Source organism: Heterocephalus glaber, unplaced genomic scaffold, assembly GCF_053883595.1.
Source record: "Heterocephalus glaber isolate CG9 unplaced genomic scaffold, H.glaber_assembly_v1.0 deba00001509, whole genome shotgun sequence".
In the NCBI taxonomy this organism is placed as follows: Eukaryota; Metazoa; Chordata; class Mammalia; order Rodentia; family Bathyergidae; genus Heterocephalus; species Heterocephalus glaber.
Genome location: NW_028258325.1, coordinates 26,719,943 through 27,008,300, shown reverse-complemented (window position 1 = coordinate 27,008,300; position 288,358 = coordinate 26,719,943). Strand labels below are relative to the sequence as shown.

Sequence of the window (288,358 nt, the reverse complement as noted above, 5' to 3'; positions counted from 1 at the left end):
AAAATTGATTCTATTGTCTCTTATTCTATTTAGTAAATCCATAGACACAAATTTAGTGACTTCTATTTTGAAATTTACCTATACATTCTAGGATGCCTGCTCCAGCCTTTCAAAGACTCTGAATATTCTGGGATTTTATATTCCTGGTTATGAGGCATAAATTCTACTAACTTCCTTAGTGTGTAGAATGAAACTAAGTTATCAGAACTAATTTAAGTAACTCAGCCATAATCAAAGTAAAAGTTGACGTATGTGCAATGTACCGGAGAGTTACTTTCACAAACAATGGGTTATAAATTCAAATAATATCTGGAAAAATAATTGACATTTTCCATTAACTGATTTGGCTATAATCAATATTACAGATTTTCCTAGAGAAAGTAATGGAGCTTGAGTAATAAGAAAGCCTATCCAAATTTTTTCCCAAAGAATCAGTTCAATCTTGAATGTTAAACTTTGTTTATGGCCTCAAAATTTATATTTTAATTCTAAAATTGATTAATGTATTAAAAAATTCCACATTTTTATAAAACGAAGTAAAAAAGGTTTAAGAAAAATTATAGTGTAACATTATCTGCACCTTTCTCAACAGTAAAAATGATCATTTAAATTTTAATGAGAATTTAAGAAATTTTGCCAGTCTTTGGAAAAATGTTAAACATCAGTAAGAAAAACACATAATATCAGAATAACAGTTTATGAAGAATTAAATTTTCAACTTTCCTTCATTCTTATTATCTTATTTTACATCATATTTATATTCTGCTTTTAATTTGTGACCACTGTGACAAGGTAGATTATTTTTAGAATGTTATAAATTTATTATTAAGTTAATAAGTAAATACAAGGAGTACTTTATTTTACTATGGGAAAATCAGTTATTATTTCTATAAAATAAAAAATTGATTTTTAATTCTGCATTTCTTATTTCATTTTAGTGTGTTACTGAAAAAATAAGGAAAAGTACCAGAGTAATATTTAATATGTAACTGTTGATTGTTCTAGTGTTGAAATTGCTATAAAATTTTCAAAATATTTTGTGCTGAGAGAATAACAAATGTTACAATTTAGAGCTGGGAGCAATAATTTTACTAGGTCTCATGAACAGTAATTCTTTCTAAGTAAACATGATTAATAAAAATTTATGAATATTTTGACATTTGTAATGCAGAGATGTTTTGATCTTCAGCATATGTTGAACATCCAAAAAACTACAATACTTGATAAGGCAAATGTTTCCCAGGAGATACATTTTTTTCTCTTTTCTGTAATGCATTATTTATAGTTAGATAAATAAGATCAGTATGCTTTGAAGGGGTTCATCACAAAGTGTCAAGGCACTAGGTAACAAATCAATGGCTTTTTAAATGATTGTTTTTCCCAGAGAGAAAATATATTTTGGTTTGTGACCTAACGTCGTTATGCTTCAGTACATACTGAGGGAAAAACACTATTTCTGTCATTAATGTGTTTATAAAAGCTTTTTGTTGTTTGCAAGGAAAAGTCATCTGGTTAAATTTTTTTCCTTGTGATGTATTGTCTGGCAGTAAGAGCTAATGCTCTCAGTAGCATTGATATACTTTTAAATTTTAACTAAATGTTTAAAAGGAATACATCTAACTACATTATTAATTATTGTGAATTCTTGTTATACATCAATCAGAAACCAACATGAATTAAATTTTTTAAAATAAAAGCACCAATATTTCCCATACATATTCTACACTCTTCAAGAGATTTCAGTGATTTAATTTCACTGCAAAGATCTTTATTATTTGAGCCTTTCAAGCACTGCTGAATTTTTCTATTATTGTATTTCTGTAGAGACATTTCCAAGGAGTGTAGTAAAACTACGAGGATTCGGGCTACTCTCACTTCTACATTTCTTCATGTGATTAAGAAAAAAAGATAATTAAAAAAAACCTTTTAAACTAAGGTTAGTAAATTATAAACATTCCTAAATATATTTCTTATTCGCAGTTATTACCTTCAGTCAGTCCCAAAGAAGCAAATAAAACTATATCTTAACAGCAATCCAAAGCTGTAAATTATGATCCATATTCCTGGATTTAATTAGAAAATATATGTACCATATTAAAGAGCATATAAGCTGTAAGATATATAACATTATATATATCTTAAAGATATTTGCAACTATATTATTTTAATACATGTTGTGAACATTTTATAGTCTAGGTTAACCCTTCCAGTCAATGTGTACATAATGCATGCTCACACAAACACACACACCCAGACACACATAGAGTTTTACTTGTGGTAGAGTTTCAATACCACTATTGCTTCACCTCTGATTGGGTACTTTGGATCTCTGGTTTGTGTGAATGCGTTCCCAAGCCATTAAACCCTAGGAAAGGGACAGTGTGCCCCGTGCAGTGGAAGCGAGTCTCAGCGGGCATAAAAGCTCAGGATTCATATTCACTGTAATGGCGAATTCTTTTTCTGTGGTTATTTTCCCTAGGGGTGGTGCTATTCATACTCCTTCTGTAATTGACTATGTGCAAATTAGACCCCCCCAAAGATGTTAATCACTGATATGATTAGTACTTGTGCTGACTCTGCTACCCACACTTTGCTTACTGTTTTATGGATGTGCAATTTGTGAAGCCTCAATACGTCAGCATTGATAAAAAGGTCTCACAAGGACGTAGGCAGCCCTCCACAGTTGGAATTGAAAAACGTGCTGTGGGACTAAAATTCATCTACTCTCATGAGCTACAGGTGGGTGCAATTAGAAGTTAAAATATTCTCCTTCCATCATTGCCCTTAATAACCTCTAAAGCTGTTACTTGATTTCCACACACTTAACCTAAGTACATTACATCTGGAAAAAGAAGACCCATTTTCCTAATTAGTTCATAAATTATATCATTGAAGAGGATTAATCTAATGCTCTTTCGTAGTACCCCCTTCAATGAACAGATTATAACTTTAAAAGATATATTATTTTTATTGAGATTTGGGTTTCCTAATATATTTTTACCATATTCATACTTTATTATAATTACCCTATGTTAACCATATTAAATATGCATCTGTCTTGGTTCACATTAGTTTTATTATCTTAAAGATTTACAATTAACAGTGGTATAATTTTGGGAATACTAAAGATCTGAGATTGTAAAATAGAGAAGATACGCTCATGAAAAATACAAAAGTTATGCTTTTCAATTTATCATTCATGGGCTGGGAATTTAGCTCAGTGGTTTCGCCACCTGTTGCGCAAGTGCAAGGACCCGAGTTCGATCTCCAGTACCAAAAAAAAAAATAAAATTATCATTCATTATAACAATTCTTTAAAAATGTTCCTTAAATTCTGCCATATTTATACCTTGCATTTTTCCAGATATTGGAACACAGATGTGAGTACATGCATGCATTTTTAAGTTTTTTAAATGATTAAATACAATCATATGGGTAATAAAAAGCTACATAACATTATTGATGATATTTTAGAATTTATTCATTTTTACTGGTAGAAATAAAAATTATGACTGTGGGAATTATTTTTGAAGTCATCCTTATATAAACACATAGAAATAATGAAAACCAATGAATATTAAAAAATGTCAAAGATTAATCAGTTCTCTGAAGATATAATAATCATCAAACCTTTACTTACACATAAAACCTCACCTCTGACCCCTATAGGTAATATAAATTAACTTGAAAATATCCATCAGTGTCTAATATGTATTTGTGAGCTTGTAGTCTAGGTACTACTCCACATATTATTTTGTCTTTACTGAAATTCTGTAACTCAATAATTGTATAGTCATCGGCATTTTAAAAACTTAATTTCTTAGATGTTAACTATAACTTGCATGTCACATACAAACCACTAAGAGAAAGCAGAGTTTTAATCCAAGATTAAAATTTTTGAAGTTCAGAATATACCAAGATACATATTTTTTCTTGCAAGAAGATTAAAGCAAAATTTTTGATAGCGTGAGCTTATCAAATTTCCTCTCTATACAGCACTGGAATTGACAAACTATTAATCTTCAAATAATTAATAACTTAAATTAGAAATAAATAAAATATTTATTAAAACAAGAATTTGTTTTCTTTTTACTCTATTCCAAGTGGATAAAACAAAGCAGTATCTAGTGGGTTCTTGATAAATACTTATTTTGAGAAGGAGTAAATCCTCATTGCTGAGAAGTAAAAGTTGATATCACTAAATTAAGATTTAAAAGAGCAGCTATTATATATATATATATATATATATCTCAGTTAATCTCGTTTTGTCTTTCCAAATTATCTGAGAAGAGATTTAGTGTTAACATTTATAGTGAGAATATCCAATTTCAAAAATGCTAAGTGAATTGCTAGATTTCTGACATAAATACAGGTAGAAAAGATATCAATTCTTTTATCTGTTCTTCTGTCAAAACTTGAATATTTTATTTTATAACATATGTTTCATATCAATATATCTGCTAAAATTAGACTGATTATTTTGCCATTTTTCTCCGAATTTGAATAATTGATTGTCACACATCTTCAAAAATAGATTCTGTTTGGGCCTGGGATTTAGCTCAGTGGTGCTGCCACCTGCCTTGCAATCACAAGGACTTAAATTCTATCCTCGGTACCACACAAAAAAAGATTCTGTTCAATTACATAAAAAATGCTCATTGACCAGTGTGGGTGTTGATAGCTGTCAAGGAGAATTTCCTTCATCTTCCCTAGGCAATCTCAAAATAAAGTGTTTTTCCTTTTCTAATCACTAAAGTGACATATTCTAGTCACATAAGTTATACTAATGATATCAATATAAAGATATAGATACATAGTATAGTTTGATTTATAATTTATATGTTGTATATAAATATTTAGATGTATGTATGTGTGTGTATATGCATAATGTTTACACTGAATTCATAAATTTAATGCTCAGTAATAAATTTGCTGTACTTAAATGTTCAAACTTAGACCAATAATTGAGTAAGTGGTATTTGCTGATATTTCCAATTTAGTCTTGTGCTCGCTTTGGCAGCACATATTCTCATTTAGTCTTAATGAAAGAACTCCAAAATTTAGACTGAATATCCTATTTTTAGCAAAACACTTATTGGCACATTTTAGGCATACATAATAACATTCATCATAGGGAATTTGCTTCTGTACCTGCTACTTCCCAACTCTTTTTTCCCACTCCCTACCACCCCTACACACCCCGCAATCTGGCCACAACATCTGTCACCCCTTTGGTCGCCAGAGTCCACTCCCCTGACCTGGCTGGCTAGGCGGGTGTCTCTTTTTCCCTCCATGTGAGCTCCTCCAGAAGCTGCGAGCTGGGTTGAAGAGGATGACCACCCCTGATAGAGGAGGGCCTTTTCCTAGGTCAAGGGTATATGAGTAGCCACACTCCCCTGCTAGAACCTCCAAACAAGCTCTCAAGATCCTAGACTGAATATTCTTAACCCCTCAGTAATAAAGAAAAGATAATATATTTATGTAGAGACACCCTAATAAATCCTGAATACATTACCTTCAAGAGGTATGGCACGCCTATGTTAAGACCAAATTCTTTTGAGCAAGAGAAGGATCCAAATTCTTTCTTTGTGATTGTGGAACATTCCTTCAATACTTTTCAGTATTATATGATAGTCCCAGAGTAAAAAAGGCCTATTACTTCTTATCAGATAAATTTTTTATACAAATTAAAAGATAAACTGCAGTTTTTTGAAACTGAAGCAGAAAGTTCTGGTTGATCACTTAAATACATTATTCTTAAAATTAAATATACTTTGGTTAACATTTTTCCACCTCTTTTATTCAATTTTCAATAGATTGCATCTCAGTTCACATTCACCCTTCCAATACTTGCTCGGCCATAATGGATGAGATTACTTTAAGTGTTTCTCATTCAAAGTGAGAACATTGGATTCTCAACTTAAAGAATATTGGTGGAACAAACCGATAACTACATTTCTGAATCTATATCAGCGCTGATTTTGGACTAGACCTCTCCTATCCATGGTAAGGAACAAGTTTCTATCAAAATGGCATTTGTCCTGAAAGCTATTAGCTTCAAGCTGTCCATCATGAAAGCGTATTAACTTTCTTTTCACCCAAGGACTGCAACTCACCTGCAGTTTAAAGGATTTCCTTGATGGTTGAACCAGTTCCAGCCCACACAACCCAGACAGCTTCTCTGCTATTCTGTGAGCTGTAACAAAACCCTCATAAAATTGAAATTACAATCCCTTCTTGTAAATAATCATATGTGTGGGCTGAGGATTTAGCTCAGTGGTTCTGCTGCCTGCCTCGCAAGCACAAGGTCCTGAGTTCGATCCCCAGTACCAATAAATAAATAAATAATCATATGGGCTCTTTCCTGATGAGAACCACATTAATATAACACTTTTCCAGAATTTACCACCTTTGCAGCTATCTATTGTCCTGGTTTTATTATTTTCAGGGACAATAAAAGATGACATGCATTTTTCATTCCTTTTACTTTTCCTTTAAAAGTTACAAAAGATTTCTATATTGCTTTTATTTATTTTGGCTATTCATATTAACAGAGAGTAGTACATTTTTTTCATAATTCTAAATGTGCCTGAAAAGCATTTACAACTCATAAATAGTGGAGATGAACACACGCCGAGTGCTCACAAAAGAAAAATTGATTTTCCCCAGGCAAACAAAATGACATTATGATCCTTTTGTTTTTCATTTCTGAAGATTTTCTTGTATTTTTCCTAAGATATATTTATTATGAACTTAGCTTGATTTAGAATAGAATTGAAATGAAAAGTATAACAAATATACCATGCAAATATTAACTTATCTTTAACATGAAAAGAAACTATCAAATTTATTTATATAATTTGTTGTCAAGTTGCTTATTTCAAACAAGGCTATGATTTGCTTAATCATATTCTTACATTAGTGGCAGTTGTCATTAATTTAATAAACATTATTGAACTCTGAATAAAATGCAAGTTAGTGTCCTCTTCGTGATAAACAGATATTCTCCCATGGGCTTACATTTGTTGAAATAGAATCTTTAGCTTTTTAACAATGTACTACCTTGATAGAAAATTGCCTGAAATAATGAAGTACTCAGTAAATAATAGCTGTTATTATAGCAAATTATGGGCAGCTACTATGCTTTGGATATGCTTAAGTATGCCCTATGGGGCTTCATGTGTTGAAATTTAGATCTCACTTTGAGATATCAAGAGTGTAGTTGTTAATCACACTATGGGGTTTAGAGATAGTGTCTTTGGGAACTGAGTCAGTTTACATATATTCATTAAAATGGTTCTCCAATGACTGAATCTTGGAGAGAAACACATACCTAATCACTCTCTCTTGCCGTGTTGTGCACTGTAATCTCTTGGGCCTCGGCCAATAGGAAGGCCATCACCAGATGCCTCTCATTTACCTTGACCTATAGTACCTTGTGTCAAAATAACTTCCTGTTTTAAAGCTCACCCAATCTGTGCTATTTTGTTATTGGCAATATTAGTTATACTTAGACTTTTCAATTTCACATCCTACTTATCGTTGTCTTACTTCTTTCCAAATTTGAGAAACAGGTTTTGCAATTCAAGCCACATAAACTGAAAGGTTCAATAATTTATAGTATTTTAGTAATTGTCTTAGTTTTTAAAATTACTGCTGTAATAAGTTATCACAAGCTTCGTGGCTAGAAACACCAATTTATTACTTAATGATTTTGTAAGCTGAAGGTCCAGCATGGGTCTCATTGTTCTAAAACCAACATTTTGGCAAAGTTACATTTTTTTTTCTGGTTGGTAAAGGTGAGATCTGTTGCCTTGTAGTTCACAGGTTCTACCTAGATTCTTCTATGTCCTTGGCATTTGCTCTACTCCCTTCAACTTCAAAACAACCAACAGTGAGTAAGATTCCCATCTACTTTCAACTTATCCTCACTCTTCTTCTATCTCATCTTTCTAACCCATCTGGAAAAAAATTCTTCAATTTTCGGAATCACATGATAAATTTGGACCCATATAATTCCCTAGATAATATCCACATCTCAGTTAGTAACTTCAGTCATATACCATATATTCGGTGGCTAGGGGAACAATATCTATAGGGCTATTTTCTTCCAAACACAAAAAAATCTTTTTTTTTTCTTTTTGTATTAAATTCTTTTATTGGTACATTGTAGGTATACAACACAATTACATTTCTCAGTGGGAATTGTACCTTTATATAATGCATCTTGGTTCTTATTTTTTTCCCATTCCTACCCTCCCTTCACACCCTCCAACCTTCCCTATTTACAAAGACTTTATTTCCATTTTTTCCATTTCTCATCATTTTTTCCTTTCCCTTCTTTCCTTTCACCTGCCCCTCCCACTACCCCTACCCCTTTGGACCTTTTCTTCCTATTTTACATTATCGATTATTCATTCTAATCATCAGTACATTTTAGGTATACAATATAATGACATTCATCATTGGAAATTTGCACCTTTACATAGTCTCTCTTGGTTCTTGTTTTTCACCCTTGCCTAGCCTTCCCTTCAACCCCTCCAGCCCTCCCTATTTACAAAAATTTTGTTCCTATTTTTCCATTTTCTCATATTAATCCCATTCCCTTCTATCCTTTCCCCTAGCCCTCCCACTTCCTTCCCCTTTGACCCTTTTCTTCCTAGTTCACATTACCTATTATACATTTAGTCCTTATTTACACTTTCAGTTTCTCACACCAGAGAAACTATTTGGTATTTACACATGTGTGTCCTATTTATTTCACTTAAGAGTATTGCCTCAATGTGCATCCACTTAGCTATAAATGTCTCTAATTTCTGATTTTTTATGACTGAGTAGTACTCCATTTTATTAAAACACCACATTTTCTTTATCCAGTCTCCAGTTGATGGGCATTTGGTCTGTTTCCAAGTTTTAGCTATTACAAACTGTGCTGCTATGAACAGGGGTGCACATATATCACTGTGGTATGATTCTTTTAATTCTTTGGGGAAGATCCCCAGCAGTGGAATAGCAGGGTCAAATGGGATTTCCAGTCCTAGTTCTTTGAGGTATCTCCATACTGATTTCCACAGTGCTTGCACCAGTCTACACTCCCACCAGCAGTGGAGCAGGGTTCCTCTTTCCCCACAGCCCCACCAGCATTTGTTATTGGTTGATTTCATGATAGCAGCCATTCTTTCTGGAGTAAAGTGGAATCTCAGCATTGTTTTCATTTGCATCTCTCGAATGACCAGTGATGTTGAACATTTTTTCATGCATTTATTTGCTATTTCTACTTCTTTGTCTGAGAAATGTCTGTTCATTTCAGATGCCCATTTTCAGATTGGGTCTTTAAATTTGGGAGGTCTGATCTTTTTAAGTTCTTTATAGATTCGAGATAGTAGACCTTTGTCTGAGGAAGAGCAGGTGAAGAATTTTTCTCACATTGTGGATTGTCTCTTCACACTGCTGGTGGTTTCTCTTGCTGTGCAGAAGCTTTTTAATAAGAAGAGATCCCACTTGTTGATTGTTTCTGCTAGTTCACGGACAACTGAAGTTTTGTTCATAAAATCTTTTCCTACACCGATGTCTTCAAGGGTTCTACCTAACCTCTGTTCCAACTGGCTCAGAGTTTCTATTTTAATATTTAGATCTTTAATCCACTTGGATTTTAGTTTAGTGCATGGTGAGAGATTCAGGTCTAGTTTTAATCTTTGGCAAGTTGAAACTCAATTTTTCCAGCACCATTTATTAAAGAGGCTATCTTTCCTCCAGTGAGGGTGTTTGGCTACTTTGTCGAAGATGAGATGGCTGAGTGTGTCTGGCATTGTTTCTGCATCTTGTAATCTGTTCCTCTGGTCCTCAAGCCTGTTTCTTTGCCAGTACCATGCTGTTTTTATCACAGTAGCTTTGTAGTATAGTAGCAGGTTGCGGAATGTGATACCCCCTGCCATATCTCTGTTACCTAGAATTGCTTTTGCTATTCTGGGTCTCTTCTTGTTCCAAATGAATTTTTGGATTGTTTTCTCAAGGTCCATGAAGTATGCTGCTGGGATCTCAATTGGAATTGCATTAAACCTATATAGCAGTTTTGGAAGTATGCCCATTTTCACTCTATTAATCCTTCCTACCCAGGAGCAGGGGATGTCTGTCCATTTTCTGATATCATCTTCAATCTCTCTTTTCAGAGTGCTATAGTTTTCAGAGAAGAGGTCTTTGATTTCTTTTGTTACATTGATTCCTAGGTATTTCAGTTTTTGGATGCTATTGTGAAAGGAATTATTTACCCTATTTCTCTCTCAGTGAGTCTGTCATTGGTGTAGAGGAAAGCTATTGATTTTTGTGTGTTGACCTTGTAACCAGCTACTTGACTGAATTTGGTTATTAAGTCTAGAAGACTTTTGGTGGAGTTCTTGGAGTCTTCTATATAGAGTATCATGTCATCTGTAAATAATGACAATTTGACTTCTTCATTACCTATCTTTATTCCTTTTATTTCTTTCTCTTGTCTAATTGCTGTGGCTAATGTTTCCAGAACTATATTGAACAAGAGTGGTGATAGTGGCCATCCTTGTCTTGTTCCTGATTTTAGTGTGAAGGATTTTACTTTTTGACCATTTAGTATGATATTGGCTGTTGGTTTTTCATAGATGGCTTCTATCAGTTTGAGGTAGAGACCATCTACTCCAATTTTTTGTAGAGGTTTTATCATAAATGCATGTTGGAGTTTGTCAAATGCTTTTTCTGCATCTATGGAGATAATCATATGGTTTTTGTCCTTGGCTCTATTGATATAGTGTATTATATTAATTGATTTTCGTATATTGAGCCATCCCTGCATCCCTGGGATGAATCCCACTTGATCAGGGTGTATGATCTTCTTGATGAGCTTCTGCATTCTGTTTGGCATTATCTTATTAAGGATTTTTGCATCTATGTTCATTAATGAGATTGGCCTCTAGTTCTCTTTTTCAGTTGGGTCTTTCTCTGCTTTGGGGATCAAGGTGATGTTTGCTTCCAGGAATGAATTTGGCAGTATTGCTTCCCTTTCAATTTCATTGAAGAGTTTAAACAGTAGTGGCAGCAGTTCCTCTCTAAATGTCTTGTAGAATTCAGCAGTGAAGCCATCAGGGCCCAGGCTTTTCTTAGTTGATAAGTTTTTAATTACGTTTTCAATTTCATTGGTTGATATTGGGTTGTTCAGAATTTTTAGGTCTTCTTCATTCAACTTTGGTAATTCATATGTATCTAGGAATCTGTCCATTTCTTCTGTGTTGTCCATCTTATTGGCATATAGCTTCTGGAAGTAGGTATTGATGATCATCTGGGTTTCTGCTGGGTCTGTTGTAGTTTCACCTTTTTCATTCCTAATTGCATGGATTTGGGCCTTTTCTTTCCTTTTTCTGACAAGGTTGACTAAAGGTTTATCAATTTTGTTGATTCTTTCAAAGAACCAACTCTTGGCGTCATTGATTTTTTTGGAATCATTCTCTTAGTCTCCATTGCATTGATTTCTCCTCTGATCTTTATAATTTCTTCCTTTGTATGAGCTTTGGGGTTGTCCTGCTCTTCTTTTTCTAGAAGCTAGAGGTTCAGCATCAGGTTGTTTAATTGGGCTCGTTCTGTTTTCCTAATATGCGTATTCACTGCTATGAATTTCCCTCATAAGGCTGCTTTCATTGTGACCCATATATTGGGATATGTTGTATTGTCATTGTCATTTAATTGAAGGAACTGTCTGATTTCTTCTTTAATTTCCTCTGTGACCCATTGGTTATTCAGAAGTGTGTTGTTCAATTTCCACATGTTTATGAAATTGTTTGAGTTTCTTTTGCTATGGATTTCCAATTTCATCGCACTATGGTCTGATAATATACAGGGGATAACTTCAATTCCTTTGCACTTACTTAAACATGTTCTATATGTGAGTATGTGGTCTATTTTGGAGAATGACCCATGTGCAGCTCAGAAGAATGTGTATTCTGATTTTGTCGGGTGGAAGACTCTGTAAACATCTGTTAAGTTCATTTGTTCAAGAGTTTGATTGAGTTCTAGTATTTCATTCCTTATTTTTAGTCTAGTTGATCTATCTATTTGTGACAGTGGGGTGTTGAGGTCCCCCACTACAATTGTATTAGTGCACATATGGCTTTTCATGTCCGTTAGTATTTGTTTTATATAGTTGGGTGCACTAGTGTTTGGTGCATAGATATTTATGATTGTCATCTCTTCCTCTTGGATTCTTCCCTTTACAAGGATGTAGTGTCCTTCTTCATCTCTCTTAATCAGTGTTGGTTTGAAATCTACTTGATCTGCCAAGAGGATAGCTACTCCTGCTTTTTTTGGGGTTCCTGTCACATGGAGTATTGTGTTCCACCCTTTAACTTTCAGTCTATGAGTTTCCTTTTGAATGAAGTGTGTTTCTTGTATGCAGCATATTGTTGGATTTTGCTTCTTGACCCATTCTGCCAGTCTATTTCTTTTGATTGGTGAATTGAGACCATTAACATTGATGGTTATAACTGAAAGTTATTGTCTTGTCATTGCCATGACTTTTTCTTTTTGTTGGGTTCTCCCCCTTTCCATTTAATTTCTTGTCATGCCAGATGGGTTCATTCTGCTTTGCTTCCTGGGCTGTGATCCTCAATATCTGTTTCTAGGATATTGTGTAAAATTCTTTGGAGTGCTGGTTTGGTATTCATGAAGTTCCTAAGGTGCTCTTTGTCATGAAAGTATCTTATTTCTCCATCCATTTTGAAATATAGTTTTGCAGGGTACCTCAGTCTGAGTTGGAGGCTGTTTTCTTTTAGGGCTTGGAATATGTCACTCCAAGCTCTTCTTGCCTTGATGGTTTGTGTTGAGAAGTCTGCTGTGATTCTGATGGGCTTTCCTTTGTATGTGATTTGTTTCTTTTCTCTGACTGCTTGGAGAACTTTGTTCTTCTGTTGTGTTTCTGGAATCTTAACAATTATATGCCTATGTGCAGATTTTTTTTTGATCAAGGCTATTTGGAGTCCTATGTGCCTCACTTATCTGTATGTTAAGCTCTTTTCCCCTGCTTTGGAAGTTTTCTGCCATTATTTCTCTGAAGAGATTTTTTATGTCACCTGCACTCTCTCCTGTTTCTTCATTTAGCCCAATCAGTCTTATGTTATTCTTCTTTGCATCATCTAGCAGCTGCTGGATTGATTTCTCATGTTCCCTTATAATTTTGTAGCAATTTTTCTTTTCCTGGTCACTAATTGCAATCTTATCTTCTATATCTGAAATTCTGTCCTCACATTGGCTCATTCTGCTGTGTAGACTTTCAATGGAGTTTTTCATGTCCTGGATATCTATTTGCATTTCTTTTATGGATTCCCTTTGTTTCTTATGTAGAGATTCCATCATGTTCCTCAGCTCCTCTCTAGATTTATTATCATGTCTTGCACTAGGGGCACAATTTCTCCTGTTATCTGAGAAATTATTTCTGATTTCATTTTTTCCAGGTCCCCTTTTGTTGCCAGTTCAGTGGGTCCAGGGGGTTGAGTATCAGAGTGTTACATCTCATTTCCCTTTGGAGTTGCTGTAGGTGATCTGGAAGTCTGGTTTTGAGACTTATTTACGTGTTTTCTCATTTTGACTGGGGCGGGGGGCTGTTAGCACCTGCAGGGATTACCTCCTCTGAGCGGGTGAGGTTGGACAGGGGCCAGGAGCAGCAGTAGAGATGGTGACCCAAAAGCCCTTTCCTGTGGGCTGGGAGCAGCCGGAGTTGTGGTGGCCGGGAAACCCCTTCCTCTGGACCAGGAGCAGTGGGATAGTGGCTCAGAAGCCCCTCCCTCTGGGCCGGGAGCAGTGGGAGGGATGGTGGCCCAGAAGCCCCTTCCTCTGGGCCAGGAGCAGTGGGACAGAAGGTGGCCCAAAAGCCCTTTCCTCTGGGCTGGGAGCAGCGGTAGGGATGGTGACCGGGAAGCCCCTTCCTCTGGACCAGGAGCAGTGGGACGACTGCTCAGAAGCCCCTACCTCTGGGCCGGGAACAGTGGGACCTTGTACCTTGGCCTGGTGGTCTGGTGTCCTCTGCACCTTGGTAATGTGGAATCAGGTGGCTGCCTGTCTGCACTGGGGTGATTTGGTGTGTTTCGTGTGACTCAGGACCTTGGTAGGGCATGCATAGACCTGCTTGTCTGCAGTGGGCTGATGTGGCGTGTGTTCCCTGCAACTGGGGACCTTGGCAGGGTGTGGGCAGACCTGCCTGTCTGCAGCGGGGTGATTCGGAGTGTTCCTCATGACCAAAAAATCTTAATATAAAGTAGGATTTGTTTAATTAGATTTTAAGTATTTTAGGTGATTTTTTTCTGTTTATATATACTTATGCCTTTCTGGTACTTACAAATATTATAAATTATACTCATCATTCTGGTGAAGTTTAAATATATATCTAGACATGTATTCAAATATATTTCATCTCATTAGTTTTAGCAGAATTAGTTACTATTTCTTCTGTGATTCTGTAGTATATATAGCAACATTACATTTTCTATGGAGATTTGATGCATATACATAATACATTTTAAATATGTTTTCATCCTCTTTCCTTTCCCTCCCTACCCTCCTCCCTTTCTGTCATGTCTCTGTCAAAAGATCTATCTCTCAGTTTTCTGTCATCTGTCTTTTATTTTGCTCTTTAATTATACTTTGGATTTCTCATATAAGAGAAACTATTCATTATTTAAGTTTGTGTGTCTGATTTATTTCACTTAACATTATGATCTCATAGGTGCATCCATGTTCCTAAAAATAATTTCAATGGATCCTTTTTATGACAGAGTAGTATTGCATTTTGTATAAATACCATAGTTCTCTATTCATTCATCTGTTGATGAATATAGAACACTTCCAAGACTTAGTTATTATGAATTCTGCTGCTGTAAACATGAGTGTGCTTGCATCCCTCTTATATAATGTGTTTAGCTCTTTCAGGAGGATACCAGAAGGTGAAAAACTGGGTTGAGTGCAATTTCTATTTTTAGTTTTTTGAAATATCTCAATACTGATTTCCATAATGATTGTACTGGTTTATCTTCTCACCAACAAATTAGAGGGATCCATTTTCCCACAGTCTTCTAGCATTTTCTGACTAATGCTCAGGTAATATTCTTCTAACTCCTATGTCATTAGATTCCAGGCTGTGTTTTCTGCTATTCAAGTATACGATTTTAAATCTACACAGCTTTGATCATAATATATTGAGTTTTTTTATCAAGTACTTATTATATAATATTTAACTAATATTTATTATATCATCAGATCTGTATTGCAATTATGTTTACAGTTATGTCTTATATTATCTCCTAGAATATATAACCACTTAATTCAAAATGTGATTCCTATGGTCATTGATATCTTATATTTTTTGTTTGTTTAATAAATATCATAGAGTCACTATCATATAACTTAATTTTATTTGCATAGAATTTTGTAAGAAGTAGAAATATATTTAATAGATGATACACAGAATTATTTTATATTACCTCAGCACAAGCCTATAGCTATGTCCTTTATCATATATTTAGAAACATGTATTATATAAGCAGTTACATTTGTATACCAAAAATATTGAAAAGCAACAAAATAAAAATTATTCTGTAAATTATTTGCTTTTTTGTTATACCAGGAGGTTTATTGTTTATCTTCAACAAATATGATTGTTTACAGGTGTTTATCACTCAAGAATACATTCTAGAGGCCTCAGTAAAAACAAATATATACAATATGTGTTTCAAAGTCAGCTAAATGTCACAGGTGAGTTCTGTTTAATCAACATAGCATCAAAATTTCAGCAGAAACATTATGTACTAGATATTTTAGGTTATTGGTAATTATCACTAATCACTAATTTATATGTCACAGATTATTAACATTTGTGCATTCAGTAAAATAATGCAAGTTCAGGAAAAGTTTACTGCTTTTTTACACAGAAACATGACTTTCAAGCAAATGATATTATCTCAAAGATGAAAGCAAAGCTCTTTTTCATTTCTTTATAAAAATGGTAAAATAAGAATTTGCCAACTTGAATTAATTTTTAGTTAATAAGATTAAGTATGACAATAAATCATAAAACTTTAATATATTTTTTACTGAATTTGTGTAACTTTAAAGACCATGTTATTGAATAGTAGAAAAGAAACTATCCTAGAAACCTAAGGACATAGAGCTTAGCAAAACATTACTTGAACTTTAGCTATGGTAGCAGTATTGGGCAAGTTATTCAAATTTCTGGATACAATATGAAATTTGAGCATGATGTTTAATTTTTCTTTCAACATTAATAATTATATTATTATTATTTTCTAAGCTATAAAGTCAGAATTAAGCACTCACAGTGAAGTTACTTTTGTGAAAGGGTGATGAATTTTATTACTGAGAAGAGCTTGCATTCCGCAATGGAACTGATACAATGCTCACTTTATTTCTTGCTCCTTTTCCCCCATCTTCTCTCATCTCCTCTTCCTTTGTTTCTCTATTTTTATTCCCTCTCTATTCTCTCTCAGTCTCTCTCCTTCCCTCTCCCTTGTTGATTTCATCTAAATTGGGTAAAGGAAAAAGAATTTCTAAAATATAAATACAAAAGAGGAAACTGAATACAGATACATGAGTTGAGAATCATGTCCCAGTGAAAATCCCATGGATAATTTTGTTAAAAGTCTCTCCTGAGGATTATACCAAAAGCAAGAGTAAAAGTTTTATAAATTACACAGATTTCATAAATAAAGGAAGCATTTTAAATGATCATATGTTAACTAGTTATTTTTCCTAAAACTACAGCAGAAAGATCTTTGTAAAAATTTTAGTCATAACAGAAAGAAGGAAATATATTCATTACTAATATTTGCATTTATAATGAATAGCGAAGATTTAAGGCACACCGACTCAGTGTAAAAATCAATTGCAAAATTTTTAATTGTTCTTTATTAAATTACATTTTGTAAATATCATGCATAGTATTAGGTAAGCTTATAGTTTCAGGACTCTAATTTACAACTGGGTACAGTTATGAAACCTAAGTCAGAAGTTTTAAACAAAAATGTTCATGAAGTACAAACAGATACCCATATATGATAGGGTTAAATGTATAAGCCAGCACTGGGTGAGTGACAGCATTTGAATGGATCTGAGCAGTACAAATTCATTAAGACAAGGTAGAAGCAACATGATTCTAGATAATTTTGGCTGATGTGACATAGTCAATATTTATTTTTAAAAATGGACAAGAAATAAATCAAAAATTTTTTAAAAATAATTATAATTCTATTAATTATCTTTAAGTAATGTATAGCTTCTTTATTCCTTTACAAACTTTTATTTTAAAGAAAAAGTGTAAAGTCATAAAGAAAATGATATTAATTTCTGGTTTACTTTAAATGGAATTAAATAAGCTGCAGTGACTTAGTGAAAAATCAGGCCTAGGATTCAAATCAAAGATGTTAGATTTCCCTAATACTATATTATCTATTGTATCAAATACTCCTTGATTTGGTTCAGGAGTTTTTGAAATATCTATTGAAACAGTATATCTATTAAAAAAACTTTAAAATATCAAATGTTTAAACAAGTTCACATTGAGGGTGTAACATCAAAAAAGAAATATATTTCATATATATATATATATATATATATATGAGAATGGTTTAGAAAAATTATACACAGATTTTTAAAAATAAGAGAATACCAAAAATATGCAGCTATGCAATATTCTTTAAGTTTTGTAAGCATAAATAAACATGTACACAAATAGACACACATTAAGAACATTAAAAAAGAATAAATGTATGTTTAAAATCTGGATAATACATTAAATAACAATTCCAAATCTTGTGGAATATTACTAAAATGATAGGAATCATTTGTAGAAGATAGGCTTATGTGATATGCACAAATGAGATTTTTTACACACATTTGGAAAAAATAAAACACTAGTTGGAGAAAGAGAAAGACATGATCTTCCGTCTTTTTATTTATTTGCTTTTATTTTACTTTATTTTTGGCAGAGGAACCTCTGTTATAGCATGTGTCTAGATGTTCACCCAAAGCTTCATGTGGTCATAGGTGAGGCTTTGTTCAGAGGTGGCTGGATCTAGAGTGTGTGATGCTGGAATTGATTCATGGTGCAATTCTAGGAGCAAGGGCAGTAGGATTAAGGGTGTGAGTTCTATCACCCTAAGTAGCCTGAGTAAAATAAAAGGGATAAAAAGAGCTGTGATTGTCCCTTGTTGCTTTGCTACCTTATGCCCATCATGAACTATTTCTCCTCCATGATGTCTGCCTGCAATGCCACCATGTCTTGGAGCCAGCCAATTATGGACTGAACCTCTACAAACTGTGAGCTAAATAAACATTTTCTCCTTTATCTTTTTGTGTTGGGTATTTTGTCTCAGCAATGAGAAAAGTAACTAAGACAGAATTTGGTACCAGAATAATGGAGTCTTGCTATGACTGTACCTGACTATGTGATTTAGAAGCCTTTGGAACTGACTTGTGCAAAGGAGAAGTGTGCAGAAAGGTTTGGAGACACCGGGTAAAAAAATAGAGCTGGAACTCCTGAGGCTATATTTGATGGGAGATTCCAGTAAGAGCTCAGAAGAGGAGAATACTGATAGAAATTCTGCCAGTAAAACCCAGGTCCAGAGGGATCTTCTGGGAAGAAGGACTGCATTGGCTGCTGGGCTACAGATCTGTGTTATTCCTTGGAAGAAAGTTTGTCTGCAATTTGCCCATGTCCAGAAATTTTGCCTGAGACTGAGATTAAGGATGGTAGACTAATTAATCTTGCACTAGAAATTTCAAGGCAATCTAATGTTGAGGGGGTGTCATGACTACTGTTGGGGGCTTTTAGCCAGATTTATGTTGAGAATTAAGAGTAAAGAGCTGATCAGAATGATTTAAAACATTTTGATTTTGGGAGAAAGGAAGATCCAGTAAAGTCATGGCCTGGAAAGATGGAACAGAGGAGAAACTGGTCACTGAAAGGACTAGCAAGCAAAAGGCAAGTATTTCCAAAGAAGACAATAGGAAAGATGACATGAAGACATTAGAAAAAGCAGCAGGACTCCAGCCTTTGCAGCCTCAGAGTTCCAAAGATGAAAGACTGCTTTGAGAAGAGAGCCCCATGTTCCAGAATGGTGGCAGCCTAGGGAAGTTGTTCCTTGGGTTTTGAGTCATAGGCACTTGACCCCTACAGCCAAGAGAGAAACAAACGTGGCTATGGCTCCAGCTGGTGGCAGATCTTGCCATTATCCATATGTTGCTGGTTTTAGGTGCATCCAGAATACAAGAGTTGTGGGGTCAAGAAGGCTCCACCTAGATTACATAAGAAGGCCTGGGCATCCAGACAGTGTGCCCCTGAGAGGGCAGTATGTGAAGTTGTGAGTGTGAAGTCTAAGGTGTGGTGGAAACCCCAGAAGTTTGGAGAGGGCAGGAGTGTGGATCATCAGAGGAAAACTGCAAGGAAGGAGCAGAGCCAGCCCCAGAAAGAAGCCATGGGAGTTACAACCACCACTGCCAATACCATAGTGGTGGAGCCACCCAAAGCCTTTGGAGTTCACAACTTACTGCAGATTGTTGGAAGTAGAACTGTGGGATTTAATTTTGCCCTATTGGATTTTGGTCTTGCTTTACTCCCATCCCTTGCTATCCTCCTGTTTGTAACTTTGGAATGGAAATCTCTATCTCATTCTATTGAGTGTGGTAAATGTTTAGCTTTCTTTTCATTTGTACAGGGGCTTGCAGATAAGAGTTTGCCTTAAATCTCAGAGACTTTGGATTTAGACTTCAGCAATGCTGAAACTGTTAGGACTTTGGCAACTCTTGTAAATGGACTAAATGCCTTTTGCATAAAGGGATATGCAGAAGCCTTTGGGGGGCCAGCGATGAAATGTTATGTCCTGTGTTTAGATGTCCTCCCAGAGCCTCATGAGGCCACCGGTGGGCTTTTTAGATACAGGTGACTGTATCCAAAGTGTGTGGAGCTAGAATTGATTTATGGTGGAATAGTAGTGCCAAGGGCATTAGAATAAGGGTATGAATACTACCCATCCTGAGTAGATCCGATATAAGGGATAGAAAGAGTTGTGGTCCTCCTTTGTTGTTTTGCTAACTTCTGCCCACCATGATTTTTTTCTCCTTTGTGAGGCCATACTCCCTTGGCACCAACCAATTATGGGCTGGCACCTTTACAAACTATGAGCTAAATAAACCTCTCTTTTAACTTTGGGTGTTGGGAATTTTGTCTCAGCAAGGAGAAAAGTAACTTAGACAACCTCATAATATGATAGGCTTCAGAATAAACTTTAATATATGTTGCAGATATATGTATATATGTGTGTGTATATATATATATATATATAGAGAGAGAGAGAGAGAGAGAGAGAGAGACTCTCTGATTTACAGAAAAATTGTGGATCCTGAGTTTATAACTAAGAAATAGTCTTTATCTTCATATTCTTTTTTATTTTTCCCCAGGCAAAGACTTCATTGCCAAGGAAGAGGATACAGGAGAACTCCAGTCTGCCTTGAGGTACCTTTCAATCTTCATGCTTAGGGATACACATTTATGTTCAGTTTAAGAACAAGATCCAGGTGCAGTGGAGTCTGGGGCTCAGGGAGTTGTCAGGAACATACAGATAGCATTTTCTTTTGGCCATAGGACAGTGAGCTTGCCTTGGTGCTGGAGAAGTCTGAGATTCTTGTCTGGGAGATGCAAATTCTACAAGGATAGAAGATGGTGTAGAGGAAGCAAGGAGCGAAGGGAGGTGGTGTGCACTGGGGCAGGTGTACAGGAGGCCAGAGGGAGAGGGGGCATAGAGAGGCCCATCCAACCTGAAATGCAAAAGCCAGAGGAGCCAGGAGCAACAGGAGAGAGGTGATGGAGGCCACTCACTTGAGAATGTTATGCAGGATTGCGTTGTAGTACTTGGAATTTTCACATAGGTGGGGCCAAGGATTGAAATAGTTGTAGTCATTGTTCACAAAGTTTCTCCAACAGTATAAAAATTCCTTATAAAACATGACATGCAACCTGGCACCTTTCCAAAGCAGTGTTTTAGACACTTCCCTATTTGGGAAGTCCTGGAAGTAGTAGAGGTGGGCGACATAGGCAGTCAGAGTCACATTGTGGTGACCAGCCAGGAATTTGCCAACTCTTTGGCACATTCTGAGCAGGGACCCCAGGACATATACAAGGTGATCTGGTAGGACTCACAAGGTGACTTCCAGGAGGTGAATCAGGAGAGGAAGCGGAGTTCTGAATGCAATGTTGTGTAGGGGCTGACCTGGTTTAGAAAGACTCCCTTGTGAAGGACTTTGTTGTCCTGTTTTCTTTTTACTTCATAACACAGGAAGGTCTTATTCCGGTGATCACCATACGGTAAGTTTTCAAAGTGGAAGTAGAATGTTTCTTTTTGTAGCCTTTTGTTTGGTTCTCTGTAGTGTTCTATCCATCTGCAGCCCTCTGTGCAGTAATCTAGATCTTCTCTTCCACTTGGGCCCTGGGACTCCATTTCCTGGCCCATGTCTTGCTTAGGGAAGTTAGGCCTTGTGGTGACTTTCCAGGACTCTGTGTGGGGTGCCACCCTCTTCCTGACTCAGCCCTGGAATCTATCTGCATATTCTTGAAGGAATCCAACGAGCATTATCCTGACAGAGATCACGCTAAACCTCCCTGAGCACAGCTGCAATCTGTGAATCATCACTATCAGCCCAGCTATTGATAGCAACCACTCCTCCTTGCACTTTTCAAATCCTCATCTATGGGCAGCCATTAATCCTTGTGCTTTCTCAAGCCCTATTCTTGACAGGTAGCCACAAACTCCTTTCACTGAATGCCCCACTCCACCCAGCCATGACCCTATAAAAGACCTCATGCCCTGTACCACAGATCTGGAAGTTCCAGAGCAGGTCCCTCTTAGTTTTGTTCTGAAATAAACCTGTCCTGTTGAGCTCATACCTTTGGTTCTTTTCCTCTCTTTTCCCCAGCAATTTCTACAGATAGAAACAATAGAAAATATAATCTGATGAAAAAATTATTTTCTGAATTTATTGATGAAAGCACAATTGCAAAATATTGACTCTTACAAATTCTAATATTCTAGGCATCTGACTTTTTTCCTTGTAGCTTGTGCAGTTTTATTAATTTTCTGATCCTCAGAGACAGAATCAGAGATTTCTTGAGGATAAAATGAAGTACATATGTTAAACACTGAACACAGTGAAGGAACATGAAAAATAGTGTAAGATATTGTGGAAGATGCTCTACTAACTCCCAAAAAGGTTTTCAAAATAGAATGACTGATTCCTCCCATTTTTCATTGACATATTTCAATATTCCACCTTCTCCACATTGTTCTCCACTGAAATGAGCTGTCTCCCTCTCACAATGCCTCTGTTTTTTAGGTAGTTGGGTCCTATGACTGCTGATCACTGAAATACAAAGCTTTGCTTCCTTGATCCACAAAGGAACAGGCTTTCATGTAGGACCATGCAAAGTCTTTATTAAACAACATTGCCATCTGATTTCTTTTTCTCCCAATTTTTTCCATCCTTTCTATAAAAGTACTTGATCTGAAAGCATGTCCTAATTTACTGTACAATTATCTGTATCTGCAAATCTGACTTTCCAGAACTCAATCTCCAAGGCATAACTTTCAGTTTCTGAATTTTAAATTGTGTATTTTTTAAAAAAATTAATTATTTAAAAGTAATTTTGATTGTACAGACAACATTTTAAAAATAAAATATGTATTTAGGGTATGAAGTGCTAAACCAATTTCTTTATCTGATTGTAACATTTTATGACTTCAATTTTGTAGAATGTTATATTTTATATAGTTAAGTTTTTAAGTCCACAAAGCAAGACAAAATGTATAAACTATTCCCATGGCTAAATTTAGAAAATCTGATAATTATTTCCCTCAGCATATTCTGTCAAATTAATTTAAAATATAATAGCTTACATATATCATTTTCTTTAGTTTCTCATTTATTAATTTTTATAGCCTTATTTTAAAAATATTTTGAAATTAATATTTTCCTTGGCCCAAATCTATTCATGTAATTTTCAAATCTTAATTAAAAATGTATTTCTAGACATCTTATTTCAACCAGAAAATATACAAATTTTATACAAATATATTTTTCCTTGAAAAAAGGATGCAATAAATTACAGTCATGAACCCATATTAAATTTCAGACACAAATGTAAGTAAATTTTATAGATCCCTTAAGAACGACTGTAGAAATAATTCTAAACACAGGATATACAAAACAGGAATAAAAGATCCAGACTGCAAAAGTAAAAATGACCCATCAAAGAAACCTAAATATGAAAACATCACATTCTTCCCATGCTCTCAACTTAAGTCTATCATCATTGTCAGAACAACAGAAAAAAAGGCACAAGCAACTGATGAACAAAAGATGGCAACTCTTGATTACCTAAATGAGTCACAATCCAGAATCCCATTGAAATATTTCAGGGGTGTCCTTAAACAAAAGCAAGCTCTTACCTCCTTCCAAAGATCTTGCTGAAACCTCCAATCTGATGTAGGAGAAATATAACTCAACTCATTTGACATCAGATCTGTCATGCTTCTCTCTCTTGAATGTCAAAGAATGAATTTTAAGGAACAAAGGAGGATAAGAGCAGCAAAGGTTTTTTGAGAGATAGCTCCTGAGGGACAGGAGTGGTCCCAAAATTGGGTTGCCACTAAGGCCCTTTGACAGGGGTAATTTATACAGCAAAGTTAACAATGTGGGTACAACGTGGGTCAAACTATGGTCAACCTATAGAATTATAAGCATAAGTGCTTAGCAAATAGTTGATCTAATATGGAAATGAGTCACACAATGTGTATGGAAAAACCAAATATGTTTTTGGGAAGGGATGGTTCCAGATGCTCTGGCCTCCCACTTGGGCAACTGATGCCTATCTGGACTTCTTGTGCTGGATTGTTTTGAGAGCACAATCCTTCTCTGATTGTATATTAATTCCTATCTTACTTAGCTGGTTATAATATTGTCATTACTTTAAATTGTCGTGTGAAACCTATTTACTTTAAAACTTGGCTAAATAGAAAACTTTTTAAAATTAAAAAGAGAATTATGCAAATATTAATATGTGTATAGTCTGATAATATACTATTTCCATGAGTATGTGTTACTAAGAGTGGAACACAAAGCACACTACCATTGAGCTATATCCAAGACAGGATCTCATTAAATTTCCCAGGCTGACTTAAATTTGTTATCCTCCTGCCTGAGTCTTATGAGTAATTTGAATTAAATGTATTCACACTGTCTAGTTTTTTTTTTAATTCTTTGAAAGTTATCCCAGAATTGTTAATATTCCTAGAAATTAAAGATCTATTTCCTCAAAATGGATTCTAAACATTCTGCATATTGAGAATTGGTGAATGCTATTAGCATACTTCTGTGAGAATAATGCAAAAAATATTCAAAATTCCATTGTGTATATATATATATATATATATATATATATATATGATGTCTTATTTAACACATACTTTATTGTAGAATAGATTGAAATTTGAAGAAAATGTAGTAAAATTTCAACATATAAAATTTTATTTTAATAATTCTCTATATGACTGCAGACAGTCATATTTTCTGTTCAATAATTTTTTATTAAAATTTAATACTAATAGAATTATATGGTAATTTGTATACCTTGTGGGATGAATTCTCAGTAGCACTGAGATATATAACATCTATTAGACCACAGTTGTTTGAAGTGATTTTTTTCTCATCCCAAGAATATTGAATTTATAACAGTTGTTCCTAAATTTTCAATTGTACTATGTTAGAACAGAATTTTATGTTGATTATTGTCAAAGTGAGTCATGAAAAGGACACAGACTAATTGTAGACCCACCTGAGAAGTTTAAGCTCAAGTAGAGAAGTTCACACCTCCTGCCTCCTGAGCTGAGAAGCCAGACTAGTTACGCTTAGCTTTCTCAGAAAACTGAGTCTGAAAATGTTTGACCACTGTATCCCACTGTTTACATCCACCACAAAGATCAGTAGTCAGCTTTCCCCATCTGCCAGTATTATTAGGAATATTCATCCGTGTGAATGGTGCCCATTCATGTCAAAAGGGTATTTAGACAGAAGAGTCTCTAGAGGAGGGAGCTCACCTAACCAATCCACAGGCAGTAAAGCAGGGCAGAGAAAGCAAGGACTTGGGGCACACAGTGATACAAAGAAGCTGTAATCAGCTGCAGTGATGACAACCCTCAAGTGGACACCATTGATAGACTATTACCAGCCAGATAGGCAGGGCAAGGCTCAGCATTCACAAATAAAAATGTGAATGTGGAAATAAAATAGGTCTTAATATGACTCACCATCCCCTTCACATATCTGGTGGATTTCAGGCCTGCAGATCCTGAGAAGAAACCACTCATCTAAAAACAGCAGATTTTTTTGCCCCATTTCTTCTTTTTTTCTCATTTTTATTTTTGGCATTTTTTTCTTTTATTTTTTATTCTCCTTTTGTTTGCTTTTTGTGTTTATAATTATTTTCTTCTGTTACATTTTTCTAATTTGATTAATTTATTTTTATTTCTTAATATCTTTTCTCTCTTCTTTATTTTTCTTTTGTTTTTCTACTATTACCTCTTTCATTCTCTCATTTTTCCACTACCTCTGTCTTCACTAGTATTACAGATAAGCTTCATTAACTTTTAGTTATTCAGGTAATACTATGCTATCAATGTGTTTCTTTTTTTTTTTCTTAAATTCTATTATTGGTATATTTTAGGTATACAATACATTTACATTTATCTTTGGGTGCTTGTACCTGTACATGATGTATCTTGGTTCTTATTTTTCCCCATTACCTGTGAGCCCATCACCTCTAGACCCTTCCCTATTTACATACTTCGTTTCCATTTTTTTTTTTCTTTTCTCATAATTTTTCCTTTCCATTCCACCTCTACCCCTTTGGACCTTTTCCAATTTCAAAGTATCATTTATTAGTTATTAATTCTTTTAGTCCTTATTAACACTCTCAGTTTTTCACACTAGAGAAACTATTCAGTATTTACACAAGTGTGTCTTATTTATTTCACTTAAGAGTATGGCCTCAATATGCATCCATTTAGCTATAAATGACTCTAGTTTCTTGTTCTTTGTGGTTGAGTAGTACTCTATTTTATAAAAAAACACATCTTCTTTATCCAGTTTCCAGTTGATGAGCACTTGGGCTGTTTCCAAGCTTTAGCTATTACAAATTGTCCCACAATAAACATGGGTACACATATATCTCTGTGGTATGATACTTTTAATTCTTTTTGGAAAATACCCAGCAGGGAAATAGCTGGGTCAAATGGGACCTCCAGCCCTAGTTCTTTGAGGTATCTCCACACTGATTTGCATAGTGGTTGCACCAGTCTGCACTCCCATAAACAATGGAGAAGCTTTCCTTTCTCTCCACACCCCTGCCAGCATTTGTTATTGGTTGATTTCTTGATAGCAGCCATTCTTTCTGGGGTGAGGTGGAATCTCAGTGTTGTTTTCATCTGCATATCTGGAATGACCAGTGATGTTGAACATTTTTTCATATGTTTATTTGCTGCTTTTACTTCTTTGTCTGAGAAATGTCTGTTCATTTCAGATGCCCATTTTTGAATGGGGCCTTTGAATTTGGGGGATCTGATTTTTTTGAGTTCTTTATATATTCTAGATAGTAGCCCTTTGTCTGACTTACATCTGATAAAAATTTTTCCCACATTTTAGGTTGTCTGTTAGCTCTGTTGGTGGTCTCTCTTGCAGTGCAGAAGCTTTTCAATAAGATGAGATACCAGTTGTTGATTCTTTCTGCTAGTTCCTGTGCTTTTGAGGTTTTGTTCATAAAGTCTTTTCCTATGCCAATATCTTCAAGAATTCTACCTAACTTATCTTCCAGCAAGTTTAGTGTTTCTGTTTTAATATTTAGATCTTTAATCCACTTAGATCTCAGTTTAGTGCATGGTGATAGATATGGGTCTAGTTCTAATCTCTGACAGGTTGAAATCCAGTTTTTCAAACACCATTTATTAAATAGGCTATCTTTCCTCCAATGAGGGTGGTTGGCTCCTTTGTCAAAGATGAGGTGGCTGAGTATGTCTGAAGTTGTTTCTGCATCTTCTAATCTATTCCACTGTTCCTCGGGTCTGTTTGTTTGCCAGTACCATGCTGTTTTTATCACAGTAGCTTTGTAGTATAGCTTCAAGTTGGGTATTGTGATACCCCCAGCCATGTCTCTGTTCCCCTGAATTGCTTTTGCTATTCTAGGTCTCTTATGGTTCCAAATGAATTTTTGGATTGTTTTCTCTAGCTCTGTGAAGCATATTGTTGGAATTTCAATTGACATTGCATTAAATCTATATAGCAGTTTTGGAAGTATGGCCATTTTCACTATATTGATTCTTCTTACCCAGGAACAAGGGATGTCTTTCCATTTTCTTATATCCTCCTTGATCTCCTTTTTCAGGGTGCTATAGTTTTCAGCATAGAGGTCTTTTGCTTCCTTTGTTAAACTGATTTCTAGATATTTCATTATTTTGGATGCTATTGTAAAATGAATTGTTTCCCTAATTTCTCTCTCAATGAGTCTGCTATTTGTGTATAAGAAGGCTATTGTTTTTTGAGTGTTGACCTTATATCCAGCTACTCTACTGAATCTGTCAATTAAGTCCAGAAGTTTTTCAGTAGAGTTTTTTTGAGTCTTCTATGTAAAGTATCATATCATCAGCAAATAATGACAGTTTCACTTCTTCCTTTCCTATATTTATTCCTTTTATTTCTTTCTCTTTTCTAATTTCTGTGGCTAATGTTTCCAGAACTATATTGAACAGGAGTGGTGATAGCGGGCATCCTTTTCTTGTTTCTGATTTTAGCGTGAAAGTTTTCAGTTTTTGACTATTGTTTCCTGTTGGTTTTTCATAGATAGAATTAATCAGGTTGAGATAAAGACCATCTGTCCCAATTTTCTGTAGGGTTTTTATCATGAGTGGGTGTTGGATTTTGTCAAATGCCTTTTCTGCATCTATTGAGATGATCATATGGTTGTTGTCCAAGACTCTGTTAATATAGTGTATTACATTTATTGTTTTACGTATGTTGAACCATCCTTGCATCTCTGGGATAAATCTGACTTGGTCAGGTTATATGATCTTCTTGATGACCCTCTGTATTCTGTTTACCAGTATCTTGTTGAGGATTTTTGCATCTATGTTCATTAGGGAGATTGGCCTGTATTTCTCTTTTTGGGTTGGGTCTTTCCCTGATTTTGGAATCAAAGTCACACTTGCTTCTAGGAATGAGTTTGGAAGCCTTGCTTCCCTTTCAATTTCCTTGATGAGTTTAAAGAGTAATGGCATTAGTTCTTTAAATCTCTTGTAGAATTCAGCAGTGAACCCATCAAGACCTGGGCTTTTCTTTGTTGGTAAATTTTTTATTACATTTTCAAATTCACTCATTGTAATTGGAGTGTTTAGAATTTCTATATCTTCTTCATTTAACTTTGGCAATTCATATGTATCTAGGAATCTGTCCATTTCTTCTGTGTTTTCCATTTTATCAGAGTACAGGTTCTCAAAGTAGGTATCGATGATCCTCTAAATGTCTGCTGGTACTGTTGTGACTTCCCCTTTTTCATTCTTAATTGCATGGATTTGAGCCTTTTCTTCCCTTTTTTTGATAAGATTGGCTAAAGGTTTATTGGTTTTTTTTTTATTCTTTCAAAAAACAAACTCTTTGATTCATTAATTTTTTTGTATCATTTTCTTAGACTCCATTGCATTGATTTCTGCTCTGATCTTTATAATTTCCTCTCTTGTGTGGGCTTTGGGTTTGTTATTCTCTTCCTTTTCAAGGAGTTTGAGGTTCTGCATTAGATTATTTATCTGAGCTCTCTCTGTTTTCCTAATATGGGCATTCACTGCTATAAATTTCCCGCATAGAACTGCTTTCGTTGTGTCCCATAGATTCCTAAATGTTGTACTGGCATCATCATTTACTTGTAGAAGCTGTCTAATTTCTTCTTTAATTTCCTCTGTGACCCATTGGTTGTTCAGGAGGGTGTTTTTCAATTTCCAGGTGTTAGTGGGAGTTTTGTAGTTTCTCATGTTATTGATCTACAATTTTATTGCACTATGGTCTGATAATATACAGTGGGTAATTTCAATTATTTTACACTGACTTAGACACGTCCTGTGAGCTAGCATGTGGTCTATTTCGGAGAATGACCCACGTGCAACTGAAAAGAATGTGTATTCCGATTTTGTGGGGAGGAACACTCTGTAGATATCTATTAAGTCCATTTGTTCAATAGCTTGGTTCAGGTCTAGAATTTCATCTTTAATTTTTTGTCTAGATGATTTGTCTATTTGTGATAGTGGGTTATTGAGGTCTCCCACTATAACTGTATTAGTGCTTATTTGGTTTTTCATGTACATTACTATTTGTTTTGTATAGTTGGGGGTATTTGTATTTGGTGCATAGATATTTAGGATTGTCATCTTTTCCTCTTGGATTGTTCCCTTCACAAGGATGTAATGACCATCTTTGTCTCTCTTAGTTAGTTTTGGTTTGAAATCTACTTTGCAATAAGATTGCTACCCCTGCTTTTTTCTGGGTTCCTGTCATGTGGAGAGCCATTTTCCATCCTTTGACTTTCAGTCTATGAATTTCTTTTTGAGTTAGGTGTGTTTCTGGTATACAGCATATTGCTGGATTTTGCTTCTTAGTCCATTCTGTCAGTCTATTTCTTTTGATTGGTGAATTGAGGCCATTAACATTGATAGTTACAATTGAGAGATATTGATTCATCCTTGTCATGATGTTTTACTGTTGTTGGCTCTTATTTCTTTTTCTCCCTTTCCCTTTAGTTTCTTGCCTTGTCTGTTGGCTTCCCTCTGTTGAGCCTCATGGAGTTGTGACCTTCGTTGCCTTTTTCTAGGATATTGCTTAGAATTGTTTGGAGTGCTGGTTTGGTGTTCATGAAATTTCTCAGGTATTCTTTGTCATGGAAGTTTCTAATTTCCCCATCATTTTTGAAAGATAACTTTGCAAGATACAACAGTCTAGGTTGGAAGTTATTTCCTTTTAGGACTCAAAATACTTCACTCCAGTCTCTCCTTGATTTGAGGGTTTGTGTTGATAAGTCTGTTGTGATTCTGATGGGCTTTCCTTTATAGGTGATTTGTTTCTTTTCTCTAACTGCCTGTAGGATTTTGTTCTTCTGTTGGGTTTCTGGAATCTTGACTCTTATATGTCTAGGTGTAGATTTTTTTTGATCATGGCTGGGTGGAGTTCTATATGCCTCACTTATCTGTATGTCCAATTCTCCTCCTCTGTCTGGGAAGTTTTCTACTATTAATTCTGTGAACAGTTTTTTAATGTCAATTGTTCTTTCTCCTGTTTTTTCGTGGACTCCTATCAGTCTTATGTTATTCTTCTTTGCATCATCTAGCAGCTGTTGAATTGATTTCTCATGGTCTCTTACTATTTTTAAGAAATCTCTGTTTTCATGATCCTTCACTGCAATCCTGTCTTCTATATCTGATATTCTATCTTCAGATTCTCCTAATCTGCTCTGCATGCTTTCAATGGAGTTTTTAATCTGCTGAATATCTGTTTGAATCTGCTTCATGGTTTCAATTTCTTTCTTATGCTGGACAATCCTGGCTTCCAGCATGTTTCTGAGCTCATCTATTTTTTTTTTTTAATTACTTTCTGTTCTAGAGCCTCTAATCATGTCCTTCACTCTGCTCACCATCTCTGTAGTTATCTAGGAGATTATTTCTGCTTTGAATTTTTCTCAAGCCTCATTTATCTGTTTTGGTACTTCCTGTGCTATCAGTTCAGGGTGTCCAGGTGGTTGATTATCAGACTTTTGCACCTCAGTTCCCCCAGAAATTGCCTTTTGTGGGGTGGAAGTCTGGGTTTGTGACTTGCTTAAATGCCTTCTCATTTTTGTTTTTGGTACTGTCCCTGGTTTAGTTCCTGGGTTAATATTATGAAGTTGTTTCTTGTAAGTATCTTTGTTGATCTATTTAAAACCCTTATGGGATGATTGCTTCTCAGAGGTGTCTACCAGATATAGCTGGTCTTTAGGTTTTGAGTCTCTAATGACTCTGTGGCTATCTCATTTTCATTATACCAGGAAGCAAAACTGTTTAGATCAATCACAACACCTTAGCCCAAGTCATACAATCAGCCACACCATAGCATCAAATACCTCTTAAAGAATGACAATTTGTGGTAGTTATTAATCTATCACCTTTAAAAAATAAAGGGACTCCTCCAAGGTGCGCCTCTGCTGTCACAATAGACAATGAGGGCAGCAGTGTGCAGTTATAAGTCAATGAGTCTCAGTGATCTAGTCCCAGACCCATGAGATTCAGGCAGATTTCTGGTTGCAAGTCCCAAGTTGAACTCCCTGTCCATGTGCAGAGTTGCATTCTTCAAGTTTCTACTGCAGGTTTCAGCTGCTTTTCCCCTGAAAAAAGGCCAGTTTCTGATGGGAGCTGATAATACCTCCAACTTACCAATCACAGTGGTCTGGTGTGCCTTTATTGCAGAGATTCCCTTCACTTTTCCACTGGGCTTGTTTTCATCAGGGAGCCTGAGATAGGCACTCTCACTATTGTTCACTTCTGGAGCTCAGGACAATGGTTTTTGTCCCCCTGTGCCTCTGCAGTGTGTAACCAAGTAGCTGCACAGCCAAATGGCCAGAGGCGGGGGTGGGGGGCAGTACTGTTGGAGGCGCCTGCGTGGCCAAGCCATCAGCTGGTGGGCCTGCCCAGGGAGTCCTCCTCACCCTGTCCTGGTGGCTGGTGGAAAGCTGGTGGAGCAAGCCGGGGCAAGTAGGTCTATCAATGTGTTTCTTTTTTCTATTTTTAAGTGTGGTATAGTTGTTGCATTTAGTAGATATTTGCTGTATGTCAATATTTTGTCTATCTTTGAATCTATTGTCCAATTCAGATCTCTTTTCTATTCTTAGGAGAATATAATGATAGTATTTTGGTTCTTATGGTATAGCAATATCCAGCATCTTTTACTCTACTATTGTTGCTGATTTTGTTACCATTCCCAGGGTGCTATAGCTATTTCTTTTAGCTAATTTTTTACTATATGCCAATATCTGGTTAGTCTTTATGACATCAAAAATGCTCTTTTCCAGCTGAGCATGGTGGCCCACATCTGTATTCCCAGCGAAGTGAGTTCAAAGCTAGTCTGAACTACATACTGAGACACTGTGTCAAAAATCAAACAACAACAACATCAAAACAAAGCAAAACAAACAAACAAACAAACAATACTGCAGTGCATTTCCAGAGTACTGGGTAATGGGTTACTTACACTGTGCCTTCCACAACACAAAGTAATGGAGGAGTTTGGATCTTGTGTCAGAAGCAAAGGCCTATAGTTAGCCAGGCACAGAGTGCATCACAGAAAATCAGACACTAAAGAGATCTCCATACTAGCCACAAGCATTGCACTAAAACCAATCTGCAAATCTCACCAAAATAAAAAACAAAATTGAAACAAGAAGACCATGCAGCAAAGTACCTCTAAAATATCCCAAATCTCCCAAAAAATGATATAGGACAATAATAGGAAGAAATACAACCTCGGGTTATGAACTTAATTTGTTTTACAATTTTGGGAAGATGGCTGCATTTGTGTTTGTGTAGGAAAGATGGCTGTGCTCATGCTTTCCAAATGGATGCAAAGTTTTGCCAAATACTTTTGTTTGTCAACCAAATTGAAAACAGAAGCTTCTGAGAACCAAGGTATTACTGTAAATAGTCAAAAAGATGAATTATAAATCACAGAATACCAAAAAGTGGAGCTTAGTGAACTCGGAGATGATATAATTAAACAGATAATGGACTTAATTAACAAAATGAATGGTGAGATTAGAGAAGACACTAAGAAAAAGCTACCTAGACTAAAGAAAATGATATAAAAGATGAATGATAAACTTAGCAAAGAATTCAAATCCATGAAAAAGTACCAAACAGAACTCCAGGAGACACTTTGTTTAACAAAATCATGGGCAGCAGAAGTGACCGGTGTGAGGACAGAGCCTCAGAACTAGAAAATAAGGCTGGTGTGGGTGACCATATACTCAGAAAAACCTTAAAAGCAAGAAGAAAACATGACAAATGTCTTCAACAACTGCTAGATGATACAAAGAAGACTAACATTAACTGGAATTACTGAAAAATCAGAAGACAGCACAAATGACATAAAGTAAATCTGTTTACAGAAATTATGGCTAAAAACTTAACAATTATGGGTAAAGAATTTAAAATATAGATAAGTGAGGCATACAGAACACAAAATGATCCAAAAAGAACTACTACAGGATGAATATAACCAAAATTCCAGAAGTTCAACACAAAAAATGAATTTTAAAAGCTGTTAGAGTAAAGGAACAAATCACATTTGAAGTTACATCCATTAGAATTGCAGCAACCTTCTCAACAAAAACCTTAAAACCCAAGAGAGCTTGGAGTGAAGTGTTTCAAATAGTAAAAGAAAACAACTTCCACTCCAGACTGTTATACCTTGCAAAAGTATCTTTCAAAATTGGTGGCTAAATAAGCTTTCCCATGGCAAAGAGTACCTTAGGAATTTATGACCACCAACCAAGTATTTCAAAAAATTCTCAAAGATATACTAGAAAGAGACCCATGAAGACACGGAAGCCAAAGAGTCTAATGTAATGATTGAGTAGTTAAGCAGAGGGTAAAAAAGGAAATCTGCAACAGGAAAGTAATGTAATGATAGGAATAAGTCAAAATCCTTTTGTAATAACTCAAAGTGAGTAGACTCAGCTCCTCAATCAAAAACCACAGAATAGCAGACTAGATTTAAAAAATAAGGATATGAGATAGAAAATAAATATATTAAATAAAAAAGAAATTTATAGACTAAAAATCCAAGGGTGGAAAATAAAATTCCATGCAATGGAACAGTAAGAAATGCAGAAATAGCTATTGTATTTTCTGATAAAGAGGACTTCAAGCCAAAACTGATCATAAGGGGGAAAAAGGTCATTATATATTAGTTGAGAGAACAATTAAATAGGAAGAGATAATAATTATAAGTATATATGAACCAAACTCAGGCATACTTAACTTCAAAAAACAAACAATGCTCCACATAAAAGATCAGATAAACATCAACACACTTAAAATGTATGGCCTTAATACTACATTATCGAAAATAGACAGATCAAAGAGGCAAAAAAGAAATTTAGAGTTGAATCACACCATCAAAGTAATTGGATTTAATAGATAACTACAATGTTCAACCTAACAACAACAAAACACATTCTTCTTAGAAACGTGACACTTTCTTTAGAATAGATCACATAGTAGCCCATAAAGCATGCTTAAATAAAAACAAAAGAATCAAAATTATCCTATGCATATTATCACATCATAGTGCAGCAAAACTAGGACTCAGTAGAAACCAAATAAATTGTGTAAACTCATGGAAATTAAACTATACACTTTTTTTTTTTTTTTTTTTTTTGGTGCGGGGGATCGAACTCTGGTCCTTGAGCTTGCACAGCAGGCAGTGAAACCACTGTGCTAAATCCCTAGCCCTAAACTATACACTCTTGAATAATCAATGGTTCACAGAAGAAATTAAGGAATAATAAGACAATTACTAGAATAAAACAATTACATCAGTTCAACACACCAGAACATATGGGATACAAAAAAAGCAGCTTTAGGAGAGAAGTTTATAGCTGTGAATACCCACATTAGAAAAACAAACTCATCTCCAATAACTTAATTGTGTACCTCAAAGTCCTAGAAAAACAATAAAAATCCAAATACATAGATACTAAGAGAAAGGATATTGTAAAAATCAGACCACAAATTAATTAAATTGAGACTAAAGTTTTAAAGTGTCAAACAATCCAAGAGGTAGTTTTTCAAAAGTACAAAAAAAAAACAATCCCTTAGCAATCCCCCCCATAAAGAAGAAAAACCCCACATTGATATGAAAAAGATGAAAACACAAATGACACTGCTGATATTGGGATCATTAGTAACTACTTTGAACACCTGTGCACTAATGTTTTGGAGAATCCAAAAGAATTGAATAGATTCTTGGCTACACATTAATTACTTAAACTGAACCATGATGATATCAAAAGTCTTACACAATCCAATAACAAGAAATGAAATTAAGACATAAAAATAAACTATACAACCAAAAAATGCCTAAGATCCAATGGACTCACCTCTGAATTCTACAAGAACTTCAGGGAATATCTAATGCCAATATTCTTCAAACTTTTTAATTAAAATAAAAGGGGAGAGATACTTCAAAGTCATTGCTGGGCCTATCATTATTCTGATTCCCAAACTAGACAAAGACTCAAGTGAAAAAGAAAACTACAGGCTAATATCTTCAATAAAAATAGCCAAAAAAAAAAAAAAAAACTCAACAAGATACTGTACTGGTAAATAAAGTTCAATAAATCATGAAAAAAATCACATACATATCATGACCAAATAAGTTTCACCTCGGGGATGAAGGACACTTGAACATATGCAAATCAAGAAATCTAATATGCCACATAAATAGAAGTGGGGAGAAAAATTACATGATATTTCGACTGATATAGAAAAGACCTTGGACAAAATCCAACATCCATTCATGATCAAAACTCCAAAGAAAATAGGTATAGAAAGATGTTTTCTCAATATTGATAAAAGTCATTTATGACAAACCTACTGCTAAAACCATATGGGAAATTTTTTAAAAATCAAAAGTTTTTCCTCCAAAATGAGAAATAAGTGAAATGTGGCCAATATCACTATGCTAGTCCAATGTACTCAAAATATTAGCAAAATAAACCAAAATAAATAAATAAAAAGATACCTATAGAACAAAAGGAATAAAATTATTAATATTTGCAAACAGCATTTTCCTTTACGTTTCATGAAAAAAATTGCATGAAAAGACTCCTGGAACTGAGAGTCAAATTCAATAGTGTAGCAGATACCACATGAACACACAAAAATCAAAAGCATTACTCTATGCCAGAAATGAACTCACTGAGAAAGAAATTAGGAAAACAATACCATTAACATAACATCAAGAAAAATTATATATGTATGAATTTTCTTACCCAAGAAAATGAAAGACCTCCACAATGAAAACTACAGTACTTTGAGACTGAAAAGGGCTTCAGAAAATGGAAAGATACCCTGGTTTTGGGTGGGCAGAGCCAATATTTTCAAAATGACCATAATACCAAAACTGATGCAACAATTTAATGCAATCTAAGAAAAAATACCAAAAGCATGTTTCACAGAACTAGACAAAATAATTCAAAAATTCATATGGAAAATGAAGAAACCCAACATAATTAAAAGTAATTCTGGCTAAAAACCCCATAATACTGGAACAAAATGAGACATGTGAATAAATAGAACAAAATAGAGGTTGCAGAATTAGCCTCAGGCACATTCAACCACATCAACTCTGACAAAGGGACCAAAAACATATTGCCTAGTAATGATAAATTCACAAATGGCACTAGGACAACTGGTCATCCATATGAAGAAAAGTGATTCTATGTCCATACCTCTCACTGTGCACTAAACTAAAATCAAAGTGAATCAAAGATCTAAATAGTAAAACATAAACACTTAATTTGGTGGAAGATAAAATCGGTTAAACTCTTAAACATATAGATATAGGAAAGGACATTCTAAACAGAACATCAATTGCATAAGAAATAACATGAAGAATCAACAAATAGGATTATATCACATTAAAAAGCTTCTGCACAGCAAGGAAAACAACCAACAGAATGATAAGGCAACCTACATAATGGGAAGAAATTTCACCAGCTAATCCTAGAATAGAGGACTAATATCCAGAATATATAAAAAAACTTTAACATTAGAAACTCCAAAAAGACCCAATCAAAATACCACTGAAATGAATAGACTTTTCTCAGAAGAAGTACAACTGGCCAACAAATGGATGAAAAATATATGCAATTGATGGCCTTAGAGAAATGCAAAACAAAAACAAAAACAAAAACACTGAGATTCCTTTTAATTCCAGAAAGCATAGCTATCTTGAAGAATTTATATAGTAATAAATGGTAGTAGGGTTGTGGGGGTGAGAAAATGAAACTTTCTACATTGTAGCTAGGAATGTAAACTAGGGCAGCCTCAATGAAAATAAGTCTGGCGATTCCTCAAAACATTTATAAATTCCATTTCATTCAATCTTCCCCTTCTAAGTATCTTATCAAAAGAATTAACAGCATCACATTACAGTGATACATGAGTACTCATATTTATAGCAGCATTTATAATAGCTAAATCTTGGAAGTGGCCTATATATACATCAACTGAAGAATGAATAAAGAAAATATTGTACTTGTACACATGGACTATTCTATAACATAAAGCAAGTCTGAACCTTTTTTAGGAAAATGGGTGCGTAGTTGAGATCATAATATTAAGTGCAATAAATCAGATATACAAGCTTTAATATTGCATGCTTTCTCTTATATAAGAAACCCAAAGTATAAATCAATTAAGAAGCAAAATAAAATACAGATAATAGGAAACAGGGAGATAGATCTTTTGCAAATGGGAAGGTGATCAAGAGATAGAATGGGGAGGAAAGATATAGGAAAATTTCCATGTGTCTTGTACATGTTCCAACTTCCCATGATAAATGTAATCATTATGTACTGTTTACATGTACTCATGAAAATAAAAATATAAATTCCTTTAGAGTTGAGAAGAGCATTTAGAAAAGAAGATACAGAAAGACAGGATAGCATGACCTACAGTTGCATTAACAGGATTTTCTCTTATTTTGAACATGTTTTACAGTACATTCCATTTACATTGGTCTTGAAGAATGGGTTCATGTACATACAACAATGTGTTTCTTAACTATTCTTAACAGGATTTTCTGAAAGAGATCATGGAATCTAAGAATAAAGAATTTTCATTTTTAGAAAGACTATCCAATTTCTAGAATTTTATCCTCCAATTCTTATATCCAGGAATCTGAAAGCATCCACAAAAAACTTAAACTTAATAGATCACCATGGAACTACAGAACTCTGCAAGGGAACATCTTAAAATAGAGCTGAAAAATTTGCAAAACAACATATTACTTGGAAAAATAGGATTGAAACTGCAAATTAACTGATTATTAACAACAGGGAAATCTAGCAAAGTTTAGAATAATGTTTTTATTGTCCTCCGTAAAATTTTTGAGAAAAATTTTATTCATAGAAAATTGTATTATAATGGAAACAAAAACCAACAGAAAAAGAAAATCACAGATATTTAATACAAAGAAACATCTAATACATTTTTTAAGGAAGAATGAATGTAAATCAAATACAAAGTGATCTCACATAAAAATCTGTGATGGTAAAAGAAGTAATTAGAAATTTCTGTTTTATACATGACTAATTTTTGAACAAACCATGTACACATCAAAAATAGTAATAAGTGGAAATAAGGACTAAAATGTATAATATTCAAATGAAAAGGGGAACAGAGAGGGGGAGGGGAAAAGAAAAGAAGGGGCAAGCAAAAAGAGTAGAAGGAAAAATGGAATCAAAGCTTCTGTAAATAAGGGGAAGAGGAATCAAGGAGGGAAATGAGAAAAAAAGAAAAAGATATATCGTATTTGGGTACAAATTCTCTATGATGAATGTATTATGCATTTCTAAAATATACCAATAAATATTTTGCTTCCAAAAATAAATAAGGCTATTTATAAGAACAAAATTATCAAAACCATTTTTATTACTAATTTCTTATAAAAGTGCAAATGGCACAGAAGTGTACAAAGTCAAAGGGCTGAGACTCCCTCCTACTCCTGCTGCCACCAGCACCTCAGCTCTCTAGAACTGAAGAACCACTACTCAAATCTCATCTGTGGAATTCACCCATGAAGGCTTTGCCCCTCAAGCCCCTGTGACCACCTGCCATCAGGAGCTGCCTGACTGAACTAAGGTTTGCTCAAATAAATTCAGTGGTATTTTTCAAAAATAGTAATAAAGCTTACAAGATTTATAAGTAAACCAGGATAAAAGTATGCAAGATTCTATTCAGAAAGTATTCTGGAAAGCTGTTTCATTTCACACTCCCACTAGCAATATGTTTTCAGAAGATGAATGTTTAAATGTATACATGCTGCAAAAAATGTGTGTGTATCTAAATGTTAGTAACAACATTAAGGGTTATCTACATCAATGATGGTAGAAGGTATATTTGAGAAAACATAAGGCTGCATTAAAATGATCATCTGTTAGTATGTTGGTTAACATTTGATTCTGGTAATATCAGCACCTAAATTACAAGTGTAGCTTCAAATGGAATCATGTGGTTCTTTTTCATATCATGGTGGTTTTATTTTTCTCTTGAATAATGATTATAAAAGTTATTAATATGAAATATATATATATTCAACATATAGGCTATATGGTCTGCATATCTTCTATTACGATACACTGCCATTTGTTCAATTGTTTTAAATATGTTTTTAAAGTGCCATTGAGCAATACAATGTAAAAAAGACCTTCAATATGAGTAGAAAGGAACATAAAAAAGGACAAAATGATCAACATCCTTCAATAGTTACAAGATATTGTGAAGAAAACATTTTAGTCTCCTGGTATATTGCTAAAGGAACTCCATGCTGCTTGATTTTTGTTATAGTTCAGACTACAAAATGAAGATAGAGAACAAATAGCCGTGATGCAGAGTCAGCAGTGGCTTAGCAGGGTGCACATCGGTTCTTCCTTGTCTTGTGGTCTGACGTGGGTGTGGCACTTCTACAGTTTTGAAGGGTTCCTCCTTGCTCCTCAGATACAGCGGGTGCTACTGTCTCCTAAGATCTCAGTGCCTCACACGGGCTCCTTTTCCTCCACTGGCAGACAAGAGAAGGGTGAAGGTGCTCAGAGTAGAGTCTGACAAAGACTCACAGCCTCCCACTGTATTCTTTGTCATGTGGCCACACTGATAAATGGACAACATTTCTCTACAGGGAAGGCAGGGAAACGGTGTCCCTCTCCTCACACGAGGACAAGGAATTACTGGGGCACAGTCCAGGGATTCACAAAAAGACCCATATCTGAGCTCTCTGAGCACTTAACGTCCACACCACTGTCCTGTCTCTCAAGTTAGAAGTAACCTCAAGGGCTTTTCAGTCGCTATCTCATGGTTCAGTGAAGCACAGAGGGATGCTTGGACACACACGGTAAAAGCAACTCTGGGTCCCACGGAAGACGCCGAATCACCCCGCTGCAGACAGGCAGGTCTGCCCACACCCTACCAAGGTCCCGAGTCACGCAGAAGACACCGAATCACCCTGCTGCAGACAGGCAGCCACCTGGTTCCACACTACAAAGACGCAGAGGACACCAGACCACCAGACCAAAGTACTGAGTCCCTCTGCTCCTGACCCAGAGATAGGGGCTTCTGAGCCACCATCCCACTGCTCCTGGTCCAGAGGAAGAGGTTTCCTGGGCACCAACCCATCCGCTGCTCACAGCCCAGAGGATAGGGCTTTTGGGCCACCTTCTGTCCTGCTGTTCCTGGCTCAGAGGAAGGGGCTTCCAGGCCACCATCCCTCCCACCACTCCCGGCCCAGAGGTAAGGGCTTCTGAGCTGCCATCCCACTGCTCCTGGTACAGAGGAAGGGGCTTCCTGGCCACCATCCGTCCCTCTGCTCCCAGCCCACAGGAAAGGGCTTTTGGTTCACCATCACTACAGCTGTTGCAGGCCCCTGTCCCACCTCTCCCGGCTCAGAGGAGGTAATCTGTGAAGGTGCTAGCAGCCCCCTGCCCCATTCAAAATGAGAAAACACATAAGTCTCAAAACCAGACTTCCAGATCACCTACAGCAACCCCAAAGGGAAATGAGATGGAACACTCTGATACTCAAACACCTGGACCCACTGAACTGGCAACAAAAGGGGATCTGGAAAAAATGAAATCAGAAATAATTTCTCAGATAACAGGAGAAATTGTGCCCCTAGTGCAAGACATGATTAATAACTCTAGAGAGGAGCTGAGGAACATGATGGAATCCCAACATAAGAAACAAATGGAATCCATAAAACAGATGCAAATAGATTTCCAGGACATGAAAAACTCCATTGAAAGTCTACACAGCAGAATGAGCCAGTGTGAGGACAGAATTTCAGATATAGAAGATAAGATTGCAATTAGTGACCAGGAAAAGAAAAATTACTTCAAAATTATAAGGGAAGATGAGAAATCAATCCAGCAGCTGCTAGATGATGCAAAGAAGAATAACATAAGACTGATTGGGCTCAATGAAGAAACAGGAGAGAGTGGAGATGACATAAAAAATCTCTTCACAGAAATAATGGCAGAAAACTTCCCAAGCAGGAGAAAACAGCTTGACATACAGATAAGTGACACATATAGGACTCCAAATAGCCTTAATCAAAAAAAATCTACACATAGGCATATAATTGTTACGATTCCAGAAACACAACAGAAGAACAAAGTTCTCCAAGCAATCAGAGAAAAGAAACAAATCACATACAAAGGAAAGCCCATCAGAATCACAGCAGACTTCTCAACACAAACCATCAAGGCAAGAAGAGCTTGGAGTGACATATTCCAAGCCCTAAAAGAAAACAGCCTCCAACTCAGACTGAGGTACCCTGCAAAACTATATTTCAAAATGGATGGAGAAATAAGATACTTTCATGACAAAGAGCACCTTAGGAACTTCATGAATACCAAACCAGCACTCCAAAGAATTTTACACAATATCCTAGGAACAGACATTGAGGATCACAACCCCCGGAAGCAAAGCAGAATGAACCCATCTGGCATGACAAGAATTTAAATGGAAAGGGGGAGAACCCAACAAAAAGAAAAAGTCATGGCAATGACAAGTCAATATGTTTCAGTTATAACCATCAATGTTAATGGTCTCAATTCACCAATCAAAAGAAATAGACTGGCAGAATGGGTCAAGAAGCAAAAGCCAACAATATGCTGCATACAAGAAACACACTTAATTCAAAAGGAAACTCATAGACTGAAAGTTAAAGGGTGGAAAATAATACTCCATGCGACAGGAACCCCCCAAAAAGCAGGAGTAGCTATCCTCTTTGCAGATCAAGTAGATTTCAAACCAACACTAATTAAGAGAGATGAAGAAGGACACTACATCCTTGTAAAGGGAAGAATCCAAGAGGAAGAGATGGCAATCATAAATATCTATGCACCAAACACTAGTGCACCCAACTATATAAAACAAATACTAACGGACATGAAAAGCCATATGTGCACTAATACAATTGTAGTGGGGGACCTCAACACCCCACTGTCACAAATAGATAGATCAACTAGACTAAAAATAAGGAATGAAATACTAGAACTCAATCAAACTCTTGAACAAATGAACTTAACAGGTGTTTACAGAGTCTTCCACCCCACAAAATCAGAATACACATTCTTCTCAGCTGCATATGGGTCATTCTCAAAAATAGACCACATACTCACACATAGAACATGTTTAAGTAAGTGCAAAGGAATTGAAGTTATCCCCTGTATATTATCAGACCACAGTATGATGAAATTGGAGATCCACAGCAAAAGAAACTCAAACAATTTCATAAACATGTGGAAATTGAACAACACACTTCTGAATAACCAATGGGTCACTGAGGAAATTAAAGAAGAAATCAGACAGTTCCTTCAATTAAATAATGACAATACAACATATTGGAATCTATGGGACACAATGAAAGCAGTCTTACAAGGGAAATTCATAGCAGTGAATATGCATATTAGGAAAACAGAATGAGCCCAATTAAACAACCTGATGCTGGAACTCTAGCTTCTAGAAAAAGAAGAGCAGGACAACCCCACAGCTCATACAAAGAAGGAAATTATAAAGATCAGAGGAGAAATCAATGCGAAGGAGACTAAAAGAATGATACAAAAATTCAATGAAGCCAAGAGTTGGTTCTTCGAAAGAATCAACAAAATTGACAAATCTTTAGCCAACCTTTTCAGAAAAAGGAAAGAAAAGGCCCAAATCCATGCAATTAGGAATGAAAAGGGTGAAATTAAAACAGACCCTGCAGAAATCCAGATGATCATCCATACCTACTTCCAGAACCTATATGCCAATAAAATGGACAACACAGAACAAATGGACAGATTCCTAGATACATATGAATTACCAAAGTTGAACGAAGAAGACCTGAAAATTCTGAACAACCCAATATCAGCCAATGAAATTGAAAATGCCATTAAAAACTTATCAACTAAGAAAAGCCTGGGCCCTGATGGCTTCACTGTTGAACTCTACAAGACATTTAGAGAGGAACTGCTGCCACTACTGTTTAAACTCTTCAATGAAATTGAAAGGTAAGCAATACTCCCAAATTCATTCCTGGAAGCAAGCATCACCTTGATCCCCAAAGCAGAGAAAGACTCAACTGAAAAGGAGAACTATAGGCCAATCTCATTAATGAACATAGATGCAAAAATCCTTAATAAGATAATGCCAAACAGAATGCAGAAGATCATCAAGAAGATCATACATCCTGATCAAGTGGGATTCATCCCAGGGATGCAGGGATGGCTCAACATATGCAAATCAATCAATGTAATACACTATATCAATACAGCCAAGGACAAAAAACATATGATTATCTCCATAGATGCAGAAAAAGCATTTCACAAAGTCCAACATGCATTTATGATAAAAACCCTACAAAAAATTGGAATAGATGGTCTCTATTGTCCCGGCCCGCGGGTAAGTCAACGGAGACCCTAGAGGGGGAGCGAGGATGAGAGGGGACAGGGGACACGAGAGATGGAGACAAGACAGGTTTCTGATCAAGTCTCGTTTATTATGGAAGCTGCTACAACATATATACCGTAGGGCGAGAGGGGAGGAGCAAGAGGAGTGTACTGGGGCTACTTCCTTGTTGCCGGGTAGATCTGCAACAAGCCCGGGCATGTCCGTAGAAGGCACTCAAGAGTTCCAGCGGGGGGGGGCAGGGCCCCCTACATCTATCTCAAACTGATAAAAGCCATCTATGAAAAACCAACAGCCAATATCATACTAAATGGTCAAAAAACGAAATCCTTCACACTAAAATCAGGAACAAGACAAGGATGTCCACTATCACCACTCTTGTTCAATATAGTTCTGGAAACATTAGCCATGGCAAGTAGACAACAGGAAGAAATAAAAGGAATAAAGAGAGGTAATGAAGAAGTCAAATTGTCATTATTTACAGATGACATGATACTCTATATAGAAGACCCCAAGAACTCCACCAAAAGTCTTCTAGACTTAATAACCAAATTCAGTCAAGTAGCTGGTTACAAGGTCAACACACAAAAATCAATAGCTTTCCTGTACGCCAAGAACAGACTCACTGAGAGAGAAATAGGGCAAATAATTCCTTTCACGATAGCATCCAAAAAACTGAAATACCTAGGAATCAACCTAACAAAAGAAATCAAAGACCTCTTCTCTGAAAACTATAGCACTCTGAAAAGAGAGATTGAAGATGATATCAGAAAATGGACAGGCATCCCCTGCTCCTGGGTAGGAAGGATTAATAGAGTGAAAATGGGCATACTTCCAAAACTGCTATATAGGTTTAATGCAATTCCAATTGAGATCCCAGCAGCATACTTCATGGACCTTGAGAAAAAAATCCAAAAATTCATTTAGAACAAGAAGAGACCCAGAATAGCAAAAGCAATTCTAGGTAACAGACACATGCCAGGGGGTATCACAATCCCCAACCTGCAACTCTACTACAAAGCTACTGTGATAAAAACAGCATGGTACTGGCAAAGAAACAGACTTGAGGACAGTGGAACAGATTAGAAGATGCAGAAACAATGCCAGACACACTAAGCAATCTCATCTTCGATAAAGGAGCCAAAACCCATCACTGGAGGAAAGATAGCCTCTTTAATAAATGGTGCTGGAAAAATTGGGCTTCAACTTGCCAAAGAATAAAACTAGACCTGAATCTCTCACCATGCACTAAACTAAAATCCAAGTGGATTAAAGATCTAAATATTAAAATAGAAACTCTGAACCAGTTGGAACAGAGGTTAGGTAGAACCCTTGAAGACATCAGTGTAGGAAAAGATTTTATGAACAAAACCTCAGTTGCCCGTGAACTAGCACAAACAATCAACCAGTAGGATCTCTTCCTTATTAAAAGTCTTCTGCACAGCAAGAGAAACCACCAGCAGTGTGAAGAGACAACCCACAATGTGGGAAAAAATCTTCTCCTGCTCATCGTCAAAGGTCTACTATCTCGAACCTGTAAAGAACTTCAAAAGATCAGACCTCCCAAATTTAAAGACCCAATCCAAAAATGGCCATCTGATATGAACAGACATTTCTCAGACAAAGAAGTAGAAATAGCAAATAAATACATGAAAAAAATGTTCAACATCACTGGTCATTCGAGAGATGCAAATGAAAACAACTCTGAGATTCCACTTCACTCCAGAAAGAATGGCTGCTATCATGAAATCAACCAATAACAAATGCTGGCGGGGCTGTGGGGAAAGAGGAACCCTGCTCCACTGCTGGTGGGAATGTAGACTGGTGCAACCACTGTGGAAATCAGTATGGAGATACCTCAAAGACCTAGGACTGGAAGTCCCATTTGACCCCACTATTCCACTGCTGGGGATCTTCCCCAAAGAATTAAAAGAATCATACCACAGTGATATATGTGCACCCAGGTTCATAGCAGCACAGTTTGTAATAGTTAAAACTTGGAAACAGTCCAAATGCCCATCAACTGGAGACTGGATAAAGAAAATGTGGGTTTTTTTATAAAATGGAGTACTTCTCAGCCATAAAAAATGAGAAATTAGAGACATTTATAGCTAAGTGGATGCACATTGAGGTGATACTCTTTAGTAAAATAAATAGAACACATATGAATAAATACCACATAGTTTCTCTGGTGTGAGAAGCTGAAGGTGTAAATAAGGATGAAACGTATAATAGGTAATGTGAAAAAGGAAGAAAAACGTCAAAGGGGAAGGAAGTGGGAGGGCTAGGGGAAAGGACAGAAGGGAATGGGATTAATATGAGAAAATGGAAAAATAGGAACAAAGTCTTTGTAAATAGGGAGGACTGGAGGGGTTGAAGGGAGGGCTGGGCAAGGGTGAAAAATAAGAACCAAGAGAGACTATGTAAAGGTGCAAATTTCCAATGATGAATATCATTATATTGTATACCTAAAATGTACCAATTATTAGAATGAATAATCGATAATGTAAAGCAGGAAGAAAAGGTCCAAAGGGGTAGGGGTAGTGGAAGGGGCAGGGGAAAGTATAGAAGAGAACGGAAAAATGATGAGAATGGAAAAAATGGAAATAAAGTCTTTGTAAATAGGGAAGGGTGGAGGGGGTGAAGGGAAGGCTAGGAATGGGGAAAAAATAAGAAGCAAGATGCATTATACAAAGGTACAATTCCCAATGAGAAAGGTAATTGTGTTGCATACCTACAATGTACCAATAAATGAATTTATTTTAAAAAAATGAAGATAACTGGCAGAAAATTACAGTGACTTTCTTCATTATTTTAATCTTAATAACCAAGAAGATAAAGGGTTTTGAGAAGTTGAACAATTATACTTAGTAGACAATAATGATGAATTGAAACCTAAGTGTGCTTGTCTATAATGTGCAGTTTTTATAAATATGAAGTGTTGAATTTCTATCTGACCTGGCTGTATTAACTGTATTTCCTTAAACCAAACAATGGAGTTGAAAGTGACCAAAATAGCATTATAGTTTTCCTACATTTTATATAGCTCCTTCCTCCCTCTGAGGACCTGTTGTCCCTCGCATTAGAGCACTTTAGGAAACTCAACAGTTGTAAATTCTTCCTCTCCCCTTTCAAAATATATATCACATATAACCCAGAAATGCCTTTCTTGAAGACCAGGGATTCATCCCTTTCAAATATAATCATCTAAGTAAAAGTGTCCCTCTGTTCCATTCTCTTTTGGAAATTAAGGGCCAAACTAGCCAGCTAGGATTGTGAACACGGATGGATCACATTGACCACCTTCTCCACAATGTCCTCTAGCACTTTCCTATTAGCTTCTTCTGTGTTTCCACTGTTTAAAAATAGGTCTAAGATTAGTATCAGGAGAGTTTAGACTCCTCATTTTGCAATGGCCTTAAATAACATCTTCCTTGTCTTTTTAGCCTGTGAGTGTAATTCCTCTTTGACCAAAGTCCATTCAGCAGTCATATAAGTACCTTAGAGGTCCTCATTCCATTGTTACCAAAAGTAAAAACCTGAATAAACTGAAAAATCGATATCTCTTCTTAGATCCATCAAAGAAATGAGGTCATAGAGAAAACTGTGGCCTGAGAATTGGACAGAAAAACAGGCAGATATAGAATATTAGAACTTACTGAAGAAAGAATTCATGAGTAGAAACTTCCTTGGAAATCAGTCCCTGGGCAGAAAAATCTGAATTGTATTTGATGAATTGCTAGAAGTTCAGAATAAATAAGTCTGAAAATTAAAACTCTGGAATACTGAATCTAAGAGGTCTCTTAGTTTTTTGAGGTTTCCCTAGGGACAAATCTCCTACTTCCAACAGTGGGAAAGGAGGTGAGTTTTTAAAATGCCAGAGCATGTTATCCACAACAAGACCTGGTTTCAGTGAAAGCATTTTACTAGGACCTAACCTAATGGGGCTTTATTAGATCCTAAATTACCTAGAAGAGAAATAACCAAGTGTAACCCCTTGCAACCAGCCTGATGCACCTAAAGATATGGGTGCTAGTGAGACAGAGATAAAACTAGTTTACAGTTCAGGCACAAAAAAGAATGAGACCTAACTTTAGGTTTACAGAACACTTTTCTTCTTCACACCCTACCACTATATTACTAAAAGCCTATTTATGTTGATCATGTTCATCTTTCCCCAAAAATTACAAGGCATACTAAAAGACAAAAATAGGTAGAATAAACATCAGAGTCAAATTCAAATGAGGCAGGAATATTAGAATTATCAAAGCAAGAAATTAAAAACTTATATGCTAAGGGATTAAGTGAAAAAAAAAACCATGTAAGAGCAAATATATAATGTAAGCAAGAGAGATGAAAAACATAAAAAAGTATCAAAAGAAAATACTTGATCAAATTTTTAGTAGAATCCTCAAGTTTCTGGTATAATTATAATCTTATAATTATGTAGGCTAACATGTAATCAGTATAACAAGGTCCATTATACTGACAAGTTATCTCATATGGATTTTTGTTAATATTGTAATATTCCCTTTCAAATGTCACATTTTTCTACATATGATTTTGAATGACATGCTCATTGAAATTCTGCCTGCCAATTAAAGTTTAAAAATGTATTTCTTTCCTAATAAAAATATGAAATTATGATTAATGCAATTGCATGGATGTCTACAACAATTTACCTAGTTGCACACTGAAGATTAATGTACTTTATGTTTGCTTGGCTTCTAATAAAAATTATTTAAAATTTTCTGAAAGTGTCATAATTTAATTGCCAATGCTTATATGGCATTTTGCTACAAGAATGAAGTAATGCAGAAATTTAACATGAAAATAATTATAAAATATATTTATCTTTCAAAATTATTAATTTGCATTAACATATACAAGGAAAAATGGCAATATGAGGTATACATTCAAATTCTAAGAGAGAGTATGGTAGTTGACTGAGTACTTATTACTTGATGGCTAATTACTGTGACTTCACAGCCTTCCTGTGTTACTTTACATGAATACTAAATATCTAATGGCCTAGTTATCTGTGAATTTTTTTTACAAATAATCTTTTGGAAAAGTTTATTTTCTGACATAATTGGAAATAGATGATAGACCAAATTGACTAGAAGTAGTAAAAATATGGTTTCTTATGTGCAGCAAACAGATTCTGAAAAAGAAAGTTCTCTAACTTTTTATGCTCTTCAAAGGAAGTGGAAATGCTAAGTGACCTTAAATAATTGAAGTTTTCCCACATGTTTAATCAGGAAATACCACACATGGGTCTGTGGTTCATGTCCAGATCACTCAACACCACTCGTCCTGTGGGAAAACTTCCATGTGGTCAGGAAGAGGAAGCATTTTGACCTAAGTGTTACGTTGGTTAAAAATGAAATTGAAGAAGTATAATTTTTGTGGCTGGCATTCTTCATAATCCACTAAAAAATTAGAGTCAGTTAGAATCAAGTAGAAGTCCTTAGATTTACATGTCAGCACTTCCTTGTAAAGACAGAAACATGGACAACATAGGCCATACTACTGTCCCGAACAGTCAACATTTCAGAATCTGAAACTGAACTCATTACTATACAGGAGGCTTCACCCAAGATCTCACTAGTGACTGAAAAAATAGAGTATTACCATTTTACACATCCAGGTGGCATCTCAGACTGAGAGATTTTCAAATGAAAGCCTACTTGCTCACCATCCCTTCTTACTTTCTCTCACACTCTCATTAAGTGGCATAGAACCATGTGAGGACCTCTACAGTGAAAGCTAACCAAGGTCCCATTTTCCACACCATGGGTAGTCAACCTCATTTGGCAGATAGCCAAGTTAATTAGAAATTATAACACAGTTAGACAAAGCTGGGGCCTCGGCGTAGAAAACACATGAGGCACATTCATTGGTTAGCATTATAAAATGAGAAGAGATACTGCATGCAGCCACTTCCCCTGAGAATAAATAGCAATACGATTGGTATTCTAAATAGGCATTTCTAAATAGGTATTTCTAAATAGCCCATTTCCCTTCTGGAAATTCCTTGTTCTTGACCTGTTTCCCATTTGATCCCAGTTAAATCAGTATTACTGGAGTGACTGTAATCTTATTGGGAGACCTTGTAATCTTACTGGTACTTTGAGAAGTGGGGTGGGTGGGCAGCCCACTTTCTGGTCCCCTTCCATCTCTCTTAGTCAGAAGGTAGCTTTCCCTCAATCAATGTTTTCTACCTTTAACCTCTGTTGTTCCTGGAATCCATTCATTGATTTCTGAAAACACAAACTTGCTTTTCAGGTGTCTGGCAGGTTGAGAGTTATAATAGTTCCCTTGTTTGGATTATTTTTGCTTATGTGGATTACTTGCTTGCTCTGTACCATTTTTGGATTACTTGGTGCCCTATATCACTGTCAGAGCAACTGCTTAATTCTGAGGGAGCAGTACCTGAAGTTTCCCCTTTCCAGTTCTACGGAGGGAAGTGTAGAGTGAAATGACAGCTTTTTAATCTAACATTTCAGAACTATCCCAAAAGAACCCTCCTCCCTTAATAAAATTTAGAGCAGAAGAAAAGGATAGTAGAACTACAGTCTTACCACTGTCATATGATTTATAGGTACAAGGATAAATACGGGTATGCACATATTCTTATCATAATAAAACAGTGGTTAATGAATAATAATCAATTAAATAATTTATTTGGGCTGTTTAATAAATCATCAAAAAAAGTGTGAAATAATCCAAACACTCAATGAGTAAATAAAACATAAAAATGCCATTAAACATAATTTCAGTCATGGAAATTAATAATTATTGCACGCTAATCACCAAAATTTTGACCTTCCTAGAGTAAAAAAAATTACCTTTGCTTGGTTAGGAGCTGATGCATGGCAGTTTGTGCATATATTTCTTTATTTTATATGCTTATAAGAGGTACATATAAATTTGTTACCAATTGCTTTGACAACAAACTGATGTAGGTACAAACTGAAGATTTAGATGTAATGAATAAAAGAAACACCAAGTTTCCTCTATGATTTACAGTTAAATAAAATGCATAGAATTTTCCACTTTTTCACTTAACAGAGATGCTGTCCATATTTGGTTTTTCTATAAAGCCTAGTTTAAGAGATGTACGAATACATTGTGCTCTCAGTATTCTTTACTTACCAGGTATTAATTCTTTTCATTTCTATGGGTCATTTCACATTGAATTTGTAGAATAGAATAGATGCTAAGTAATTATTTCTTGAGTGAATGACTAGATATATTTCAGAAGGATAAATGCTTTGTTTGAACAGATTATGATAAATTCCAAACTTGAATTACATAAATTTTCTATTTTATGTTTGTGAAGAATTCTTAAATCTTCTATGTGCCGATGTGTTTCATTGTTCCCTTAAATGGATATTAAAAGGCTAAAGAATATAAGGAACTTAGAAATTTCTTCCTGTGTCTTTCCTTTTTCAGTTCTAAAGAATTTTAAACTGCTATTTTTCTTCATAGAACTAATGTAATAGTAACATTATTTATATGCAACCTGATAGTTACAACTATATAAAGAATCAGAATTGTGAGGATGTGAGTGGTGTACTACATATAAAGCTATCATGATTAAGCTATACTTTATTGGTTAGAGTAGTACATGCTGTTCAGCTACATAAAGGGTATGACTCATGGAAATGTTCTGCTAATATTAGGAACAATGAAATATCAATGCCACTGTTCTGCATGCCATGCTACATACTGAATTATTATTTAAGCATTATAGTTCATTTTATTTTTATAAGTATTATATATTTTTAAGAGAGTAGAAAGTTGAAATATTATTTGATCATGATAAGTTAATAGAAATTTGTACAGCTTCATACACCAGAATTTATATACAATTGAGATCAACCTTTTATAATTTTTAAAAACTTCTATAGTGATAACTTCAAATATACATATATCATATGCATACATATATACATGCAACATAAAAGATAATAAGAGGAATCAAAATAAATAGTGTTTATTGAGATCTTAAAATGTTATGCATGCTTTTAAACATGTAACAAATATTATTCTTCTCCAAACAGCTATTTGAAGGGCTCCATTTTTATTTTTACTTTATCTGAAAAGTAAAAAGAAGATGGACCATTTTCTTAAGGTCACACAACCCAAAAGTGGAAAAGCAAGGATTCAAGCAACTTTTATACTAAGATAAGATATATAGGTAATCATTAACAAAAAAATAAATAAAACTGAAGTGCAACAGTTACTATAGGATTTATAAAGCTAGAATCCAAAACAATTCCTATGTGTAAGTTCACATTACCACTATTAAGAATATGTATTGAAGAAAAAATGTTCAACATCACTGGTCATTCGAGAGATGCAAATGAAAACAACTCTGAGATTCCACTTCACTCCAGAAAGAATGGCTGCTATCATGAAATCAACCAATAACAAATGCTGGTGGGGCTGTGGGGAAAGAGGAACCCTGCTCCACTGCTGGTGGGAGTGTAGACGCGTGCAACCACTGTGGAAATCAGTATGGAGATATCTCAAAGAACTAGGGCTGGAAGTCCCATTTGACCCCACTATTCCACTGCTGGGGATCTTCCCCAAAGGATTAAAGGAATCATACCACAGTGATATATGTGCACCCAGGTTCATAGCAGCACAGTTTGTAATAGCTAAAACTTGGAAATAGCCCAAATGCCCATCAACTGGAGACTGGATAAAGAAAATGTGGGTTTTTTATAAAATGGAGTACTACTCAGCCATAAAAAATGAGAAATTAGAGACATTTATAGCTAAGTGGATGCACATTGAGGCAATACTCTTAAGTGAAATAAATAGGACACATATGAATAAATACCGAATAGTTTCTCTGGTGTGAAAAAGTGAAAGTGTAAATAAGGACTAAATGAATAATAGGTAATGTGAAATAGGAAGAAAAATGGCAAAGGGGAAGGAAGTGGGAGGGCTAGGGGAAAGGATAGAAGGGAATGAGATTAATATGAGAAAATGGAAAAATAGGAACAAAATCTTTGTAAATAGGGAGGACTGGAGGGGTTGAAGGGAGGGCTGGGCAAGGGTGAAAAATAAGAACCAAGAGAGACTATGAAAAGGTGCAAATTTCCAATGATGAATCTCATTATATTGTATACCTAAAATGTACCAATGATTAGAATGAATAATCGATAATGTAAAATAGGAAGAAAAGGTCCAAAGGGGTAGGGGTAGTGGGAGGGGCAGGTGAAAGGAAAGAAGGGAAAGGAAAAAATGATGAGAAATGGAAAAAATGGAAATAAAGTCTTTGTAAATAGGGAAGGGTGGAGGGGGTGAAGGGAGGGCTAGGAATGGGAAAAAAATAAGAAGCAAGATGCATTATGTAAAGATACAATTCCCAATGAGAAATGTAATTGTGTTGCATACCTACAATGTACCAATAAAAGAATTTAATACAAAAAAAAAAAAGAATATGTATTGAAGACTTCCAAGGCAAGATTAAAGAGTCATAATGATACACAATTGTTTGGCTTTCAAGAAATTTATATTTCTGTTTAAAAATTGCAACTTAAAAATTCTTTCAAAAATAATCAGCATTCTGTCTAAAAAGCATATTTAAAAGAATAGCCTTAAAAATCAGTGTTTGATCACTGGGAAGCTTGCTAAAATGAAGAATTTCAAAGATCCTCATACCAGAGTAGTAAATCAGAATCTGCTCTGTAACTTTATGTTCAGTTGGTTCCTTTGTACACTACAGTTGAAGAAGTGATGTAATTCACTAGGGATGAATTGTATGATAGACTGTCCCAATGTTCACACACCCTATAGTTTTCTAAAGATATAATCTAAAAGTACTTAGTCATAAATGTCTTCTACCATGACACATTATTTTCCAAGCTCAACTATAGTAAGAGAGAGAAAAGCAGATTTTCTACACAAAATAGCATAGAACCATAAAAAAAAAAAAATTTCAGTTTTATGTATATCTCTGGTTGATAACCGAAGAATGATTTTTTTTCAGAGGATTCTAAACTCTGTTATATTCCATCTGTGGAACAGCCTTAAAATGTTTTTACATCAGAAATATTTACCATGATTGTTGATAACAAAATGAGTTTTCACCTTTTGGCATTGGTTAAGTGCTTTAAGAAAATCTTGATTACTTAAAATGAGCCTACACCAAATTATTAGAAATGTAGTGTTAGAACAACTATACCACAAGTTTTCCATCACATAGTGAGATATAAAAATTTTTACCTTACTTTTATAGAACTACATATAATGATCACTTACTGTGAGGATGCAGAAGATACTTAACAATTAACAGATATTTTATATTAGACAAAATTAAATGAATGTCACCTGCTTAATTTTATGTTAAGATGTTAAAATTGTTTTGATAGTTATATAGAATCATTTTTAGAGTATACAAAATTGTACAAGAGAATGCACTTTGCTGCATGTGACTAGGTTTTTTATGTTTACATATGTTTATCTTGTATTTTGAGCTCTGCACTGTATTGGAATGACTGGATAATCCTGGCCAATGTTTTTTTTTCCTAGAAATATCTTTCTTGTGTCTATTCTCATTTTTAAGTTTTTCTTACACTTCCTGTATGTAGAAAGAGTTACTTAGGGCCAGGGATTTAACTCAGTGGTTCCACCCCCTGCCTCACAAGCAAAAGGTCACAAGTTCGATCCCCAGTACAAAAAAAAAAGTTGCTCAACTCTTTTCCTAATTTTGACTTATTCAGGTGTGTATGATGCTACATCTCTATTCTAGAATGATCTCTCATTCAACAGAGTGACTATATAGCTCCTATTTCATCTAAAATAAATTAATAATCATTTTAAAGTCCGAGCACTGCAAGAGTAATCCAGTTTATGAGAATTAAGTAGAACTAGAACAAAATTACAAAGTAGTAGAACCCTATAAATTTATTAATCATTAATCAGTGTGGTATATATCATAAAGGCATCATTCACCTCTAGACATATAGTTACTTTTGGCAGGATGAGTAGTGTTTTTCAATTTAGCTAAAATTAAATGTGAATTTAAATGTATTTGATGAAGGAAAAACTAAAAAAAAAAAAAAAAGAGCTAATTTTGAGTACAGAAATTTGTGCTAGAAAGCAATTTTCTCATTTTTCTATTTTTTTGTTTTGTTTTGTTTTGTTTTGGTACCGGGGATCGAACTGGGGTCCTTGCGCTTGCGCATCAGGCAGTGAAACCACTGGGCTAAATCCCCGGCCCCTGTATTGTATTTCTTGATACATTCTGCTGCCGTACTCATGTCTGATTCATTTGTGTGTATGGACCTAATTGTATCATTACATTTTCCCTTGTCAGAAAACCACAATGAGAAAAAATTCCTTTCTGAAAGAATACAGCTTATCAATTTGCTCTTCAAGCTTGGAAATTAACTCAGTTAATATTTTTTACTATATTTACCAGATCCTTCTGACCCAAAATAATGATACTTTAGCAGCACAAATCAGTATCTACACCCAAGCTCTACAGTTGTGTATTTTATGCCACATTGAGTCCACAGGCCCTTGATATTTTGGTACTTTTGTTATTTTGGTAACATTTTGTTGCTTTATCACTGGTGGGAAGTGCATTCTTGCCATGTTTGCCTTAAATTGTCTTACTACTGGAGTAGTTCATATGATTATTTTTTCTGTTGCAAACAAATTAAATTTTCTTGATAAACATTTATTCTATTTTACATTATTCTGAATTACTTTTTACTTAGAGTTTGTAAGATAATATTTAAATAAGAAACATTTTTTAAAATTAAAAAATACTTTCTGTGTTATACCTTATCACATATTTGAGTATAAACTTCTGATATTGTTTGATTTATACTCATGTAAAATAGGTGTTATTATGACCTATTTTTAACTAAGACATGAAATTCAGGGATACTAAGTAATTCAAACTATTTAAAGAATTAAAATATGTAGTTAAAAATTTAAGGTGCAAGAAAAAAATTAAAGCAAGTAATTTACAGAGCCAATATTTAAACCCTGGGATTATGGTTTTATATCTGTGCTCAACTAATGCTGTAGCTAGTTTTAATCTATTTATTATGTTCAGTGTGAGTTACAAAAGGAGTTATATACTCAAGACATTATAGTTGTGTGTTTGTGTATGTGTGTGTGTGTGTGTGTGTGTGTGTGAGATGCTGAAAAGGACATAAAACAGACATGATTATGTTTATAAATTTAAAGTGATTTCATGGTTGGAATAAATGATGTAATATGCTTTGAAAACCATAAACTAGATCTTTTAAGTAGTGATACCATTTGAATTTTATGAACATTTATGTAACTTTTGTTCTAATATTAACGTTACTGAAGAAACAACATAATTTCATGTATTTATTTTGTTTTGTTTTAGTGGAAAGCATTATTAACTTCATCTTGAAATTAGTAACATTTTGCATTATATTAAAAATCATTTTAGAACAAATTTTTTCCTACTATATATTTGTGAAACTATAAACCTTTATATACATATTAATTCCTAAGCAAGATTTGCTTAGCAAATCATTCCCAGTCTTTTTGTATTGACAACCAATTCTAAAAATAAATTTAAAAAATGGTTGCCTATGAATGATTTTTTAAATACTCTTGCAATTTTTAAAAACTGTATACTGCTATCCTGAAATAAATTTCTTATATTTGGTGTCATATTTTCTCAGTTAACAGACCAAAAAAAAAAAAATCTTAATTCTGATTCTTTGACACACTGTGAATCTTGTAACAGATTCCAGAAAAATGAGTTTTGAGACAAACAAACCTGAGAAAACAAATCTTAGTAGAGCCCTGGGTTTTGCAAAAAAAGTACCTGAGGCTTTTTTGAGCAAGCTGCAAGCTTTTCCAAGATTGTTATAAGTTGGCTGCTCACCCAGATGGAACTCAGTAGCAACTCAGGCATTGCTTGACTCTGGTGAAAACATGCAGTTTTCCTCCAAAGTATGACTACAGAAATATGGCAAAGAGGTTTGATCACCAATGTGTTAACTGTCCAAGTTGCTGCTGCCATGACTTTCTTCCTTGTTCTCTAAAAACAGAAAGCAGTAGAAAATTTAGAATAATGTTTTCTAAATATGTGTGAGGAAATTAACACAAAAGTCCTTTTGTGGAAAATGTACTATGAGAGGAATCTCAGAAGACTCTAAATGTGTTTCCAATTAACAAGAAGTGTAAGTTGCTTACCTGTTTCAATTTTATTTTCATGTCTTCTTCACAAGGACAACATGAAAATATATTCATATGATAGAATGCCAACTCATTTTTTATGTACCTCACATTTCCCTGTCTGATATTTCCAGAACAAAGGGCAAAGACAGGAATGAAGAACATTACATTGTGCAAAGAAACAAATTCTACTTCCGTTAATGCACTGGGTCCTGACAGCTTCAGGAATTTTGAGTTGAGTATATTAGATTATTAAATCTTCTTAAAGAAATGTTCTAGCAAAAAGGGAATCAAAATACTAAAGTAAAGCCACATTTGTATTATTCTTTCTAATATACTTGCAGAATAATTGTTCTTTTAAACAAAGGTCTTGACATACTGCCCTGTTTCACTGCTTTTCTGTTATCTCACTGGTTGGCATTATGAGAATTGGGAGTGTGCCTCATTTTTGTGACCTTTCTTTGAAAAATGATTAATCTTTACTCATAATAAGCACTACATTTCAATATTAAAAGTGTGGAAAGATTATATGTCTTGTAAGCAATGCTAAAAATAGATTTAATGGTACTTTGAAACGAAAGTTTTACTTTAAAATCTCCAAATTATTTTTGGCAAATCTTCTTATTTTAAGATTCAAAATTCTATTCTTGAAAACAATATGAACTCTCCAAAATAAATGGTTCATGACTAAAATAAAAGGTGAATTTATCTGTCTCTTTCACACAAAGGATTTTTTTGGTTAGTGAATAAATAATTCTGATGGTTGATTATAATTTGGGTATGTCACTTCAAAATTAATTCAGTTTCATGATTATATCTAAGGCAAATCAGTATTAAAGGCCATACAAATGTATTTTTGACAATTAAAAAATATAATCTGTGGAATCCATAGACATTAACCTATTACATTTCCATAGTAACACACCTAATTAAAATAAGTGTTTTATTGCTTATGTATTTATTTATTTATTTTAATGCAAAGTACGATATACTTTGCTTTCCCATTTAAGAATTGTAATTTTAATTTAGTAGTTAAAATGTGTCTATATATTCAAGTTTCTTTGCTAATATGATCTGCAGATAGAGAAAAGGTGTTTTTAACTGAAAACTTTGTGAGATTAGGAAAACAATTTGAAAACCTTGACAAATTGAAGCTAAGACATTATTTTTGGTTATTTTCATTAATCTTTTAGTAATATTGAAACCTGTTAAGGATTCCTACAAAATGACATCTGAATGGATGATTTCTCTGTTTCTTTGGTTTTTTCTTTTTTTTCTGGTTTGTAGATTTATCTCAGCTATATGTAATTATGGACACTATGAGGATTTATGGTGTAATGTTAATATAAAATATCTTTGAGGGATATTTTAAATTTTAATTTCCTATTGTTAAGTTTCTTCCTTGTTATTGCATGATGCTATGGTTCATTTGCATGTTGTATGACTCTCCATTGTGGGAATCAGCCACAGTGTGCATAGCCACTGTCTTGGGGCTGGACCCTCGGTATCCTTGAAGATTGTTTTGTTATGACTAGTGTTGCCTTAAAGTAGAAATGGTCCATCATAAAGCATAAGTAAAACTAGTTCTGAAGTGATTGTACTACAATACACCTTTTGAGTTCACATCCTTTCTAATGCTTATTATTGTTAGACTTAATTTTTATTGCATGGGATTTTTTGTCGAATGAGTGTAAAACAAAATTTCAAATAAGTTTTAGCAACATTTCACAAATAACTTAATAAGGCTGAACAGGTAACTCATGTGTATATTGCACATAACTCTTTTTCTGTGAAATTTTACTCACAATTTGAAATATAAAAGACTATTTCTAAATTTATATTTTCTACATAGGTTAACCATTAAATTGACATTGACTTTACCTGCCTATATTAGTAAATATACTTACAACTTATGTCACACTGCCACATAAGGAAATTTACATATATGCCATATAATTTTATGTTATTAATAATACTATAATAATTTTAACAAAACAGATTATTTCATATAGTTACTTAACATTGTTTCCATAGATGATTATCAGAATTTAGATAATGAAGTTAGAACTGTCTTTATTTCTAAATTTCATAATATGAGGTCATTTTACCTCACTAATATGCTAGTAACTAATCATTGTACTTCAGAATAACATAAGTTATCTGTCCTGTATTTACCAAACTAAGTAGCAACTTCTTTTTCTTGCATTTATTTTAACATTACAGAGATCCAGAATAAATTTTCTCAAATATTTACTCCATTAATCTTTACTTTGAAATACAAATAGCACATATATGTGAATTAATGTAGTATTTAGAAAAATGAGTTTATAAATATGCAAATATAATGGGTTTGTTGTGTAACACAGCACTGTGCGAATATGCCATAGTGCACTTTCTGTGATCTTGTGATTCTGAATTTGTATGCACATATTCATCAGTAAGTCAATTATAATTTCCTTCTATGTGTTTTTTACTATGATTGATTGAATAAACTGAGCTTTTTTCCACTTCATAGATTCTGGAACCTTCAATTTATTAGGACACAAGTGCTGTGACACATAGAATTGATCACAGCACTTTTTTGCAATCTAAAACACATTAGTAATCACAAGTTCCTCTTTTATATTATACTTAATTTTTTATATTGAACCTAATTTATTCAATTATTTAATAAATTATTTTTATCATTTGACTAATATACATCAATGTGTTAAACACTGAATATATTTGAAAAAAATAATTTCACCTATTTTCGTAGAGCATAGTTTAATAAATAATATTCTTAAATATATTTTAAAGGTATCCTTCCTTACAACTCATGCAAATATAACACACACTGTCTATATTATTTTATTCATCTAATTAAAGAAACAAGAAAGATTAAAATTAATTCCAAAAGTCTTTGAGAAACTTGAATATTTATAAGATGATCAGATTTGTGTGTGCAACAATACAACATTTGTTGTCATCCAAATGGATGAAAAAATATTGATTTCTGGAGGTGTTTGTTTACTTAATCAAAATTATTTTTATTCATACTAGCCAAAAATCTAGAAGTTATATTTCCTATGAAACTGCCAAACAGCCTACCCAAGAGAAATAAAGTCCAGGATTATACTGCCAGTACAATCAGGAATGCCTTTTGCCTAATTTCAAGTGCCAGATCAATTTTCTAATAGTTTTTTTTTTTTTTTTTTTTTTTTGGTACCAGAGTTAGAACTTGGGTCCTTGCACTTGCGCAGCAGGCAACGAAACCACTGAGCTAAATCCCCAGCCCTTCTAATAATATTAATAAGTGACAAGATAATTGTAGGCAAGAAGGTTAACTACAATTAATGTACCTATGATGACAGTCTAAATTTTGGGGGACTTTTAAAAGAGAAAAGTCACAGTTATTCTTAAGCCTAAATTAATGATTATTTATTGAAAGGCAAAGTGATTTACTGTTGGATAAGCAGCCTAAATGGTCAGAGTGGGCAGGAGGAAAATTCGATTGTCCTGGACTCTACGAAGGATAACTAATTCTTTCCATGAGAGAAGCTATGAGCCAGTGTAAAATGCAGTAACACCCCAGAAGCTCTCACTAATGTATTAAGTGCAAATACAAAGCTACGCGATCAGCTTTGCTATGATTCACTGCCCCTTTATTTGTCTTCCACTCTTTTGAAAACATCATCTCATTGTCAAACTTAAGAGGCGCAGTGATTTACACTTGAGTCTGTTTGACACAGAAAGTTTTGTTCCTGACTTCGATAAAAGTTTAGAAGCCATCTGTAGATTGAACACTGCCAAAGATTATAAATCAAGAAATAAATAGCCATCTATTTGGGATGTTGATATTGTGCTTCAGGATGACTTCGGAAATATTCCTTAAATCTACTTCCTTCAATCCTAAGGCTTTATTAAACTATGATCCAAGTACCAGAAGCTTTTGCTCTGAACTCACTCAGAGGCATCTCACCTGCCATTCATCCCCAGATTATCACCAAGAGAGAGAAAAACAAGGAAAAGAAGAGGGAGAGAGACTGGACCAAGATCCAAGGAGCCAAGAAGATAAAATTGTTGACAACATGTCAAGGTAATAAAGTCTTTCAAAAATGTGTAGCTATTTCCATAGAAAACTGTGCTGTGGCAAACCATCTTTACTGTTCTGGGAGAACAAAGACAGATATAAGTATATGAAATATTAATGTAAATAATACAAACAACAAGTTAATATATTATAACAATAACATTTTGAAATGTTTAATTCAATTATTAATTTCTTCTCTATCACACTGTGTATAGTTGTTCTTAATACTGGTTTTTCTAAGAAAATATGTGGGAGGAAGTTCAGTATATATATATATATATATATATATGTATAATTTATTTATTTATTTATGTATGTAAAGAAAATGGCAGCTCTCAGTTAAAGATTCAGCAGTGTGTGATTTTTAATTTTTTGTTAAAACTTCTGACAATGAATTATTGACTGAAGAGTGCAGGGTTTTTTGTATTTCTAACTTACATCTAGATATTGGAAATATCTAACTCTTGAATGTCATCAGAATGAAAAAACAGATGGATATATCACTTGTTATTAGATGTCATGACTTTAAAGAGGGTAAACACAAGTGCTTTCTGATAAACCTTCTTCCCTCCACCCAGTGCACTTCCATAACAATTCTACTGTTATCTAACTCTGGAATTTGTCCCATTTTTTCCAGTTGTATTTATAAAATCACCTCTACATTTGCAGATTGGCTCTTTTCCGAGACCTTGTAATTGATGATCCTATCTTTGTATTTAATGTTAAGTACAGCTTGTAGGTGCCCCTGATAGAACTATTCAAAAAATCAGATGGGACTTTGGAAGCAGATTAAACATTATCTTTAATTAATGAATCCATTTAAAGAAAAGAAAATACAAAGCTACAATATCTTCATATGCTAGACACAGGAAACTTGACATTTGCATTGAAATACCTTCACTTTGTCTTTTACAGAATAATGCATTTTTTTAATCTTTTAAATTAGGCAATGTATAATGTTCATTGAAGAAAGAAATTATATCACTGTGAAAGACATGCTTAAAGACAGGCTACAGAATTTTGAGTTTAGGAAAAAACATTTTTTAATGTGGGTCAAAACCAGTTCACTAAAAATCTCTTTGTTTCGCTTTCTAATGAAAAACTCAGCAAATAATATTTTTTTTAATATTCAAATAGTTGGAATTACCACTGTGAATTCCTTCTTCAGGCATGCTATTTTTTTTTTTTTTCTCTTTCTAGTACTGGTCATTGAAACCAGGGCCTTGGCAGTGGACTACAACCCGAGCTCTTTCTTTACTTTTTCATTTTGAGAGAATTTTCTTTTAAGTAACAAAACTTCCCAGTCTAGTCTGAAACTTGTAATCCTCTTGCCTTAATTTCCAAAAGTTCTAAAATTTCAGATACCCCATCATGCCCTGTTAGGCATACTTTATAAAAATGTGTATTATATTACTTTTCAAGAGTTATAAATTTTAGGTTTGGGATTTTGAATTATAACAACTCAAAGACTTAAGGCTGTTACACTTCTACTATGAAAGATTTTTTATTTCCAGGTTAAACTACTATAATTACTAACATGCATAAAATATTTTTATATACATAACATTATTTAATGTGTTTAAATCTCTCTCTTTGGTAAATATAAGTAGTTATTATATATGGAAATATTCATGTGAAAATTGTATATATAGCATCTTTGCAAAAGTTTGGCAGATATTAAAATGTCTTAAATTATTTTCAAAGATATAAAGATCTAAAATTGCTAAAATGCAATTTCTCTTGTGATCTTGGCACATAATTTGTTAGCATGTCTTTCTCTAGGAAAGTTGGAATTAGTCTTTGTAATCATTAACCCAATTTGCTGCTTAACTGGCAGTAAATATCCAGAGGTCATAGCTTTTAGCATAACTTTGAAAATAAATGAAAAAAGTAACTGAATAAAATCATTATTAATGATGGAAAAGAAACACAGAAGATCAGCCTCATAATATTTTAAAGGTAACTCTTCTCTCTTCAAAGCTGTAATGGCACAGAGGTAAAAGCTGTGTGAGGTAGGTCAGGTATATCTAATTTAAACTTTGTATTTCTGACTAACAGCTATCTGTGTATATGACAGTATCTGGTTTTGGTTTGCCATTGATACAAATTGGCTAATAATTGGTATCAATTCAAAAAACTCCATAATATTTATTTTTACTTAAAATAGGCTTAATTTTTAAATTTCTCCACATGTCAAACATTATGTGATTTTCATACAATTAAAAATATGTATCTAATATATGATTTTTCAGATAAATTTAAAAATACAGAAAAACAAAGAAAAAATAAAATTTTGACAGGTGGAGCAGATTATTAATAATTATGATGATTTTGAAAAATATTTTGTATTATTCCTTTATATGCTACCATATAGTTGTCTTTGAAATTTGTCCTTTGAAAATATAAATTCATACATTTTGTCACTCCTTGCCTTGAGAGAGAACACAGACTTATATGCCTTAAAACAGTGAATTTATTACATATAAATTATGACAAATAATTAAGAGTACCTAATAACAGGTTAATACAATCATCAACATGAATATGCATTTATTTCAAATTGAGTTTTATTACTCTTTGCAAACTATTGTGTCATTAACCATTACATGGTCACCTGGTTGTTTTTATTTACTTGCTAGTATTTAAATCAGTAAAATATCAATAAAATGATTTGATGGAAATCATGTGTCTATATCACATTTTAGAGATTTCAAAGAAAATTTGTAATTTTTTTACACTGAACCAATTTGACTTTTTGAGGGTAATGCGATTTTTCAATGAATGTATACAGAAGCATAAAAAGTATTTATTGTCTATTTTTTTACTTGACGTATTTTATTTAATATTAAATATAGGCATTCTGATAGGTTCTATATCCAACATGGTCAGAAGTTGTGCTGTTATTCACATCTTGACTGTCCCCCAAAAGTTCATGTGTTAAAGATTGGTCCCTAAGAAGAGGCTAGTGAGAGGTGGTGAAACCTTTGAGACAGAAGGCCTTGTAGGCAGTTCCTAAATCATTGAGAGCGTGCCCTTCAAGATAACTGTATGACCCTGGACTCCTCCTCACTGTCTTTCTATTTTTGTTCTGATTCAGTCATGTGGTGAGCAGTTTGCTTGACCATACTCTGTCCATGCTGTACTACCTCTCCACAGGCTGAGGAAAAGCTGGGCCAATTGAACAAGGACCAAAGCCTCCTAAACTGTGAGTGAAAATAAACCCTTTCTCTTTTTTAAGTTGATTATTACAAGTTTTTTGTTAAAGTACCAGAAAGCTGATTAACACAACCAGTATATTCATTAGAAAATACAATTCAAAGATGTTTTATAGACAGTGGCTTATACCACTGATGTTATTAATAGTTCATTGGATAGAAAGACTGAATATAATAATTTTATGCTAGTAGCTCAAAAATTTCATTAAAAACTAAATGTTATTTTGCCTTTATTTATTTTAGCATAGTTTTTTTTTCCTCCTCAGTGAACATCATTTCAGATCTATAGCATGGATGTTACATATACATTTCTAAGAAACATTCCTGCTTTCAAATCAGAAATAAAATTGAAAGAATTAGCAGCAACACACAAAAACAAAAACAAGACAGCTTTCTTCTTCTAGCACTCTATTTTGTATGACAAGAAAGAAAAAAAATTATTATAGTCTCAAAGCAAAATTCTACTCATGTCTCAGTAGCTACCACATAATCACAGGCCAAACTTAGTTACATGGAAAGATAAGAATGACAAATATATTTGATTACAGTTTCATATGGAGATATGAAATTATAAGCCAGTTTAGTTGCTTCTTAGTAAGAAGAGTGAAGTTGAGCAGCTGTTAATTTAAACAAGTTCTGTATATCTAGATAAGTCTACCCTAAACCAGGTGTATGTCCTTCATTCAATTAACTTCCAACAAATAAATATAAAGTATCTACTTTATCACATATAAATACTGCTAGTCAAAAACTTCAAAATATAATTTTTAAGTTTTATTGGTACATTTTAGGTATACAATATAATGACATTCATCATTGGAAATTTGTACTTTGATATAATATGTCTTGGTTCTTTTGTTTTCCCCATTCCCTTGCCCTCCCTTCAAACCCCCACCCCTCTCTATTTACAAAGACTTTGTTTTCATTTTTTTCTTTATCTCATATTAATTCTATTCTCTTCTTTCCTTTGCCCAAACCCTCCCACTTTCCCTTTGGACATTTTCTTCCTATTTCACATTATCTATTATACTTAAAATTTAATTTTGAACCAAACAGAAAAGCTTCTGCCAAAATGAAAAGTAGGAAGCTTTTAATACAGCACAAATAAATAGCAAACACTGCATAGTAAGAAGATTAAGTGGTATCTCACGTAGAAGAATCTCTTCCCACAATATGGGAAGTCTAATCTTAGACCTGAAAATAAGTAGAAGTTAGAGAGCTTGGGATTTCTGTGCCAAATTCCTAGCACTTTTGAAGACACAGACAACCCTCCACCATCCTGGAACTCAGTTTGAGTTTGTTTGCAGTGAGCACAAGAATAAATGATTGTGTGTGTGTGTGCACACGCGCGTGTGTGTATTATAGGTATGACATGCCTGTATATGAATTGGAGCATGGATGTCAGAATAGAGGATGGAGAAGTGAGCAGTGATTAAATTTACAAGGCAGTGTAAGTTATACAAAATAATTTAGACTATTCTGCAAACAGTGAAGCCTGTACAGAGTTAAAACAGAGGAACTCAATGTTCAGCTTTGCATTTTAGGAAGCTCTTACTGGTCCCACAAAGGATAGTGATTCATAGTTGAGCAGGGAGTTAGAATGGAAGACTAGTTAATCAGCCATTAAAATAATGATACTAGTAACATTGACTGAGAGAGGTAATGTAGAAATGAGCATATTAATAGGGCCAAAGAATATGTGCTCGCTATTTCTGTTGGATATTCAGGAGGAAAGAAGCAATAAGAAGTCGAATCTAGATTCAAATGTAAAGTGTATTGTTTTAGTTGGAGATTTAGATTTGGGGATAATCTGTATACAAAATACAACGGAATTCAAGAGGAGGTGAGAGTACTCAGAGTTAAGTTGAGAGTAAGAGGAGAGAGATTAAATTAGAACTCAGAGGACTGACAACATGTAAGAAGCACTACCAAGAAACTCATTCATCATTTCTCTTGACTATAATGTACTAAAATATGACAGAAAGCAAGCTCTTGGATAATCACACTATCCTTTGTCAAAATGAAATTGAATGAGGGAGATAAATTGACATATTTTGAGGCCAAGTGACAGTGATTAAGTACTGACCATTGACTGAAATCCTTGATCCAATTACTTACTGTATGCAGGGGTACAGTGACCTTTTGAATGAGACTACAGTAGATGGCCTACATTTGAAAGCTTTCTTTTCCTAAAACTTAAGAGGAATAAATGAGTTTAATATATATATTTTAAATGTAGAATATTTTTGCTATCAGATAAAATAACTTCTGATAAAGAACTTGAATTTCTGTAATTTCAAATGTCTCTCTAAATTAATCAGATGTTCATATTCTGATCCGTCAGAGATTGATCACTTGAATGTGCAAATTATCTACCTGATTTTTTTCTGAGAAGGAAATTTATCTTATTTTTATTAGATCTTCTTTTCTCCTTTCAGCAGGTACTTACTATTCCAGATAATGTGCTTGATTTCAGAAGTGAACAGATGGATTATAAATGTTTCACTTGTTTATATTTACTGCCCAGTTAAGGAAGCATATATGTGTACAAGCTAAATTAAAATGAATTGTGCAAAATTCTATAATACAGGTATGGGACATTATTTTATTGAAAGCATAAATTTCTTGAGAGTAAAGATCATTCTACTCATCATTGTATATTGAGTAATAAGCACAATGTGAAAACACTTAATATTCAGCAATATGATTATAACCCCTCTGTTTAAATAAGTATTTAATTCAGTTTAAAGAATACACATAAAATGACAACATAAAACAAAATAAGCCAATAGAAGAGTGAAAGAAGGGACATATAATGAGGATAGGAATGAGACTAGTTTTCAAAACTTTAATGGTATTTCACACTTGATTTCACTCTAAATAAACAAAAGGATTGTTGGTGCAGAGAATTACATTATTAATTGAGTAGTGGCGTTTGAGAAATTATTTGCAGAAGGAATAGAAGTTTTCCAGTTGGAAAAGGCATAATAGGTAGGAGATCTGGGCAGATTTTGGTGACTAGACTGAAAACAAACCTGTAATTTCAGCACTCTGGGAGGCTGAGGCAGGACAAACAGAAGTTCAAATCCTACCTGGATAACTTAGGAAGACTGTGTCTCAAAATAAAATATTAAAAAGTCATGAGGTTGTAGCTCAATGTGAAGTCCCTGGGTTCAGTCCTCAGCACTAAAAAAAAAATGCTTTAGGTTCAGATTAGGAACAGATTGGAAAGATTACCAATACTTGGAAGATTAATTGGACATTGTTATGACACAAAACCATATTTTGAAATCCTGCCTCTCCACACTTCAAATTTCACTACGGGGGAGAGAGCAGCTATCACAAATTTGTTTCATATAGATGTTGCTTCAGTGCTCCTTTCCAGGACCATGCTAATATTTTTTGAACCCAGTTCTAGCCTGTCACCTTTGCCTAGTTAAAACTTCCCTTCCCTGGGTGGTTATTTTCAATACATTCTACTCCTTTCTCATCCCACAGGCCCCAAACCCAATGTATCCCACAGCTATCAACCACAATAAAACTTAATGAGTTACACAAGTCCTGTAAGGAAATTGTTCCTTAAGTGTTTGCTTTAAATTAGCCAATTCAAGATTCCCAAAGGAAAACATAAAGAATAATTCTCTAAAGGCATAGTTCCTCAGGTCCTCCTGTCTGCTCCCCTCTCCCTATCTCCTCCCCTCCCCTCCCTTCTCCTCTGCTCTCCTCTATTTCCTCCTTCTCATCCCTTCTTGCCTGAAGAGTTTAATAAGAGGAGGGGTAGCTTTATAATGCAATAGCATTACTACATAGATTCTAAATTACAGTAATGTGGAAGGCAATGATTAAGAAATAATTGTACTTAAATACTGTGATTTTTAAATTTGAAAGTATTTTAGCTGAGAGAGAGAGGTTTTCTATTTCATCAACTGTCATCAACAACGCTATGGTGAAGAAAATGGCTATAGAAATTAAAGACAAAAAGTCCATAAATTTGAGACCAGCCCAGTGTACTTAATAGTGGAAATTTATAAAACTTTCCCCTGAAAATGTTTATGCTCTAGTATCATCAACTTGAATTTTCTCAGATTGATCTTTTTACTCCATTTTGCAAGAATAATAAACGTTTGCATTATGATCTCCTCACTGCTGGTCATCTATGAACAGAGTGCTAACTCTTCCAAGGATATTTATTGAGTGATTTCTGTTCATTTAAATGCTAGAATATAGGCTGATGTTATATAGAGTGATGGAATTTTCAGTGTTTTATATTTTTAAAAAAGAAAGAAAGAAGAAAAAAATGCTATCCTTAAACCTTGACAGGCTTGCAGCAACATCACCATGTAATATTTTATTGACATGAAGGAGGCTCTCAGTAAAGCCTTACTGAATTAATGCAATATCTTCTTGACCTTGAATTTAGAGCACTTAAGCAAAAGAAAATGGCTGATTCCCTGAATAGACAATTTTCTAAGAATGAATAAGTTTAGTCTTGCACACATAATTATTTCCACTCCCTGATAGAAATTTTAATAGAATTAGGAATGATTTCCTCTTTAAGCCAACTTTGAAATGATAATGATCATAATACATGGGCCCCAAAGGGGAAATTCGTAGAGTAAAATGGTTTCCACATCTTCCTTCCCTAAAACATCACAGTGTTGCCATTACCCTTAGGAAATAATTCCTTAGAAGGAAGATTTGTTTTTCCCTAAAAATGACCTTATCTCCGGTCTCCATAATTTAGAGAACAAATTAAATTTTTAAAATGTGGCACAAATTTCACTAGTGAATGTGCAAAAGAAAAAAAGAAGAATCGTAGTTTAATATTACAAAACTGTTAGGTAGAATTGTAATTCAAGAAGTGTTCTGAAAGTGCTGAGAATAAAAAACAATAAATGTAAAGATTCAGTGACAGGTGGTAGAATTTAGGACATAAATAAGTTTTAAAAATATTATATATTTTATCTTTTTGGTTGAATTGTATGTATTTGTAAACTTTCATAAAAGTTATTTTTAAATCTGGGCCTTCTATGATGAACACAGAAATGTGACAATAAAAAGAGCAAAAATGTATTTGTTTATTAAAAAAAAAACTAGAGTTCAGAGAATGAAGACTATCTAAAAGTAAAGGAATTGACATACAGTACTCATTCCTTCATTTAGATATAATACTTGTAAGGGATGAGCCAAACCATTTCAGCTAGGCATGGAGTTACATACATCTCTATGAAAGCAGCTCTGAAAAGCATCAGACTTAATGAGAAATGTACTATACCAGACAATCCTTTTTGTTTTGGCTTCATGGGAAACTGTGGGAGGCCTAAACCTGTTTATAGGGGGCAGACACTCTTGTATGAGGAGTCTAATAAAATGGAAGGAATCCATTTTAAAATCAAAACATGGAAGATAGGAAAACATATAAAATAGATGACCTTAAAAATATTGATGGGAATAACTGGAGATTTATGGAAATTATTGGTGAGATTGAATTGAATATTTAAATTTTAATTGTATTATGATCTTGACTTAATTTTTCCTTCTTGAAGAAAATATTTTAAGGTTTATCTTTCCTGTAGAAACTGCAACTAAACTTTTTTTCCAGCAGCTTTCTTCGTTTTCCAAAAATACAAAACAACATGTACCATCGTGTAATCTTGTTTTGGCTAAAAATTTGTGGTTGACAATGATGTGTCTTGGGACTGTCTATAAAATAACTGTCCAAGTATGGCTAAAAAGTATATATATATATATATATATATATATATGAATCATATATCTAAATATAGAGTATCCTGGGACTGAGAATGCATTGCAGAGTTCTTGCCTACTATGCATGAGGCCCTGGTTTTACCTCCTGTGCACCAAAACAAAACAAAACAAAACAGACTTCAATAAAGATCATAAAAATTTAAAAAAAGTAAATGTAAAGACCCTGGGACAATAGCTATATCAGATATAAACTTTTTTTAGATTATTCTATGTCAGGAAATGTTAAAGTGGAGAGAGAAAAATATATGGCTGCGATAAAAGCAATTGTGCAGTCTTAGAGTAAGCTTGTAAAAATGCAAACCACATAACACACCTAGGGAAAAATAACCTGGCACATCCAAGGGGCATGTAAAACTTGTGTTCAAGGCAAAAAGAAACGCAGGGATAATGTTAGAAGGCAAATTATATACCAGCTTGAATGCACTATTGCAACAGAAACAGATAAACTGTTTTGCCATTACTAGAAGTAGGATCATGCTTAGGAACAGGGATATGATAATTCTTCCTCTATCCATGACTAAGAAATAACCATTCACAAACATTTTCTCTTCTTTCTTTTAAAAATTATAATAATAAAAATTATTTTGGTACATTCCAATGGGTATATAGGACTTACTAATTACACTGAAAAAATATTTAGAAGGACAATTTTAAAATTCTAACTATATTTGATTAGGAAGGGTAGTAATTATCATTTGATACCTGAAACAATTAAATGTGATACAATAAAAAATAACTTTACATGGATCAAATGAAGAGAGTACTGAAACTACAAAATAAAAAAGTAATTGGAATTTGCCAAATTATAGAAAATATTCCAAAGATGTATATTACAACTTAAGTATATTTCTAGAGGAGGTACTTCTGATATTTCTACACTTGTATATTAGAAGAATATGTTTTCTTTTGTAGGGAAATCCTAACTATGATTCCACACAGTTCTCATTGTTTTTCTTTTTTCTTAAAATTTTTATAAATTTGTCATAAAGAATGATCACATTCATTGTAGGACATTTGTACCCCTGTATAATATATTTTAATTCTTTTTTCCCATTTTCTTAACCTCTCATCAAGCCTCCTCCCCCCATTTACAAAAGTTTTGTTTTGATTTTTTTCTTCTATTCTCTTTTATACTTTTTTCCTTTCTTTCCCTTCTGCCTCTCCCTTCTTTATACCCTTCCTATTTGAACATGTTGTAACTCCTTCTCAATCTCTATCCTCCATTATGCTCCTTAAATTAAACCCTTTGGGTTTGCAAGAGAAACAATAGGATATTTAAACTTCTAATTCCAGTTTCATTGCATGATCTGACAATATGCATGGGATATTTCAATTCATTTGCATTTACTTAAGCATATTCTATGAGTTAGTATGTGGTCTATTTTGGAGAAAGTGCTGTGTTCTGCTGAAAATAACGTGTATTATTTTGTTGTTCATGGAATACTTTGTAAATACTAAGCCTATTTGTTCAAAGATTTGGTTCAGCTCTGACATTTCTCTGTTGTTTGTCTGGCTAGTTGATCTGCCTGTTTATGACAGAGCAGTATTGAGGTCCCCCATTATAATATATTAGTGTGTATCTGATTTTTCATATTTATTAGTGTTTGTTTTATATAGTTAGGTACGCAGGATTTGGTGCATATATATTTATGATTGTTACCTCTTCCTCTTGGATTGTTTCCTTAATAAGTATGTAGTGACTGTCTTTGATTCTTCTGATAGGTCTTGACTTGAAATACACTTTGGCTGCCAATATAATAGTTACCCCTGCTATCCTCTTGGTTCCTGTCACATGGAGTATTATTTTCCATCCTTTGACTTTCAGTCTATGAATTATTTTTTAGTTTAAATATGTTTCTTGTATTGAGAATACTGTTGGATCTTGTTTCTAGATCCATTCTGCCAATCTGATTCTTTTGATTGGTGAGTTAAAACCATTCTTGTTGATTGTTATAACTGATATGTATTGACTTATCCTTGTCATATTATTTTCCTGTTACTGGGTCCCTTTGTTTTCCTTCTATTTAATTTCTTGCCTTTCCTAGTGGGTTCATTTTACTGTGATTCTTGAAATTGTTGTTTTTATCTTTTTTTTCCAAAATATTCTTCAGAACTTTTTGGAGTACTGGTTTTCATGGCCATGAATTTCTCCAGGTATTAATTTATCCTGGAAATATCTTATTTCTCCATCAATTTTGAAAGATAATTTTGCAAAGTACCTCAGTCTGGGTTGGAGGTTGTCTTCTTTTAGGGCTGGAAATACTTCACTTCAGGCTCTTCTTTACTTTAGTTAGGGTTTGTGATGAGAAGTCTGCTGTGATTCTAATGGGTTTTCCTTTATATGTTATTTGATTCATTTCTCTAACAGCTTTTAATATTCTGTTCTTCTGTTGAATTTTTGGAATCTTGACTATTATATGTCTTGGTGTAGGTTTATTATTTTTTTTCTGATCATAACTTTTTGGAGTTCTAGATGTCTCACTTATCTGCCTAACAAGTTCTTTTTCTATGCCTGAAAATTTTTCTGCTATTATTTCTGAGAACAGGTTTTTTACTGCCCTTGGGACTATCTTCTGATTCTACATTGATTCCAATTAATTTTACATGAGTGTTTTTTGTTTCACATAGCAGTTTTTGATTGATTTTTCATGATCTCTTGCTATTTTTTCAGGGGTCTTTCATTTGGTCATCACCAACCACAACCCTGTCCTCTAGATCTTATATTCTATCTTCACATTAGATGACCCTGCCACATATACATTCAGTAGAATTTTTCACTTCTTTGATTTCTATTTGAGTCTACTATAAGGAATTCAATTCTTTTCTATTTTGCGTAGTCATGCTATGCATGTCTTCCCTAAACTCCTCTATTTTTTATCTCTATCTACTCTAGACTTACTAATTGTTTCCTTTATTATAGTCATAAAGTCTTTATCTCTGTTTTATTTTGTTAAGAGATTTGTTGATTTTTTTGGTTACTCCTGCTTCTATGATTTCAGAAAATTCAGGTGGGTGGCTTTTGCTTTCTTCTGCCTCAAGGCCAATGCTCCCTTGATTTCCCTTTGGTGAGTTTGGGATTATGAGGTCCATCTTGTTTCCATGTTTTCTCATTTTCTATTTTTTGTTTGTTTTCTGCATTTAAGGTTGTAATTTGCTTATGGTAAGTAGCTTTATTACTAGTATTGAGACCTCTTTAGGAAGTGACTGCTTTTCAGAGATGTCTTCTAGATATAGCTGGCTTTTGGCTTATGAGTCTGATCCAGGATCTTACCTCTTCAATTTATTAGGGATGAAAGTTTGCATCCTGTTTGGCCTATCACCCAATTCTTTGTTACTGGATGATAGTATTGTTTTTGACTCCCAGGAAATCTAAGTACTGGCATACAAGGAAGAAATATTGATCACAAAGGCTACATCATTTTGGCTAAAGTAGTACAATCAGTAATAACAATAGTATCAAGCACGGATTGGAAAATGACAAACTGTGATAACTATTAATTTGCTACCTGAAAACATAGAAATAGGATTTGTAGTCATGTAAATAATCTAAGATGAATCTGAAAATTATATTCAATAAACATCCACTCAATAGTGCAATTTTACCCTAAGAGAAGAAAATTTAAATGGGATAAGAGGGAAAATAGAGAAATGAAAAAAAAAAAAAAGAAATTAGAAGCAAGGCTGAAAGAGAAAGAAAGATTACTCAAGCCTCAGGAAGCTTGTGAAGAAGACAGGAGGGAAAGAAAGGAGAAAAAATTGAGAACAAGAACAACAACAAAAAGCTAAAAACAATGTTCACATTCATGAGAAAACAAAAAATAACAATAAAAACACCAAATGAACAGGAAAAAGGAAAGAGAAGAGAGGGGGAAAGAAAGACCAGGAAGGAAGGAAGGAAAGAAAGAAAGAAAGAAAGAAAGAAAGAAAGAAAGAAAGAAAGAAAGAAAGAAAGAAAGAAAGAAAGAAAAGAGGGAAATTTCTTTGTGATTTCAAGCCTGTGTTTATATTCTTGGGTCTGCAATTTTGTGGCAGTGTCCCATTCAGGGCAAGACTCTGCTCTCCCTGGTAGACAAAGGAGACAGTCAGAGGCCAGATCCTTGCTGGACAATCCACAAACCTGCAGTAGGATTAAAGTATGATGCTGGTTCTGGTACTTTAATATGCACAAAAGTTCAGGCTGAGCTGGGCCTCTGATCTTGGAATTGTAGACTGAATTGTTTAGCTTGCAGCACTCTGGATGTCTTTTGCCAATCTGATCATGGCTTCCCGGCCCATGACAAGTCCCATGGTTACCCCTTATTGAGTCCCAGTGCGAGTTTTAATACTGGGATCCCTGAGATGAAACCAACTCATGGCTGCTGTGACTCCAGGTTCATTTGACCCCTTCCTAAAATGGCATCTGACCAAGCACTAGTTCCAGGGTACACTGCAGTCACTTGAAGAGGAGTTACTCTCTAACTCTTGTAGTGCATAGCACCCACTCCTCCATTCCACTGATGTGTTTCTCTCTGAAGGTCACTGGAGTCATCTATGTGCACTCTGTCTGTTGATTCAGTCCTCCTTTGTCATGCCAGGAGCCAGGAACGAGGCAGAAAGTGCAGATTGCTCTTTTCTTTTTCTACATTGTGGCCTGTCTCTTCAATTTCTCTGTGGGATCCAATTTGTCCTTCAGATCCTTCCTAGCTCCTGTGGGTCTACCTCCCTCATTCTATTCTTCCTCAAGATGTTATTTTCCAGTGTCTGGATTCCAATTTTTTGAGAGGTTGATTTGTTCCTGCTTTGTGCTCCACCATTTTCCAAGAAGTTCTAGAGTTCTCATTTTGAATCTTACAGACGAGAGTAGAATTTCTAATGACATTAAAATCAGTCAAAAAATGTATTTGAAGATTAAGTTTCTTCTGTTTCTTTAGGAGGTCAAATAGTAAATTTATTCTCAGTTCTCTTGTTTCATATATTTTAAACATCTATAGAAAAACACATTGTGTACTTCTAGAATATTCTATGAATTGAGGTCGTTTGTAGAATTCTGAGGCATTTTCTATGTGAAATGAGAAAGTACCGTAGGCTATGTCAAATACCACATAAATTATTAATTCCTTAATGTTCTAAAATATAACAATATAAAAACTGCAAGAAAATAAAATATTTAAAATTGTATTAGGAGAAACTTTATAAAATAAAGGAAAGAAAAATAAGAAAGTATAAGTAAAGGTTGTTCCTGAATAACTGAATAAAAATATGAAGAGACTATGAATGACATAAATAATTCAGACTATGAACATCCATTCAGAACCGTTTAATGTTAGTACATAATGTCTCTCTGGAGTTATAACTTTATGCAAGTCATGGAATAGATTGTAGTTTCAGGATGAGATTACACAAAAATTACTTAGCCTCTGAGGACAGAAGCCTAAAATTTGCATTGAGACTTAAAATTTTTGAATTAAAATTTGGCTACCTGCAATGGTCATTTTGAACTCTGGGTAAGGCATTGGTTTAAGTTTTCCTGGAAATTTATTCACTAAAATACCCTTAAGGCGTGGTGTAGTACCAGAGACAGAGTGTAAATGGTTTCTTTTTCAGTCCTTTCTCATTTCTGTATCATCATCATATATATTTATGTTCTGTCTAGTCTTACATTTTAAGCATAGTTTTAAAAAATTATTTTAGCGTTGCTTTCATCATTTTCAACTAATTTCCAAAGAAAATGAAATAGTGAAGTTTTCATAATTTTTGAATAATAAACTCCCACAAGGACCATTTGTTTGATTTGATGTTATAAAGCTAAATAAAAGACATATATATATTTTATTTATTTATTTATTTATTTATTTATTTATTTATTTATTGTACCAGGGAACCAACTTGGGACCTTGCGCTTGTAAGGCAGGCGGCTCAGTGGCGGCACCACTGAGCTAAATCCCCAGCTTTTCATTTTCATTCTTGACAATAGTTTCAGAAAAGTTTTCAAAGTTTTGTGTTCATTCATGTCTTTATTTGCTTTCCTGTAAATACTTGTAGAAATAAATTTATATCCATATAGACATAAATACATTTATAAACGTGTGTATATATAAATATGGTACCTAATGAAGAAGAATGTGTATATTATGGTAATAATAAAGCAAGTGAACTTAATAAACAGAACTCTAATTAGCTCCTGGCACCTCCTAAATCTGTCTACTAGAAGTAGACAGGGACACAATCTGAGTAATTTACTAGAGGGTAGTATTAGGGTGAAGATCTTTCTTACTCACCTCAATAGCTAATTTTAATAAAAAAAATATGGTGTCAAATGCCAAGTGTGAGGTTTGTAATGTCAGAGATTAACTTTTATTAACTTTTTCATTCCCTAAGATCAAGAAAATCCAAATCTGATGGCTGAGACAGTAAAAATTCAAAATAGAATTTAATCAGATTATAAAAGAAATTTTAGAAGATTGAACATACTGCAGTTGATTAAATATTGAATTGCATTGAATTGCAAGATTCCCCTTAGCCATCCACATATAAATGCCTATTTAAGCCATGGAAAACTGGTTAAAGACTGTTTTTCAATATTCCTTTGAAATGCAGACAATTATCAAATATGGATTTCATAAATGTCTTGATAGTGAAATATCTAAGAGTCAAGATTCAACAACTAGTTAATGAGTATTTATATTTTCTTACTGTGTTTAATAAATATTGTGTTTTCATTAAGAATATTCATTTTAAATTGTAGACACAGTACCTCTTATTGGATATTGATATTAGATATCAAATATGTAGACACAATCAGGCTATGTAGTATAAGTATGGTATTATGTGATATTTGTGATATGTATTTGACCTAATTTCCTCATAAGAGGTTTGTCTATTTGTATTGCTGGGCAATATTTTCAAATTTACAGGAACAGATTTCACTGATAATTAAAGTCAGCAAGTCATTGGATTCAAGAATTGATATTGAATATTATGTTAATTAGGAAGTAGTAAAACCTGGAGAAATGACTTGATAAATTAGGGAAACTTGTCATGAAAATTTTGCTTTATGTCTAATAAACTGTCACCCACTCAGAAAAATTTAACTTCAGTGAGTCTGAGTTTCTTGAGACAAATACATAAAATGTGATAACTCAGAAACTTCCTAAAGGAATTTCATGCAAATGTGTATTTGAACCTTTGCATGTGGCAAAGTCCTTTATACCTCATTGAAGCATTGCATTCAATAAAGTGGTGTTTATAAAATGACATTTATTTTTTAAATTCAAGGATGCTATGCTCAGGTCCTACATCAGTCATCAATTATAGAACACTAAAATTCTTATTATGTGTATCAGCAGTTCTTGTAGAGAAACAGATATAACACAATATATAAAAATACACATGAATTTACAAGAATGCCTTACAGTGGCTGCCCTCAGAGGCAGGTGTGGAAGAGTGCAAAAGGTCTGTCTGTGCACTGGAGAGCCAAAGGATCCAGTCGAGGGCCTGGATCTGAGTGTAGTGTCCTGAAGGTGAGGAATGGAGCTCCTCTGAAAAAATACAAGCAAGACTTCCTTCATTTCCCTTTTATACCATTCTGGTGACAATCCTCCCTAGGGTGGGTTTTCCACACTCAGAACTATGCTGAGCCAATTTAGTTGGGCATTTCTTACTCAGATTGACACATCAGTTAACTATCACATTATCAGACTAAGATTGAGAGAAAAGCAACTTTACCTGTGTTTCTCTCCTCCATTCACCTAACATTCCAGAGAAAATAAAGGCCGTATGTCTCACTAGGACTTATTACTGATCATTATTCCTAGGACAGTAAAAAAAGTATCAAGACTTTTTAATTGTTCATAACATTTCTTTCTAATTTAAGTAGGAAACCTTAGGCCATAAATAAATTTCTTTGTATTCTATGTGCAATTCCTTGACTACAATTCCCTGAAGTTGATATATTAATATTATATTTGAAATCTCTGATCATTTCGATGTTAATATATGTCATTTCTAGTATTTTTTCATTAATTTTATTGCTATATTTTAGATAAGGATAATGATAACATTCATCATAGAGAGTTTGTATCTGTGAATAATATATCTTGATTCTTCTTTTTTCCCCCAATCGCCTCGCCTAATAATCACCAGCACACCAATATTGCATATGATGGATGTAACTGGGATTTCATGGAAAGACAAGATTCAAAAGGACTGCATTTTCTACAATAGTTTGCTGAAAATACACAATAACAAAGCCAGATTCTTGATATGCCTGTGAAACTTTTCTTAAAATCAAGAAATTGACTTGCAAATTTATCTATTTTTCTTGCTAAATGCTGTGCTAACAGTTGGAAATTTCTAACTTTTATATTTCATTCTGGTTTTAGTATTCTGGTTTCACAGAATGCTATTCATACTTTTCAGAGATTCTGGTGTCACAGGAGTTGCATTAGACTTTTGATTTGTCTTCTTCCACACAGGTTGAAACATGTATCATTATAAATTTTCAGTATTCTTTTCTACTTTATCTATTCTCTGGGTATATCAGAGGATGCTGTCTTTGTATTTATCTTTATTATTATGGCACCTACTTGGCACAACAATTTAAATTCTTAACATATAGCATTTTGTGTTTCTTTCTTGGTTATAAGGATGATGAGAATAACCATGAGGCAACTTTTTTGAAGGAATTATGTGTGTGGCATTTCACCCAGAAAGGAGATTATCCCTATGCTACTTGATTATATAAGCCAACCAAACCATACCTACTTTTTGATATTTTGTGCCATGGAGCCTCTTTTGATAATAATTACTGTATCAAACAAAATCAATCTAGATAGAAAATGGGGTAAACAAATAAAGATAATATGGGAATGAGACTAAAAACTATTCTCAAAGAGGTGGAAAGTATATAATTAAAGTATAGTATGCCCTTTGGTAAAAGTTTCATCTCATAAAATGCATTGATTTATAATTTTTTGAATTTCAGAAGTCAATCTGATTTTTCCTGATAATATCATGATCTTGGAATTACAATATAATACTTTCTATATAGACATTATACACCATATAATATGCTGGTGGAAATGGCTGGCAAATTACAGACATTCGTATCAATTCTTCATAAACTTTACTCCAAAAATCATTGTATACAGTTGAAGTAAATTTTGATAAAATCTTTTCATGGATTTTTTTCAAAATTTCTTGGTAATCAATGAGTTTTTAAAGGGAAAATTTCATGGTAATCAATGAGTTCTTAAAGGGAAACCAACAACTATTTCTAAGCAGCGAGAATCGAAATCCACCTTGTGAGAAAACTTAGAAATTTACATAATTATATCTAGTTTTATAATAGTTTTTACCAGTTAAGAGTTATCCCACTTCAAATATTTTGATGAAAATACTGAGAGTTGAAATACATGTTTGAAGCCACACACATATTGAATAGTCAATCTGACACTCAAAATGGGAAGTATAATCCACTTCTCTACTTAGACTTTAGAAGCCTGCAATGATTAATTAAAATGACTATTATTCACATGTCTTAATGGTCTAGCATATATAAAAGAATTCAAATAGCATTCTAAACAATAGCTTGCTCTCTAAACATATGGGGCAATCACATTGAAATATTTTATTTTGGTCCCTGATTATGACTATTATGAATTATTAAATTAAAAAAGGGAGTTATTAGAATGAAAGACATTGCCATTAATCTCACTCAAAATACACTTCTCCCCTTGCTTCAAAAACTCTTATTCTCTTGTCCTTTCCACTTTCTGGAGAAGTTCTAACAGTCCTCTTTTGTATCTTTAGCTGCACTATCTTTTACTGCTCAGTATCTTTAAACAATTTTAAAAGTTTACCTTTCTCAGTTATTTTGACTTTTGGGAAGAGTGAGAAGTCGCACCGTGTCAGATCTGCTGAATAAGGTAGATGAGGACACACTATAATGTTTGTTTGAGACTGCCTTTCTGTTGGATGGTGCTTGGTAGCAGCATTTACCATATATTTGCATAATGCCTTGTAAATAGTCACAAATGAGGACTTCTCTAACTAGTTCAGGAAATGGCAAGAACAGGGAATATTTTTTGAGGCAAAATATGTTTAAATATTTGATGAGAGTTAACATGTTTCACTGTAATTATTTTGATCGTCTCTTGTACACAGTATTTTTCTCCTGAAATTAACTTTTGTGTTAATCCCCAAGTGGCTTATGATCATTTATATTTTACCAATACTTAGTTGTTGTAATCAGATTTAGACGTACATAATATATATTCCCTATACTTACTTAAAACTATTTTTTTATAAAATCAGATCTTTTGTCTTATTTCTTTTGTCTTGGCCATCATCAGAATTGACTAAAGGCTATATTTTAACTTCTACATAATATCATTTAATATTGGTGATTCCTAATTCAATTTACTTTTATTCAAAACAAAGAAATTAAAATGCCCAGAAAAGAAGTTAATACAAGTTAGGCATCTTAGCTACAATTAAAGTCAGTAATACAGAAAAAAAAAAGGGGGGAAGAAATTTTTAAAATTTCATATGTAGGGGTTATTCACATATACAGTTTCAAAAAATGCATTTTCTGGAAGATCTGAAAGGAAAGAAGAATTTACCAATGGTTTCAGTGTGATTCATTCCTTCTGTGTTTAAATATTTGAACATTACAAAAAGTAATATCATTAATACAACTAACATTTTCTTAAAACTGAACAGCTTGTAGAAGTATATTTTTATATTAATGTTCTTTTTTATCTTATAAGAGAATTTTAAGGTCCCCTTTGCTCAAAGGTATTTTTTTTTCTCCTTCTGTAAATGTTAGGTTCATGGTTAATTTTTTCTGATGTCTAGTTGTAATAGATTTGAGTCAGGGTCACATTATTTTTTCTTATTACTAAACTTACTTCTCCTCATGCTCCCATCCTGCTTAAGAAACCCCATGTCTTGCACTATATATCTATTTCTTATCTGTCTGGCCCAATGAACCTCCTCAGGATCAGAATGGATTTTGCATTTTATGGATGGTGATCTGTGTCAGCCTAATAGCTTTTTCTCCAGTAAGATATACTATGCAATCACATATAATCAGGTATTTCTCTTCAGCTGGGCTTCAGAAACTAAATAAAGCAATCAAGTAAAAATGTTCAATAGCTATAAACACTTACCCTTTGACAAGAGGTTTTTATATTTTTCCTTATAGTCCAACTTAGAAAAAAAAATTAGAGTTTTAATTTCATAACATAAAAAGAACAAAAAGAATTAAACACAGAAGAGTTTGGCTCTTATTTTATACAGAAAAAAATGAAATTTATGGTGAAAAGACATATTTTTCTTCCAGGCTTCCTTATAAAAGCTGGCAAGACTTAAAAGCTTACATATGCAAAATGCATTTCCCCAGAATTTTCCTGAGTCAATCTATTTATACCTTAAAAATCCTAATTATTGGGCCCAGGATTTAGCTCAGTGGTTCTGCTGCCTGCCTCGAAAGCACGAGGACCTGAGTTCGATCCCTGGTACCAAAAAAAAAAAATTCTAATTATTGTGTTCTGTTAGATTTACATAAAGTTCGAATATTCCCTCTTCATATTATTATCTTGTATGTCATATATCCTTTTATTATCTAATAATGCATACCTTTATTTTCTCCCAAGAAGGTATATCCATCTAATGATAAAACTATGAGAATAAATAAAATTAAAGCCAACACAACAGATTTTTACAACATACAATAAAAACAAAACAAAAGAACTACTCCCAAATAAAACAACTACTTCAATCTCTGTTTCCATAAAACTTGTGAAAAAAATTTGCTAAACTTGAAGTACATAGCAAGATCCTGTCTCAAAAGAGAAAGAAAAATAAAAAATTCAGTCTCTAAGGAGTCCAGATGGTGTTAAACTCAGTGCTGTGCAGGGCATTGGAATGGATGTTTCCCTCCCCCAAAGAAAAGCTCACAGACCAGTAAAACAAAACTTAACAATGACTTTGTGCTATATCTTTTGGAAATAATAAGCTGGAAAGAAAGGAGTTGGTTCTCAAGCACTTACAAGAACCTAGCTTTTACTGTTCTTATTCCTTTAAACCATATATATGTCTAAGGTTCCTGTCAGATTTTTTCTTAATAAAGGAACATTTCAGTGACTATGTCTCTGAGTTACTCAGACAAAAAAAAAAATTACTCAAATATGGCCTATCTGACAGCAAACATCAGGATAAAAGGATGTATAGTTTACTATTCAGGACCAGGAACAGATTGTCTGCAGTGGAATATCATTTAAAAGTAGCTGTCTGCTATTTAGACATAGTTCAGTTCATTCCTGATACATCAAGACATATTCTTATATGTGAAAAAACAATTTTACTAGTGGTAAACCAATAAGAGTGCATTGAGAAAATTGATAGTTTAATCCAAAAATGTCCCAGCCAAGTTCAATTTTGTTCTTTAATTTTCTCTTTGAACATTTTTTGATAATACAATGTGGAATTTTAGGCTAGAAACAAGTTACTATTTGCAATAAAGTATCTGCTGGCTCAGGTCTCTGTTTTGGCTGTTTATTGCTGCATAAGTAGATATGTTTTATGTTTATGTTTTTTGCATACTCAAAATACTCCAAATGTAGCTGTTTAAAACAGCAGTGCATTATTACCTTTCATAATTCTTTGAATGGTACTTGTTTGGGGTTTTTCAAGCAATTGTATCCAGTTAGATTGAATGGCTGTCATGTGAAGCTTTGTGCTAGAAACCCAAGAAAACTCACTCACTTAGCTGAGTTGATGCTGGCTTTCAAATGACTGCTCAGCTAGGGTTGTCAACTGGAAAACCTACACATTATATGTCCGTATGGCCCAAGCTTCTAGGATATGATGGCTGGATTCCAACAGATTACATTGCAGTACTCAGAATTCTACACGATTCAGGCAAAAGCCACAAGGGTTCTATGATTCAATTTCAGAAGAGATGTAGCAATATTTGAACTGCACTGTCTTGGTTAAATAGGTCAGACTTGCTTCAAAATAAAAGGATTATACAGGGTGAAAAAAATAGGAATATATTATTGAGCAAGAGGGAAAAATGGAAAAAGCATGTTTAGAGAGTGGCTTGCATAATCAGAAAACTGAAAAACCATTTGAAATTTTCATTATTAGGTTTGTAAGAGAAGAAATACTACCCTTAGTGACAGTAATAATCAAACTGAATGGATCTACAAAATTGGATGTGTCCTTAACATTTTCCCAGTCCTACCCATATTACTTAGAGACATTGCTTCCTCTTAATTACTATTTCCCTTTCTATTGTATTTTTCATTTTTAATTAATTGATATTTTAGTAAAGAAATATCATTACAAAAATTGCAACATGTAACCTTGTCCCAGAGACAGTTTAGGTTTCATTTTGCTTGATTTGGTTTGGTTTTGAAATGAAGCATAGTCAGAACCATTATAAAATAGAGGTATACTTGGTGAGCACGTAGGGAAAATCAATATGAAATAAACATTGTAAAATTATAAAAAGATTAAAACAGCATAAATGTTAAACAGATTCATTTTTCTCAACATATATTTCTCAGTTGTTTCTATTATTTATCCTTCTTGCCCTATCCTTGCCTCTTAAGATCTATTATCTTCTAGATTTATGAAATTTTGATAACCTCCTCCCAGTCCCCTTCTCTTATTCTTTTTTTTAAATAAACATCACTTAAATATAAATATTGTGTGTATCTTTATGGATGACAGTGATGATTTTAGAGAATAGCTAGTGCATGAATTACTTTCCTGTTGCTGGGATAAAAGCCTGACACTCCCAATTTGAAGGAAGAAAGATTTGTTTGGCAAAAGTTTCCAGTGGGATTCAGTCCATGGCTGGCTGGCCCAGAGGTAGAGATGGCCTGGTGGAAGGGTACGGTGAAAGACAGCTGCTCAACCCATGGTGGCTCAGAAGCTGAGCAAGAAGAGATCAAGGAGACAAGAAAAGACACTCCTAGGTCACATCTTGGGTGACCTGCCTTCTCCAACGAGGGGGGGACCTTTTATATCTAAACCATAATACCTAGAAGATAAAAATCCTCAAAGTAAGCTAGTATAATTAGAAGTAAATAAATTATAACATCTGTGAGAAATATACAGTTTATTCAGATTTGAGTGGGTGTATTAAAGACACCAAGGTAAAGATATAGACAGCAAAGAAAGTACGTACAAGCAAGCAATGGACTTCAGTTTTTTTAATTTAAAAAAGTAAGTATTGCCAAAAACTCAGTAGGGATTATAAAAATACACTAAATATATTGATTATCTTAGAAATAAACCTACACCATGTATTAGTAATACCTTGATAAAAATAGGTAAATTAGGCAAAGAGAAAGCAAAAATCACGCTAGTATGGTTACTTCTTCCTTTATAAGTGGTCATGTGGAAATTTGAAAGGATTTTCTGCTAAAGATCCTATAGGAAGAACATAACTAACATATTAAAGAAGTAATGAGTCTGAGTACATGACAAAGCGAACACCCACCCTCCTAGACACTAAGGTAGAGTTTACTTCTTTATTGTGGATCAGTGCTAAGTGACAAATCATTTAGTTGTAAATACACATGTTGTCATGGGTATTTTACGAGGCATTACTGCTTAGAAAAAAACCCCTAGAATTCAAGGACCCAAACTAGGGGAAAGAAAGTAAGATACTGTATTTATGCTCTGTGCTGGCTTTCAGTAGTACCTATTTACATTTCTCTGTCTTACTGTGCTCATGTTGGGTGACCATGTTTTCTACAGAATTACAATAGGGAGTACATTTGATCTAACAACAGTAAGACATGTGCACAAGTTTATGTGAGACTCTGAGTAGGAGTCTTGTTAGGAGATTCAGCTAGACTGTAAAAGAGTACCCAGTATAAATGGCAGGTCATAAACTGCTAGAATTGATCACCAATTTCTCAAATTTCAAACCAATACATGTTTGATTCTTTAATAGATAAATTTTTAAAAACTGAATGAGATGACTTGGGATTCACAGTTTGCAAACTAGGAGATTAGATAATTTCTTAGATTGGGGATGAGGATTAGGTGGATACAAATGCTGAAAGTATTTTGTTTTCCTAAAGACCACCAGCAAATGGGGTTAAATAACTAACTAATTTTTGGGGGGGGGGGGGTTGGTACCGAGGATCGAACTCAGGACCTTGCGCTTGCGAGGCAGACGCCAGAACCATTGAGCTAAATCCCTGAACCAATAACTAACTAATTTGATACTTGAATACTTGAGCCTCAATTATAGGAGATAAATCTTAAATAAATCAGATACAATCAGAAATTTTTAAATAATCAAAATCCAGGGACAGAAGCTTATTTTGTGAATATGATAATAGAGTAAATATGACAGCCTTAGGAAACGTTAAAGAGATTCTGTGCATATATTCCACCTAGTCGATCTACTAGAGTAAGAGTTATAGTCATATTTAAACAATCTATTGTGTTTTCCTTATTCTCCCTATTTTTCTCACTAAGAAAATTAAGAGATTAACTAGATAAGTGATGACTACATTGAAAAAATTATTCTTATAATATTCTTAATATTCTTCAAATGAGCTTTAAAAATTTTATGATTAATTGGTTGCACCGTTGAGATTGTAAGCTAAATATCAGAAATTTCCTGAATCATTGAAACTATAAAAAATCAGTACATTGTGGTGTTTAATTAAAGTCTTATTTAAATAGCCTTCCATTTTGACATAAGCATATTGAATGTTGAGTGCTCTAGTTGAAGTAAATTCTCATGATGATAGGCTTAGAAATGAGACTGTGTTTCAGACAGCAAAGATTAAGACTAAGAAATGTGCCAATGGTGAGGATTACCAATTGGGTACAAACAATAAGGAATGCTTCCCAACTGCTGCTATTACTGAGAGTTGTCTAAAAACAGTAACAACAAACTATAAATTCTAAGCTTGTCATAACATAAAGGAATGACAAGACAAGCAAATATTTCAAAGCAGAAAACATTTCTACATCCCCATGATTGGGAACACCTTTGCTTAAATCTAAAAAATAAAGATTAATTTGCAGGTTGAATAACACGAAGCTTCAATTTTAAGGGGGCAATAGGTCTAGCACATTTCTAAATATTTATTTCATTATGATTATTACTTAAAATACCTTTAAAAGATATATCAAATTAAATGATCCATGTTTCATGAACAAAATAAAGGGCCAAAGGCATCTTAACACATAAACGGCATGAATTTTGGCAGGGATTGAAATGATCATTGGTTCCAGATTCCTTTAGTTGAATCAAGATCAAGGTAACTTATAGTTTTCACTGATTCTTCCAGTAAGAATATTTTTTTGCAAATTTAAGATACAGAAAAAGAAGACATTAAAACCTGCCATGAGAATTGAATTGTAGCTGAGAGAATTTTAGTGATTGCAGAATGTACTCGGAGCAGATAAATGCAACCACCTTAAATAGTGTAATAAGGCAAATGCCCATTAAGATTTTAGGAATGCCATTTTCTTCATTTCTTTTGTTTTGTTTTGCAACCTGACCTCAGAGACTAGTATGTTTATATGGCTTTTACAATAATGCAGGATTTATAAAAGCAGTGTTTTATGATCTCAATAATAAATATATTTACTGACACCATGGGAGACACTAGGTTGTTCATGTTTAAACAATTGATTACTTTTTGACATACAGAAATGGATTGTAGACCCAGAGCAACTTAACTTTAATAATTCAGACAGCATCCTTTTTCTTGATCATGGAGATTTTTAGAAATATTATGAGTTCATAGTGAATCAAAATTAAAGCTATATTTTAGTTGGATTATTTTGTTAGATTTTTTTATTACACAGGATAAAAACACATCAAAGAAAAGCCGGTCTGTTTTCTGATTTAATGTAAAATGCTATATGAATCAGAGATGAACTGCAAAGACTACATTAACTTACAGCCAACATATACCTTACTGTAATTTATTTAAGAAAAAAGTAAAATGAAGCCTCATTTTTGTTAATAGTCTTTCAATAGCATTACACATCAAGATTTATTTTCCTTTCTTTGCTATTTGAATGTAAACTACCATCCTGAGTGTTTTGCTTGCAGAATTATAAACTTGATTCATCTAGCATTTCAATGCACCTTGCTGAAAAAAATAAAAAGCATAAGTATTCTTTCGGATAATGTATGTGAAGTAAATAATTTTATTCAATCTATAAATTAAATGATCTATGTGTTCACTAAGCATTAAGTAGGTGAGTAAAATTTTATAGACGAATAGGTCGGGGATTTAGCTCAGTGATTCCAGCATCTGCCTCACAAGCACAATGTCCAGAGTTCGATCCCTGGTACAAATTTTTAAAAAACTCATAGAAGAAAGATGAAATGTGACAGTTTAGATGTAAGACATGAGGTGGGACAGGTACAAAATTCTAGATCCTACTTTTTCCAAGTTGCCAAGAAAAACTTGTAAGAAAGTTCTACTTCCCATACCTCCTGATTTTTCTTGGCTGTGATTAATGATGGTAGTAACATATAGCTGTAGAGTATTAACTATATTAGACTATATTCTAAGCACTTTGCTTGTATACATTTATTTAATCTTGGCAACAATCCTATGTTATATTACCCCTATATTCTTCATAAGGAAACTAGACATAGAGAATTTGATAATGGACCAAATTAGAATGGAGATAACTGCAGAAACAAACAAGCAAAAATACCCATTAGCTCCTTAGATCTTCATAAATATAAAATAAATTTTGTTCTTGGACAAGTAAGAGGTATTCTTCCTTGTGATCAATGCAAAAGCTGATTGAGTGATTTTCTAAAATATCATACATAAAGAAGCTGCTGCAGATTCTTCCTGGGGAGGAGTACGTCTTGACATTACCACAACTTTCCATGAATTTTTCTTTAGTAAAAATTGGGAGAAAATAATTTCAGCAGGTCTCATACTATTGTTATTCTGATTGAGTAAGAAGTAAGCATTCAAGTGATATACTTTCCACTATATTCTAAGGTTTTTACTGCTTGGAATTTCATTCTTACTCAGTCCACCCTCTGTTCTCAACTTTCTGATAACTTCTGCTGTGCAATTTAGATGTCCATTACATGGTTGAATCACAAATCCTACTTTGCAAAATGTGAAGTAGTTGTATTTTACCACTATTCATGTGTCATACTTGCCAAAGTGAAATTTGTGCAGGTTGAAACTAAATAAATGGTGAAGATATTATTCAAGTCTATTGCAATAAAGGAAGGATTCCAGAACATATTCTGAACTCAGAACCATTGAAATGAAAGGCAATAATTTTATTCTTTGATCAGAACACTGAAATGGAGACATACTTTTGTAAGTTTTTTCAGTGTACATTATAAAGTTATGTTGCGTATTTCTAGAGCTTAATCATAGTTGTTTTTTATTTACTTGTGAATTATGATGATTTTAAATATACTCATTACTGTAAGAGTCAAAATTCACTAAAATGGAACTAAATTGCAGCTTTAGCAATGAATCTGGGAGTGGCTGCTGGCTTATATGCAGTTTCCATGGCCACTAAAGTTAGTGTAGCAAGTGAGATTCCATAGGTCAACCACTGTCATCAACTCCTCTGGGAATCCTAATTTTTTCTGAAACAGTGGTATTTCTAACCTATTTTCTGCAGGAACTCTACATTCCTTTCTAAAGATTCCTCTGTTAACATATCCAACAGTCAACCTAGTACTGGATGTAGTGATTCTTGTCCTTTTCCTTGTAATTGAAACAATTTTATTGTATTTAGGTATAAAATGAAACCTCTGCCAACGAAAGCTGCCACTTGGAATTAGCATGTCTTACTCATGCACCATGATGGCCTCCTATTACCTGCTGCTACAAACCTATGTCTCTGCCTAGAAGCCTTCATGACTGGCCTTCTCTAGTTCTCCTTGTGTGGCTCAGAGCTGCTACTTTGGGTGAACACCCTGTCTGGTTTCTATAGTATGCACAGCATTTGAAATTCAAGAACATCAGCCTGAAGCTATCAGGCTGACACCACACATACTGGTAGTACTTACCACATCTATGAGATGGGATGGGCGAAGTTGGTTTGGAAAATATGCAGCTTTTCCTCAAAACAGATATTTGGGTAACCAGCCCTAAGGCCACTGTTCTCGCTTCTGTAGACCAGGACAATAAGCCTGTTTGATAGGCTGTCCTACACTCCAGTATAAGGAAGGAAAAGCTTTGCCAATCCTGATTCTTAGAACAATTTTATGCTGACCTCAAATTTTCGTGTTTGATTATTGGACAGAGCATCTGTGTGGACCATATAGGCTCCTTGAATTTCCAGCAAGATCTGAATGATATGTTCCTATACACTGCTGTGCCTCACCTGTCCCACATACATACCAAAGGCCTCATTGCTACGAGGCTCTCTCTGTGGGTGGGTAGTGTCTATTCCTCCATGCTTACTCCTCAAGAGGACTAAGCTTTATAATCTTTTATATAGCTCATAGTCTTATTTTTCTATGCTGATCATGAAGCAACTACTGGTTTTAATAACTAGATATTTTATTTATTTATTTATTTATTAAATACTTTTATTGGTACATTGTAGGTATACAACACAATTACATTTCTCATTGGGAATTGTACCTTTACATAATGCATCTGGGTTCTTATTTTTTCCCCATTCCTAGCCCTCCCTTCACCCCCTCCACCCTTCCCTATTTACAAAGACTTTATTTCCATTTTTTCCATTTCTCAGCATTTTTCCTTTCCCCTCTTTCCTTTCCCTTGTCCCTCCCACTACCCCTACCCCTTTGGAACTTTTCTTCCTATTTTGCATTATCAATTATTCATTCTAATCATTGGTACATTTTAGGTATACAATACAATGACATTCATCATTGGAAATTTGCACCTTTACATATTCTCTCTTGGTTCTTATTTTTCACCCTTGCCCAGCCCTCCCTTCAACCCCTCCAGTCCTCCCTATTTACAAAGATTTTGTTCCTATTTTTCCATTTTCTCATATTAATCCCATTCCCTACTATCCTTTCCCCTAGCCCTCCCACTTCCTTCCCCTTTGACCCTTTTCTTCCTAGTTCACATTACCTATTATACATTTAGTCCTTATTTACACTTTCAGTTTCTCACACCAGAGAAACTATTTGGTGTTTACACATGTCTGTCCTATTTATTTCACTTAAGAATATGGCCTCAATGTGCATCCACTTAGCTATAAATGTCTCTAATTTCTCATTTTTTTATGGCTGAGTAGTACTCCATTTTATTAAAAAACCACATTTTCTTTATCCAGTCTCCAGTTGATGGGCATTTGGTCTGTTTCCAAGTTTTAGCTATTACAAACTATGCTGCTATGAACCTGGACACACATATATCACTGTGGTATGATTCTTTTAATTGTTTGGGGGAGATCCCCAGCAGTGGAATAGCGGAGTCAAATGGGACTTCCAGTCCTAGTTCTTTGAGGCATCTCTGTACTGATTTCGACAGTGGTTGCACCAGTCTACATTCCCACCAGCAGTGGAGCAGGGTTGCTCTTTCCCCACAGACCCACCAGCATTTATTATTTGTTGATTTCAAGATAGCAGCCATTCTTTCTGGAGTGAAGTGGAATCTCAACATTGTTTTCATTTGCATCTCTCGAATAACCAGTGATGTTGAACATTTTTTCATGCATTTATTTGCTATTTCTACTTCTTTTTCTGAGAAATGTCTGTTCATTTCAGATGCCCATTTTTGGATTGGGTCTTTAAATTTGGGAGGTCTGATCTTTTTAAGTTCTTTATAGATCCGAGATAGTAGACCTTTGTCTGAGGGAGAGCAGGTGAAGAATTTTTCTCACATTGTGGATTGTCTCTTCACACTGCTGGTGGTTTCTCTTGCTGTGCAGAAGCTTTTTAATAAGAAGAGATCCCACTTGTTCATTGTTTGTGCTAGTTCACGGGCAACTGAAGTTTTGTTCATAAAATCTTTTCCTACACCGATGTCTTCAAGGGTTCTACCTAACCTCTGTTCCAACTGGTTCAGAGTTTCTATTTTAATATTTAGATCTTTAATCCATTTGGATTTTAGTTTAGTGCATGGTGAGAGATTCAGGTCTAGTTTTAATCTTTGGCAAGTTGAAACCCAATTTTTTCAGCACCATTTATTAAAGAGGCTATCTTTCCTCCAGTGAGGGTGTTTGGCTCCTTTGTCGAAGATGAGATGGCTGAGTGTGTCTGGCATTGTTTCTGCATCTTCTAATCTGTTCCACTGGTCCTCAAGCCTGTTTCTTTGCCAGTACCATGCTGTTTTTATCACAGTAGCTTTGTAGTATAGTAGCAGGTTGCGGACTGTGATACCCCCTGCCATGTCTCTGTTACCTAGAATTGCTTTTGCTATTCTGGGTCTCTTCTTGTTCCAAATGAATTTTTGGATTTTTTTCTCAAGGTCCATGAAGTATGCTGCTGGGATCTCAATTGGAATTGCATTAAACCTATATAGCAGTTTTGGAAGTATGGCCATTTTTACTCTATTAATCCTTCCTACCCAGGAGCAGGGGATGTCTGTCCATTTTCTGATATCATCTTCAATCTCTCTTTTCAGAGTGCTATAGTTTTCAGAGAAGAGGTCTTTGATTTCTTTTGTTAGGTTGATTCCTAGGTATTTCAGTTTTTTGGATGCTATTGTGAAAGGAATTATTTGCCCTATTTGTCTCTCAGTGGGTCTGTCATTGGTGTAGAGGAAAGCTATTGATTTTTGTGTGTTGATCTTGTAACCAGCTACTTGACTGAATTTGGTTATTAAGCCTAGAAGGCTTTTGGTGGAGTTCTTGGGGTCTTCTATATAGAGTATCCTGTCATCTGCAAATAATGACAATTTGACTTCTTCATTTCCTATCTTTATTCCTTTTATTTCTTTCTCTTGTCTAATTGCTGTGGCTAATGTTTCCAGAACTATATTGAACAAGAGTGGTGATAGTGGATATCCTTGTCTTGTTCCTGATTTGAGTGTGAAGGATTTCAGTTTTTGACCATTTAGTATGATATTGGGTGTTGGGTTTTCATAGATGGCTTCTATCAGTTTGAGGTAGAGACCATCTATTCCAATTTTTTTTAGGGTTTTTAATCATAAATCCATGTTGGATTTTGTCAAATGCTTTTTCTGCATCTACGAAGATAATAATATGGATTTTGTCCTTGGCTCTATTGATATAGTGTATTACATTGGTTGATTTGCATATATTGAACCATCCCTGAATCCCTGGGATGAATCCCACTTGATCAGGGTGTATGATCTTCTTGATGATCTTCTGCATTCTGTTTGCCATTATCTTATTAAGGATTTTTGCATCTATGTTCATTAGTGAGATTGGCCTATAGTTCTCTTTTTCAGTTGGGTCTTTCTGTGCTTTGGGGATCAAGGTGATGTTTGCTTACAGGAATGAATTTGGGAGTATTGCTTCCCTTTCAATTTCATTGAAGAGTTTAAACAGTAGTGGCAGCGGTTCTTCTCTAAATGTTTTGTAGAATTCAGCAGTGAAGCCATCAGGGCCCGGGCTTTTCTTAGTTGATAAGTTTTTAATTACATTTTCAATTTCATTGGTTGATATTGGGTAGTTTAGAATTTTTAAGTCTTCTTCATTCAACTTTGGTAATTCATACTTATCTAGGAATCTGTCCATTTCTTCTGTGTTGTCCATCTTATTGGCATATAGGATCTGGAAGTAGGTATTGATGGTCCTCTGGATTTCTGCTGGATCTGTTGTGATTTCACCCTTTTCATTCCTAATTGCGTGGATTTGGGCTTTTTCTTTCCCTTTTCTGACAAGGTTGGCTAAGAGTTTGTCAATTTTGTTGATTCTTTTGAAGAACCAACTCTTGGCTTCATTGATATTTTGTATAATTCTCTTAGTCTCCATTGCATTGATTTCTCCTCTGACCTTTATAATTTCCTCCCTTGTATGAGCTCTGGGATTGTTCTGTTCTTCTTTTTCTAGAAGCGTGAGGTTCAGCATCAGGTTGTTTAATTGGACTCATTCTGTTTTCCTAATATGCGTATTCACTGCTATGAGTTTCCCTCGTAAGACTGCTTTCATGGTGTCCCATAGATTCCAATATGTTGTATTGTCATTATCATTTAGTTGAAGGAACTGTCTGATTTCTTCTTTAATTTCCTCTGTGACCCATTGGTTATTCAGAAGTGTGTTGTTCAATTTCCACATGTTCATGAAATTTTTCCAGTTTCTTTTGCTATGGATCTCCAATTTCATTGCACTATGGTCTGATAATACACAGGGGATAACTTCAATTCCTTTTCACTTACTTAAACATGTTCTATGTGTGAGTATGTGGTCTATTTTGGAGAATGACCCATGTGCAGCTGATAAGAATGTGTATTCTGATTTTGTGGGGTGGAAGACTCTGTAAACATCTGTTAAGTTCATTTGTTCAAGAGTTCAATTGAGTTCTAGTATTTCATTCCTTATTTTTAGTCTAGTTGATCTATCTATTTGTGACAGTGGGGTGTTGAGGTCCCCCACTACAATTGTGTTAGTGCACATATGGCTTTTCATGTCCGTTAGTATTTGTTTTATATAGTTGGGTGCACTAGTGTTTGGTGCATAGATATTTATGATTGCCATCTCTTCCTCTTGGATTCTTCCCTTTACAAGGATGTAGTGTCCTTCTTCCTCTCTTTTAATTAGTGTTGGTTTGAAATCTACTTGATCTGCCAAGAGGATAGCTACTCCTGCTTTTTTTCAGGTTCCTGTCACATGCAGTATTGTTTTCCACCCTTTAACTTTCAGCCTATGAGTTTCCTTTTGAATTAAGTGTGTTTCTTGTATGCAGCATATTGTTGGATTTTGCTTCTTGACCCATTCTGCCAGTCTATTTCTTTTGATTGGTGAATTGAGACCATGAACATTGATAGTTATAACTGAAACATATTGACTTGTCATTGCCATGACTTTTTCTTTTTGTTGGGTTCTCCCCCTTTACATTTAATTTCTTGTCATGCCAGATGGGTTCATTCTGCTTTGCTTCTGGGGTTGTGTTCCTCAATATTTGTTCCTAGGATATTGTGTAAATTCTTTGGAGCCTGGTTTGGTATTCACAAAGTTCCTAAGGTGCTCTTTGTCATGAAAGTATCTTATTTCTCCATCCACTTTGAAAAATAGTTTTGCAGGGTACGTCAGTCTGGGTTGGAGGCTGTTTTCTTTGAGGGCTTGGAATATGTCACTCCAAGCTCTTCTTGCCTTGATGGTTTGTATTGAGAAATCTGCTGTGATTCTGATGGGCTTTCCTTTGTATGTGATTTGTTTCTTTTCTCTAACTGCTTGTAGAACTTTGTTCTTCTATTGTGTTTCTGCAATCTTAACAATTATATGCCTGTGTGTAGATTTTTTTTTTCATCAAGGCTATTTGGAGTCCTATATGCCTCACTTATCTGTATGTTAAGCTCTTTTCCCCTGCTTGGGAAGTTTTCTGCCATTATTTCTGTGAAGAGATTTTTTATGTCACCTGCACTCTCTCCTGTTTCTTCATTGAGCCCAATCAGTCTTATGTTATTCTTTTTTGCATCATCTAGCAGCTGCTGGATTGATTTCTCATGTTCCTTTATAATTTTGAAGCAATTTTTCTTTTCCTGGTCACTAATTGCAATCTTATCTTCTATATCTGAAATTCTGTCCTCACATTGGCTCATTCTGCTGTGTAGACTTTCAATGGAGTTTTCCACGTCCTGGAAATCTATTTGCATCTGTTTTATGGATTCCATTTGTTTCTCATGTTGGGATTTCATCATGTTCCTCAGCTCCTCTCTAGATTTTTTAATCACGTCTTGCACTAAGTGCACAATTTCTCCTGTTATCTGAGAAATTATTTCTGATTTCATTTTTTCCAGATCCCCTTTTGTTGCCAGTTCAGTGGGTCCAGGTGGTTGAGTATCAGAGTGTTCCATCTCATTTCCCTTCGGGGTTGCTGTAGGTGATCTGGAAGTCTGGTTTTGAGACTTCTTTACATGTTTTCTCATTTCAACTGGGGGGGTGGCTGTTGGTGCCTGCATGGATTACCTCCTGTGAGCTGGGAGAGGTGGGACAGGGGCTGGGAGCAGCGGTAGGGATGGTGGCCCAAAAGACCTTTCCTGTGGGCTGGGAGCACCGGGAGGGATGGTGGCGGGAAAGCCCCTTCCTCTGGTCCAGGAGCACTTGGATGGCGGCTCAGAAGCCCCTCCCCCTGGGCTGGGAGTGGTGGGAGGGATGGTGGCCCAGAAGCCCCTTCCTCTGGGCCAGGAGCAGTGGGACAGAAGGTGGGCCAAAAGCCCTATCCTCTGGGCTGGGAGCAGCAGGAAGGATGGTGGCCGGGATGCCCCTTCCTCTGGACCAGGAGCAGTGGGACAGTGGCTCAGAAGCCCCTACTCTGGGCTGGGAGCAGCAGGACTCAGTACCTTGTTCTGGTGGTCCAGTGTCCTCTGCCTCTTTTCATAAATAGATATTTTAAGTAAAAGTTTTTAAAAAGCTTTAGGAAGACTTTCTTTCTCTCTTCATCTTTCTCCCCTTGCCCCCGTGTGCGTGTGATCTTGGGATTAGTTATTGTTTGCTCTAATTATTCACATATTTGGGGGTTATTTTTCTCTTTTTTAGTACCAGGGACCTAACTTGGGTCCTTGTGCTTGCGAGGCAGGCAGCGGAACCCCTGAGCGGTTGAAAAGAATCCTATAATAGTAAATAAGCCACTTTTGGTATTCTCATAAGTTTAACACTTTTTTAGTATTAACTTCATCAGAGTGCTACATGTGACTGTATAGTGAACTGCACATTTCATAAAAATACAATTTTTATGAAATCTGAGCATATAGAGTGACATTTGCTTAATAATCTTAAATGTGATTAGTATGTGAACAGATATTTTCTTATGTCTGTCTGCTGTAAGGGTCCAGAAGTAATGACACTCTTGTAGCACAAAAATCACATTCAACATGCAATGTTAAATTTTTAACATTATTCTTATATAAAGGATCCAGATATCCTTGAATAGGTAGCTGATCCTACATAAAACTGAGGTAGGGAAGAAGCATAGAAAATCTGGAGCACCATGAAATGCAAAACTAAAGAAGTTCTGCCACAACAAAACTAGAATTAACAACCACCATCTGAAACAGGGGTGTGCCAGTGGAGGCAAATGCAAGACAGCCTAATGGCCATAGCTGAAATAATTTGTGCAAGAGAATAAAGAAGTTTTGAACTAATACAAAAGTATGTAATAAATATACATGTGTTTGTATTGATATAAATAATTGAACATAAATAATAGAGTAAATATACATAAATCCTCTAGCTCAAAGAGTCTCCAAAATATATATATATATATATATATATATATATATATATATATATATATATATACACACAGGTAGTTTGTCATTTAAGTACATAAAACATAACTCCCCTTTAAGCTCAACATGCCCTTCAAGCTTCTGGGTAAGCAGGAAAGAAACAATAGTTCTAGCATCATCAGAGCCTGAGCATTCCCTCATGAGACCCATCAGAAAACTAATTCAAAGGAGGAGCAACTCGCTAACACACAGAAGGATTATATTCGCCTTAGGTAATATTGTATCTATAAAAATTCTAATGACTTCGTCACCACAGATGTACAAAACTGAGGCTAAAATATAGTGGAGAAAAACCCAAGTGCATAAAGGCCAGACACTGCTATCCAGCCAATATAAGATAGGATCTTTACTATGGTGTTTCATATGTTTCAGACTGGGTGATTTGGCATGTGCCATGACTGAGGCAGGGTTTGTTGCCTACCTTGATCTCCTAATCAGTTAAATAAAAGAAATATAACATAGTGACAGACAGTATTTTGACTAAATAACCAAACTTGTATTTTGACTTGAACTTATAGTTCACTTCCTATATAAATCACTCCATTTTGAGGAAATTTCAAAGCACACATTGAAGAGAAGAAATAACCTTTTATTTACTTTATAGCACAAGTGTAACACAAAGGATATTGAAAACACAATGGGTAGTAATAGATCTTATTTTTGCCAAATCCTTTTCAGCCCTGGGGGGCCATAAATAAAGTTATTCTAGTTCATGTTGACAAACCCAAAGTTGAGAATTGTCTAAATCTTTTTAAAAATACATCAACAATCCGTAGTCAGTAGGAAAATTGAATATCACCAGTTAGTCTATTAATAAAATGAGCTTAAATTTCTAGAACTATTGAGGGAAGTAGCATGCAGAATATTATTTCTAAGTTGTGTCCCTTAGTCTTTAACCCTGATCCCTTTTTTTTTTCTTTTTTAGAAGTCTACCATTGTTAAAACAACATATTTGTGGATGTATCTCACAATTCCTATCTCTAGCTTCTTTTTATTTTCAATCACTAAACCTCAAATTATTGCACATTTAATAAGGAATTGAAACTTTGTCTCCTCTGAAAAAGAATGAGCTGTGTGAGGCAAATTGTCAGGTAATCAGGGAAATGTCATCCGTTCTCTTCCTGGGCATCCAGTGATATGATCAGAGCTGAGAAATTTAGACATTGTTTCAATGCTTCTCTAGTTCAGACTGTCCACCTACTACTGTGAGATACATATTTACAGTGAATTTCAAAAGGATTGAGGACATATTAGGGATATGTATTTAATTGTAAATAGATGTAGCTGCATGTGGAAAACCAGAAAGAAAAAAAAAGACCATATAAGCTAAGAATGCTGTATATGTCAGAGAATATGCTCCAAATTTAGTGTTTCTTTGGCCGTTTGAATTTCTATTAACATGTTGCTTTTAAGCGCCTATAGTTCACAGGCAGTGGGTAATAGATTAATCAATGTTTTTCACTATTAATAAATGCTTTTATTATAGCTGGCTTTCTAACTCCGTACTCTTGCTTCCTTAGCAGTACATTGGTATGAAAATACAAGCGATTTTTTTATTAGAGTGTTTCCAATAGATTGCAGTGTCTCAGCATATGAATTTCTTCCTTACTAAATGAGCCCCTTCATCAAAAAGGAGGATACTAATTCATACCATATTTCTCCCTAATCCTAAGTGGCATGTTTAGGGACTAAAATGCTTATTGATTTAAATTTCATTACCTGTTTACTGTGTAATAGAAAATGGTCTTGGCATTATTCTTGAAATATTGATAAAATAGAATAATATAAGTATGAAAAATAACATTACTGAAATTTTATAATAAAGCATAATGTATCTTTAATTAAAATGATGAATTAGAAACCACCTGTGCTCATCAGCATCTGTGTATAAGGGGAAACATGAATATTTCAAAATAGCTATGTTACTGGAGAAAAAAATGCTTCACATACATACATGAAGGATAATACTATTGTTTAAAAATACCTTTAATTAGGCAAGGAAAAAATATTTCCTTAGAACAACTGACAAAGGGGAAATAAATAACTCCTAACCTACTATATATCAGATATACCTAACTAATATTCCCCAAAATAAAAAAAATGAATTTAAGTGAACAATGGAGATTAAACTAGTTTATCAGTAATGGAGATGAGTATCATGTTCAAGTGAATTAAAAGCAAAACAAAATTCAGCTTCTTGGTTGCACTGCCCACATTTCAAGTACTACTCTGTAGCCACGAGTATTGAGCAGTCCAGACTTAGAACATTTCTCTGATGAGAAGAAACCCTATTAGCATAGCTCTAGGGTCAGACAGTCCTACTGACTTTGGAGATGACCTTGGGCAGTGAATGGCATCTACCTCACACGTGCTGTGAGAATCCACTGTGTGTGCAAGCTCACATACATGCACATACACGGGACAGACGGCAGCCCTCGTGGGAAGTTGGGCCCACTGGGTGCTCAAACATTAGTCTTGTTGCCCCTGCCCACACCCTCAGCCTTGGCCAGCACTGGGATGACTCTGGTCTGGGCATCTTCTGTTGACCCCATGCCTTTACTCACACAGTGCCCTCTTTCTCTGCCACTCTGCAACCCTCCGATTTGGTCCTGCCTGACCTCTGCTGTATGTGTTGCTGCTGTATTTCCCTCTGCCCTCCTGCCAGCAGAAATCAGGCCAGTGAACATATCAGTGGAAGCAACACGATTTTGTTTGTGTGTACATATCTGTGCCCATTGAGGAGTGCTAGTTGTATTTATGTAGTTGTATATTGGCACCATTGGGTTTCACAACTACTCTCTGGGGTGGTTGCATTTTACATGATGACTTTTGTTGGAATTCAACTTTAGGTTTTGTGGAAGCATAAAGTTGTGAGGGAGGCATCTGTCTCTGGGAGCATCGAAGCAGAAAAAACTCAAACTCCCCTGTGGACAGATGACTGGCTGCCATCAGGGTGTGTCCATGTGATGGCTCAGGGCAGGAATCCCAGGAAATGTGTGACTACTGGTGTTGCCATTACCAGCACAGAACAGGCCCAAAAATGTGAATGAAGCACCCTCATCACCATAGCAGAATTTTGTACATTTCTGGGTAATGAATGGAGCGACTTGTGTCTGTAATAATGGAGACCAAAGAAGGACAAACCAAGGTTTGGATAGCCTATGGTGTTTTTTTGAGGAATAAATAAAAATGAGTAGAAAAAAAAAAAAAGAGTAGGCAGTATTTATTGAAAGAGAGAGAGAAAGAGCTCCTGAGAGACAGGAGGGGACCTGAAAGTGGGTTGCCACAGATCCCACTTCACAGAGGAAGTTTTATAGAGCAAAATTATGAGGCAAGTACAAAATCAGAAGGTGGGTACAGTGTGAGTCAAAACTATGACTAATAAGATTTCAAGCATAGCCACTTAGGTAATATTGATCCAATTGGGAAGCAGGTCATGTAGCAAGTGTAAATGGAAAGAACAAAGACCTTTTTAGTAAGAGATGAATCAGGAGTTCCTATTTATCCACCTGGGTGACTGATGCCTATCTAGACTTTATTGGACCAGGTAATACCAATTATTGTATATTGCCTATCCCTTGGGGAGGCATGTAGGAATGGTCATTCTATCTTTATCTCGAGGCCTATCCTTCAATAAATGCACCTCCAGCCTTGGTTGTAATGTGTTTTCATTCTCTGCACTGACTTCCTTGAGGGCCTAGCCTTTTCTGACTGCCTAGACTATTTCTACCTCACTTAGCTCTCTATAGTAGAATCATTTGACAGAAAAAAATAATCTTAGGTCTAAAAAACAATTATTCTTTATAAAAGCTATATAATGTAATAATTTTAGAACCCATTATATACAAAAATAAAAGGGATACCCAAAAGCTTACTAAATGAAAGTAATCCCATATATGTTGGAAAGCAATATTGATTTCAGATTATTTTCAATATATTCCCAGAGTTTCCATTCTTTACTACCTAAAAACAACATGAACACCACTCATGATGTCATGCCATCTTATCTTTCCCACTCCTTTATTTTCTTATACTATCATTTTTTTTACCATAATGATTCATGAGCCCCCATAAACCAAGTCTTATCTCCCAGTAAGCAAACAAATGTGGCAAGTTCCCTTTCTACAAGAAACCAATCAAACATACTGGTTGCAAATCTTGCCCCATAGCTCTTCAACAAATGAATTTTTAAGTCTATGTCCCTTGAAGCATCCTGAAAAGACAATTTAGTTTGGTTGTTAAGATACCAATGTTTGTGTCTGAATACACTCATGCTTTTCTTCAAGAGTCCAGTGAAGGTTTAGAAATGTACACAAGAGCTTGAAGAACCTGTAATACTAAAAAAAATCCTTCCATATATTCTACTAGTTTTTATTTGCTGAGTGTCTTAGCATCTTTTCTGTTGCTCATAGCCAAATAGTACAGACTAGGTGCAATATAAGGGAAAGACATTTATTTTGCTTAACTCCAAATTTTGATCCAAGTTGAAGAAGCCACACCCACATTCACATATATCTTGCTGGAAGTTGCTCACTAGGCAACACAGGGATGGCATGACAAGAAATAAGAAGTATGCAAGAGACAGAGCCAAACTGGAGATTAACCATAGGCACCATTAATCTCTCAATCAAATAAACTAATCCATTTAATAGGGAAGATCCCTAGTCACTGTCCCCTGATCTCTCTTATTAATATCTCATACCTGGGTTTAAATTTCAACATGAGCACAAAAAGGAAGAATTCACAATCAAACTATAGCAATGGTAATATTTAGGAGATTAGAGCAACACAAATATTTTATCTCCTGTTTTCTGCAGTCAGTCAAGATTTTAACAGATTTAATCTTGATGTTCTGCTCAGTGTTTCACTCAGGTGAAATCAGGATGTTAACAGGCTCCTAATCTGGAATTTAGTGAAAGACATATTTCCAAGCTCTTCACATAGCTGATATAATTCATTGCCTTATGGTCATAAGAGGTCCTATTGTTTTGCTAGCTGCTGGACAGGGATTATTCTTAGCATTTAGGCTCTTCTTGGGGGTCTTTCATATTCCCCACTATCTCAGCAGGAAAGAAGCCATCTTACAAATACCTCTGTATTTCCCTTCTTTATTCAGACATTTTTGCTTTTCAAAGGCTTGGATGACTAAGGTACACCAGTTAGCTCCTACCTGAAGGTCAGTTGTGCCATGCTTAATCATCATGGAAATAAAATCCACCATAGTTACAGTTTATACTTCGTATGTACAACAGAGGTACACTGAGCAAAGGTCATAGAGTTCTCTATGAATAAGGTTTTAGTAATCTCTATGAATCAGTAATCTGTATGAATAAGGTTTGTGAATCCACAATCTCTATGAATAAGGTTTTAGTTTTAATACATCTAAGTTGCTTCATTCCACAGAAGAGAAACTCAAAGAAAATCTAAAAGAAGAAATAAAAATTTTATGTGAAATTTACAAAGAATAAGATCTTATAATTTCACTGCTACTAAACAAGTGCTTATCATTCCACTTGTCATTGCACATTTACAGTTGTGCATACATACAGCACGTCAGGGAGATATTCACAGTATTTTTTAAATCTTGATGTCTAACTTTATTTTGATGTTGATTTTCTGATATGTATTAGCATGATGTAAAACCAAATAAAATACAATCAATATTTATCTATATTTTTATTGAAAAGATATAATTTCACCCCTTTTGCTAAATTAGATGTTGCTTTATATTTAAGCAACTGTTAATAGGATGGAACCTTGCGGTATTAAATGTTTTGACATTGGATTTCAGATCCAATTTAAATGTGTCCGTACTAGAACCTAGACAAAGTTTCATATCCTCCAAAATGGTAGCTTTACTTATTTATAAAGTTGTGAAAATCAAACTATAGTGAAATAACAAAGTAATAGCATGTGCAAATTATTTAACACAATTCTTACATGGTGGGCAGAATTTTAAAATCACTCCTATGACCCCTGTTCACTTTTGTCTAATTCTCTGCTCTTGAATGTTGTGGGACCTGTTGATACAACAAAGTATAACCACCTTAGGTTAAATTATATGGCAAACAGAGATTTCAAATATAGTCAAGGTATATAATTCATTTCCCTGTATTTATCAATCTAGTATTCCATCTTATCCAAACTGAAGATTTAATCAAGAGGAGTATCTAGGTGGACCTTGTCAAATGAGATGAGGTTTTAATATCAGACAGATCCTTCAAGTGTCAGAGATATCCAAAGTGTGTGAAGGCATAGGAGAGGGGTCATGTGACAAGGTATTTTTAGTTGCTCTTAGGAGCTGAGCATGGGACCAGTTCTAAAACCAAAAGGTTAACCATCTACTTGTGCCACATGAAGAAGGTCCCCACCTGCTTCAAACTTTCAACTCCTAACAGGCTTTACACCTTGATTTCTCTCAGCACAGGGCTGCAAAGATGATGATCAAACAACTAATCTAATGAAGAAGAGGCCAACACTCTGGAGAAGAGATAAGCCTGCCTGGAAGAGTTGACTACTCCAAGGAAAAACAGGTAAGCCAACAGCACTAGCCCCAAGAAAAGCTCACAGCTGGTGTAAACCAAAACAAAACATTTACTATGAGAATGGCTTCTTTACAGATGGATAGATTTAGAGAAGCTATCCAGTGCACCACTTGACATATTATCAGATAATTTAATCCGGTGCCATTTTGGGAAAGGATTGATTGTGTGGAACCAAACCACAGAACAACTACATGACAGCTTTGCCTGGGAGTCATTAACAATACTCTTGCCCATGCCAGAAGGACTGAGTAATGGCACAAATGAACTGCAAACTCCTCTCTCAAATAAGTGGAGGTAGTTGGATCCTGGGACAGAGGCAAAAGTCAGTAGTTAACTAAACCCAGAGAACATCTCTGAAAAGTAGACATTAACTAATAAGGTCACCATATTTGCAACAAAGTTACCCACAGTAATTATTCCACAAGCCTTAGCACAGAAACAAAACAAAAAACAAAAACAAACAAACAGGAACATGAGAAAATCAAGCAACAAAATACCTCCAGAAACTCCCAACTCCCCCAAAGCCAATTTAGGGAACACTGAGGGAGAGAAAATCAAAGCCACAGAGATGAAATATCTGAAAGAATAACAGTGAAGGTTGAAAAAAAAATGCAAATTCATAAGGTGTTGGGAAAACTCAAGGAAGATATAATTAAACAGACAATGATTTTAATGACAGAAATGATCAACAAGTGTAGAGAAGAATCATATAAAAATGTAAAGGACATAAAGTAAGAGATGCAAATCGTGAATGCAGCATAGAAAAGAAGTGGAGTCCATAATAAAGTTCAAAACAAAAATCAAGGATATTAAAAATTCTACTGAAACTGTAGGCAGCAGCATTGACAAATGTGAGGACAATGTCAGATCTATGTAGACGACAGGGCTGCAGTTGATCAGTTAATGATAAACACCATAAAAACAACAAAGAACATGAGAAAATGGATCCAAGAGTTTCTAGATGATGGAAATAAGACTAATCTAAGATTAATAAGAATTAATGAAAATAAAAAGATAGTACAAAAGCCATAAAAAACCTGTTTAGAGAAATAACAGAAGAACATTTTCCAAATATGGAAAAACAATTTATCACCCCCAAAAATGAAGCATATAGAAGCCCAAACATCAATGATCAGAAAAGAACCACAGCAAGAAAATTATAGTCAAATTACCACAAGAAAATTATAGCCAAATTACCAAAGGAACAGAATTTTAAAAGCTGTTAGAGAAAAACAACAATCTACTTATAAAGAAAAGCCATGACAATTATAGCAGACTTCTGAACACAAACTTTAAAGTCATGGAGAGCTCAGATTGAAGTATTTTAAGCCAGAAAATAAAATCACTTTCAACTCTTGCAAAATTATATTTCAAAATTAATGGAGAAATAAGATATTTCCATGATAAAGAGCACCAAAAAGTTCATGTTGACCAAATCAGCCCTTCAAAAAATTCTCAAGGATAACCTAGAAAGAGACAATGAAGCTAACAATGTCGAAAGGCCCAAAAGAATGAATGCACCAGAAAGGCAACCAATTATGTAGAAGGAGAAGAAAGGGAATCAGAAGCAATAAAAATATATAATGACAGGAATGTCAGTACCTATCAGTAATAACCATCAATGTGAATGGTCTCCTTTTGCAAATCAAGAGACACAGTTTAGTAGAATGAATCAAGAAACAAGATTCAAAAATATTCAAGAAACCCCAAAAATTCATCTATTGAAAATGAAAGGATTGAAAAAATATTCCTTGAAAGGGGAAGTAGGCTTCATCCCAGGGGTAAAATTATGGTTCAGTATACGCAAATCAATCAATGTAATTCATCACATAAACAGAAGGAAGAACAAAAACCCACGACCATCCCAATAGATGCAGAAAAAAGGCTTTCACAAAATCTAATATTCATGCCTGATTAAAACATGTATTAAGAAAATAGGTATAGAAGGACCATATCTCAGTAATAAAAGCCATTTATGACAAACCTACTACCAACATCATATCAAATGAAGAAAAAGTGAAGGCTTTTCCTCTAAAATCAGAAACATGAAAAGACATAAACTAAAATCCTGTTTAATATCATCCTTGAAGCACATTCCAGAAAAATCCAACAAGAGAAATAAATAAAAGAGATAAATTAAAGAAAGGAAGATGTCAGTGTATTTATTTCCAGATAACATGATCTTCAATTTATAAGAACCAAAAAGTTCTACTGAAAGATTCCTAGAATTAATAATCAAATTCAACAATGTAGCAAGACATAAAATTAACACTCAAAAGTCAATAGAATCTCTATACACTAATAATGAACTCACTGAGAAAGAAAGAAATTAGAAAAACAATATAATTTATAGTATCATCAAAAATACTTAAGAATTAGCCTAAGGAAGTAAAAGACCTCTACAATGAAAATCGTGTCACTCTGAAAAAGGACTTTGAAGAGGATATCAGAAAATGGAAAGATACCCCATGTTCCTAAATATGTAGAACTCTACATTGTTGGTGGAAATGTAAATAAATAGAGTCACTATAGAGATCAGTATGGGGATTCCTCAAAAAACTAAACCTGGAAATTCCATTTGACCCATCTATTCCCCTTCTAGAAATTTTCCTGAAAGATTTTTATGACATTATAGTACAGACATATATGTATACCATGTTTTTGATCATATGTTTTCCTTTCCTTTCTTTCCTTTTCCCTACCCCTTTTAGTTCCCCTTCCCGTTTAGACCTTTTCTTCCTATTTTACATTGTCAATTATACAATTTGATCCTCATTTACACTTTCATTTTCCATACCATGTTTATAGCAGCACAATTTTAATAGCTAAATCTTGAAAACAGCATGTATATTAACAAAAAAAAATGTATAAGAAAAATGTGGTATTTATACACCATGGAGTACTACTCTGCCATAAAGAAAGATAAACTTGAGCCATTTTTAGGTAAATGTATTCACCTGGAGACCATATATTAAATGAAGTAAATTAGGCATTTGAGTTTAAGTATTTCTTTGTTTCTCTTATGTGAGAAAACCAAAATATAAATAAAAATTAAAATAAAGCATAGATAACAGGAAGTGGGGGGATTTTTTTTCAAAAGGGAAGAGGAATATTAGATGAAGAAGGGAGTAAAAGAAGGCAAAAAGAAGGGAAAGGGAAAAATATGAGAAAAGGAAAAAATGGAAACAAAGTCTCTGTAAATAGGGAGGGGTGGAGGGGTTGAAGGGAGGGCAGGGGAAGGGGGAAAAATAATCAAGATTTATCACATAAAAGTACAAGTTCCCAATGATGCATGTAACTGTACTTTATACTTAAAATGTACCAACTTAATGAAAGAAAAAAGAAGGCAAAAAGATTGAGAAAAGAGAATTAAAAAATGGAAATAGAACTTTTTCAAATGGGAAGAAGATAAAGAGTCAGAGAGAGAAGAGAGGGATGGGAAGGAAAGGGGACAAATAAAATTAAGATGTGTTATGTACAATCACAAATTCCCCACAATGAATGTAATCATTAGTCACTACAAACATGTATTTAAAAACTACATAATTAAGAAATGTAAACGTATTGTATACCTAAAATGTATCAATAAAGAATTTAAGCAAAAAAAAAAAAAAAAGAAAAAGAAAAAAGTGGAAAAAAGAAAATGATCTTATATACACTCTTTTGCATATTCCTATCAAGAGCCCATTTAAAATCTTTCAAAATGTACACTTATGAACCTGCCAATGTTTCTAACATCTGGTTTTGGATGCCTTTGTACTTTTTTCATTAGTTTCTTCCATAAAAATTCAGCCCTGGTCCACCAAAGCCTCTTTGTGGTTGTCTAAAAAATTTATCTTTCTCTCAAATGCCTGTGCCCACATAGAAACATCTTCTCTACCACAAATGCGTAATAAACTTACTAAAGAAAAACAAACCCCCAAGCTCAACTGTCATAATTTTTCACACAAATTTCCATAAATGTTTAAGCCTGAAATACTACTAAACTAATATTACTACAATTTGAAATTTAAGGCCCCTGAAAGGAAATGTAATTATGGCATTTGCTACTTTGTGCTCCTAAAAGCTTTCAGATTTAAAATTTTTTGCTTAGTGTAACACTCATTTGACACACACATAAATTCTTTAATACTGACTGAATTCATAGTAAAGGGTGAGGCAATTTGCCACATCTATTAAAACTCTGTGGCATGCCCTGCTGTAGAGATCATAGAGAACCTTTACAAAGGAAGTTAAAAGATGAACATAACCAATCGTTCTTCTTCTTCAAACTTCATTCTCCCAAATAGTGATATGTGATTTCTTTTTATTTTCCTTTTGCCAAAGTTCCAATGCAAGATTTATTTTATTATCTTCATAGAAACTAGGGAAACCATCTATTTTTTATTTTAAAGAGGAGAAGAAATTATCAGATTATACTTAATCTAACTTTCTTTTCTCTTTCAGTTTCCTTTTATTTCTCCCCCCTCCGCTTAGGTGTGGGTTGGCCTCAGAGTCTCATACATGCTAATCATGCACTCTACCACTGAGCTACATTGCTAGCCGTAGATTTTTCTTGGTTTTCTATCCAATGGATTGAAAGGTTTTCTGAGTCTTAGTATTTTTTTTTTTGTTTCGTAAATGTCTACTGCAATATATAGTTCATGGAAATTTGAAAACCTGCACTAGAAAATGCACATAACTTCATCCTACTATGGGTAAATGACATAAGTCCTGTACAATTAATAAAAGAATATGGTTGTAAGAAATGGCAAGTGTTAGTCACTATTATTAAGAACTAAAATTTACATAGCATTTTAAAACTTACATGCGAGTTCATCATTAAGAAATCCCAAATCAGAGTATCTGAATTTTGGTTCTTAGCTAGCCTCTTTCTTTGAGTTATAGTATTCTCATATGCAATGTGAGGAGAATAATTACAGCATATTGACAATAATTTGAACCAGAAAATTGTATGAATCTAAAATATTCTTCATCTGTAAACCTTCTTGGATCCTTGTGGAATTATCAAAAAATCTAGTTTTATTAGATGTACCTTTTTCCTTCAATTTGCCTTGACTCAGTATATTCTGGTCTCTTATTCTATTAGGTCTCATTCTTCCTAATTTATCAGTTTGGTCAACCACATTCCTCCTTTACATGAGCTAATCACCTCCTACTGAAGGACATCATTGGGTCTCCCAATAATATAACTTCCCTCTGGGAGGACCCATCACTCTTTCCTCTTAGAAAGCAAGAATTTGTCTTCTGAAAGGTAGTCAGATAAGTGTTAGTTAAACTCATCAGGAATGGACAACTGTAGGGAAACTGCCTCAGCTTTCAATCCACGGGAGCTAGGATGGTCACGTGACTTGGAATTTATTTAATGCCTACCTGTCTGATGAGAAGAATTTATTCTGCTTTATGCTTTTAACAGATACCCTTATAAAATAAATATAAAAATATTAAATGAATATGGATATAGATATGATAAATAACTTAGTTGTAGTTATCTTTAAATATTTAGACAATTTGTTCCCATACTATTTTATCTACTGGAATCAGTTCTCAGAAATGAGACGGATTTTGAATTTTGAGTTGGTAATAAATTATTTAGTAAAAGCAATTAGCTGGAACAAGAACTTATACAAGCTTGTTTCAGTTAATGAAACAGCTACACTTTGTAAATCTATATACTTACACAAGAAAAATTGATTTGTTTAGAGGTCTCTACACAACAGGTGCCCAAATGATATATATAAATGATTACTTTATGTTCAAAGCACTAGAAAGAGGAAGATGTTCACTTAACATGATAAGTGTAAGGATTTACAGCTGTCTTAAATCCTACTGATTAAGGAATGATTGATTTGCACACACTGGAAAAATTTAAAACACTAATTAGTTATTCTGAGCTAATAATTTCCCTGAAATTTATGTTCATGCAATAAGATTTTTCATATTTTAGTAGAGTATGTCTGAAAAAAACTTCTGAGAAACAAGAGCTGCAGTCAAATATGTTTAGCTATTCAAAAAGTAGAACGATGTAGTGATCTGTTAGGTCAAACTTTTAAGCATTTAATGATGATGAGATTTTATTTCTGTGTCTATTCAATTCTCTTACCAATGCTTACATTGATCTTTGGAAATAGATTAGAATAACAATTATTTCTATAATTTTTAAAAATTCATGCTAGATATGAACAAAAAATAGGAAAAGATATTTTTAGAAATATTGAGAGTCATAAAGTTTATATTTTCAATAGAGAAGAGATTGTTGTTGATATGAAGATCTCTTTAGTTAGATTCTTGTTTCAGTGATATGTCCATTGTTTGTTTGTCCAGAGATATTGTTAATTAATATAATATATTATATATATTATAATAATATAATATATAATATAATAATATAATTAATATTATAAGGTATATAATTTAATTAGGTTGGACCCGTCACTATTTGCTAGGAGAGAATTTCTGCTAAAATATATGTGATTATATCAGTGTGAAAAAAACCAAGCATACCTCAATCATAAACACTGTTATGAAACTTGATTTGATAATTTTATGCTTTTGTCAATACCCCTTACAGACTCTATTGCACTAGGATGTGGGAAGTAGAGAGGCTTGGAGAGAAAAGGTAAAGGGGAGAGAGTATGTCAGTGGGAAGAAAGGAAGGTGAGAGAAATTATAATATGTTAAAAGGAAATATAAAAAAACTGGACTCTGTTGAAATTATTTTATTGCTCAGATAAAGGGCTAATGTAGAGAGAATTGGGGAGAGGAATTGTATAGGCGAGAGAATTTGTCCAGATAAGTGGCAACGTATTTAGACACTGAGGGAGAGTGAGATTACTGGTGCCCTTTAATATGTTTGTGGATAGTTTTGTTCAGAACTTCTAAGCCAAATTTTGTTTAAAATTACTCTGATATGTCCTTAAAGAATACTGTTTAATTTATAGCACTAGTTAATTCTTATTCACTAATGTGAACATATCACTCTGCTGTTGTGTTTGTGCTGTTAGATGTAGAAAAGGAGAGTCAGGACAAGAAGGAGAGATAATGAAGATTAGAGAAGTTCTATGAATAAGGCATGGAGAGTGATGAAGGATAGGAGGGAAGACACACTAAAAGATGGAGTAGGGTAAAGGAGAAACAACTGAAACTTAAAGTATTACAGTCATCCAATTCCATAAAGAAAAACAAAAAGGAAAGCGTAAGAACAACGAAAACAGAACAGAAAGCAAAAACTAACAATCAAGATAACCCAAATCTAACAAACTAGCAATGCTGAAATAACTATAATTACTAAACAATAACAAAAAGAAGAATGAAATCCTCCATAGTGTTATAACCATAGCCCAGAGCTTCCACACAGACCCCTCCTTGCTTGTGTTACTGTCTGGTTGGTTAGCCATGGAGTTTTCCCCTGGGACCCAGACTATTACCTGTCTGAACCCATGGGAACTGTTGCCACAACCTTAGTATTGTCCTGGTTTTGAGCTCTTGTGTGCCCTCCACCTGCAGACCTCCATGGATCCATAGTATTGATAGATTCAAGGGGAAAAATCTGTGTCTTTCTTCCACAGGTTTTCCTTGCCTATTATATAGCCAAGATGCTCTCTTGGGTGTCGATCCCTGAAGATATCTGTAAGTTTCAACCCCAGTCAGAGAAGCATCAGGAAGGCTCTTTCACTCTCCTGGATCCCCAAAGTTACACAATCACACTCAGTATTGTTTTCTGACATTTTGCAGAACCAGTTTTCCCTTCCTTCTACCCTTCTCAGCTAGGCTTTTCTGGGTGCCACTTTACCCCTTGGGTGCTGGCTGAAAATCAAGGGTAGGGCACTGAATGTTCCATAGGCAGCGTGTGGGAGGAATAGGTATTTTATTATTATTACTTAAATTGTCTGTTTTGGGGAAACCTTTCCTCTCCAAGGTGTCCTGTTGCCCGCAGGCTCTGGAGGTGGGCGTGGGCGGCAATAAAATTCTACCCTGTTCTGTTTTTGGCTTCTTTGAGTCCTTGAGTTGGAATTGTGTATGCTCACCATGTCTGGTGGAGAAGATAGCTTCACGGTGGTTAATTCAATTTGCCAGACCGTCACTAGGGACCCAGCTTGCTCCCACCAGGTTGGCACAGAAATTGATTACTGTGATCCTAACGGGAACCAGTGTCCCCTCTCCTACTCTCTAAGCTCTGGCTTTTAGTCCAGTTAGGTTTTCTTTTTGTTTATGGCCCTACAGCAGACTCTTATCTTTTGCCCCAGCATTTAATCAGATGTTCTCATCATAGCTGTTGCCTCTTAGTCATCTACTACTGTTCTCATCTCTTTCAATTCTCATTATTAGTGTTTTGCAAAATTTTGTGTGTTTGAGTTTCCATCTTTTTCCGTTCCTACAATCTGAATAATTTTTCTACACATTTGTTGTAATAGCCTTCTGTCTCTGAGATATTCTCTTAGATTCCGTTCATTGAAACATTATGTCATTATTTGAATTTTGAAGGTGTTTTGTTCTAAATATTGAATGCTTGTATGAGTTTTTCAGTATTATAAATACTGACATTCCACTGTCTTCTGACATGCATTATTTCTGATGTAACTCGGTACTTATTCTTATTTCTCCTTTCATGTCTGCACATTTTAATGGCTGATCATAAGGGTATTTTCTATATTCATGTTTTTCAGTGAGTTTTAATCCATTAGTATTCAACAATTTTATTGATATATGCTTAGCTAAATTTTCCATCTACGTATTCTGTTTAATATTTGTTGAACTAATATATGTCATTTGAAAATTTTAAAGAATTATATTTATATTAAATTTTTGTCATTATGTAATTGTCCTAGATTACTTTCTATTGATATAGTAGACTATTCAAGATTAGGTAATTTATAAAGAATATGAGTGTATTTAGCCTATACAGTTCTGGAGGCAGAAGTCAAAGATTAAGTTGCCACACCTGAGAAGAGCTTTGTGCTGTTTCATAATATGGTGAGAAAATGGAAAAGCAAGTGTCCTCATGCAGAAGAGACAAACCATGAAGGACAGATTTCCTTTGTATCAACCTTCTTTTAAAATAACTTGTTCAGTACTATGAGAGCAAGAACTCACCTACTCCTACAAGAATTAACCCAGCCCTGATTTAGAGTGCAATAATTCTTTGACCCAAATGCATCCTTACATTTCCATTACCTCTCAACACTCTTTTCTTGAGAATCCAATTTCAACCTGAGTTTTAAAGAAGGTTAAACCATAGTAGGAGCAAAACTTTTGTATGTTCTGCTTCAGTTTCTTTCTTATCTTGTCCTGAGTACAATTCTGTCTAAATAATCAGGACATTGATTCTTCTTAAATTTGTTAGTCTCTTATTTTTCTATATTTTTATTTTTAACTGTGTGTCATCCTGCTTTCAGGGTTGCTGTTCTTATTTATGCTCATATAGCTATCCAGTGAATTTTGAGATTTCACATATTAAGTCTTTCTTTCCTGAGAATCTCCTTCTAGACACTATGTTCCCATTTTCATTTAAATATTTAAATGTATTGCTATGTAACAGATTCCTATAAATTTAGAAGTTTAAAACAACACGGGTTTATTATTTAACATTTTCCATTGGTCAACTCCTTTAGTCCCCCTCAGTGTGTCCTTGGTGCAAGCTTTCATAAACCTACATAAGGAAAGAATCAGAGATATTTATCATTTAGATGCATCACAAGGGAAAATATCAACCCAGATCACTAAGGTTGTAGGAAGAAGTCCTTTCCTTAAAATTGATGACAGAGTGAGCAGATTTTTCAACTGAGGGCCGATTCAAGTACTTGAGATAGTTTACAAGTCAATAACTTTTTTTCTCAATAGACAGTTTACAACATTGATATTTCTTCTTCAAGCCTATAAGGATACTTTCTCTTTTCTTGAGGAAGAATTAAGCCATCTTTTAAAAAGCACAGGTTATTAGGTCTGGTACACAGTATAATATCCCCTTTGATTTATTCACAGTCACACTAAATACTTTCATTACATCTACAAAATTTCCTTATCTTAACCATGTAATAAAATCTAGTCCCAGGAATGGCATCTGCCATCTTCACATGTCTCACCTCTACTTATGAGGAGATTATATGTGATGTCTACACCAGTATTTAGAAACAGGAGACATTGGAAATTCCACCTACTACAATATTTTAGACATCTCTGAAAAAATTCTCTTCTGACATTCCTGTCATTTGTTTGATCACTAAGACTCTTTCCACTAATTCTGTGTTTTCAGATAGTTATACATAATATTTTCCTATTTCTGAACATATTTATTGAATTTTAAATTTATATGCTGAAAATTACAGGTTCTAAATTTTTGAGATTCTAGATTTAATTTTCCCTTTCTTGAAATATTACCTTTTCATGGTAGTTAATTTACCGACTGTTCGGCCTGTTCTTGTCTAGCTTTGTTTTTGAACTTTATTGTGATATGATTAGAGCTTCCTTTAATCTAAATTGAGTGTAGTTGTACTGTAAGTTTGACATTCTTGGTGTCCAGGCTATTTTATGGTAAGTTCATTAATGTATCTCTACTCTGGCCTTTTGGATCTCTAATTTTTCTCGGCATCATGCCATTCACCATTCATCACCATCACCAATCACACGTCACCATTCAAATCACGTCCTGTGATGGTCTGAATAGTTGTACCTCTTCAAAATTTGTGTGCTGAAACCTAATCTCAAATGCCTATTAAGAGTTGAAGATCTTGGAAGTGAATGAGGTCCTGAAACGTGAAGCTCTCATGAATGACATCTGTGCCCTTATAAATGAGACTCTAGAGAGCTGCCTTGCATTTAATACCATGTCCAGACACAGCTAGAGAGCAGGAGCTGTGAATCCGGAAGCAGGCCCTTACCTTGTGTTACATGAGCTTGTGCCTTGATTTTGAGTTCCACTCTCCAAACTGAGAGAAAAAAAAATTCGTATTTTTTATAAGATACCCAGCCTATGATTTTTTTGATAATTTTTTAATTGCAGTCCAAATGGACTGTGATAATTCCCTAGTAGCTGCTCTCTTTCAGCTATTGCAAATTCTTCACTGCTGAACTGATTAGAATTTGTTCAAAGATTCTATACTGAATTATTTTGTATATAATCCTTCCTTTTTGAAGTTTTAATTCACAAATTCAAGATTCTCTTATCAATCTAGATAATGAATTTCAAATTCTTATACCTATGAATTTGTTATTTTGTATTGTAACTCCTCAATATAGATTTGGAGAGTTTACATAGTAACTATAGAACATCACATGTTCTGTATTTGTGTATTTAAGAGTCCCTAAGATTAAGTATATTTGTCTTTGGCTGTTCAGCTGGAAAGCATATGTTCCATATACTTCATCCAGTTTTATTGCCGATTATGACAAACAAGCAAATATGATTCTTATTCTTTCACGATTATTTCATACATATTCCTATATGAATATAAAAATAGCAAGAGTATTTTATTGAAATTTTTGAAAATAGATTAGATCCTACTTATTGTAAGTGACTTGCAGGATATAAAAAAATGTTGAAATTTTAAGAATAAATTATTCAGGAGATAAAATTGCTATGCTAGCTGATTTTTTTGCATGAAGGTATTATGGGAGAGCTACAAGCTATGTTATTTCAAAATTTCTGGAACAATTGATGAAATGTTTCTAAGGTAGGAATTTTTACAAACAGACAATATTAGATGTAGGATAAAATTTTTTTAAAAGATCAGACAAAATGTGTTAAGAGGAATGAGGAGTAAACAACCCAAAATGAAAATTTAGAAAATCCAGGATAAACAAGTTGAGCCATATTACAATCAGTTTCTTCCTTTAATAAACTTATATACAAAATAACAATGGTGCTTTGTAGCCTATTAATTCTCACAGGTATGTTTTGTGTTTTCAAGTGCCATCCTATAATTATACTTTTAGATATTTTCAAGATTTTAAACATATTTATTTCAAATAAAATATTCTAAAACTAACTACACTTGCAATGTTACAATTGGAAATTTCTACATCACTAATTTTAAATATTGTTCTTCTATAAATTTATTCAACTGAATTAAAAAGAAGAGTATTTGAACAAGAGAAAAATATGCATAAAATATAAGGATTGAGTAAGTTTGAAACTCAAAAAATTAAACAAATGCAGTATGTAAATAATGGCAGAAAACAGTTGGTTTAGCCATTTTAATGCAAAAGAACCTGTTACAATGTACTAGCAAACATATAATGAATATGACATAAAAAGGAATACTTAGCTAAATATTATAAAGATAATTTCTTCTGATTTATAGATATAATGCAAATTCAGTAAAAACCACTAACTGTGAATGTGAATGTATGGGAGCTTCTGTGTGGATAATTTAAGCAGGTGATTTAAATCTATTTAAAAATCAATAGCCAAAGAGAGAATATTAAATAGGAACAAATTTTGAAGACTTCCATGACCGCATTTTGAGAATTATACCAACAAGAGTAATTAAATCAGAGAGCAATTGATGAGAGATAGACACATACATGAACAAAATAGATTGGGTATTCAAGAAAGCCCTCAGAAGGGCTGGAGGTTTAGCTCAGTGGTGCCAGAGCATGCCTGGCAAGCTCAAGTTCCTGAGTTTGATCCCTGGTTCTGCTAAAAAAAAAAACTGGAAAGAAAGCCCTCAGATACATAAGATCACTTAATTTATAGTAAAAAAAGATTCACGTACACTTTGAGACAAGTTTTATTTTAGTGATTAAACTTTTATTAGAAATTAAACCTTGGCCTTCCTGCATACTATACATATACAAGCTTATACAAGCTTATAATTCAGAAATATTGTAATAATAAAATGTACAAATATATGTTTTCATGATATTAGATAAAACTACTTAAACATTATATATACACACACACACACACACACACACACACACACACACAGAGCCAGTTATAAAGAAAGGAATGCATCAAGAGAGTAAAAAGTAAGTTATGTACTAGGCTGATCATGTCAATACATTATCTTTGGAAAATGCTTTGTATATTAGCCTTACATATAATAAGTGAAAAGGAAAAACTGTAATTTGGCAGAGAGATTTAAATAGGTTGTAATTATAAGATTATGTTCTATATATAATAAGTATATGAAAGGCTGTTACAGGGGAAAAGTAAGCTAAGTCCTCAGAAAGCTACAAGGTGACTGAATACTGACAGCAGCAAGTGTTGGCAAGTCAGTGAAGCAGCTAGAACTCTCACTCAATGGTGTTAAGAAAATCACTTTGGAGACCTCCACAACACAATTTACTAGAGCTGAATGGAAGGAATCTGTGACCCAGAATTTCTACTCCTAAATATATAGACAGAAGAGTTATACATTTATGTTCACCAAAGGGACTTCCGTACGTATGCTTTAAAAAATACACACACATATAATATACATCATATGAACAAGAATTTATTAGAAATTCATGACAGTAAAAAACTGGAAACAGTTCAAGTCCTTTTCCCTCAAATGTAGAAGAGATATTTATGAGAAAGGGTACTAATTTAATAAAGCAGCATACAGAAATAGATGTGGCAAAGCAGATTAACACAATAATGTAGTATGCAAAACAGAATGAACAAATTCTGCAGATAAATTATTAAGCAAGAAAGATAATAAAATTATTATATACCCTATAATTCATTTTACATAACATTGGAAGAGAAGCAAAGTAATCTATGAAGATAAAAGTAAAAATGTTGAGTTTTTTTCATGGCTAGTTATTGGTATGGATCTCAAGAAATTTCTGGGGAGTTGGTAATGTTCTATATTTTAATTTGAGTGAAAATTAAATTTATATGCTTCATTTTAAAAATTTGTTTTTAAAAGAGGTACATTATCATATATCAAATTATTTTCATAAAAATTAAGATTATATATATTCATATATCTCCCATTTTAAGCATGATATAGTACATACAGTTTTAGGAAGCAATATGTAGATTACAGGGCCAAAAGGAATTTATGTTAATAAGAATAATAAATAAGATTATATAGCTCCCTTGCAACAATAATAACAAAACATGCTATAGACAAAACTCACTAATATACACATACATTTGAATACCAATGCTCAAAATTTTGAAGACAATATTAATTAAGGGGATAAGGAGCTCCAAACTTTATGGTCAGGTTTGTAGAACTCTTTCTCTAGATCACTGGTTTAAATGCTCCTGATATGCTAATAAAGACAGTTCATTAACTGTTGATAGCTGTTTGATGTTTTATGTAAAATGAGCTGATGGCTTCAGCTGACACCATAAAAAGTCATGTCTATAATTTAAACTGCAAGAATAACTTTCCAGCCTATCTCCTTAGAGGTAAAGATCAAAAGGGCATTAAAGTAGCAGAACTCTCCTGTCCTTAAATGAGAAACCAGAGACATTTATAGCTAAATAGATGCACAATGAAGCCATATTCTTAAGTGAAATAAATAGGACACACATGTGTAAATACCAAATGGTTTCTCTTGTGTGAGAAACTGAAAGTGTAAATGAGGATAAACAAGTATAATAGATAATGTGAAATAGGAAGAAAATATCCAAAAAAGAAGGGGAAGGGGAAGAGGGAGGTATTGGGGAAAGGAAAGAAGAGAAAGGAAAAAATATGAGAAAAGCTAAAAATGGAAACAAAGTCTTTGTAAATAGGAAGGGATGGAGGGATTGAAGGGCTGGCAGGGGAATGGGAAAAAAATAAGAAAGAAGATGTATCATGTAAAGGTACAAATTCCCAATGATGAATAACATCATATTGTACACCTAAAATGTTTCAATAAACTTAATGAATTAAAAAAAAATTCAAAAACATTTAGCCTTCTCATTCTGAGGTATTATATAATGTACTAAAATGGTGTTGGTAAGCTGTTGGCTGTTTGAATAATCATTTCTTTATTGTCTCAATTTAATTTCATAAGGAATGTAGCCTTTGCTTATGATTTTTGTATTTATTAATATAAAGCAACATTGAGAACAACTATCTGATTCTACATTCCATTTCTTACAAATCCTTAGGTGCTATTAGGTGTATCAGTTAACTCTGCTAGTTCATGTCTCCAAGTGGAGGATCTTCCATTACAGTAACAATCAGATTTTTTTGCATCTCTGCCCTTTCCCAGGGAATTCAATTGATGAATATCATTCTGTAACTTGTGTGCACACACTTCATGACCTTGCAACCTGCAGAAAATATGTGACTGTGATCACTATAAATTGTGGTAAGTTTGTCATGACAGGCTCTGGTTTTGTGGCAAACTTTTGGGAGAGCAATTGAACTGGAACAGAAATACAGCAGCCCATTTTCCTGGTCCTAAGCCACGTTCTCCATAGGTCTTTATCAATAGAAAAGATATTTTGATTGCCATCTGCCTGATTCATATTTCTGTTTCCATTTGCTCAAGTGCACTACAAATGTTCTTTTTGAACCCCTAAATACTAAAGGCCATGGAATATTATAATTTTGTGACCTTATTCTTACATAGGGAGTACTGGTGCCCAGTACATTTGAAGAGTTAGCCTAAACATAGATTTCCTGATTAAAACATATAAGGTGCAAGTTGTGAGCAGGAATTGTCTGTTTAAATAGCTCACCAGCAAAACAGGCCTGATTCTGTACTTTCAGGATATGAATAGCCACAATATGAATGTCTACTTCTCTCATGGTACTGAACAAAGAGTTTCTTTGCCGAATTTTTTTACCCCAATATTTTATCTGTGTCTTCCCTTCCACATTCTCTAGGAGAAATTAGCTTGAATAACTTCAAACATTCTATGACCTAGATTAAGAGAATTGAGTAAATGCTTTTATTGGTGCCAAACAAAATAAATTCAATTGTTGAACCACAGAGTACATAATGTTAAACCTTATAGGCTTTTATTTTTCTCTCCTTTCTAAGGTTAGTTTTACCTAATCCTCCAGAAAATGTATCAGAAGTCCTTTTTATACTCTACAAATCCTGAACGAGTTTATTCATAAAGTCAAGTACTAGTTCAAGAGTGTTTTTGTTGTGAAAATGATTATAAAGTAGCCACTCTTCATGTATTTTATAAAACTCTCAACTTCTGCTACTTAAATTACCTGGCTAATTAGGTCTCCAATGAGCAGGTGTGTAAACACATTCATTTTTAACCTTAAAAATAATTTCTAACACTCCTGGGTGCTGTTAAAATTGCAGTTAATAAAAAAAAATTGCTTAAGCTTTGTGAGGATGATGCAGTTAATCAGAGATCTCTAAAGAAATCTGCTGGGTAGGAACATAGAACTGTGCAAGCAAATTTGAAAATATTGTAATCCCAATGGATTTCAATAGAGAATTTAGTTTCTTAACTTAAAAGTAAGTGGTACTTGTATCAATTACATTAGTTACATTAATCACCAAGTTTTCATACAGAGAAGCATAGTTAAGCAGAGCAGCTGTTTAAATTGTTAAGGATAATGACTTGCATAACATTATAAGAATGTGAAACAGTTTTTCCATTAACAAAATTAAGGTGAATTATATGTATCAACTATGGCCCATAGACAAAGCCTAAGAAAGAAAAATTCACAAACCATCACCCTATTCCTTTTTTCTGTCTCCAGCTACATCACTATACCATTGCAGAAAGTCACTAGATGATCCATCGCAGAAGCCACTAATTTATAATACACACCAGACGTCTTAACTTTAACGTACAAGTTATGAAAAACAAAAAATGCTGTGGTTTAAACCATTTATTCAGGATAATCTCATCACAGTATAAATGATTATATTGAGGTTCTCTAGCTTGTACCTTTGGAATTACAGAATATATAATGAACTTAATGAAAAAAATCTTAATTTTGGAAATTTCTTAACTAAGCACAGACTAAGATGTCCCATTTCCAAATAAAATGCAATCTACATTTCTAAATTCAACCTGATCAATCATAGAATTAATAGAGAAACATCAAAACTGTGCTTTGAAATGTGCAAAACTCAGAGAATTAATGTGGAAATCAAGAAAAGGTAGAAACCACCATGTACTTCTAAAATTCTCTTGGAACCTGAAACCTTTACAAATAGCAGGGACATTCAATATATCTGGGGGGAAATCCCATAGTCAACTATATCACAACCCCAAATCAAATTTAAACTTCCTGTGCTTCAGCAATCTTCTCTCAAAGATTTGAGTCTGAATGGGAGTAAAGCCTTATCAGGATCTACACTGTACTGACTTTGTGTGCAAAGAAAATTTCTGAATCAATGAATAATTGTATATTTAAATTATAATAGTGTTGCAGCAAGCCTTTAGACTAGAACCTGGATTATGGATTTTTTTCTCAGTAGGACTATAGTATTAGATTGTAATAAGCAGAGGACCAGACTGTTGATTCAGATATCCAAAAATAAGGAGGTTCAGGAAGTGGTAAGAATCAAGGTCATACAATTCTGTGAATGTAGATGAAAGAGAAATGAGAAAAGACAGTTGAAGAATGTTTTTCATTATTCACACTGATCTTATGACAATTTCTTTCTAAATAATAAAAGCAAAACTCAAGCTGAATCTGCTTTGCTGAGCAATGGAATATCTTAGACAACTGCCTAGATCATTGTGCCTGTCTGCTAAATGGTGAAATACAAGGTAGAAGTTCAGAGAGCAGGAAGAGCCTAAATATGTATTTAGTGGAGTTACGGATATGAATGATGTCATCCTGAAATATTTTAATGTCCCAATTCTTTTCTCTTCTCTAGTATCTTAGAATCTCAAAATGACCTCATATTAGTCAACTACATTACACCAGCAAACTCAGCTAAATGCTATGAGCCCATCCTGGATGAAAACGATCCAATCAAACCCAACTTAAATCACCCTCTTGAAACTCATTAGCTCTTTGAAGGATTATTGTTTTATGCAACTAAGATTTCAAACTTTGTTATACAGCAAGATAGGTGATTCAGTAATGGCACCAGTAATATATTTTGTAACATAAACTGGAAATTGCCAGCCATTGATTTGTACCTGAACAATTTTGAAACTTTTAAAAATATACCCTGAGCCCACTTTGACCTATGGAGTAACTGGTTCTGGGACGATGTCAATGTTCTGTGTAAGGGTCACAGTCTGCCTTAATATTGAGACCTATTAATTGAAGCATAATATTTTCTTAATAATTGGAAGAGTGTATTTCTAGAGTGACTACATATTTTCTCGCTATCATAATCTGCTAGTAAAGAAAACCAATTAAGTTTTATATTATGTCTTAATTTTTCTTATAGCTATAATTTATTCCCTAACCTGCAAAAACGAGTTATGCAGGCTGCAGTCTAAAATATCACCCAATTATAATGGACATAAAATTATTATCTTGGAAAATTGCTACCTGGAAACACATGGACAGTTATTTATATCTTTTTGATGAAGGTTAAATGAGGATACAAATAAATTTAATCATATCACCAAGACAGCCAGAACCTAATTATTAAACCAAAAACCCAAATAATTTCTGCCCCAGCAAGAAGAAAGGTATCGTTTCTACTACTCATTTTCATATTCTTCAATTATGATGATAGCATTCTGTCTCATTTTGCTCTTGTTTTTTGTTTTGTTTTCCAATTTTTCCCTTTTCTTGGATATCATCACTTGGATGGTACATTATTACTGTATTAATTTCAGACAAGCCTAAAATAATCATCCTGCAAAGGAATCTTTACTCTACCCCCCCACCACCACTAAATCTAACTCTCTTTATGTAATTACTGATTTTTATTTCCCCCATGGGTATAAGCAATGATATGGCAACTGTATTTTGTTATGCCACCTATGCTATAATTGTGTATATTATGTACTTTATAATTATATAATTATTATATGCTGTATAATTACTATTTCAAACTAAAGTATATAATATTGTAATATATTATTGCTGTATTATATACCATCTCCAGTGTGTGTATATATATATTATATAATTAAACAATTATGTTTCATTTATTACAATTAACAAGTCATATTATCACAGCTCACAATATCAAATGACCAGCAATTGGGCATTAAACCCAAGTAGATTTTTGCCTAAACTCCTCAGTGAAACACCTTTCCCTGTACTACAGTACATATTTTTGATTCCTCACTATATGCACTACTTTTAATGCAACAAAAATATTTTAAGGTATAAAGAAAAAGGAATAATGATTGGAAATTGTAAAGGTGTACTGAGTCTAGTATTCTACTTAAAGGCTATAGCCATTGTTGAATACACAACTAAAGTGACTAAAAGTACATACTGGAAATAGAATCTAGTTATGGACCGTGACACTGTTGTGGCTGTCAAAAAACCTGAGTACTCTTTGGCTGTAGTGTTAATCAAGTGTATGATTATGGGAGAATCATTTAACTCCAGTTTTCCAGTCTGCAAGGTAAAAGGAGAAGTATTAGATTTCAAATTTGGCCACATGTTATTAATGCTTCCCAGCACTTGGACTTATACCCTGTCTGGAAGTTAAGGTGTACTGACTGATAACCAGTACTCTCCTTTAGTGAGGGCAGAATTGGGGGGTGTCACATAGAGCATTGGTTTTCAGAAAGAAGCAGATGTGTGTTTGGATTCCAGCTGCACCCCTTCTGGCTGTGGGATTTGGGCCAATGTTCTTCACCATGCCAAGTTTTAGTTCACTCGATGGTATAATGGTGATGGTAACTTTTTCTCAGAGAATTCTGGGGATAAATAAGACGACATGGAAAAGCTTCAGAAAGTTATATTTTGGCCTCAATGCTAGTTTCCATTCCTCTCATTCTTCTTTTATCTCTCTGAAGTTTTCACTGTCACCATTAGTATTTGTACTTTCTCTAGCCATTCTAAGTTCAAATATTTTTCTAGTTTATTTATATATTCTTCAGTGGGAACAAGATCTTTAATGATCAGCTTTCAAGGCTTCCCCTATAAGTCTGCTGACTGCCTGTGAAAAAATTCTGTAACTATAATTACAAAATTTAATTGTCTTCCAGTTATCACCTCATAACTCTATAACTCATTCCTTACATGTATAGCAGACAACATAAAATTCCATGAACCTGTTCCTAGTCTTTTACTTCTTATTTTAATTGGATATTACAGTCATCTAAAGAATTAAAATTTCAATCACCTGTAATGCTCTTATGCTACTCTTCTCCTTATAAACAATAAATTGTAATTGATTTTCCTAGCTCCATGCTCCCTTCTATCTTCACCCCCCTTCTACCCACCTATTACTACACATAACTTTTACAGAAATAAAGGTGCAAGAAAAAAGTGAAGATAGAAGGAAAAATGGAAGCAAAGCTTTTGTACATGGGGGGAATGGGATAAAATAGAATAAAATTTAATAAAAAAACACAAAGAATAACTTTTAAAATGGCTGAAATCCAATTCAAAGAAGAAAACATTATTTTAAAAATTCATAAATCAATGAATATAAAATTCCAAATGGTAGATTTTGTTTCAGGCATTTTTTTTGAAACTACACTCCTAAAACTAGCACCCAGGCTCCTTTTTCTTTGCATTGCTCTTTTCTTTTTTCCTCTTGCTTGATTTGCTTCATAAGTTGCCTTTCCTATTGTGGTAACAAAGATATTAGTAGGAGCACTAGAACCACATGAAATGTATGCCAAAGTCTGCTAAAAAGAAGAGTTTACTTAACATAAGTTTAATAAGGTCCCACAAAAAATCCTGATTATTCTGGTTTATTCTTACTTTTGCTTCTATTCTAGAGAATGAAGAGATATCTGGCAGCAGGAAAGTCTGCCCTTCCAAAATCACAAAGAGCATACAACAAAAGTTTTAATTGTTCATATATATCCAAGTTCTGAAGACTTTAATCCATTTGTCTTGTGAAGGAGTGAATTACTCCAGAGATATTACTTCATTAGAGGTCCTTACACATGAAAACAGATGAATTATCAGAAATGGAATGCCCAAATCCCTCAAAAAAATCTCATTAATCTAATATGATTTATAAAATTCCTCTTATCTCTCTTCTGAAACAAGTTGAGCTGGGTGTGGTTGCAACATTTGTAATCTCAGCCCTTGGGAGGCTAAAATGAGAAGATTCCTTTTAGTTCATGACTGTCCTGGACTACATAGTGAATTCATAGCCAGTGTAGAGTACATAGCTAGACCCTGTTTCAGAAACAAACAAATAAAAATATTCAAACAAAACAACAAAAACCTTCTAATTTCAGTTGAAGACAAAAGACCCTCAATTGCATTCATATTATTCAATTAATCATATTTGGATGTATAGAAATCCTGTATCACTGTGATTCAAAATGGCCTCGCTGTTATCTGGTTAAACGAAACAGAATAGAATTCAAATGTTTTTTGTTTGTCTATTGAGATGACTATGTGATTTTTCTCCTTTCTTCTGTTTATGTGGTATATTTATTGACTGGTATATGTTGAATCATCCCTACATCCCTGGAATGAATCCTAATTAGTAATGATGTATTATTTTTTTTTAAATATTTGGTGCATTCTGTTTTCCAGTATCTTATTTAGGATTTTCACATCTGTGTACATTAAAGAGATTTGCCTGCAGTTCTCTTTTTTGGTTGAGTCCTTTTCTGGTTTTGGAATCAGGTTTTTACTTGCTTCCAGGAATGACTTTGAAAGTACTATTTCCCTTAGATTTCATTAAAGAGTTTGAGGAGTACTGGCATTAGATCTTCTCTAAAGTTCTTGTAGAATTTGTCACTGGTTTGTCAGAACCTTGGCTTTTCTTAGTTCTTCAATTTCACTGATTGATATTGGCTTATTTAGGATTTTTATAATGCTTTTGACAAAATCCCACATCCATTTATGATTTAAAAAACACTGAAAAAATAGAAATATAAAGTCTTTATCTCAACATGATAAAAACCATCTATGACAAAATAACACCTAACATCATACTAAATGGACAGAAGTTGAAAGTTTTCCCTCTAAAATCACTATAAAGACAAAAATGTCTGTGATCACCACTTCTGTTTAATATAATTCTCAAAATATTAGCGATAAGATAAGAGAAAGAATTAAAAGGTATATGGATAGGAAAGAAAGATGCTACATTATCATTATTTTCTTATGACATGATACTCTACATAGAAGACCCCTCAAACTAGACCAAAAGACTCCTAGAAGTAATATCCAAATTCAGTAGTGGAGCGAGATACAAAGTCAACCCTCAAAAATCAATACCATTCCTGCACACCAATAGCAAACTCCATGAGAGGGAAGCTTGAAACAATACCCTTCTCAGTAGCATAGAGAAAAATGGATACTTAGAAATTATTCTAACCAAGGAAGTGAAGACCTTTACAATCAAAACTATAGTACTCTTCAAAAAGAGATAGAAGAGGATATCATAAGATGAAAAGATATTCTCTGTTCCAGGACAAGCAGAACAAATATAGACAAAATGATTGTACTTCTAAAATCATTATATAGATTTAAAATAATTCAAATCAAAATACCAATAATGTTCCTTACAGAACTCAGGAAGCAACTGTAAAATTCATATAGAACCAGAAGAGACCTAGAATACTAAAAGCAGTTCTGGGGAATGAGGGAAAGGCAGGAGGCACCACAATCTCAGACATGAAATTATATTACAAGGCTATAGTGATAAAAACAGCATGGTATTGGGAAAAAACACAGATTCATGGATCAATGGAACAGAATAAAGATACAGAAACAACTCCAGACACGTAACTATATTATTTTTGACAAAGGGCCCAAATCTCGTTTCTTGAGGAAATGTAGTCTCTTCAACAAATGGTGTTGGGGAAACTGGCTATTCATGTGTCAAAGATTGAACCTAATCCCATATATCTCACTAAACTAAACTAAATTAAACTAAACTAAACTCAAAACTGTACTAAACTGAAATAAAAATGGATCAAAGATCTAAACATTAGAACAGAAACACTTAATCTGCTGGAAGACAAAATAGGTAAAACTCTTGAAGACATAGGTGTAGGCAAAGACTTTGTGAACAAAACCTCAGTTGCATATGAAATTATACCAAGAATCAACAAAAGGGATCACATCAAATTAAAAATCTTCTGCACAGCAAATGAAAGTACTAACAAAATGAGGAGACAACCCACAAAATGGGAAAAATTTTGCCATCTATGCATCAAAGTACTAATGTGTAGAATACAAAAAGAAAGCCAAAAATTAGACACTCAAAATTTAAGGACCCAATTAAAAATGGGCATCTGAAATTAATAGACATTTATCAGATGAAGAAATACAAATGTCCAATAAATGCATGAAAAAACATTCAACATCAATGCTGTTCAAGAAATGCAAGTGAGAACAATGCTAAGATTCCATCTTCGTACAAAAAGAATGGCTGTCATCAAGAAATTAATCAATAACAAATGCTGGTTAGGCTGTGGGGAGAAATTAAAGCTTCTCCATTGTTGGTGGGACTGATAAAATCACTCTGGAAATCAGTATAAAGATTCATCAAAGACCTAAAAGTAGGTTTTTGACCCAATTATCACCCTTCTAGGTATCTTCTTAAAAGAGTTAAAAACAGGGCTGGGGATTTAGCTCAGTGGTTCCAGCACCTGTCTCACAAGCACAAGACCCTGAGTTCTATCCCCAGTACCAAAAAAAAAAAAGAGAGAGAGATAAAAACATTGTATCACAGTGATGTATGCATGTATGCATACCGATGTTTTTCACAGCACAATTCATAAGAGCTAAATCTTGGAAACAGCTTATAGAGTATGTCCATCAAGAGATGAATGGAATAAAAAAATGTGTTATTTATGCACAGAGAAGCACTGCTTTGTAGTAAAAAAGCATAAACTCGAATCATCTTTAGGAAAATGGATGCACCTTGAGACCATAATGTTAAATGAAATAACTCAGACACACAAACTTAAATATTGCATGGTTTCTCTGAAAAATCCTTTCTGTTTCAATAGATAGATAGATAGATAGATAGATAGATAGATAGACAGATAAAAAGGAGAAATTTTAAAAATGCATTGAAATCCAGTGTGGACAGTGTATCTAAAGTGTACCTTGATTTAATACAATTGTCTTACATATTTTATATGAACTTTGGGCTCTTAGTCTGTTTTTCAATTCGTTTATATGATAATTAGCTTTATAAGGTCTTATAAACAAATGAATCTTGTGCTGAAAAAATAGAAGGTGGATGGAGGGGGGCAAAATTGAGACTTGAAATGTGTTATGTGCATGTACCAATCCCCTACAGTGAATGTAATCATTATGTACCACAAACATGTACTAAAGAAAGCCAAGAAAAAAAACCTCCTGTCACCTTAAGGACCTATGTAAATCATCTACAGCAGTAGGGGCACATATAAAGATTATATACATAGGCCTGGGGTTTTAGCTCAGTGGTTATGCCACCTTTCTTGAAAGTGCAAGGACCCAAATTCAATCCCTGGTACCAAAAAAAAAAAATCTCAAGATACAACACACATATATAATCTTTATATATATTTATAATATAAAATATTATATAAATATAATATATTTATAATATGCAATACATTTACATATAATATATAACATATATAATCTTTATATGTATATATGTTTATAATATATTTATAATATATAATATATTTATATGTAATCGTATGCATACATATATACATTTTATGTAATACTATTTTATATATACATATTTTATATAATCCTTATATATATTTATATTTTACCAGCCTGGGAAAGGTTAGTTAAGTATCAATAAGTTCTGCAATCTTGAATTGTCTGATCTTCTATCAGTGCAGTAAGATAATCATCTTTTTGACATGTTCATTGGTATTTATTGAGATTTTCCATGGAACCTGAAATCAAACATGTATGAAGAAATGTTAAAAAACTATTTGAACGTTGCAAAGTATATCTAATTGTTTTCACAATTATTTGTTTCCATCTTCACTGAACTTCTGCATCTCAAGATGCACAGAACAGTGTTAAAATGGCCCAAGACAGGAACTTGTGAGGTTAGTCTGAATTGGATCAAGGAATGATACAATTGAGCTAAATCAATTTTATTATAAATTCTTATAATATCATATTTTTGCTGTGTATTTTCATGTATAGATGCTCAATCTCTATGGAATTAATTAGTGATCAAGTATAAATATTTTGGACATTTGAAAAAATATGCAAGTGAAATATGAACTTATCAATCTATTGGACTACTAAATTGCTAAGAATGCCCAACAATGACTATTTTGGAGGATTTACAGGTGAATCATTTTTTTAAATTTCAGGGCATTCTTTTTAAAATTGAGAAAATACTATTTAGCTTACTTGAAATATTGATTTAGAATTTGCTGAAATGGATCATATTAATTTGAATGTAAATACTGTAACTACAACTTTATTTCTGAGAGCATGACAAAAATTGCTTTCATGACTAAATAAAACTTATCATTTAGTCAGTTTTGAGCTAACATACATCTTTTTATAAGATGTTGCTTATAGAGAACTTATTTTATGTATTTTTTATATCTAGTCTAAAACATAATTTATGTTGAAGCCTTCCAAAGTTAGCATGTTAAATGAAGTTTTCGGTTCTTTGATTTATATTCTAACTAGGAAGTCTTTATGGAAAACTTGCTATAGCTACATTTTTAAGTGTAAAATATTAATGAAACTGAAAATGAAACATATTGTTTATTAATAAACCTATATGTGTAAGCAACAGTTGCAAAACATAATTTAAAATCAAGAGCTGCCTTCTAACTAATTTATTTTATTCATAGGTACATTTTAGGTATACATTATGATCACATTTATAATTGAGAATTTGAGAATTTGTACCTGTACATGATATATCTTGGTTCTTGTTTCTTCCCCATTCTCTTTTCCTCCTGTGGCTGGGAATTTAGCTCAGTGGTTCCGCTGCCTGCCTTGTAAGTGTGAGGACCCGAGTTCGATCCCTGGTACAAAAAAATAAAAAAATGGATCCCTTTCCACCCTTCCACCTCTCCCTATTTACAAAAAGTTGGTTCCTGTTTTTTCCTTCTTTTTTTTTTTCCTTTCTTTTCTTTCTTCTTACTCTAATCCCTTCCCTACTTCCTCTTACCCTTTGGACCTTTTCTTCCCATTTCACATTATCTATTATACATTTTGCTCCTCATTTACACTTTGATTTTCTCACAACCACAGAAACTATTTGGTATTTACACATTGTGTTCTATTTATTTCACTTAAAAAATGGCCTCAATATGCATCCATTTAGCTATAAATGTCTCCAGTTTCTCATTCTTTATGTCTGAGTAGTACTCCATTTTATAAAAAAAAACCACACACACACACAAAAAAACACATCATTTTTATCCAATCACCAGCTGATAGGCATTTGGGCTGTTTCCAAGTTTTAGCAATTACAAACTGTGCCGCTGTAAACATGGGTGCACATATATCACTGTGGTATGATTCTTTTAATTCTTTTGGGAAAATGCCCAGCAGGGGAATAGCTGGCTCAAGTGGAACATCTAAACCTAGTTTTTTGAGATATCTCCATATTGATTTCCACAGTCTTTGCACCAGTCTGCATTCCAACCAACAATGGAGAAGGGTTCCTTTCTCCCCACAACCCCACCAGCATTTGTTATTGGTTGATTTCTTGATAGCAGTCATTCTTTCTGGAGTGAGGTGGAATCTCAGCATTGTTTCTTTTTTTTTCTTTCTCAGCATTATTTTAATTTGCATCTCTCGAATGACCACTGACGTTGAACATGTTTTAATATCTTTAGTTGCTGCTTCTATTTCTTCATCTGAGAAATTTCTGTTCACTTCAGATGCCCATTTTTGAATTGGGTCTTTAAAATTGGAAGGTCTGATGTTTTTAAGTTCTTTGTGTATTCTAGAAATAGACCTCTTCTGAGGACCACCTGGTAAAAAAATTTTTTTCACGTTGTGGGTTGTCTCTTCACACTGCTGGTAGTTTCTCTTGCTGTGCAGAAGCTTTTTAATAAGATGAGATCTCAGTTGATTCTTTGTGCTAGTTCTCATGTGACTGAGATTTTGTTCAGAAAGTCTTTTCCTACACTAATGTCTTCAAGAGTTCAACCTGACCTATCTTCTAGTGGGTTTAGTGTTTCTGTTTCAATGTTTAGATCTTTGAGCCAGTTCAATTTTTATTTATTGCATGGTGAGACATATGAGTCTAGTTTTATTCTTTGGCAAGTTGAAACTCAGTTTTTCCAGTCTTGATGGCTTCATTGCTGAATTCTACAAGACTTTTAGAAAAGAGTTATTGTCACTACTGTTTAAACTCTACAATGAAATTAAAAGTGAAGCAATATTCCCAAATTCATTCCTGGAAGCAAGCATCACCTTGATCCCCAAAGCAGAGAAAGACCCAACCAAAAAAAGAGAACTATAGGCCAATGAACATAGATGCAAAAATCCTTGATAAGATACTGGCAAACAGAATGCAGAAGATCATCAAGAAGATGATACACCCTGACCAAGTGGAATTCATCCCAGAGATGCAGGGATAGTTGAACATATGCAAATCAATAAATGTAAATAAATACTTTATCAATAGAAGCAAGGACAAAATCTTATGATCATCTCAATAGATGCAGAAAAAGCATTTAACAAAATCCAACATGCATTTATGATAAAACCCTACAAAAAAATTGAATAAATGGTCTTTATCACAACCTGATTAAAGCCTTTTATGAAAAACCAACAGCCAACATCATACTAAATGATCAAAAACTGAAATCTTTCAAGATAAAATCAGGAACAAGACAAGGATGTCCACTATCACTACTCCTGTTCAATATAGTTCTGGAAACATTAGCTATAGCAATTAGATAAGACAAAGAAATAAAGCGAATAAAGATAAGAAATTAAGAAGTTAAATTGTCATTATTTGCAAGTGACATGATACTGTATATAGAAGACCCTAAGAACTCCACCAAAAGTCTTCTAAACTTAATAACCAAATTCAGTGGAGTAGCTGGATGCAATGTCAACAGTCAAAATCAATAACCTTCCTGTACAAGAACAACAGACTCACCGAGAGAGGAACTGGAGAAAAAAACTCCTTTCATAATAACATTCAAAAAATAATATACTTAGGAATCTATCTAAGGAAGAAAGTAAAAGAACTCTACTCTGAAAACTACAGCACTTTGAAAAAGAAGATCAAAGAGGATATCAGAAAATGGAAAGCTATCCCTTGTTCTTGGCTAGGAAGAACCAATATAGTGAAAATGGCTATACTTCCAAAAAGGCTATATAGATTCAATTCAATTTTGGTTAAAATTCCAACAGCATATTCTACAGGACTGGAGACAACAATCTAAAAATTCATTTGGAACCAGAAGAGAGCTAGAATAGCAAAAGCAATTCTAAGCAACAAAGACAAAGAAGGGGGTATCACAACCCTCCAAAACTATACTATATTATTGAAACTATACTACAAAGCTACTGTGATTAAAACAGCATGGTACTGGCAAAGAAACAGACCTTAATATTGGTGGAATAGATTAGAAGATGCAGAAAAAATTCCAGTCATACTCAGGCACCTCACCTTTGACAAGGGAATCAAACACCCTCACTAAAGGAAAAATAGCCTCTCTAACTAATATTCTTTTATTCCTTGTTTATCTAACTAATATTCTTAATGAAAACTAATCTGTCCAAGAATCTAAAAAAGGACATGTGTGTATGCTTGGGTAACTATAAAAATATACAAAAATAGACATGAAACCTAAAGGCCTTTTAAAAATACAGAGTGACTTTTATTTAAAATGCCCATCAAGTCTATGTTGATTAGCCATAACTGGCCAAATTGTATATGTATGTGTGAGGTCACACTTTATTTCATTTTCTATCTTTCAGTCTTTTATTAAACTTTTCTCTTTTTTGGTATTCATTAAAAACCTGTACTGCTCTTCATTTGTGTGAAAATTTGAGATTTGTGAAATGGTGGTGAATTGATTTGAAAATCCTGAGAATGGTGGACCAGAATGTTGTCTCTGAGTCAGGTGTGGTGGCACACAGCTATGAAAGCAGCACTCCGGAGGCTGAGGCAGGATGATAACTGAATGTTCGAGCCCAGAATGTTCTCCCTGAGAACAGAATATGGTTTGGTTCATCTCCTTTGCAGCAAAATGGTAGTTGAGATCCAGAAATGAGCATGTGTGATATGTTCATAATCAACTTCCTGGATAATCTACCAAAATGTTTCCAGATCTGACAAAATGAGATTTAGTCATAGGTGACGGCGTTACAATGTAACAGTAAGCAATTTTGAGTTTGTACTTTGACTATCTCTTAATTAATCACAAGACTTAAGAACTTAATATATCCCCTAGCTTTATATACTGACTCCATACATCTACTGTGACTATGCGTAGATCTAGAGCCCTTAAGAAGATAATCAAAGTCAAATGAAGCCATAAGGTTGGGACTTTAATCTGATAGGTTTAGTACCCTTGCAAGAAAAGGAGGAAGACATCAGGAAGACACAGCAAAGGTCATGTGAATTTATACAGTGGACCTTTGATTCATGAACTGATAAGTTCCCAAGGGCTGGTTGTAACTAAGTCAGTACAGCTGAGATCTGGATGTTTATTTGGGTACACACTATAGATAACAAGAAGCAGATGAATCTCCCATTAAGCTAATTAACCAAATTTGTTCACATGTCAGGCCTGTCTTAAGTTGAGAGTCCACTGTAAACAGCTGAGAAAGCAGCTGTTTACAAGCCAGGGAGAGAGGCCTCACCAGAAACAATCCGGCCAATAACTTCTTCTTGAACTTCTAGCCTCCAGAACTGTGAAAAAAACTTCATTAATATTATTAAAGCCACTTAGTCACTGATACTGTGTGATGGACATTAAGGTAACTAATACAAATCCCAATAAAATGCTGTTATCACACACGTTTTAGTGTCTCGGCAATTAAACCTGTCATTGAGGAAAAGACAAAGCATATATTTCTTTACTCCGAATTCATATACAATGGTGTGTTTTTACTTTATTTATTAATACATAATAACATAAACAGGTTATTTGATGGCTCTTAAAGTTTTCTGTCTTTACATAAAATCAGGCAAATCAGAAAGTAAATTTAACATTTTTGGTAACTCTAGATATAGTAACATTTTCTTAACACCTGTATGATAGTACAACTTGACACATAAATGAGACTTTTTGATGAACTAGTTAATTAATGTTGATAATTCAATTTACAAGTAGTGTGCCTTAGATTCGTAATTTTAAAGTGCTTGTATGAAAATTGAAAATGCTCTTAATACTTTATCAAATATTTATTGAACATATTTGAGTTTCAATTAGTAGTAGTATATTCCATTATATTCTGTTTGTGCTCATATTAAAGAAAAGTTAACTATGTACCTCAGGAGATGTACAAACCTTTGAGGAAACTATGGTAAATAAAAATGTCTTGCAGCAACTGTATCTTATTTGCCCAAATTAACATTAAAAGTGGAAAGAAAGCTTTATCAATGAAGCGATTTATCAACAATGCAAAATTATTAAGTGGAATGGGCAAACATTATGAAAGAGATTTTCCAGTACTTATTTTTTATTCTGCAATGATTTGCAATAAAAAATAATAAACAATGTAAATTCAGAAATTCTTTAAAATAGATGAAAAACATGCCATCATTTTGCTACTATGTACCAATAGTCAACAATTTGTAACATTTTTCAATTGACAAAGCCTCAGTTACTGATGACATATAGTGTTTTCCACACAGATGCCTTACAGAAACAAATCTCTGGTGACCCCATATAGGACTCTTGATGCTTAAATAATCATTTCTTTATGAAAGACACTTATAAAGTTTCCTTCTTTAAGACCATGGATTTAGACTGTTTTATATTGCTCTGTTTGACACTATTCACTTTATTTTCTTGAATGTTCTCATTTCCCCAAATTGTATAAAGGTAAACAATGTCCTCATTTTCCTACCTTTTCAGGAACTGGATATTAAATGTAACAAATTAGAAAATTACCACAAAATATACACTCTGGAATTAAGAAATCCCTATATTGCCATAACATTGAATTCACAAACCCTTATTTTTAGGATTACCTCATTTTAAATGATGAAGAAACCCGGACCCTTCTTACTTTTCTACATCATGTTTAATATAAGTTTACTTCACATTTTTGGCTCTACATTTCCTCTTGTGCATCATCAAACAACAGCCCCAGAATCACTTTTAAAACTTTTCTAAGGAGATTTGCTTTGAACATAACAGTGTTCATTTTTACATTTTACAAAATCTTTTCAGGGGACAAACTAATTTTTAGAGATGTAGGAGAGGTTTGAGTGAAAGGAAGGTGTCATGGCTTTAGTCTGAACTTCGTCCATGTGTGGAATTTAGACATGTCTCTATATGTCTGCCAGCTTGCTCCAAAGCCTCTTATAATAAACCCCTGATGAGCATCCTGGGAGAGAGCTCATCATAAAAGAAGAGTTGGGCAGTCAAGCTTGCCTTAGTAAAATTCTTTCATTATCATCCCTGAGAAGCAATTCTGAGTACAGCTTGATGTTCATCACTCAAATTTGTCTTGAAGCCTAACTACCCGTGGACTTCTGAGTTCTGTTAAAGACAAGAAGGCAAAAGGAAAAAAAACCCACAATGGGCTATTTTTTAATTAACACTTTCTATGATACTGTGACTTTATCTACTTTGACACATATCTAAAAATGGCAGATTAAAGGTTTGTCCCTGCTTGTATAGATAATGCAATATATATTCATTGCTCAAAGTAGTCAGAAGAACTCTTTGGGTCACTTTGCAGATTTTGATGCATCGATAACAGTAGAATCCAATGGTAGATAGTATTATTCAGAGCAGAGGTTTATCCCTGTGAACCTCTAACAGTCTAAGCTTGGGTGGTGCAGACAAAAGGAATTGCTTTGTCTTCACAGTAGTACATCTTCTAAGTAGGGAAAGGCACTATTGAGGTTAACTTTTTATTAACTTGGCTGAACCATGGTGCCCAGATATTTTGTGTGAAATTACTCTAGACATTTTTGCCATATATCAACATTTATATCAATGGACTTTGAATAAAGGAAGGTATCCTCCATAATATGGGTAGGCTTCGTCCACTCAGTGGAAAGCCTGAATAGAGTAAAGAATAACTTGCCTTGAGAAAGAAGGTGTTTTGCCTGTCTCTCTGTCTGTCTCTCTGTCTGTCTCTGTCTCCCTCTCTCTCTCTCTCTCTCTCTCTCTCTCTCTCTCTCTATATATATATATATATATATGTAAAATTCTATATTTTTCAAGTAGACCCAGTGGAATCACAGGGGTCTTTGTAAGTGAAAGGCAGGCGAACTACAAGGAGTGTAAAAGACTGTTTTAAAATACAAATTTTAAAAATGTATTAACAGTGACACATTGGCATTAATCTCTCATTAATCTCCCTCAAGATACTCCATCTTGCTTTGAACACATTATTCCATTATTCGTGCCACTTTCTGAAACAATTCTGGAAGCTGTCTTTCATGTATTTAATAGTGGCTGCCTCAATGTCCCCAGTCAATTTAAAACGTTGAGCTTTCATGATCACTATTACTTTAAGGAAGAGCTAGAAGATACATGATCTCAGATTGATGAATAAGACAAAAGAGAATAAAAGAAGATGCAGATGACAGTTTTTGTTTGTTTGTGTGTAATATTTTCATCAGAACTTATAAAAATACTAGTGAAAAAGGATTTCCAGAACTGCTTCAAAAACTGGAAATAACTATGGAGTAAATGCGTTGGAAGTGAATTAGAGTATTTTCAAGGAGATTGGTGGCAAAGTATCTCTCACTGAAAGAAATTTTTAAGAATTTAAACATTTACAAAATATCTTGATAATCCCTTGCATAGTCAGAGAAGGGTTAATGATGAGTGGCAGTAAGGTTGGAGTGATTTGATTATTAGCTTTTGTTCGTAAATCAAGGAACATGGGTAACATCTAGAAGCTGGATAACTTAAGGAAATGGATTCGCACCCAGGCCCTCTAGAAGAAATGGATCCCTGCTAACACTTGAATTAAGCATGATAAAATTAAATAAAATTCTGATTTCCAGAAATTTTAGCCAAATTTTTTTAAACTACCAAATTTGTTGTAATTTCTTACTACAAACGCACTGCAAATATAGCAATAGTATGAGGACAAAAGACCAGGAAAACAGGAAACTAGGAGGCAAGAAAGATGAACAAGAATGAAATTTAAAAAGAACCATTGAAGAGGTATTGATGCTGCCTTAGAGTAATAGCATTTATTTCAGATTTGGGCTGTAGATGTGGCTCAGTGACTGAGGACTAACCTTGTATGGATGAGGCCCCAGGATCAATCCAGGTGACAAGAAAAAAGAAGTGTTTGCTTTAGGTACACTGGAGCTATTGTTTGTTGATTCAATGTGATTTTTTAAAATTCATTTATTGGTATATTTTAGGCATATAAAACATTTACATTTATCACTGGGTACTTGTACCTATACATGAAGCATCTTAGTTTTTATTTTTTCCTCATTCCCTGTCCCCCCTTCACCCTCTCCACCTATTTACAAATTCTTTGTTTCCATTTTTTCCTTTTCTCATAATTTTTCCTTTCCCTTCTTTCCTTTCCCCTTCCCCTCCCACTTCCCCTACCCCTTTGGAACTTTTCTTCCTATTTCAAAAAATCAATTTTTCATTTTAATCATTTTAATCCTTATTTACACTTTCAGTTTCTCACACCAGAGAAACTATTTGGTATTTGCACATGTGAGCCCTATTTATTTCACTTAAGAGTATCGCCTCAATGTGCATCCATTTAGCTATAAATGTCTCTAGTTTCTCATTCTTTATGGCTGAGAACTCCATATTATAAAAAAATAAACCCACATCTTTTTTATCCAGTTTCCTAGTTGATAGGCACTTAGGCTGTTTCTAAGCTTTACCTATTACAAACTGTGCTGCTAAAAACATGGGTGCACATGTATTGCTGTGGTACGGGTCTTATAATCCTTTTGTGAAGATATCCAGCAGGGGAATAGTTGGGTCATATGGGACCTCTAGTCCTAGTTCTTTGAGGTATCTCCACACTGATTTCTACAGTGGTTGCACCAGTCTGCACTCTCACAAGCAATAGAGAAGGGTACCTTTCTCCCCACACACCCTCCAACATTTATTATTGGTTGATTTCTTGATAACAGCCATTCTTTCTGGGGTGAGATGGAATCTCAGTGTTGTTTTCATCTGCATCTCTAGAATGACTAGTGATATTGAACGTTTTTTCATATGTTTATTTGCTGCTTTTACTTCTTTGTCTGAGAAATGTCTGTTCATTTTGTGGTACTATATGAGATTAAACAAAGGTTACTCCATGTTGCCTCACTCGATACTCCCTCTTCCATTCTGAGTAAACCATGTGATGTCATTTCTGGAAAGAAAAACAAAGGTTCACGGAATGCACAGTGTTCTTTGAAATTACCCAACTCCCCATAAACAGGAAATGTACTGGAACATGCTATCTACTATCTAAATGCACTGGAACATGCTATCTACTATCTAAATGTACTGGAACATGCTATCTAAATCCCCTAACTGTCAGCATCTCACTTTTGTAATCTCTGCTTTCTAACTTCCCCTTGCAACTCCTATAAAAGAGCCTCGGACTCTGAGCCAGTTGCCTCTCTAAGCTTGTTTGCTTGGAGGGTGCCATCTGGCCAGACTCATAAAGGTCTGTTTTACTTTCCAACTTGTCTGGTGTGTTCCCTCCTGGGTGTTCTTCGCTACAGTCAGCTCCTCGGAGCGTTTGGTAAGGCCCTCAGTCTTACAATTTCAGATGCCTATTTATGAATTGGCTCTTTAAATTTGGGGAGCCTGATTTTTTTCAGTTCTTCATATAATCTAGATAATAGTCCTTTTACTGAGGTACAGATGCTAAAATTTTTTTCCCACATTATAGGTTGTCTCTTATCTCTTTGGTGGTTTCTCTTGCAGTGCAGAAGCTTTTTAATAAGATGAGATCCCAGTTGTGGATTCTTTATGCTAGTTCCCATGCTACTGAGGTTTTGTTCATAAAATCTTTTCCTATGCCATTGTCTTCAAGAGTTCTACCTAACTTATCTTCCAGCAAGTTTAGTGTTTCTGTTTTAATATTTAGATCTTCAATCCACTTTGATCTTAGTTTAGTGCATGGTGATAGATATGGGTCTAGTTTTAATATTTGACACTTTGAAATCCAGTTTTTACAATGCCATTTATTGAATAGGCTATCTTTCCTCCAATGAGGGTGGTTGGCTCCTTTGTCAAAGATGAGGTGGTTGAGTGTGTCTGGAGTTGTTTCTGCATTTTCTAATCTATTCACTGATCCTCAGGTCTGTTTGCTTGCTAGTACCATGCTGGGTTTTTTTTTGGTACTGGGGATCAAACTCAGGACCTTGCACTTGTGAGGCAGGCAGCACAACCACTAAGCTAAATCCCTGGTTACCATGCTGTTTTTTATCACAGTAGCTTTGTAGTATAGCTTCGAGTTGGGTATTGTGATACCCCCAGCCATGTCTGTGTTGCCTAGAATTGCTTTTACTATTCTAGATCTCTTCCAGTTCCAAATGAATTTTTGAATTGTTTTCTCTAGTTCTGTGAAATATATTGTTGGAATTTCAGTTGGCATTGCATTAAATCTATATAGCAGTTTTGGAAGTATGGCCATTTTCACTATATTGGTTTTTCCTACCCAGGAACAAGGGATGTCTTTCCATTTTCTTATATCCTCTTTGATCTCTTTTTTCAGAGTGCTGTAGTTTTCAGTATAGAGGGCATTTGATTCTTTTGTTAGATTGATTACTAGATATTCCATTTTTTTAATGCTATTGTAAAAGGAATTGTTTCCCTAATTTCTCTCTGTGAGTCTGTTATTTGTGTACAATAAGGCTATTGTTTTTCGAGTGTTGACCTTGTATCCAGCTACTCTCCTGCATCTGTCAAGCCTAGAAGTCTTTTGGTGGAGTTTTTTGCCTCTTCTATGTAAAGTATCTTATTGTTAGCAAATAATGACAGTTTAACCTCTTCCTTTCCTATCTTTATTTCTTTTATTTCTTTCTCTTTTCTAAGTGCTGTAGCTAATGTTTCCAGAACTGTATTGAACAGGAGTGGTGATAGTGGGCATCCTTGTCTTGTTCCTGATTTTAGCATGAAAGTTTTCAGTTTTTTACCAGTTAGTATGATGTTGGCTGTTGGTTTTTTTTTATAGATAGCCTTAATCAGGTTGAGATAAAGACCTTATATTCCAAATTTTGTTGGTTTTGTTTTTTTTTTTTATCATGAATGGGTGTTGGATTTTGTAGAATGCCTTTTCTGCATCTATTGAGATGATCATATGTTTTTTGTCCTTGGCTCTGTTAATATAATGTATTACTTTTATTGTTATACATATGTTGAACCATCCTTGCATCCCTGGGATAAATTCGACTTGGTCAGGTTGTATGATCTTCTTGATGACCGTCTTTACTCTGTTTGCCAGTATCTTGTGGAGGATTTTTGCATCTATGTTCATTAGGGAGATTGGCCTGTAGTTCTCTTTTTTGGTTGAGTCTTTCCCTGGTTTTGGAATCAAAGTAACACTTGCTGCCAGGAATAAATTTGGAAGTAATGCTTCCCTTTCAAGTTCTTTGATGAGTTTAAAGAGTAATGGCCATAGTTCTTCTTTAAGTGTCTTGTAGAATTCAGCAGTGAAGCCATCAGGACCTGGGCTTTTCTTTGTTGGTAAATTTTTAATTATGTTTTCCATTTCACTCATAGTAATTTGAGTGTTTAGAATTTTTATACCTTCTTCATTAAACTTTGACAATTCATATCTATGAATCTGTCCATTTCTTCTGTGTTTTCCATTATATGAGAGTACAGGTTCTTGAAGTAGGTATCGATGAACCTCTGGGTTTCTGCTGGATCTGTTGTGACTTCACCTTTTTGTTCTTAATTACATGTATTTGAGCCTTTTCTTTCCTTTTTTTGATAAGGCTGCCTAAAGGTTTTTCAATTTTATTTATTCTTTCAAAGACCATCTCTTTGCTTTATTGATTTTTGTATCATTCTCTTAGTCTCCATTGCATTGATTTCTGCTCTGATCTTTATAATTTCCTCTCTTGTAGGAGCTTTGGGTTTGTCATGCTCTTCTTTTTCTAGGAGCTTGATGTTCTGCATTAGGTTGGTTATTTGAGCTCTCTCTGTTTTACTAATATGGGCATCCACTGCTATGAATTTCCCTCATAGATCTGCTTTCATTTTGTCCCATAGATTCCTATACGTTGTATTGGCATTATCATTTACTTGTAGAAACTGTCTAATTTCTTCTTTAATTTCCTCTGTGACCCATTAGTTGTTCAGGAGTGTTATTCAATTTCCAGGTGTTTGTGGGGGTTTTGCAGTTTCTTATACTATTAATCTCAAGTTGAATTGCACTACAGTCTAATAATATACAAGGGGTAACTTCAATTCTTTTACTTTTACTTAAACATGTCCTATGAGTTAGCATGTGGTCTATTTTGGACAATGACCTGAGTGCAGCCAAAAAGTATGTATATTCTGATTTTGTGGTATGGGACACTCTGTAAACATCTATTAAGTCCATTTGTTCAATAGCTTGGTTCAGTTCTAGAATTTTGTTGTTGATTTTTTGTCTAAATGATCTGTCTATTTGTGATAGTGGGATATTGAGGACCCCCACTATAATTGTAGTAGTGCTTATTTGGTTTTTCATGTCCATTAGTATTTGTTTTATATACTTGGAGGCATTTGTATTTGGTGCATATGTATTTATGATTGTCATCTCTTCCTTTTGGATTATTCCCTTCACAAAGATGTAATGACCATCTTTGTTTCTCTTAATTAGTTTTGGTTTGAAATCTACTTTGTCTGCAAATAGGACTGCTACCCCTACTTTTTTCTGGGTTCCTGTAATGTGGAGAGCTGTATTCCATCCTTTTACTTTCAGTCTGTGTATTTCTTTTTGAGTTAGGTTTGTTTCTTGTATATAGAATATTGCTGGATTTTGCTTCTTAACTCATTCTGTGAGCCTATTTCTTTTGATTGGTGAATTTAGGCCATTAAAATTGATAGTTATAATTGAGAGATAGTGACTCATCCTTGTCATGATGTTTTACTGTTTTTGGCTCTTTTATTTTTTATTTTTCCCCATCTCTCTTTAGCTTCTTGCCTTGGCTGATGGATTTTCTTTGTTGGGTCTCCTGGAGTTATGACTTTCATTGCCTTTTTCTAGGATATTGTTTAGAATTGTTTGGAGTGTTGGTTTGATGTTCATGAAATTTCTCAGGTGTTCTTTGACTTGGAAGTACTAATTTCTCCATAGATTTTGAAAGATAATTTTTTGCAGGATTCAACAGTCTAGGTTGGAAGTTATTTTCTTTTAGGGCTTGAAATACTTCACTCCAAGCTCTCCTTCACTTGAGGATTTGTGTTGAAAAGTTTGCTGTGATTCTGATAGGCTTTCCTGTAGAGGTGAATTTTTCTTTTCTCTAACTGCTTATAGGATTTTCTCCTTCTGTTGGGTTTCTGGGATCTTGACTATTTTATATATAGGTGTAGATTTTTTTTATCTAGGCTACTTGGAGTTCTATATGCCTCACTTATCTGTATGTCCAATTCTCTACCTCTGTCTGGGAAGTTTTCTACTATTACTTCTGTGAACATTTTTTTTGGTATCAATTGTACATTCTCCTGCTTTTTTGTGGACTCTTATCAGTCTTATGTTATTCTTCTTTGCATCATCTAGGAGCTGCTAGATTGATTTCTCATAGTCCCTTACTATTTTTAAGAAATATGTGTTTTCATGGTCATTAACTGCAATCCTGTCTTCTATTTCTGATACTCTATCATCATATTCCCTTAATCTTCTGTGCATACTTTCAATGCAGTTTTTAATCTCCTGGATATCTGTTTGAATCTGTTTCATGGATTCCATTTCTTTCTTATGTTAGGTGGTCATGGTTTCCATTTCTTTCTTATGCTGGGCATTCATGGCTTCCAGCATGGTTCTGAGCTCCTCTATTTTTTTTTTCTTTAATCTGTTTCTGTTCTAGAGCCTCTAATCATGTCTTTCACTCTGCTCCCCATCTCTGTAGTTATCTGGGTGATTATTTCTGCTTTGAATTTTTCTAGAGCCTCATTCATCTATTTTGTTACTTCCTGTGCTCTCAGTTCAGGGTGTCCAGGTGGTTGATTATCAATCTTTTCCACCTCCTTTCCCCCAGAGTTTACCCTTGGTGGGGTGGAAGTCTGAGTTTGAGCCTTGCTTTAATTTCTTCTCATTTTTTTTTTGCTACTGTCCTTGGTTTAATTCCTGGGTTGATACATCGAAATAGCTTATTGTAAGTATCTTTCTTGCTTGTATTTAGAACCCTTATGGAATGATTGCTTCTCACAAGTATCTTCCAGATATAGCTGGTCTTTAGATTTTGAATCTCTAATGACTCTGAGGCTCTCATTTTCATTATACAAGGAAGGACAACTGATTAGATCAATCACAACACCTTAGCCCAAGTGATACAATCAGCAGTACCATAGCATCATGCACAGCTTAGAAAATGACAATTTGTGGTAGTTATTAATCTATCACCTTTAACTGTGTGAATTAAAGCAAAATCGAGGACCAGACTGACATATATTTATAGTGAATAAACTCTTCAATATAGCAACTTTACCCTTCAGGATGGGGAATTAGAAGGAGTTGGGGAGGGAGCAATAGATAGGGAGAAAGATAGGGAAAGGTTAGCAGTGAGGCCAGGGGATGCAGAAAGATCACACAAACTTTAAGAAACTGTTGAAGACAAGAGGAAAAGACAGAATGAACACCTAAAAGCAATAGGGAGCCTAGAAACTGTATTTACTTTCCTTTAAAACTAATGACAATTGTGAAAAGATAAAAGAGAAGAAAAGAAGAATAAAGAAGAAATATGAGTTAGGGTCCAAACAGGAACAAAAAGGGAGAAGAAGAACAATGTGGGGAAGTGAAAGAATGAGAGAGAGAGAGAGAGAGAGAGAGAGAGAGAGAGAGAGAGAGAGAGAGAGAGAGAGAGGAGAAAAGAAAGAAAAAAATTGAAAAGAGTAGAAAAAAATAAAAATTAAAAATAAATGCAAAAATAATTTTGAAAATAACCAATAAAAAATAAAAATGAAAGTCTTCCTTCAGGGTATGTCTCTGCTGTCACAATAGATAATGTGGGCAGCAGTGTGCAGATATAAGTCAATGAGTCTCAGCAAGCCAGTAGCAGACCCTTGAGATTCAGGCAGATTTCTGGCTGCAAGTCCCAAGTTGAGCTCCCTGTCCTCCTGCAGGGTTGGACTCTGCAAGGTTCTGCTGCAGGTTCCAGCTGCCTTTCCCCTGAAGATAGTCCAGGTTCTGATGGAAGGTGAGGATCCCTCCAACTTACCAAGTACATTGCTCTGGTTTGCCTTTATTGCAGAGATTCTCTTCACTTTTCCAGTGGGCATCAATTTTCATCAAGGAGCCTGAGAGAGGGCCTCTTTCTATTGTTCACTTCTGCTCTATCCTCTGGAGATCAAGACAATGGCCTTATGATCCCCTGTGCCTCTGTAGTGTGGAACCAGGTACTGGGCACAGCCAGGAGGCCAGAGGAGGTGTGGAGGGGTGCAGGCTCGGCTAAGCTGTTTGCTGGGAGGAGGACACAGGCTGGACAGAGTGGGGCTCCATGCCGCTGAGGTCCTCACTATCTGCTGGCTGGTCCATGTGTATTTACTTGTTACAAATTTCTTTGGATAATTCATGCTCCCTTAGGGTACTCAGTGAAAACTGAAAGTACTTTTAATTTACAATACTGTGCCTGTTTCAAATACTATACATTTTGTTTATAGTGATGATTTCAAAATGTGTACATATATCTGAAATATAACTTGCACATCTGAAATATATACAATATTTACTTGTCAATTATATCTCAATACAGTTGTAAAATAATTTCATATTATATCCTTACTCTTCTTTTAACAATTCCTGATTTTTTTCAGAAAGACACATTCTTTCTTCTTAGAAAATATATAGCATTCAGTAATCTGTGTCTAGATTTTCTTTTGTAGATAAACCAGGATATCCCCCAAATTTAAATGAAATTAAAACAACACTAATTTTAGTATGTAAAAATTTATATTTAAATAAAAATTGTATTTTCTCTGTATTTAATCTCAAAGACATTTCATAAAAACAGTGATAGTTCTGACTTCTTCTTTTAACTGTAGCTATTTAGCAATTTTAAAACCTTTGCAGCTCTATTAAATGTTGTGCCTGAGGTATAGCTTTTCATCAGTTTGGTAATGATTCTTATACTTTCAAGTCTTCATTTTATGCTACTTTATCTATGTTTATATTTTTAAGACAAAGTGGATCAATGTTTTCATTATATTGCAATATGAATTTAACACAAGACCTCTGCTTATCTAATGCTCTTGAAAATTAATTTAAGTCAAGGGCTGAAACTCAGACTGGTGGCACAGATTTGAATTTCCAAATATTTCTTCCAAATTGATGGAGAGAAAGTATGGCCACAGAGTGAGAATGGGGGTGAAGTTAAAGCAAATGAGGATATGCTGTCATATCTGAATGATAATATGAAATTTACTATAATATACTCTTTCTGAGGAGGTGATTATTTTTTGACATTTACACATTACTAGAGCAAGAAGTTTTAGCTCTGTGGCGCCTAGGCAAATAAAGGTATTGACAGTTTTTATCTCTCAAGAAGATTCTGTTCCCCAACAGTGATTACTTTCAAAGTCTCCTCTTCTACTAACCAGAATGAAAGCCTCACATTGGAAGTAATTAGTAGCCATCACTAGATCTGATTATAAATATAAAAATTCTCTCTTCCTTCCAGGCACATGTGGACTTGATACTAGTTCTGACCATCTTCCAGGCATATGTAAAAAAGCTACTGTCCAAGCTCCTTAGAAATTAAATGTGACTTTGTAATTCCTTGTAAATGAAATGTGTATGGAAGTAATATATATCACTTGCAAAATGCTTTAAGATCCAGTAAGAAAATTATCACACTTGTGATATCACCTGTGAAGCTGATAGTGAAGTATGTATCTGCATAGAAACTCCCTGCAAACCTGTTTTGGACACAGCAACTTAAATAAGTCTGCACTTCCTTATACAGCAGTATTAAATAACACATCCAAAAAGAAATATAATGATAATTCAGATAGTGTCATGCTTCCTTTTCTTAGTTCTGGGTATAATACCTTGGAAATGATGTTTCATGGCCTTTAATGCTCTTGCAGGACCTGTGAACAGAAATATTGCTTTCTGTTTGTTCTGGACTATGTTTTCAAGGTTGTATGTATGGCACACAAACCTGGAAGAAATAGTATTTTCCATCCAGTGAAAGGACGAATTTTCTAAGCAGCCGAATGCAAAACATTCAAAGTCTCTGTACTTGGAGTACAATCAGTTGTGGAGCAAAACCACTGTATTGTGCAATTTTAACTGGGCTCTCTTGTGTGTCCATGGCACTTGGGGAATAAAGGAAATAAATATCAACATGACACTCAGGCACTTTGTGGTGCTATAAAGAATATAGTTATTGTCTGCTACCCATAAATCCCGTATTTTTTGTTAGCACCCATGGCTAATCTGTTAGTTTAAAAGTAGTCTGTAGTATCAATTTTCTCAAAGCTTCATACATAGTATCAGCACACTTTCAAAAAGTAATATATTAAAATTTAAATATTCATAATGTTAAAAGAATAAAGACATAACAAATTTGAAGTGGAGAGTACTTTCTCTGTCTATTAGTTGTGACATATCAATTTGACTTGACTAAAAGTCACCTAGCGGGTTAGTAAAGCACATTTCTGGGTGTCTGTTCAAAATTTAGTTCAGCGAATGGAGGGAAGACAACACCTCCTATATGTGGGTGATTGGAATGAAAAAGGAAAAAAGAAGGAAATGTCCCCATTGTGGAAGAGTTCTAGTCTTGCCATTCATGGGTTTCCAGTTTCTTCAGCCTTCCAACACAGACTTGCACTGGTGACATTAATGTGAGCTTCCAGGCCTTGAACTTTGAAATGGTGCTGCATCCTTAGTCCTTCTTTTTCTGCAATTTTCATTTTTTGACCTGAGCAGCAACTGAATCATCTGGAATTTCAGTGCACAGGTTGCCATTGTCGGCTCTTCTGACCTAATAAATCCCATTGCATAATTATTGATTTTGTTCCCCAAAGAATCCTAATACACTTCCATACACACAAGTTCTGGCTGGACACAGTGGTCTGGTGGCGCACGCCAGTTATCCCCACACATAGGGATTTGAGGAAGGAGAACGGCTGTGAGTTTTAGTCCAGCCTGGCTACATGACGATTTCAAGGCCACCCTGAACTACATACCGTGACTGCTTCAAAACACCACACACACACACAAACACAATGGCAAAAAGAGAAACAAGTTGGAATGGTGCTCTTCATTGAACTTAGAAGTTTTCAAGTATGCAGAAGAGTGAATTGCATATAATAGTGTTCAATGAATACTTGAGATACATTTAAATGACTTGACTGTGTGAAACACATAAATGTAGTCTTATTTTACAATCCATGCATATGATTCTTGCTTTGAATTACTAGGAATGACTCCAGTTCACAGTGCTTTACTCCATGGGCCATACTGAAGCTCTTGTTTGGCTTGAAGTAAAAATGATAAAAGAGAAGTACACAAAACACACTTCTGTCAATCTTATTGCATGACTTATTTATCCCTAAATTTTGATATTTAGTAGACAGCACATTGATCAATTTATAATTTAAATTATTAAGTTTATCAAAACATACAGAAAAGTATCAGAGAGAAAAAATGGCTTCAAACAAATATGCAGAAATTTAATTGGTATGACCTGCAATAAAATGTTAATAAGGTTGGTTGCAAGAGTATATGAAACTTCTCTAACATTTTGAAAATATTTATATTATCAACTTGTTTTTCATATGAAACCTGTGAATTATGACCAAAATTTTAGTACCGATTTGTACATGCAGAGATAAAGGCTCAGTTTTAAAATTTTTTAAGTTTTCAATAGGGCCTCTTCAATCCCAGTACACCATTCTTTCTACTAACATGAACTCCTTGCATATCTGTGAAATTTGTCACATGTATCTTTTATAGTTGTACCACTATCATCTATGAGTTAATAAAATCATTTCAAATGAAAATGAGCAATAATTTTTGAAGAACTGTATCTTGTTTTCTTACAAACAGCAATAAAATAAATTGAAAACAAAATGCTGTCAAAGATAAACATGAACAATGTGCAAAATCCTGAGACTTAACTACCTAATGTGTAATAAATGAATAATTTGGCATTAGGGGTGGTGGGATACCCAGGGATATGTAGCATTACACAATGAGCCCAAGATTATTACTCAAACGAAAAATAACTATTCAAACTGCTCACATTTGGGAGGCAATTATAATAAACAGTTAAATCGGTTACAAAAACATTTTGAAATTTAATAGAATTTGAATTATAAAACTATTTAATATTCATCAAGATAGAAGTATTCTATCAAAGAACAAATGTGATACATAACATTTACAATACACTGTTTGAAGTGCACTAAATAATCTTTTTATTTCCAAACCGAACATGGTGTCTTCTTCAAAATTGAATGTTAGGAAATGCTAATGCAATATGAAGTGTGGATTCTGAATTAATTCTCAACACAATACACATAAGCCACTACATGCATTAATGGTTTTCAGTTAGGTGACATAACAGAATTCTCAGAATTTGTATCTAATTTATTTTGAAACTTTACCCATAAATGACTTTGTTTACAGAGAACTAAACACACATAATCTAATGCCAAGATTGAGATTCTAGGAAGAATTTTTACTAACCGATATAGTGTTTTTCTGTGGTTATTTGACATGATGAAAGAAATCCAGTCATGGCATGTAGATAAAGCTAGTAGCTATTTTTATTTTATTTCAAAGGTTAAAATATTTCAAAGATAATTTATGTGAATTAGCAAATGTTCTGAGGCGTAGCTACCTGTGGAGTGACTGAGGTGTTACCAAAGACATTTTCAGTTGTGTCTTGGATTTAACATTTTCTGTGTGCACTTTCTTGTAGGAGGCATCTTTGACCCTATTTGCTTGTCATTTTTAGAGGCTATTCATATAATTTTGAGTTAAGATGAAAGTCAATACATGTAATAGTTTTCTTGGTCTTTGGAATTTTAAAATGCAGTGGAATGGGGATTGTGGAATTGCTGAACTTATTAAGGCTAAATTGAATGGTTAGTCTGAAAGTATCATTATTCCAAATCATCATAACTAAATTTTTAATTGTTTTCAGCCAAATTACAGCCCTTTCCTCCCTCTTTCCTTCCTTCCTTCCTTCCTTCCTTCCTTCCTTCCTTCCTTCTTTCCCTCCTTTCTCTGTTTGCCTGTTCATTTCAAGTTAAAGCAATATATATACTATATATATATTTATTGCAAGTTAAAGCAATATATATTATTAATGTTTTTTCTCATTAATATCAATATAAATTCTGAAGCCTTTTCATTACATGATTACTAGTATATTTCAGAGATTTTTATCTTGAGATTTAGGATAATAATGGGCCCATAACACCAAAGAGATATGAAATTCTATTTTTGGTCTTATCTGGAAATGTTGAAAACTGTGATTATATTTGAAGAAATCTTTCTAAACAAATAATTTTAGTCTTACACATTTTCTCAATTGTGCAAATATTATAAAAAATCATGGCAAATAATCATGGAAAACTGGTAACTGATTCCATTGGCTTTGCATTTTTTTCAGCCACTGGAAATTATTCTCTGTCCTCTGCTATGTGTCTCAATGTTCTTGGCCACATTTATATATTGTACCTGTCACTATTCATTGGCTGTAACCTATACGTTCTCAATGATTTGCATCATGCAGTACTCCCTCTATGAATTTATCTCCATCTGATATTACTCTTCTCTCATTTTAAGCTGTGTTACTAACTGAAAATACATCTTTGGCATTTGCTTTCATGCTATCATAGTTCTATACAGACATATCCACTTGCATATTTGGAACATACCAAACATAGTTCACCTGGTCACTTATACATATCCACTCTCATTTAGAAAATCTAAGTAACAGTGACAAACTAGACAAGAGATCTTTTATTTTATATCAAATAATAAGTCCTTGTGGGTATTCCAGTAACATTTTGTGCTTATTAGTTCAAAGACATCAGTATCAAGTTGGGGAAGAATGGGCCTATAAAACTAAAAAGACATAACTTTTTTTAGGTCTTATTTGGAAATGTTGACCACCATTGTCACTTTATTTTACTGAGTCTGAAGATGGCTAATAGAATGTGAAAAATAATTTCTGAAGAATACAATATTGATTACATTTTCTTGGTTATAAAATGTATCACTGTCAAGAATAGGAAAATGTACTTCTCATAAAACCTTTATAAAAAATTATTCAGATATCTGACCATAGAACAAAATAAATAAATCTTACCTTTCCCTATCTTTCTCTGACTCATCATACTTTTACACACATACACTCTTACATACACATCAGCACATAAAAAGAGAGGACAAATAAAAACAACATCATCACACAAAATGAAGTCCATGAGAGAGAGGGATAGGTAAACACTGTCAGATTATGAACAAATCCTTTTTATAAACATTCTCCCAGAATGGAACTCATTCATAAGCTGGAGGTTTACTGTACTATCAAAATAACATGGCAGATTTTGTATATTAGAATACAATTATAGACATGAAAATTAATTTCCTAGTAATATAAATGCAACTATGGATAAATTTAAAGATAAATATAAATAAGACAAAATATAAATATGATGTGTACTTTAATTTCTAGTCAAACAAAATTAATATTATTTAATATTATTATATAATGATGTTCATTTTCAGCTTTATGAATGTTTATGCTGAAACTCTAACAAAACTAAAAGGAATAATCAATATAATACTCAAAATAGTAGTTAGGTCTGAAAAAATGAAGAAGATAAAAAAATTGGTCCTTAGTGTTTTTGCTTTATAACTACAGGAAATATTTCATGATCTTATTTATTACAGCAGAGAAGAAAAAGATCTTTCTTTTGGAGTGATGATGTCACAAGTATCAATTAGGGGATTGTCTTGAGTACTTCCCCCCCACAAAGATGTTTTATACATAAAGACAAAAGTGTGTTACAATTGACTAAGATTTTATTGTGAACAAAGACATGGGAAAAAAATTAATATAATTTGAGGCAATGATTCGAGACAAATAAACAGTCTCCAAATAACTTATTAAACAAACGTGTATATTCTATTTGTCAAATGAGAAATATTACTTATAAGTGTTATTGCCACATTTTTGTGGAATCAACTAATTTGTTAATTCTAGTAGCTATTCAACAGTACCTGAAATATTGTAGCTCCTTATACTATAGGCTAAAATTTCAAATGTTTATCAATCAAGTTTCTTTATGGAACAGAATCAATGGGATTATTAGATGGATTTATAGGATCAGATGCTGGAAAATCTGAGTGTCTATCTGCATGTGGCAGAGCCAGTGAATCAAGTAGGTGTTCGGTTCAAGAAGTGCGAAACTGAGGAACAAGAGGGATTAAAGATATAGCACCAGTTCAAGACTGAAGGCCTATATGTCTGCTTGGAAGACTAGAGTGTGATGACAACAGAATATGACAGCAAGATACACCTGCTCATGTTGAATGGTACCCTTCAAAGGAACTGTAACTTCCTCCTTTCCCTTCTATTCCTTAAGACTACAAGCCTATTGCATGATGGCACCCACAAGCAGGGTGAATCTTTCACCATGACTTTGCTGACCTACATGACAATCATCTCTGGGAGTAGTCCATAGACACACACAGAAATATGCTTTACTAATCTGTTAGGCATTTTTTAATGCAGTCAAGTTGACATATCATGATTAATAGTCATAATTATTAACTGCTCTATCATTTTTTCAAAATTTCTAAAGACAGCCTTTCTTGTTTTCAAAGTTTTCAGTTGTTTCCTTTTAAGGAAAGTGATTTTAGGTAAATATGAGATATGATTTTTCAATGTCTCAGTAAATATAACTGAAGCATCTGTTGCAAATTTATTGAGCCCTTGCTAAGCATCTCAAAATGACAGGCTTCTATGTCCAATTTTTACCCCTTTTAATTTAAACTCATCTTAGTATATTGCAAAGTGTTTATCTTTGAAGAATAATGTATATTAATTACATTTGATAGAATGTCATCCTATACTTAGACTATATTGAATAAAAGAAAATAATATTGTATGCGATAATTTCACTAAATTCATCCATAATTTGAAAAGTGGCTTATGAAGAATATTGATTGGTAAGAAACTAGAATACAATTATTAATAATAATGATAACAAGGATAATTGTTTTGTGCATTTACTGTATTTTTGTCTCTTGCAATGCCTTCCACTGCTAATTTTATCCTCAAAAGAAATTAAAGTTTGAACCTATTACTTTTCCCTTTAATATATGAGAAATGCAAATATTCTCTCATATAAATACTCTAATTTTTTGTGCAAAAGTGTGGCTCCCAAACATGAATGTTTAGTATCAGTTCTTTCTATTATACAATTGTGCTTTATTGTCATGAAACTCCTAAATATTTTAAATCTCCTGAACACTCACCTTTATTCTTTGAAAACACAATGAACAAAGTGTGTTTCCAAATAGGTTCATCTTAGGAATAGGTGAAATGTTTATAGAATTTTAGTTCCATGACTTCGGTGGCAGCTATTTTTCTTGCTGAGACAAAATACCTGACACTCAAAGTTGCAGGAGGAAAGCTTTATTTGGCTTACAATTCTTAGAGGTTGCAGTTCATAGCTGGCTCCAAAACAGGGTGGCATGCCAGACAGGCCTTGCAGAGGAGAAATAATTCATGGTGGGCAGAAGATAGTAGAGCAAAAGCAGCTTCTTTCTGCTCCTTTTAAACTTGATCTAGCTTATCAGGATTAGGGTGGTGCCCAAAGAATCACTGGACTGACTGAGTGATCACACACTCAATCCCAGCATCACACACTCTAGCTCCAGCCACCTATGAAAAAGCCCTATTCATGACTGAGTGAGGCTTTGGGGGTATATCTAGACACAAGCCATGACATTCCATCCCTGGCCCTCCAAAGACTCATGAATATCCCTTTGTGCAAAAGACATTTAGTCCACCTAAGAGTTACCAAAATCTTAATGGTTTCAGCATTGCTTAAAATTCCAAGTGCAAAGTCTCCTCTGAGATTTGAGGCAAACTCTTAGTTGCAAGCCGCTGTACAAATAAACAAAGTTAAACACATCCAATATTCAATGGCACATGATAGACATTTACATTCTAAAAGGTAGAAAGAGGGGGATAGAAAAGAATGGAAATCAGGCAAGTCCAAAATCCAGTAAGCTAAACATTAAGTCCTATAGTTCCATGTCCAGCATCCCAGGCAATCTATGACAAGATATGAACTCCAAAGGGCTGGTGATGCTCTACCCCTATGGTACTGCCAGTGTTGGTTGTAGTTTCCATGGATTCTCTCTTGTACCAGTTCTGCTCCCTTCTTGCAGTTTTCCTCGGACAATCTACTTCCCTGGCTTCTCTGACTTCTGAAGTCTCCACTGCACCTTTGGCTTCTCACTCAGCTTCACACACTGTTCTCTCAGGAGCACACTGCATGGCTTCCCTGGCTTTCTTCTCAAATATGAGGGGAAGCCTTCCTGAACCCACAACTCTTGCATTCTGTATGTGCATAAAACCAGCACCACATGGATGATGCCAAGGTCTGCCACCAGCTGTAGCAGTAGGCAGGCTTCCCCTCTTGGCTATAAGGGTCCATTGCCTATTACCCAAATTCCAAGGAACAACTTCCCTAGGTTCCTGCCATTCTAGAACATGGTGCTCAAGGGGTCACTTTTCAAAGCAAAGCCTTTCACCTTTGCAACTCTGAGACCGCAGAGCCTGGAGTCCTACTGGTTCTCATGATGTCCTTAAGCCATCTTTTCAGTAGTCTTCTTCTAAAATTCTTGCCTTTTTCTTGCTAGTCTTTTCAGTGACCAATTTCACCTCTGTTCAGTCTTTACAGGCCACAACTTTACTGGAGCTTCCTTTCTGTCAAAACTCACAATATTTTAAATCATTCTGCTGGTCTCTTTTCTCTTTATTCTCAACATTAATCTGGCTAAAAGCCCCCAGCAGTAGCCATGCTACTGCCTCAACATTAGACTGTCTAGAAATTTCTTCTTCAAAATTCATTAGTCTGCTTCCTTTAATCTCAGTCTCATACCATTTCTGGACGTGAGCAAATTGCAGACAAACTTTCTCCCAAGGGACAGCACACATTTTCTGAAGTCCAACAGCCAATACAGTCCTTCTTTTCAGCAGAAATCTCCAGAGACTTGTCTTTACCAGCTGAGTTTCTATCAATAACTCTAGTATTCTGAGCTCTGACCAGATCTCCCATAAAGTACAGCCTAAGGCTTTCCAGCTCTAATTTTTCAGCTGGAATCTCTGAGCCTTTACTAACTCTTCTCTTGTCCATAAGCCAGCTTCAAGGTTTCTAAACTATATGGTCAGGTGCAGTCACAGCAACAACCCCACTTCTCTGATACCAGATACTGTCTGAGTTACTTTTCTTATTGGTGAGACAAAATACCCAACACCTAAAGTTAAAAGAGGAAAGTTTTATTTAGTTTACAGTCTATAGCACAAATGTGCTAGGCTTAAAACTGGCCCTGAAAGACATTATAGGTCTTGATACTTGGAGTTGGGATGCTACCTTAAAGAAAAAATAGACTTTGTTGTGATTGAACCCAGGAGAAATGGTTCTGGTTTATGTAGGATTAGTTCTAAACATAATCACAAGTTTTCTTAGAGGCTGGGGGAGGTGTGTGTGCTGAGATGGAAGTGAGTGTGAAGCCTGAAGAAAAGTTTCATTCTGCCAGATTTGTAGGTAAATGTGGTCATGAATGCAAGGCTGAAAGCTGGAACACTCAAGAAAACAGATTTTCTTTAGAGCCTTTAGAAAAGCTTTAATTTTAGTCTAATGAAAATTATCTCAACAAATGACCTACAAAGAGTAACACAGTTTTGGGGGATTTTTTTGTTTTGTTTTGTTTTTAGTAACACAATTTTTTAACTCACAATAATTGTGTTTTTTTAAATAGCGCTAAAACATATTAACACACAACTTTTAAAAATATTAATCATATCTCATTATTTATGTTGCTGTAATTTGTCGAATTTTTATATATCATTATAATTACTAAACATGTGTTTTTGTGAATATAATGTTAAATTATTTTTAATATTGGCTTATTTTTCTATATTAATCCTGAATTATTTCACTTCATCCTCTTGAATGTTTTATAGAGGTTATCAATCTATAATTATCCCCAGTTCTAATCAGTGTATTGCTGCCTTCTTAATTTTTTTAAAAATATAATTTGCTGAAAAGTATCATTAAACGAGTGTAAGAAAAAACATTCATAAAATGTATTTCCATTACTTTTGTTAGCTTTTATTCTTGAAATATTTAACTTGCCTAAGGTTGAGTAACTTTCAAATTAAAAACTTTTGCCATATATATTTTTTTTTTTTTGGTACTGGGGATCGAACTAAGGTCCTTGTACTTGTGAGGCAGGCAGTGGAACCACTGACTAAATCCCTGGCCTTTCCGTATTTCTTGAACTGAGATCACTTTTTAAAAAGTTATATTTTTGCCTTTGATTTTGCTCATTTTTTATTCAGTTTTGTCCATAAGTAACAACAGTTTTCTATAACTTTGTTCTTCCTCTAATTACACTATTTTCTTTTCTGTTCTTGGTCTTATGGATCCTTATGCTCAACGATTACTCTCTGTTTGATGTGACATCATTTTATCTTACTTGTATTTATCAATTACATCATTAGTATTCTTTTCTTGTTTTTCATTCTTGTATTATAATATTATCTCTTTTATTTTTCCCGTATTTTATTTCATACAATTCAGATATTCTTTAATTCCAAGTAGATTTTAGTAGCTTTCTGAAATTTAGTTTTGATAACTGTGATTTAAATTTAAGTTTTGCTCTGTACTTAAATGCCTCTTCCTACTTAGTTGGATGTTTTAGTGCAATCCAATATTTATTTCCAAGTCAACAAGATGTTTTAAACATTCTTTATATTTCACATGAATGCAAATTTTTGTCACTTCTCAGCTTTTAAGCTTGATGTCTACTTGATCAGCCAAATTCTAGACAATTTTCAGAGTGTCGAAGTGTCAATCAAAACAACTTTAATAATATATATTATGAAGTTACTTGTGCAGTTCCAAATTGAATTAAAGCCTATTGTGTGTCATATTGTATGTTCATGGCAAAGACAGTGAAAAGACTAAGCAACTCCATTTTATATACAGAATTATCCGCTGTTTTATGATGCATTTTTTGAATGTGTGATTTCTGTTTTTTTGTAATGGAAATACAATGCAACCATGAATTATATTGGCTTGTGTATAATATGTACTGCTATGTTTAAAAATATGAATGTACTTTTACTACAATCTAAAGTCTTACAAAAAAGTAGGTATTACTGGAAGAGAATACACTGTTACATTGTTTCAATTAATTTGTAAAACCTACATCTGTCTGGTTTTTTTTCTCCAGTGTTAGTTTTTGGTCTGTATTTACCTACAACCAAAACACAGTGAAACTTCTGACTACAGAAATCTAAAGCCTCTAAATGTTCAGGTAACCATAGGAGTTACTGAAAAGGAAGTTACTCAAATCATTTTTCCTGCAAGATTTTTTTTCTCATGGCAATGGATCTGCAGACTCTGATTTAGTTTGTGTAATAAATGGAGTATTGTCTGTTTCCTTTGTGTAAGAATCTTTTTGGTTTATGTCTTTTAATTTGAGTTACTACTTTAAAGATAATGATACACACTATAATAATCTGTTATTCTCTTATTACTTGGTTATGAATTTTTAAATTTTTTCATAAAATAAAAAATTCAAAAATGGAATAGTGTGATTCAAATATGTAATCATATTTAGCATTATAGCAAGTGGAATATTGTAGATCTGTGTTTTCAGCTGAATCCTCACTCAATACAAAGTTGATAGACAATTGCAGAGGTTTAAAATTTGGAAATTTCCCTAATTTTCCATCTCTCTTTTCCGATTTAAGAGAACTGTTGTTGAGTGATTTCAGTCATGCTCACAACATTCACTGTCACCAAGTACATTAACAGTAATGTACAAAAAGCATTTGTTGTCAAAATGCTCAGATTAGGTATACAATATTTAAGTGGCTGTGTAAAGAAATGAGATGCAGAAATTTCCATTTATATTTTAACATTTATTCCATGGATTAATGAATCTTTTTACTTGGCCTTGATATTTAAATGTGTGATCCTGTCCTTTAATTTGTATTATCACAACACTAGTTTGCATGTCTAGCAGATAAGATTTTTGCAAAAATAGGTATATTCTCAGAAAATTCATACGATCTATTTATAGGTGAGTAGAAGTATAAAGATTTGGTTATACTATTACTGTAGCTAAGTAACATTACTTAGACCGATAAAGCCCTGTCTTGGCCTTTTCCCTTCCCCATACAAGTTCCATTGTTCAACTCTTTTTTGAGTAGTGACTCCCATGTTATACCTTCTAGAGAGACGGCTAACATGAGGAATTTTCTGTAAAAGTAAGCCTACCAAAGCCTTGCCAAGTAATAGTTGTGAGAGCTACTTCGTGGTCATATCTTTTTGCTTGATTAGCCTCCGAAACTGTAGAACTTCTTATAACTGTTTATAATAAATGGAAAGGAAGGGTGATACATTCCGATTAACTAAGCAATACATATTTCAAGATACATTGTTTTATCTACATATTTATCCATACTCTATCCACCATATTTTAAAACAGTCCATTAATTCACTAAAAACCAAAATCATCCTGCAATGCTTTTGGAATTATGTGAATAAAAAATGCTCTATGATTAAAACATTATAATGTTTTTGAATGAAAACTAATGAAGAAATCAATATTGTATCTTCTGACCAAGCTATGTGAATAGACAAAAACAAGAAGAAAGAAAACTGAAGAAGATTGATGTCCTTTATTGTTTGACTAGTTATTGTTACCAGTGTGCCCATAATTATTTTTTCCTAAAAAACACTAATTTAACTTTAAACAATTATTCTCAGAATTTGATGTTGCTTGCTCTGGTGTTTAAAATACCTTCTCTTTTTCAAAACATTGTTAATTTTTGTCAGCACATGTGCTTCTTTTTTTATTGCATATGTGCTTCTTTTATTATACATTAGACTTTATTGTCATATATTGCTTCAAATTTGTTTTCTGTACTAGATCATAACCTCTGAAGGAGACACGCATTTACTGTTCCTCTAATACCTTCTAAAGTTTATATTATGTAATAGCCTTTAAATAATTGTTAAATGAATATGTGAAGATAAAACATCATTAATTTCAATACATTGCTGGGCATGGTGGCTCATGTCTGTAAGCCTAGCCAGCACTCAAGAGGCTGAGGCAGGAGGATTGCTGTGAGTTCGAGGCCAGCCTGGGCTATGCCACTACATAGTGAATTCCAGGCCAGTCTGAACTATATAGTGAGACCCTGTCTTATTAAAAAAAAAGAAAAAAAACAAGGATTAAATACATTGAAACTAAAGGACTGCATTATATAGTTTGAAAAGTTCTAACAAATACATACACCTGTTTTGCCCATAGTTTAGGGTTTATAGTACTTTATACTATAGTAGATTTTTATCTTCTCAGAAAATTTCCTAGTTACTCTTCCCTGTCAATCACTGTGTTTATGATAAATTATTACTTTGATTTCCATAATCATAGGTAAATCATTCCCATCAAATAACTTCTAGAAATTATGGAATATGTCCTCTATTGTCAGACTTCAATAGAAGTATATTTTGGGAGTATAATCATTCAAAATAATTTATTTTGAATTTCATTATTTGGCTGTGTGTACAAGTAATATATTTCATTGTATATCAAATTGTGTATATCTATTTCCCTCCCAGCTATTTGGGCTTCTTCCAGTTTTCAGCTATTATGAATAGTGCTGCTGTGAATAATCATGTACAATAATTTTTGTGGACAGTGTTTTCATTTGTTTAATGCAAATGGTACATTTATAATGAGTAAGTAAATAGATGTCCGTGCCAGAAGGTAGGGCATATTTTGCTTTATTAGAAAGGGCCACAAAATTTTCTAAACCTATTTAACCATTTCATTCTCCTAGCAACAAGAGAAGAGAATACTGGTTGTTCTATATGTTCAGCAATATTTGGGATTGGAAGGCCTTCATTTGATTTAATATATATGATAAAAGGTGATTTTTTTGTAGTATTAATTATCCTCTAAATAAATATTGATACTAACTACTCCTCAAATATTTATCTTTTATTATCAACTGTCTGTTCAAGTCCTTTGCCCTTTTGTTAAGGGATTCCTTGTCTTCTTTTAAATTGAATTTGAAAGTTTCTTTATATATTTCGTAAGTTATTTGTGTGCTATGCGTATTTAGAGTTACTACCAGTCTGACTTGTGTATTCATTTTGTAACAGCTACACATTAAATTTATAATTTTTAATTTTAACAGTGTTTACTCATTTTTATGCTTAGTATATTTTGCATTCTTTATAAAATATATTTGACATTTTAATCCCATAAAATACTATCTTTTAGAAACTATATTGTTAATTTTAGGCTTTATCCATCTCAAATTGGAGTTTCATTTATGCTGTAAGAGAATGAGTATAATTTCTTTTCTTTTCATTTTTTTATACCTGGCTATTCCATTACCAGTTATTCAAAAGGCTTTTGTTTCATTAAATCACTTGACTTCTTTTTAAAGTCTAATTGATCGCATATATGTGTAGTTATTTCTAGGTTATTTTGCCTTGAAATCAGTCAGTTTAGGATCAATTTCTATATTTAATTATTTTTCAAATTGGGATCCATTATTTCAGTGTTTTTATTTCAATACAAATATTAGTGTTACCTTGTCAATTACTATCAAAAGCCCAGCTGGGGTTTTTCACTTGTTTTCTGTGAATCAGCAGATCAATTTGGTAAGACAGGACATCTTAATATGAGATGTTCATTATGTATGAGGTCATAAAATGGCCTTTTTAAGCTGGTGGTTTTTCTTGGTCTGTTATATCCTCAATTCAAGAATGTACATAAAACTCACACTTGGTCAGACGCTAACAGGTAAAATACAGTCCTAGCCAGGTACAAATTCTCTTGTCTTTTTAATAGAAAAAGTGTGCACTGTAGGCTAAGGGTATCTTCCATGTTTGTGTCTTTTCATCCAAATCCAAATCATTTCTGGTCCTTATAACTGTAACATCCATGGAGAAGATGAGAATAGCTGAGAATGATATTGAGCATATAAATATTATTTATCATAAGATTCAGGTGGAGGTTTGCTGCTATTTAGGTGGAATAATTTAACCCATTTACCACTCTTTGTTTTATGCTATATGTGTTTAATTGATTTAAATGACCCATATGATTTGAACACTTTAATTGCTCTATAAACCTTTCAATTTCATGACCTCTGAGATTGTTTATCTGGTAGTGTATTTGTAAACCACCTTTCCATTATGGTACCTTTCAGTGAAACAACTACTTTGTGACTAGTTACATTCATGGTTTGTTTTGTTTTGTTTTGTTGCTTTTTGTTTTTGCTTGAGAAACCAAACTTATACTAACTGTGATAATGCTGATTTGGGCAGATATTTTGATCATTTTGATGGACAAGATTTGTTAGTATTTATTGAATATATTGACTATTGCATCTTTGTTTGTTTAAATAGTTGTGTAATAGCTTTCTTTTTTTGTTTTAAAATTCTATTATGGTTTTGTGATAATGGAAATTCTACTCTTTCACAATGACTTAGGATATATTCCTTTTTAGTTGTTTTCTAAAATGGTAAAATTAGCTTTATTTCAGTCCTAAGTAGCTAATATTTTCACAACTGGAGAATGAATCCTGGAATTATACCTACAAGGATGTTTTAAATTCCCTTAATGATATTTGTAATTCAGCTTTTCCGTTTTCTATTTTGTCATTTCTAATTAGTATCTTCAGAAATTTGTTCATTTTAAACAATATTTTAAAATAAATGGTGCATCAGTATTTATGGTCTTCCACTTTGTCATATTTGAAGATATTTCCTTTTTTCATAATACTAGTAATTTCATATCTATACTTCTATTGTTTTAGACAACATAGCTGGTATTGCTTTCGATTACAATTTGATAATTTCAGCCTTTCTGTTATACAGATTTGAATTATTTATATTTAATGAAATTTTTGATGTATAGTAGTTGGATATAAAAATATAAATCTGACAATTTTCTAATCTTTTTCTGTCTTTCTTCTTTTTCATGGAATTTATTTTTAAGATCTGTTTTAAATTCCAGAAAAATTTAACAAAAAGCACAGGGAGTTCCCATATAGTCTTTGCCTCTATACATGCATTTATCCCTTGATGTCAACATCCCACCTAAGAGTGGTAACATTTGGTACAATCATTTTCATTGAAACATTATCTTTACCCAAGGCCCACAGTTTACATTCAGGTCCATTATTGATGGTATATATCATATGATAAATACATAATGAAATGTATCCATCATTATAGTATCACACAGAAGAGTATACTTCTCCTAGGGAAGTGATTACTGGATGACATATGGTCAGAATATGTTTAGTTTTGTTAAAAAAACAGAAACTGACAAATTGTTTTCCAAAATGGCTATATCATTTTGCATTTCCAATACCAATTAATGAGAGTTTCTTTTGCTGGGAATTCTTGTCAACATCTGGGATTATCAAGGGGATTTTAATTCTATTCATCCAAATGGATATGCATTGGTAACTTGTTTTATTTTGAGAATTTTTAATGCCTTATGATACTAAGCATTCTTTCATATTCTAACTTGCCATGTTTTATTTGGTGAAGTGTTTTTTCTTGTGTCCATTTTATAAATCAAGTTTTTATTTTGTCATTTTTCAAATTTTAAGTGTTCTTTGTATATTTGAAACGACCATCATTTATCAGATATATATATATACATATATATATACATATCCTGCTAATATTTCCTCCAAGTCTGTGATTTTTTCACAGCTTTGATAATATCTTTTACAGAGAACTTTTTAATTTGAATCAAGTTCAATTTACCAATTATTTCTATTTCCTTACTGAAATTGGTATAGGACCAAAAAATCATCACCAAAATCAAGACCATGTAGATTTTCTCCTATGTTACCTTCATTAAATTTATAGTTTTAGACTTTAAATTGAAGCTTAAGATCCAGATCAAGTTAAATTTTGTGAAAGGTGAAAAAGCTGGGTCTAGTCTTATCATGTTTGTATGTGGATGCCTAACTGGTATTCTACCAATTACTGAATAAAATTATATTTTCTAAATTGCATTGCCACTACTACTTTGTCGAAGATCAGTTGACTGTATTTTTATGAGTCAATTTTTGGATTGGCTATCTGCTCCATTGATTTATTTATATATTATTTCACTAATACCACAATGTCTGGATTACTATGACTTTCTCCCAGTTTTTAAAGTCATAAATTAATATCCTGAATTTCTTTCTTCTTTAAATTTTGTTTTGGCCATTTTGGGTCATATAAACATTAGAATGAGTTTGTGGATAGCCACAGTCTAATTTCTGGAGAGGGTGATTGGAATTTAGAAAATAGCTCTCCATTTTTAAATTTTTCTCATTTCTTCATTTTTTTCGATTTTTTTCATATAGCTTTTGTGCATATTTTGTTAAATCAATACCTAAGTTTATCTTCATTAATTTTAGTGGTAAATTTTAGGTATACAATATGCTGACATTAATTATTGGGAGTTTGTACCTTTACATGATACATCTTGTTTCTTATTTTTTCCCCATTCCCCTGCCCTCCCTTCCACTCTTCCACCCCTCCCTGTTTAGAAAGACTTTGTTTCCATTTTTTCCTTTTCTCTTTTTTTTCCCCCATTAAGTTTATCGGTACATTTTCTGTATAAAATACAGTTACATTCATCATTGGGATCTTGCACCATTACATGAGTATCTTGGTTCTCCCCCCGCCTTCCCTTGCCCTCCCTTCACCCCCTCCAGTCATTTTTTTCCCTTTCCCTTCTTTCCTTTCTCCTACCCCTCACACTTCCCCTTCCCCTTTGGACCTCTTCTTCCTATTTCACATTATCTATTATGCATTTTTATCCTCATTTATACTTTCATATTTTCACATCAGAGAAACTATTCAGTATTTACATGTGTGTCCTATTTATTTCACTTAAGAGTATGGCCTCAGTGTGCATCCATTTAGCTATAAATGACTCTAGTTTCTCATTCTTTATGGCTGAGTAGTATTCCAATTAAAAAAAAAATAAAACCACATTTTCTTTATCCAGTCTGCAGTTGATAGGCAATTGGGCTGTTTCCAAGTTTTCGCTATTACAAATTGTGCTGCTATGAACATGGGCGCACATGTATCACTGTGGTATGATTCTTTTAGTTCTTTTGGGAAGATACCCAGCAGGGGCATAGCTGCGTCAAATGGGACCGTTAATCCTAGTTTTTTTAGGTATCTCCATATTGATTTCCACAGTGGTTGCACCAGTCTACATTCCCACCAACAATGGAGAAGGGTTCCGCACAGCAAGTGAAACCACCCACAGGGTGAAGAGATAACTAACAATGTGGGAAAAAATTTTTACCAACTTCTCTTCAGACAAAGGTCTAGTATCTAGAATCTATAAAGAATGTAAAAGATCAGACCTCTCAAATTTAAAGGCCCAATCCAAAAATGGGCATCTAAAATGAATAGACATTTCTCAGACAAAGAAGTAGAAACAGCAAATAAACATATGAAAAAATGTTCAACATCACTAGTCATTTGAGAGAGGCAAATGAAAACAAGACTGGGGTTCCACCTCACCAGAGAAAGAATGGCTGCTATCAAGAAATCAACCAATAACAAATGCTGGAGGGGCTGTGGGGAAATGGAGGTGCTAGTTGATATGGTATTGTGCTTTTAATTTTAATGTCTACCTATTTATTTATTTACTTGTTTATGTTTATATTGTGATACTGGGGATTGAGGTCAGGGACATCACACTCAGCTATATGCACAACTCTTTTTTACTTCAGTTTAGGTTAATTTTGTTTTGGTTTTGAGACAATATCTTATTAAGACACAACTTTGTCCAGGCAGGGCTCATACTTGGATCTTCTTGTTTGGTGCCTTCCTTTTTCTCCCATTTCTTCTTTCATAAATTTACTTATAAGAATTCTACCTTCAAATGTTATTAGCCCTTTACCAAATAATACAAAACTTTGCAATATAAATTTTCACTTTGTTCCTCTCATTTTTTATTCATATCATTTATTTTACTTTTATCTAAGAAACTCAACATTGTTACATTTTATGCTTTAGACAATAGAAAAATGACATATTTAGCTTTATTTTTATTATTTCTGATATATTTTAATTAGTTATATTGGTCAAAATTTTCGTCTGACACAATATTCTCTTTTCTGAAAAGGTTCCTCTAACATTCCTCATAGTTTATATGTGCTGTTAATGGACTGGCAGGCTTGGTTCTCTAAATTCTCCATTTCTTTCAGTATATAAAAAAAAACTGCCTATAGATCTCTTGGTTTACAGATTATTTTTCCTTCAGACTTGAAGAGATATTGTATCATTGTGTTCTCTTTTGAACTTTTCCTGGTAGTTGACAAGGATAGTTTTATCCTTATTCGTCAGTATACAATGATTCATTTCTGCTTTGGGTCTCTTCAAATGTTTAATAATTTTCAATTGCGAAAAAAGTATGCTTAGATTTCATTGGTTCATTATTTTTTATTATTTATTTGTTCAAACATATTTTGACTTATATTTCCTAGTTTTGCTGAGTTTCTTGTGTATGTAGTCCATTGACTTTTTCATTACTTTTAGAAAATCACTGGCCATTATATATATATACATATATATATATATATATATATATATATATATTTTCTGCCCTCTTTTAGTCCTTTTCTGTCTTGGCATTCTAATCATGCATATGTTATAACCTTTTGATATTTACTTATATTTTTATGTATGTACATTTTAAAACATTTTCTCTCTTCATGTTTCTGTTTTGACAATTTCAAGTTCAATGATTATTTCCTCAGCTATTTCCAGCATACTCATTCATTTTCTGAGGAAATTTTCATGTGTGATAATAGTTTTTCTTTACATTTTAGTGTTTCCATTTGGATACTTTTTATAAACGAGTGAGACAGAAATTTACTGTTCATTTCACTGAATCACAGTTAAATAGAATCTGAATTCATAGGCTGTCAAAACAAGAGGCTTTCTGGGAATCTAACTAAGACAAACTCCTGGAAATTTATAGCAGAGAGTTATTTTAAGGATGAATCAATTACTACTTTTTTAGTTTTCGTAGTTCTGATTAGTATTCAAATTCAGAGTAAAGAGACTCAAGATGTCCTTGCCTGGATCAAATGCATATCTCTGCTGGTTACACTGACTGACCACACACTTATGTAACACTTAAGAAAATACAAAGTATCGCCTCAATGTACATCCATACTCTTAAGTGAAATAAATAGAACACACATGTAAATACCAAATAGTTTCTCTAGTATGAGAAACTGAAAGCGTAAATAAGGACTAAAAGGTATAATAGACAATGTGAAATAGGAAGAAAAGTTGCAAAGGAGAAGGGGAAATGGGAGGGGTAGGGGAAAAGAAAGAAAGGAATGGAATTAATATGAGAAAAAGGAAAAATGGAAACAAAGTCTTTGTAAATAGGGAGGGATGAAGGGATTAAAGGGAGGGCAGGGGGATGGGAAAAAAATAAGAACCAAGATAGATTATGTAAAGATACAAATTTCCAATGATGAATGTCATTATATTGTATACCTTAAATATACCAATAAAATTAATTTTAAAAAGAAAAGAAAACACAAAGTAAAAAATTGTTGTTTTTCTAATGAAAAAAATTAAGATCTTTTTACAGGAAGAATTTTTGCTTCCATTTTCTTTGTGAGGAGGATTTCAAGGTGAAATTCCTTGTATCCTTTATAGTCTGTTTTGCTGATACATACATATATATAATAAAATATAAATTATATTCTATATAATAAAATTATATTATTATACCATATATATTATATATTATATACTATATAAATATATAATACATATCCATATATTATATAAATCTATTATATTAATGCAACATATTTATGTTATATTTTATAAATATATTTTATATATTTATATACATATAGAAATATATGTATAAAACTATATATATTTATATAGATGAATATGTACGTATACTTTTTTTTTTTGGTACTGGGGATCGAACTCAGGTCCTTGCACTTGCGCAGCAGGCAGCAAAACCACTGAGCTAAATCCCCGGCCCTAGATGAATATATATTTAAACATTCCCAAATCTGCACCATCAAAGCAATTAACTTCTCTCCTATTCTAAGGCTTTCTTTACAGTATTTCAACAAATTTCACATTGAATTGCATCACAATTCTTTTTTTCTAAATTCCTCCTGTGTTCAGACTCTAGTCACAGGATCTCATTCTGCTGTCACCGTGTTACCAGATGGTGGGTCCTGGGGGGACTCTTTACAGGTTTTTGGTGTCCTGAATAAGAAGTTGGATAACACACAGAGAAAAGTTAGGGAGGCTGTACATACATTCACTGAAAGTGGTAAGGAGGCATTCCCTACAGGGTGAGAGAAGGCCTGTGAACAGACTCAATTCCCTGTGGATAAGAGAAAGTTTTTCTATCCAAAATTTCTGGATTGATTTCTTCCAGATAAGGTGGAAGGACAGTTGGCCTGGGAGCAGATTTAACGTGCCCCATGGAAAGAATTAATGAGAATTAAAAATTGAAAATAGCACTTTTTTGATTGGTCCAGCAAACAGCACCAGATTCAAATTAATGATTGAAAATATCAGTTTCTGGCAGGTTCTACATACAGTGCTCTAAGTTCTATGCATGCTCTCTGGGATTTTATGACATTTGATGTATTTCTTCCAGTTGTTTTTCCAGTTTTCCCCAGCCCTATTTTCCTTCCTGAACCCAACGACAGGATGCTCAGAATTTCTCAAAGCAGCCATGGGAAAACTAAACTCACCCTATCCACAGAAAAAGATACAGCTTTGCTGATTCCCATCATGTAAAAAGAAACTTCCAGACCAGTCACAAAGAATCATAAAGACATTTGTAAGGCATACACACTCAAGGCGACTTCAGGCATTCAGATAAATGAGTTACCTCTTAGGGTGAGGCTGGTTATATCTATGGAAGATTTGGGGGTGGAAATTGGTAGAACCTGTGAATCTATGGAATCACAGATCTTTCTGCAGAGGAAAGAATGATAGCCCATTCTTAGTGTCTGCCATCACAGGTGATAGAACCAGAGCCCATCCACAGGAAATGCCTATCTTACAGGCGGAAACAGGTGCCCTATTCACACATAGAAAAACCCTTTCGCAAGGAAAAAAACGGAATGGCTGAACACATTTCTAGATAAAAAGATTGCCTAAATCTATCTAGATAAAGAGTTGGCAGGGAAAGGGAATGGCTCAGACATATTGTGTCTTTAAGGACTTTAGGAAAATTGTAAATGGGTTTGTGCTCCGAACCTGCAGTTTTTATTAAAATTTTAATTTTAAAATTATGATTTTCTTTGTCTCCTTTTTACCTATCTTTATTTTTCTACTACTTCACCATGTTTAGTTTAAGTAAATATTCTATTGTTACCAAATTCTGGGCTTCTGTAGACTCTTTCCAGGACCTTGTTTTCCTGAACAAAGCATTGGATGAAATATATGAAAAAAGGAGTGAGGTTTTACATTTATTAAAGATGAGGAAAGAAGTACACTTTGCAGACTGAGAAAAGGCCACTGGGAGTGTTTACAGTGGAAATCCTGTTAGGAGCGGAGATCATTTCTATCCTTCATGCCTCAGGGTGACATCAGACCTACAGCATCCTACTAAAAATCTGCTTGATTTCATGCCAGAAGAAGTAAAGATAACACTTTCTGATTGGTCCCAGGGGAAAGGCTTGGGGACTGTGTTCAGCACAAGTGTCCTAGATCTCCATGATTGACAGGTCACACCCACTTGCTTAGCCAGTTTGCTACAGTGAGTCTCCTGCCTCACTATGAATAAACGAGTGGATGTACTACAGGGAGAATATAAATTTCCCTTGAACTGAAGAACAGATCAGCTCAGAAAATAAAGCTCCAAACACACACCTTACCCAGAATGCTGGGACATTTCAGTAATTATTTAGAAGATTAAATAAGGATTTAATGTCTACAAGCAGTATTTAATCTCTATATTATAGTAAAACACAGGCTTATTCATGCGGATGTAATTTGCACAGTTATTCTAAGATCATATTTTCCATTATCCTTACAAGATGAAAATAATTGGTTTTGATTTTTAAAAAATTGCTCATAACAATGAAATTAATGCTACTTTCAATGTAGCTTTCAAGTAATATAGAATGAGACTGCCCTAATCTCTAAACAAAAGTAAGGCAATCAGGCAGCTCTGCACTTCAAAAGGACTGGCACAGCTGGCAAATTGACCAACATAAATGTGGATCCAGAACTAATTAAAAAATATATCTGTCATGTTTCCCACCTGTAAAAAAATCTCCCCAATGCCATAGGGAATAAGCTTTCATTTTTTTTTCTCAAAAGTGAATTGTGAGATTTGAAAATGAATGCTTTACAGCTCTTTCTTGCCAAGAGAACTGATGATACTAAAGATTAAATTAGCATTTCAAAAGCAGACAAAACAAATGGTAAGCCTCACAGGACTGCTACACAACCAGCAGTCAAGGGATGACCAAAGTAGCTTTTATGTAAGTTAGATTTTCTGCTCAAAGTCCACTACATCTTTCTAATTTATAATGCACATCTCATGTTCTTTCTTATGTGTGTCTTAGCTTTTCAGTGTTCTTAGAGTGCTTTGTGTTGCTGTTTAATATACACATGGAATAGGAGGAGTCAGAACCCTGAACTCTGTTAGAATCATTGGGCATTAATATAGACAATGGAACAGAATCAATTCACTTATTTTTATTTTTAAATGCCTGTAAGATAAGTACTATACTTTCAATGTTTTTTCTTTGATATCTTAAGCTCTATGCCTAAATATTTTATCCTTGGTTTAAAAACAAAGAAACATAGAATGGAACTAAAGAAGCAATAAAACTATTGTGTGTGATAGAAATCAGCATGTCTTTTTCATAAAGGCAGCAGTATTTTATCACTCCAAATATAATAAGAATAAAAACTAAATATAGAATTTAAAGTCAAACTTGTTATTTGATTCACTTTACAAAATAATTCCCATCAGCAAACCATTACCATATAGCCTTATGGTACTGGGGATTGAACCCAGGGCTTTGTACTTTCTAAGCAAGTTCTCTATTCTCTACTGCTGAGCAACCTGCCCAGCCAACCATCTATCCTTGATATGCAAGGATCATACCTTCACTTATTTGGAATCATGGAAAAATATGTGATTTTATCAGGGGAATAGTTTTCATTTTGATTTTATTAAATTAAAGAAACATGATGATGAGAAACACAATAAAACAAAATATTGGAAATTAAAGATAAGGTTTGGAGTGACTCAGATTATAGTGACAGTGTGACAGAACAAGCAGTGTGTTCCTGGCTCGCCACAGTGGAAAGAGAATGAGCTTGATTTTAAAAACTTTAAGGTAGATCCTCCTTGCCTGGCAAGTGCAAGGTCCTGAGTTTGATCCTCAGTACCAAAAAAAGGGGAGGGGTAGACATATAAAGAAAATATTTAGATCAGAAATATACAAAAGGTAATTGGGAATTATTGAGAGTTGCATGATATTTATTATATTTTAGCTGAAATAGATTGATTCACCAAGGATTAAACCAAAATGACAAAAAAGCATTCCAAAGTAGATGAGAAGATAAAGGAGTAATCATGGTAACTGCTCTCTGCACAGTTTTTGCAGAGTTGGGAAAGTAGGGGGTTTTATTTCTGAAATAATATATTGGTTCAAGACTTATTTTCAAAGGAAAATGTAAGAATTAGCAAACCAGAAATGATTTTCTACATAATGAATCAAGTTGTGCTATCGGAAAAAGAACTTTAGCAAAGGTAGAATTAGAAAAACCCAGAAGCGCTTAAACTATGTTCATAGAATGTGAATATTTACCAAAAATTATTGCGATTTATAGCTACAGTGATGTCTTTTAAATGTAAGCTCTATTTTTGCTACTTAGACCTTTCCATCTTTCATCAGGTGTATTTTTAAATTTAAAATTTGTTTTTCTTTAATAGTTATATTCATATATTTCAATATCAGTTACTATTGGGAAATTCATGCAAACTTGATTTATTATCCTTTGTTCATTTCTTTTACATGTCACTGGATTTATCTTTTTAATCTGGAAGTTTAAGTGTGTTATATTTGTAGTTTCCCCTATGATAAGATTTTTATTAATTATCTGGAAATACTTAGGGTTTTGTCAGCCATGTAAATACCTTCTCAACTGTCTTGCTCTGTATGTGTGTACTTATATATAAATTAATCTGTCATATAAATAAATATTTGCTGAATGATTGATATGGGCTTAATTTAATGGAATAAAGCAATTAATGAAACAGACAAAATGCTTGTTCCTATAAAGCTCATTTTCTCATATGAGAATGAGAGAACAAAATATCACTAAAATTAAATATAAGACAAAGCATTTTTTTATGGGCCAATATACAGCAAGTATGAGAAGTATAGAATACAGGATATTATTACAGAGGCCTTAATTAGGTAGAGATTGATAGGTACTTAGAGACTGACCAGGCACAAGATAGGGTCAGAGCAGAGATGAGGCAAACCAGGGCTTTGGTTGAAGGTTGAGTTGATAGAAAACCAAGATGGAAACATGATGACTAACACTGCAAGTCTCACCAGAAAGAAAAGTTCAAAATTGTACAGTAACTGAAACTATATAGTCCAGTAAGCCTACAAAAATGTAATTAACATGTAAGTAGATGATCAGAGCACCTGACTGTTAATCCTGCCACTTCCAGAAATTCCTTTGTGAGAAACTGAAAGTGTAAACGAGGACCAAAATGTATAACAGATATTGTGAAGTAGGAAGGAAACATTCCAATGAGTGAGGGAACTAAGGAGGGCGCAGGGGAAAAGAAAAGAAAGAAAAAATGAGAAAAGATGGAAAAAATGAAAAAAACTTTTATAAATAAGGAGCTGAAGAAGGGATGAAGGGAAGGTAGGGCAATGAAAAAAAAAAGAATCAAGATATATCATGTACAGGTACAAATTCCCTATGATGAATGTGATCATCTTGTGTATCTAAAATGTACCAATAAAATTAATTAATTAAAAAATGAAATTAATGATGGGTCTTGTTTTTCTATTAGATCAATATTAGCTAAGTGACTGCACTTGGAATCCTATAGATTGATTTTGGCTTGACCAAAAGTAACTGGAATGTGATTTTGCTGTAAAAAAAAAAAAGAAAAACCCTAGACATAGATAGTCAGTGGCAGCCTATTTTCAGGACTCCTCCTGCCTCTGGGGAACTTTCTCTTAATAAAACTTTCCTGCTCTTCAACTTGTCCTTGAACTCATTCTTCAGCATGGTGAGACACAAACTTGGCACATGTAACAGATTGGAGTTCTTTCCCTGCAGCAACATGAGATAGCTTATCTGGTGAAGAATTGATTGGGAAATTGCCATTGGCGGGGGGGGGGGGTGGGGGGGGTGGGGGTGGGATTCATGCATTGAAAAGGTTAAGTGGAAAAATTTATGTATCATAATAAAGCTGCTGTGTTTACACACCAACAGATAGGAGGGTTTCTTTGCATGAGATTCTATGATAGAAATAATTGGAAGATTCTAGAATAGAGATAATAAGAATATACTCTTAAGGGACAATACTTTAAAGCATTTTGTAGGCCACCATGAAGATATTTTGCTTTCTACTGGCCTGACAGAAATGAGGAGTTACTGGAGGTTTTTGAGCAAACAGGTAATGTGCAATGGCAAACACTTCAATGGGACCATTCAGCCTTCTGCGGTGAGAATAAACTAAATCTAGGGACCAGGGAAGGTTGGTGGAAGATAACAGAGTAGCTCAGAGATAACTTCATTTGCTTAGGAATCTGAAGATAGTAGTTTGAGCATTAGCAGTAATGAAGAAGGTGAGATGAAATACAGATATTTAGGATATTTAAAGTTAGAGAAAATAATGCCTGGTGAGACTGTATTTATGGTATGTAATACCAAGAAATATTTAAAAGGAATAAAGATGCCCAAAATTTTGCCCTTTCAACTGGAAAGGCAGATATAGTAGACCAGCAAGTTACTGCTGGCTTGAGATAGGAACAATTGGGTTAATTAGGTTAGTGGAAGATTCATTTACCTCTTGTTATCTGTAATATGAACCCAGGTAAACATCCAGATCTCAGCGGTATTGACTTACAACCAACTTGAGTTACAACCAGTCCTTGGGAACTGATCAAGTTCGTAAGACAAGAGTCCACTGTTAATTTCTTTAAACAGAGATGAAACTTCTTGTTTCATTATTAAAAACTACTTTCTCTGTAAAAGAAATTTGTTGATATGTCCTATCTTCTGATGTCCCTCCCTTCCTGCTTACCACTTCGAACATATATCCTTTCATTTTCAACTTATTTTGGTCCCAGAAGGAGAGAGATAATAGCTTCAAATTACTTTGAATTTTCACTGAAAATTCAGAATCTTAAAAAATTATGTAAAATGATCCTTCAAAAATAATTTTCCTTTAAAAACTGTATATAATGGATATCTCTGATTTATGTACTATTTTTCAAAGTTCAAATGCTTTATAAAAGTACTACTTGTATTTGACAGATTTCCCTCCGATTTAGGGTGGCTGCTGTATATAATAGCTACCTTCTTCTTCCCAACAAGCCCCTACTCCCACCAAAAGAGTAACCTAATACTTGCTGTCCTCCTAACAGCTAGTGACATGACCGGTTCCTCTAGTCCCTAGCCACTACCTCACTCAACCCCACCCCACCTCCTATAAGAAGCACTCCATGTCCCAACCATATTGCTTTTGTCTCTTCTTTGTTCAGAGACAGCCTGGCAGATCATCCCTGCAATAAAGACTTGTTGTGGCCTGGTCTGGTCTTGATTTTCAGCTTCTTTTTTACCTGACAGTATTATCCTAGGAAATAATAGCACATAGAAAAAAAGGAATCCATTTCATTTAGACGGGGCATAACTGAATTCAAATTTTTTTTGCCTAGTTTATAATTATAATCCCTTGTCCATGTATAGTATATTTTTAAAACATTTTTACACTTGATCTGAGCCAAAAGGCTGAGAAGTAATTCAAAACATTTTTAATGAAAAATGGGAAAACGAATGTGACATTTCTCATAGATTGCTTGAGAGTTAAAAGTTGTATGTGCAATACTTGGCAGGGCTTAATGTATGGTGAGGACTCAACAGGTTTTAAATAATGACATTACTGCACCATGACTGAGAACTAATTCATTTCAGGGTCAGCAGTTTTAACATAAAGTATTATTTCCTCCTTCTTCTTCCAACTAATGAAAGATTAATTATATTTTTGCTTCATTCTACGTCATGTCATTATAAAATGGGGCCTCAAACTGATAAACATATAGGCCTTATTGGTTTGAACACTTCACAATAAATGAGTGTTTGAACCTTCTACATTGAAAATTTTGTGAATATATCATCAAACAGGCACCAAAAACAACACTAAGCATTTGTCTGAAATTATGCTTTATATAACAACAATATTCAGGGAACATGACTATGTAACTAATCACTAGGAATATTAAATAAGTATGGGAATGACCTATTAAAATGTTTGTCTTGATGCTTGTGGCTCTTTTCTGGTAAGAGATTTACCTTAAAGTTTCTTCAGAGATTTTTCTCTATAGAAAATGAAAATTATTATGTTGGTACAGACTTAATGGTGTTGAATTTCTGATATACATCCTATAAAACCTTTACCCACAATACCATTGATCAGCTGAGTATCATCACTTACATGATCTCTCACTGAAGATTGGGTAGTGCAGATATAATCTGCCATCTTCAATTTTAGAAAAGGAAACATAAATAGCAGAAAATTGGGAGCTGTAATGACTGGGCTCTGAACTCTGTCCTATCCAACTATAAATCCTAGATTGTTTTATTTTTGGTCTTTGAGGCACTGGCTCTTTACAAATGATTTACTCTCAAAATTAACTGATTGATTCTATGCAAACTTTAAAAACATTTTTTACACTTAAAAATACTGTTTACCTGTTGTAAAAAGGAAATAAGATTTTGGAAAACACAGAAATTCTATTAACTAGATCTGAGACTGGATATCTCCTAAGCATGGTTTGGGTGAACTAGATATTTTTTGTAAGGCTCAAGGCATTTTATTGATCTAATAATAGTTTTTGTCTTACTTGCAAAGGTAAATAAAAACTTAGTTAATTGAATATTAATAATAAATCAGTAAGGAATTGTGAATCTCTAAATTACTGTATAAAGAAACAAATTCTCCAGAATGAATACCATGCATTCATACATAATACAAAATTAATGATGACTTTGCTTTTCAGAAAAATGTATGAATGGAAAAGCTGACATGTTGCAGAATATATTCACTTAAGGCTACCAAATATAAGTGCATGGCATAAAACTTTGAAGACACATAATTTCTGTCAAAAACATCAGCACTATATTTCAAAATTCCATCACAGAGAACAAGATTTTATTGCAAAGCCTGAGAAGATATACTAGAGCAAAGTATAATTTGAATTTCTGTGTAAGTAGATGAAATTCAGGTTCACAGAGGCTGTGTTTCTCATACCAATAGACCCAGGAGCATAGTAGGTTTTAGGTACCTTTCCTTGGACAGTGATAATATCCTAACAGTAGGTATTGTTTAGCAGGAAACATTTGACACTGTTGTTAAAGGTTGCTTGGGTAACCAGTGGCCCAAGTTGGTGTGTAGGCTATATACATAGTTTAAATTGTTCTCTTGACTTCTGGCGATTTCTGACAATCAGGAAATCCCAGCAGGAAATAAAATGACATTGACAGCTATGGGATGGTCTGCATTGTATTTTACCTTCCAGCATTTTTACTCTTTCAATAAAGTATATCTTTGAGAGGTATGGGAGGCCTGTCAGGTTATAAATACAACACAAATGAAAAATGACAGAAGTTTTGCTTTTTGTATGAATAAGGTCTGATGTGGAGCTTAGTTAAAATCATTCAGACTCTTGGATACAGTTTGAGAAATAAAGCCTATTTATTTCAAAAACTATTTGTCACATAGTTGATTTTGAGGAGTAAGTGACACTACAACCAAATTTTATAGTAAATCTAATATGGTATTATGACACATAGACTTGCCATGCATAATGGCACCTGTAAGATGCCTGCCATGCTCTCATTGCTAAGAAGTGTTGTCCTCCTGGATTATAGTTATTGGGAAACTCCTTGAAGTCATTTCCTTGTATTAATGTCGAACAGATACTCTTGAGTGGTAGGATTTGGGTCAGGATGACCTAGGAACGACTATTTAGTACCTTTAAGAGATTTAAAATTGTGAATAAGAATAGTAAATCTCTCTTCCATGATTGGGCCAATACTATTAAAACTCAGGAATGGCGGACTAAAGAAACTAAATTTTTAACTCTAGAAAGAAAAAATGGAAATCTTCATTTAAAAAAAAATATAGGAGATATGCAGAAAGAAGCAGAAGGGAAGATAAAAGTCATTGGCTACCACCTTCAAATCATATTTGAGATGGATTTGTTTTCTAGAAATGTCCCTATGTTTCTCCAGGAAGTTTCTTCTATTTTTCTCAAAAAATGCAAATGTTGATGAGGTCATATAGATCTCACTAAATATTTTCTACTAGTAAAAATAAAGTGTTTCCAATCATGGTTTTTTTTCCAGATAGAATCCATATATTGAACAAATAATTGGTGATAATAGACATTATGAATGGAATAAGCAACAAATATGTTGGTTTTATGTTAGATAATCAGGGTATCATACTATAATGATATAATTTTACAACCAAAAATGTAGACTCTGACTTGTATCATCTGTATGTTCTAGAATTAATTATTTATACACCCTCTGACTTTAGTTGTGCGAGATATATACTTTTTCAGTCACATAGGGTCTACATCAAAAAGGACTTATATATGGACTTAAATGTTCTTATATTGTCTTACTCTTCTTTTACTGTTTGGAAAGTCTTAATTTTATCTTTCAGTATTTTATTTTTTGAAAGTGAAGCATGCACTGGGAGCACTAAAGCCTGCTCTAGTGGATCAGTTTTCTATCTTCCACATCCTTCTCAGGATATATCCTGGGCTGTTTACTTCCATCTTTCCTGCTAAATGAGCATTATTTGCCCCCTATAGAATTTGCAACAATAAGTGTCCTTCACCCAGGCCTGCGCTTGGCTGCATTTGTATTATACCATCCTTCAGCCCCTGGCAGGAGACTGGATGTAGGCCAAATACATGTCACAGAAACTGTCAGGTCAGAATTAGGCAGCTAACCATATTTTTGTATCAGAGTGCCATAGAATAGCATATTTTGTACATGTCTCTGTGGGGGCCTCTTACCAACTTCCAATCCAAGTACCAAATATGTTCCGGTCCTAGAAGTTAGGAAGTTGATGGGTCTGCCCATCATGGATTGAGGCAGTTTGCCACAGATAAAGAGAGATTGGCTTTGCTGCCCATATTTTTGTCTGGTCCCGAAAAATTATAACCAGTCTTGGCTCTATTCTCATCAGGGAGCATCTACCTCTGATTTTTCCCATTGTGCTTTACGAACATTTTCATTGAGTGAAGATTAAAATATATTATAGAATTACAGAAAATGGAGAGATTTGTAACTCCTATCATGGAATGGTTGTGTATTGTGTGCACACAGCATATAGACAACCATATACATAATGTTTAATATATAAGTGTTATTACAGTATTATATGGAATTTTGATGATTTTGGAAGATATAAATCAATTGCCTGATCTTATGGTTCTTCTATTTAAATAAACATATGGAAGTCCCATTATGAATTATCTGGCTCTTAATGTTGTACAGTAAATACAAACAGGTAATTTGATATAATTTTAAATTATAGATATTCAAAGATTCCATTTTGGACAATAGTTTCCAACACTTCCTCTCAATTCTGCTAACAGAAGTAACATTTAGTGATTTAATTTTTACCTCTTATGACAGTCCCAATTACTCACTGAGAAAAATTCTAATGTACAGTGAAATAACTAAAGGGCAGGCAGGAAAGGAAATAATATAATTTCATTGTTTATTACATAAAATCAGTCTGTATCTGTACAGAGAGATATGTTTTTAAACATTGGCTCAACAAGGGATGATCAAACTCAATAGAGAACATTTAAATTTTAAAAGTTTGGAGTAAAAGACACATTTTCATTATTTCCTCTCAAATATCCCTCCTCATTTTAAACAGACTTATTGCATAATTCTTGCCACTTTGTGAAGCCGCGCTGAGGTTCTTTCATGAATGCCTTTACAAGGTGTAATAAAAAATTTGATGCATGCTGTGGCAAATTGTTATTTAAAGAAAAAGCAGACTGGTAAAAAAAATTGCAGTGTGGTTTGTCCTCATACAGTTTATTTACCAGATCTAACATCTTGCCATTGGTGTCTCTTCCATAAAATCAAAACGACCACAAAGGTAAACATTTTGAATCCATTCAGGACATCAAGATGGCTAAGACAGAGACAGCACAACTAAAGATAGGAAAATGGATTTTCAAAACTGCTTCAAAAATTGGCAAGAATTATGGGATAAGTCTGTTTCAAGCAAGGGACAGTTTTTTGAGGGGCATTAATGACAATATGTTTTTCATTATAACAAATTTTTAAGTTAAACATTTGCTACATTTTTGAATACCTAATATGTTAGATTCTGGTCAATTTCTAAATAAGAGACTTCAATTTTATAGTATTTGATTGACCAAATAAACCATGTTAAGCAATGTTTGAAAGTTTTTAGTTGGGAAAATATGTTACAGTTTTTATTATTTTAAAATCCTAACTTTGTATACTATTGCAGCCATATCTAATTGTAGTAACAGTTATCTCATAACTCTGTAAACCCCATTCATGGTTCAGAAATGATATTAGTTTATTAAGTGGGAAGTTAAGAAGCTATATCTACATTTTAATGTAGATATAGCCATACTCAAAGTTTGACAGGTTCCTTATGTCAAAAGAGTAAATGATGGAATGTGCAATAAGAACTCATTAAGATTGCTTAATGCCTATGCTTTTATCATGAGAAAACCAAGAAACACACACACATACACACACACACACACACACACACAAACAGAGTGAGAAAGAGAGAGGGAGAGAGACTACTTACAGTTTTACAATAACTGATAGAATCAAGTCAAGATAAAGACATTCACTGCTATCTAAATTGGACAGCTGTTCTAATGTTTGTAATTGTTTAAGTTCTGAAAACTAAATCTGCATTTATCTGTTTATCTTTTACACCTTACTCTGTTAAATTGTATCATCAATTTGTTTAAGTCATATCTTATATAAAGCTAAAAGAGAAAGAAATTTAGAATCTCATTTAATAGATCACGGAAGATTGTGTTGTTTATCAGAGGTCTTCTCCATCTTAAAATAAAGCCAATTCATTACCAAACCAATATTTTACTTCCTTTTGCATTTTATACACTGGTAATGGCATTCTGAAAACTTTTGAGTTATGAATGTAATAAATCATTTCAGTGGTCTTTTTATTACTGAACTATGAGGAAAAACTAGTAGGTATTGGAAATCCCATATGATGTCATCATTTTACAGTCCACACTGTGATTAATATTCATTGGCTTTGTCTGAAATTGAAAGAGTATGATGTTTATCAACATATAATGGTGCTTGTTCATTACATTGATTTTTATTATGAGTTTCCACACTTTGAAATAATAACCACAAAAACAACCCAAATGGATTTCTGATTGTTCATTGTTTACAGCATCTGTAGTAAATGTGTTGGCATGACATTCTCAACTAACATGCTTTATTTAAAATTAAGGGGAAAATAGTACTAATTATAAACATTGTCTATAATGAAGCTTTGTAGTTTACATAATTACATTTTGTAAAGAAAGGAGGCGAGCTTGGTCTAACTTCATTTTTCCATTAAAAAGATCTGACTGTCTTCTCCCATGGCACCAGCTGCAGTCTTTGCATGGGATCAGTGTGCTTCATTTCAATGGCTTGCAGAGAGAGTTCACTTTCTAAGAGCTGCTTCTTGCTAATGTGCCAAGGGAAGGATAATTTTGCTCTCTATAATAACATGCCAAGGGCTAGTCTTGTCCAGAAATTTTGCTTCACAAGCTATGCTCACACTACCATTGCCACTAGAAATCTCAGTCTCAAATAAAAATGCATTTTTAAAGTCAGACCCTTTCCAAGGAGATTTTTCTCATATATATATAATATTTTATATTCAATATTATATATTGAATATTTTATATATATAATATTCAGTATGGTTTTTAATCTTACGTTTTCAATTTTTGCATGTGAGCAAAATATATTAAAAGAGAAAAATGGGTACATAATAATATAAACATCAGAGGGACCAGGTTAAATGCACTGCATTTTAGTCTTCAAAGTTGCAAAGAAAAGTTTTTAAATGCTATTCCAAATACTGGAAGTATGTCTTTTCAAAAAAATAATATGAATCAGCATATTGTAAATGCAATTTTTATCACAAATAATTTTATATAGTAAAATTATATAGGTATCGCTATTGTTGTGGGAAATCTCCGAAAGAAATACACAGAGACACAGAATTCGGATAAAATAATAAAATTTCTTCTCCAGCGGGCGGGAATGCCAGAAACCAGTCTGGTCAATATCCACTCCCCCTTTGTTCAGCATTTCCCTTTTTATATCCTTTTTAGACATTATCTCATCCCTAGTGGTCTTTGATATGTAAATACATTTCCAGTTCCTATTTACAAGTCACAGACACAAGATAGGCCATATTCATTGTAAATTCACCCTGCCATGGTAACTTTGTTAGGTTAATGAAGTTACTGGTTAGAGTCAGATAATCCTCACCTTAAACAAGGAGTTACAGGAAAAGCAAATCCTAAAAGAACACATTACTTATTTTGCTTCTACAACTACCTTAATATTCAACCTGTTAAGTTATCTGAAACTTTTTCCTTATCACTATGGTATGCTGACTTTAATTCCTTCAGGTTTATACCAAGAAGTGGAATAGCTGGATCTTTTTCTTTTTTCTTTTTTATGATTTTTAATACTATTGACAAAAATAATGATAACCATTTATTAAAGTAGATACAGAGCACTTGTTTGCTTAATTTTAATACTGCTTTACATGCCATATGACTGTGAAATAATCTTTATTATGTAATCAACCAAAAATTTCAACTGATAAGAGATTTATTTATTCACTTATCAAACACAGTTGAAAGTCTTGAGAAGGGATACATCAGAAGCATACAGTTATAGAAATTCTTATTATACACTTGAAAGAAAGATATATTTTATACTTTTTACATATTCTAGAAGACATTCCAATGAAAATGAATAGATTCTGACTCTTGATAAAACTGTTCTGGTGCTTGAGGTCCTTTTCTGTGATAAGAAAATTCATAATTATTAATGTTGAGTTTCTCATACATCATCCAAAAACAGTAAAAAAATTGTAAAGAAAGATTGTAGATTGGTTAATTTATATGTTATATAATGGCTTAATTAATTCACTACTATGGGGATAGCTGCTAGAGAAGGAAAATAAATGGAAAAAAAATCTTTCTAGTTATTTAGCTCTGGTAAAAGAAAAAAAGAAACACCAAAATGGAAACAAACAAAAAAATTAGGTTCAAAGCCACGTGATGCTATTTCTGGCCAAGTCTGTTCTTCCATCATTTTAGATGTATTGTTTTTCATCATAATAATATGAAAAGAAAGACACTTTGTTTTTTTTCCCTAAAATATAGATTTAAAAATATATATACATATAATATATAGAAGCTAAAATTACCTAAAAACAATAAAGAAAACACCACAGTTGAGTAGGTGGCTGCAGTGTATAGATTATAAAATGACCCCAAATCTTTCTCTGCCTCTACTTGTTTAATGATTTATAACCACACTGAAGTATTGTAAATTGTATGCTAATTCTTTTTTTAGTTTTCTGAGGAGCCACCATATTGATTTTTTTAGTAACTGAATGAATTTACTGTCTCCCCAGTAGTATAAAGGAGTTCCTTTTCCTTTTATTTTCCCCAGTATTTATTGTTTTATATATTCATGATGATAGCCATTCTGCCTGGATTGAGATGGAATCTGAACAGGGTTTTGAATTTCTAATGGCCAAAGTTTTTGAACATTTTTTGTATTCTTATTGCCTACTCTTACTTTTTTTGACAAATGTTCAATTCTTTTGCCCATTTAGTGATTGAGCAAATTGGCTTTATTTTTTGTTATTAAGTTTTTTGAGTTCTTTATATATTCTAGATACTATTCCTCTGCCAAAGCTGTTCTCCCATTATGCAGGCTATCTTTCCATTCAGTTAGTGATTTCTCTTATTATGCAAAGTTTTAAACTGTGTGAAATTCTTTGTGTTTATTTTTCTACTATTTCCTGTCTTGTTGCTCTTTAGGGAGCTCTTTCCCTGAACCTACAGCTTCAAAGAATTCCCATTTTTACATCTAGCTGTTTCAAGTCTTATACCTAGGTTCAGATCCATTTTGAATTGAGTTTTGTACAGGGTGAGAGTCAAGGATATAGTTCAACCTACAAGTGGGTATCCAGTTTTTCTGGCATTATTTGTTGAAGAGGCTGTCTTTTATTTGTTTTTGTCTCTGTTTGGAATTAATTGGCTATAGTTACATGGGTTTTTTCTTTGACCTGTGTTCTATTGGTCTGTCATCTTTGATCTATGTATCTTTTTTCTATAACAAAACCATGCTACTTTTGCAAACTATGGCTTGGTAGGATAATTTGAAAGCAGGTATTATGATGGCTCCATCCTCATACTTTTTGCTTAGTATTGTTTTCACTAGTCTTGCTCTTTCATCTTTTCATATGAATTTTAGGATTTTTTTTCTAGGTCTGTAAAAAACACATTGGGATTTTGATGGTAATGTCACTGAATCTGTGGACTTTTGGTAATACGGCCATTTCAACAATGTTAGTTTTGTCAATCTATAAACATGGAGATCTTGTCTTCAATTTTTCTTCAGTATTTTTTAATTTTTATTTTAGAGATCTTTCACTTCCTTGGTTTAGTTGATTGCTAGGTATTTTAGTGTTATTTTGGGGAGAACTATTGTTAATGAAATTGTTTCCCTAATTTCTTTCTCAGTTAGATTATTATTGTTGGGTAGAAAAGCTATTGATTTTCCAATGTTGATTTTGTACCCTTCAGGTAAGGAGGTAAGGTAATTCTCCCTAGGATTTTTTGTTTTCACATATTTAGATTGAGGAGAGGGTTATTAAACAACAAAAAATGAGTTTGCCACACTTGTGTATGTGTGTGTGTGTGTGTGTGTGAGTGTGATACTGGGGCTTGAATTCAGTCTTTTTCACAGTGAATTACATCCATAGCCTTATGTATGTGTCTTAGTTACTTCTTCTCATTGCTAAAACAAAATATCCTACACCTAAATTTAAGAAAGAAAGGTTTATTTCAGGTCACAGTTTTTCCATAATTGGCTGGCTCTCAGGCAGGATGGCATGGCAGAGGGGGATCACGGAGGAGAAACAGTTTGTGACAGGCAGGAGACAGCAAAAGCAAGTAAGCAACCCAACCACAAATCAGCCTCTTTCTGTGCATTTTATCTTACACAGGCTACCCCTCTTAGGTTGGATAGCCCTCACACCCTTAATACTACTGCCCTTAATCCTAGCATTGCAGCATGAATCAAGCTAGTGTCACACACTCTACATCCAGCCACCTCTGAAAAGACCCACCTATGACTGCATCAAGCATTGGAGGAACATCTAGACACAAGCCATAACAGTATGTGTTCATTTATTTTTTTAAGTGTATTCATTTATTCTTATTTGGAGACAGGGTTTCCACTAAATTGCAAAATTGCACAGGCTTATCTTCAACTCAGGATTGCTCTGCCTCCATCTCACAGAATGCTCAGATTACAGAGATGCTTTGGCTCACCTGGCAGGTTAACACTTCTTAATTAAATGATTTTATCAATGAATTATATATTACAAGTCAATAATAGAAAATAAATTTAAAAGGAAATATACGAATGACATTTAAAATATATAATTCAAACTTTTTCTCTGCAACACTTTATAAAGCAAAATAAAAGAAAAGAGTGAATAGTAAACTAACACCTGTAGCCTTTAAAGCTATGCAGGTTTCAGAAGAGAAGTATACTGCAATTACAAAGCTATTTAGAAACATAATGCTAATCCTTTCTTCGAGGATTAGAGAAAGAAATTAACAAGGCAAAATCTCACTACTCCTTGGTGAAAGTTTTTAATTACTTCATAATGTAACCTGCTCTAGTGAACATTTAATTATTATTAAATGCTAACAACACATATGTGTTGGTAATGTTTTCCCACTGCTAACAATCATATTTTAATATGCCTAAAAGTATTTTTAGAATCAAAATTCTTCTTGGAAGCTATGCTTCTTCATAATCGCTATTGATTAGGTACAGACTAAGAAGGAAAGGTCATATAAAGAATGAATGTTGTTATTTTAATAATCTTACTTTTAAATGAGTAAATCTTGGAGACAAGATAAAGATTAGACTTTCACTGAATTATACTGAAATGTAAACTCATAACTGGTCCATATGAAAAATAGTGGAGACTAAATTACTTGATTATGATTGATAACAATGCAGGTACTGAAATTTCACCTAAATTAAATGATATACATTCTCCACAGCCAAGAAATAGAGACCAAATATAATGGTAGCATGCTCAGAATTAAATAGAATTTACTACAGAAAGAGTTCATATCATTTTAAATGCTTTATATAATCTTAAATATAGATGCCTTTATTCAGAAAATATATGTGCCACATCCTCTGGTAGAAGATAATGTCTCAAGATTTGTATGCTACAAACAAGAATTCACAGTCTACTAGAAAAGACATTACTCAGAGTTTTATAATTTCAATGCATGTAATAAAAGGCTTGTCTGTGCCATAGCTTCTCCTCAGTCATGTTTCATTTCTTTAATAATATGAGCCTTACCAGCATTGTGTATTCATGTCGTAAATTTGACTTTGCCAGCTTTTTTCTGACCTAGGCTCTATAGGTTCAGTAATTTGTTTGATAACAGTTGAAGATGGGTAAAATATAGAGCCACCATCCATTAAATAATTTCCTTATTGATTAATCCAAGAATGGGCCTTGTATCCCCACTGAAGCTATTGTTGGATTCTTCTATGATTCTACTACAGAGTGCCAGATGTAAATGGCTATGTTTTCTCTTAAGTTGAAAACCTAGAAGGGAACATGTTTAAATATTTTTTATCTTGATGCATGATTTTGCCTTTACCTTTCTTATAGTATTAACGTATGAGTCAACTCTATTTTCGTAACCCAAGTTAAGTTGCTAAGTTAGGCATTCATTTATTGATTTACTTCATGCCTGATTACCACATGTAATTTAAACCTACATCTCACAATAAAAAGATGTTTCCTACAGGTGTTATGTAAGGCAGATATTTCATTTATCCTGGAGTTTTAAGAAAAACACTCAGATGATAGAAACAGTGAAAAAATGTATTCATTATTAATGCATAATTGCCTTGAGGATATTTAATCTTTTAAAAATATTTTGCTTAAGATAATTAAGTCAGAAAAAAGAAATTCATAAGTGGTTTAGTTGAACATATATGCACATTAGTGTGATCCTCTAATAGAATTAATTCAAATATATATGAAGAAAGTTTCCATAGTGAAGTTATATTCCAAGAATTTTCCATGAAAAGACAAAATATGTTAATCAGTTTTCCATGCACGAGACAAAATATATGCGAGGGAAAAACAGTTAAAGTGAAAAATGCTTATTTTGGCTTATAATTTCAGAGTTTTCTGTCCATGGTCAGTTGGCACCAATGCTTTTCAGCTTGTGGGGAGGATAAACATCATGGAAGAATGGCATGGAAGAGGAACCCTGCTCACCTCAGACCAGCTGGGAAGTAGATTTTTGAGAGAGCTTGTGACAAGGCATACTCTTTCAGATTTTGTTCTCTAGTGATCTAATTTATCTTTGAAGAGCGTACCTCCTAACAACCCATTGCACTATGAAGTCATCAATAGATTAAATAATTGTTCAGGTTAAGTGCCTCCATGATTTCTTTGTTTTCCCAAAGCCAATCAGTTGGCAACCAAGCTTTCAATTGGAGGAGGCTTTTGAGGTTCTTTCTTGATCCCAATTATAATACATGTGGAGAAGAGCTTCAACAATACGCAGATGAGGATTTGAAGTTCTTCAATGGTACAATAAGGCCACAGAAATTGCAATAAAAGATCATAGAAAGCGAACTTCTGGGGGAAATCACTGCAAGTTCCATAGCTAAGAGAAGATTCAGAGAAGCCAAGGACCTCAGTCTCCCCTAAGAGATGCAGACTTGATTCAAGGCTTTGTATGAACAAAATAATTACCTAACTATTTACAAATCTATAAAAATTTGATTTTGTACCTATATAACTCATAAAAATTTGCCAGATTTTACACATGGCAAAGCAAATAAATGGTTGATAAAGTCATTCTTATTGTTTGCTAGTTTGAGACAGGTGTCACTATGTAGTTCAGGCTGGCCTTGAACTCCCAGAAATCCTCCTGCCTTAGCCTCCCCAGTGCTGAGATCACAGGCATATGCCACCACACCTGGCTGATAAAATTATTTTTAAGGTTAGTTGCAATTGTTTATAGAACTTCTATAAAATTCTATTGTATATACTTCCTTTTTTGAATCCATTTTTAAAACTTACTTGAGCATTTTTAAAGATATATAGGAAAAATTAATTTTGAAAATAAAAATTAATGTTGTGAGATACAATTATAGTGATAATAGCCTCAATTTGTTAAACCTGGAAATAAACGTAATATTAAGAACTGATATGAGTGTAAGTTTAAAATAAGAACCAAGACAGATTACGTAAAGGTGCAAATTTCCAATGATGAATGTCATTATATTGTATACCTAAAATACACCAATGATTAGAATGAATAATTGATAATGCAAAATAGGAAGAAAAGGTCCAAAGGGGTAGGGATAGTGGGAGGGTCAGGGGAAAGGAAAGAAGGGAAAGGAAAAATGATGAGAAATGGAAAAAATGAAAATAAAGTCTTTGTAAATAGGGAAGGGTGGAGGGGGTGAAGGGAGGGCTAGGAATGGGGAAAAAATAAGAACCAAGATGCATTATGTAAAGGTACAATTCCCAATGAGAAATGTAATTGTGTTGTATACCTAAAATGTACCAATAAAAGAATTTAACAAAAAAATAAATAAATAAAATTAAAACTGTTTTTAAAAATGTGAAAAATCTTATGTTCAAACTAAATATTTGACAAATATAAATATTATTGATTTTAAATTTATATATGAAAAATGAAAGAATGCAATATTTTTTTGCAAATTGACAATTAATAAATAGGTGGTAGATACTACCTGGTTCCAGTAGTTAAGGAGATAAAATTTGCCCATTACTTTCTATGACTTAAAACAGGGCTATTTTTAAAAAACATTTTTCTACTACCATCTTATAACATAATTTTTAAACTAATGAAATCTAGCATTAAATGACTGTTTAAAATTTATAACAAATATCAAATAATTACATTTCTCAAACACTTGCAAATACAATTTAACTATAGAAACTAAATGCATTTATTTTACCATTCAAAATGATCCTATCACACTTTAGCATACCTTATGTGAAGAAAGAGCAATGTCCAAGTGTCCTCAAGAGGTGCTTCTTTTGGGGAAGAATTCATTATTAAAAATTGATATAGGAGAAGGGGATGGGGCTCATTATGGTAACAAATGTCACTTGCTTTTGTTATAAAATTGGTCTGAGATTATTAATGTCCTATTTGAATTCAGAACATGTACATCAAATTTACTATGACTGATTTAAAATGTCCCCCAAAAGTTTCATCTATGTAGAAAGTGATTGTATCATGGGAATGCTATGCTCATCAGTGGATTTATACATTCATGAGTTCAGTAGCTGATTGTGCTGTTAAGAAGTGGGGTCCTGCTGGATTTGGGTTCTCTGAGGTATGACTTCAAAAGGTGTTTTCTTGACCCTTGTCTTTCCTTTTCTCTCTGCTTCCCGACTACCACGCAGTGAGCAGTGTTCCCTTGAGTGCCTTTCCACCAGGCTGTTCTGCCTTGGAACCAACCAACCATGGACTGAATACTCTGATAACAATGAGCCAAAATAAGCTTTTCCTTGTTCAAATTGTAAATATTGATTATTTGGTTTCATCCATGGGAAAGTGACCAATACACAAGCAGAAGATATGACATCATCAACCATTCACTTCAGAAGGGAACTTTAAACAATTATTAATGCATTCCTGCTGAATATCAGCTCAGTCTTGAACATAAATTAAATATAAATATGCTCCTTATGAAAACCCTCATATAAATGTTCTTCGTAAATTTTATTTAGACATGTTCATAGTTTACTGACTTAAAATGTCTTGGGTTAACGTTTTCAAGACTTTAACAAGTACAACAAGGTTTGCTTAATGCTGTAATGTGGTATATGATTTTATGTATCTGTTTTAATACCAAAATATTATATGAGACTCATATATTTATATAAAAATTGAATATCTATTCAAGTCAAGTAATGTCACATTTTCATGAGCATTGATGAATTTTCACAGCTAGAGGATAAATGGCATTTTGTTCATTAGTTGTTATAATTGAATTTATCATATTATACTTCTGATATTATGAGGAAGCAGGCATAAATATGCATGTACAAATAAGTGAATTTTCAGGGCCAAGTCAAGAGAAAAAGATTTTACATGAAATTGCAAAATGAAAGAATCCAACATTTTCATGAAAATTGTAAAATGAAACAAAATGATTCAACATTTTCTGGTCATTTATTATGGGACACACAGGAAGCTGAAAATATTTTGCTATGTGAATTATCTTAGTTAGACTACATAACCGTGACCACAACCACAGAAGGCAGTACATATTGATATTATCCTTGTTTTTCAGAGAGAAATGTGCACACAGGAAAGTCACATAAAGAATTAAAAAAAAAATGCATCTCAGGCTGCCTTTTTCCTAAGCCTATGCTTTCAATCTCTATATCTCATTGCTTTGCAAATAGGGATCCTCATTTCTTAGTTTTAATCTAAACTTGGGTGTTATTTTATTAACTTCCTTCTGATATTTTGCTATTAACATTGCTTAATAGATGCTATAATAATTGAGTTTAAGTATTAGCCTCACTATATAATATAATGATAACCACTGCATAAATAATTATTTTGTCTTTACCTCTTTTTACCATACAGCTATATATTGTGGTGATTTATATGTGTGATTCATTTGCATGTATGTGATGGTAATTTTCATTTTTTGTTCATTCATTTGTTCATTATTAAATGAACTTCCTCACTATGCCTTTCATTGTTCTTTCTGCTGGGGACACAGGAATGAAACAAAATAACACATTCTTTTCTGATGCAACTCACATTGTAGTCAGGATACAAAGAAAATAAGAAATTAATACAGAATGTACAAGATGATGATAAAGAGTAGGGAAAGAAATGAAACTGGATAAGGGGAATTGGGTAGTTTGCTTCTGAGAGTGTTTTATTTTGGGTAGTCCAGACCAGGAGGATCCTGCTGATAAGGGACATTTCAGCAAAGACTTAAATAAAAAATTAGGAATAGAGTCATGCAGGCAGAATTCCAGCCAGAGGAAACAGCAGCAAAAAGGCCTCAAGAGTAAATATAACTGCATCTTGCAGTACCTAATTGTGTATTTCACATAGAAGATGTTAAAACTATAAATGAAAGTAATGACATAAAATAAATCTTTCTTATCTGGTTCTACCAGATCTTTTTCCAAGCCTTTATTTTATTGGCTTCTGTGATCTAAAGTCATTGTAATGAAATAGAAAATTCCATAATTTTAGTTCTACAAAATGTAGTTTGGGCTTCAAGCTCTGTGTTGCACTAGTTCATGGCCTTGGGCAAGTCAATTTAAACTTTCTCAGCTTTACTCTAAGGAAAGAGGTGTGGGGATCTGCACTTGCATTCTGACTGTCATGCAAATGGATTCCCAGCCATGTTTTTAAATTCACCTGCTCATATGATTCACTCAGGAGTGATTTTTTTAAAAAATATGTTCTGATTATTTTCACTTTGTAAAATAGAAACGAGGGCAACTAAGCCATTACTCCCAAGCTGGGCACTGTCTTTTGTCTACCGTAAGAAAAATAACTCCCTCAGAATATAAAAGAAGGTTGAGAAATGGCCAATGAGAACACGCAGCTAGCTGGCAATATTGTGTCAGATTAGATGGCAATTTAACCAATGCCTCAAGCTTCACAAGGAAAAGAGGGTGATATGGGTGGGTCATTTACACAGGAAAGCTAACAGAGGAAAGCCACTGAAATCACACCCATGGTAACTCAAAGGTGTGTGTCTCTTGTGAGGCAGAGAGCACCCTGTAGAAGAAAGCTCTCCTGGGGTGTCTTACATTCTGCATAATATAAAACTGCAACAATTATTTGTTCCCTAGGTTTCTTTGTATGTGAAGGAATATCTGCTATAACTATCATTGTGTCTCTACCCATTTATTATTCCGACTTTGAAAAAATAAGTTTGAATTAATGAAATTATGATTTTGGTTTAAAAAACAACAACAGTAAGCTGTCTTCTCCAATTTAAGCTTCTATAGAAAGCACGAATTCTATCTTAATATGCTTTATAGTTTTCAAGGTGATTAATATTCAAGGCCAGAGATGGCACTGAACAACTATGTTCAAAAGCAGAAGCATTAAATAAAATTTAATTTTGTCTATTTCTTTGGAATAACATTACAATTGCTGAAATGACAATGTTTCTTTAACTTAAAATGACCAGGGATCATCCAAGTTATGAAATTATTCTTTTTTTTCAAACAGTGAAAAAAAATCCCTCCCTCTTTCCCCAAACTAGTCTTTAATGCACAAGAGATAAAGAAGAGGAAGTTGCTTTCTCTTGCATTCTATTGATTTTTATATTTAAGTGGAGCAATGGTAACAACTTTTATTATTGTATGTCATATGATTAAATGAAGTGTAGAGAATTCCAGAACAAATGTAAACAATGGGAAAATAAATTCAGTTTTATATGGCTCAGAAAAATGAAGAGTTATATGCCCATTTGTTTTTAGTAAGATGTGATTAAATTTTCATTAGAGACTATTTTGAATTGGAAGATGTAAGGTCTACGTTAAATATATGACATAGTATTTTCACTGAACAGAATCAGAGCAACAGTCTCCATTTCATTTAAATATTAGAGACAAATGTCATCGTTTCAATTTAATGATACATCCTTTGGAGGCTTGGCAGCCAATGCATTGATATTTAATGGTAAAGACTCTAGGAAGAGATTAGGCCATGAAAGTTTTGATCTCATCAGTGGATTAGTATATCAATGGATTCATAGTTTGATGACATTATTAGAGGTGGTAGAAATTTCTGGGAGTGGTGCCTAGCATATCCCCAGAGGGGGATGTATTTCCATGTCCATATCCAGCCCTTTCATCTCTCTCTCTCTCCCTCCCTCCCTCCCTCCCTCCCTCCCTCCCTCCCTCTCTCTCTCTCTCTCTCTCTCCCTGCTTCCTGGGGTTAGCAGTTTTGGTCCAGACCTCCTGGCCTTCCATCTTGATGTGTTGCTTCATCACAGGCCTAAAAACACTGGACTCATACTGAAACCTCTGAAACCATGAGCCAAATTGAATATTTCCTTCTTTAAGGTGATTTAATCAGGTATTTTGTCACAGTGATAGAAAACTGACTTATACAACAAGCATGTCTTCCTACTTTAATATGGGCTGAAGCAAGAAAATGAAAGGTCTGTTTTACATTGGACTAGATGCTTATTACTTGTTAAGCAGTGACTCTCAAACTATGTTGTACATCAGTGCATTTACATATGAAGTGAAGATAATAATGTTATCTGCTCCATAAACCTATGTACGGAATATCGAAAGTGAGGCTTTTTAATACACATACCGTTATGCTTATCAGTCAATTCTTAACTGAAAGACACAATATTCTACCTCTTGCTAGCTAAGTTTATATATTTTTGCATTTAGAATATAGTATAACTAAAATTCCTGCTCCAGATCTTCTGTTACATAGTATATTCTTCCTATCAGCATGTATTTTAATACATTTTGAATCTATATGATAAATCTGTTATTAAATTATTTTAATGTAATGAGCTAATCAATTCTGAGCCTTAAAGATTATATCCAAAAAGTACCAATAAAATATTAAAAAGCACTGTAGCAATTATCATCAGTCTTTTATTCACATATAAGAGTAAAAGTATATTTTAGAATAAATTTAAGAAAAGAGTTGCTTATTATTTCAATTTATGCTAAAAGTCAGGAACAATAAGTGAAATATTTCTTATAAAAAATATCATGCCCTTTTCTGCCAATGTATATTCTACCCACTGTACATGTATGTGTGTTTTAAAGTTGAATTGTCAAAGGAGAAAGGTTTGATGAAAATATTTCCAAAATTATCATGTAAGACAATATGTTTTTAAGTTTAAGATATTAACAGTTTACAAGAGGAGAATATTTCATATCTACAAAAGAAATTATCAGAGATTGTCAATACATTAGCAGAGAATACCTCTAAACAGCCATCTGGGCCATAAAACAAAGTAAGTTAATTTTTTCCACTGTAATAAGAAATCTAGACAAATTTAGCAAATTAAGAGAAAGAAAACAAATATTTAACTACTAAATTTCTTGATGGTATACATAGAGTTTTAGATTCTAATAAAGGATAAAGTATAAATAATTATTCCTCATAATAGGTCATGATAATGGAAGGTAGAGAACCAGTAGGTGGGAGATTTCTCTTGCATGTATGATCAATATTCATTATGATCTTTGTCCTACCCTGCTGAGAAGTCATAGGCAGAATATATTGCCTATATATTCTTGCCTGCCCAACATCCATTTTTCCCTTAGTCTTTTTTAACTTTTGGACAAATATTCAGCCTTCTTCTACGGAGAATCTGACTCTTCTCTCCTACCCTAATTATAATCCTTGCACTTCTTCACATATTATCTCAGTTGTTAAGCCTTATGTTGCATGTTGGCCCTGATTTTTAGCTGCTAATCATATAGTCCAGTCATTTTGAATGTGAAGTCTATGTTCTTTATTATTATGCTATACTACCACACTCATACTAGACTCTGTACAGCAAAAGGAGAAATTTCCACGGTATTGGCAATGATAGCATACCCCTATTCATTCTAACATAAGCAATACTAAAACTCTATCTATTGTGTTATCATAGACAAAAAATGTTCAGTGTTTAACAGACAAATACTATGCATTACTTATGTTATTATAATTATTGATATTCGATTTTTGTCATTTTGTAATCCATTTTCCTAACCAACTAGAAAAAATATCGTGTAAAAGAGGTAAGCAGTTTTCTTGCTTTCCCTTTCCCTCCTTCTTCTTTTCAATGGTCAGCAGCCTGCCCCCAGGCAACTGGAGCCCTCTTCTGCCTTTCCCGGAGCTGAAATCCTCCAGGTGGTTGTTTATCAAACCCTCTTTCCACTACAATAACTGTTTTGCTTATATCAAAGTCCTATTAGCACATTGAGGATAGTAATCTTGTAGCTCACCTGCAGTAGTTGCTTTATGTGCGGCTCCATTCACTTGTTCTTTTAATCAGAAAAGGTTTATGTAATAATTTCTATGCAGGAAAGTGCAGAACTGGTCAGAAGCATCTGACTTATTGAGTACATAGAAAATATATTTCATAGTACTAAATCTGTGATAAAGGTGGCACCTAAAAATGTACAGCTAAAGTTCTGTAAAATTTAAGAGATTACATTGTTATTAATTGCCCATTTTTAATAGAGATCTTTAGATAATATAAGGCCAGAATTGTTAATTTATTCCCCATGATTGATTATCATATCTGGATTTATTTGAGTTTATTTTCATAGTTAACAATGTCAAGAATGGAGTCATCTGCTTCATGCTGGAGCTCATAATAAAGGAATAATTTATGGCTTTTAATGGGTCAAAGCATAACATTTTACTGTTTTCTAACTTCTAGCCACTATCTGACACTTGCCTGTCAATGATACATTTAGCAAGTGAAGCAGATTATACCAGTCTGTGAGTGGAAATAGAAACTCATGACAGTTGCTAATCTAAACTGTGTTAGATTTTAGGCTCCAAGATCTCCAAGTAGGCCTCACCTCTTAAAGATTCCGCAGCCTACTTATAGCACCACACTGGAGATAAATCCTTTATCATATGGGCCTTTTAGGAGAACATGGACCCAAACCATAGTATAAATGCTCTATAAAACAACATATTTTATGCCACTGTAAGATATTGGCATTACCATAACTGTTTTTCTTCTCTTTTGTAAATATACAAGATATGTAGAATAACACTTCAAAGTTTCAATATGTTTGAAGTTTCCATGGTTTCTAATCCTAATAAATATCTTCAATAAAAGATATGAAATTAATCTCTACATCTTTAAAAACAGACTTAAGCAAAAGTAATATATGTCATATATATGCATTCTAAAACTTGATATTTTGCATGTCTTCATTGATATTTTTCAAATGTTTATTCTTTTGTCATATACTCATATTATTGCTTTTTCAGTGAAGAATAATACTTTATTTGAAAGCCAACAGGAAGTTTATTTGGAATAAGATGAAAACATTTTCTACAAAATATATTTGTTCTCAAAAGCGTATCAATTTTGACAGGTAGAATGTATTCCCCACATTCGGTTTCCAGGTAATTGTGAGTATAAAAAAAAGAAAATTAGGTTGGCTTTTATCTAATAGTCTTAATCACCAGCTGGCTCAAACCTAAACTATATGTTTTCCAAGCAAAGATTACAGAGTAAAGAACCTTAATCCCCTAACCACATCCAGATTCTCATGAATTAATTCATTAGTTCATAAATAAATTACATCCTCAAATTGCTGCCTAAACTAAAGTACATTCATTTTCATCCTTTTGAGTTTCTGAGTGTTATTTCAGATTTCTTTAATTCCTAATCAGCAACATCAACAAGAAACACATTATATTCACCAATAGTTTGGAAAGAAGGGAGCCTCAAAGAGCTAGATAGGTATTTTCCTTGTAATTCTGCCCCCCTCAAGGTTGTTTTTGTTGTCACAACAGAGAACAGTTCAAATAACAATGTTATGATATAAAATATCTATATAGTCAACTCCTAAAGACATTGAAAATTCCTAGCATAAAACTTTTACATCTAAAAGGTGTAAATTCCTGAAACTCTGGCATACATTAATGCTTCCAGGTAATATAAATCTGCAAAGGATATTCTCAAATCAGATTTTCTTTGGTTTTCAAAGCACTGATATCAACAAACACGTTAATTAATTACAGACTTTTTAATGATTATCACATTATTTATTTGTCTTGCTAGTAACCTATCTAGATAACACTGTTATGTTACAAGAACAATAATATATTTGCCAAAATATTCTTTCTGAATGAAGTTGTTCTATTTATTTTTACAATACTAGGATATTCTGTTCCACAATACATTTATAAACTTTTCTCTCAGACAACATGTCTTGTATTTCTTTTACAATATATCAGTGCTTACAATATTCCTAGAATGTTCAATAAAATCTGCATTCATTGAAAAAGTGGTTGAATGAATCATAGTGTGTATATATATTCATAATTGGTTTAAACATATATAAGAACATATAGAGATAATTTTTTAAGAATATACTACGTTTCAAAATTTGAGTTAGTAATTTGTGCTTATGTCTTGATCCACCAAGTGTACTATCATCAAGTATTTACTTCTATTTTAAGAATCAATTGTGCGCAATGTGAGGCATGACTTGCTCATGATTAAATAGCAAATAAATGACAGGATTAGAGTTAAAACCAAAATGATCGAGAGTTATCAAAGCCTAATTTTATCTATCATGGGTGATTAAAGTCTCCTTGGTCAGTGCTATTAACAACTGTGCTGTTACTATGATTTCCTTTTCCATTTACCATATCAATTATGTAAGTATTATTTCTTATATTTTATTACTTGAAAAAGAACACAAAAATTATGAATGTATTATCAGAAAGTAACAAGCATCATTGGAATAAAAACAAACTAAATCTTGTTTCCTTAATTACAAAACAATAACAATCAATGTTTAATATAAAGTCAATAGTTACTTTTAACATATTTTTGCATTTATACAGGTTATCTAATAATGAAGATTACAAATTCAAGTTAGCTACTTGAAACAAATTGTTTTAATTTGAACTTAACATACTCAATTGAAAATACTTTCTAGAAATTTCCAGAAATACTCTACTGAAAGTAACGTTAAAATTATCCAAAAATGAATGATGAAGTTCTAAGTAAATTAATATAAATATTTCAAAGCCAAAGGAGTGCGCTGAATCCTGCCCATATGTGATTGTCCTCATTAGTTCTTCTCAGAGAGATTGGACTACAAGTGTCTGTAATTGATCCCTAAGGATACTGAAGCTTGAACCAGATTATAAACCAGCTCAGGCAGTAAACAAATCACATTAGATAATTTCACTGACTTTTTTCCAGTGGGTGAGAGTGGGTGGTGACATGACTGTCTTGATGAAGACAGTGTTGCTTGACTTGTATTTCTGTCACAAGATTCTTGTCTCCTGGTGGACCAAGAACAAATTTCAAAAGCTAACACTTGTGTTTGGGTCAAACACTGAGAAGTTTTGGCCTAAATTAATTATACTATATTATAGCAAAGTCCTCAAGGGGAAATATTTACCTATATCTCCATAGCATACCTAAGGTATTCTCTCTCTCTCTCTCTCTCTCTCTCTCTCTCTCTCTCCCCCTCTCTCTCCCCCTCCCTCCTTCCCTCCCTCCTGTTATATCTAGAAAAAGAGGAACTGTTGTTTAGAGCAATGGCTTGTTCTCTTCCCTATGGAAAGGCATCAGGGATATTGCTGGAAGACTAACAATATATTAAACACTAAATATCTGCATATATTATTCCATTTTTCAGTTTTTGAGGTCTCTATGAGAGTAGCATTCTTTATACTATTAAAGAATGTTATTTTCATGAAAAAAAGTAAAAATAAATAATAACAAAATGAAGAAATAGTGCTTTGTATTTTATTCTCAGTTAATCATGTTGAGAATACTCAGCATGTATACTATTAGTTAAAATCACTATTCACTTGAAGCAGCAAATAGAGTGACAGACATGTAGAGGTTCGAGCAGAGGTTCTCAAATTTAGTGTACATAATACCATAAAGGAAGAGTATTAACATGCTAGTTCTTCACATTCTACCATCAGAAGGTCTGATGGTTTAGTTTTGGAATAGAAATGCATCACCTGAATTTTGCAGAAACCTTTTCAAGGTATTTTCATGCAAGTCTACATTTCAATATACATGAGTTTTAAAGAAAGACACACTTCAGTCATAAGCAAGTGTGGGTTCCACTAGAGAACTTCAACTTCTTTAAAATGTAGTTGTGGCCCAGGAATTTAGCTCAGTGGTGCTGCCACTTGCCTTGCAAGCATAAGGTCCGGAGTTCTATCCCCAGTACCAAAAAAAAAACTGTATTCGGATTGAAATCACATAGTTCAAACAAATAGTAATTTGTATTCTGAGTCTGAGATACATACACATACACACATGCACACTGAAGTGTTTTACCTTATTTCTGTTAGCAACCAAATTCAGCAAAATGCTTAAACAACAGGCCAAAAGTTGATATTACAAAATTCAGTGTATGCAGTCTTCTGATGTCACCGTCATGCAGATCAAAACTTTCTTCAGCTCTCAGAACAAAATTTTCTTCACTCTTCATTCCTTGGAGATCTTTCCTAACAACATATGTAACAGAGTATCTTTTCACCTTAACTTAAATTTCTATCTATCACATCACCTTTTGTATTCCTTTCATAATCTGAACTTGTTACTATATCACCTCATCATTAAATGTTTATTTTACCTCACTATGAAATTTGCTTGCTAAGTAGATCACAGATTTCTCATGTAAAAATACTTGCAGTGTATAAATCTGCTATGGACTTCATACATTACACTATTGATAATGTAATTCTGATTTAAGAGAGTAAAAGAATAGTTTATTGTAAGCCAAATGTGAGTGATTATGGCCTAAAAACAGGTTTAATGTAACTCTGAATAATGTGTTCGGAAATGGAAGAGGTCACATGAACTTTTATAGCAACAGAATACAGAAAATCATAAATTAATACATTTATCAAATACATTGATTGGAGGCATTAGGTAGAAATGCTACAGTAAAAAATGCCAATCTCTTCTCTATATATGTTTTAGAAGTTATATAATAGCCTTTTTGGCTTTAAGGTTGGTGGAGGCTAGAGGTCTGTTAAGTTTAATGTTGCATACCGCATGATTTACCTAATATGAGAATGTAAGGTCAGATACAATGGTTGAAAGTGAAAGACTAATAAATAGACTGAACTAGCCATTTCTTTTGTTTCTGAAACATACAAAACCTAAATGAGAAAAGTTATATTCTGGGTCATGATTTCAGAGGATTCAGTCTGTGGTTGATTGATCCCAGGCAGAAACGGCATTTTGGAAAACCATGGCAGAGGAAAGCTTCTCCTCTCATGGATGCCAGAGACAGAGAGAGCATGAAGCTGGAGTGGGGTATATATTCTCCAAATTGATCCCCCCAGTGAACCACCTTCTCTAACAGCATGCTACCTCCTAATACCATATTCAGGTACAAATTTATCAATGAATTAATTTATAGAGGGGTATAGTGCCCTTGTGATCCAATTACTTTCCTAAAGTCCCACATCCAAACACATGAGACTTTGGGTTGTATTTTAGATCTAAAAACTAACATACACTATAATAGCCAAGGTAATTTTGGCTGCTGATCTGCAGTATTTCATTTCAATATAAACCTAATGTTTTATAAAAGCAGGATCAAATAATCTATAGGATATTTATATAGCGATGGCTTCTTCAAAGAACTTCAACTTCACAACACATGGTCTGTTTGTATATATTCCATGTGGAATAAATGAGTGACTGAAGGATTGTGAATGCCTGAGGATAGCGTGACTAGATATTCCATTTAGATAATTTTGTTAAAAAATTCTATGCTGCATTAAATAGTATTAACATTATTAATTTTTTAAAACATGAGAGTATTTTGTTTTGGTATTGTGGTATATTTACACCTTTAGTGTCTGATTCAGAATACCAAAAGATGGTAGAAAATGCTACCTGTTTTAATCCCTTCCCTTTCATCAAAGATCTATCTCCCTGTGTTGTGTGCAGGTACCAACTCCCCACAATGAATGCAATCATTAGGTACTGAATCATTAGACACTTATAAAAAAAAGAAAGTAGTTTTGTAATTTTATAACATTTTTGCATATCAAAGAAATAGATTTTTTTTAGTGTAATTAAATCAGTTTTGTCAAGGTATTTTTGACAACTTTTGTTTATCTTTTAAAATGTTAAGGTCATATCATTGTCAAGTATGTATTTGAGGAATTACTAATTAAGGCATCTTCTCTTTCTCTTCTTGATACCATTTCTACTGTGATTGTGCTAAATAAAAGGCTTACTATAATATTGTTTTATATTGAGTGTGTCTGAGTGCTCTGTGAAAGAGGACACTAGATACACTGATGAAGACTGGAGAACTGAGTCTGGAAGGGGGGGAAATATGTACAGTAGCCATCAGCTTAGGTATTTGGCTACTCATGAATATGGGTGAATGCCATTGCCTTCATTCCCTAGAATTAAAAAAATCATGTATTTATCTTTGAAGATTTACTTCCATAAACTGTGTTATTTTTCTTCACTTGTGATTGTTTTAGCAGTCATGATCTATAATTAGAGACCTTAAAACATAACCTCTGGCATTAATATACTTGTGAAATTACTCTTCTGTCTTTAAGAATAACTCTTTCAAATTAGATTAATAAAAGGTAGCTTGGTATTTCAGCAAAATCGTTTGTTGTACTTTTTGGAAAGACCATGTTGGCTTATGTTAAACAATTTCTCTTTTCACTAGGGCACAATAGCAATTAACTAGCTAAAATGCTGTGTTTTATATTATTGTAATTGAAAGAGAATTTGTGACAGTGCCTTCTTTTTCCTTTCTATGCTGGCACATAATTGGAAAAAATACCCAATTGTTCTTTAGTGTTTCTCTATATAATATAATCCATTTGTCATTTCTTATTAGCTCTTCAGATTTCTATTATTTACAATCCCTTTGAGACACAATAAAAAAGTTTCCACACAAAGCTCATCATTTCTAATTAATCCCATAACAAGACTTCGAGATAGCCATACAATGAGGCTGTTCTTCAAAACAATATTGTCTTATTCTCCATTTCATTTTGTAAATTGTACTTTGGAGGTATTAATTCAATTTGTATAATACACATTTTCTATTGTATTAATACGCAAGTAAGCTACTGAACATAATTTTTGATAAATTATTCACATCTGTGAGATTATAACTTTTTCCTGAGAATTATAAAGAAGGTAGTTGATATGTTTTGGACACGGCTTAAGAATGTCACCAGAAAGGCTCATGTGTTGAAATTTAATCCCCACTATATGTTGTAAAGAAGATGGAGTGTAATCTGACTATGATCTCTAGAGATGGGGTCTTGGAAGGTGATTAAGATTTGATAAGGTTGTTGGATAGAGATTTCATACTTGAATCTTTTAAAAAAGAGGAAAATAGTCCCCAAAAATTTATACACATATGCCCTGTATTTCTTGCCATGTTTTTGCCTTGTACCACCTCTGGAATCTGCCAAGAAAAAAAATCATTCCCAAATTCTGTCTCTTGATCTTTGACCTCAAGAACCATGAATCAAAATAAACTTCTTTTCTTTAACACTTACCCAGGTCATAGCATTGTTTTATTAACAAGAAAATTTATCCTAATCAAATGAATAATTTGAAAGTAAATTTTTCTCAGATTCAGATACAGAAACGGGATACAATAGTTAATTTCCCTAGAAAAATTAAATTTATATTTTAAGGCCAAAATTTCTAGCAAATTATTTTGTTATGAATTATAACTACTTTTCAAAGAAGCAGATAATTTACAAGTACCCTACTATCTGTAATAATGTTGTTGATAATGTTTCTATTTTATCTTCCTTTCTTAAATTTCTTTTGAAATTGGTAAAAATTAGAAAGTGGAAAAGACCTTATTGCTCACACCGTGAGATAAGACTGTTATTTAATATAAAGGGTTCTGTTTGAAATAGAACTTACAAAGGGGAGACACTTTCTGTTTTCAAATTTAAGATAACATATATAAACAAGAACAGAACAAATTACATGATTTTTTTACCTTGATATTTTCAGAAATAAATCTTTAAAAACTTTCAAGAAAAAATTAACTAGCATTTAAATATGTGTGACTCCCATCCAGTGAATATTTAAAAACCATTTATTATAGTAAAAACTATTTCCATTAATATCTTTCAAAATACTTTCTCTTGCTTTGAACACACTTATCCCACTCTTCTTTCTACTTTCTTTCTTTTTTTTTTTTTTTCTTTCCACTTTCTGAAACCATTCATGAGTGCCTTTACTGGATAAAATAAAAAGACAGTGAACTCTGCTGCCTGCCGCCATGCTACAAAAAGACAGGTTTATAAAATATTTCAATGTGTCCTCAACAACCATATGTACTTGGATCTGGCACCAAATGACTTGTGGATGTTCTTCCAAAGTCAGAATAAGCATGAAAGATAAGCATTTGGAATCAATGCAGCACATAAAAGGAGCTTGATACAATAACTAACGACATTCAGAACTGCTTTCAGAAAGAGGCACGAATGATGGGGTAAATGCATTTAAAGTGACACCAAGTATTTTTAGATGTATTGATGGCACTGTGTCTTTTACCACAATAATTTTTTTAAAAAAATAGTCATTATATTTTCTGATTAAAATCTCAAAATTTCTTTTTCTTATAATATACATTGTTTTTGGTCCTTATATTTCTTTCTTAATATTCATCAAGGTTTGGAAATATGGGTGGATGTATTTTGTTGTTGTATCATTTGGGTTACAAGGAAGGCTTACAGTAGACCCTACCATCAGGTGTGTAAAAACTGTGATATCACTGAGTATGTCTGAAATATACTAAGTCAATTTTTTTTGAGTAGGATGAAGAGGAAACAATTTATATTCACTATCCCTTAAATCTAGTCAACCTGAACCTTCAAGATTCTATATTTCCATAAATATTCATAAATATAGAAATTATTTAATTTCAATAAACTAGTACTTAACATTTGATGCAATTCATTTAAGCAGTAAATGGTTAGATTTATGTTTCTGAAATTTGAAATTTTAGCACAAGTTTACATCAAACAATGACAAGCGCAAGAATTGGCCAAAAGTTTATCTTTTCCCATACAATCTCATTTAATTCTATTTATACTTTAAGATTCACTAGTGTCCCTTCCATGAAACAACACCTTAATTCATTTGCATGAAAAAATATATTTATACTGAAGAGTCAACATTTACTTTAGCAACATTCACAAGAAAAATTTTTTTTTTTTGGTAGCAGGGATTGAACTCGGGACCTTGTGTTTGCAAGGCACATGCCTGAACCACTAAGCTAAATCTCTGGCTCACAAGAAAATATTATCTGAGCATTCTTTATCCAAAGTCACTTCCAGACTTAAGAATATTTATAAAGCAATTAAGGAGGAAATAATGTCATATCTGCTTCTTTCCTACTCCTATCAATATTCTTAAATAATCTTTGTGCCCTTTGAAAAAATAACACTGTAAATAACTCTCATTTTTGTCAAGACTCAACTGGGGATCTTTTGACAGCAGAATTAAAATGTACCCAAATGTGCCAACCTGATTTATACCTAGGAACACCAACAATGACTGAAGATCATGGTTGATAGAGACCTGAAACAAAACAAAACCTAAGAGAATGAAGGTAAAAGGATAAAAAAACTCAAAGGTAAAAATTATAGACTTGGAGTATACAAGCAAAATTCTGTGAACTTGAAAATCACACAAGTAATTGTAAAGTAAAAAGAGGTGGAATCAAGACTGAATCTATTTGATAACTATGATATTATTATTAATAAAAAGTAGGCTATACTTTGTTATCTTTTTACTCCCCTAGTCTTTGATATTAGAATTATCCTTATAGAAAAAAATTCATAAATTATTTTTGAAATTAATTACTTTTAGTTTGGCTTTTGCATATGTAAGACAATATAGGCTAGAAACATGAATGGCAGCAGGCTACACAAACATTCTGATTCTCCCCTTGCTGATTTGGGGTAATTACTTTGAGAATTTTTTATGTAAGAGTAGTTCAGTTTTATTTTCTTAAAAAGACTAAATGCTTTCCAATTTTATAAATGTTCCATAAAATGTCAATTTTTTCTATTCTTTTGCTCTTTAAAATTTTTCAACAAATATCTTGGTACCACCATTATTTTTAAAATTTCCAATTATACATTATATACAATTATACCTATTCCAATTATACATACATATAATTGTATTATTGTATTATATAATTGTATTGTATAAAATGCAATTTTTATTTCTACCAGGATATGTAAATATGTAATGCATTTTATATGATGTTAATATATTTAAAATAAATGTATTTAATAAGTAATAAATATATTTACAAGTGATATACACAAATATATGCAAAATTCCTAAGAACAAATACAGTGATTTTGTCTTTGTAAGTTTCTTTCCCTAGAGACTAACCAATTTATGTTTTGATTACCCATATGCATTTTGAGAAATGTCTTTTTGTTTTCCTCTTCAAGGACACTAACTTTCTCCCTCCCTTTACTTCTACATTTACTCTAAAACCAAACACTATTTATTCAAGATTAAAATAAATTGTTGTAACCTTTGAGGTTCTTTAATGCCCTGGTTTGTACCCTTTGGTATCCTATCATTCTCATCACTCGGTGTACTGAAAAAAAAGGAGAATTATATTTTCATATCTATATCTTGTTCTTATAATTTTGCAATGACATCTCATTAAATGTAATTAAAATCAAAACCTCTCACTATGGCCTGTGCCTAGTTCTCTTAAATTATCTATCATTCTCCCCACCAATCACTACAATGAAGCCACACTAGTTCATCATTTCCACGACATTATTTTTTATTTTGTTTCATTATTCTGCTATACACTTTTTACCTTTACCTGAAATATATTGCCTCACATTTCTCAACTTGTACACTCTTTAATGTCTTTCATATAAATGAGTGATTGTCATTTTCTTTTTTACCACAGACTTCTACTGAATTACTTTCTTAGTTTGAATTTTCTTCCCGAGAAGGACCTGAAATAAGAATGTGCATGGAAAGATTTTATTTGGGAGATGATCGCAGAAAACAAACATGGGAAAATGGGCAAAAGCAGAGAAATGAAGCACAATAAAATATAAACTAAGAGCCAGGACTCGATCCATCAATAACTATGAGAAATGATATGAGACAAATCTCGGGGTCACTGTGGTAACTGATGTGGTTGCTAGAACAGACCTCTACTAACTTTCACCCTTGATTGGTGTATTAAGTATTTTATCTGAAATGTAACTGTATGAATTAACCTGATACTAAAAATGCTTTAAAAATATAGAGATATAAATTCATGAAAGGGAAAGGTGGAATAGGACTGAAGACTTACTTCATTTACAGCTATTGGTGAGCACAGAAACTATTAAGTTGGGAATCTGACTGTTACTGATGAATCAGGATGACTGGCAGCAACAAGCTTGAAAACTAAATGAAAGAGGACAGTTAGGAAAACACGCTGCAGAACAATTCGCTTCTTCTGCAGCTATACCAGGCCCACAACTTTTGCTAACATTTACTTTTATTTATCAGCTCATTTATGGCTACATGTTTGTGCACTTTTCTTGAGGTAAAAGAAACAATTCAACTATCACCTAGTGTGTCTGAGATAACTATTAGATAATGAAGAAAAGATTGAATTAATCATTGTATGAGCTCATCTGTAATTATGAAGAAAGTTTTTACCTAGAAAATATATATTGGTCCATTTAAAGAATTTAATGATGTGAAGTAGAACAGCATGGGAGTGGGTAATAATTGAAAAAAAAGTACACAGAACTAAGTCATGAAGAAGCCTAACATGAGTTTAGCTTATAAAATTCAACACATAAAGAAGACTAAGAATTAATAGGCAATGAGACTGAAGGAAAAGCGGTAACTTTAAAGTCCTGGATGCCCAACAGTGTTTCAGGAAAGGCTTCCTATTGTATGTAGTAATATGAATCTAAACATAACCTCAAAAAGAGAAGTTATATGGAGCGATCAGAGAAGAGAATGCTACCTGGATGGTGTTTGTGACAGAATAGAGAAGAATAGAATCGTTAACACTGTGCACACAAGAGCTTGTATGGAGTTTTTCAGCACGGAAATGAAGAGGCAGCTGCAGCAAGACAGGATCCATAAAGGTTCATGTTTGCTTTTGTTTTTGAAATTGGATAATATTATAGTTGGGACGAAAAACTATCTCTCAAAAAGTTCACCTATTCAGAGGTGGGACTTTGGGAAGGTGATTAGATCTTGGGTGCTCTATACTTATCAGTGAATTAACCCGCTGATTAATTCACTGCTATTTGAAGGCACAGTTGGTTGGAAAAAGTAGACCAAAGAGAGTGTAACGGGGTAGATTATATTCTTGTTCCTGGCTCCCTCATCTCCTTCTGCTTGTTTCATTGTTTCTCCCTCCCTCTTCCTCTCTCCCTTCCCCTCCCCCCTCCCCTCCCCCTTCCCTATTTTCTGGCTCCCAAGAAGCAAAGAGCTTTCTTTTACTACGCTCTGATCTTTCTGCTTTTGAGACAACCAACTACAAAGTAAACTTTTCTCCTTTTAGTTGTGTGTGCCAGGTATTTTGTCCTAGCAACACAGAGTGCTTGAATGCCTAAAGAGTGAGACTTTGTAAACACGAAAGAGTTGATAACACAAAATTTAAAGAGAGGATTTTAGGAACAAGTAGAAATGATATCTAGTGAACTAGTAGAGTGCTTAACCTTGGATAGGAATCCAAATGTCCCTCCATAAAATGTCATAGTATAAGAGTGGAGATTAGATACGTGTTCAAGTGTAGCCATGGTAGTTTCAAAACATGTTTTCTTATACTATTTTATCAGTAAAGAAGCACCAAATAAAAGTAAGATTGGGGCAAATACTGTTGCAGAATTGAAAAAGGATAAGACACAAACACATTTTTTAAGGAGAGGAGAGAGCTATGGACCACAGAATGTTGGAGAATTAATGTTAACACTAGCAGCTTACTTAATATTATTGTCATTAATTTAATAAAAAACTGTGCTTGTGTTCTATCTCCTAATTGTAGCTTTGCATTTTAAGTCAGTCAGTTTTTAATATAATATTCCAACTGCACCCCCAGATATGTTTTATATGACTACAGTATCTTTCTTTTCACAAGATGAAAATTTAAAACTTATTTCAAAGATAATTTTAAAATTTAGATTCATAATTTATATGCCCTTCAAGTAAAGTTAGTAGACTTGTCTCTAATTTGTGTATGTTGATATTTGTATATATGTATGCATGTTGGACATATATGTAAGTTATGTTTAAATTTTATTGTGGTATACATCATTAGTAAAATTTATATTTGTGCCAACTGAATCTGATCAATTTCATGCCTATCACTCAATTTTGATTTACAGTGAAATGAATCTATCAAAAAATCTATCCATCTAAACCATTTATACAAGAAATCCTCATCTGAGTAATGATTTCTTCTATGATCTACCTGGTGTGAAAAAATTGTATTTGATTTTATTCAAAAGGCTAAACATGTGTCATCAAACTCACGATCTTTCTGAATATCTCTTGTTTGGTTAACCATTTGCTGTATAAAATATTGAAAAGGATACATGTTTATTTGCTTTTCTAGGTGCAGAAATTTTTCTATAGTTTAATTATTCACTTAAAATAACTTTCAGACTAACTGTGTTCTACAGAGTGAGCGATACTCTCTGGGTGCAATGATGTACAGCATCATGAGCATTCTCTTTTCATGACACAACTCACTCTGGTTCTCAATACTTTTTTTCTATGAGTTGTTGCAGTTTTCATGGTCCTCTACATGAACATAAGATGCTGTATAAAATCATCTATGAGGCTAAAAGAACTAATCATTATTTCCAATATAATAAATTGCAATAATAGATTTCAAGTAAAATCACCAGAGATTTACAATATTTTTTATAATATTAAATAGGATACAAGCCCCACAAACACATACAGATACACATATACAGACACACATATCTACACACATTTTTATGCATTTTGGTGGGAGGTGGATAGCACAAAAGAGATATATAAATGTATAAGTCAATTCATAATTTTTGTGAAGTACTGGTTTCAAAAATTACTTTGCTTACCTTCTGTACTTTTTGTCTTTTTTACTCTTCAATATTACCCACTACTTTATCCATATAGTGGATTTCAGCTTGTTACCACTAATTATTTAAAGCAATGCAAGTGAAAAAATTGCAGCCTTGCAATAATTAGTGTACAATTTTCTTCTGTTAGCATGCAGTCAATTGATTTAAACATAAAAGATTCCATAATAGGATAAATCAATGCAAGGAGGTTAAAAAAGGAATGAAGGAAGGAAAGAATAAAAAGGAGGGAAGGAAGACAGGGAGAAAGAGAAGAAGGAAGGAAATGACATCGATTAATAACTTGAGAAAACACATATACCTAATGTTTCAGGTCAAAATTATTTTTATTAGTAGTATTTTCATGACAGATGCAATCTGAAAACTAGCAGAGAAATCAGCATTCGGTGCATGACACATTAAGAGAATTGTCACTGAATATAATGTCAAAACATGCCATTATCCAAGGAAAATTAGTTTAGTTTCTCATATTTTGTAGCTGTTGTACAACTGTCAATACTAGAGTTTGTTGATATTTAGTACCTATTTGGGTTGTGCTACTTCGATGTAGCTAAATAATCTATGAGGTAGGAAGACATCGATGAGGCACATTCTTATGACGATTTAATTAAAACCTGATTTAAAGATATGACAAAAATAAAGAAAAATTGCTTTATACAAACTTCTCCCCATTAGAGGAATATATGGTAAATAAAATTTATTATATTCTTTTTTTTCCACAATTAAGTTTATTGGTACATTTTAGGTATAAAATATATTTACATTCATCATTGGGATCTCGTACCATTACATGAGTATCTTGGTTCTTATTTTTTCCCCCTTCCCCTGCCTTCCCCTCATCCCTTCACCCCTCCCAATTTTTTTCCCTTTCTCATATTTTTCTCCCCTCTTTCCCCTCCCCCTTCCCACCTACCCCGCCTCCCAGAACTTTTCTTCCTATTACACAATATCAATTACACATTTTTAAAATTAAAATATCAAGACCTAGGAGACATTACGACAGATTTTACAGAATTTAAAACGATATAGAAATCATATTACAAAAATCTTTTTTGAAATAAATTTGACAACTTCTAAGAAGTACCTTGGAAGACAAATTAATGAAACTAACTCTGGAAGAAATATAAAATTTGAATAGCGCCTATTAAATAAAGTATATTCCTAGCTTGAAAACCTACCTATATGACAATAACAGGCTCGTATACATTTTATCTGAAAATTATATCATACATTTAAAGCAGAAAAAAAAGAAACACTTCTCCCCTCATTTTAGGAACTCAACATTGTGCTAATCATAAAACTGGATAAAGGTAATAGAAAAAAAATATGAACATAGCTAGAAATTTGTTTAACAAAATGAACTATTAGAAGTCAGATCTGGCAGTATGTAGAAAGTGGTTTTGTTTATAGGGCTGGCAGTGTTAGTTCAGCTTTGGAAGATCCACCCCCAAAGGTTATCATTTTAACAGAGGAAAAGAAAAAGCCATATGATCCTGTCACTAGTTGGAGAAAAAGTATTGGACTAAATTCCACAGCTGTTCATGGTAAACGCTATCAGGAGACTAGAAGTAGAACAGAACCTTCTCAACAGATTAAAGACATGCACTCCATACTTAACAGTGAGAACACCTTATATGAATGGAGAAGATACAATGCTTTCTCCTTCAGGTGGGGAACAAGGGCAGATATGCTTACTCTTTATCTGTCCATTAAACTTTGAAACCTAGGCCCAATCAAAATAGTCTGACAATAAAATGACACAATTAGGATAGGATTGGCAAGGTAGAAGCAAAATCTTTATATGTAGATGAAATGATCATCTACAGAGAAAATACTAAGAAATCTCTAGGAGCCCCTAGAACTTGTATTTGAATTTAGCAGGATTAGAAAACACAAGGTCAGGTCTGTGTATACTAGCTATAAATGAAGAATTGGATATTGAAATTTAAAAGTTATGTAGGAGTACAAAGGACCTAGAAAAGTAAAAAAGAAAAAAAAAAGTGTTGGAAGACGTTTAGTACCTAATTTTAAGACTTCTTCTAAAAGCTACAGTAATCAAGGCAGTGTTGGTGTAAGGAAAGACATATAGATCATTTGAATAAAACAGAGAATCTAGAAATAGAACCACACATATATGGTCCACTGAGTTTTGAAAGATTATTTAACATTAGCACTTTATAGAATATAAAATCAATTCAAGAGCTGAGGAAGAGATAGTGATTTTAGCAAATGGCACGAGAACACCTGGTATCCGTATATAAAAAATTAACCTCAACCCTTTATTTCCACACATAAAAATAACTTGAAGGGATCTATGAACCTAAATATGAAAGCCTAAAAGTATAAAACTTTAAGAAGAAATTATAAGGCAAAATGTTTATGAATTTAGGGTAGGCAAGAACTACTTAGGATACAAAAAACATGATGTATAAAAGAAAAAAATTGATGAATGAGATTCCATCAAAATTTAGAACTTTAGATGGCATCATTAAAATGAAAAGTAGTCTTTAAACGTACCATATTTACAATGCATGTAACCTATGACCAGAATATATAAAGAACACTTACAGCTCATTAATAGACAACCCAATTAAAATGTAGACATAAGAAGATGATAAATAGCCAGTACAGCACAAGGAAAGGTGTGGAACTCTAGAATCAGAAAAACACTGATCAGTACAATAACAAGATTGAATTATACACTCATTAGAGAGATGAAGTTAAAAGTTTTAAAAGCCTTGTCATGAGTTTTTCTTTTTGTTGGATACTCCCCCTTTGCATTTACTTTGTCACACACAATGGATTCCTTCTGCTGGGCTTCCTGGGATTATGATCCTCCTTGTCTTTTCCTAGGGTATTGTCTAAAATTTTTTGGAGTGCTGGTTCGGTATTCATGAAGTTCCTGAGGTGCTCTTTGGCATGAAAGTATCTTATTTCTCCATCCATTTTGAAAGATAGTTTTGCAAGGTACATCAATCTAAGTTGGAGGCTGTTTTCCTTTAGAGCTTGAAATACATCACTCCAAGCTCTTCTTGCCTTGAGGGTTTGAATTGAGAAGTCTGCTGTGATTCTGATGGGCTTTCCTTTGTATGTGATTTGTTTCTTTTCTCTCACTGCTTGTAGAATTTTGTTCTGTTGGATTTCTGGAATCCTAACTATTATATGCCTATGTATAGATTTTTTTTTTTATCAAGGCTACCTGGAGTCCTATATGCCTCACTTATCTGTATGTCAAGTTCTTTTGCCCTCCTTGGGAAGTTTTCTGCCATCACTTCTGTGAACAGATTTTATGTCATCTGCACTTTCTCTTCTTTCTTCATTGACTCCAATCAGTCTTATGTTATTCTTTGAATCATCTGGCAGCTGCTGGAATGATTTCGCATGTTCCCTTACAATTTTAAAGCAATTTTTCTTTTCCTGGTCACTAATTGCAATCTTTTCTTCTATATCTGAAATTCTATCCTCACATTGGTTCCTCCTGCTGTGCAGACTTTCAGTGCAGTTTTTAACCTCCTGGAAATCTGTTTGTATCTGTTTTATGGATTCCATTTGTTTCCTATGTTGGGATTCCATCATGTTCCTCAGATCCTCTATTTTTTTTAATCTGTGTCCTCTCTAGATTTATTAATCATGTCTTGCACATGAGCAAAATCTTTGCTGTTCTTTGAGTCATTATTTCTGATTTCATTTTTCCCATATCCTCTTTTGTTGCCAGTTCAGAGTCCAGGTGGTTGAGTATCAGATTGTTCCATCTCGATTCCTTTTGGGGTTGCTGTAGGTGATCTGGAAGTCTGTTTTTGAGGCTTGTTTACATGTCTTCTCATCCCCCCCCTGGGGGGGGGCGCTTCTGGTGCCCTCAGGGCTCACCTCCTCTGCCCTAGGAGTGTGGAATGGCAGCAGGGGAGCTTCTTTCTGGGTGCTGGGACTGGCCTAAAATTTATTATATTCTTAAAAATTTACATCAGTGCATGTTTGAATTATATAATGTTTCCATTCATTTTAAAGGTAAGTACATGTTGTTAACACATGTTAATTTTTTATTTCCTTTTCACTTCCATTGCTCTTTTCTCCTTTCATCTCTGGATCTTCTTCCCATTTTCAAAAGATCTTTCTTCTATTTTTTTTGGCTCTCTTTACTTTTCAATTATTAATTTGTAAGATTTCTCATTTAAGAAAAGTTATGTGATATTTTAATTGTGTGTTTATTTCATTTAATATTGGTTTTCAGGTGCATCCATTTTCCCATAAATGACTCAAATTATATTACTTATGTGCTCCTTTATTATTAAATATGACATTTTCTTTTTCCATTTATCTGTTGATGGATATACAGGCCACTTTCAAGCCTTAGCTATTATGAGTTGTTATGCTACAATGGTGGATATGCATACGTCACTGTGATATGATGTTTTTATCACTTTGGGTAGGTGACCTAGAAGGAGAATAGCTAAGTCAAATGGAATTTCTAATTTTAGTATTTTGAGGAATCTTCATATGATTCCCATAATGGTTGAACTATTTAAGTTCCCACCCATAGTGTAAAAGTGTTGTTAGATACTTTTCTCTCATTGCTGAGACAAAATACCTGACACCCAAAGTTAGAGGGGAAGGAGTTTATTTGGCTTACAGTTCATAGATGTTCTTTTTTTGGTACCGGGGATTGAACTCGGGTCCTTGCACTGGCGCAGCAGGTGGCAAAACCACTGAGCTAAATCCCTGGCCCCAGTTCATAGATGTTTCAGTTCATTATCAGAGGGCTCCAAGGCAGGGTACCAGAATGGCAACAGTCACAGCAGAGAGACAGCAAACCAACAACAGAGCTTAACAATGTCTTCCTGCTTCTTTTATCTTATTCATACTACCGGGATTAGAGCACTGTCAAACCAACCACTCACATGTAGTGGTTTTGTAGTCACATGCCCTTAATCCTAGCATCACAACTCTAGATTTACCCACCTTTGAAAAAGACCTTATGAGGGTTTGGGGGGTCATAAGCCTAACAAGTGTGCCTTTTCCCTGGACCCTCACCAACACTTGCTATTGTATGTTATTTTGATGAAGATATTCTTTCTGGAGTATGATAGAATCTCAGATTTGTTTTAATTTACTCTTCTATGCTGGCCAGTGATGTTGACCATTTTTAACTGTCTTTATTGGCCATTTGTACTTTTTCTTTTGAACAGTGTCTATTCATTTGAATTATCCATTTTTGATTGGATCTTTCATTTAGGGACCTTTGCTATTCTTGGTCTCTTGGTTTCACATAAATCTTAGAATAGATTTTCCTAGTTCTGTGAGAAATGAGGTGGTACTTATTTTGATAAGGACTGCATCAAATCTATATATCAATATTGGAATTATGGCCATTTTGACAATATTGGTTCTGGTTACCAAGGAACAGGAGGTATCTTTCCATTTTCTGATTTTTTTTTCAATCTCCTTCTCCAGAGTACTGTATTTTCATTATAGAGATCTTTCACTTCTTTAGTTAGGATGATTCCTAAATACTTAAATTTTTGATGCTATCATAAAAGGTATTATTTTCCTGCATTCTTTCTCAGTGAGTTCATCACTGATGTACAGGAACGTTACTGATTTCTGTGTCTTGACTTTATATCCTGCTATATACCTGAATTTGTATATTAGTTTTATGAGTTTTGTGGAATCTTTTGGGTATTGTATGTAAGAATATCATGAAGTCTACAAATAATGATAATTTGGACACTCTCCTTCCTACAGGTATCCCTCTTATTTCTTTCTCTTGTGTTATTGCTCCAGCTATAATTTCAAATAGCATGTTGAACAGGATTGGTGATAGCATACATTCATGTCTTCTTCTTGATTTTAGAAGGAAAGCTTTCACCTTTTCATCATTAAATACAGTGTTGACAGGTTTATCACAAATGGCTTTTTTCAGATTGACATACATTTGCCCTTGTTATCTCTTCCTGTTGGACTGTTCCCTTAACTAATGTGTAGTGACTTTTGCCTCTTCCAATCAGTTTAAGCTTGATATTCACATTATCTGGAAATTAAATTGCTATCCTTGCTTGCTTTTTGTCCTGGTGGTTGGAATGTTGTTTTCCATCCTTTTATTTTTTTACTCTATGAATTTCTTTTTAGATAAGACGAATCTACTATGTCCAGCAAAATGTTTTGTTTTTGATCAAGTCTGTCAATCTGTGTCTATTAATCAGGACTTTAAGGCCGTTTACATTGAAAGTTATTGCTGAATGTTATTGACTTATTTTTGACATTCTGTTATTTTTGGTTTTTACTCCTTTTCTTTTTTCATTTAACTGCTCACCATTTTTTGATATATCCATCAGATTTTTGGCTTTGTTGAGTTTATTGTCTCTTTATGCAATATATTTGAGTAATTTTTGGAGGGCTAGTTTGGTGAATATAAATTTTCTTATGGTGGTTTTTGTTATGCAATGTTCTTATTTCTCCATCAGTTTTGAAAGATAATTTTGTAAGATATATTAGTTTTGTTAAAAGTCGTTTTTCTTAGACCTTGAAATACTTCATTTCTAGGTCTTTTGGTCATCAAAGTTATTGTTGTAAATCTGCTGTATTCCTAATAGGTTTACATACATAAGTGAATACATTTTTTTTTTGTTTTCTCTGGGAGTTTTTAAGACATTTTTCATGTGTTGGACTTTTGGGATTTTTACTATGATATAGTGTGGGGAGCTTCTCTTTCTATTGTAAATATTTGACACATTATAAACCTCACTTATCTGTATGTTGAGTTCTTTCAGCATACTTGGAATACTTTCTATGGTTTTTGTGATTAGGTGTTTTTTATTCCATGCATTTGTCCTCAAATTTTTCTCTAATTCCAATAAGTCTTAGGTTAGTCTTAGCATCATCCAGTATTTTTTGATGAATTTTGTTTGCCTAATTGTAGATTTTTAAGGAATCTCTGTCTATATCATCTTTTGCTTCCTTTCTGTCCACCAGGTCTGAAACTCTCCCCACATTGGTAACTTCTACTGTTCTTGTATTCAGTAGAACTCTTTATCTTCAGGATTTCAACTTGGCACCTTTTTACAGAATCTATTTACTTGGTAAAATTGTCATTTATGTTTTGAATAGTTTTGGTACACTCTTATAATTTTCTATTTGATTGTTCCTTAACCATATTTGTCAGTTTGATTCTCAGTTCCACTGTTCTTTTTGTGTTATTTCATGTTTGAGCTTGCAGAATTTCTTTGGTTCTTTTTAATCATTTCATGTGTCTCACCTTGGTGTTTGATTTCCTCTCCCTTAGTATCCCTTGGAATGGCTTTTAGATAAGTATTTTTGGAGATATTTTGTTGCTTTTTTTCATTTTACTTTTGGTCTGAGGTTTATGATCTATTATAGTGAAGATACTTTGTTGTTAGTATGAAGATCTCCCTAAATAGCTTCATTTTTCTAGTAATTTGAACTTGGCTTTGTCAAAAGGTATTATTGAGCTCTTCATTTTATTCAGTTTAGTTGGGCTGGATTCAGTCACAGTGTTGTAGTAAGAGAATTCCTACTTGATATAATAGCATCTATAGATCCAATCACACATCAATCATAAGCATTAAAATTTGTTTCCATCCTTTTATCAGTGTTCCTTGCAAACTCTATTATGCTGTTATTTGAAGTTAATCTGGGATCTGGAGGGAGAAGGAAAGGAAAGAGGAAGAGTAAAAAAAGAGAGTAAGCACAAGATAGAAATAAGAGAAATGTTAGTTAGCACAAAATAGATAGGAGGTCAGACTGTTAGAGGTATTTTTATATGTGGAGTAAAGTGTTATTGTAGAGGGGCTTTCAGAGAATATTTTTGGAAATAAGAGAAGGAATTAAGTGGAAGGCAAGTATAATTAGAGGTTGTGGGAAGCTGTGTGGTTGTTGGATTCTCTTGAAATATTTGTAGTTAAGTTTGTTTGGATCATTTAAACACAGGTCCGTTAAGAGTTGGAATGGCACGACAATGAATAGTACCATTCTATTTAAAACACTGGTCAATTTTTACTCTCTTTTGTACATATACATATGCATTTCTCTCTCTATATATACATTCTGTTGCATGGAAGGGGAGAAAATGAGGGAAGACAGGGGATAGGTATAATGAGAACATGAAGAACATAAAACAAGGAGGACAGAAAGCAAAGAACAGAAAAGAAAATAAAGATAGAGTAGAATAATGGAAAAAAACTGAAAATAAAAATTAATATTGATAAGCAAGAACTGAAGAAAATGAAGTGAGAAAGAGCAAGAAACTAGAACAGACACAGAAGCATGAAAACACGGGGAAACACACCCTGAGTCTGCTATTCCATCTAGCCAGAGTATACACAGAATTCCATTCCCACTGTAGTTGTAATCTGCTTGCAGGCAGGAAAGCTGGTTTCTCCTCTACCTGCAGAGTGGTGAAATCTGTCAGCTTCTCTAGACATGTCCTGACTGCAAATCAAGCAAATCATGCAAATTATGTGGTAAACTGCATCTTTGTCTGTTTCCTAGGATCCAACCACCTCAGTTGATTTGGGAAGAGAAGAATGTGAAATACTTTGCTTGACACCCTGCTCTCTGTTGACTTCCATCATTGTCTTCCCACTCTTGCTTTCTTTTGTTGCCAGGCAAATCCTGGGTTCATCTTCCTGTTTGCCCTAGGGCTTTCTGCCTGTTTTACCACCAGCCCTCTTCTCCAGGTGACTTCCTTTGTTCCTTCACTCTCAGTTTCCTAACCATCCTTGACTCCAGAGCTCCATTTTTCAACCTGTAGAAACTTGCGCTCTCACCCTCTCCCTCCCTCCCTCCCCCCGCCCTTTCTCTCATATCTTGGGGAGTATCTGTCTCTCTCTCCTCTCTCTGTCTGTTTCTCTGTATCTTTCTGCTCACTGCATCTACAGGGATATTATCCATGGGGTATTTTTCCAGTGCGCAAGTCACCACAGTTCATTGTATTCCACCTCTCTCTGCCTAGGGTGAGCAACTTCCCTCATTAACTCTGTATGGTGAGCAGACAATAGGATGCTGCTGTAACAAGTCTACCTGGTATTTGGGAGGATGATAGGGGGAGAGACTGTCCATTTGCGTGTTGCTTTCTATTCTTTCTCCAATTGTTGTTCGCTGATTTCCTGGGCCCTTAACTGCAGTTAACTCACACACTGGGTTTTCTCTTCTAGCAGGGAGGGAGTGTATGTCAGGAGCTTATTCCATAAATCTCGCCTCTGCAGTGCCATCTGCTTCCCTCTGGCAGCTAGAACCACTCCCAACATGGTGTGCTCCTCAGTTAAAGGGAGCAGGGGGACGGGGGACGGGGCGGGGGGGGGGGGTGCAGAGGAAGGCACAGACCGGCAGCAGTGTTAGTTTGCCCTGCTCTGCTTCCTGGCTACCATGACTAAGAAGCTTTGTTCTTCTATACCCTTCTGTCATGATCTTTCTGCTTTGGAGTCACAGGATTGTGGACTGAGTTTCATTAAAACAAGAGCCGATTATACACATCCTACTTTAAGTTCCAATTATCCAGTATTATGTCCAGCAATAGGAAAAATAACTAATACAATATCTTATTATTTTTTAACCTTTTAGAATTATATAATTATTTTCACATTTTTTTCATGTTCTAATATCAATTTATGTTTTGCACAATAAAAATAATATATATATGATTACTATAATCAAGTTAATAAATATGTTTATTATGCAACAATTATTTGCACACGTGTGGCAAGAACACTAAAGATCTATCTCCTATCATATTTCAAGTGTAATATAGTAGTGTTAGCTATAGTCATAATTACTTTCTGCAGATCTTCATATTGTATTTATCCTATGGAAATGCAGTTTATATCCATTAACAAACATCTTCCCATTTCCTGCTGTTCCTGACCACTAGTAAACACTACATTTTTTGGTTGTTGTTTCTATGAGCTTGACTTTCTTAGTTTCCACATATGCTGCAGTAAGGGTAGGTGTGCATTTATCTCTTCAAGGTGCTGATTTCAGGTCCTTTGGATATAGTCCCCAAAGTGGGCTTAGAGAATCATATGATAGTTCTATTCACACTGTTTTGAGAAACCTCATTCTATTTTGCATGATGTTTATGTCAATTTACCTTCCTACCAGTGGAAAGCGAAGATCCCTTTGTCACCACATCCTTGCCAATTGTTGGTAATCAGGTGCTTTGCCTATTTTGTCTTCCAATTCTTTTTACTTGTGTTTTAAAAAAAAAAAATTGGTATTCAAGTGTATGAATTCCTTAAATGTTTTAAACACTAATTTCTTACTAAGGCTTGTAAGTTTAGCAAATATTTTCTACCTCTTGAGAGGTTGCCTTTTTAGTCTGCTGATTAATTTGTTGGAGGAAGCTTTTAGGTGGATGCCTATTTTTACTTTATTGTCTGTGCTTGTAGAGTCTTATCCAAGAAATCATTGCCAAGACTAATATCATGAAGCTTTTCCCTTACGTTTCCTTTTACTGGTTTTATATTCTCAGTTTCTACATTTAGTTCATCAATCTGTTTACAGTTGTGTTTTGTCTAATATGCAAAACTGGGGTTCAGTTTTATTTTTTTGCATGTGAAAATTCAGTTTTCAAAATATTACTCATATCATTTTGGCACCATTGTGAAAAACTGATTGAAAATTTATGCCTAGGCTTAATTTCAGGCTTTGTATTTTCTTCCTTTAGTCTACATGCTTATTTCTATATCATTACCATAATATTCTTATTACTGTAGATTTATAATATAGTTTAAAGTCAGAAAGTTTGAGGTCTCAACTGTTTTTTGTGTGTGTGCTCAAGATTGCTTGGCTTATCAGGGTCTTCTGTTGTTTCACAAGAATTTTAAGATTGTTTATATATTTTTGTTTAAAATATAATTGAAATTTTTACAAAGACTGAATTGAATCTGTATGTCACTGTGAATAGTATGGACATTCAAAATGTGTTAAATCTTTTGATCTATGAATAATTAAAGCTATTGTGCCTTTGTGCAAGGCCTCTTGAAGTCCACAGCTGAGCAAAGAGGCTGGAGATGGATCAATGAGCACTGCAACATGCCTGGTGTTGTTCCTTTTACTGGATGACAGTGCTGGTGTCAGCATCAAGGCCGAATAGAGCTGCTGCTGAATCCATAGAGGGAAGAAACTCCTTCTGCACCAGAAGCAGGACCACAGTTGGCAAGCCTACTGCAAAGACAGGGGCCTTTATTTTCCAAATGGACCTCTTCAGTCTTGGGCTCCATCAGGGTTTTGCAGTCTCCTACACAAATATAAATTTCCCACACAGATGCTTTTGTACTTGGATGCCTTCCAAGTCACTGATTATAGAGCGATGGACGGGTGACCTCCTTTTCTACCATCTTGCTGATGCCATCTCTTAACTATTTTTATGCTTATAAGTAAGTTTTTACTTCTCCCACATTTTTAATTAGTATATATTGATTATACAGATTAATGGTTTTCATTTTGACAAGGGTGCATTTTATATTTTTAAATTTTATTTTCATTATTACTTGCCCTGTGATATTAACTTCAAAGTAATTTCATAAATTCAAGGATAAATACTCATTAAATTTATTGCTTATGAAAAAAATATTTCATGCTGCATTTAGATTTTGTATATGATTTATTTCCTGTAAAGTATTGCTTACAGCAATACATTTAAAGAGTTTTAAATTATTGTGCTTAAATGTTTCTAACTTATGTTATTAATTTCTATATATATTGAAGTAAAAGTATAATTCAAACATCTTATGATGTTAGAAATTCACCGAATATTTCTCTGTTCTGTTATTTTGATCACTATTAAAAGTTTCTTAGCAGTAGAAATTGTCTTTGGAAGTCTAAAAGAAGATATGTTCTCTATATATTGGACTGTTTAACTATTTTAAGCAATTTTTTAAAGATTACTATATTGTTAAAATTGTTAGTTTTTGACAATGTTTAAATTTTTTTGTGTATGACTAGCTTTCTTCTCTGAATCATATATTCCTTACCCATGAACATACAAAGAGCCATCACTACACCAAATTGAACAGAATGGCCAGAAAATTTAATTCTTATGCCTGGTGCCAAGTAAGGCAATTTTAATTATTGAAGTCAGTTATAAAAGTACTTCTCTATTATGTTTAGTAATTACTAGTTTCACTTAAACTTCATCCCTGTTTAAACAATACATCAAAATCTTAGAAAGTTCTTACACTAAGTTGGGAGGACAGTAAACTAGAAATTCAGAAGAATGAGGTTTTAGAATACCTTACTTTTCATCCTATTGATTTATCAGTTGCAAATCTTTCAGAATGATGTATATTTAAGACCGCTGACACCAGTGAAGATCTTTAGAGCATTAAACTTGAAAATGAAACATAGATAATACATTAATATGGTTCTGACCAAGAAGTTGTACATTCAAATATCAGTCAAATTAGGTAAATTAGTCACTTTTTATGACAAGGAAAAAATACCTGATGTACACAACTTAAGGGAGGAGAGACTTATTTTGCCAAGGTTTCAGAAGTTTTAGTCCATTGTCAGCTGGCTTCAGGGCACAAACACATAGTGGTAGAACTCCACTCCACTCCTCCCATTAAGGAAGCAAAGAGCAGGAGGAAAATTCTATAAGGGCCAGGGAACAGATATAATTCCCAAGGTCATGCCCCCAAGACACCCAGACATACAGAATTGTGTTTTGTTAATCTCCTAGGTGTCTCTGGAGACAATCAAGGTGAAAATTAATATTTCCATCATATTAGAGCACAAATTTAAGATCCAACTTTTCCTTTCAAATTTCCCATTTTAATTTTACCATGAGTTAATTAATTTGACTTTCACTAAGGGGAAAATAGCAACAATTAATTGAAACACTTAAAAAATTCCTACGTGATTTTCTAATTAATGAATAAAAGCATCATGTTTTAAGAATTCAAATCTAAGACCTTAGATAAGATCTCACAGCTGCAGGCTGGGGATTTAGCTCAGTGGTTTCGCAACCTGCTGCTCAATCGCAAGGACCCAAGTTCAATCCCTGGTACCTAAAAATAAAATTTAAAAGGCTGTCTTTAAAAAAAAAAAAAGATCTCACAGCTGCCCCATTCCTCTTTCTGAATAACACTGTGAACCTTAGCTCAAAGTGAAATAAGCTGTGAGCTGGGAAATTGGCAAGTGACATTTTCCTCCCATTAATTTTGTATTCCTCATTTCACTCTGTGTTACCCCCTCAGGATGGAGCCCCAATATGAGGCTTGTCACAATCTGTATCTGTCACCTCAAGTGAATGAACAGCTTTCCAATATGTTCTTGACAGCACAACTTCAACCATGTGGGAGGATCTGGGAACAGCCTGATTGACACTTCAAAAATCCCTTATCACCTCCACAGTGATTCGAATGCTGCTGAAGAGCTCAGGTGTTCCATGATTGTGAGTGTTAACTGTTTCTGGACTGATTTTTTAAAATCTAAATAACATTGAGAAGACTTTTTATTTTGAAGTATGTAATGCAACTTTGAAATAGATAAAATAGTAAATTGAATTTCAAACTTACTTCTTAATTTATCAATTCAATTTGTGTGGAGATGTTACTTCTAATATTTACAGCCAAAATATATTGTATTGAAGATGAATGACCAATTTATAGGCTCTTTACATGCTTACTACATAGGGTAAAACTTTACATATTTTTACAATTTAAATTTAGAACAGATAATATCAGACTTTTTTGGAAAGTTTACTTATATTTCTTTTCTGTAATTACTGTGAATTTTAATAGCTATGTCTGTGAGTAATTTTCAACTACTTAAGCAGTGAATGTTGATTTTTAAGTGTAAATTCAGTTGTACAATATAACCCACAAATTTAAATTTATCACCTCTGAATCACTTAACTGATCTAGTTTGATCCTTTCATAGTTCATTAACATTTGCCTTGTAACAAAATGAGGAAATTGGACAGTGTATATACTTATGAACTACAAGGATTTCAAATAAAATCCCATGATAAAGAATGTTGGTGAGGGGAGTGAAAAGGCCTTAAAAGATGCATGCACGCTATCTTGATATATTTCATAATGTAAGGTTTGCTAAAGGTTCTTTTATAAATGTACTGGTGAGGTTAGTGATGGTAAACTTTTAGAGACAAGGGCCCAAACTGCAACCCAAAATCCACTGGAATTAAACTGGAACACTGAGGTTTTAATTTAGGAAAATAAAACCTCACACATTAACGTCTTTTATCTCAAAGCACAAACAAATGGCATGTGTGCTATAGGTTTGCCACCAATGGCATATGTAATAGGTATTGTATAAATTAATGCAGATATTTGATCACTATGCAGGGCCATAAATATAAAACCATAAATAAATAAATAGATAAAAATCAATATGATAAGGGAAGTTAGAGAAATATTATAAATAATAAACTTTAATTTACATATTTCACTATTCATTTACAGTACAGAACACTTTAAATAGCTAATATAGTTCAACCACTAAGGTATGTAAAAAATTCAAAATAAATATATTTATGCACAACAACTACAACTAAAGAATGATATGGTTGAGAAGTAATATTTTTTAATTTTTAGTAACAAAATACAATATATTATAGCATTTATAATTATATATTCTTATACCAAGCATATAGATAAACTGAAATATTTAATTGGAAGAAGGGTAGGGGAAGAGGATAAAAAAATAAAAATAAAAACATGTGTCATATACATGTACCAGCTCCCCAGGAGGAATATAATGATTATGTACTCCAAATTAGTACCAATAAAAAATTTTAAACATATTATAAATAGGACACTGAGCATGTAGATAAAATACAATGAGAGGAAAGAGGAGGGAAGGGAGTGGAAGTAAAAGGATTTAGAATGTGTTATGTACGAATATTTACTCTGAAGTTGTCACCTAAGGATGAATATCATTTTCCTAAATCCACCTACAGGATCTTGCTAACATGGAAAAAAGTAAATGATGGGAAGGTTTTTCTTCATTTATAACACCAAAAATAACTTATAAATGGGAAGGCAATATGGTAGCTTTGAATTTTTGGTGATATAATTTGTCCTTCCTTATAATAATACTCTTACATGTAAACCATAGGAATGTATCGACGGTAACCAGGAGACCTCCGCAGCTATCTTCCAGTTAATTAATTCTATTTCCTATTCAAAAGAAGCCTTTAATTACTAGAATAAAAATATTGTTGAACATTTCTGTAATGAAAAGTGTTTCCTATCTATCACTCATCCTTTAGTTTCTCTCCCTATATAAATTGGGCTTGAAAAGCTATATTCCTCATGTTATACACATACTTGCATATGATTTTCAGGACTTCAATATGTAGTTCTCTTGTTTTGGCTTTGAGTTTTTCCTTCTTAGAATTAAATGTAAAGACTAGCCCTGTTTTTTCTCAACCATTTAGGAAAGAATTCTTCCTAATAATTGACATATACGTATAATTTTGATCTATTCATTTTTTGATATCTATATAAGGTCATTTAACAGAATCACATGGATGGAAAAAGTATATTTCAATAGGCTATTCTACATAAACATTACAAATGGAGACTTTTTTCACTGTAAAACAAGGTTTTTCAGTGTTAGTTGGTCAGTGTAAAAACATATATAAACAATTTAGAAACTAAATGACTATGGAAAAGCTTGGCACATTTATTCATGTACTTATTATTTTAAAGTATTGTGGAACAGAGAAGAAGAAAATTAACAAGTTCTTAGTGCTTTTTTGTTATTTCACATTAGTTATTTGAAGAATAGGCTAGAAATGATGCTGTACAAAAATATGGCACAAGCTATTGAGTTTCCCCTTTAATTCTTCAAGTACAATTTTTTCCTCATTTATAAACATGATTTCCTAAGTCACCCTAGTATTCTGGGTACCAATAGTAAAAGCATCAGTGATGATTTTTTTAAATTAAAGAACTAATGGTATTAATCTGGTATGGTTCAATTGGGAGAATTAATATTGTCAAAATGCTCAAACTACCAAAAGCAATATATAGATACTATGAAATCCCTATTAAAATATTGACATTCTACACAGAACTGCAAAAGCAATATTGAAATCAGAAAAGACTCAGGATAGCCAGAGTGATCCTGAGTAAAAAAATAAAAGCAATGCTGGAGGCAACATTACACCAAATGACAAGCCTTACTATAAAGCCATAGTAAGTAAACAACATGGCACTGGCACATAAACAGAAATGTAGACCAATGAAGAAACAGGAAAAAACCAAAACAAAATTTACAACCATCTCATTTTTCACCTGGGAAAGTAAAATTGGATAGAACACATTCTCTTTAAAAAGGTGTTATAAAAACTAGAGAGCCACATCTAGATAATTGAAAGTAGATCTCTATCTATCTCCCTATACTAAATGGAAATTAAGGTGGATTAAAATCTGGATGTATAGATAAAAAAAAAATGAGACTGCTGGAAGACAACCTAGGGGAAACCTTTGAAGCTACAGGCACAGACAAAGACTTCCTGAACAGGAAATAATTATCAAGAATCAACAAATGGAACTTCATCCAATTAAAAGACTTCTGCGTGGTACAGGAAATAATGAACAGAATAAAGAGACAACCCCCTGAATGGTAGAAAATCTTTCATAACCACTCCTCTGAAAAAGAATTAATATGTAGAATATGAAAAGAATTTAATAATTAATCCTCATAAAACACTGAATCTAATAAAGAAGTGGGAAAAAAATAGAATAGATACTTCTCAAAAGAAGAAATTCAAATGGCCAAAAACTGTATGAAAAAATGTTAAACATCTAAAGTCTTCAGAGAAATGCAAATTAAAACTACATTTAGATTCCACCTCCGGGTAGAGTAGTTAGCATTAAGAATACAAAAATAATAAATACTAGCAAGTATGCAGGTAAAAACGAACCCTTTTATATTGATGGTGGGAATGTAAACTAATGGATCTACTATGAAAATGAATATTAAAAATTCTCAAAAGACTAATGTACAAATATGACTTATCCCAGGTATACTACTTTTGGCCACATTCCTTAGGGAGTTAAGAACTACATACTATAGTGATACATGCATACAAGTTTTTATTTAAAATAATGTTTTTATTTAAATAATAATGTCTTAGTAGTGAAGCAGTTAAACAGCCTACATACCCACCAAAAGATGAATGAATAAAGAAAATGTGGTAAATGTACACAACGGAATACTACTCAGCCATAAAGAAGAATATCACATCATTTGTAGGAACATGGAGAGAAGGAGAAGCCATTAGAATGAATGAAATTATCCCAACTCAGAAATTTATTAAACAGCACATGTTTTCTTTTATATAATAACCTAGAAGTATATAATATGACACCATAAATAATAATTAAAGAAGAAATGGCAAGAAACCAGATAGTAGATTTCTTGAGAAGAAGGAAGTGGATAAATGTCAGGGAGAAAGAAAAGGAGGAAGAAGAGTATTTAAATTGACTAAAATGTATTAGATACATGTGCCACCTTCCCAAAATACACTCCACCATTATGTAATATTAATAAAATAGAATTCATAAAATAGAATTTTAAATGTCCACACATATAAAGTAAAATACAATACAGTATTTTCTCCCTTCCACCTAATGAAATATAATAAAAATGAACTAGTTGCCACAAACAGCAAGGTTTCTATTGCCTTTTTATTTGAAAAGATTTCAATATATATCATAAAAGCAACCACAGAGAGTAAAAGTGGAAGATACTGAAACGCTTTATTGACAGTATTCACATCACTCTAATTTGTCCTGTGCTCCTTTTTTTATATACACTCGGAAGAGTATGTTATGTTAACAGACCAATAATGCTGATATTTTGGTATATAATTTAAATTAATAAAAATTTTATATTCATAGTATATATGTTACATGCTAAATCACATAAAATAAACTGCTATATTTTTGGTACGTAAGCATTTACTTTCTGTGGAGTAGCTACTAAATAACTTTAAAATAATGAGAAAACTGCTGATACACATTATTAAAGTAGAGAAAGAAAAGACAGAACAAAAGAAAGGAAGGACAGGAGGAAGAAGTATGAAGGAAGGCAAAAAAAAAAGACCCTCCCTTTTGAAGGCAAAAGGAAAGTCTCACATGAAATTTGCTGCACTATGTTTGAGATCAGAATGTAAATATAACAAGACAAGAAAACACAAAAGTAAACTTTAGATATATGATAAGAATGATTAAATAATTAACTTTCTAATCAATTGTTTTATAAGATGTTTGACATGTATTTTCTTAATTACATGTATATTAGTATTAAAATTATAAACATATGAGACAACATGGACCTTATGTAATATTTTATATAGTAAAAATCTAAAATTATATAGATCAAATATAAAACATTGATATATACAAGCAATTAAGAAAAATGTCAGTGTCTTTGGGTTCAAAACTATGTCTTGAGAAAACCACAATGAATAGTCACAACAAATGTGTCTCATGTCATCTCTATTAAGAGGGATGTTGTGGTCAGACAGACATCATGGGCCATTTCTATTATATTATGGTAGGAAAAGATTCTGGTCAAAGACACTTCATGTGAAATACAATGTTACACTACAGCCTTCTTAACCTCTTTTTAAGGTAATATGAGATATAACATACAAAATGTCAGGTTTGCAATTAAAGTATTCAAGCTGGTAAATAGTGGAGTTCCCATATATAATTTAGAATCTCTGTGATTCATGTTTATAGTCTGTAATATTATAAAAACTTGTATTTAGTTAGTAGTTAGCATTAAGTCATTAAGTATTCATGTAAAAGTGAGTAATTGCCTTAAAATTAGGAGCTGTTCTGTTAAGGTTTATCTGTAGAAGCTATCCAAATGAAGAAAACTGGTGAAATTGTTTGCTACCAGGGACAGAAAGTAGATTAATATATCTGTAGTATCCCATGCCAAAGGAGGAGGAATGTGGCTTTTCAAGCAGGTATTTTTAATGATGTCCAGGGTCATCTCTCCCAAAGTAAGAAGCTCAAAATTCCTCCATGGGTGTTGGTATGTAGCCATTGTTTATAACAGTGACACAATTTGGGTGAACATATTTCTTAGAAAGGTCATCTTTGATGCTGAAGATAAGAATTCTTAGGTAATAATTATATTCAGATTTAATGAGAATCTAAATTAAAGAAGTTTTATCAGGGGACACTGCATGAATAAATTGATAAAATTTTCAAATTACAAACTTGGATTTGTAATCCCTCTTCTATAGTGAGCAAAAGGAGAGAAATGAATATAAAATATTTAGTGGTTGTCTTTGGTTAAAGTGAGGAGTAATTGCTCATGACTTTCAGACAAATTCTTTTGCTTTTTGTTCTGCACTACATCACTTACTACTTCTTCCAGATAACGTGTTTGCATTAACCAATAAGAAAAGTTAGTGCAAGGAATTCCAGACTCATTTATTTCTGCATAAATCAGGCATAAATGCCTCTGTTTTGCTTGAAACAATTACAATGTTATGGAGTGCATTTGTCTGAATATACTTTTTTTGCTTTCTATGTATTTCTATATATATATTTCTCCACTCAACAAAAGATGGTCCCTGTTACAAAGAACATTGCTCCTTGGGTTTCACACTTGGCTGTAAGCAATGTCACCCAGTGATTAAACACCACATTTAGAATCAAACAGCTGTGTTTCATAGAGGATAGCATCCAATGCTGAAACATTGTCTTTCTAACTTAACTCTAAATTGGAGGAATATCACTCATGTTTTTCATTATGTGACTATGATTAGGCCTTACTAACCAGAGTCCCAATAGTAGAAATATCTGTCTTTACAGTTCTCTTTTACATCCATGGATTTGTGAGGGTAGGGTGATTTGAATAATTAAACATAATTAAAAACTTTCACACTTCATCTTGTACATATCTTGTTTGATTTCTAAGTCTAAACATTATTTGCTGGTCAAATTGGAAGTTTAGATTATAACCAATAACCCTGCTTGGATTGGAAGTATGAGTTCCGTACTGCAAGCCAGTTTCACTAAAGAACCCTGTGCTGAGTTATTGGTGGTGCCAAGTCATCAGATAGTAATAAAATATTGGTCAGCATTTCCACTTATCAATGACATCAGTGAATATAGTTCCTTCCATACCCCATGAAAATGAATTATGACCAGTTCAAAGTGTAATTCAGGAATTTCAGATTACTTTGCAATAAAAACTGTACTATCTTTTCTAACATAATACTACATTTAATAGTAAAGCTCACCAATGTGGTAGACAGATTTTTAAAACACTTTATACTTTTGTAATCACTATTGGTCTGACTTTGCCTTACTTATAGTTGAAATTTTTTTTAGTTACTTGGCATTGTCCTGCATTTCACCTATCTGGGAATCAACCTTGCTTGATAAATATTGTTAATTGCCAGTTTTCACTACTTCGAATTGGGAACTACAAAAAATAGTAAAAAGTATAACAGTGAAATGAAGCAGAGCATGTAAGGTTCTTGGTACAGCATTACAATTACAATTAAGTATTTAATTAAAAGTTGCGTATTACTACTTAAGGGATATAGGTATCCAAAATTAGACTTTGAAGCAAATCTAATCATAATCTTTGAAGTGATTTTGAGAAATGAACATTTTGAGGCATAATAATCGACAACAAAATATAGGTTTTGTAACAACATGGTGTTTTGATGTGAAAGAATTATCATATTCAAGTTAAGTAACACATCCATCACCTCACGTAGTTACATTTTGGGATGTACTGGTGATAAGAGTACTTCATGTTTGCTGCCTTAACAAATTTTGAGTATACCATAAATTATTATTTTCAGTAAGAATCATGGTGAGTATTATGTCTCCAGAACTTCATCATATAACTGCAAGTTTGTACTCTTTGACCAATAACTCCCTATTTACTCCACCCTTGGAACTTGGGAACCATACTTCTGTACTCTGCTTGAATGAGTTTGACTCTTTTAGATTCCGTGTATAAATGAAGTTATACAGCACTTATCTCTTTCTGTGTCTGGCTTATTTCATTTAGCATGATGTACTTGAGGTTTGTACATGTTGTCACGTATGGCAGGGTTTTTTTATATGGTTAAATAGTATCGCACTGCTTGTCTGTGTGTGAGATTTTATTTATCCATTCATCTGTCAGTAGTCACTTATATCGTTAGCATATCTCTTTCAGCTAGTGGTTTTATTTTCTTTTGGTATATATTCCTAGAAGAGGGAATGCTGAATCTTATAGAAGTTCTATTTTTAAATTGATAAACCTCTGTCTTTTTTTTAATAGTGGCTGTATCAATTTACATTCTTACCAAAAATTCTATGGATTCCCTGCTAATTGTTATTAGCTCTTGAAATTTTAATAATAGCTATGTTAAGACATAGGAGATGATATCTCATTTTAGTTTGAACTGAGATGTTAGGTCCAATTTCACAAACCTGTTGGCCTACACTATATCCTCTTTGGAAAAGTGCCCATAAAAGTCCTTTACCCATTTTTTAAAATTGGAGTATTTGTTTGCTTCTTAAATGGATACTCAGTTGTATGAAATATTTAAATATATTGGATATGAACTACTTACTGTATATAATCTTTGCCAATACTTTCTACTACTTGGTGGTTTGCCACTTCATTTTCTAGGGTGTTTCCTTTGCTTTGCAGAAATGTTTTAGTTTGAATTAATTATAGTTATAGTTAACTGCGGTGTCAACTTGAATAAGAAATACCAAGGTGATTGGTTCAATAGAGTTCTACTCGTGGATGATGGATTTACTGAAAAGGGAAGACTAACCCCGGTTAGGGTTGGCACCACATGGGGTTGTAGCAAAGATGGAATAAAAAGAGAAATAAGGAAGTCTTGCTTCTGTTCCTTCAGAGGAGCTCCAATCATTGCCTTCACCTTTCAATATCTGTCTACAGGCTTCTAGGGCAAGCTCCTCAGCATTTCACAGCAGACTTTTCAGTCTGTCAGTGCAGACTCTTTGGTTTCCTGATACAGACTCACATGGGACTCTGCAGTGAGTGCCAGGCCTTCAGCTTTCCACTGGATCCTTTGGATCTCCAGACACCCCAATTATGTTCCTCACTAATTCTGTTCTCACTAACATCTGACTCTGTAGACTGCCATTGTGCACCTACCTCGATCTATCTATCTATCTATCCATCGCGTATCTATCATCTTATTTTACATCTGTTCCTATCCTGAACAAAGACTTATACAATTACACATATTTATTATTCTTTTGTTGCCAGTGCTTTCTGTGAAAATCCAAAAAGGTAACATTGCTAAAACTAATTTCATAGAAAAATTTCCCTTTGTTTTCTTCTAAGTATGGTTTCATGTCCTATGAAACCTATGTCCTATTTGACTTTCTAAATCTTTCTGAGTTGGGTTTTTTGTATGGGCTGTGCTAAGGATTAAACTTTATGTTTGACAAGTGGATTTCAATCCCATTTACTGAAGAGACTATCCCTTTCTAGTTGTGCATTGGTACATTTCTTGAAGTTTGGTTGACCATACACGTAGAGCATTTTTCTGGACTTTCTATTCTGTACCATTGGATTGTAATATATCTTGCTGAAGTTCTTTAGGCATTAAACTTGCCTGGAGATATTTAATCTTCAACAACCTTAATTTCCATGTTTATCAACAGATTTGGAAAGATTTCAGCTATTACTTCTTCATGTAGGCTTTTAAACTCATTTGCTCTCTTCCTTTTATGAAACTCTTGTGATACATGTATTACTTCGATGTTTTTACACAAATCCATTGCCTTTCTTAATTTTTTCTCATTCATATTACATTTTCTACTCTGAACAGATAATTTCAAATGACCTGTCATTGAATTTGTTGATTATTTTTTCTGATTGAGCAAGTTTACTTGCTTCTACATTGCATTTTTATTTAAAGTATTGTATTTTTCACCTCTAAAATTTTTATTTGTTGCTTTTTTTATGAATTATACTTCCACTAAAATTTAATTTTCTTCTGTGTTTCTAATTTTATTAAGTTATGTGTTTTCTCTTAAGCTTATTTAATGGATCATCACTTCTTTGTGGTTGGTTATCAAAAGTTTATTGTTTTTTCTTGGTGGTGTCATAATCTGATTGATTCTTTGTGACCTTTCTACACTTGCATAGGTATCTGTGTATTTGAAGAACCAGTCACATTTTCCACACATATGGACTAACATTGTTAGAAAAGACCTTCATTTTCAAGGGTATATGTGTAAGTAAAGAGCATGGTGAACAATGTTCTCTTGCACAAGAGAAGAGATATGTGTGGTTTCGAGTCTGGAATACACGGCTTCTAATCAATTTAGTAATCCAAGTCTGCAGTGTTGTCACTTGCAAGGACCTTGGTGGCAAGAGTTGCAGGACTTCTTCTATGGATATATAAGTTCTTGAAATTACCAGGATTGCCTCCAAGTTCTATGGCAGAGTAAATCAAAGTGATTAACAGTAAATTCCAGATCCATTGATGCATATGTTTACCTGTAGGGGCTGGCTATAAAGAGGTCAGTTTGGGTATATGAATGTGCATCCCTACAGGAACTAACAGTAGGCAGGAATGAGATGGTGTGGCCTGTGACAGCATTTAGGGTTGGCTATATTTGTGTGTGCAGCTGCAGAGTTCTAGGGATGATCACATACCCATCCACAGCTGGAAAACCACTTGAGGTTATCTATAGAGTAGTGAATGATGGCATTTAAGTTGTGTTTGGCTGCATGTTTGTATAGGTGTGAGATCTACTGTGAATGAACAATTGGATGAAGAGTAGATGCCTCAAGAACCCAACTGTGTGTAGATGTCCACATATAGTATCTGCTCTGGGTCCCAGGGTCACTACAGAGATGGAAGAAAAGAGGGCCAATGGCTTAGGCACAATTGTGGCCCTTGGAAGCAAAACAATAGGGTCCACAGCGAAGCAGACTACTAGATACCATCAAGGTGCTTCTGTGTTGCCCTATTGAGGATAGACCCTGCTCTTCCTTGTTTCTTACTGTATGTAAACTTTGTAGCTATGCTGGTTTTCCCAATAATTTGGCTGAGATAGAACTAAATGAAATCCTTTAGATAGTGACTGAAAGTCTGGGGATGCAGGTGTTTGCCCAGCTCTACTTTTCCCTGTGAGGGGCAGCAATGAGGCATTAATTCCTTCTTTTGTTGAGCAGTGTCAGAAGAGGGGATAGGATAGTGTATGCAAGTTAATCTGTTTTTACAACTTTTGTGCAGTTAGTCTCGATATATTTTTCTTCTGTGTTGTGCAGCTGCTTAAAATGCTGAACTCCCTCAACTTCCTCAGGCCAGTTTCCTTGTGAACAACTCCCTAATTTTTAAATTAGGCTTTTTTTTGTTGGTTGTAGAGATGAAGACTGAGATCTCTCATTGCCCTTTCCTGTAAGGTCATGCCTTCTCCTCCTCCCTCCTCCTCCTTCTCCTCCCCCACCCTCCTCCTCTTTCTTCTTCTCCTTCTCTCTTCCAAATTGTTACATAATTTGAACTTCTTGTCAGTGCTTTGACCATACTAGATAAATACTATATTTACAACAGTCCTCACCTGAATGGAAGAAATATTAGTGTTAAACATAATATTCCTTCAGTAGAGTGGTATCTGGCATATCACAAATTTTGGACACCTACAAATATTCACAGCCTTGCTAGTATAAAATTTCTAGCAATCATTATGAGGAAACTGAGAAATAGAACAGTTTTCTATAGTGTTCAAAGGTACTAAGCCTGTAAATGTCATGACTGGAATTGAAGTCAGGCTGTCTGACTCAAGGGTCTGGGCACCGGAACTTACCTTTATAATATCTCTAAGTACTGTGAATATTTTTCACTTATTTAGGAACACAAAGCAAGAAAAATACCATTGAATTACAAATAATATCAACTTGACTAATAGTTACTAGGATTAACTATAAATTGTTAACTATAAATTTAGATATTTCAACAGGGGTATTATAAATGGATTATCCTATTCAGAGTAAAATGTCCCTCTACTTCTATGGTATTAAATAAATTGGATACTTATCATTAGAAGTAAAATCTAGGTTTCTTAAATGAACTGTTTAATAAATACATTAAATCATCATGAATTTTCTTTTTTCAGATTTATGCTTCTAACAGTTTTCAGGGGTTAAGATCATTGAATGACATGTATCTCATCTCACTTCCAGTACACCCCAGAGCAGATGCAGGATATTAAATAGAAAGACACATACCTAGAATTTTAGCAGATACTTAATTTGGTCAATAAACATTGATAAAGTGTCCTAGGCATTTTCCTGGGGACTGGGCATACAGAGATGAATAAGATCATTCTTTGCATTTAAATAATTCACCTCCAGAGGCAAAGGAACACATGTAAAGCTACAATTACAATGTCAGGAAAATTGTATTATCACAGTATTTTAAAATTTGCATATATGTGGAAACTTTACTAGTCTAGGAGAGTAGTGAGTTCTTCACAGAGGGAAGTACCTTTGAGGTGTGTTTAATGAGTGTAAATGATCTCAATAACCAAAAGAAATATATGGCAAGAGCAAATGAGACAGGGAAAAACATGTGTAAAAGCACAGAGCAACTAGAGGAGAGAAACATATTTTAGAGGTTAATAAATTGATTAAGAAGGACAATGAGGGGAACCAACCTGAATATGAAATGGTAAATAATGACTGCAAAAATATAATTCAACAGGGCCAAGGATAGAGCTTAGAGATGCTGCCACCTGCCTTGCAAGCACAAGGTCCTAAATTCGATCCTCAGTACCAATATATATAATATATAATATATAATAAATGTATAATTATATATAATATATTACAATAATATAATATATTATATTTATAATTTAACAAAAGTATCATGCTGTCTATCATGTTTACATTAATTTAAAATCAAGATTTAACACATTACAAAGGAAAATAAGATTAGATAGGCAGTCAGATAGAAGCTTCTTTCCTAGCATTATAGGACATTATCTTGATTTTCAGTAAAGGTCATGTTATGAACTAATAGTAAAACTTGATTTTATTTCTGAATAACTGTTTTGATTATTTTATGCTCCCCTGACACTTAGTTTTTAAGGAAAAGTTTTAGGTAATGGACAAATGACAAATGGAGAAGTCCTAAAAGTTTTCATTTTATGAAAATGTTTAGTATCAAGATATCAAAATAGATTTAACACAGGGCAGTATAAATTTTATTCTGAGTCTCTTATATATTGTTAATCTTATCTATGCCCTAGTCTAAATATCCTTTAAAGCCTCTATACCCACATAAAAAGAAACTCTTCAGTACACAGACAAGTTAGTTCTTGGACATCTAAGGTAGATAAACACAACTGAAAAGATTTTTTTTTCTATCATCATGTTAGGAAAGCATCATGGGATGTGAAACAGGCATTTGCTAAATAATGAAACTTAGTTCCCTCAGTACTGCTCTTACAATTTTATAAAACACCTGGTTTTAGCCTTATTTTTAGTTTTTAATTTTTATTGATACATTTTAGGTATACAGTATGATGACATTCACCATTAGAAATTTGTCCCTTTACATAATGTATCTTGGTTCTCTTTTTCTTCCCCTTTGCCCTGCCCTCCCTTCAATCCCTCCTCCCTTCCCTATTTACAAAGACTTTGTTTTCATTTTCTCATATTAATTCCATTCCCTTCTTTCCTTTCCCCTACCCCTTCCACTTCCCCTTTCCCTTTGCTCCTTTTCTTCCTATTTCACATCTATTATACCTTTTAATCCTTATTTACACTTTCAGTTTCTCACACCAGAGAAACTATTCAGTATTTACACATGTGTGTCCTATTTATTTTACTTAAGAGTATGGCCTCAATGTCCATCCATTTAGCTATAAATGTCTCTTATTTCTCATTCTTTATGGTTGAGTAGTACTCCATTTAAACTGGCTGGAAGAGAGGTTAGGTAGAGCTCTTGAAGATATTGGTATAGGAAAAGATGTTATGAACAAAACCTCAGTTGCTTGTGAACTAGCACAAACAATCAACAAGTGGGATCTCATCTTATTAAAAAGTATCTGCACAGCAAGAGAAACCACCAATATTGTGAAGAGACAATCCACAATGTGGGAAAAAATTTTCACCTGCTGTTCCTCTGACAAAGATCTACTATCTCGAATCTATAAAGAAATTTAAAAAATCAGACCTCCCAAATTTGAAGACCAAATCCAAAATGGGCAGCTGAAATAAATAGACATTTCTCAGACAAAGAAGTAGAAATGGCAAATAAACATTTGAAAAAATATTCAACAACACTGGGCATTCAAGAGATGGACATGAAAACAACACTGAGATTCTACCCCACCTCAGAAAGAATGGCTGCTATCATGAAATCAACCAATAACAAATGCTGGTGAGGCTGTGGGGAGAAAGGAACCTTTCTCCACCGTTGGTGGGAGTGTAGACTGGTGCAACCACTGTGGAAATCAGTATGGAGATACCTCAAAGATCTAGGATTGGAGGTCCCATTTGACCCAGCTATTTCCCTGGTAGGTATCTTCCCAAAAGAATCATACCACAGAAATAAATGTACACCCATGTTCATAGCAACACAGTTTGTAATAGCTAAAACTTGGAAACAGCACAATTGCCCATCAACTGGAGACTAGATAAAGAAAATGTGGATTTTTTTTTAATATTATATGTTTTAAAATGTAATTTAGAGGCTTAGGTCAGAAGTCCTCCATTAATATAACACCCAATCTGTTGAAAATTTTAGATGACATCTGCATGAAAGTCAGGTAATATTTTTGAGATGGTGTAATAACAAAACAAAGAGTGAATCAGTGAATTAAAAGACCATAAATATTTTAGCACTTAAAATTAGATCTGATTTCTCTTTGTAAAGGCACATTTTTAAGGAATATGGTTGACCTTCTCCACATTTATTGTTTCATTCCATAATATAATGAAAATACATAGAACTAGTCATTTAAACATAATCAGTGGGCAACAAGTACATTTGGACAACTAATGACTGCAGAACATTACCCTGTAAGATTTAACTTTGGTGAAATATTTTAATAAGCTTTATATGATAATAAACTTTAGGCTTTGCATATATTATAGAATGAATGAGACTAAATTTTAAATAAATAATTATATTACCATAACCAAATTTTATACTAGTGTTATGACCATTTGAACTACACCATACATATTTATGTTCATAAATACACCAGGAACAAACACACCTTTCTTTTACTTCTGTATATTTAAATATAGTTTTTAATTTATGCCCTTCAAAAATATATCTTTTTAATGATATATAGTTTATAACATTTATGTATATTTAAAATGCACTATTCAGCAGAATTCTGAATTATGAAGTATAGGAAATAAAATTAGGGTTTTCTTTATCAAGTCACAACATTTCAAATTACAAAAGACAACAACCCTCCCCTTAAAATAAGCATTGTAGCATCATAATATAAGCTGTATCTTTCTAACACTAATCAATCATATTTTTAAACATTTTACTGAATTATAAATAATAATTATGAAACCAACTCATTACATTTATTCCACTCTGAATGTCGATTTTTTCATTAACACAGAAATATATTAAGTAAAAATATTGTTTCATCAGCTGCTCTACTTCCACACCAAAAGTAAATTTGTTTAGTAAGTTTTGAAGGCGTGATTGCATGCCTAATTTATTGTTCATTCCAACACTGAGCAAGTTTGCTGTCAGTGGGCTTCCATAGCATAGATGTTGAATTTTGCTGGAAAGTCCTTAATGTGTAATGTCCTATATAAAATGAAAAAGCCCAGCAAAATACCTGAATAGTTCCTTTGGGAATAGTTGAAGGGAATACTAAAAAAGAATTTGAAAGAGGTCACCCTTTTTCCTTTGTGGCAAATGCATCTCAGTTAAGGGCAGCAATAATATTCAAAGACAAATTCAAAGAAACCTCCACAAAAAAAATAAAATAAAATTTGTTCACACAGTTTTCCAAGACTGGTGACTTGTGATCTCACTATAAGATATCAGATATGACCTAAGTGATCTTAAGGATCACATCACATTTAACACAAGAAAATGGGGTTTTTTTAGCATGGACATCTCAACGGTGACAAGTTGAATCTCTTACTGAAGTTGCAAAAGAACACATTTACAGACAGAGATGAGATGTGAGGACAGCGCTCTGCCTTTGCACCCTCAGGGCTGCATGAGTGTGAGGCACGAGGCAACCCCGCTCTTCACGTGTTATTTAAAGCGCCACATTAAGGAATGATTCCTTCCTACATAGAGGAGGAAAGACAAGGGAGTGTTGGTCCATTACCTTTCTTCAACTTAACTCACTGCACTCAAATAATTATGTATGAATCCTCTTCAAATATTGGGTCATACGTAGAGTAAGAAAGATACTTGGTATAACAAATGATAGTGCTTGAACTATGTGAGAAAAACCAAGTTTGCTATTTTGTCATTTGTATTTACAGTTGGATATTAATAAGTATTACTTCTTATAGAAAAAGCACATATTGAAAACCTGAATTTATGTTTATAATACAACTTTTTAATAAGGTACAATGACCAATAATGTCATTAGAGTCCATTTTAACATCTTGAATATCTCACACAAAAACAATAGAAAAATAGCATTTAACTTTTAACATAAAAAAAGATAACTTTGATTCCTTTAATGAATTCAACATCATGCCCTTAAGTTCCTGACATCGTTATATTACAATTCTGTATTGCTAACAGCTTTGTATCAGCTTAGCCACATTTGTGAGAGTGGAAATTGTGTGCGTGTCTGTGTGTGTTTGTGTGTGTATGTTTGATTATGGATTTTCTTCTAAGGTACATATAAAGTATTAACCTCTTTTTTAGAGAAAGTAATATAACTAAACATCTAAATCATTAATATGATATGATTTTTTTAAATTTATTTTTATTGTTTTGGTACCGGGGATTGAACTCCGGTCCTTGCGCTTGCGCAGCAGCCAGCAAAACCACTGAGCTAAATCCCCGGCCCAATATGATATAATTATTATGTGATAAAATAAAATATTTTATGCCAAGGTGCATAAAAATTCATACAGCCTATATTCACATGTGTATATTTGCCTCTAGAATTTTGAATGTGTAATAAATTTCTCTGCAATGTTGAATTTACCTCATTCTTATTATTTAAAATGAAAATAGAAACAAAGTATGGATATGGATATACAATTTATATTTTTTGTTCAATATTTATATACAGATGGAATAATTCTATTTTTATTTTAGAAATCTATTCATTCAGTGAAATACATAATTTATTCAGTTAGCAAATAAACACAAAGATATCCAATCTAACTTTTCTTAGAATTTTATTGTCACTAATGTGTTTTCTAAATCTGATGAGCAAAATATCATGTTCTGAGAAAAAGCTGAATGTTAAAATGGTGAAAATAAATGCCCCTAATCATTCTAATAACAATTTTCTACACATCAGCTCTTTTTTATTTTTCCTTGTTTATTAAAATGTGGAACTTTCTGATTTGGAAGGCAAGAGAATTTAAAGTAGAAATGGGCTATAATCTTCAACTTCAAGTAATCTTCAACTTCAATGTTTTTCTTAATGAGTTAGTGACAGAATTGTCTAATGAATACAACCATGGAAGAATGATAAAATTGAGTATTCCAGGTGATTCTGCCCTACTAAAGTAGAATATCCCAAGAACAGAAAAAAAGCTTAAATTGATATTTTCTGTGGGAATTTTTCAATTAGAACATTAAATTTCCACAAGAAGTGTCTGAAAAAGAGAAATAATGCAAATAAATGTATTTCTTGCTTAGGAGTTCGTTTGACCAGACAAAGCATAATTTTCCATACTCAAATGAAGTCAAAATTAGATCATATTGATATGAAGCTTTATTTTATTAATGAATAAAAGAAATTTAAACAAATTTTTGTAATTTTGAATATAATTTGATTTAAAAAACTGACACTCATTCACTATTACTGGTAAAAACATACTGAGGTTATCATTTAGTTTCTAATAGTGTGAATTGAAGAGCTATCTAAAATTTAATACTATGCTAGTCAACTTTCTTTTGATGTAACCAAACATATGAGATAATTACCTTATAAAGATGAAAGGTGTTGTTATTGTTGTTTAAACCATAATTTTGAAAAGTGCAGGCCCTGATTGATCAACCCTTCTGCTTTTGGCCTGTGGAGAGGCAGCATACAGTGGCTGAGTGGAGAAAAGGTCCTCAACTACTGGCTAAAAGTGAAAGAGAAAGACCGAGTTCCAGGATCTGCTAATCCCTGATAAGGCGCCCCTCCAATACCCCGAGTCCTCTTCACAAAGCCGTTCTCCTAAAAGCACCACTGTCTCCCAGTAACACCACCCCAATGGCCAGGCCATTAACACAGGGCCTCCGGGAGGGGGGGCATTCAAGGTTCAAATTACGTCACATTCTGAGAAATTTTAACACTTTGTAATATAACACTGAAAATCAATTTCTCATGTTTCTTTCAATGTGCTTTAAGTTTTTAATTATGAGACTTTATTTGTTAATAGTTTTAGGGTTACCAAAGAATAAAATGGGAGTACAGAGTTCTAATGGATTTTAATCATGTAGAAATCTTGTACCTTTATGTAGTCTGGCATTAATGATCTTTATTAATTTCAGGTCCATTAAGAAATTATTCTATGTCACTTATCAATTAAGTCATTGGAAAGATCAAAGTACCTGACCTCACATACGTTTCATTCTAATGTGGGAGAACAAAACCTAAGTGAATTACTAAACAGGGGGAAAAATGTCTGATAGTGATAAGTACTATGAAAAACAAACAAGATGCTGTGATACCCTCTGGCGGCTTATGTGTGTCCTGGTTAGGACTTGGTTTACATAATTTATCTCTTTGAAGTTCATATTTAAAGGACATCCGGAAGAACCAGGAAAGAAGAATGCGAAAGCAAATGCTGTTTAGTAAGAATAATCACGACAAGTTAGGGAATTTAGCAGGACCATGGCATAATTGAAGGCTTTTGAATAAGCGGCAGAGGTACCACAAAATGATCCAGCAAAAAGGAAAGCAGTCTGCTCAGGTCGGGCTTTATACTGAGACCCCAGAGGGAGTCTGTTCACCTCTAGGTAAATCCCAGGGTGGCTTTGCGAAGGCGGTGGTGTGGAGAGAGGCTGGATGACCCACTTCTGTTAGCAAGGCTCAGGTCTATGTCTTGCCTCTTGCCTATCCCCGCTGTGCTTTTGTTAACCCGATACATATTAAATAAAGTGATAAATATTTTAACACTTAAATTTCATCATTTAAAAATTAATATAACTTACTGTTAATATAAAAAGTAATGTTTTACTGAAGTCAAAGAAAAAGAAGAATTCATGGCCCAGAATAAATGTTCAATAATTGCTTTCAGTGGTATTATATATTATAATTTAACTTTTATGTTTACAGAATAACGGGTATGCTATTAGATAGCTAAAAGTAATTTATGAGGATGCTGTAGTCATCCAAGTGTGGGCTAACTTTTAGGTGGTGGCGGCAGATTTAGAGAAATGTGAAGAAACAATATATTTTGGATATAAAATCTCTGGGAATGAAAATCTGGGCTATAGCTATCAATATTTTCCTATGTTATTTCTTTCTTTTAATTTTTTTCTATAAAAATTTTTTTCTATACTAAACCACATAATTTATGCTAGGGCCGGGGATTTAGCTCAGTGGTTTTGCCGCCTGCTGCGCAAGCGCAAGGACCTGAGTTCACTCCCCAGTACCAAAAAAAAAAAAAATTATACTTGTTTCTTTAATATTTTATAATAGTATTATTTTGGATACAAAGAGTGGCTTTTTGTTGTTATTTTTTCACAGTCATTTGCCAAACACATGTTTATTAAAAAGTTTATAGTAAATATTTTATTCCTTTCAATTGTTTATTTGGTTTTCTTTTTCATGCGTGTAGTCATATATGTTCTTGGGTCTCATTCTTTGACATAAATCATCTCTATGTTCTTAAAAGAGGACCAGAACTGTTTAGTAATTGAAAGATTAATATAAACCTTCATTTCTGCTATCAAAAATTCTCTTTGTGACCTCCTCCTTCCCCAGGCTTACTGAACTTTTTCATAACTTTTTCTTGCCTACTTTTTAATTTACAATTTAAAAATACATTTTGTACTTGATTGCCACTGTACTAGGCATATATGTTTAATCTGGGAAAATAGTGATATCTTTATAATACTCAACAGCCAGAAACTATTTAGAATGATCATATTTGCCCAGGTACAGTGTTGAGCTAAGTTTTCAGTTGGGGTTACAGCTGAGGTACATTACGAATAATTGGAAGGACCCAAGTTGAGAACATGTAATAAAGGTCATCCCATATGCAAGAGTGCAACAAGCAAAACTCTCTGAGGTAGGAGCTAGCTTGATATTTGCAGACACAAAGCCAGGGCATATCATACTTTTGTGATGTCTTAATCTGAGCTCTGTGAGCAGCCCCATTTGACCCTCTCACAGAGCAATCTATTACAATTACATTTTTATTCGAAAAAAAGTCATTATCTTGAACTACAAATGCTACTTAAAATTCTTTCTAAAATTTGTTAAGCAAACAAATATAATTGTTTATTTCTCAAGAAAAACACATTTTAATGCATGGACATGTATATACAGTATATTATAATATGCATTTGAAGTACAATATAGAGAATATGAAATATTCTGCATATAAATTAAAAGGTATATTATTTTGCTGGCAGCAATAGTTCATGTATCCAAGTTTTAAAAAATTATAACGTACATCCTTGCTCCTAGCAGTATGAGAGATTTTTGAAAATAAATATTTTCATAAAAAGAACTTTTAAAATTTTGCATAGATATACTTTGTTTTTGCTATTAATATTAAGTTTGCTCCAGACTTTTATTTTTTAAGACAGGCTGTATAGTTCAGGCTGTCCTTGAATTTACTTTGTAACTAACTCTGGCCTTGAACTCGGGATGATCCTCCTGCATTGCATCACAAACCCTGGGATTAGAAGTGACTGCCATCAAGCCAGGCTCTATCCTAGATAATTTTAATCAATGTTAATAATAATTGAACATTACCATGTCTATTAAATCATCATTTATTGCTCTATTAAGAAACATCTGAAAATGAATTTTCTTTGGCATACCAAGCCAGTACCTTCCCCTTCTTGTTTTATAATATATCCAGTACATTATTTAAGAGATTCTTGTTTGCTATTAAAATTTTATTATTCCTGACATTAAAAATAGGTAATAATCTTCAAATTAGTAAATCTGTATATCACTAACAAACTGATGTTTGCACAGATAGGATTATCCATGAAGTAAGAAATTGGCCAAGTGTCAATCAAATGAAAGACAAGTGGAGTTATCTTTGGGTAAGATATAGAGTAGTATTCAGTAAATTACTTTTAGTGTTGAAAATTTATTTCAATATAATATTATGTTTGTAGCAGACACCTCTGCCCAGTATTAGCAGGCTATAGTGACACAAGCTTCTTGCCCCTCCATAATTTGGCTGTGTGACACTGGAAGTAGCAGAGCTTGACTGAGTTCAATCCAGGTCAAGGTCAACTGACTCCAGCTAAATTCCTCCCCTCTGAATTAACCATTTGTTGTCTTCTGCTAACAATATGCTAGTGCCCTTACTCTACAGTCCTGCCTACTTGATACTTGTTATCAGCAGGTGTCCCAAGGTCTGCTCAGTTTCTCCTCTTCCCACGCTTCTGATAAATAAATACCAGATGTCCTGGGAGTTCTTTGTCTTTGCTGCCCAGAGTAGTTTAGATCAGCCCGAGACTCAGTTTCTCTCAAGTCTCTGTCTCTGTGTTTCTTTTAATTCCCACTTTTCTATCTTTTGGACATTGTACTGGTTTGCAGGAGATCAGGCCCACTGCAGGGCTCTCTGGCCACTCCCATTATCCTTTCCCTATATATGTTGTTATGAATGAATTAATATTTTAAATTAATTAATTATTGGTGTCATTATTCAATATTTCTTAAAAATTTCCATAGATATGTTAAAGTCTTATTTAATTTTACGAGTTGTTAAGCTGAGTAAAAAGTTTAGTTCTGATCAGTGTCTATATCAATGTGACTTAAAATGATGACTAGTTTTTACTTTGAATGAAATAGGGCCTTCAGGAACTAAATTGTGTCCCCTTGAACTCCGTATGTTGCAGCTCTAACCCTCAGAGCACCAGAACATAATTGCATTTAGAAATAAGGCCCTTGAGGAGATAGTTACCTTAAAATGAGACCTTTAGAGTGCGTCTTAATGTAACTTGGGTGCTCATATAAGACAGTGAGAGAGATGTAGCAGGGCGCGGCCAAACAGAGGCAAGGCCGCTGGAGACTCAGAGAGCAGGTAAATCTGTAAATCTGTAAATCAAGGAGGAGTCCTCAGGAGGAGCCAACTCCTGCCATACATTGTTCTTGGACTCTTTACATCCTCAAGTGTGAAAAAATACATGTCTGTTGTGCAAGCCAACCAAGCTGTGTCATTTTGTATGTTATTATTAAGAAATTGATATAAGTGCCTAGAAAAGTTAGCCATAGCGATGGAAGACTTGGATTCAAATTTAGATGTATTCAGCCGGGGTTTTAGCTCAGTGGTTCTGGTGCCTGCCTCTAGCAAGCACAAGGTCCTGAGCTCGATCCTTGGTACCAAAAACAAAAACAAATTTAGATGTATCACAGTACAGTGGCTTCAGCAAAAATACACAACTGAAACACTAAAATTAATCTTGTATCAGAGCATTAGTTTATCTTTTCAGTGTTTAAAAATATGCAATGTTTCAATCGCAATGTCTATGCAAACTAGAATCTCTACAATTGCAATCTTATTTAAACTGTTAGATTATGGTTTTTCACACTGAGAATATTTGGAAACTCCTACTTTTTAAGTAAAAATCTGACATTTATCTCAGAAATGTTGATCTTTTCAAATTTAAACAACTTTTTCTCAGTAACAAACATTTTCTTCCCTGGGAAAAAAATATCATACTTTCTTTGATCTCATGAAATATTCAGAGTGATAATGAAGCATGTTTTGCTTCCTTGTAAACCTGCTAAGATATTATTTTTCTGAGTTTGACAGTGGTAAAAATTTTATCACACAGCATGAAATGTGTTATTTTGATACATCGACACCCTATCAAACTTATCTTTGCACATTCAACTTTATGACAAAGAATATTTTCCAAGGAACTTCACAGACAATTTCTATGTGATTTTAAAAATGTATTAGTTTCAGATGTTCAATGGCTTTTACATTGTTAATTGGTTAAGGCAGACTGATGAGTGCGTTGATATTGATGACAGTAACTTCACATAATTTAAAGGTAAATCTGAAAATAATTTCTTATGTGGAAAGATATACATAAACTGATAAAAAATTTTCTGGAATTAGAGTAATTAACAATCTAACATTTCACCTATGTTTATCGAATTCTCCCTTAAGCCATTGTGGGCACATAATTTCAATTGGTAGCAACAGAGTTTAAAAACTATTCCTATGATCATAGTATCAAGAACCCAATCTTACTTTTTTTTAATCTTCCATTTTGACTATTTTATGAAATGAAATTTCTGTTTTAGAAATATAAATATAGGTATACAGTGAAGATAATTGGAAAGAAAAAGTTCTCCATACAACAAACAAAATAGTATCAAATGATACAATATTTTCATTTGGAATGATACATTTCCCATACTTGTGCCCACACACCTAAGCAACTTCCAAGTTCTAACTTTCTTGTCTTTATTATCATTAGTCTATCATTGCTGATGACTATTGCCATTATGTTAGATAAAGGTATTTTTTGCAACACCATCCAAATTCATTGTATAGTCTTTACTTTTGCCTTCTTCTCATACATTCTGTAACTGAATCCTTGGGAATTATTAAGGAACTATTATGGCTTAGATATTACATGCCTGCCTCCTATCTCTCATTGTTTAGAGGAGGGGCTTTGAAAAATGTTTGGATCATGGAGGTGCTATACTCATCAGTGGATTATACTCAAAAGTGCATTAATTAGCTGAATCTGCAAGGAGGTAGGCCTGATTGTAAGAGCCAGGTCAATGGGAGTTGACTTAAAAGGATGTATGTCTTGCTTCTGGATCCTTCCTTTTCAGTACTTCCTGGCCTCCATGGGAGGAGCAGCTTACCTTTGACATGCCCTTTCTGCCTTGAAACTAGCCAGCCATTGCATGAGCTCTTTGAAACTGTGATCTTAAATAAATGTCATTTCCTTTAAGCTCTGTGTATCAGGTATTGGGTGTCAGAGACGGGAAAGCTGATTAGTACTGGAGGTAAAATGGAAACATGCTGTTCTCTTTCTTAAAATATTCTAGTCTCCTAATAATTCTCATGATAAGAAATATATAAATTATTAAATGCCTATGGTCTCATCATTAAAATACCAGCTCCATTTTACTTTTTTTTTGATTTATAGCTTTCCCACTTTTTATTATATATGGAAAGTTCCTTTTGCACTTGTGTGCTACAAAATATTTTGTCATACATCTGATAAGATATGGTTCCTGTTGAATATCTTCATACATATTGCCTTTTTATGCAGAAAAATTTGTTGCTGCCCAATATCATGAATAGGATATTTTAATTAAGTTTTAAAATTTACTTCAATTATATCTTCCTTTATAAAAGATTACCTAAAATGTTATAATTTTCCAGCCAAAATTACTCATTTATAAAATTTTATAATAAAATGATACATCCCATGCTGCCTCCTTGTGTACTACACATATATGATTGCTCAAGAAGTAATCACTTTAATAGAATAATCTTTAAATACACCATTTTTTGAATATTATAAGATTTAGATTAGCAACTTTGTAGTAAGATAATAGAAATAATATTTAATTTGAATTGGATAAATATTAATTTATACAGTAATTTCACTTTGTGTACATAAACTCACACCTACACACAGACACATTTTTTTCCTTGATCAAAAATTTCTTTTGAGTATCCTTCATTGTGTTGTCATAGCTGCTTCCATGTCCTGAATGTCCTTAACCATTTCAAATCATTTATATTTCTTTGTCATTTAGACTTAGGACAAAGCCAGAAGTCACATGATTTCATATATGGTGGATAAGATGGATAATAACACACTATAATATTTTTATGAGCTTGCTTTTTTTTTTTTTTGGATGGCACCAAACAGCAGTATTCACCATATTTTTTATCACACCTCAAAGAAAACTAAAGAGGGCTTTCATAACTGCCTTAGAAAGTGGCCACAATAATGAGATAGCTGTGAGGGGAACATTTTTAGAAGACTAAAGGCAATCCATCTTTAATTGTATTTTTAACTTTTACTGATCACACCTTGTATATATGTAAACATCATTAAAGTATTTAAAATTTTAATATTTTTCTCCTTTTTTTATAATTATCGTAATATCTTGAGCGTAACAATGCTAGCTTATTGTGAATTCAGAGATCATGTGTAGTTAATAGCAATTCTGCAAAATGTGTTTTATAATATAAAGAATCTGCTATTTCTCACATACACAGGTTGTGAGAGAGTAATGCTATAAAAATCTGGTCTACATAAAAACATGACATTAGACATTCCAAGTCCTGGATAGGTTTATCATTCTATTTTTAAAAAAATTATATGTATATATATATATATATATATATATATATATATATATGAATTGGCTTGAAATAGGTTAATTTTCATTATTTTCAATAATTGAAAATATTAAACTCTAATATTTAAAATAAAATCTAATAATAAGTTTGAACTTTTGACCCCCAAATATCTATCTGTGCTACCCAGATTTTGTTGCTAGAAAGATAAATGTCATCAAGGTACATGGTTCCTCAGGCACACTTTAATTTCCCTCTCTTCATCTTAATAACCTACCTGAGTAGTTTTAGCAAAGGCTGATTAAGAAGGGCTTTCCATCAGTTTAATATAGTGTCTCTTAATGAAAGTTGAGAACAATTATGGAGCTATGACTACCACACTTTGCCCTTTAGTTGGATGATATTGGTGTTTTAATCCATGCAGGTTATAGGCCTTTTGTAAATGAAAATTCCCCCCGACCAAGGAATGCATTTTTGTGACATATCTGAAAAATCTGAACAAAATAAAATATCCTTGACCTTATTTCTTGTGGAACAAATGAACTGATGAATATAAAGCTGTTCTTGAAAGGACAGGAGAAAGTCTGGAGTTTTCTTAAATATCTAGATGATTAACTTGAATTTTATTCAAGCATAACTCCCCAAAACAAAGCCCTTTTCTAATGTAACCAAAAATAGGAAATAAAATAGATGCAAGTAGAATTTTAGTGGACTGAATTGCTCCAGATTATTTAAAAAATGTAAAAGTTTGGAGAAATTATAACAAATGCTCACTCGATTTCAATCTTAGAAATTACTTTTTTGAGGTCCACGTTATATAATATTATCATTCTTGGGTCTTAGGGGTTTTTTTTAACATACTTATTGATGTTTTCCAGAATGATTTTGTCCTTACCTGGAAAGTTAGTCACATTTCTGTTGAAGAATTCTGGGCAATAATTTGAATGGGTAAGGAAAGATATATTAAGTAGTATCTTGATGGTAATATTAATTCTATTTATTATTAAAGTGAATTATTTTTTAATAAAAATCTTAAGGGAAATATGATCTATTACACTGTTTAAAAAATAGCATAATGCATGCATCTAGGTTTTTGATGGATATGATATTCTGAGGTGATCAGGCTTATTTGAGTTAGAATGACCCAAAGGAATGTGATATTCTGGTTAATTAATTATTTGAATTAATTTCACCCTACCAATGCTATAACAAATCAATAATTAAGTTTTAAATAAGGTGTAGGGATCAGAATTTTACTATCTGTCTATGTCAGCATCGTACTTAACTTTTAATGTTTCTTTTAGGTCAATATATTCCTTGCAGCTAAAAAGCTTGGTTAAGTTGGTTTGTGGTTACTTATAGTTTGGCTAAAATTAATTACTTATTAGTATGCAAAATGAGTACATTACACATTCAGAGTTCATGAAAACTTTATGGTATAGTTTTCAGAGAAAATATAAACATGGTAGGTTTTTATGACATAAAAACATGAACCAAAATGTTTAGAATAAGATTTGAGGCAACTTAGATAATATTCATATATCTACTAACTAGTTACAAGGAAGCTATTGAAAATATTTCTATATAGTGAAATGTATACATTTCCCTCCATATTCCATTATTCACAAGAGCTTTTATTGATTAATATAGTGAGTAATATTATATATCTGAAATGTATGTAGCCATTAATTAAAAACTATATTTAAATTACCTGAAGAATGATTCAATGCTTTATAGGCTTTAAAACAAAAAAAATTGAACAACTATAGATAAATTTATTATATTTCATTTAATTTATTTTGAAGCTTGTTTTTATTTTGCTTAGTAGGCAAACATATGTGATTATGATTATGCAGTAGCTAGGCCCAAATAGCTTCAGTTGTCAGGGTGTGCTTCATTTTGTATACGTCTTCTTCAGTCGAACAGGAACCAGTTCATGATTGGAAAATCTCGTCTTTGTGGCACACTTCAACTATCAAATTGATAATTTAGGAGTCTTTTGGGGACCAGGAGTGGAATATTGTGGCTGATATCTAGATGTTCCCTTAAAGTCCCATGTGCCTATTAGTAGCACTTTTGATAAGTGACTGGATCATGGGTATGTGATACTCATCACTGGATTAGTCCACTGATAAGCTTATAGCTGGGTGTGATGTTGGCAAGTAAAGTCTGATGGAAAGGGGTGGGTCACTGCAGGTGTGGACTGGAAGGGTGTATGTATCTCACCTCCCTGTACCCCCTCTGCTTCCTGCCTGCCATACTTCTACCATGTCCCTCTGCCTGTGACCCTGCCTTGGAGCCCTCAAACTATCTTGGGAGACCTCTACAAACTATTAGCCAAAACAAACCTCTCCACCTCAAATTGGATGTCAGATATTTTGTCCCAGTAAGAAGAACATAACCAAGATAGTACTATGTCTGAGCCCTGGTCCCTTCCACCTGTTACCCCCGCACCATGAAGTGAGTGGCCTCATTCCAACACTCTCTACTACAATGATGTTTCTTCCTTGGAGTGAGGAAGTCATAGACTGAAGCCTTGAAAACTGACTAAAATAAGCCTTTCCTTTAAGTAGTAGTTAGGTATATTGTCCCACAAACTGGAAAACGCATTGTTGTCAAAATAGCTCAGAGTATACTGTTTTCCATAAAATTAATTTATGCACCAAGTCCAATATGTGTAATACACACTTAAAATAATAATCAGTTATTTTTTACCTATTTACTTTCAATATAGCAGATGAATATCATTTTAAAACTACTCTTTGATGTATAAAAATAAATGCAAAATACAGTAGATACCATTTACTAAGAAAAAATCACCCTAAGATATAGAGAATTAAAACAAAAAAATATATATCATATTCCTTATTCCCATGTTTGGGCAATCAGGGTTAGCTTTCAAGTGTTCTCCATGTCACCTGGTCTCACTGTTGCATTTGTCACTATCTAATTGTCAAATGAAATGACTGGGATGTCTTCTAAAATTAAACAAGTGAAGTCTATTAATATCAAAAATTGCCTGGTTGGAACCCCATAAACTATTTAATATTTATGGGTCTCACTTTTCTCACTTGAAAAAATATGATAATATTTTTTCAGTAACACTCTGATTTTGAAAATCAGATTGAGTGGCATTCATAAATATGCATCTCACATAATGAGTATGCAGTAAAACTTAGCTATTGCTTTTGTTTCCCTATGGAAAATCCCTCCTTGGTATTGAGGATTGAACTTTGGGCTACTGGATTGAGCTAACTTTTTCCTTTTGTATTTGATTTTGACAGAGGGTCTTACTAAGTCTCTAAGGGGTCCAGGTTGTTCTAGAACTCCTGATCCCTCTACAGCGTCTTCCAGAGGGACTATAGGTTTGCAGCACCTCACCTGACTCCTTTTTGTTGTTCTTTACTTTTTCTACAGACAAATTGAAAATCAATGGATGTAGAAGTATTTTCTTCCCTGTTTATCATGAAAACCAGAGAGTTTTGAATACCGACTGGCATATGTAGAAAATAATATATATTTGTGGAATGAATAAAAAGTCAAACAGTGTATTATTACTAGTTTCATAATGAAATGAGGCTACCTCTTTGCTAGTGAAATTAATATTGATACTCATTTTTCATTTTAAATTAAAGTTGATATCTTAAAATTTTAACAGTAAGGTATTACTCTTCATTTATTACCATAAATTCTGCTTCCCTAAACTACATTTTAAACATGCAATTCTCCCCACCCCCCACACAATTACAAAGTGTTCATCAAATGTATTATTCTGTTGCTATGGTTTAATAAATTGTGTTGTATTTTGGTAACAGAGATTACAGCTACCATCATTCTTAGGAATTGTTGTCAAGAAAAGCTATAAACTTTTATTAGTCATGTTGGATATGAAGAATTATTAAAATTCTTTATAGATAGGAATATTTTAATATATAAGGATTTTTAGCTCATACTCTCTTGTATGATGACCTATAGATACTAATATATGGATTTAGAGTTTCACTTCATAATTCTCTGGCTATCTCAGAGATCCTGGACTGCTGTTCAGAATCCTTATCTATAAATTGAAAATAATAATAACAAATTAATATGATCTTCATTTTTTACTTTTGAAAGTTAAGATTATGTTGTCTAATACAAACACTATACACATATCACATAGAACTCATCCTGGTACAATGAAAAGATGCAGTGAATGAGAAAAGTTATTAAAAACAAAACACTGAGTTGAGATTAAATATATATATGTATGTATATGTTATATATATGACATTTGACAAGAACCTTCTTATTCTTTGAGAAAGACTTTTGATAAAAGCCAGTTAATTACCATTATTAGGTAAGCTTCTTATTCATCAAATCTTTATATTCAATTGCTAACTCTGTGATCCTAAATTGTTAATTTACACTGATCAGCAATTTCAGGTATTCTTATTAATCATAACTTTTATTGCATAAGAATACAAAGATGAGCGACAACTTATCACAACTGTCTATAGAATCAGAATGAAAGGCCATGGTCCAGATAGGAAGCAAAGCTCAGGTGAACTATTAATGTTCATAACAGAGGAAAGATAAATCTGATGGATGACTTCAGAAAGAGGGAAGAATCAAAGGAGAAAGTTTTAGAATTATTCAGCTTAAAAATCACCGTGGTCTAAAAACTTTTCCTGATACTAATATCAAGAATTTTCATCCAAGATATTTCTACATGCAAATCAGATTCTTAAGTTGTTAATGCTATGCATATTTGTGGAATTAATAAGATAAATTGGGGTTCATATAAATATACTTGTTGAATTGTGTCAAGACAGAAATTATAGATGGATTAGTCTTTGAATAACTGAAGACAAAAAACTAAGGCTGCAAATTTATCCTAAAAGTAGAAAAATGAGTTATTGCCTGCTAACCAGAAAATATTTGTCTTGGTCAATTTTGTGTTGCTATGACAAAGTACATGGTGCTAGGCAAATTATAAAAGAAAGTGATTTATTTCAGATCACAGTTTTTGATATTCAGTAGTATAGTGTGAGCACCTGTTAAACACTTTATAAGATTCCAATCTTAAGATAACTAATAGTTTCCATGACCCTATTTACCCTATTTACCTCTTAAATGTTCCATCACTTCTCAAAAATGTTAAATTGGGAATAAAACCTCAACATGAGTTTATTAAGGAAAAATTAGATTTAAATGATAGTCATACCCAATATTAAAATAAAATTTAAAAGTAGAAACATAATCATAATGATACTGAATGAATAGAAATAATTTGAATTAAGATGGTAAAGATATGTATCAACGATGAATTAAGGAACAAATAACTGAATAATAAATAACTTAATCAGAGTCATATTATAAGATACTTTAAAAATATATTTACTTTCATAATAACTTAATTTTTTCCTGTCTTTTCACAGAAACAACTTTAAGTATTTCTGAGATCACTTTCAAAAAAGCAGATACAAGCAGTATCTGAAGCAGTAAATTTGAATTCCATTTAGTAACCACATGTTTTTGCTTCTGTTTGGAAAATTATGCTTCCAAGGGTTGTTTTCCAAATTATCAATATTTGAATTGTGAAAGATCATTAGCATAAAACTTACATGAGATAAAGGCAAAAGACTAAAATTGAAGGATGTTTTCACTCTAACTTGATTTTGTCATTGTAACACATCACACTGGGCTGGGGATTTAGCTCAGTGGTTCCACTGCCTGCCTTGCGAGTGCAAGGTCCTGAGTTCGATCCCCAGTACCAAAACAAAAAAAACACATAACGCTGTCATCAAAAGTAAGCTTCTGATGTTCTCATCAGAAATAATAATATTTCTTTACTATCTCTCTCTTTTTTTCCATATTATTCCTTACCTTATTTTCCATATTATTCCTTACCTTATTTTCACACTATTGATGTTCAGACCTCAAATACTCTTTAAAAAATAGGCAAGAAAATGCTCTCTTTAAAATATACAAGTTATTTTTGATTTCTAACTTCAAGAAAAGTGAGTTATATGTCATGCGCTGTTTTTATTACATATATGCCCCCCTTCCATCTACTCTGGAAATAAACATGTGGGGCTTTATGCATAAGAATCTGGGGTCTCAGCATCTAGGAGAAATTTGTGAGAACATTGTTCTGGATGACTCAATGCTGAAATGAGACTGCAGAACTTTCAGAGTTAAGAAAGGAGAGGAAAAAAAAATGAACTTATTTTTGTCTTTAATCAATAGGAAAATATTTTCTCAAGCTTCCTAACTCTATTACAATAGTGGGAACTGAGCCAATATTTGATCTTGTTTGTGAACAGTGTTATAATCTTAAATATCCCAGTGAGTACTCTTTTTAAATTTTAATACTAAGAGAGACATGTTACTATTGTTCATCACCTTAGTCTCATACTAACTATAACAATGAAATACAGACATTATTAGAAATAGCTATTTGACTTACACATACATACAAAAGGAAACATTTTAAGCATAAATTTTCAATTTAGTGAATTCATCTCTACAGATAGAATTCATACCATCTTAACATTAATTAGTGTCATGTTTAAATTATATGTGAAAGTTTTATATATTTACTTAATATATTGGTTAGTGTTCTCTATAGGAAGAATTCAATAGTGATCTGTATCATGAAAGAAAAATATACAGTTAGAGCGGCCTCTGCACACTGGAGATCTGGAGAATCCAGTAGCTGTTCAATTCAAAAAGCTGGAAGTCACAAAAAGAACATGAATCAAGGATGCAATACCAATCCAAGCCTAAAAGCCTGGAAGCCCCCTGGAGAGACACTGGTTTGTATCTGCAGTGAAGGCCACAGTCTGATGTGATGGTTGGTGATGGCACAGGTGATACCAGTATCAAAATACAAACATGTTCAAGCAGAATGGAGGTTTTTTTAAATTTAAGGTGAATTTCCTCATTCCCTTCTGCATCCCATCTGGGCAGCAAGCCTATTGTATAGTGGTACCCACAATCAGGGGAGCATTCCCCCACAACTCAGTCTGTTGTCGTACATGTCAATGATCTGTGCAAACACCCCCACAGACACATCTGCAAATGTACATTACTAATCCCCTACACATTTCTAATTCAAACAAATTTGATGATGAATATTAATTTTCACACTTATGTATTCTTATATTTCTCCTCTTACACAACATTCTTAAAAATCTGTGAGTTTAAAGTTTTATCTTGGGCATAATTGATTAAATTGTTTACTAGAAGAAAGCACATCAATAGATCCCCCCAAATAACCTTAAGCATTGAACAAAAGCTTTATTGGTTAAAATCATTTATTTATTGATTATGTGTGTTTTATGATCTAATCATCGTTCAGTAGACTCCCACATGGTAAAATCATTATGCTTTTCAAAACTCAGATTATGATAATATAGAAGACCCTGCACTGGTATCACATAGAGTTTATTTAGTGATCATTTATTTAGCGGTTAATATATGAAAGACATATTTACAAATATTTCATTCATTCCTTGGAGGATTCTAGTGGTCAGCTGTATTATTATCATTCCACTTTTTCTGATGAGAATGGAATTGTAGAAAGTCCAGGAAACTTTCTCAATAATCACCAAAATAAAATATGTTTGGGGTAGTATTCAAGCATCTAAAGCCCACTTCAAAATTCAACCATTTAAACACTTTATTTTCCTTGATTATTATCACTGAGGGATTTTTTTTAGAAAAAGCAAATAAACTAAATGCTTTATCAGAATATTTGGTACATTTTCATTCTCACTAATCTGTAAAACAATCTTTCTGTGTATTTACATCTATTGTAGTAGATTGAGAAGATTATCTCATAATACTGAACCTAAAATACAATCCATATATAAGAATAAACAATAACATTAATATCAATCTTTTCACTTATTCATACTTTTAACTCTACATACACATCCAACAGGTTGTTTTTGTAGAATTATATGTAAAATCTGTGCCAGACAGAGAGGTGTGTCAGTAAATAAGTGAAATGTCATACATGCTCCACAGCCCCACAATTTCTAAAAAAGACAGAAACATGGAGAAAATAACTATTACTGTGATTTGCATAATATGTATACTATGAATACACTGAAAATTCCTCAGACTTTCTACATCATAACAGAATAGTCTGATTAAGGGGAAATATCTGTGGAACATATTTGTTTTGATTATGGTAATGTATAGTGAAATATAATTAAATATTACTACATATGCAAGTTTTTTCCTAACTCTTTACTTATCAACATAGTGCTTCTTAAAATGTGTTTCATAGAAACCACTAGCATTAGAATCATGCAAAATATTTTCTAGGTGCATATATTCATGATTTTGCAGGTGAAGTCTCAGGAACATTAGGTTAAAACTTAGTTAAGCTTAATAATGTGCTTAAATAGATAAAACTTTCCCAATGTTTTACAGTTCATGAGTTTTTTTTAATATGTTTGAAAATAATTTTTGGATTTCAATATTAATGCATCTAATTCACAAAAGTAAACCAAAACTATCAAAATATAAACACCCAAAGAGTCCCTTGTATTTTTCCCCATTGTTCTTTACATAATCATTGTCAAATGATTGAGCATAGTAATCTGCATATCTCCTTTTCTCTGATCTGTGTGTGTATGTATTTTTGAGATCAAAGAGCTTTAAATTTACTTTTCAATTAAAATATACCATATATTTTCAAGCATTTTTGAGCATTTGTAATTTCTTCATTTTTTATAGTGTATTTTCAATACTTTCACTGCTTTCCAAAAGAACTCTTTTTTATTCAGAAGGCAGATATATTAATAATACTTCTAATGTTTAATATGTGCTTTTAAAGGCATTTTTATATTTACAAACATCATATTCTTTCTTTCTATAGTGAAAGAATGGCTAACTGTCCACTACTTATAACTTTTCACAGTGTGTGAACATGGTGCTGCAGAGGAAGAAAAGATTACTCAGAGACAAGACTTGATGTGAACATGAAGTAGGGACTGCACCAAGACAGCACCCAGCTGGAAGGAGTCTCTAGGAAGCAGGGCTGAACTGAGAACTAAACTAGGACCCAGGAAACCATTCTAGCCAAGAGAAAGTTGAACAGTCTGCTGTCCTGAATAATCACTTGATAGACTACGCACTGAACTAGCCATGCACTTTTTCTATATTAAGCAAGTGAGAGTAGTCATATATCACTTAATGAAGATAATATATTTTGAAAAATATATCCTTGGGTGTTTTTTGGTTGTGAGAATATCATAGATTGAACTTACACAAACCTAGATGGCAAAGGTCAGTCACTCAGTGTAGCCTCTTGCTACAATAAAAAATTATGGGAATCATGAAATGCATGAGACTACTGACAGAATAATGTGACATATAGTTTGACAATATTTTTTTTTTATATTTAGGTAGGAGTACACTCTAAAATAATGATGAATAATATAGTAATAGTAAATACTTAAACCAGTAAAATAGTAATATATTATCATTATCAATTAAATATTATGCACTCTATATAATTGTATATACTACACTTTATGGGACTACCAGAACCATAGATTTCATCCCACCTGTATCACCTCAACAAGTGAAGAAATCATTGAGCTATGATATTAGGACACCTATGATGACATGCCATTATAATCTATGGGACCATTATCCTATAGGTGAATGAATGTCCTTAACCTAAATGCATTTTTTATCACAAGACTGTACTTTTTGATTGTTATTATAGAAACTAATGTTTAATAAAGAATTTTTAAATTTTATTTCCTTGTCTTTCATTAATGGTTTCTGGTGATTCTCATGTTATTTGTAAATGACATTCCTATCCCTACATTAAAAATATATTTCCCTTTGTAACATTTTATCCTGCCATATTTTCTTTTTTGTTAATTTTGCTGGAATTTGTCTTTACCTGTTTGTAAAAAATAATAAATTAAAATAATAAAATTGTTTTCTAATTTTTCTTCTATCAAATTTTTGTTTCTAAATGGTCCCATATCCACTTTATTAAATATTAATACTTTTCTTCACTGTTTTGAAATGTCTTCTTTAGCACCACTAGATTTCCTTACATACATAACTGACTCCATATATATTTGCCAAAATTATCTGTGGCTCTATTGATTGGCAATCTATACCTATTATACATTTTAAATTATGCTGGCTTCATATGTTTGAATATCTAGTAGTGCATTTTATCTCATTTTTATTACTATACACTTTTAGAATTTTTCAGAGGTTTCCTCTTTTATATTTTTCAGAACATTTTAGAATTTTAGATTAACTAAAAGTGATTATTATACATTAAGTTTAAAATAATTGAGTTTAAAGTTTAGCCTCTTTCCCCTTTTTATTTGGTAGAAATCCTTTCCCAATTGTAATAGTTAAATAATTCATTATGCTCAAAACTATATACACTTCTTTGCTATTCTTTGTTGTCTATTATCTTAATATGGTATATAGTTTGTAAATAAAAATTATATGAATTATGTGACATTCTTCTTGTGTGTGATTTCAGATTTTTTGTACTTTAATAAAATCAATGTATTTATATATAATAATATGAATCTGTTTCAAAAATATTCATTCTTGTATTTTCATTGCTAATTATAATGGGCAAAGTTAGAATAATGTAAAAAATTGTATATGTTTTACCTTAAATTTCCTTATCTTTATTTTATTTCAGGCAATAATGCTTTTAATTAAATCTCATATATAATTATTGATATTTGATGCAAATTCTGAATTCTATTTCCTCTTACCAAAAAATAATACCTACAAAAATTTCAAATTTTGATAAAAATCATGCATATTTTAAAAAGATATAGCTTCAGTACTTTTTAGATATCTTTTAAATGTTATTAAGATATTAGCGTTTGCTATATTAGCCTCTTGATAACTTATCTACATTTCTTTGCAATGAAGCCTTCAATTTAAGTAGGATGATAATATATATTGAAAATTATTCAAAACAATTATTACGTATTCAGATGTCCTTCAGGTGACTGTTATAATAAAATTATCCACTAGCAAAAGGAAATATGTGTGAGCTGTCCTACTCCTTTTCTATAGAATTTTCTGGAATAGGTATGGAAAGTCTAATACATGAAAATGACTAACTACAACTTCTGAGAAATAAAACCATGACTATCATGCTCTGATTGAGTTACATCTTTTAAAATGTGAGTGTAAATGGATCTATGTTGGGAGCAATGCTACATAATTTTAGGGAAAAATCATTTGGTTAGCCTAGTTCTCCTGCCTACAGTCCAGCTATGGAATTCTGAGACATAATTGCATTTTGGCCTCCAGTCACAACTGAGACCTCAATGATCTGGTGATGCTGTCTGTGATTCTCCAGGACAAGAAACATCCTGGGAGCTGTAAACATCCTGGGAGGAACAAACATCTACTCAGTTCCTCATTTTTCTTGGATTGTTACATCTTATTTATGCAGGATGTACTGAACTCTCTGCAAGTCATTTGTTACATCTGTTTCTCCTGATATACTGAGTACTGAATAAAAGGTGTGGTAAGCTGGGGGCTTTCATCTTTGCCACCCAGAGCAGCACTGATCAGACCCAAAGCTCAGCTTCTTCTCAGTCTCATTTTTCTACCTTTCCTGTAATTCTCCTTGCGCTGCCGTGGCTCGCAGGAGACTAGGACTTACTGCAGAGGCTCTAGTAATGTCCTGCATAAATAAGATGTAACAATCCAAGAACAATGAGGAACTGAGTAGATGTTTGTTCCTCCCAGGATGTTTTCAGCTCCCAGGATGTTTCTTGTCTTGGAGAATCACAGACAGCATCACCAGATCATTGAGGTCTCAGTTGTGACTAGAGGTCAAAATGCAATTATGTCTTGGAATTCCATAGCTGGGCTGTAGGCAGGAGAACTAGGCTAACCAAATGATTTTTCCCTAAAATTATGTAGCATTGCTCCCAACAGATCTAGAAAAGAATAGATCAGTTTTTCTTTTGGACAGTTCAGAGAAAGTGGAGGCATTACTCTCCTACAGGCTGCTTTATTATGTTGGAAACATATTTGAGGTGATAAACAGTGATTATGATAATGATTGTAATACCTATCAACCAAAATCAGATTTGAATGTATATACAGTATTTCCTTTTAGCATACATTCAAGATATCAACAGAAATTAACATGTTTATAAGTAAAAACTACTCTGCACACACACTCATATGTATACAATACAGTATGTAGAGAGTATTTCCTATTGGGCTTTTTGCTATGAAAAATATAGTTTGTGATTGAGAGAACTTAATCTCACCAATAGATGGATAAGGAGTGGCAGATGCCTTCAAACCTGGGTTAACAACCTTAGGATAAATAGCTGTATGGGTGTCTTTGATTGGGACTCTTGCCCTCAGCAAACACATCTGATGTTCATTCATGGTATTTTTGTCTCGAAATACACACAACCATCTGTTAGGATCGCAAGTTGCCTGCTTATGAGTTGGTCAGCCTATTCCACTTGGAAATGGGGGCCGAGTAAATAAGTTCTTGGTTCAGTAGCTCTGCAGCATATAGTTTCAGCTATTGCACTTACTATAACTAGTCCATTTTCTGTGATTAGCAAGCCTTATTTTTATGCAAAGATTTTTACTTCATTTTTTTTCTATCTCGTTTTTAGGAAACAGAATGTGTTTAGCTAAGTAGAACATGAAAATTTTTATATTTTACAATGTTCTATTTGTATAATACTGTAGACAACAAAATATTAATACTCTTTTAAAAGAATTATCAAATGTGAACAGGGTAATTTTTTGTGTAGTTTCACATTTAGATTTAATTGAATTCTAGTTTTGTTATTGGTTTATAGATTTCTTTCTGATACCTTAGAAATACATCTATTCTCTAGTTACATTTTAAAACTACATTTAAATAAGCAGCTACCCTTAATTGTAGTTCAAAGGATAAATACGGGAAATTATAGGTTGGTTAGAATTCCAAAAATTAGGGAACTCAGTCTCTATGCAATACTTGTGAATCTATAAATATATACAGAATAAAACATCTATAGCTTTCTCTTACATAGTGTTTTTTATTTCCTTGTGGACTTTCTATTAACTTAAGAAATAGTTTTCTGTGAAAAATGTAATTCTTGGGTGTTTAGTGAGTTATCACAACTATGAAGAAGATATTTCTTAAAGTGTCATAGTACTAGCTTTTATTCCCTATAAAATGAGTTTTAAAAGATGATGATTTGGAACCAAAGGCCCATTCAGATACTATCAGTAAGAGTGCTCCGATCCCAGCAAGAAGAGCACATGGACCAGAGCAGTGTGGGTGCACAGGTACCAGCCAGGGTCTCACCCAGACACCAGCAGCATGGGCCCATAGGCCCCAGCAAAAGGCCTGCATTGAAAAGAGTTGCACAGGCACACAAGCCATAGACAGAGCCCTGCCCAGATACTATCAGTAAGTGCAGACCCCAGCCAGAAGCCCATTCAAACACCAGAGACTTGGCCTACACCCAAAGGCCCTTCTGGACACCTATACAGGGAGACAGGACACAGCCAGAGGCATGCCCACACTCCATCACAAGTGTGCACAGGCATCAGACAGTACCTCGCCTGGAAAACAATGAAGCATAGGGATCCAGAAGGCCACCATTCTGAACCCAAGAAATAGTACACTGGTGATCAGCAGAGAGAAGGACTCTCTAAGGGTTGCTGAGAGTCAGATATAGAGGACAGAATTGTGATTAGTGACCAGGAAAAGAAAGCTTTTTTTAAATTAGCAAGGAGCCATGAGAAATTAATCCATCAGCTGCCAGATGATGCAAAGAAGAATAACATAAGATGGATCAGAGTCATGAAGACATAGGTGAGAGTGCAAAAGATGTAAAAACACTATTCACAGAAGTGATGGCAGATAACTTCTCAAACAGGAGAAAAGAACTTGACATACAGATAACTGAGGCATATAATAGTTAAGATTCCAGAAACCGAACAGAAGAACAAAATCCTACAAGCGGTTAGGAAAAAGAAACAAATTATATAAAAAGGAAAGACCATCAGAATTATCAAACACAAACCCTCAAATCAAGAAGGGACTGAAGTGAAGTATTTCAAGACCTAAAAGAAACAACCTTGAACCCAGATTGATGTACCCTGCAAAACTATCTTTCAAAATTTATGGAGAAATATGATACTTTCATGACAAAGAGCACCTGAGGAACATCATGAATACCAAACCAGCACTCCAAAAATAATTTAAACAATATCCTAGGAAAAGACACGACCTCAGGAAGCCCAGCAGAATGAAACCCTCAAGTACAAGAAGAACTTAAATGCAAAGGAGGAGAATGCAACAACAAGAAAATGTCATGATAAAGATAAGTCAATACATATCAGTTATAACCATCAATATTAAAGGTCTCAATTAACCAATCAAAAGAAATAGACTGGCAGAATGGTTCAAGAAGCAAGATCCAACAATATACTGCATACAAGAAACACACTTAATTAAAAAAAAAACTCATAGACTGAAAGTTGAAGGGTTGAAAACAATACTCCATGTGACAGGAACCCCTCAAAAAGAAAAATTTCAAACCAATACTAATTAAGAGAGAAAAAGAAGGCCACTACATCCTTGTAATCGGAACAATCCAAGAGGAAGACATAACAGTCATAAATATATATGCACCAAATATTAGTGCACCCAACTATATAAAACAATACTAATGGACATGAAAAATCAAATAAGCACTAATACAATAGTAGAGGGGGACCTCAATACCCCACTGTCACAATTAGATAGATCAAATAGACATGAAATAAACAATAAAATACTAGAACTCAACTAAACTCTTGAACAAATGGACTTAATAGGTGTTTATAGAGTGTTCCACCCCATAAAATCAGGGTACACATTCTTTTAGGCTGCACACAGATCATTCTCCAAAATAGACCACATACTTGCTCATACAAAATGTTTAAGTAAGTGCAAAGAAACTGAAGTTATGCCCTATATATTATCAGACTATAGTGCAATAAAATTGAAGATCAATAGCAAAAGAAACCACAAGAATTGCATAAACATATGGAAACTGAACATCTCCTTTCATAATAGCATCCCCCAAAAATGAAATACCTAGGAATCAACCTAACAAAAGAAATCAAAGACCTCTACACTGAAAATTACAGCACTCTAAAAAAAGAGATCAAATAGGATATCAAAATGGTAAGACATCCCATGCTCCTGGGTAAGAAGAACCAATATAGTGAAAATAGCCATAATTCCAAAACTGCCACATAGCTTCAGTGTAATCTTAATTGAAATTTTAACAGCATAATTCACAGAACTTGAAAAAACAATCCAAAAATTCATTTGGAACAAGAAGAGACCTAGAATAGCAAAAGCAAATCTAGGCAACAAAGACAAGGGAGGGGGTATCACAATTCTCACCTTGAAACTATACTACAAAGCTACTCTGATGAAAACAGCATGGTACTGCCAAAGAAACAGGCCCAAGAATCAGTGGAACAAATATAGAAGAAGGAAAAAACAACTCCAGATGCACTCAGCCACCTAATCTTTGCCAAAGGAGCCAAACATACTCACTGGAACAAAGATAGCCTCTTTAATGAATGGTGCTGGAAAAACTGGGTTTCAGTTTGCCAAAGATTAAAACTAGACCTATGTCACTTACCATGCACTGAACTAAAATCAAAGTGGATTAAAGATCTAAATATTAAAACAGAAAAACTAAACCAGCTGGAAGACAGGTTAGGTAGAACTGTTGAAGACATTGGTATAGGAAAAGATTTCATAAACAATACCTGTTGCATGTGAACTAGCACAAAGAATCAACAAGTCAGATCTCTTTTTTAGTAAAAATCTTCTGCACAACAAGAGAAACCACCAAAAGAGTGAAGAGGCAACTCACAATATGGAAAAAAACATTTTATCAGCTGTTCCTCAGACAAAAGTCTACTATCTAAAATATATAAAGAACTTACAAAAATCAGACCTCCTAAATTTAAAGATCTAATCCAAAAATGGTCATCTGAAATGAAGAGATATTTTTAGGCAAAGAAGTAGAAGTAGCAAATAAACATGTGAAAAAAATTTCTGCATCACTGGTCATTCTAGAGATGCAAATGAAAACCATGCTGAGATTCCACCTCACCCTAGAAAGAATGGCTGCTCTCAAGAATTCAACCAGTAACAAATTCTGGCAGGGCTGTGGGGAAAGAGGAACCCTTCTCCACTGTTGGTGGGTGTGCAGACTGGTCCAACTACTGTGGAAATCAGTATGGAGATAACTCAAAAAACTAGGATTAGAGATCCCATTTGACCCAGCTATTCCTCTGATGCATATCTTCCCAAAAGAATTAAAAGAATCATACCACAGTGATATATGTGCACCCATGTACATAGCAGCACAGTTTGTAATAGCTAAAACTTGAAAATAGCCTAATTGACAATCAACTGCAGACTGGATAAAGAAAATGTGATTTTTTAAAAAAATAAAATGGACTAGTGTTCAACCATAAAGAATGAGAAACTGGAGACACATAGCTAAATGGATGAATATTGAGCCTATACTCTTAAGTGAAATACAAAGGACATACATGTGTAAATACCAAATAGTTTCTCTTGTGTGAGAAACTGAAAGTATAAATAAGGATCATAATGTGTAATAGATAATGTGAAATAGTAAGAAAAGGTGCAAAGGGAAAGGAAGAGGGAGAGCTAGGGGAAAGGAAAGAAGTGAAAGAAATAAATATGAGAAAAGGAAAAAATGGAAACAAAATCTTTGTAAATAGGGAGGAATGGAGTAGTTGAATGGAGGGCACGGAAATGGGGAAAAAATAAGAACCAAGATATATTATGTAAAGGTACAAATTCCTAATAATGAATACCAGCATATTTTATACCTAAAAATACCAATAAAATTAATGAAAAAAATTTAAAAACATCCTATGTATCTACTTTATGTATCTGTTATGGTCAGTAATATACTGCTGGATATAGAACCCATGATAAAAATTGAAGTTGAGCATTGCCACCACTAGTTGTCAAATACTTTCACAGTAAAAATACATAAACTGAACCAGACAGAATTTATCAGAGAGAGAAGAGGACTGTAATGTGTTCATATGAAACTTTAAACCCCAATACTGTTAAACTCTGATATTGTCTCTTTAATTGGATTTAAATGAAAATGACAATGATACCCACATCTCACACACTCTATCAGTTTCCTAGAATTGCTAAGGTTTCCAAGTAGATGTTTGCCAGATTTCTAGACAGATATATTTGTTATGGTGAGCTAGGGATATGACTTCAAGTTTTCACATGGTCTCTCAGTAGGTAAAGTGGGATTTGTAAGGCATGTGCATCCATTACTGTAGGATTGAAATAGTCCCAAGCAATCAGCTTGCTTGATGACTTTTCTAAGTGTGATCTAATTCATTTTTATTACTCTCTGATGACTTGGATACTTCTCCTGCAAATAATTTTACACATATTTGTACAAAGAGCAACAATCTAAAATGTTATCAAATAGGCCAAAGAAAACTTTAGCACAGAGCAATTCCATTTAGTGTCTGCCTACTTCTCCTTAGAATCTGCTCAGTCTCATATGAGCTATAATTTTATTTCATAATAGCATTTGTTCTTGACCCCTTTACAACACTTTTCTTTTTTCTGAAGGTAGACTAAAATCACAACAATATATTTAGTTCTTTCTAAAACTAATATAAAACATAACATATCCAGAAGGCATTATTCTATAGTCCATATCCCATACCAAATGAAAATTCTCATACACTGTCAAGAGACTATAGGGAGATTTAATCAATATGAACAGACAGAAGTGTCAGGGCCTTTGACATAGAATTTTACATAGGAAATTAGATATAGGGTGGTAATAACTCAGAAAGAAATTATTTTCAAAAATGATTGTCATACAAAAGAGTATTGCTGAAGCAACTGTGAAGAGAGTGGGTTAGGATAAATAAAACTGAAATAGAAATGAATATTTATAGTAGTGAAATAAGCCATATAAGTTTAAGTGTTTATGCAAGTATTCAGTTGAACAATTGACATCTAATTTTGCTCTTTTTCTGTCTTGCAACACCTCCAAATGTCTGTTTATTTTTCTTACAAACTCAAGCCACAGTAATCATTTGTGATTTTTTAACTGTTATATCATTTATTTACTCATTCTTTTACTTATTCATTCCCTTGTTGCAATGTCTGATTTGGGGGATTGGCTTGAGTTCATAGACAGATTTATACAAAGATCAATGAGATACAAAAAAGAGCTTATAATTTGAAAAGGAAAAAAACCCTGTTAGTCTGCTAGAATTGGTATAACAAAATACCATTGATGGGATGTGTTCATTAATAATTCATTATATCACAGTTTAAAGGTAAGAATTCAAGATAAAGACATTGGAAGAGTTGATTCCTTCTGAGGTCTGAGGTAGAACTGTGTCTGATGTGGCTCTTCCTGCTTCTGGAGATTTGCTGGCAATCATTGCTTTTCTTTTTCATCAGCCTTTTAAAAATTTCAGTTTCTTCTTTATCTTCATATTTTGTCCTTATGTGCACACACATGTTCAAGTTTCTCCTTTTGATAAGGACAACCGTCTTTGGAATAGAGGCCCACTCTTTTCCAGCATGACCTTATTTAGCCAATCATTGTAAGTGATTCTATTTCCCAATATAGTCATATTCCAATTTCAACATAAGAATTTACAGGAGACAATTGAACACATAATAAATTCCATAATATCACATAATTAACATGTAAAAAGATTGTAATAATTGATAAAATTAAAAAGCCCACCCAGAGGAGAAATATGAAAGTATTGAAGGATGAATGTGCAATCACTAAGAAAATAAACAGGATCATATTAATTTGAAGTGATGGGAATAACATGAAAATATACAAAGATGTTACATAGTAGACAACCTATTATGAATCAATGATAAATTTAGAATCCCAGGAACAAATGTGAGTGAAGATAGAATAATAAAAGGAAAACAAGTGAATCATGAAAAAAAATAATATAAGGAACAAAACATCAGCTACTTTTGTATCACATAGATTTGTAACTAATGGATTCTGAAATAACCAGAGAAGTTTTGTATTTAATTGAATAATTCATTGATTTATTCCATAAAAGTTTATTGAAGTTGATATTCCAGCTCTAGTTTCTTGGTCAAATCAGTGATTATAACATTTATAAGATCTAAAAATATACAAAATAAAAAGATCTCAGTTGAACAAAACTAAAAATAATCAAGAGAAAGCGTGCACTGACATAAGATAATAAATTCTATGAGCATATGTAAAGTATGAGTGGCACAGAAAGGGTGACTTAATACAGTAGACATTCCCATTTATATTGGTTGAATTTAAATGGCTGAACAAGACATAATAAATGGAACTTAAAATGCAATATAGAGAAAGTGCTAGTCAAGTAGTTGATTGTCAAGCAAAGAACAAATCTATTCAAAGGCCCTGAAGGAAAAGACTGTTCCATATTTTGGAAAACAAAAAAAAACCTGATGTAGGTAGATTATTGTACTTAAATTTAAAGAGGAAGTGTGTGTACTGTGTGTGTGTGTGTGTGTGTGTGAAATATGAAGAATACTTATTGCTTTTAAAGACATGAAGCTTGACTTTTTTTCTCTGAAAAAGAAAACCAATGAGTGAAAATGGCATTTATTAAATATTATTAAACAAATCATCTTCTGAGAATACATTTATATTTTTATCTATGTCTAAATTTAGATAACATAGTATTTTGCCAAGATTATACATATTATTTTGCCAGGATAACTTTATGATGGGGTCTGAGACAGTAAATAGGAAACCATATTATATGTTAGAGACTTTGATCAATATTAATGGTACAATTAAGAGGCCAAATTCTTGTATTGAACTGGACTTATTTTGAAGTAGATGCAGAATATTTAGTGGTTGGACTAAATACTTGAGGTAGAAGATGAGTGAATGACAATAAATGTGATTTTTTTATGGGAAAGAATGAACATGATCAGGGTTTTTGCTTATTTGTATTTATTTTGTGGGGGAGGTAGTTGGGATGGAAAAACTGTTAGAGTAGGAGATATATGTTAGAGGGTCAAACAAATGTATCAAATCATGTAAGACTGGGTTCTGTGATTTGATTGAAGAAATTTGGTGATTTAAAACTTGGAGTCAATAGATAATAAATTATTTTAATTAATGAGATATTTAATGAGATAACCTAAAGAGTAAGTGGAGAAAAACAAGCAAAATCTGAAGGTAGAATTATAGGACACTCCCAGTTTTAGAGCTTGGGAGAATGAGTGTTATTGAACAAAAAAAGAGTTTTAACAAATATAAGTGATATAGAATGAAGAGGAAGAGCATGAAGCAGCATTATCTCTAAATTAACTATTACTCAGATGTTCTAAAATGAAGAAAATGATGAACTATTTCAAATGTTGCTTGATGCACAATATAGTGTAGACTGCAATTTGACCATGGTGTTTGGAGGGAGAAAGTAAGGAAGGGACAAGAAAAAAGTGAAAATAGAAGGAATAAATGGAAACAAAGCTTTTATATATAGGGAAAGGAGGGGATGTTTGAGGAAGGGGGTGAATGGAATAAAATAAAATTTATTAATATAAAAGAATGTTATTTGCAGAAGAATACAAGATCAACACAGAAAATCATTACCATTTGTGTACACCAAAAATTAATGGGATGAGATAAAAATAATGTCATTAATAGTAGCATCAAGAAAAATGAAATACCTAGGTCATAATCTAATAAAGAAAGTGAAAGATTTCTACAAAAAAAAACATACAGTACTCTGAAGAAGGAGAATTAAGAGCACACCAGAAAATGGAAAGATGTCTCCTGCTCCTGAATAGGCAGAATCAATATTGTCAAAATAGCCATGCTTCTAAAATTGTTATACTGATTCAATGCAGCCTCATTCAAAATGCCAACAGCATACTTTAAAGATCTAGAAAAAGCCATCCTAAAATTCACAAGGAACCAGAAGAGAGCCAGAATACCAATAGCAATTTTGAGTAACAAGAGCAAAGGAGGAAGTATAGCCATACCTGACTTCAAACTATGCTACAAAGCAGTAGTGACAAAATGACATGGTACCAGAACAAAGACAGATACCTGGATCAGTTGAACAAAGTTGAGGATACAGACCCTTCCAGAGACACATTCAGCTCTTTAATATTTGACACAGTGGCCAAAAGCTTGTGTTGGACGAAATACAGTCTATTAAACAAGTGGTGCTGAGAAATTTGGTTACCAGTGTACAAAAGATTGAAAGTGGGTCCTTATCTCTCACCATATACTAAATCACAATCAGAATGGATCAAAGATATAAACACTAAAACAGAAACATTAAACCCACTGGAAGATAAAATAGGTAAAACACTTGAAGGCATAGGTGTAGGAAAATATTTTTCTAAACATAACCTCATTGGCACAAGAAATAACAGCAAGAATCAACAAATGGGAATATATCAGACTAAAAAGCTCCTGTACAGCAAAAGAAGAAATCAGTAGAGTGACAAGACAACCTACAGAATGGGAAAAAATATTTGACAGCTACGCCTCAGACAGAGGGCTAATATCTAGCATATACAAAGAACTCAAAAAAATTAAAGCACCTAAAATTAAAGATCCAGTCAATAAATGATCAAAAGAACTGAACAGATACTTCAAAGAGGAGGAAATACAAATTGTCAAGAAATATATGAAAAAATGCTTAACATCTCTGGCTATTAGAGAAATGCAAAAAAGCAATGCCATGATTCCATGTTTCTCTGGAAAGAATGGCAATCACTAATAAATCAAACAATAACAAATTCTAGCAAGGATAAGGTGAACTGGAACCCTCATTCATTGTTGGTGGGAATGTAAATTACTGCAACTATTATGAAAATCATATGGTGATTACTCAAAGGACTGAAATTAGAAATTCCATATGATGCAGTGATCTCCCTGCTAGATATCAATCTCAAAAAGCTTAAAACATAATACTACAGTGATCCATGCATACCAATGTGTACAGCAGCATATATTGTAATAGCTAAATCCAGAAAAAAGCCTGTATATCAATCAATAATGATTAGAAAAAGAAATTGTAGTATCTATATATAATGGAATACTATTCTGCTCTAAAGAATGACAGATTAGAGACATTTGTATAAAAATAGATGCACCTGGAAAATATAATATTGAGTGAAATAAATTAGTCACCAAGCTTTAATACTATATGGTATCTCTTATTTGAGCAAACCAAAGTACAAAGAAAGACAATAATGAAGAGTGGTTAGACACTCTACTGAGGTCCCCAGTCACGCAGAACACAGGCTGAATCAGCCCGCTGCAGACAGGCAAGTCTGTGCACGCCCTACTGAGGTCCTGAGTCGCTCAGAAGATGCTGAATCACCCTGCTACAGACAGGCAGGTCTGCCCATGCCCTACCGAGGTCCTGAGTCCTACAGAACACACCGAATCAGCCTGCTGCTGACAGGCAGCCACCAGATTCCACACTACAAAGACTCAGAGGACACCAAAACACCAGACCAAGGTACTGAATCCCACTGCTCCTGGTCCAGAGGAAGGGGGTTCCCTGTCACCATCCCTCCCGCTGCTCCCAGCCCAGAGGAAAGAGCTTTTGGGCCACCTTCTGTCCCACTGCTCCTGGCCCAGAGGAAGGGGCTTCTGGGCCACCATCCCTTCCACCTCTCCTGGCCCAGAGGGAGGGTCTTCTGAGCCACCATCCCACAGCTCCTGGTCCAGAGGAAGGGATTTCCAGCCGCCATCCCTCCAGCTGCTCCCAGCCCACAGGAAAGGGCTTTTGGGTCACCATCCCTACCGTTGCTCCCAGCCCCCATCCCACCTCACCCAGCTCAGAGGAGGTAATCCCTGCAGGTGCTAACAGCCCCCCGCCCCAGTCAAAATGAGAAAACACATAAAGAAGTCTCAAAACCAGACTTCCAGATCACCTACAGCAACCCCAAAGGGAAGTGAGATGGAACACTCTGATACTCAACCACCTGGACCCACTGAACTGGCAACAAAAGGGGATCTGGAAAAAATGAAATCAGAAATAATTTCTCAGATAACAGGAGAAATTGTGCCCCTAGTGCAAGACATGATAATAAATCTAGAGAGGAGCTGAGACACATGATGGAATATCAACATAAGAAACAAATGGAATCCATAAAAGAAATGCAAATAGATTTCCAGGACATGAAAAACTCCATTGAAAGTCTACACAGCAGAATGAGCCAATGTGAGGACAGAATTTCAGATATAGAAGATAAGATTGCAATTAGTGACCAGGAAAAGAAAAATTGCTTCAAAATTATAAGAGAACATGAGAAATCAATCCAGCAGCTGCTAGATGATGCAAAGAAGAATAATATAAGACTGATTGGGCTCAATGAAAAAACAGGAGAGAGTGCAGGTGACATAAAAAATCTCTCCACAGAAATAATGGCAGAAAACTTCCCAAGCAGGGGAAAAGAGCTTGACATACAGATAAGTGAGGCACATAGGACTCCAAATAGCCTTGATCAAAAAAATCTACACATAGGCATATAATTGTTAAGATTCCAGAAACACAACAGAAGAACAAAGTTATCCAAGCAGTCAGGGAAAAGAAACAAATCACATACAAAGGAAAGCCCATCAGAATCACAGCAGACTTCTCAACACAAACCATCAAGGCAAGAAGAGCTTGGAGTGACATATTCCAAACCCTAAGAGAAAACAGCCTCCAACCCTACAAAACTATCTTTCAAAATGGATGGAGAAATAAGATACTTTCATGACAAAGAGCACCTTAGGAACTTCATGAATACTAAACCAGAACTCCAAAGAATTTTACACAATAGCCTAGGAACAGACATTGAGGATCACAACTCCAGGAAGCAAAGCAGAATGAACCCATCTGGCATGACAAGAAATTAAATGTAAAGGGGGAGAACCCAACAAAAAAGAAAAAGTCATGGCAATGACAAGTCAATATGTTTCAGTTATAACCATCAATGTTAATGGTCTCAATTCACCAATCAAAAGAAATAGACTGGCAGAATAGGTCAAGAAGCAAAATCCAACAATATGCTGCATACAAGAAACACACTTAAATCTAAAGGAAACTCATAGACTGAAAGTTAACTCCATGAAACAGGAACCTGAAAAAAAGCAGGAGTAGCTATCCTCTTTGCAGATCAAGGAGATTTCAAACCAACACTGATTAAGAGAGATGAAGAAGGACACCACATCCTTGTAAAGGGAAGAATCCAAGAGGAAGAGATGACAATCATAAATGTGTATGCACCAAACAATAGTGCACCCAACTATATAAAACAAATACTAATGGACTTGAAAAGTCATATATGCACTAATACAATTGTAGTGGGGGACCTCAACACCCCACTGTCACAAATAGATAGATCAACTAGACTAAAAATAAGTAATGAAATACTAGAACTCAATCGAACTCTTGAACAAATGAACTTAACAGATGTTTACAGAGTCTTCCACCCCATAAAATCAGAATACACATTCTTCTCAGCTGCACAGGGGTCATTCTCCAAAATGGACCACATACTCACACATAGAACATGTTTAAGTAAGTGCAAAGGAATTGAAGTTATCCCCTGTATATTATCAGACCACAGTGTGATGAAATTAGAGATCCATAGCAAAAGAAACTCAAACAATTTCATAAACATGTGGAAATTGAACAACACACTTCTGAATAACCAATGGGTCACAGAGGAAATTAAAGAAGAAATCAGACAGTTCCTTCAATTAAATGACAATGACAATACAATATATTGGAATCTATGGGACAGAATGAAAGCAGTCTTACCAGGGAAATTCATAGCAGTGAATATGCATATTAGGAAAACAGAATGAACCCAATTAAACAACCTGATGCTGCACCTCAAGCTTCTAGAAAAAGAAGAGCAGGACAACCCCAAAGCTCATACAAGGGAGGAAATTATAAAGATTAGAGGAGAAATCAATGCAATGGAGACTAAGAGAACGATACAAAAAATCAATGAAGCCAAGAGTTGGTTCTTCGAAAGAATCAACAAAATTGACAAACCTTTAGCCAATCTTGTCAGAAAAAGGAAAGAAAAGGCCCAAATCCATGCAATTAGGAATGAAAAGGGTGAAATTACAACAGACCCAGCAGAAATCCAGAGGATCATCAATACCTACTTCCAGAACCTATATGCCAAGAAGATGGACAACACAGAAAAAATGGACAGATTCCTAGATACATACGAATTACCAAAGTTGAACGAAGAAGACCTAAAAATTCTGAACAACCCAATATCAACCAGGGAAATTGAAAATGCCATTAAAAACTTATCAACTAAGAAAAGCCTGGGCCCTGATGGCTTCACTGCTGAATTCTACAAGACATTTAGAGAGGAACTGCTGCCACTACTGTTTAAACTCTTCAATGAAATTGAAAGGGAAGCATTACTCCCAAATTCATTCCTAGAAGCAAGCATCACCTTGATCCCCAAAGCAGAGAAAGACCCAACTGAAAGAGAGAACTATAGGCCAATCTCACTAATGAACATAGATGCAAAAATCCTTAATAAGATAATGGAAAACAGAATGCAGAAGATCATCAAGAAGATCATACACCCTGATCAAGTGGGATTCATCCCAGGGATGCAGGGATGGTTCAATATATGCAAGTCAATCAATGTAATACACTATATCAATAGAGCCAAGGACAAAAACCATATGATTATCTCCATAGATGCAGAGAAAGAATTTGACAAAATCCAACATGCATTTATGATAAAAACCCTACAAAAAATTGGAATAGATGGTCTCTACCTCAAACTGATAGAAGCCATCTATGAAAAACCAACAGCCAGTATCATACTAAATGGTCAAAAACTGTAATCGTTCACACTCAAATCAGGAACAAGACAAGAATGTCCACTATCACCACTCTTGTTCAATACAGTTCTGGAAACATTAGTCACAGCAATTAGACAAGAGGAAGAAATAAAAGGAGTAAAAATAGGTAATGAAGAAGTCAAATAGTCATTATTTGCACATGACATGATACTCTATATAGAAGACCCCAAGAACTCCACCAAACGTCTTCTAGACTTAATAACCAAATTCAGTCATGTAGCTGGTTACAAGGTCAACACACAAACATCAATAGCTTTCCTCTACACAAATGACAGACTCACTGAGAGAGAAATAGGGCAAATAATTCACTTCACAATAGCATCCAAAAAACTGAAATACCTAGGAATCATCCTAATGAAAGAAATCAAAGACCTCTTCTCTGAAAGCTATGGCACTCTGAAAAGAGAGATTGAAGATGATATCAGAAAATGGACAGAGATGCCCTGCTCCTGGGTAGGAAGGATTAATATAGTGAAAATGGCCATACTTCCAAAACTGCTATATAGATTTAATGCAATTCCAATTGAGATCCCAGCAGCATACTTCATAGACCTCGAGAAAACAATCCAAAAATTCATTTGGAGCAAGAAGAGACCCAGAAAAGCAAAAGCAATTCTAGGTAACAGAGACATTGCAGGGGGTATCACAATCCCCAACCTGCAACTCTACTACAAAGCTACTGTGATAAAAACAGCATGGTACTGGCAAAGAAACAGACTTGAGGACCAGTGGAACAGATTAGAAGATGCAGAAACAATGCCAGACACACTCAGCCATCTCATCTTCGACAAAGGAGCCAAACACCCTCATTGGAGGAAAGATAGCCTCTTTAATAAATGGTGCTGGAAAAATTGGGGTTCAACTTGCCAAAGATTAAAACTAGACCTATATCACTCTCCATCCACTAAACTAAAATCAAAATGGATTAAAGATTTAAATACTAAAATAGAAACTCTGAACCAGTTGGAACAGAGGTTAGGTAGAACCCTTGAAGACATCAGTGTAGGAAAAGATTTTATGAACAAAACCTCAGTTGCCCATGAACTAGCAGAAACAATCAACAAATAGGATCTCTTCTTATTAAAAAGCTTCTGCACAGCAAGAGAAACCACCAGCAGTGTGAAGAGACAACCCACAATGTGGGAAAAAATCTTCACCTGCTCTTCCTCAGACAAAGGTCTACTATCTCGAATCTATAAAGAATTTAAAGAGATCAGACCTCCCAAATTTAAAGACCCAATCCAAAAATGGTTATCTGAATTGAACAGACATTTCTCAGACAAAGAAGTAGAAATAGCAAATAAATACATGAAAAAATGTTCAACATCACTGGTTATTCAAGAGATGTAAATGAAAACAATGCTGAGATTCCACTTCACTCCAGAAAGAATGGCTGCTATCATGAAATCAACCAATAACAAATGTTGGCGGGGCTGTGGGGAAAGAGGAACCCTGCTCCACTGCTGGTGGGAGTGTAGACAGGTGCAAGCATTGTGGAAATCAGTATGGAGATACCTCAAAGAACTAGGACTGGAAGTCCCATTTGACCCTGCTATTCCACTGCTGGGGATCTTCCTCAAAGAATTAAAAGAATCATACTATAGTGATATATGTGCACCCATGTTCATAGCAGCACAGTTTGTCATAGCTAAAACTTGGAAACAACCCAAATGCCCATCAACTGGAGACTGGATAAAGAAAATGTGTTTTTTTAATAAAATGGGGTACTACTCAGCCATAAAAAATGAGAAATTATAGACATTTATAGCTAAGTGGATGCACATTGAGGCAATACTCTTAAGTGAAATAAATAGGACACACGTGTAAATACCAAATAGTTTCTCTGGTGTGAGAAACTGAAAGTGTAAATAAGGACTAAATGAATAATAGGTAATGTGAAATAGGAAGAAAAGGGGCAAAGGGGAAGGAAGTGGGAGGGTTTGGGGAAAGGATAGAAGGGAATGGAATTAATATGAGAAAATGGAAAAATAGGAACAAAATCTTTGTAAATAGGGAGGACTGTAGGGATTGAAGGGAGGGCTGGGCAAGTGTGAAAAATAAGAACCAAGAGAGACTATGTAAAGGTGCAAATTTCCAATGATGAATGTCATTATATTGTATACCTAAAATGTACCAATGATTAGAGTGAGTAATCGATAATGTAAAATAGGAAGTAAAAGTCCAAAGGGGTAGGGGTAGTAGGAGGGGCAGGGGAAAGGAAAGAAGGGAAAGGAAAAATGATGAGAAATGAAAAAAATGGAAATAAAGTCTTTGTAAATAGGGAAGGGTGGAGGGCATGAAGGGAGGGCTAGGAATGGGGAACAAATAAGAACCAAGATGCATTATATAAAGGTACAATCCCCAATGAGAAATGTAATTGTGTTGTATACCTACAATTTACCAATAAAAGAATTTAATTCAAAAAAAAAAAAAGAGTGGATAGAAGGAGACAAAGACATGAATCTTTTGCAATAAGGAAATACTCCAAGGAAAACCCACAAGGGGTGAGGAGAAATGGAAGGGGAAATGAGTAGAATACAGATTTTCTATGTACAGGAACCTAATAACCTCAATTAATGTAAACATTATATACCATAACGTGAACTAAAATTAATAATATCAACAAGAGTGGAAAATGGGATAGAAAATTGGAGGAGAAAGGCAAGAAGGGGAGTAAAGAGGTAGGGGATTAAAAAAGCAACAAGTTGTGGTACATACATGTAATCCCTCCCCAAGAAGATTGTACACTGCATGAAATGCAAACAAGTATTAATACACTTTTTAAACAGTATTACTGATGTTATTGGCAGCACCTGTTTAAATTTAAAAAACTGAGATACTAATCTGAATGCACTAAATTCAAGAGAGAACATAGGAGACATTAGAGACAACAAATCTACACAATCCTTTTGAGAAGATTTCCTATTAAGAAAAATAGAATTGAGGCCATCCTCTTAAGTGAAATAAACAGGACACACGTGTAAATACTGAATAGTTTCTTTGGTGTGAGAAACTGAAAGTGTAAATAAGGATCAAAATGTATAGTAGATAATATGAAATAGGAAGGAAGGGGAAGGGAAAGTGGGAGGAATAAGGGTAAGGAAAGAATGGAAGGAAAAAATATGAGAAAAGGGGAATAGGTCTCTCTAAATAGGAAAAAATGGAAACAAAGTCTCTGTAAATAGTGGAGGGGTTGAAGGGAGGGCAGGAGAATGGGGTAAAATAAGAACCAAGATATACTGTATAAAGGTACAAGTTCCCAATGATGAATGTCACTGTATTGTATACCTAAAATGTACCAATAACCTTAATGAAAAAATAAAAGAAAAATAGAAGTGTAGCAACTGGTGAGACACATAGGCAAAAAAAATGTTTTCTCTTTTTCTTCTTCCAGGCTAGAGAAATTATATATTCTTTGTAGAGTTGTCAGGAAGGTCAAGACAGATTTATGAAGAAGGATAGAAATTGGTTTATTAGTAAAACCTGGCCATTAGTTGATGGAGACCATATGTGATCTAATTTCTTAGCATAGGTATAAGGAGTTCATATGTGACCCAGGAACGAGATACTATGTGTGAAGAAACAATTATTGGATGATCGTGCAAGTTCTCCCTTGATTGTTTCTATCCACTCTGTGACATGGGAGAGAGTCATGAGTAAAAAGTAAGCATGAAGGAATAGATTCTAGATATTTGAGGAAGGAAGATAAGTGATTAAATATTCACCAAGGCTAAAGGCAGAATGTTTTAGGGTTGCATAGTAATTAGGAACACTGCTGAAATGGATTTTAGTACAGTTCACCTGAGATCATTTAGCATATCTCTGTGCATTTTGACAATTACATTCAAATGTACTAGATCTTGGAAGGATAATGAAACCTCAGATTTATCTGAAGTGACCCTAGATGTATTATGAAGCAGGATTGGAGCAAAGGATTCTAGGATGGTACCATAGAATGGTCTCAATAACAAACCATGTGGTCTAACAGAGACAGAGGAAAAAGACAGCATGAGTCTGAGAAAAGGAAGAAAAGTTGAACAAAGTGTTAGTGAGGGAAAACATAGACATTCATTGTGGAAAACGAGGGAATAATGAAAATGAATGGAAATATCAAACAATGAGTTTTATAAAATTGATATTATACAGGTTGCACAATTACCAAAAGTGATGCAAATTACAAATGATATGGTCCAGGCAAAGTTCTGCTATTTAATAAGTGGTAACTTAAAGAAAAATTTAAATTAACTTCATAATTATTATTAACTTAAAAAGATTTTTTGAAATTGTTCAATCATGTTAAATTTGTGAATGGCACTTAGAAAAATAGTCATTTTATTATATTGAGTCCTTTAAACCAAGAAAAAATTGATCTTTCCATTTGTTCAAATTTCTTTTTGAGTAATTTTGCAATAATTTTTATATTGTTATCGTGCAAACTTCTAAAAGTGCATTCCTGAAAATTAGTTCAAAACTTGAAGGAAGTTGATTTACTCAGAGTTGGGTCTCTGAGTTGATATTTTTTGGTTTTAATTTTATAATTTTAAACTTATGAGATAAGAACATTTTAAAAATTTGGGAAATATTCATAACTGTGTAAATTAGTTGCAGTTGCAGGTAAATAAACATTAATAATTGAAACTGTTCTAGTTATATAAGCGGAAATGTATTCGAAAAATGCTATTGAGAAAACACACTGATGATATAGAGACAATTGATCAATAAAACACTAAATATTTCTATTTATTATATACATGTGTTTCAAAGATTATACCTTTTAAAAAGATATTTGCCTATTTGTATTAAAAACCTAGCAAATATTTCATGTATTCTATTATGTATAATATTGTATCTGGAAATGCACCATTTTTGGTGAACTTCCTTTCTGTCAGAGGCTGTTGAATGCTTCTGGCTATCTTTTAATATCTTAGCATCTTTGGATACCTCTATTGCTTGCATTGTGGGTGTTAATCCTCCTCTGTGCCTTCTATCTTGCCCAGTGTGATGAAAACCACAGGAAGATCAGTGCACAGTTCCTACTGTGTTACTCTCAGGAGTCGGCTGGCTTGAATCAGTTCAGGATTCAAGTGAAATAGCACCAGTGAACATGACACCTGGATTCTTAAGCTTCCTTTAGAAAGACGAGCTGACATATCCTGAAAAATCTGAGCAAGCTAACACTTCATGAGGTACACACTGACCATTGAGAAAGACAAAGAAATATCAAAAACAACAAAAAATCTGTCCCTTCTTCCTTCTGACGGACTATTCCACAGCCCAATGTTTCCATATGGCCTTCTCAGAATGTCTTATATGATCAAGAGACTAGTTATCATTTAAGACAAAATAAAATATCTCTCGATATTTACACATACTTTTTCTAAGTCACTTCCAATTGCTCTCATTGGTTTTCTATGCACAAAACCCTTGAAGTATTACCATGTTAAATTACGCAGCATAGATAATCAAAGCTATTTATAAATCCCCAAATTCTAATTGGCATAGATTATGCATAAAGTGTATGGTTTTCATACAATTTGTAAAAAATTTTAAAATGTGTGTGTTAAATTGTGCATATATTATGATTTTTTTATTGTTAAAGTGGTTATATATCAATTTTGAAATAATGTAATTAGAGAATTGTGTGATTATAAGTAAAACAAGTAGATCATCATCTTTCTTGTACCACATAATTTCAAAATTTTCTCTTCTTAGATACTCCATACTTTTTTTTTGTTTGAGCATACTTCACATATTTTTTATTTGGTTCTCAGTAGATGATGAATATTGTCATGATTGTTATTTGTAAATTATTGAAACAATTATGTATGGACAAAACTCATAATTCTGTGTGATTTACTACAAAGAACTTTTTATTTTGCAATCACAGTTGTTACTTTCAAGATTTGTGAAATTTTGTACTACTGAGAATATTTATTTCATGACTTTTTTTTTTTTTTTTTTTGGTACTGGGGATCGAACTTGGGACCTTGCGCTTGCGAGGCAGGCGGCAGAACCACTGAGCTAAATCCCCAGCCCTCATGGCTTTTTAATAAAAACATCTTTTTCCCCTTAAATTGCACAAAGACTATTTGTAATAATAATTGGTATTAAAAACACAAATAGCCAAGCAAAATAACATTGCATTAAACCATGAAATATAAAATTGGAAAGATACCAATTATTTCCTATGCATTCCTCTCTCTTTCCTTTCCTTTTTTTTTTTGTTTTTTAGGCATAATAATTGAAATGTTTCAATTACATTTCCTTGTTGTATGCATTAGATTTAAAAAAGTAACTACTGAGAAAAGGTAATACAGTACTTCTCCTGTTGTCTGTTAAGAATTGTATTTTAGTTCTTTAGCTGAGAATAAAGCAGAGATCAAGGAATTTGAGTTTTCTTCTTCCAGGAAGAGTGATATATTTATTGTGAGAAATATACTATTTAAAATGAAGTGAAAAGGGAAATAATAGAAATGAATTAACTTAGTTGCATTCATTTTGTTTTATAACATGTTTATCTCTTTTACAACTTGGAACTAACTATTCTGTATAACAAAAATTTATTATTATTAATAATTCATGTTCTGAAGTTCTTGATCTTTTCAAAGAGAATTCATAGTCATATATCACTGAATCATCATTGTCACCAACAATCAGTGTCTTTCTGTGGATTGCTTTAAGATCTACTACATTTAAGTTTAACTGTCTCTAAGATGATTTAAAATTTCTTTTTTTTTTCTTTTTAAAGTGCTGAAAGTTGAACCCAGGTCTCTGTGTGTGCAATCTACTAGTAAGCCACATCCTCAGCCCCTTTTTATTTTTATGTATTTCTTTTTAAAATAGGTTCTCACTACTTTGCTCAGGTTGGGCTTGAACTTGTGATCTTTTTTAATATCTTGCATTATAGGCTTACTTGCTTACTTTCTAATTTAATGCCTTATTCTATACTTTCTTTGAGAGGATAAATCGCATTTAATTCATCTTCCTGTTACAGCTATTGGCTCTTTCTTTGTAAATAATCAGTTGTTATCATTGGAGAAATGAAGGAATTCACCATTATAGGGAATTAAAGGAATGGCCAACATTCAGATAAGAATGAAGGAGAGAGATGAATTAAAAGCCTAGTTCAGAAGAAATTTCCTGGAAAAGTAAGAAAATCAAAAAAGGGTCACAAGGAAGTTTAAGAAATGAAAAGAAATAATTGCATAATTCAGAATTTTTAAAAAAGAAAGCTGGCCATGGTAACTCACACTTGTAATCCCAGAACTTGGGAGCCTTGAGGCAGGAGGATTGCTGTGAGTTCGAGGCCAGCCTGAACTACATAATGAGACCCTGTCTCAAAACATATATATATATATATATTTTTTTTTTTTTAAAGGTAAGAAATATAAATCAGAAAATGCATAGCCAACAAGTTATTGTTCTTTTCTGTGAAAATTAGCCTAACTCCAGTTTTACCTAAGACAGATTCCAAACAGAAGTGTCTGGGTCCAATAATGGTAAATAGATTACATATTTATTAACTTATAAATTAAAATATATTTATATAAAATATCTAATTAAATATATATTCTAATTAAATATATATCTGAGAGTACAGACAGAGATCAGAAGGGAGATCAAGTCAGTCATGTTCTTGGCAATGTTCTCAAAGAAAGTAAAACATCTTTTACTTTTACTTAATTAAATATTAATTTCTACTAGGAATTATATTTTAGCAAGAAAATTGTACAAAAAATATTTAAACAGCACTAACTCCAAAGTGTAATAGTCAGCTTCATATTACTGTAAAGAAAAAAAACCCCTGACATAATCAACTTAAGGAGAAAAAGTTTATTTTGTCTATACTTTTAGAGATTTCTTTTAAAAATTATTTATTAGTACACGTTTGCTGTATTTCATGATTACATTCACTGTAGGGAATTGATACATATACATAATACATTTCAATTCATTTTTCCCTTCCATTTATCCTCTTTTATATTTCCACCATCAGATTCATTTCTTTATTTTATAAGGCTTTGTAAAGTTAATTATCATACATACAGATTGAAAACCAGACTAATAGACCAAAGAACATATAAAACATGTAAGACAATTGCACTAAGTCAATGTACACTTTTAGATATGTTGTCCATACTAGATTTAAATAACTTTATTTTCTCTCTTTTCCTATTACCTGTCTTTTATTTTGTACTTTATATATAATGAGTTTTTCATATAAAGGAAACCATGCAATATTTAAACTTGTGTATCTGAGGTATCTCACTTAATATTATTATGTAAAGGTCATCCAATTTCCTACAAATGACTCAATTTTATCCTTCTTGATGACAAACAAGTACTCCATTGTGTATAAATATGTTATTTTCTCTATCCCTTTGTCTGTTGATGGAAATATAGGCATTTTCCAAGATTTAGCTATTGTGAATTGCTCTGCTCTGAACATGGGTATGCATGCATCACTGTGGAATGATGTCTTTAACTCTTTTGAGAAGATACTAGAAGGGGAAGAGCTGATTCAAATGTAATTTTTATTTTTAGTGTTTTGAAGAATCGCCATACTAATTTCCATAGTGGTTGTATCAACTTACATTACCACCAACAGTGTAGAAGGGTGCATTTTTCCCAACAGCCTTGCCTTCGTTTGATATCAACTGATTTTTTGATGGTAGCCACTCTATCTGGAATGAGATGGAATCTCAGTGCTATTTTAATTTGCATTTTTTACGCTCCACTGATACTCTCCGCAGGACCTCAGGCTGGCCTAAGGAAATTCCGGCCCGGCCTTGGCGGAGAGACCTGGGGAGTCGAGTCGCTCGCGGCCCCGGGTCATGTGCTGCGTGACCAGCGGGCCCGGCCCCCCGCGCTCCGCCCCTGAGCCCAGTGTCTGCGCCTCTGCTCGCTCAGTTGCTAGCTCGCTCAGTTGCTAGCTTGCTCGGGCTTCCGACGCAGCGGAGCTGAGACCCCGCGACGCGCGCGGAGCCTGGGTCCGGACAGCGGGCGGTGCTGGCTTTGCAGGGTACCATTTAAGCTTACTGCAACTTGAGTGAAGACTACAGTATAGTCATCAACTCAGCACTAAAATTGAGGAAAAGGCTCATGTTTGAAAGTAGAGGATGGATTGCTGGGGAAACAATGTCAATTTATCAAGTCAGAGTCATGGTGGATGTAGGAAAGTGGCCAATCTTTACTCTGCTCTGACCTCAAGAAATTGCGTCTATTAGGAAAGCATGCGTCTTTGACACCTCAGCCAATGAAGCTCTTTATGTCACTGACCGTGATGAGGTCTTTGTGTTTGGACTGAATTATAGTAACTGCCTAGGAACTGGAGATAACCAGAGTACACTTGTACCTATGAAGCTAGAAGCCTTATGTGGAAAGAAGATTAAAAGCCTTAGTTATGGGAGTGGCCCCCATGTTCTTCTCAGCACCGAAGGAGTTGTCTATGCCTGGGGCCACAATGGATACAGCCAGTTGGGAAATGGAACGACCAACCAAGGCATTGCCCTGATCCAAGTCAGTACCAATCTCTTGATTAAGCAGGTTGTTGAAGTAGCATGTGGCTCACATCATTCAATGGCCCTGACAGCTGATGGAGAGGTATTTGCTTGGGGTTATAACAATTCGCATTTTTTGAAAAACTAGTAACACTAAACATTTTTCATGTATTTATTCATCACTGGCATTTCTTCATCTGAGAAGTATCTATTCATTTTAGATACCCATTTTTTAATTTGGTCTGCAAATTTAAAGGAGTCTAATTCTTTTAATTTGTTATATAGTCTAGATATTCTTCACTCTGTTGGTGGTATCCTTTGCTGTGTAGAAGTTTTCTAATTTGATGTGATCTCATTTGTTGGTTCTTGCTCTTGATTTTTGCACAAATGGGATTTTGTTCAGATAGTCCTTGCCTACACCTACGCCTTCCAAGGTCTCACCTATTTTGTCTTCCAGCAGATTAAATATTTCTGTTCTAATGTTTAGATCTTTGATCAGTCTATTTTGATTTTAGTTTATTACATGATGAGAGATACTGTTCTAGGTTCAACTTTTCGGCATATAATCAATTTTCCAAGCACCTCTTGATAAAAGGCTCTTTCCTCTACTGAAGGGATTTGACCCTTTTTTTCAAAGATAACAGAGCTGAATGTGCTTAAAGTTATTTCTGCATCTTGTGTTGTTTTCTTTAGTCCACAAGTCTGTTTTTTTCCCAATATCATGATGCTTTTATCACTGTAGCTTTGAAGTATAACTTGAAGTCCAGGATTGTGATGCCCCTGCCTTTTCCTCATTGTCCAGAATGGTTTTAGCTATTCTCAGCTTCTTCTGATTCCATATGAATTTTATGATTATTTTCTTCAGTTCTGTTTGGAATATTATTGGTATTTTGATTGGGATTGGGTTAAATCTCTGTAACTATTTTGGAAGTATGACCATTTTGACTATATTGGTTCTGCCTATGCAGAAACAGGGAATATTTTTCCATTTTCTAGTACCCTCTTCAATCTCCTTTTTCAGAGTACTATAATATTCATTGTAGAGGTGTTTCACTTCCCTGGTTAGGTTAATACCTAAGTATTTTGTTTTTGTTGATTCTATTGTGAAGGGTATTTGTTTCCTAATTTCCCTCTTGGTAAATTTATTACTGTTGTACAGGAACATTATTGATTTTTGAATGCTAACTTTGTATCCTGCTGTGCTAATTTGCCTTTGCCACATTAACAATAGTAGAGTATATTCCCAGAGAACTTGGTTACTGGGATAGCTACACTGCATCTTTCTTTCCCAAAATAACCAAGGTGGTCTAATCTTGAGGCTGTTGCAAAGGATTATAGTTAGCCATGCCCAAAATACATCACTGAAAAGTAACTAAAGAGAGCTCTATTCTAGCAACAAAGTATTTAGGCTGTATGCAGCCACAATCCTCATCACAAAGCAAACAAGCAAAAACAATTGAAACGTGAAGATAAGGTAAAGAAATGCCACCCCAAACCCCCACACCCCAAGCCAATCCAAGGCACACCAAGCAGCAGAATAGAATGCTCAAAAGAGAATAGAATTACTCAAAAGTATAGCAGAGGAGGTTAGAAAGCAGCTCAAAGCGATATTTAGTTGAATTAGAGAAGACACACCTAAACAGATAATGAAAGTAATAATCAAAGGGATGTAGCAGCACTCAGAAGACATTACTAAAAAGCTACATAAGCAAACAAAATGATACAAAACATGAATGACCAGTTGATGAAATAATTAGTGTCCATGAATAGGTTTCAATCAGAAATCCAGGTGATTAAAAATCTTATTGAAAGTATGGGGAATAGGACAGACCAATGTGAGGATAGAATTTTAGAACTAGAAGACAGTGATGCCTTCAAAGACCAACTACTGAAAGACACCATAAAAACAACAACAGAAAATGAAAAATCAATCCAGCAACAGCTAGATGATGTGTAGAACACTAATCAAAGAATACTTGGAGTAAGTGAAAAATGAGAATACAACACAATGGCATAAAAACCTGTTCACAGAAATAATGCCAAAAACCTCCCCAAATATACGGAAAGAAACAAACATACGCATAAATGAGGCATAAAGAACAGCAACTGACCATGGTTAAAAGAGAACCAATCCAAACCACATTGTTCTCAGAGATCCAGAAATCCATCACAGGGACAAAAATCTTAAAAGTTGTTACAGAAAAGTAGTAAATCATATACAAAGGTTAACCCAATATAATCACAACAGACTTCTTCATACAAAGTATAAAGACCAGGAGGAGTTGGATTGAAATGTTTTCTAGCCTTCAAAAATATCAGTTTTGGAGATTTCATTCCATGGTTAGTTGATCAATTGAATTGGAGCTATGAAGAAGCAGTACATCATGATGGGAGCATGTGGCCGAGGAAGCTGCTTAACTCAGGATGTCAGAAAATAAAGACAGAAAGATTCCAGTATTCCAGGATGCCTTTCAAGCATGCCCCTAATGCCCTAATGCCTCCCAATAGGTCCCACCTCTTAAAGGTCTCACACTTTCCAATAATGCCATGGGCTGGGGAGCAAAAGCCTTTAATAATGAGTGGGCCATTGGTGGGCACTATCATTCAAATTAAAGTTGGCATTTTTACATTTTCATTGGAAACCTGTCCCTTTTATAGAATAGAGCTTTGTTTTCAGATAAGATTAAAACCTTTGATTTTCATAAAGTAGATTAATATTCCAGACTCACAATTACTTTTGTGATTTTGAAGGAAACAACCTCTTGTTTCCACTCAAGTACTTAATTGTTATTTTGACCCTTGCCTCTGAGATATAGAAAACCAGTGTCCTGCTCTCCTGACTTCTCTACTTCAGACCCTGACTCCTGGTGAGCTGAGGTGACTCACTATGCATAAAAGAGTCAAAATTAGAACAGAAACTCCTGATCACCCATACTTTTGTTTTATCTTTTAGTTTGAACTCTCATCCATGTGGAAAATGAAGCTACAAACTGGAAAATGTGCTACAAACTCCATCTGCTCTTCAAATTCACTTTTCATAAGCAGGAGCCATATGATAAATTCATTGTGGCATCTTTAAAATAATTAAGGCCTGTAATAGAAAGTAACATTGAGAAACCAAGAAGAAAATAGGCTAAATTAAGCATTTTAATCAAAAGACCAATATATCTATTTATATTGCATTTCTCCAGTGGTCTCCAGGATCCTTGGTAATTGGTTAGTAATCATGAGAATACTTGACTAGAAGGTACGAAGAAAATTAATCTCTTTAGGTATAATATGATATAGAATTACATAGGTGTCCTGTCTTTTCAGGTTAGAAATATCTATATTTAGTCAGGTACATTTTTCAAATCCCAGAATTCTGGGAAACTGAGGTAGAAAGATTACAAGTTTAAGCCCAGTGGGGGCAACTTAGTGACTTAGAAAGATTCTGTCTCAAAATAAAAAAATAAATAAAAATAGTGGGAATGTAGGTCAATGTGAAGGTCTTGTGTTTAAACCCCAGTACCATTTTTAAAAATCTGTATTTATTTAATGGAATTTATTCTATGTCAGGTGGTTTAATGATTGACATTCAGAATAGGCTAACTTGTGTCCACCCTTATACATTTACATTTCATTAAGAAATTTATTTTATTTTCACTTTACCCCTTTATCAGACATAATACATAACATGAAGTTATAGAAAAACATCAAACAACCACAGTACTTCTCTTCTTTTGATCATAAACTGAATCATGTAAGACCCACTTTCTTTACATTTTCAAATTTCAAAAGGTTATTCATACAAATTGAGATTGATGCCTGAATTTTAAAACGAGGTTCCACAAATAGTTGTACTTGTGAAATTCCTGGCTTTGTACAATAATAGATGTTAGATACAGAGAACAATTAGTGCCTATGCTTGTAGAAACACCTGCCTTTTTGGTCAACCTTTTCTCAGAATGCTTGTACCACTTCAGGGAGGAATTTTTTTGTAAGTAATTTAATTGATGGCATTACATTTACTTCATTACTGATCTAGATACTGGGGTTACAATGAGGTTACTCAATACAAAATATTTGATTAGTGTAGACAAGTTATTGATTAAGGTCAATGACACACTACCTGTGAATATATATTGCCAGATCAATAGACAATTTTTTGTATTTTTACTCAAATTATTAACTATGCTGGAAATTACTTGAAATAAGCAGTTCTTCTTTGATTAAACATTGTGTTCTTTAGTACCCTGAGCTATCACAGAAGTCTAGTTACCTCTTACTCTGTATACTTTTTTAAGGAGTTCATATTCTACTATCAAACATGTAAATACTGGTGTGCCTTTTGTTTCTTGATGTCTTTCAGGTGACAAAGTTTGGATTTTTTTCCTTAGTTACAAAAATAGAATAATTGGTAGTTTATGTTACTAAGATGTTTAACAAGCATACATCCTCACTCATGCTTAACTTATAGGTAGGTACCACATAATGATTAAGTCCAAGAGTCTAGGAGTAATTCTTTGTATCAGTTAAGGTTCTCTAAAGGAACAGAATCAATAGAAAATACGTATATTTATGCAGGGAAATTTCTTAGGTAGCCTTAAAGGATTAGAATCAGGAAAGTCCACAATTTTTGTCCAAACACTGAAGAGCCAGAAAATCCCATAATTCTTAGTCCATGAAGATAAAAGACAAAACAAGAGGAATCAATGATGCTGCACCAGTCCAAGATCAAAGGCCTGTAAGTTCACTGGAGTCTCTAGTTTGAAGCTGTGTTCGAAACCTGAAGAAACTGGAGATCTGAAAATCAGTGTCCAAAAATGAAGACAGCACAAAGTGCACCTAGTCAAGAAGACTGCCCCTCTTCAGAATGAGCACACTTCGTTCTTCTTTTTCTTTTTATTCCATCAAGGCCAGCACCCATCTGTAGTGCCCCTCACATTCAAGGTGAGTCTTTTCCCCTTGGTTTGGTCACCTACATGTCAGTCAGGCATGGACACACCCTGAACTGTGCTTTACTAACCTACTATCTCTTAATCTATTCAAGTTGACATATCATGACTAAAGACCACACTCTCCTTCATTATTTCCCTTTATATTCCTTACCCAACCTGTTTAGTGTCTGAAATATATCCTGAATTAGATCTATGATTTCTTTCAATGATTCAGCTTCACTCAAACTACCATTGATTCTCACCTGAACAAACTGTCGCAAGTCTCTACACTGAACTCCTTGACTCTGCCCTTGCTCCATATTCTTCAAGCTTACAAACCCAGATAAATTACATATTTCACTGCTAAATGTTTTAAAATGTAAAATGATTCCCTTATAAGGTGGATTGGATAAAGTAAAATAAGCTTGTCACAGAAGGTCCTCATTAACTCCTCTCAGCTTTCTAGTTTATGGCTCAGCTGGTCAATGCTTCTTTGGAAAAATGATCAAGTGCATTGTAGCTTTTGCGCTTTATGTGTCTACTCCTTGGAAAGCTCCCTGACATCTGTATGTGTCTTTGCACAGCTTCCTTCTCACCATTCTGGTCTCAACTCAAATATCAAGAATTCCTCCCCCTGACAATCCAGCTAAAGCTGACCTTAGATGTTCTCCATTACAATACCCTATTTCTCAAAATTTAGTTGTTTACCATTAACTTCAGATTATTTTTAAAGTAGGTTTTGGTTCACAGTAAAATTGAGCATAAACTCCCTACTGTCATATATGCATAGCCTCCCCCATTACCAGCATCCTCTTCCAGAGTGGTTTTATTTGTTTTGTTTTGTTTTTTGGTATGGGGGATCAAACTCAGGACCTTGCGCTTGCAAGGCAGGTGGCGGAACCACTGAGTTAAATCCCGGCCCTAAGAGTGGTATGGTTTTTAAATTGACACAAAATAATAATCTAGTGCCCATAGTTTGTACTAGTCTCATTCATGGTGTCACACATTTTATGATTTTGGACCAAACTATAATGACATAGTCTCACAAAGCCTATATTCACTGCCATAAAAATAAACATGTAATTTTTGCTTCTGTAATTTTAGGGCTTCCCCTATTATAATGAAATATTTTACCACTCGTTTTCTAGGTCCCAGAAGAGTATATATGAATTCCTACTAACTGGTTGAATAGAAAGGTGCTATGATAAATACATTCTGAAAGTTTCATTCTAAGACCATTCCTATAATTATCACCCAGTGTGCTTCAATCATGTATTGCTTTTTGTATTGGAGTAAATAAAAATGTTTAAGCATTTGCTCTGTAAGTCCTGATGCTCTCAGGCTAGAAGTTAACCAATAAAAATAAATAGCTGGGAAGAAATACTTTTACAGGTCTCTGGGAAAATCTGTTACCATTACATTAACCTTGAGAGATTTTAGTCAGCCCGAGGCCATCTCTGCACAAATCAGTTTCAAGAAATTTGTTTCAAGATATAGTGTTTTGAAAGAACAACTGTATCTACTTGGCATCTTACTATTAGAATCCAATCTAGATTTGAACTATTTTAATTAAAAGCACTGTGACTTAAAGGCTTAAAATATTTTTCTGACATAAAGATAACTAGAATTACAAATTAATAATCAAGGTTTATCTCAAACTTCATATAAGTCTCAGAGAAGTGAGACTATTAGTTTATTTGGAGCCAATATCCCTTTTGCTTTCTAAGTATTGCTTAATGAAAAAAAGCATAATAACCTGGAACATCCTTAAAGATTAAAGCTTTAAAAGACAGAGTTCAGACAACTAAAAGACATGTCCAAATCACTAGAGTAATGTTAAGCAAAATAATTTTCCTTAGAGATTTACACTGTTAAGCATCACCATATGTTTTAAATCTATTTTGTTCCTCCCTGTTGAGCAAGTCATTACAATCAGAAGTGTAGCTCTGCCTTCATAGACCTCTAACCTCTAGAATGCTCTCTGGACAACTATAATGTAAAGGATTTAATCTAGAAACTATGCTTTTTTTCCAGTGTAAACATCTACAAGATATCTCCTGTATTTTAATTTTCATTTCAGGACATTAAAAATTCACTCAGTGTGGCAGGGATTACTAATAAGAAAAAAAATTCAAAATAATTGTTTCAGCCAAAATAATATCTGGGAGAAATCTTCTTCTTGGCTATTTCAGCTCAAGGATTATTCTGAAGCATTGATTCTAAAGGGAGTTTGTTTATGATCTACAAGATAGCAATATAATTTAAATATAATTGGTAATAAGTTTAGAACAATGTTCAATGATCCCTATTTATTTTGAGTTAGAAATTAAAATGTAATAAAAATGAGATAAAATGTATATACCTCATGGAAAAGCTCAATTGGAAGTATAATTTCAGTGCTTTTGACAGTGGAAGAAATGAAATAATTGTAAATACAATGTAAATATAAACAAAAATCTTTTACCCTAGGATTCTCAGGAGAGAAATAAAATTTACAGAAGCAAACTATGGAGATCATCTCTGAACATAGCATGCTTACAAACATTTATTAGATTTCTTTTTTTTCTAATAGCAAATATTCTATATATTTAGTCATTGAAGGAGAAATTTTATAACAGATAGCTCTGTTGAAAATATTCAAGTTCAAGTAGCTTCGAGAATGAAAATGTTTTAGTATAGAGTCAAGTGTAATATTATAATTGATTTAATTATTTGGGTAATGAAATGCTATCTCCACCTTAGGAACAATTAAATGTTCTATATGAGTTTTTAAAACTGAGATTATTATACTTTTCAGGCCAAATGGACGTCCTGGAAAACACTCAAAACCTTTAAAATGCCACTGAGATCAATTTTTGTAATACTGTACAGATTTCATATGTTTAAATTTAATTTCAAGCAATTTTCTAAAATATAATCAATGATGTTCTATGTGTCATATAATATTCTACAGCAAAATCAGAATAATTATCTTGACATTCTAGGTTTTCTCTGAGTTGTGTAGTTAAATATAATTAATGTCTTAATATCTTTTATCTTAATATTAAAAGTCAGAATGAAAGACTTTCAAATTTCTCTTCCAGTTTTAATACTCACTCTTGCTTTTTATGCACTGTTTTGTTGACATTTAGTAATGTCAGGACATAGCCACAGGGTCATAAGAGTGCTAATAAATCGGTAAAGAAAGTGGACATATAGTAAAAAACGTAACTTTACC

At 33.6% G+C, this 288,358-nt stretch overlaps 1 long non-coding RNA gene and 2 pseudogenes across 11 annotated transcripts; all 3 read left to right on the top strand.

Annotated features, from left to right (window-relative positions):
• Window positions 1–62,968: 62,968 nt before the first annotated feature.
• LOC106007952 (uncharacterized) lies at window positions 62,969–255,008 on the top strand. 11 transcript variants are annotated; one of them, XR_015441314.1, is made up of 10 exons: window positions 62,969–63,087; window positions 64,226–64,333; window positions 102,901–103,011; window positions 201,503–201,596; window positions 202,911–204,099; window positions 217,073–217,475; window positions 219,297–219,493; window positions 245,628–245,697; window positions 251,351–251,549; window positions 253,667–255,008. It is a non-coding gene; the product is annotated as an uncharacterized LOC106007952 (long non-coding RNA). The 11 variants fall into 11 exon arrangements; XR_015441319.1 differs by having other exon boundaries at window positions 102,906–103,011; window positions 245,628–251,549; XR_015441318.1 differs by having other exon boundaries at window positions 201,503–201,572; window positions 245,628–251,549.
• On the top strand, window positions 88,603–91,031 carry LOC147825095 (transmembrane protein 216 pseudogene; annotated as a pseudogene).
• Window positions 255,009–279,598: 24,590 nt separating the features above from the next.
• On the top strand, window positions 279,599–280,421 carry LOC147825094 (RCC1 and BTB domain-containing protein 1 pseudogene; annotated as a pseudogene).
• Window positions 280,422–288,358: the final 7,937 nt, after the last annotated feature.